Raw genomic sequence first — 288358 nt, forward strand, 5'->3', positions numbered from 1 at the left:
AATTCATCCCATATCCTCTGATCCGCCCCACCTCAATTCTACAAAATTTCTCTCCCAAGTCCCAAGCCCTTTAGCGACAGAATAGAATTGCGGACTCCCGAAGAAATCGAATTGCTCATCGGCAAGACAACAATCCAGGTAAGAATCGGCTATACATTTTTTATTTTGTTTTTTATAGCTTCTCTGTGCGTGATTTGTGGTTTCTTGATTGTTTGTTGTTGAGTTGTTGATTGACTATTACTTGTTTATTTGTTTAATAATTATTTTATTCTTGTTTAGGATTATAACTTGAACTATTTCAAAATGGAACATCAATCTGCTGCAAAGAAAGGAAAAACATTGATATCATCTTTCTTTAAGAAAAGATATCGTCAAGCTAGTGAAGATACTTCAATTCCTACGGTCCTTACAATGCAACATCAATCCAGTGAAAGTCTTCTATTTCCCAATATCTAAATTCCTTCATGTTCCTCTCCTAGAGACGATCATCAGTCTTCGTCTACTTTTATTGAACGAGATTCGGGAAAAAGAAAAAAGATATGTGAATATCATGTTAATGTACGAGATGAGATAAGACGTTCATATCTAAATATGGGGCCTTATCAATCAGATATGTTGGAGTATCCAGGTACAAAATTTGGAACCCAGAATCGTCGTTTTCAGAAAAAATGGTTTCAGAAATTTTATTGGTTGGAGTATTCGTCTTCAACAAATAAGGCATATTGTTTCTATTGTTTTCTTTTCCTGAATGATATTAATTCATCTAATGTAAATTTTTTTTAATAATATATAACTTATCATATTGAGTTCAAGCCCCTCCCAACTCTTATTCCTGGATCCGTCCCTGGTCACATTCAACATCTGTTGCCATGACATGCTCAGTGGTTCCCATGGTTTTAAGTTCATCAACATGAAAAACTCCAATTGCCCATTAAAACCCTTTAATCCTGCCAATAAAACAAACTTAAAAATAAAATCATAATAAAGAAATAAAACTACTTATTGGTTGTTTGATGTTTACATAAAATTGAAACTTCGAAATTTTCATGTGCTGTTGCTTTCGTGATTGATATTTTTGAATTATTTTTTATTTATAGTTCTTTTGTTTTTTTAAATATCATTTATCTTAATAACATGTGAATTTTTTTAGTTTTGAGATTCAGTTATATAAAGTAAAATCTATTTTTATTGATTGAAGTTGGTAATTTGTAATTATATATTTATAGTATATGATATCGGTAATTCCCACAATTTAAAGAAATGGTTAAGGGGATTTTGTCAAGTTGTAGGGGTAAAAATAATAATAATGGTGTAAATAATACTAGCCTATGAATATATAGGCCAATTCTATCCTACTTTGGGTAGGTTACACCCCCCATTTCATTTTTTTACACGTGTCCATTTATTATTATTATTATATTTGACTATACTTGTAACCATAATCACACCAACAAACTATTAAATTCTTTTCTTTATATTATGTATTTAACACGTGCCATATTATTATTATTATTATTATTATTATTATTATTATTATTATTATTATTATTATTAAAACTCAATATTTTATATTATAAATTATATGAAATTTTTATTTGATTGTAAAACTTTTATGTTGCGATTTTGTATGGATGTTTGGAAATCACCATGTTGTGAGGTTATCGTTTGGAGATTTTAAATTACAATGCTAGAACATATCTTTTATTCATTTAGAATGAAAATGTTTGTAATTTCAATTATTTATCGAAAGAAATATCGTGTTTTTAGTAGCTTATTTATGATTGGCAAAAACTTGTGTGAGACGGTCTCACGGGTTAAATTTGTGAGACGGATCTCTTATTTGGGTAATCCATGAAAAAGTATTACTTTTTATGCTAAGAGTATTACTTTTTATTGTAAATATGGGTAGGGTTGACCCGTCTCCCGGATTAAGATCCGTGAGACGGTCTCACATGAGACCTACTCTTTATGATTTATACTATCATGTTTTTATGTAATTTTGATTAACATTTTTTATATTTTATTTAAGAAACATGATTTATTTCTGGATATATTTAAAAAACTTATAGTGTTAAAAGTGGAAGAACCAAGAGAGATTTTTTTAAAAAAATTTACGTATAAGATTTAATGTCCAAAAAAAAGTGAAAATTTTAGATATCAACGTAAAAGTACCGTCAAATGCAATAATAATAATAATAATAATAATAATAATAATAATAGTTTGTTTGTGTGATCATGGTTAAAGTATCGTCAAATATAATAATAATGGACACGTGTAAAAAATGAAACGGGGATGTAACCCACCTTGGAGTACGATAGAATTGGCCGTTAAAGTACCGTCGAATGCAATAATAATAATAATTTAAAAAATGAACATGTTTAAGAAAAATAAATGGTGGTGTAACCCATAACCCACGAGTAGAATAGAATTGGTCGAATATATAATATCATTTATTTACACAAAATATGTAAGTTGTATTCTATTGTAATGAATCGGAACGGATTGAATTGCTTTCCCACTTTGCGGCAAAAACAAAAGACAAGAAACAATCCATTCATAAAAAATCCCAATATAATAGAAATTTTGAATGAAAATATTTATAGTTTCTCTTATTGTAATTTACATAGCAGGGTTCCTTTATGTTGCTTTAGATTATTTCATCTTCGTGAGGTTTTTATATACATTGTACAATGTGCTCACTGAAAAATAATGATTTCCTCAATTGATTTAAAATTTCTTTCCCAAATAATCTATTTCATTAACTTCATCCCCTCATCCTGCAAGGGGCCAATAGGGAATAATTTCCATGGGAATCGGTCTTCCAATCACGCGTCTTCAATTAAGCAAATATTCAGTCCATAGAAAAGCTGAACAATGTCTTTACCATTCATTCAGCCAAAATTTTGGGGCATTTTTCCCTGTCTGGATTGCAGAAGTCATTCGTGATACCCATTCAAGAACGAGGTATTTTTTCTATGAAACTACGAACAGGAAAGAGAGATTCAAAGAATGCTACTTAGAGATAGCATGTAAAGAGGTTCGTATTATTTTCCTCAAAAAAAGTAGATGCAATAATGCATTTGACAAACTACAGAAAATGTTTTCAAGTCCGCATGATACAGAGCCAAAAATTTAATCTGAATAATAATGGAAATAAAATGGCTACACAAGCCCACCTTCATATATGTAAGTACCACTTGAGAGCCATGGTGTCGACAAAGCTCGGAATAGACCTAGTCGAAGGAAATTACCTCCTCCGAAACATCCAATAACTCTTCAACTTCGATTTCTTTGGCCTCATATTCCTCCTCTTCATCACTGGCTTCACCATCTCGCAGCTCCTGCCGAGAGAGTTTCTCTTCTTCGTGGAATCGCCTCCATTCACTGACCCACCGATCCCACTCTTCTTTCAACATTCTTCTCTTCTCTCGATCCTGCTCGCTCAGTAGCAAAGAAACATCTTGATCCTCCGCTTCATACTTCTTGCTGTATTTTTTCAAGTTCTTGGCAATCTCTTCTTCCTTCTCAGGGCTCAAAACAGATGGGGGCCTTGGGCGCCATAAAAACTGCAATAAATCTAAAAGGTTACCAAAGTGTCCAGTTGCAAATGGCGTCTCATAGAAGAAAGCTCAATGGAAGGTACCCATTAATTGATATTTACTGTCTATTTTAGATATAACTATTATGGCAGGGTATATGTCCGTAAACAAGAAACTTGTTTCAACAATATACAAAAAGAGGAAGGGAACTAACTTGGAAGAAATGATCCTTGAGTATTTTATATAGCAACTTTCCATTGAAGGACCAGACATTGAATCCATTTTCCATCTCGTGAACAGATGTAACCGCTGTCATCACATATCTACACAGAAGGAAACAACCGACGTCCCATAAATTCATTTAGCATACACGAAACCCATTAGACTCCACGACAAAATAACAAAAGATACTGTTCCGCGAGAGGTAACGTAAATGTTTGACAATCATCTCAACTGGTTACCTTCCTGTTGGGTCCCATTCAACATCTGTCGCCATGAAATGCTCATTGGTTCCCATGGTTTCAAGTTCATCAACATTGTAAAACTCCAATTGCCCATTAAAACCTTTCAATCCTGCCAATATAATGAAGCGACCAGCTGGTGACCAGTAGAGAGCATTTGCCTGTTTCCCCTTCAGTGTAATGAGCTTCGTCACACGGCCAGTGTTACCACTGCGCATTGAGTAGAAACTAACATCTGGCCTTGGATTATCACCATGGATAACTGCAAATCTGTGGCCCTTTGGCTCCCAAGCAAATGCAATGATCTTATCACTCTTGTTTTCTAGCTCCAGTACCTCAATTGGTATGTCTCGTTCTTTGATTCTGAAAAGCTCAAAGCCAGTATATGTGCTTTTTTTGGTTTTTGTGTACCGATCAACTATAACAGCAAGGTAATCACCATTGCTTTGCCAGTACATTTTACAATCACTGACACTAAAGAGATTCTTCTGTCTCAACTCATCTTTGCTTGGGATTTGCACGAGACTCACCTATTATTGTTTAGTACCAAAGAAAAACATAAACGGACAATAACCTCGACAAAGTAATAAAACAAACATCTAGCATATACATTTGAGGGCTTACCCTTGCAGGCTGATTTCCTCCTCCAAGTTCAGGAACAAAAAGAGCAAGAATGGCATCCGTGGGTGACCAACTGATGTCCATAACACTATCAACCTTCATAGATTTCTTGTCGACGAGACTAAAGGTCTGAGTTTCATATACAGAAACTACATTTTTCCCTATCCTGGCAAAGTACTTGTCATCTTTTCCACCACCCCACCTGGAAAGTAAAGAATATAAAAATTGAGACATTATCCATATGGGAGAGAATGTATTCTCTACGTAGGATTGCCAAAAGTCTATAAACAGGGATAGAATGCAACAGGGGAAAAAGCATCTTGCTAAAATTACCTGAAAACTGGCCAAGATACACTACCGACACCTCCACCAATTGCAAATTCATCTGCACTCCCTTCAAAACCTCGCATGACTTTTCCAGTTCTCACATCAAAAATGTTTATAACAACCCTCTGTAGAGGAAATAATCTGAGTCATGCCACCAAATGAGTAAACTAAGTCCAAAACAAAATAGCAGGACATTATACATGAGTATCACGGGGGTTGCTTGGTTCATGGCTGCTGTATGTCACCAAAAATTTCTCTCCAGGAGAAAAATCAATCAGTTTTACCTGCAATTCAAACAATTAAAGCTGAACTGCTATATAAATATATAATCTCCTCTGCAGAATAAATGCCCACCTGGGGATGAGCATATCGCATTAGTCGGTTAAAGGTGGTATCACCACCCCAAACAGCAACACCCTGCCTATGTACTGTGACCAGGTATGTCCCCAATGGAGACCACTGCACGAAACTTTCTGTCCAATACTGCAATGAGAGGAGATCATAAATAAATGGAAACAAAAAGAGAAAACCATTCTCCAAAGAAAAACTAGTCATATTGTTTCATGAATTTTGTATTACAATTTCCGTGTGGGAAAAAATGCAGTCATGCAGAGAGAAATTACAAATTGGCAGTTAAGAATGGCATTCAAATTGATCTTTTCTTTTTAAACATGGCATTCGCGTTCTTGAACACAAACAGAAATATGAAAAACCACCGACGGTTTTCTTGTAAACAAGCTCAGGTTTCGACTGTCTGGCATCATTCCATAAAACTTCAGGTGTCTGAGCCAGCACGAATCACAAACTGATCCCTCGCCTTCTCATCCGTCAGCCATTTTTGCAGATTTTCCTGCAAGAAAACATGTCATTCACACAAGAACACATTTTGTCCTTTAATTTTTTAAGATATCTTTTCAGGCATTCTTTTTTAAAAAAACAAAGGTGAAAGAGCGCGTAGAAGAGCAGAAGCCAACCCCTGGTGTGTAAGGCTTAGTTTCAGGAGGTGCCCACTCCTCCGGAACCTTCATAAATTTATCGATATCATCAAACATGCTGACAGCAAATATGTGGGCTTTGTCTAACTTGTACCCATGCGTATTCACTTTAGCTAATTCAGCTTCCTACAAAGCACAAACATGTTCAAGGAAATTAAAATTACCCATGGCAGCATAAAGATAAACAATTCTATCGATTTCATAAAATGAAAATCCTCTAACAGATATACTTCAAGCTTAATAAGAAACATACAAGTGTAACAGCATGAATGGATTTTTTTTACAAAAAAAAAATATCACTCGAAGACATGATTAAGCATACCTCTGGAGTATTGTATTCTATGAAACAATATCCTAAGGTTTTCTGAGTGTCAGGATCAGTGGGCATCCAAAGACCATCTTCTTTAATAACCCCAATCTGACTGTAGATTTTGCGCACGACACCTTCCAATTTCTCGAATTTCTCCCTAGGCACCACAGGTAAATTATCCACCACAATTATGTTCCCAAAACCCTCCTCGAACTTCAAAGACACCCCCTCCTTCAAATCTTCATCATCGCTGTAAATCGTCGCACAAAAAAAACTTAAAACATCCTAACAACATATGCCCGCCCGCAAAATAAAATAATAAAGCAATAAAAAATCATGTCATGAATTAATTTACCTGATAATTCCTAAATCATCGCCAGGAGGGAGGCGGACGGAGTCCAGATTGACGGAAGACAAATCGATTCCGAGCCGGTCAGCGGTGGCGTGAATGTCTTCCATGGACATAACATCCGCCATGGTTGATGTAGCCGTCTGTACAAGTATTAGAACGAGTTAGAAGGTGAGATACGAAGTGAGAGATTTTTTAGGGTTAGGGTTTTTCTGATATGCGAGTTTGGTTTTTAAATAAAAAAAATTTAAAGCAACAATTTTTAATTTTGTGATAGTTTTGTGACTTTTGTCGGTCATGTGTCATTTTGACATCAAATTTTGTGAAATTGAATCCGACTTAATCAAACAATCCAAATTTTCAATTTGCCTGTTATTCTCGTCGATGCTAAAAAAACTAAAAATAAGTAAATTAACTGAAAAAGAATTTAAAAAATTATATGAATATTCAATTAAGCCATCAAACATCGACTTCAACACATTTTATTTACAAAAGATCACAAATAAAGACAAATGATTAACTAATGGACCAGAGAAAATAAATTAAAGAAACCAAAAACTACTTGCACATAGATATAAAATAACATGAACGATGTTGAAGTATCATATTAGTCCGAAAGGTTTGTAGTCGATGAGTTTTGTCATTTTTTCCCTTGAATTTCTTTATTTTAGTTGTCTTTCAAACTTCAAACTGATTGTTCTAATCATAATCCAACACTTTTCCTCGATTATCTATCTATTCTATTTTATTAAAAATTCAGCTTAGAATAGAAATTATTTTGGTGTTATTAAAAGTTCAGCTTAGCATAGAAACTATTTTGGTGTGATTGAAACAACAATGTTGATCACATGTAATTAAAACAGTAACCTCCTCCACTTCCATTATCCCACGTCCCCATCTCTTTCCCCACTTTCTGTACTTGACCATTTTTTTTTGGGAATAAAATCAGTTTAATAATTTTCTAATCATTTCCCAAAAAAAAAATATAGATTAAAAATGGATTCTTGAATCGATGTATCACCGATTACTTGGCCTCAAATGGCATTATCAATTTCATTGGTATTGAAAAAACATTAATGATTCTGCGGCAAAAAATGATGTACTATTTTCATGTCTTCATGTTTGATAGAGAGATACACTTGTTTTTTTATCGGTCATCCCTACTTTTTTTTCTTCACAGAAAAATTCGTGCTAGTTCCAACAAAAAAAACATTGTCCATTTATTATATTCACTTACAAATTCAAGATTCAATTCTTTATTTATCATCATAAGATTATATTTAATATTTATTTTATGGATATAAAAGATAATATTACTAAAATATATATCTTATTAATTTTATAAAATATCGCAAATAAAACAAAAGATCTGAAAACATAAATTTATTACATATATATATATATATATATATATATATATATATATATATATATATATAACATTTCGTATTAATTTATTAATTTATACACAACTAGTATAAATTGAAAAATCTTCAATCCCGGTGGACTCAGGAAAAATACGCATTTACTTCTTTTTGGAAATTAAAGTTTCAGTAATTTGGAACAAAAAAAACAGCACGAATTATTACTACCAAACAAGTATAATTAGAGCTATTAATTATCAAAATCTTCCATGGTTGGTTTTAGTATGTCAACATCGTCCATACTACTGTTGATGCAACACAGAACCTCTTTATTGTGACTCGAAATACAACAAAAAAGAAAAGAAAAAAAAAAGAAAGAAAAGAAACTATTAAATATTCAATGCACGGAGAGTGTTTTCAATTTCAGTTTTTATTCAACAATCTCAAGGAACAATTTAATCAGCTGCTAGAATATGAAGGAGCTGGCAAGAAAGGGAATGGAGCAATAGAGGCATAAGATACAGGTGGCCGTGCTTGCTTGTCGACTAGAGCTCGTTTCCTCTTTTGTTCAGAGGTAGCTAGTTCAGTCACCTCCATACCCATCTCTGTCACGGACTGCTCATTGCCAGAAAGTCGATGAAGTAGAAGTCCGCCCATAAATACAGGGAGATAGAGAAGGCTAGCACGGAACATTTTCCGAGCATTTTTTGTCGTACGATTTAGATAGAATGATGCAGCAGTAGAAGTAATAGCTAGAGCGAGCAGCGTCGATTCCACACAGAACCAACCAGATGTGATACCCCCTGCAAAATTAGAAGGTTGCAGATCACAGACACTAGCATGAGATACAAATTAGAGTCCAGACGAGAGATGTTTCAAGAATGAAGGATCCTAAACAGATATTAACTAGTTTTTTCTTCTTATTCTTGTCTTTTAAACAATTCAAAGAGACTATTGCGTAAATATCTACATATATTGCTAACCACGAGAAAGAAAAAACTAGATAATTGCAAAAAAAAAAAGCTGATCCATCATATTCACCGATATAAGATAGGTAGCCCAATGGAAGTAGATAGAGACAGTTCCTCAAAGCAACCAAGGCTGTCCTACGACCAGAAGCATCTGCAAGAGAAAACATCCTAAACCTAATAATAGAAACAAAAGAGACGAGGTTAGAGGACGAAAGAAGTTATTGTTTTTGGTGCAGTAATGATTACCAAAAGAAACTTTAGTTCATGTGAATTCTTGAGACCAATGTCGAGGGTGAAATGCATTGCATAACCATCTTATTTGAAAATGAAGATAGAGCAGGATGCCATTCAATATAAAAAAACTAATCACAACATTTTCAAAATCTATAAGCTTTTGTAAAATGGTTACATTTGGCTTAGCTAAACACCAATGACGTTACCCCCTGTATGGCCACCCATGTCATACGATGATCCAAATGTAATGACTTAATTGTTTTTAATTTAAAAGTTTTAAGTTAACTTGTTTTTGATATGGTAATATACACTAGAAACTACAACAGACATCACAACTAAAGCCAATGTTCGATTTTCATAAGACATAAATTGGTGCAATTGTTGGGACGCTTTTTTGGAGTTCAAAAGTTGACCCTATTGATCTGTGTGGCCACCTATATGATACAAAAATCAAAGCATGATGTTTGAAATGCTGCATCATTCCAAATATTTAAATTGCATCATCATCAGTGGCTATATGTCTTAATACAACGGTAGACGCTCAAGTCTACACAACTAAATATCTATATTTTAAAGTGACTGGCGCCTAGTACACAAGCTTTTACAAAGCTAATTTATCTTATGACATATGGCACCCACACTAAAAGAATTGCACAACAGCTCAAGCGCTCAGATGTTGCAAAACATTTAGCATCAAAAGCCAGTATTCTATAAGTTATTGTGAAAGGACACATCAACAAATGCTTGGTTACATACCCTCCATCTGCATAATCTTGACGGCATAAGTATGCGAGGGCCATAAAATGTGGTATTTGCCAAAAATAGAGAGCAGCTGGAAGCAACATTCCATTTAAGGAAACCTCGCCAGAAGCCGCAGCCCACCTTGTAAGAGAAAAATTGTCATCAGATACTTCATGCAGATACCTTAAATTGATCTATCAACAAATGTTCATTCTTTACTAAGCCCACAGACTCAGGCTACCTTTCTATTAGCAATCACTAAAACCATAAATGAAAGCAGCCTAGCTAGACAAACCAACAAAAAGGTTTTTAGTTTTGAAAATAACAATTTTAATATAAGTGCTCAACACTTCGAAGGGAAAAGAAAAATACAAGGACCTAAATTTGCTGAGCAAGGAACGCAAATCTCATCAGCGTCACCCTACGCATGTACAAGATCCTCAAGATAACATTTTTTGTAATATCGACGTGACATATATGTTCAACCCAAATAAGCAAACAAATCAATAAATGGACTCTTAGAAAACTCTTAAGCAAAGGTGCAAAATTTGAACCAAAGTTTACCCGTCTTCATTTGCCTTTTTTATGCCTCATACGGTAAAATTCTCTTAAGCATAAAATTCCATGAGTAATGAGATTTAAAAACCATTTATAATGCTTGCATCATTTATATCCAGAAGAAAAAGAGGGCATTAATAAATGTATGGTAAGAACCTAAAACATATGACCTATTCTACACTAACAGTTTTTCATGCATCATATATTCATATCAAAGGAATGTGAGATAAAATTTACAATTCAGACATGACAAAATACCACCTTCAAACTGGAATCGACCACTACTGCCATAACACACATTACAAAGAGAGTGACCTATGACTCAGGCAAATGGAAAAATATAATGTTATAATAGAAGTGGTGTACGGTACCCTATAAAAGAAGAACATTACCCAAGGAGAGGTGGGATTGCACCAACAACAGCCCCAACCCAAGTATTCACTGGATGTATCTGCTTCAGTGGAGTGTAGACGAATGCATAAAGAAAAAGATTAGATGCCGCAAGACCAGCTGCCAGCATATTAGCCTGCAAACACCTTGTCGTAGATATTGCTACATCAATCCCTTTACCAATTAAATTTTACGATAGTTAGAATGAGTAACTAAAACAAGTTGGTGAGATCATATCCACCTGGCAAGCCAGCAATGCTGTGCCAGTTACACCGACAGAAGCTGCCCAAGTGACAGCATGAGGCATCGTGATGCGGCCCGATGGTAGTGGCCTAAATCTCGTCCTATTCATCTTAGCATCATTATTTACCTCAAATATCTAAGGCCACAAAAATGAAAAACATGTCAGTAAAAAGAGGTAAAAAGGAACTAAAAATACTAACTATACAAATTGATGCGCAAATATTTCAGTGTGTCAGCTTATCGATTCCAACATTCCATGCTTTACAAGAAAAGTCTATCAAAGAATGAAAAATATGTAACATATTAACAAATATGTATGCAGGTGAAAGGTGTGCGTTCAATGCAAGACAAATTCATGTTTAAAAAGCATATAAATGTGAGAATGTTCTTTAAAAAAAATCCCTTGAATATAATGATTTTATTTTTTTGTCCACCGATGAATTGTCTTTTAATACAAAATATATTTTGTTTTGCATTATTCACTTTCTTTGTGTTTTTGCTTTACACTTGCACTACTCTTTCCTCACCATTGGATTGGATTGCCCACACGGTGCCACATATAAACTGAAACAAGAGATGATATTTCTAGTTGAATCGGACAATACAGTTCAAAGTTTTTTTTAATCCAATAAATTTCGGTACATTCTCTTTCCTTATTACCACCAAGACTTTATATTTTTCTCATTTTTATGACCTTAATTGAAGAAAAATAAAAAAGAAAGGTGTCGCCATACTCCTACGGAACATGATCAATGTTTACTCAGATCCTCTTTTTAGTCACAACAGTGTCACCTAGTCCGATGAATAATTTTTCATGAAATAAGAAAATGCACTCACAATACCCAAGATAGTGATTAATGGCATATATGTAACAGCAAAGGTGATCCAAGATCGTAAATAGAGATAGAAAGAGACGACGAGGGACCTGATTTAAGGAGTTGGCCGAGGCTGCCACCATCATTGTGCCAACACATGTGCAGCAAAGGCCAAGGTAGTCAATGGAAGTCCCACTCCCGAGGATATAACCAGTGCCAGAAGTAGCAACAACTAGCATGCTAAAAATAAAAAAATTTAAGAGTTACATCAATTGAACCCAGCCTTGCATGAATCCATTGACAATAGTAAGAAATTTATACCAATCCTCGCTACAAAAAGGAAATAAAGGATAAAACTCATCAGATCGTATTCATCAAGCAATGAGAACTCCATATTCACTTAATAGGCTTGAAACAGAAAAATTGCTATTTCCTGCCTTCCATCGTGTTTGGTGTGCGCTCAACTGGAGCTTACAAGTACGTTATAAAAAAATCATCAATATGTGGTCGTGGCAAGTTGATCTCAGGTGAATTCATCTCACGGCACAAATTGGTACAAGTTCATGAAATCCATGGCCATATCATATGAGAGCCAGATGAATATGATACGAGTCAAACCATAATGATTCAATTTATGACAAGTATGCTTGAACATTGAAGATGTGCTACACCCAACTGGAAATATTGAATGTCAGTGTTGAAATTTATATTTATCACTCTGTTCCCTTTCAATTAAAAAACAACGAGTAGAGATTCCACAACTAAATAGATGACGGCGAAAGAGTTTTAAACCCCAACATGAACTTAACTGCAGGATCAGGATTCAGGCCCAACTTATATGCCTAAAACCAGCTAATGTTAAATAAAATTAGCTACAGCTTCACAGGCATCTTAGCAACTTGTTAACTTCCTAAATGCACTAGAAATGCAAGGTTTTTGCTGTAGCGGAACAAAGTATACTTTAATTTAGCAATTCGGATTGGATGTTTCCATACATCAATTCAATTCAAATTTTGTCCAGCCTCCAACTGATCACAAAAATCGTTAAAATAACAGAAAATTCCATCAGTAAAATCGAGTTTCAATGAAACGATCAATATAAAAAAAATTATCAAACAAGAAGTGGAAGGAGGGGGGGTGTTCTAACCTGAGACGCGCTTTGGAGAGCTCCCAATAACACCGTCCGTAACGCTTGCTTAAATCTGCCATTTCCTTAGCCTTCAGAATCGACGCAGCCGCCAAAGAAGACAAGTCAAACGCGTTGGCTGAAGTGACCTGTGACCCGAAAGACTGAACCGCAGATCCAGATTGGATCCAATTCACTGGATCGGTGGATTCAGGAGCGGTGGAAAAATAGCGCACCATAAGCCCATGGTGATAGGATTCAGAAGAAGGGCCGAGGAAAAGTTGAGCAGAAGGGCGGAGGATGGCGAGTTTGGATGAGTAACTCCGCCACATGGCAGCGCGTTGGGATCCAAGGTTATAAAATTTCCTGGGCGCTAGTCGGACATTAGACCAAAGACTAGCACGTCTAGCCGTATCAACATGTTAAGATGAAATTTGGTGTGTTAAATCAGGTCAACAAATCGCATTTCTTGTTGGACTTTGGCTTAAAGCCTATAAAAAATTATTTTTCATTTTTTAATTGGACTTTTAATTTTAAAAAAAACCCGAAAAAAATATTTAATTAATCCTAGGGATGCCTAGGCTAGCCTACTAGCACTTTTTCGTACGGCCGCCTAGGTCGAATTTTAGAACACCGGGCATATTAGTTAGCATATAACTCCTAACACGTCTTGCTATCCCCAATTGGATTAGTTAATCAGCCAGGTGCATAAAATATTTTCGAACCCTTTTCACACAAAAGGCTATCATCAAATGCTAACGCATAAGGTACTCAAAAAATCTTGTCCATGTACCAAAATCAGATATCTGAAATATAGGATGCCATCAACACCTCAAAAGACTTCAAAATATAAAAACAAATGAAATCCGGGATTCTAGTCCGATGAAATGAACCCCAAAGACTAAAGTCGAAAACTACATAATACGATGCTCGATAATCATATTGAGATCAACACAATTTGCAGATAAAGGGCCTTCTCACACATTGAAGCAGAGGCCTAAAATCCCCGGTGATAAATCTTCAATGACAGAAACTCGAGATGAACCCCCAATAGAAATGAACACCAAATATTAAAGTCGAAAACTTCATAATATGATGCGCCAAAATCGTATTATGATCAACATAATCTGCAGATAACGGACCTTTTCATACACAGACGCAAAGGCCTAACAAACAAAAAAAAGGCAATCAATCTTACGTCAAGTCAAAACTTCGGACAGGAAACAACAAATTTCATCACGAAGCCATCAACTATAGCAGAACGAAATTAAAGTCAAATAGTAGTCAAAACGAGACAAAATAAAAACCAATAACCATCGATTATTAACAAAGAAAGATAGCGTACATACCTCCATTGAAATGATTATTAAGCAACAACACGAATTAAACAAATGAAGAAATCAACAAACAATATAGAGATTTCGGAGAAAAATAACTGCTCGATTAAATGGGAAAATGCCGACATTTTCGGTTAGATTCCGATGTAGTAAAATGGGAAAGTTCGTTCGCGATTGTCACGAGCGATGCACGTGCCTTGTCCGACGGACGGTTTAAATTATTCTTAACTCTTTGGGCTGTCACAGGCCCGTTAAATAGAATTCGAACTAAATTGTTGGGCCGTTCATGTCTCACGTCTACTCACCAGTCTCCCTTCTTTTGTCCGACGTGTCTGTAAATAAAATAACTCTCAATTAAACCCATGTCATTTCTTATTTAATTTCATTTGACCTTTTTTTTAATAGCTATAGAATTTGTAGCCACTATCTTTTGATGGACACGGGTAAACTCTCAAATCCATGATCATTTGTTAAATGATCTCTTATTCCACTGACTCGGACATCTTCTCAAATATGTCTATTCTTATATGCATTATTGGGACAATGGCCTGAGAATACAGTTTTGTTGTAATTAATGGTTCTTAAATACTATTATACTAGATATGAGGCTCATTCTAGACAAGTATTTTATTAGTTAAAAAGACTTTAAATATGTGTTTGACCAAAATTTTTGTAAAATGTTTTTTTAATTTTTTTTAATAAAAATTATTTTCAAAATATATTTTTTAATGTATAATAGAGTTTTTTTTTTTTTTAAACAGAAAATCATATTCTTCGGGTAAAAAATTGTTTTTATCCAATATTTTTCCAAACACATATTTATTCATAAAAAAATATTTTTTAAGTATTTGACCAAATGGTGTGTGAGATGTTGTCATCTTATTCCAAGTGAAGACCAAAGTGTGGCATTATCAATTAGGATCTTGATCTTTTTCAATATTTTGGAATAACTCAATCATTATATTATAATAGTTATAGTTATTAAAATAGTTAAACCATCTAAAGTATTTTTCTTAAATGATATAATCTCATAAACGAATATGTCATTCAAAAAATAAAATAAAACTTACATAATTCCTCCTTGTATTGTTTATGTTATTATATATGTATGTACATATATAGATTCAAAATTCCAAAAATAAAAATTTAGATTTTAATCCTGTTTTGATCAAAATTTTCATATGCAAAATTTCTTCTTTTTACATGTGATTTGACCTTTGTTTTTAAATATGACAAAAATTTGTATGAGACGGTTTCACGGATCGTATTTTGTGAGACGAATATCTTATTTTGGTCATCCATGAAAAATATTACTTTTTATGATAAGAGTATTACTTTTTATTTTGAATATTGATAGGATTGATCCGTCTCACAGATAAAGATTTGTGAGACTATCTGACAAGAGACATACTATTTGAATAGATATTTGAAGTTTATTTTGATATAAACATTAAAAGTAAATAAACCATGGGGAAAAAAGCATTCAATTTTTATATATCAAACTATCTAAACTTTTTTTTTTGCGCCGTACTTTATACACACAAAAAGGCACACAAGCTTTACACACAAACGCAGAGAAACGCACACAGTTGCTGCAGGTGTGAAAAACGGAACTGCTCGGTTGGATGCACACAACCACCAAAGCATTTTACAGTTTTTACTGCAAAATCAGTACCTCTTCTTCTCTCTTCACATGCCAATCATCCTCTTATCATGTCAAATCCCACTCCCACTCTTTCTAATAATCGATCCCTCTCTCATAAACAGGTAAAGTTGCGTCCACATTGATTTCCCGTGAACAAATTGTTCTAGCCTTGTTTCTTGACACCTTTCAAGGTTTTTAGTTCGAAGATAGAAGATTTAGTGGAACTTCCTTACATTGATACCCAAAGATTGAAATTTTAGCTTTGTTTCTTGAAACCCAACATGTTTTTTGGCTCATAGGTAAAGGTAGAGAGGTATTCTCTTGATTTGATTGGGCAATATCAAGTTTTTGTCCTTGTTTCTTGAAAGCTGAAACCAACTGTCAAGGTTTTTAGCTCGTAGGTAAGCATAAAGTAGTGTACTTATTTAAGTGCTAAATACACGGAGTGAGTGTGGAAGTGTGAATGTGAGCAAACTACACGGAGTGAGTGTGGAAGTGTGAATGTGAGCAAACTAGAGATGGGCTGTTTGTAGTCCAAAACCGCTAACGTTCAATCACCTGACCAGGAATCTTCTCAGCCTGATGCTAAACCAGATCCGGGTATTTCAATCTTTCTTCTTTGTTCTTACTTAACCTTTTGGTGAGCTTTTGAGCATATTGGCTTGTGTACTTTTAACTCATTATGGGTGCGACGTTTATCGATTCTCATTGTTTCTTAATCTTCTTAATTTTTTTTTTGTTAGTTTCCGAGATTATAAGAATGTGATTTATGAATGATTGAGCTTATGTGCTCGTTTATCTGTGACTGGTGATATATATTTTCTCTCTCTCCCTCTGTTATCTGCGCACTTGAAATGTCCTTTGGATGGTGTGAATCAAGATATCAAGTAGGTGCGAATGTATCTTGGTGCCATATTGGCTACCATTCCAGTTCCTTTGCGATGTCTTGGAAAGATCCAGATCATCCATTTTCTTTAGCTAATTAAAATTATTATAATTCTACATAAAACTTTCCATGTACGGTAATACCATTCTATTACCATAGTACCACATATTTTCAGCTGATATCGTGGCCATTCAAGTCGTTCAGTGTTCAGGTCATTCCTGAGTCCTTTTATCGAAACAGTGCCCAGCCCATCCCCCCTCTATGTTTTTTTGAGTTTTGGCCGGAAACATTGTCGATGTCATACATTTTATAGCATGCGTTTTACCTTTCACGGACTACTTTCGTGTCCCTCATAATTTCCCCTGGGAATATCGTGTCTGGATACAATTTGCGTTTTGTTTAGAATTCAGTTTTAAATATGTGTTGCACTTTATTTATTCACCCTTTTGTCACTTGGTTTTTTTTATGTGTGTTGAGCAAATAAAAATCGGGTTGTTGAGCTGTGGTAGTGTCACATTGGGATATGATTATTTCAGATAGAATTATACTTTAATATGTTAACACACGCTTAGGAAACGATATTTTATTAAATAATAAAAACTAATAGTTACAAAAGGCGGACAATATTTTAACACACACTTGTACAAGCAGAATGTTTTGTATCATTGTTAAACATTGAACATTCTGCATTTTCCATATTCAAGGGTAAAACAACTAAAAATTTCTGAGACATTTTATATGTTGATTGATTACTGCCCAGAAAACGGGGGCCAATTGGATCAGGATCAAATACCTGCTTTCAACGAATTTGCACTTTCAGAACTGCGAGCTGCAACGAATGGCTTCAGCAGTGAGTTGATAGTTTCAGAGAGTGGAGAGAGAGCTCCTAATGTTGTGTATAGAGGGAAACTTCGAAATAACAGGCTTGTTGCCATCAAACGATTCTCAAAGCAATCATGGCCTGATCCGCAACAGTTTGTGGTCAGTTTTCTATATGTTCGGTGATACAAGTGTCAACATATTTTCATTTACTTACCATTCAATTGTAGTGCATATGTGAGCTGGACCAATGTGCTAGTAGTGTTCTTTTACTTGATTTTTGCTGTAGTAAAATTACAATCACTCCTGGTGATATTGTTCCATCTGTCACTTTATTTGTTTAACTGTCGAAAGGAGTAGTTTTACAGTTAATTAGTTCTGATTTAGTATAACAATTTACGCATTAATATTTGCATTTTGAAGAGTGTTCCATAAAATCCTTTAATTTTACGGCAGATTTTTGTCATATCTCTCGTTTAACACCTATAAAGTTTTTTGGATATGCTATCTAACATATATTGAATACGTTGCAACTTATTTTGCTAGGATATATTGTATCATCAATTTGAAATTGTTTGTCATTGTCAATCAACTGTAAATGACTGAGCGTGAGATGTCATTTCGAAGAATTACTATGCTATCCCATGACGGTTTTTCACAAGAAAATGTCTAATTTTGAAAAACTGCTAAGCTCATTACAACATCATCGATGACATTCATTCACAGGCAGAAGCTGCTGGAGTTGGCAAGGTCAGACACAAGAGAATGGTGAACTTAATTGGATGCTGCGCTGAAGGAGATGAACGCCTGTTAATTGCTGAATATATGCCAAATGATACGCTATCTAAGCATCTGTTTCATTGTAGGATTTTTTTTATTTTTATTTTTTTCTCTTCACTTCAGTGATTCTGAAATCATTTGACATATGTCTTAGGCTGAATATCTTTTGGCCCTCCCTTTCGACTTGTTCACATATAAAGCATAACTAAGCTTCTGATTTTCCGCCATTTCATCGGGTGTGTTTCTTCACATTTTGCTGCAGGGGATAAACAACCTCTCCAGTGGGAAATGCGTGTGAGAATCGCATACAACATTGCAGAAGCCCTTGACCACTGCAATGCCGAAGACCGGAAAATATATCACGACTTAAATGCTTACAGAGTTCTTTTTGATGAGGTAATCGAGTTATAACATAAGTTGCCCGAACAACCATTAATCTTGTACTCGCAGAAACTGAACATTACTAGTCAATTAGTCTACCAGTTTGCTTGTGCTCGTATTTTCAGTGTGACCTAAAAAATGAACTGCCTTTCTACATTGGACCATCAACCATGTCCCAGATATATGGTCACTATAAAATGGTTATGCTTTTCATTAGTGTAGAAACAGTCTTACTGTAATCCTCTAATGTAGAAACTGGCTTACTGTAACCCTCTGTAACCTGAACAAGATGCGTCATAAGATTTTTGCTGGTGTAAATGGCAATTGACAGTTAAAATGGATCATTTGGTTTTGATTACACGGGTTCATATTGCAGGATGGAGACCCTAGGTTATCTAGTTTCGGCTTGATGAAAAACAGTAGGGATGGGAAGAGCTATAGCACCAATTTAGCTTACACACCCCCGGAGTTTTTACGTACAGGTATATTCATGTTTTCCCTGTAGCTCCTTCATATAATGTTACCGTTGAAATTTGCTCGAGTACCATTCTAATATATGAGAATGGTGATTCAGGGCTTGTCTCTATTTTCTTGTTCGAGCTTGAAAATATTTGTGAACTGCTCCTTCTTACTCCAGCATAGATGCATCAAATGAACGAAAAATGTAGTGCCTTATACAGCTATGGTGGGCATGTTGAAACTTGAAAGATGTTTTCTTGATGGACAATAACTAGGATACCATATGCCATACATAAAAAAGGAGATTCACGATGGAACGGCTCACTGGATAAGTTATCGGAAATAAAAATGACAGGCAGAGCACATTAGCTAAAATTTTATCAATCTTCTGAACTCCACAATTTTATTTCCTCCTCGTTATATGCATTAAATTATCAAAGTGAATCTTCTGCGCATGAAAATAGACCAAGCAATGAAGCCTTAACTTAAAATTCTATGATAGCTACCTTGCTGAACAAGAGATTATAACTCGAGACACTTTAGTGTGCGGTTATTTCTTCCATAGTTCCAAGAGATTCAAGTATAATGACAATCTCAAAGATGGTTTACATTGAGTGATGTACCATGCTTGGTTAACTGCACTATCTAATAATTTGGTATGACTTGACTTTTTTATTTTTTATTTTTTATTTTATTTTTTATCTTAACCTTTTCAGGCAGGGTGATTCCAGAGAGCGTGATCTACAGTTATGGAACTGTGCTTCTGGACCTTTTGAGTGGGAAGCATATTCCACCCAGCCATGTACAGTACTTTTATCACTCGTATTCATTTATGTTTTCCTGGTTTTTGTTTTTGTTTTTTCAGCATTATACCCTTTTAGGTTTCAGTTTCACTTTTTTAACTAATTACTCTCAAATACTTGAGCAGCATCTTACAATAATTAATTATAACGCACATACTAGATACTAATGGCATAGTTGATAGTAAGTTTTGAGTTGATCAACCTCAGTACCATATAGCTGACCTTTCAAAAGTGTTCGCTGATTTCTTCTCAGATGGCATCGTTAATGGTTTGACGAACGAAACGTACATTTGTCTCATCCCTAAGAGACAAGAAGCAACGAAGCTAAAAGATTTTCGACCAATTAGCCTAGTTACTAGCTTGTACAAAATACTGGCTAAGGTATTGACGAGAAGATTGACAAAAATTTTATCCAAAACAGTCTCGGAAAATCAATGTGCATTCATTCGAGGTAGACAGATAATTGACTGTTGTCTTATTGCTAATGAGGTGGTGGAAGAGTATAGAAGAAAAAAGAAAAAAGGGTGGGTTTTGAAGATCGACTTGGAAAAGGCTTATGACAATGTGGATTGGAGGTTTTTAGACTTCGTACTCGAGAAGAAGGGCTTCGGGGATAAGTGGAGGAAGTGGATGAAGGGTTGTGTCAGTAACGTTTCTTACTCGGTTTTCATTAATGGCAGACCAAGGGGTAGGTTCAAGGGACAAAGGGGCCTTAGACAAGGCGATCCACTATCACCATTTCTGTTCAATTTAGTGATAGATGGGCTGGGGAGATTGATGGATAAGACAAGGACGGGTAATGATGTTAGAGGGCTCGTGGTGGGGAGAGACAAAAAGGAAGTTTCGCACATTCAATTTGCAGATGACACACTCTTCTTAGTTCAAACTGACAGGCACATGCTTGCGGTTGTCGATCTTATCAAACTATTCTGCTCTAAATCCGGACTTAAAATCAACTTAGAAAAGAGTTTTTTGCTTGGAATCAATCGTTTGGATGAAGAGATTGACAGTTTAGCATCAGCCATTGGTTGCAAGAAAGAAAATTGGCCAATAAAATACCTCGGCTTACCGTTGGGTGGGAATCCAACGAAGCTGGAGTTTTGGGCTCCGGTGATTTCCAAGATGTCAACCAAACTAGCAAGTTGGAAAAAAGCCTATTTATCAAGAGGAGGCCGACTGACTTTGATCAAATCAGTCCTTAGTTCACTGCCTACTTACTTCATGTCAATTTTCAAGGTCCCAAACAAAGTGGCAAAACAATTGGAAGCATTGATGAGGAATTTCCTATGGGATGGAGCCGATGGAGATTCGCAGTACCATGTTGTCAATTGGAATCAGGTGTGTAAACCGTTAGACAAGGGGGGATTAGGATTGGGCAGTATTCGACTGAGGAACCTGGCACTGTTAGGGAAATGGTGGTGGAGAGGCGCTGTGGAAAACAACTCTCTTTGGAAAACAGTAGTCGGTAGCATTTACGGATTTCACAGTAATGGCTGGGACTTAAGGGTCGCAAGGAACACGACCTTTAAAAGCCCTTGGAAGTTTATCTCTCGGTCCTACTCGACTTGTCAAACACTGATTAGTACGGTGCTCAAGGGGGGGAATCTCATTAGGTTCTGGGAGGATAGGTGGGTGGGTTTATTGTCCTTCAAAGTTGTTTATCCTCACATTTATTCATTATCTACTGTCAGAGACAAACCTATCTCTCAGTTCTTCACGGTGTCCAGTACTCTAGGTAATTCGGTCATATCATGGGATATTAGGTTCAGGAGAGGGTTGAATGATGTCGAGTTGGGTGAGTTCACTGATCTTTTAGGGGTTTTAGAGTCAGTATCTTTGAGTGTGGGTTCGGGGGATGTCAGGGTTTGGTTAGGAGATTCATCTGGTGTTTTCTCTGTCAGTTCTTTATACTCATCATTTTTTCAGAGTACTACACACCCCTTCTTTCCCTACTATTACAACATTTGGAAAGTTCCTATCCCACAAAAAGTTAAGGTATTCTCCTGGATAGTAGCTTTGGGAAAACTGCAAACTTGTGACAGCATACAGAGGAGACGGACGGATCATGTTTTGAACCCACATTGGTGCTACTTATGCAAGAAACACGAGGAAGATCAGGATCATATTTTGCTTCACTGTTCATTCACAACGAGTGTCTGGAACAAGGTAATGCAACATTTGGGTTTCGAGTGGACATTTCCAGAATCGTCAAGAGATATGTTCATTTTGGATAATGAATTTCTCACAGGAAAGGGATTCAAAGACTTCTGGTACATAATCGTTCACTGTGTTTTTTGGTCGATTTGGTTGGAGCGCAACAACAGATTATTCAGTGACAAAGAAGAATCAAGAGATGACGTTTGGGAGAAGATAAGATTCAGGGTGGCGACGTGGACGATTTGCGTACCAAAGTTTCGGACATACCTATTATCTGATTTGATTAGGGATTGGTGTTATATTTTTTGTTGAACAAGTTACATTTACGGGTTGTTTTCGAATTCGTGGATGGCTCATCCACTCGTATTGTAATCTTTTAACATTATTAATCTAATATATATTAGTTTCTGATCAAAAAAAAAAGAATGAAAAACACTTTTAATTCAGTAATTATTATGAGGAATGCAGAAGGATGTGATAGTCACATGAAATTTGCTGCATTAAAATGATTGTTGACCTCATTAGTCAATGATGTCATATATCCAAGATGACTTGTGTATTTTCTTAGTCTTTTAATTGTTGAGTTTCTTAATGTTGAGCCTGTTCCTCAGGCTTTGGACCTGATTAGAGGAAAAAATGTTTTATTGGTGATGGACTCGTCCTTGGAGGGTCAATATGCTAACGACGATGCTACCGCACTAGTCGAACTTGCCTCAAAGTGCCTTCAGTATGAGGCTAGGGATAGGCCTAGTATCAAGTTTCTTCTTACTGCTGTAGCACCCCTTCAAAAGCAGAATGAGGTAACACTTCAATCTAGCAGATTTTCTTTTGTTATACGCACTTACCCATGATCACATAGATTTTGGAAAACCAACTGCTCCTGCTCTATTAGCTCAATATTTTGAATTAATTTGCAAACATGATGTTATTTACCATTGTAGGTCGCATCGCATGTGCTTATGGGTCTGACAAAAACCCCTGTGGTTCTGCCCACCATGCTATCTCCTCTTGGAAAGGCTTGTGCAAGAATGGACCTTACTGCCGTACAGGACATCTTGCTTAAGACAGGTTACAAAGATGATGAAGGTGCCGATAATGAGGTTAGCTATTTTCTTGTAATCTTTGAACATAGAATCAGAAACCATCTCAAGTTTGTTGGATATTCTAAGTATTACTCCAAATTCTTTTGTGCTTGAAGTATGTATTGAAAGTCAATGTTGCTTGTTTAGAACGTGTTACAATCTGAACTTTGATGCGTAATCTATGTTGTATGAAGTTATTCTACTTTTACCATTTGCAATTCATATTTATGTAATGTTTGCTCACTGAAATCATCTTGTAATTGGTGAAGCTCTCATTCCAAGAGTGGACACAACAAGTTAAAGACATGCTAAATACAAAGAAATTTGGGGATATTGCATTCCGAGACAAGGATTTCAAGAATGCGATTGACTACTACTCCAAGGTATAGTGTTCTTGTTTGCTCAAGATTGATATTCTACCATCGTATGGGTCGAGCATGTAATACCTTGTCCTACATCAAATCCTGGGATATATGTTAATGGCTTTCTAGTGCTACCAGTAGAACTTCTACAACAACTTGGATCAATAATTTCCATAAAGTGAGTGTGGATACGAAGTAAGTGGTTAGTAGAATCTGTATACAATCTTGCTTGTTTGAGCTTGTTTGGGGTGTGACAGGGCAGTTTCGCTGTTCATGTTCCTGCAAAGTCGAGGTTCATTCAGTAATTAGAGACTGTCCATTTACTCAAAATTCTGCATACCACCATTTTTTGGAAACATATCACACGTATCTTCTTATATGTAATGTTTCTCACCTCTTCTTTCCTAAACCGAATCCAATTATTTTGCTTCATGTAGCTTGTATCGTTGATGACTGTCCCATCTGGCACGGTATTCGTGAGGCGAGCTCTCTCTTATCTGATGATCGGCCAACCGGAACTTGCTTTGAGAGACGCCATGCAGGCTCAGGTTTGCTCGCCCGAATGGCCAACGGCCTTCTATATGCAGGCTCTTGCTCTTTCCAAGCTCGGAATGGAGAAGGACGCACAAGATATGATCAATGACGGAGCAGCATTTGAAGCCAAGAAACAAAACAGTTGGCGACACTAGATTACGCGGGCTTGTCTTCTGTTGAAAATCAAGTGTTTTATCGTGTTATGGGGCGGTGAAATTTGGTCATGAGACGTTTGATATGTGTTGTAGTTCAAATAGATTCAAGTAATGGGATGTTTAAGTACTTCAGTAAGGCTACATTCTGGGCTGGTATTGTTGTGTTTTGTTCAAGAAATGTGTATCTGCCCTATCTTCCTAGTTTTACTGTTGTGGAAGAAATAATTATGCAAGTTATTCACACATAAATTGAAATTTTTTCACTTACATAAATATATATAAATTTGTAATATTCATTTGTTTATATTTAATAAAGTAGATATTCGTATAGGAAATATCGAATCGCAACGGTTAGATCAATGCCGAGTTTGTCCTTAAAGTTTAAACAAAAATGTTAAAGAAACAAACTAGTTTTAAAAAACAATTTATTTTAATTTTAAGTTGAATACTAGTTCTGCACACAGCCCGATTTCTGGATCCCAACGCGCCGCCATGTGGCGGAGTTACTCATCCAAACTCGCCATCCTCCGCCCTTCTGCTCAACTTTTCCTCGGCCCTTCTTCTGAATCCTACCACCATGGGCTTATGGTGCGCTATTTTTCCACCGCTCCTGAATCCACCGATCCAGTGAATTGGATCCAATTTGGATCAGCGGTTCAGTCTTTCGGGTCACAGGTCACTTCAGCCAACGCGTTTGACTTGTCTTCTTTGGCGGCTGCGTCGATTCTGAAGGCTAAGGAAATGGCGGGTTTAAGCAAGCGTTACGGACGGTGTTATTGGGAGCTCTCCAAATCGAATCGCAACGGTTAGATAAATGTCGAGTTTGTCCTTAAAGTTTAAACAAAAATGTTAAAGAAACAAACTAGTTTTAAAAAACAATTTATTTTAATTTTAAGTTGAATACTAGTTCTGCACACAGCCCGATTTCTGGATCCCAACGCGCCGCCATGTGACGGAGTTACTCATCCAGAATACTTGTCTAGAATGAGCCTCATATCTAGTATATTAGTATTTAAGAACCATTAATTATAACAAAACTGTATTCTCAGGGCATTGTCCCAATAATGCATATAAAAATAGACATCTTTGAGAAGATGTCCGAGTCAGTGAAATAAGAGATCGCATAACAAATGATCAGGAATTTGAGAGTTTACCCGTGTCCATCAAAAGATAGTGGCTACAAATTCTATAGCTATTAAAAAAAAGGTCAAATGAAATTAAATAAGAAATGACATGGGTTTAGATGGGAGTTATTTTATTTACAAACACGTCGGACAAAAGAAGGGAGACGGGTGAGTAGACGTGAGACAGGAACGGCCCAACAATTTAGTTCGAATTCTATTTAACGGGCCTGTGACAGCCCAAAGAGTTAAGAATAATTTTAACCGTCCTTCGGACCAGGCACGTGCATCGCTCGTGACAATCGCGAACGAACTTTCCCATTTTACTACATCGGAATCTAACCGAAAATGTCGGCATTTCCCCATTTAATCGAGCAGGTATTTTTCTCCGAAATCTCTATATTGTTTGTTGATTTCTTCATTTGTTTAATTCGTGTTGTTGCTTAATAATCATTTCAATTGAGGTATGTACGCTATCTTTCTTTGTTTTGAATCGATGGTTATTGGTTTTTGTTTTGTCTCGTTTTGACTACTATTTGACTTTAATTTCGTTCTGCTATAGTTGATGGCTTCGTGATGAAATTTGTTGTTTCCTGTCCGAAGTTTTGACTTGACGTAAGATTGATTGCCCCTTTTTTGTTTGAAGATCTTAGGGGGTTTTATTATCTTTTTTCTTCGTGGAGTTCGTCTCGAGTTTCTGTCTTTGAAAATTTATCACCGGGGATTTTAGGCCTTTGCGTCTGTGTTAATGAAAAGGCCATTTATCTGCAGATTATGTTGATCATAATATGATTTTGGCGCATCATATTATGAAATTTTTGACTTTAATATTTGATGTTCATTTCTATTGGGGGGTTCATCTCGAGTTTCTGTCTTTGAAGATTTATCACCCACTACAAAAAAAAAAATTAGCGACGGATTTTCCGTCGCTAAAATCGTCGCTAATTTCAAAAAGCGACGGTTTTAACGACGGTATAGCTTTCCGTAACCGAACCCTGCGTCGCCTTCTAAAACGACGGTTCTTCACTTCCGTCGCTAAATTAATCGAATGTTTTTTAAAAAAACCGCCGCTTAATAAGCGACCGTGTTTTTCGACAAACACCTACAGATCTGTACCGAATATGTTTCATATAAGTCATAAAAAACATCTACGCAAAAATTAAAATTATGAATTAAATTTTCTGTAAGAAAAAAGCTTTAAAACCTGATTTGGGCGAAAAAATGCAGCTTCACGTAATGTTGGAAGATCGCAACAACGAACAAACCTACGAAATAAATACAAAAAAATGTTAGTGCAAATTAAAAAAATCGAACTTCTAAAAAATTGACATAGTATAGCTATTACCAGAAAGATAGGTGAAAATCGTGGAAGGAAATGTTCGCGAAGCATGGTATATATAGAAGCTTAGCGACGGTTTTCTTCAAAACCGTCGCTATATAGCGACAGTTGCTGATTAAACCGTCGCTATATATAGCGACGGTTTAAGACAAACAAACGCTATGATGGCGACGTTTTTTGAACAACCGTCGCCGATCACGATCGGCGACGGTGTATACATAATCGTCAGTAATCGGCGACGGTTTGTGCTTAGCCGTCGTTAATATAGCGACTGTTGTGCATGAACTGTTACTATAATTGCGACGGTGTTTACTAAACCGTCGCCAAAGTTTTAGGCGTCGGTATATGTACATCCGTCGCTATAATAGCGACGGTTTATGAAACACCGTCGCTATAATAGCGACGGTTTTCCATTTGCGTTTTTGTAGGCCTATGCTTCAATGTGTGAGAAGGTGTTGATCTCCATATGATTATCGAGCATCGTATTATGTAGTTTTCGACTTTAGTCTTTGGGGTTCATTTCATCGGACTAGATTATCGGATTTCATTTGTTTTTTATATTTTGAAGTTTTTTGAGGTGTTGATGGCATCCTATATTTCAGATATCTGATTTTGGTACATGGACAAGATTTTTTGAGTACCTTATGCGTTAGCATTTGATCATAGCCTTTTGTGTGAAAAGGGTTCGAAAATATTTTATGCACCTGGCTGATTTTTATCGAATATTTTTCCAAACACATATTTACTCGTAAAAAAATATTTTTTTAAGTATTTCACCAAATGGTGTGTGAGATGTTGTCATCTTATTCTAAGTGAAGACCAAAGTGTGGCATTACCAATTAGGATCTTGATCTTTTTCAATATTTTGGAATAACTCAATCATTATATTATAATAGTTATAGTTATTAAAATAGTTAAACCATCTAATGTATTTTTCTTAAATGATATAATTTCATAAACGAATATGTCATTCAAAAAATAAAGGCTATCATCAAATGCTAACGCATAAGGTACTCAAAAAATCTTGTCCATGTACCAAAATCAGATATCTGAAATATAGGATGCCATCAACACCTCAAAAGACTTCAAAATATAAGAAACAAATGAAATCCGGGATTCTAGTCCGATGAAATGAACCCCAAAGACTAAAGTCGAAAACTACATAATACGATGCTCGATAATCGTATGGAGATCAACACAATTTGCAGATAAAGGGCCTTCTCACACATTGAAGCAGAGGCCTAAAATCCCCGGTGATAAAACTTCAAAGACAGAAACTCGAGATGAACCCCCCAATAGAAATGAACACCAAATATTAAAGTCGAAAACTTCATAATATGATGCGCCAAAATCATATTATGATCAACATAATCTGCATATAAAGGGCCTTTTCATACACACAGACGCAAAGGCCTAAAATCTCCGGTGATAAATTTTCAAAGACAGAAACTCGAGACGAACTCCACGAAGAAAAAACATAATAAAACCCCCTAATATCTTCAAACAAAAAAGGGGCAATCAATCTTACGTCAAGTCAAAACTTCGGACATGAAACAACAAATTTCATCACGAAGCCATCAACTATAGCAGAACGAAATTAAAGTCAAATAGTAGTCAAAACGAGACAAAACAAAAACCAATAACCATCGATTCAAAATAAAGAAAGATAGCGTACATACCTCCATTGAAATGATTATTAAGCAACAACACGAATTAAACAAATGAAGAAATCAACAAACAACATAGAGATTTCGGAGACAAATACCTGCTCGATTAAATGGAGAAATGCCGACATTTTCGGTTAGATTCCGATGTAGTAAAATGGGAAAGTTCGTTCGCGATTGTCACGAGCGATGCACATGCCTGGTCCGAAGGACGGTTAAAATTATTCTTAACTCTTTGGGCTGTCACAGGCCCGTTAAATAGAATTCGAACTAAATTGTTGGGCCGTTCATGTCTCACGTCTACTCACCCGTCTCCCTTCTATTGTCCGACGTGTTTGTAAATAAAATAACTCCCATCTAAACCCATGTCATTTCTTATTTAATTTCATTTGACCTTTTTTTTTAATAGCTATAGAATTTGTAGCCACTATCTTTTGATGGACACGGGTAAACTCTCAACTTCCTGATCATTTGTTAAGCGATTTCTTATTCCACTGATTCGGACATCTTCTCAAAGATGTCTATTCTTATATGCATTATTGGGACAATGCTCTGAGAATACAGTTTTGTTATAATTAATGGTTCTTAAATACTATTATATTAGATATGAGGCTCATTCTAGACAAGTATTTTATTAGTTAAAAAGACTTTAAATATGTGTTTGACCAAATTTTTGTAAAATGTTTTTTTTTTAATTTTTTTAATAAAAATTATTTTCAAAGTATACTTTTTAATGTATAATAAAGGGTTTTTTTTTTATGTTTTTAAAACAGAAAATCATATTTTTTGGGTAAAAAATTATTTTTATCGAATATTTTTCAAAACACATATTTATTCATAAAAAAATATTTTTTTAAGTATTTGACCAAATGGTGTGTGAGATGTTGTCATCTTATTCCAAGTGAAGACCAAAGTGTGGCATTATCAATTAGGATCTTGATCTTTTTCAATATTTTGGAATAACTCAATCATTATATTATAATAGTTATAGTTATTAAAATAGTTAAACCATCTAAAGTATTTTTCTTAAATGATATAATCTCATAAACGAATATATCATTCAAAAAATAAAATAAAACTTACATAATTCCTCCTTGTATTGTTTATGTTATTATATATGTATGTACATATATAGAATCAAAATTCCCAAAATAAAAATTTAGATTTTAAATCTTTTTTGATCAAAATTTTCATATGCAAAATTTCTTCTTTTTACATGTGATTTGACCTTTGTTTTTAAATATGACAAAAATTTGTATGCGACGGTTTCACGGATCGTATTTTGTGAGACGAATATCTTATTTTGGTCATCCATGAAAAATATTATTTTTTATGATAAGAATATTACTTTTTTATTTTGAATATTAGTAGGATTGATCCGTCTCACAGATAAAGATTCGTGAGACTATCTGATAAGACAGATACTATTTGAATAGATATTTGAAGTTTATTTTGATATAAACATTAAAAGTAAATAAACCATGGGGAAAAAAGCATTCAATTTTTATATATCAAACTATCTAAACTTTTTTTTTGCCCCGTACTTTATACACACAAAAAGGCACACAAGCTTTACACACAAACGCAGAGAAACGCACACAGTTGCTGCAGGTGTGAAAAATGGAACTGCTCGGTTGGATGCACACAACCACCAAAGCATTTTACAGTTTTTACTGCAAAATCAGTACCTCTTCTTCTCTCTTCACATGCCAATCATCCTCTTATCATGTCAAATCCCACTCCCACTCTTTCTAATAATCGATCCCTCTCTCATAAACAGGTAAAGTTGCGTCCACATTGATTTCCCGTGAACAAATTGTTCTAGCCTTGTTTCTTGACACCTTTCAAGGTTTTTAGTTCGAAGATAGAAGATTTAGTGGAACTTTCTTACATTGATACCCAAAGATTGAAATTTTAGCTTTGTTTCTTGAAACCCAACATGTTTTTTTGCTCATAGGTAAAGGTGGAGAGGTATTCTCTTGATTTGATTGGGCAATATCAAGTTTTTGTCCTTGTTTCTTGAAAGCTGAAACCACCTGTCAAGGTTTTTAGCTCGTAGGTAAGCATAAAGTAGTGTACTTATTTAAGTGCTAAATACACGGAGTGAGTGTGGAAGTGTGAATGTGAGCAAACTAGAGATGGGCTGTTTGCAGTCCAAAACCGCTAACGTTCAATCACCTGACCAGGAATCTTCTCAGCCTGATGCTAAACCAGATCCGGGTATTTCAATCTTTCTTCTTTGTTCTTACTTAACCTTTTGGTGAGCTTTTGAGCGTATTGGCTTGTGTACTTTTAACTCATTATGGGTGCGACGTTTATCGATTCTCATTGTTTCTTAATCTTCTTAATTTGTTTTTTGTTAGTTTCCGAGATTATAAGAATGTGATTTATGAATGATTGAGCCTATGTGCTCGTTTATCTGTGACTGGTGATATATATTTTCTCTCTCTACCTCTGTTATCTGCGCACTTGAAATATCCTTTGGATGGTGTGAATCAAGATATCAAGTAGATGCGAATGTATCTTGGTGCCATATTGGCTACCATTCCAGTTCCTTTGCGATGTCTTGGACAGATCCAGATCATCCATTTTCTTTAGCTAATTAAAATTATTATAATTCTACATAAAACTTTCCATGTACGGTAATACCATTCTATTACCATAGTACCACATATTTTCAGCTGATATCGTGGCCATTCCAGTCGTTCAGTGTTCAGGTCATTCCTGAGTCCTTTTATCGAAACTGCGCCCAGCCCGCTCTATGTTTTTTTGAGTTTTGGCCGGAAACATTGTCGATGTCATACATTTTATAGCATGCGTTTTACCTTTCACGGACTACTTTCGTGTCCTTCATAATTTCCCCTGGGAATATCGTGTCTGGATACAATTTGCGTTTTGTTTAGAATTCAGTTTTAAATATGTGTTGCACTTTATTTATTCACCCTTTTGTCACTTGGTTTTTTTTATGTGTGTTGAGCAAATAAAAATCGGGTTATTGAGCTGTGGTAGTGTCACATTGGGATATGATTATTTCAGATAGAATTATACTTTAATATGTTAACACACGCTTAGGAAACGATATTTTATTAAATAATAAAAACTAATAGTTACAAAAGGCGGACAATATTTTAACACACACTTGTACAAGCAGAATGTTTTGTATCATTGTTAAACATTGAACATTCTGCATTTTCCATATTCAAGGGTAAAACAACTAAAAATTTCTGAGACATTTTATATGTTGATTGATTACTGCCCAGAAAACGGGGGCCAATTGGATCAGGATCAAATACCTGCTTTCAACGAATTTGCACTTTCAGAATTGCGAGCTGCAACGAATGGCTTCAGCAGTGAGTTGATAGTTTCAGAGAGTGGAGAGAGAGCTCCTAATGTTGTGTATAGAGGGAAACTTCGAAATAACAGGCTTGTTGCCATCAAACGATTCTCAAAGCAATCATGGCCTGATCCGCAACAGTTTGTGGTCAGTTTTCTATATGTTCGGTGATACAAGTGTCAACATATTTTCATTTACTTACCATTCAATTGTAGTGCATATGTGAGCTGGACCAATGTGCTAGTAGTGTTCTTTTACTTGATTTTTGCTGTAGTAAAATTACAATCACTCCTGGTGATATTGTTCCATCTGTCACTTTATTTGTTTAACTGTCGAAAGGAGTAGTTTTACAGTTAATTGGTTCTGATTTAGTATAACAATTTACGCATTAATATTTGCATTTTGAGGAGTGTTCCATAAAATCCTTTAATTTTACGGCAGATTTTTGTCATATCTCTCGTTTAACACCTATAAAGTTTTTTGGATATGCTATCTAACATATATTGAATACGTTGCAACTTATTTTGCTAGGATATATTGTATCATCAATTTGAAATTGTTTGTCATTGTCAATCAACTGTAAATGACTGAGCGTGAGATGTCATTTCGAAGAATTACTATGCTATCCCATGACGGTTTTTCACAAGAAAATGTCTAATTTTGAAAAACTGCTAAGCTCATTACAACATCATCGATGACATTCATTCACAGGCAGAAGCTGCTGGAGTTGGCAAGGTCAGACACAAGAGAATGGTGAACTTAATTGGATGCTGCGCTGAAGGAGATGAACGCCTGTTAATTGCTGAATATATGCCAAATGATACGCTATCTAAGCATCTGTTTCATTGTAGGATTTTTTTTATTTTTATTTTTTTCTCTTCACTTCAGTGATTCTGAAATCATTTGACATATGTCTTAGGCTGAATATCTTTTGGCCCTCCCTTTCGACTTGTTCACATATAAAGCATAACTAAGCTTCTGATTTTCCGCCATTTCATCGGGTGTGTTTCTTCACATTTTGCTGCAGGGGATAAACAACCTCTCCAGTGGGAAATGCGTGTGAGAATCGCATACAACATTGCAGAAGCCCTTGACCACTGCAATGCCGAAGACCGGAAAATATATCACGACTTAAATGCTTACAGAGTTCTTTTTGATGAGGTAATCGAGTTAACATAAGTTGCCCGAACAACCATTAATCTTGTACTCGCAGAAACTGAACATTACTAGTCAATTAGTCTACCAGTTTGCTTGTGCTCGTATTTTCAGTGTGACCTAAAAAATGAACTGCCTTTCTACATTGGACCATCAACCATGTCCCAGATATATGGTCACTATAAAATGGTTATGCTTTTCATTAGTGTAGAAACAGTCTTACTGTAATCCTCTAATGTAGAAACTGGCTTACTGTAACCCTCTGTAACCTGAACAAGATGCGTCATAAGATTTTTGCTGGTGTAAATGGCAATTGACAGTTAAAATGGATCATTTGGTTTTGATTACACGGGTTCATATTGCAGGATGGAGACCCTAGGTTATCTAGTTTCGGCTTGATGAAAAACAGTAGGGATGGGAAGAGCTATAGCACCAATTTAGCTTACACACCCCCGGAGTTTTTACGTACAGGTATATTCATGTTTTCCCTGTAGCTCCTTCATATAATGTTACCGTTGAAATTTGCTCGAGTACCATTCTAATATATGAGAATGGTGATTCAGGGCTTGTCTCTATTTTCTTGTTCGAGCTTGAAAATATTTGTGAACTGCTCCTTCTTACTCCAGCATAGATGCATCAAATGAACGAAAAATGTAGTGCCTTATACAGCTATGGTGGGCATGTTGAAACTTGAAAGATGTTTTCTTGATGGACAATAACTAGGATACCATATGCCATACATAAAAAAGGAGATTCACGATGGAACGGCTCACTGGATAAGTTATCGGAAATAAAAATGACAGGCAGAGCACATTAGCTAAAATTTTATCAATCTTCTGAACTCCACAATTTTATTTCCTCCTCGTTATATGCATTAAATTATCAAAGTGAATCTTCTGCGCATGAAAATAGACCAAGCAATGAAGCCTTACCTTAAAATTCTATGATAGCTACCTTGCTGAACAAGAGATTATAACTCGAGACACTTTAGTGTGCGGTTATTTCTTCCATAGTTCCAAGAGATTCAAGTATAATGACAATCTCAAAGATGGTTTACATTGAGTGATGTACCATGCTTGGTTAACTGCACTATCTAATAATTTGGTATGACTTGACTTTTTTATTTTTTATTTTTTATTTTATTTTTTATCTTAACCTTTTCAGGCAGGGTGATTCCAGAGAGCGTGATCTACAGTTATGGAACTGTGCTTCTGGACCTTTTGAGTGGGAAGCATATTCCACCCAGCCATGTACAGTACTTTTATCACTCGTATTCATTTATGTTTTCCTGGTTTTTGTTTTTGTTTTTTCAGCATTATACCCTTTTAGGTTTCAGTTTCACTTTTTTAACTAATTACTCTCAAATACTTGAGCAGCATCTTACAATAATTAATTATAACGCACATACTAGATACTAATGGCATAGTTGATAGTAAGTTTTGAGTTGATCAACCTCAGTACCATATAGCTGAATATTGAAAAGACGTAAGACAGAGAATGAAAAACACTTTTAATTCAGTAATTATTATGAGGAATGCAGAAGGATGTGATAGTCACATGAAATTTGCTGCATTAAAATGATTGTTGACCTCATTAGTCAATGATGTCATATATCCAAGATGACTTGTGTATTTTCTTAGTCTTTTAATTGATGAGTTTCTTAATGTTGAGCCTGTTCCTCAGGCTTTGGACCTGATTAGAGGAAAAAATGTTTTATTGGTGATGGACTCGTCCTTGGAGGGTCAATATGCTAACGACGATGCTACCGCACTAGTCGAACTTGCCTCAAAGTGCCTTCAGTATGAGGCTAGGGATAGGCCTAGTATCAAGTTTCTTCTTACTGCTGTAGCACCCCTTCAAAAGCAGAATGAGGTAACACTTCAATCTAGCAGATTTTCTTTTGTTATACGCACTTACCCATGATCACATAGATTTTGGAAAACCAACTGCTCCTGCTCTATTAGCTCAATATTTCGAATTAATTTGCAAACATGATGCTATTTACCATTGTAGGTCGCATCGCATGTGCTTATGGGTCTGACAAAAACCCCTGTGGTTCTGCCCACCATGCTATCTCCTCTTGGAAAGGCTTGTGCAAGAATGGACCTTACTGCCGTACAGGACATCTTGCTTAAGACAGGTTACAAAGATGATGAAGGTGCCGATAATGAGGTTAGCTATTTTCTTGTAATCTTTGAACATAGAATCAGAAACCATCTCAAGTTTGTTGGATATTCTAAGTATTACTCCAAATTCTTTTGTGCTTGAAGTATGTATTGAAAGTCAATGTTGCTTGTTTAGAACGTGTTACAATCTGAACTTTGATGCGTAATCTATGTTGTATGAAGTTATTCTACTTTTACCATTTGCAATTCATATTTATGTAATGTTTGCTCACTGAAATCATCTTGTAATTGGTGAAGCTCTCATTCCAAGAGTGGACACAACAAGTTCAAGACATGCTAAATACAAAGAAATTTGGGGATATTGCATTCCGAGACAAGGATTTCAAGAATGCGATTGACTACTACTCCAAGGTATAGTGTTCTTGTTTGCTCAAGATTGATATTCTACCATCGTATGTGTCGAGCATGTAATACCTTGTCCTACATCAAATCCTGGGATATATGTTAATGGCTTTCTAGTGCTACCAGTAGAACTTCTACAACAACTTGGATCAATAATTTCCATAAAGTGAGTGTGGATACGAAGTAAGTGGTTAGTAGAATCTGTATACAATCTTGCTTGTTTGAGCTTGTTTGGGGTGTGACAGGGCAGTTTCGCTGTTCATGTTCCTGCAAAGTCGAGGTTCATTCAGTAATTAGAGACTGTCCATTTACTCAAAATTCTGCATACCACCATTTTTTGGAAACATATCACACGTAACTTCTTATATGTAATGTTTCTCACCTCTTCTTTCCTAAACCGAATCCAATTATTTTGCTTCATGTAGCTTGTATCGTTGATGACTGTCCCATCTGGCACGGTATTCGTGAGGCGAGCTCTCTCTTATCTGATGATCGGCCAACCGGAACTTGCTTTGAGAGACGCCATGCAGGCTCAGGTTTGCTCGCCCGAATGGCCAACGGCCTTCTATATGCAGGCTCTTGCTCTTTCCAAGCTCGGAATGGAGACGGACGCACAGGATATGATCAACGACGGAGCAGCATTTGAAGCCAAGAAACAAAACAGTTGGCGAAACTAGATTACGCGGGCTTGTCTTCTGTTGAAAATCAAGTGTTTTATCGTGTTATGGGGCGGTGAAATTTGGTCGTGAGACGTTTGATATGTGTTGTAGTTCAAATAGATTCAAGTAATGGGATGTTTAAGTACTTCAGTAAGGCTACATTCTGGGCTGGTATTGTTGTGTTTTGTTCAAGAAATGTGTATCTGCCCTATCTTCCTAGTTTTACTGTTGTGGAAGAAATAATTATGCAAGTTATTCACACATAAATTGAAATTTTTTCACTTACATAAATATATATAAATTTGTAATATTCATTTGTTTATCTTTAATAAAGTAGATATTCGTATATGAAATATCGAATCGCAACGGTTAGATCAATGCCGAGTTTGTCCTTAACGTTTAAACAAAAATATTAAAGAAACAAACTAGTTTTAAAAAATAATTTATTTTAATTTTAAGTTGAATACTAGTTCTGCACACCGCCCGATTTCTGGATCCCAACGCGCCGCCATGTGGCGGAGTTACTCATCCAAACTCGCCATCCTCCGCCCTTCTGCTCAACTTTTCCTCGGTCCTTCTTCTGAATCCTACCACCGTGGGCTTATGGTGCGCTATTTTTCCACCGCTCCTGAATCCACCGATCCAGTGAATTGGATCCAATCTGGATCAGCGGTTCAGTCTTTCGGATCACAGGTCACTTCAGCCAACGCGTTTGACTTGTCTTCTTTGGCGGCTGCGTCGATTCTGAAGGCTAAGGAAATGGCGGATTTAAGCAAGCGTTACGGACGGTGTTATTGGGAGCTCTCCAAATCGAATCGCAACGGTTAGATCAATGCCGAGTTTGTCCTTAAAGTTTAAACAAAAATGTTAAAGAAACAAACTAGTTTTAAAAAACAATTTATTTTAATTTTAAGTTGAATACTAGTTCTGTACACAGCCCGATTTCTGGATCCCAACGCGCCGCCATGTGACGGAGTTACTCATCCAAACTCGCCATCCTCCGCCCTTCTGCTCAACTTTTCCTCGGCCCTTTTTCTGAATCCTACCACCATGGGGTTATGGTGCGCTATTTTTCCACCGCTCCTGAATCCACCGATCCAGTGAATTGGATCCAATCTGGATCAGCGGTTCAATCTTTCGGGTCACAGGTCACTTAGGCCAACGCGTTTGACTTGTCTTCTTTGGCGGCTGTGTCGATTCTGAAGGCTAAGGAAATGGCGGATTTAAGTAAGCATTACGGACGGTGTTATTGGGAGCTCTCCAAATCGAATCGCAACGGTTAGATCAATGCCGAGTTTGTTCTTAAAGTTTAAACAAAAATTTTAAAGAAACAAACTAGTTTTAAAAAACAATTTATTTTAATTTTAAGTTGAATACTAGTTCTGCACACAGCCCGATTTCTGGATCCCAACGCGCCGCCATGTGGCGGAGTTACTCATCCAAACTCGCCATCCTCCGCCCTTCTGCTCAACTTATCCTCGGCCCTTCTTCTGAATCCTACCACCATGGGCTTATGGTGCGCTATTTTTCCACCGCTCCTGAATCCACCGATCTAGTGAATTGGATCCAATCTGGATCAGCGGTTCAGTCTTTCGGGTCACAGGTCACTTCAGCCAACGCGTTTGACTTGTCTTATTTGGCGGCTGCGTCGATTCTGAAGGCTAAGGAAATGGCGGATTTAAGCAAGCGTTACGGACGGTGTTATTGGGAGCTCTCCAAATCGAATCGCAGCGGTTAGATCAATACCGAGTTTGTCCTTAAAGTTTAAACAAAAATGTTAAAGAAACAAACTAGTTTTAAAAAACAATTTATTTTAATTTTAAGTTGAATACTAGTTCTGCACACAGCCCGATTTCTGGATCCCAACGCGCCGCCATGTGGCGGAGTTACTCATCCAAACTCGCCATCCTCGGCCCTTCTGCTCAAGTTTTCCTCGGCCCTTCTTCTGAATCCTACCACCATGGGCTTATGGTGCGCTATTTTTCCACCGCTCCTGAATCCACCGATCCAGTGAATTGGATCCAATCTGGATCAGCGTTTCAGTCTTTCGGGTCACAGGTCACTTCAGCCAACGCGTTTGACTTGTCTTCTTTGGTGGCTGCTTCGATTCTGAAGGCTAAGGAAATGGCGGATTTAAGCAAGCGTTACGGACGGTGTTATTGGGAGCTCTCCAAATCGAATCGCAACGGTTAGATCAATGCCAAGTTGTCTTTAAAGTTTAAACAAAAATGTTAAAGAAACAAACTAGTTTTAAAAAACAATTTATTTTAATTTTAAGTTGAATACTAGTTCTGCACACAGCCCGATTTCTGGATCCCAACGCGTCGCCATGTGGCGGAGTTACTCATCCAAACTCGCCATCCTCCGCCCTTCTGCTCAGCTTTTCCTCGGCCCTTCTTCTGAATCCTACCACCATGGGCTTATGGTGCGCTATTTTTCCACCGCTTCTGAATCCACCGATCCAGTGAATTGGATCCAATTTGGATCAGCGGTTCAGTCTTTCGGGTCACAGGTCACTTCAGCCAACGCGTTTGACTTGTCTTCTTTGGCGGCTGCGTCGATTCTGAAGGCTAAGGAAATGGCGGATTTAAGCAAGCGTTACGGACGGTGTTATTGGGAGCTCTCCAAAGCGCGTCTCAGGTTAGATCAATGCCGAGTTTGTCCTTAAAGTTTAAACAAAAATGTTAAAGAAACAAACTAGTTTTAAAAAACAATTTATTTTAATTTTAAGTTGAATACTAGTTCTGCACACAGCCCGATTTCTGGATCCCAACGCGCCGCCATGTGGCGGAGTTACTCATCCAAACTCGCCATCCTCCGCCCTTCTGCTCAACTTTTCCTCGGCCCTTCTTCTGAATCCTACCACCATGGGCTTATGGTGCGCTATTTTTCCACCGCTCCTGAATCCACCGATCTAGTGAATTGGATCCAATCTGGATCAGCGGTTCAGTCTTTCGGGTCACAGATCACTTCAGCCAACGCGTTTGACTTGTCTTCTTTGGCGGCTGCGTCGATTCTGAAGGCTAAGGAAATGGAGGATTTAAGCAAGCGTTACAGACGGTGTTATTGGGAGCTCTCCAAAGCGCGTCTCAGGTTAGATCAATCCCGAGTTTGTCCTTAAAGTTTAAACAAAAATGTTAAAGAAACAAACTAGTTTTTAAAAACAATTTATTTTAATTTTAAGTCTAATACTAGTTCTGCACACAGCCCGATTTCTGGATCCCAACGAGACCAAAATAAGATATTCGTCTCACAAAATACGATCCGTGAAACTGTCTCATACAAAATTTTGCCATATTTAAAAGCAAAGGTCAAATCACATGTAAAAAGAAGAAATTTTGCATATGAAAATTTTGATCAAAATAGGATTAAAATCTAAATTTTTATTTTGGGAATTTTGATTCTATATATGTACATACATATATAATAACATAAACAATACAAGGAGGAATTATGTAAGTTTTATTTTATTTTTTGAATGACATATTCGTTTATGAGATTATATCATTTAAGAAAAATACTTTAGATGGTTTAACTATTTTAATAACTATAACTATTATAATATAATGATTTGAGTTATTCCAAAATATTGAAAAAGATCAAGATCCTAATTGGTAAGGCCACACTTTGGTCTTCACTTGGAATAAGATGACAACATCTCACACACCATTTGGTCAAATACTTAAAAAAATATTTTTTTATGAATAAATATGTGTTTGGAAAGCTAGACTCACACTCCTCAGACCATAGGAATGGCGCATTCTTCTGTGTCAATTGTGTAATTGGCTTCGCAATACGGGAAAAATCTTGGATGAATCGTCTATAGTATCCTGCCAGACCCATGAAACTGCGTATCTCTGGCACAGAAGTCGGTCTCGACCAATTGATCACAGCTTCCACTTTACTCGGATCTACAAAAATACCATCTCCAGATATGATATGTCCCAAAAAGACAACTCGATTCAACCAAAACTCACACTTTGACAATTTGGCATACACTCTCTCATTTCTCAGTGTCTGCAACACAATTCTGAGATGTTCTGCATGCTCATTCCTGTTCTTAGAATACACCAGAATATCATCGATAAAGACAATAACAAAATCATCCAAATACCTCTGAAAGATTTGATTCATTAAGCCCATAAATACCGCCGGAGCATTTGTTAAACCAAAAGACATAACAATAAATTCGTAATGCCCATACCTAGTTCGAAATGCCGTCTTCGGTATGTCTACATCTCGAACTCGGAGATGATGATATCCGGATCGCAAATCAATCTTAGAGTAAATAGAGGATCCTTGCAACTGATCAAATAAATCATCAATTCTAGGCAAATGATACTTATTCTTTATCGTTGCCTTATTCAGTTGCCTGTAATCGATACACAACCGCATCGATCCATCTTTCTTTCGCACAAATAGTACCGGAGCGCCCCAAGGAGATACACTAGGTCTGATATATCCCTTGGCTAGCAAATCTTCCAACCGTGCTTTCAATTCTTTTAACTCTATCGGCGCCATCCTATACGGAGCTCTCAAAATAGGAGTGGTACATGGAATCAATTCAATACTAAAATCTACCTCTCGCACTGGAGGTAACCCTGGAATCTCCTCTGGAAACACATCTGCAAATTCCCGTACTAGTGACAAGTCTGCCAATGTCGGGCTAGATTTTTGTACGTCTACAGCATACACAAGGAACCCATCTGCTCCTTTCTGTAACAACTTATTCATAGTCAAAGCCGAAATCAAGGGAATCCGGGATCTGGAACTCTTACGTTAGAATTTCCACTCTTCTGCCATTTCTGGTCTGAATCTGACAATCTTGTGGAAACAATCCACGGTGGCTCTGTACTTTGTTAACATGTCAATCCCCACAATGCAATCAAAGTCATCTAACCCCAGTACTATGCAATCTAGATCAATTTCATGACCCTCAAACTGTAAGATACAATGTCTAACCATGGTCACAGCTATCAAACCACTTCCCAACGGAGAAGTAATAGACACGACATCTAACAAAGACTCAACAGGCAGAGAATGAAATAATGCAAATCGTTCTGATATGAATGTATGCGATGCACCCGTATCTATCAATATATAAGCAGGATAACCGCAAAGAGAACAGTTACCTGCTATGACATCATCTGGGGCATCTTGTGCTTGCTCCTCGGTCAATGCAAACACTTGAGCCTGTTGTCGAGGGGGTTGGCTCACGGTCTGGCTACCTCTGGCTCTAGGCTGTGTCTGTGGTGGCTGAAATGAGTGAACAGATGAAGCTTGCCTCTCAGGCTGAGTCACTGAGGCAGACGACCCTGCAGCCTGAAATCTCGATGCACCACTTCTCTGAGGACAGACCTTGGCATAATGCCCCGGTTGTTTGCATATATTACATCTGCCCACTACACCCTGACACTATTCTGTGGCATGCTTACCTCCACACGTACTGCAATATCCACTCATAGCCTCTAAACTCTGGCCAGGACTTCTCTGTCTTGACCCGCTGGAGCTCGACGAACTGCTCCCTGCCCTCTTAAACTGTTTGCCCTTTGCTTTTAACGGATCCTTCCACCCGCTGCTACTACCGCCGCTATCAAATCTAGGAGGATGTTGTGCCGGAGGTAGTGGCGGTCTCGGACTCGGAGCAACATACGGAACACTCCGTTGCCTAAGCAATCCTGCTTCTACTCCTTTGGCACGATTCAATGCATCCGAGAAGTTGTTGGGTCTCCCCGTATTCACCAACGTAAAGATATCTGGATTCAGGCCATTTATAAACTGGTCTGCTACGGCCTCATCATTACCTGAAACGTGAGGTGCAAAACGAAGCAAAGAAGAAAATTTAGCAACATACTCTTCAATGTTCAATTGCCCTTGCCTCAGGTTTGCAAATTCAGCGCCTTTGTCTTTACGGTAGGATACAGGAAAGAATCGCTGATAAAACTCTGTCTTGAATGCTTTCCATGTAATCTCGGTGCCACACTGTTCTAGTGCTCTCCTTATATTCAAACACCAATACTTAGCCACGTCTTGCAGTTGATGGCCAATGAGTTTCACTCGCTTCTAATCACTATATTCCAGAGACTCGAATAACATCTCGATATCCTCCAACCAGCTTTCACACTCGATTGCATTTTCTGTACCCTTTAAGGTCGGTGGTCGGAAAGACTGGAATCGCTTTAATAGAGTCTCCATGGGCGTAGCAGTAACATCAATCGTATCACCAGATGTGCTACCCTGTTCTGGTACTGGTGGTCGTAAAGGAACGGCTGCTCTTCTAGGAGACATGTATCCGCGATTCAACAGTTTAGTATACAATCTATACTAACTGTCTCAGCCCTCCTCTGATCATTTACCTCTGATCCAGAATCGGTTCTGATTCAGTCAATCACATGCTGCAATCAATCAGATAACACACAACATGTAATAGGGAAAGCAATAAACATGCTATCACATCATAAAGCAAGGAAGAAGACTCAATCTATCCCGCTCATTCTATTCTATCTTAGTCTAAAAGAACTCTGGCTCTGATACCACCTGTTGTGGGGACCCGGGCTCTAATTCTTTTCCTTGGGATTAAATGGATCATTAATATAAAAAGTGGGTCAAATTTTCGCTTTTCAACATTAAATCTAATGTATATAAACAAACATAAATTCTTTATTTAAATTACAAACATAAGGTACAATATGTCTTGTTCCAACCATTCTCAACAACTAGTAATAAAATACAGTACATGCCAAAGGTACAACTACTAGTTCTTCTGCTATGCCCGAGATCACCACGCTATGTCCATCTCTCATCCTCTGCGTGACCCATATCCTGCCCCACCTGTTGTTATGCACACATACAGACATAACAACAGCCGGAAACTCCGGTGAGAACAAATCCCAGTATAAACATGTATACATGCATATAATCAATTTAAACATGAAGCATGCTATTATGAATGACAATCATATAAACATGCAATGCGAATCAAACCATGTCTGGACTCGACTCGACTAGAACTCTAGGGATCCCGGTGTGAATAAGACGTCAATGGCTGTCACCTACCCTCCCACTCGGGGTGACTGTACGTCTTACTCCTAGACTTCGGTCTGAGCTGTATCAACGACTACAATAGGAGTCAAGGCTGCTCCTAAGCTGAGATACACCGAACATCTAGATAGTTGACAATAGCTGTCAACGACTCTCCTATCTTAAATGCAATGAATATCAACCTGTAACAAAGGATGCTCATATTCATATCTGAATATCACAATGATCTTACATGCTTGAATACAATTCTATAATCAAAGCATAATCATGTAACAAGATTTGAATATAACTCTATAATCAATTCATAAACATGTTACCATATATACAATAATTCTAGTATGTGATTTTGGTTGGGAACTCAAATAATATTTTATTTGAGTTGTGGCTTCCCAAACAAACATGGCTTATACCTTTCTTATTGTGAAATAAATCGAAGTCTCGAAGTCGGGGTACAAACTCAGTCACTCCAAATCTGAAATGGCAATTGTTGATAGATACCATATCATCAAACAACTCACAACAAGTCTTATACAATTCTTAATCAATCTCGGTATAAATCGACGGCATAACAACATAATTCTTCGATACCGTTTAACCCAATTCAACATATATCAACATTGTACGATTCTCAACTTATAATCATCATAATATCTATGTCAAGATCTCAAAATCTACATAATCTCATGTCAATATATGCTAAAACTTATAACAATTGAGTTCGATATCATTTCTTCGTTCCGGTTTCAAATCTACAATCCTTATAATCATAAGAACATATTTCTTAACTCAAATCCTAATTCTCCCAACACATATGAATCAAAACATGTTGTAATTGAAGGAAAATTACACCCTTTTCTAGCCTGTGATGCAAGGAGTTCAAAACCGATATCGGAACTAAATTCGGGTAGCTAAATCTTGAGATATCTTACCTCAAACCTTGAAGAAAACTTGAGGATTCTCAAAGAAAGTCTCGGTTCTCTGTGCTGGAATTGAAGAAAACACGAATCAGCACCACTCCATATATATACCATGCCATGTGTCACTTTAAGAAGAAGGGGTGGACTTCTCGCATGCAGCACCGCGGGTGCGCTCATGTCTAGACCGCGGGTGCGCTCATGCTTCGGCATGATTTTTATTTTTCAAAAGTGACGACTGCGGGTGCGGTCCCTGCAAGACCGCGGGTGCGGTCTTGTCACCGCGGGTGCGGTCTTTCTGCACCGCGGGTGCGGTGATGCTACGAATAAAATGGCCAACTTTCTGTCCATACACCGCGGGTGCGGTTTGGCTTCGGCAGCACATTCAAAATTCCATAATTTATGACCGCGGGTGCACTCTTGTTCTAAGCGCAGGTGCGGCCTCTCACACATGAAATATTTTGTACTTTCATCTTATGACATGCATTCTCATATCCTCCGAGTCGTACGTCAATGAAAATTAATAATCTCGAGCCTTACAAGATCTTAGGGGGTTTTATTATGTTTTTTCTTCGTGGAGTTCGTCTCGAGTTTCTGTCTTTGAAAATTTATCACCGCGGATTTTAGGCCTTTGCGTCTGTGTGTATGAAAAGGCCCTTTATCTGCAGATTATGTTGATCATAATATGATTTTGGCGCATCATATTATGAAGTTTTCGACTTTAATATTTGGTGTTCATTTCTATTGGGGGGTTCATCTCGAGTTTCTGTCTTTGAAGTTTTATCACCGGGGATTTTAGGCCTCTGCTTCAATGTGTGAGAAGGCCCTTTATCTGCAAATTGTGTTGATCTCCATACGATTATCGAGCATCGTATTATGTAGTTTTCGACTTTAGTCTTTGGGGTTCATTTCATCGGACTAGAATCCCGGATTTCATTTGTTTCTTATATTTTGAAGTCTTTTGAGGTGTTGATGGCATCCTATATTTCAGATATCTGATTTTGGTACATGGACAAGATTTTTTGAGTACCTTATGCGTTAGCATTTGCTGATAGCCTTTTGTGTGAAAAGGGTTCAAAAATATTTTATGCACCTGGCTGATTAACTAATCGAATAGGGGATAGCAAGACGTGTTAGGCATTATATGCTAACTAATATGCCCAGTGTTCTAAAATTCGACCTAGGCGGCCGCACGAAAAAGTGCTAGTAGGCCAGCCTAGGCATCCCTAGGATTAATTAAATTTTTTTTTTTTGGTTTTTTTTAAAATTAAAAGTCCAATTAAAAAACAAAAAATAATTTTTTATAGTCTTTAAGCCAAAGTCCAACAAGAAATGCGGTTTGTTGACCTGATTTAACACACCGAATTTCATCTTAATATGTTGATACTGTTGGAATTTTGGTGCTTAATGAATGAAAATTAAGCAAATAAATCAATGTGTTTGATTTGGAAAAATTCGAAAAGAAAAACGAAGCTTAATGAACGAATATTAAGTTCGATTGTTCTGAATAAATCTCGAAAAAGTTCATCATATGTTGAAAGAACATAAAACGAGTAGTTGGAACGTGTAAGGGACAAAAATCGAAAAAATAAAAATAAAAAATAAAAAACTCGGCATGAACAGTAGCCGGCGCGCACATGCGCGCGGGTCAGCGCGCAAGTGCGCGCGGGTCTGCGCGCGCATGGCAGTGACATGCGCGCATGTGCGCGCACATGACAGTGGCAGGCGCGCACATGCGCGCGGAGCGGCGCGCATGTGCTGCCGAGCGCGCTCGGCAGGGGCTGCCGAGCGCTGCTCGGCAGCGTGCGAGCGGGCGTGCGCCCCTGCGCGCACAGACGCGTCCCTTCGGGTTTTTTCGAATTTTCTGATGTTTTTTCATCTCCTTGGCATTGTTTGATGTTTTTGATCAGTTACAATGGCCAAGGGACACTCTCTATGAATGAAAGATCATGTCTTTTGCATGAAAAATATAAAATGCATGATTATTTGAAAATCAAAAACACATTCAAACACATACAAGCATAAGCATATTCTCCTTCTTCCTTTCTTCTACAAGAGAGAGTTCATCCATTTCTTTGTGAAAGAACTTGAATATTTGAGTGCTCATTATTCAAGTGTTGTAGTTGTATCTTGGGAGAAGATTACCACAAACTCTAGCACATTGTGAGGGCAAATTCTTCTTAAGGACAAAGTGTTCAACACTTGCCTCCCATTTTCATTGTTTTCTTCTTGCTTTCCCTCATATTTGAATACCCCAAACTACAGATACCACTAGACGTGCTAGTCTTTGGTCTAATGTCCGACTAGCGCCTAAGAAATTTTAGAATCTTGGATATATCTTAGGTGATACTTACCGGTTTTCATATCTAATGATAGCTTATAATCATCATTTGTTGTGTAAGTTGTACTGACTAAATTTAGTGGAGTAGCTTCTTTTTATGGTGAAGCTGGGGTAGTATCGAGTGTAGTTCAGAAATCAGAAGCTGGTTGCAATAATTATATTTCACTTATTTATGTAACTTTTCATGGGAGTTGGTGTATAAAGAGTTTATGCTGAATCACGGATGTGTCGTAAAGATGTTACTGTTCCTGATACTTTTCTCATGAGGCACGCCTCTATGTTCTGTAGTTTTCAGTGCTCTCAAAGTTTGATCTGGTGTTTTTTTTTGGGGGGTGGGGGGGTGGGTGTGGCCCGTGTTGGGTGTGGGTGTTTCTGAAATAGACACTCGAGAATGAACCAAAGTGATATATAGACGAATCATCCAATGTAAAGAGAAATAAGACTGCCAGATGAAGTTGTTGATTAGACATGTGAATCTAGTGAACTCAGCTAATTAGCAGGTAGTCTTTCCCGATGGCCTTCTTTCTATCCTAGACCAAGTCTTCAAGCCTGTCTCTCATTTCAACATCATTCTACACGCTCAGACATCTGCATTATTCTTTTGTTAGATCAAGTGGTAGGATTATGAAAATATACCGATCATTTAGTTATTTTTCTTGATTGAAGCTGAACAAGAGGGGATATTGGCCAGTTTTACATAATTTTTTGTGAGCTAGTATCCGCTTGCTTGGTGGCATAATATCATTGTTTCTTAGGATGTTCTAGGAACCATGCTTTTGTCGAGTTCTTGCATGGGCATTGTAGCTTCTATTTCATTCCAATGAAGAAGAAAATTGGTATACAGTGAATTAGGTTCCACGTGAAAAAGTATTCTTGGGTTAGAGGGACGTTGTAATTCCAAGGGAGACATATTTCCTGGTGTTAATATTCAAATGCTATATTTTTGTGGTGACATTTAATGATGATTGATTTCCATGGGACATGTATCGTTTGGTTTTCTCTTGAATCAATATTGTTGTTGCAACGAAGAGTTATTTCTTTATTACAATCTGCGGAGAGAATTAATAATTTATAGTTGTAGAACTTTTACAAATATTCCTTATAAGAGCTGATATATTAAGATCGGCCTGAAGGATTTGAAGACAAATTGCTTGGTTTCCATCATATTGTTTCAATCTGGTTAGTCCCCTTCCATTTGATGTTTCAGTATTGAGATCTATGGATAAGAAAGAGCCTGTCAAAGACATAGCTGAGGACAAGACTCGGGAATCGCTAATTGCGATCTCTTATAGAGTACCCGAAGCAGATCAAAATGCTGAAAAGTCTCCCAAAGATGTAGAAGATGAGAAAGTCATTGAAACTACTGCTCGTGATGGAGACGAGAAATATCGATCCAAGTTAATATCCATATCCTATACATCGTCGCCTGATGTGAAAGTGCGCTGCCATTATTGCCCGGGCAAGTTGATGGTTAGCCTTTCACAGTAGGTCTATAAATCGACACCACAATGTACATCTACCTTTGTGATCAATTATAGAACACTGCATTTACTGGATTTGGGTGTAATTGTGTTTTCTTTCGAAAACATGTATTGTAATATTGATATCATGATACATTTGGTGAGTTATCTTTTACAACTTTCCTACCTGCAGATCAACCCATTCTTCAATATTTTACTGGTAAAACCTGAAATTGGAACAATCTGCAGGACCCCATATTTCGTGTCATATATGTATGTAAAGATTTGTTATTTTGGTTATGTTCTACAGGGTGAAGGATAGCTTGGGAGGTGAAATTCAGATCTTTAGATAGAAATAAAACCAATCCTAAAATCAATATTTTTACAGTTCTTTCGCCCTTATTAAATCGGCTAGACTTTCACCAGTTATTTGGTTTACCACGTACGTAACTTTCGGTATGCAACTGAATTAAAAGATCTTTTGACTTAGCTACATTAGTACTATGTAGTGTACCTTATGAAAAATATTTTTGAAACATCTAAAATCAGATTGCTTACACGTAAATTGATTGTGTGTTTTATAGGGAAAAATTTCAAATACAAAATGGAAAAAATGTCACTTTTATTGGACCGATTTTCACGAACCGAAACTTGTACAATATAATATTAAATTATTACAGGGTCATTCAATAATTCAGACAAAATGGTTTGTAATAGCCTAACAGTAACCCGACATTTAGATCATAATATCAAATGAATGGCATGGCCATTTGAGGCCCTGGACTAGAAGACATATTTTCAAAAGTTGGTGGTAATTCCAGCTTGTGAAGGATAGCAGAAGAAGACAACATGTTTATCTGTGCATTAGCCCATTTTGCTCTGTTTTCTGGGGTTGTCTTTTTTAGCTTTTGGAGATTTCAATGGATCTTCTTGCCCCTTCACAAATTCAGTGGTGGTGTCTGTTTTTGTGTAGTGCTGAATGTAATTTTAGTGGACATTTCTGGTTCTGAGTTACTGATTTTGGCCCTTTTCTACTCAAAAAGGCTATAAATAGAAGATATTTTATCATTTAGTGACCATAATCTTAGAAAAGATATCATGATATTGACACTCAGGATGTGTGAGCTATTATTTCGTTTTCAGACGATGTGACATGATTTTTTGATAGGTTTAGTGTCGCCGCTGTAACTTTTATTTTTCAAAATCAAAATTAAAATTTCTTATTCAGATCTAACATGATTTTTTTTAAATTTTCACTAATTAATTAAGTGTCGAAAATATCTAGATAGCTGTAGATTATGATAAGTTGGGTACGTATATGTTTTTAAATATTTATATAAATATGTTACTTTTCTCTATTTTAAAATCTTATAGTAATTTTTGCATTTTTAAGAATTATATTAAAATTTACATAATATTGAAACCAATATCGAATTCAATTTAGATAAGGTAGAGATAGTTTTATATATTCGTTAATTTATCATAATAAATTTTTCGATATTAAATATTATATAGAGTTATGAAAAAGTATAATTTTATCCACCTAAAAGAATAATATATCATGAATTTAGATTTTAGAATACTTAATAATATGGTATTACATAATAACAACAATAATAAAAATAGTTGTTTGATAAAAATACTTTGCCGGTGAATCGTAATTTTGATGGTACTAATTAATATGAAACATGAGGAACATTTTTCAATATAATTATTTTCATTGACAAAAAAAAAAAAAAGTAAAGATGTATTAGGGCAGATATACTAATTAAATTATTGAAGAAATTCTCTACTTTTCCGTTACCCGATAAGTACTGGGAAATACCAAAATAGAAACAGTACGTGAATATTTTATGCATGGAAAAAGCTCAACACATGCATGTGGGGTTATGACTTTTATTCAACATTTGAGCCACAATAATCATGTACGACATGATCAATTGGAATCCAACTCCAATATCCACACACACACACACACACGCAAGTCTAACATTGTATAAGGTAAATATAATAGGTCGGAGCATAGCCTAATTACTTGAAATAAATGATGCATCAAATAAAAATAACAATAGCGATGGCAATAAAAAATTTCAGAGTAGGTCTTTTGTGAGACAGTCTTACGAATTTTTATTTATGAGATGAGTCAACTCTACCGATATTCACGATAAAAAGCAATACTCTTATTATAAAAATTAATATTTTTTTCATGGATGACCCAAATAAGAGACTCATATCATAAAATACGACCCGTGAGACCGTCTCACACAATTTTTTGTCAAAATTTCAAGCAATGGAAGAAATAAAAGTTGCCTTTTTTTTGTTTGTGTAATATTTTAAAATATACATTTTAACAAATAACGATTTTGTATGTCGTTGATGATCCCACCATTAACATAGGTGGTGGTCTAATGAATACATAATTAGTAGAAATAATTTAAGGTTAGATATAATGAAAATGAGGATGAGAATGTGGAGACAATTAAGGTTCACACATCATGGTTCCACGTGCTCAATTATAAACACACAGAAAAAAAAAACCCTAATAATTAATTAGCTTGTTTATTTATATATATATATATATATATATATATATATATATATATATATATATATATTTTTGTAAGTGGAGTGAGTTGTCTCAAATACATAATTTATTAAATGTTTTATATATTGTACCAGATAGTTTTGATGGTGGAGTCTTTTTTATTTTATTTTTTCCTTAAACAATCCTCATTTTTGAAAAAAAAAAAAAAAAAACTTCGGATGTTATTTTAAAAGAGGTAGTTTGTAATTTTTGTTTTGTTTCACTTCGCTCTATTTGGGTTATAAAATATTAAATTATTATTTATGTATTTATATTTAGTGTACTGTTTTTCGAGAACAAAAAGTGTGTAAAATAAGTGCTCGTATTAATTAGGTCTCATCGATTTATATTTGTAAAATATTGGTTAGTCATGTATCTAGTCCTTTTTGACTCCATGCTATTTATCATAGATGGAATATACTTTATGATCATGTTAATTATTTTTATAGTATATAATTATCAAAAACTCGTAGTTAAGATGACGGTTGTGGTTGGGAATATTTCTAGCAACTCTCTTCTTTAATAATGTAAGAAATAAGAAATAGGTGTAATACTTGTAGGAAATACATGTATGAGGCAGTCAAAAAATACTGTTGAGCAACCATATTTCAATCCTCCACAACATCCTACACAACAAAAATCTCCTCAACAACCACCTAAACCTCTGCAAGGTACTGGACCTTCTATGCCACCCGATTTCAAGCCACAGGATAGCAAGTCGAATCTTGAGGATATGCTAGCAAAGTACATAGCCGGGAATGAGATGAGATGACAAAATCACGATGCCATGATGCAAAGAGTGGAGACTCAACTAGGACAGTTGGCGACACAAATGGCTACACGAGCTCCGGGTTCACTACTTAGTGACACGGAAAAGAATCTGAAAGGTGTCAATGTAGTCACGATGACATCTTCCACGAAGCAAAAAGTAGTTGATGTTGAAGATGATGTGAAAGAAAAGGGGTCATCCAAGCTAAAGTGCGAGGACGCAAGGAAAGCAGGTAAGTTGTTAAACTCAAATCCTACTGCTGATATTAATTGATCGACGATTGTGGTTGAGAATAAATCTATCAAGTAGATTAGCTAGGTCAAGTAATACCCACATAGATTGATTTGTTTGGATTAATATATTTGACAATGTATTTAGATTCTCAACTGATTCATATTAATATGACATTCTTTCAAATCCTCAAATAAATTTTGAGAAGTTGAGAAAATTGTGTACTTTGTATATCTGTCTCTCTATACACACATACACAATATATTTCCAAAATATTTGTCTATATAAATTATTCCAAGAAATAATGTAACACGGGTTAATTCACGATTAATGTTATAGAGTTCGATTATTTAATATATGTTTAAAAATATATTGATAAATTTCGTTTTATGATTAACAATATACTTAAATCCATATTCAAGCTAGAGCTATAATTTTGTCGAGTCAACTCAAAATTCAAGTTCAATTTTGATATCAAACTTGTTGATGATAAAATTTGACTCGATAATTTATTTATATTTTTTTATATGTATTTGAATTCAATAAATTATGTGCGGCTTTAATTATAATCAAATTGATTAATCATAAATTTTATTTCTTTTCCTTGCTTTAACACATTCTTTATGCTGGACGTGCAAGTAGGGGATTCGACACTGCCGTGGCCGTTTCTTATCTCGAGTCGAAAGAGGCAGCCCATGGCCCATTAACATAGAATACAATACATTATTAAGGTCAAAATCACTTCATAAATTTTTTTATTTTATTTTAAAGAAGAGTAGGTTTCTTTGTGAGATGATCTCACGAATCTTTTATTTATGAGACGGGTTAATCCTACCGATATTCACAATAAAAATTAATACTCTTAGCATAAAAATTAATATTTTTCATGGATGTCCCAAATAAGATATTCATACAATAAAATACGATCCGTTAAACCATCTCACACGAGTTTTTGTAAAAAAATATAGATTTATTTCACTAGGCAATAACATAAATTAAAAAAGAAAAAGAAAAATAACATCTGTATTTCATTCAAGCCCACTCCACTGTACATGATTGATTTACATTTCCAATGGAAGGTGTATAATGTCGTGATCATCATAAGAATATATGAGCCTTTTTTAAAAAAGTAAAAATAAAAATAATTAAATAAAAATAAGAATATATTAATTACGTGTTCATGGTTATAACATTGCAAATAATTATTAAGAATAATGATCATATATGTAAAAAAAAATTATTTTATTTTTTGTGGCACTTGGAATTAGACAAATGCATACATATCCAAATACAAAGCTTCTCAGAATCTCAGCTAACGGCCGAACAAAAATCTCAAATTAGGGAGGGGAATTTTATAAGTTCTTTTTCGCATTGCCTTCGCTAAAGTAATATTTTGATTTATTTATTGTGTTAGACACTTAGACTCAAGTACTCGTCTAGTATAAGAGGCCTACGTTGAGTCGGCATGAGCTTAGCTCAGTTGGTCAGTAGCAGTGAATCTTGGAGCAATGACCAGTGATCGAGTCTCGCAAGCGGCATTGTGGGAGTTAAATTCCCTCCAATGAGGGGGAGTTCCTTGTGCACGACGTAGCATAAGGTCTAGCTACTGTTGGTTGGCTGAGTCATCATGATTTACCTCCTCTCACAATCCTGTCGGGTCGGAGTGAGAGACGTCTAAGTCGAGCGATTTCACCATTTGGAACAAGAGAGGACTACTTTGACTATCTTCACAGGAATCGATGCAACGCACAAGAAGACAAATCGAATAGAATGAGGCCGGCATCGTGTATGTCCTATTTTCCATTTACAAAGATACATAAATTCCACCCCCTCTGCCTGCATCACAGTTGATCACTTCTTTATTACACTTATTTTATTTAATTCGAAACAAATCCCACTTAAACTTTTTGATTGATCTCTCCCATTTTCCTTTTCATCACATCCACATCCCACTGCGTCTCTCTACTTCCCTCTTCTTTATATGATCCGTCATAGTACTCGGAAAAGGACTCACGGGAGTTTAAAACTACTTCTTCTTCCTCTTCTTTTTTTGTTCCTCCTTCGACATCCTCTCTTCTTTGTTGCAGATCAAACAACCCTTTACGATTTTGAGATCAATATTAATCTTGATGGGGTGGATGGTTATATCAGTGGTGTGTTTTTGTGGGTTTTGGGTGGTGAAATGGGCGTTAAAGGGTGTAAATTGCTGGTATTGTGAGAGGGAATTGGGTGAGAAAAGGTATGAACTTCCGCCAGGTGATTTCGGTTGGCCGTTTATTGGTAACATGTGGTCCTTCCTTAGAGCTTTCAAGTCTACCAATCCTGAATCGTTCATCTCCTACTTCGTTAACAGGTCACCATCTCTTTCTCTATATATATATATATATATATAGGGGATCTCGAATTCGACATATTTTCCTTTTTGTGTGACATTTGATGTCGAGGTCAAGAGGCCCGTGAGTTTTTTTCACGTTATTTAGTTATTCTTTGATAACATATGGCATTAGTTTTTACTTTATGAATTATGATAATTAATGCTTCCCCATGTTTAATGTATAATTAATTAATTAGCTGTTTAACTTGTATCTTTTTGGTGGAGTACGTGTGCTTTTAGCTGTTAATTATTATATTGTCAGAAGTGAAAAAGTAAAATTTTAAATAATTTTATCAGTTATTAATTATTAATCATTATTTTATATTATATTATTTATATATATATATATATATTTATTTATTTAAACTAGTGCCCATCAACTCGAACAAAAAATTACACAAACACTAACTAATTCTTTCTAAATTTCATGTCTCACTGGATCACGTCTATTCCTTTTGCTTTTCTTAATTTTCGATCATTTTGGATGACTCGAGATTAAAGAGTGTTTGTAAATGCTTAAAAAAAAGTTACTACATCTTTAAATTCGAGCACAGACGATTACTATACTCCAGTAGTAGTAATTCGAGCATTGAGATTATGATGACACCGTTTTAATTTTTTCCGTCAAATGGATTTTACATAGGTCTCGGATTGTATGTTGGAAATTTAATCAAATCCACTGATATTCCTCGATCCCGAATAAAAAATGCTCAAATTTTCCCCTGAAAAATTGCAGATTTGGACATACTGGAATGTACAAAGTGCACATGTTTGGGAACCCTGGTATAATTGTCACCACAGCAGAAACATGTCGGAGAGTTTTAACCGATGACGACTCGTTTAAGCCTGGTTGGCCATCTGCCACCGTGAACCTCATCGGGAAGAATTCATTTGTCGGAATTTTCGATGAGGAGCATCGGCGGCTGCGCAAGTTGACATCGGCACCGGTGAATGGGCAAGAATCGTTATCTGTTTACCTGAAATATATAGAAGATAACGTGATATTGGCCTTGGAAAACTGGGCGGAGATGGGACAAATCGAGTTCCTGACTGAACTTAGGAAACTAACTTTTAGGATAATAATGTACATTTTCTTGAGCTCGGAGAGTGAAGATGTTATGGAGACTTTGGAGAGGGAGTATACCGCATTGAATTACGGAGTCAGAGCGTTGGCAATCAATATTCCTGGATTTTCTTACCATAAGGCACTCAAGGTAATTGGCATATCGAATGTGTTCGATCTATGTCGTATGGATATTGCACCTTTTGACATGTTTTTTTGAATTCAAGACACTAAAGTTCAAATTTGAGCATTGATTCTTCAATCAACTATCGATATTTCAGGCACGTAAAAAACTTGTCGCTGTTCTTCAAGGTACAGTTACGGAACGCAGGGAGCGGAGGAGGAAACATGATCTGCCAAGCGAACGGAAAGACATGATGGATGCTCTAATGGATGCAGAAGACGAACTACGGTAGAAGATTGAATGACGAAGAGATTATCGACGTTTTGGTCATGTACCTAAATGCTGGCCACGAATCCTCGGGGCACATTACTATGTGGGCTACGTTGTTCCTCCAAAACCATCCCCATGTGTTCGAAAAAGCCAAGGTTTGACTTTAAGGTAGTATTTGCAAATACTTAAAAAAAGATAATATGGACTTTTCTTTTATAAAGCTGCACAACTTATTAAAGAAAAAGTTCATAATCATTTTTTTAAACATTTGCAAACACTACCTAAAATATTTCAATGAATGAAACGATATTAGCTTTCTGTTATACATCTGTATCTATATGTTAAGTTAAATGAGAGCTTAATATTGCTGTGCTATCAGAGTAGCAATACCCATCAGTATTGCACTTAAAAAGTCCTTTTCTCGCTATATCACGACGAATTTTTTTATGTATATAAAATATGGGATATATGCATTCAGGCAGAGCAAGAAGAAATTGTGAAAAACAGGCCACCGGGCCAACAAGGATTGACACTTAGAGAAGTTAGACAAATGGAGTATCTATCCAAGGTTTGCTGTCTTACTCACTCTTTGACAATGTCGGCTTCAGATTCTTTTATTCTTAAAAAATGATTGTAAATCTCATAGGTAATCGACGAAACACTCCGCGTCATTACGTTCTCACTCGTGGTCTTCCGAGAGGCGAGGAACGACGTTCACATCAGTGGTAAGTAAAACTACCATGTAACCACCCTCTTAAATTTTTATTCATGCGCGCAAGCTGTGACTATACGTTTTCTTGCTTTGGTTCTTCAGGTTACACGATCCCGAAAGGATGGAAAGTTTTGGTATGGTTTAGGGGTGTTCATCTAGATCCTGAAACGTATGTTGAACCGAAGAAGTTTGATCCATCGAGATGGGATGTGAGTTTCTTTTCGAGTTGCAATGGAAATCTAGCACTTAGCTTCTTCTAATGGCACTACGGAAAGAGTTTTAGGAGCAGTTCGACTAACTGAACTTTAGTGTTTAATCCTAATACATTCTAATGTAATATGTAGGGATTCACACCCAAAGCAGGGAATTTTCTTCCTTTTGGCGCTGGAAGCAGATTTTGCCCCGGAAACGATCTTGCCAAGATTGAAATCGCGATATTTCTTCACTATTTTATCTTAAGCTACAAGTCCGTAGTCATGTTTATTATTCGAATTCTCATTGCATTCTTGATATTTTTGGGCAAAATTTCTTAGTATTTCTCGTTGCTTGTTGCAGGCTTGAGAGGCACAATCCTACAAGTCCGTTGATGTACCTACCCCATTCCAGGCCTAAAGACAATTGTCTGGGGAGGATAAGAAGAGTTGCTACTCGAGATGTATAGTTTTGGATAATTTTAATTTTCATCGAAAATCCTTGTCTTATTTTTTGGCTCCTAAATTTTAGCATTGCGTCGGGGGCTTTTAGCCTTTAGGTCTTGAACTCTAAGACTCCTTTCGACTTTGGGAAAGCTTATGTTACGAGGCTAACGAGTTGAATCTATGAATTTAATAGAACAATTTTGTGGAATTGACCCTTCCCCAATTCAAAAAAAAAATAAAAAAATTCATGGAAATGAGGTGAGACAAGCTTAAGTCCTCATGAATTGTGTCCTGAGATATTTTTGCAATTATCTAACAGCCTAGATCCCCCACATTTGACCCTGTTTCTGAAAATTCATTTTTAATATTTGAGGTTGAGTTCAGACTCGGGCGATTGGAAGTCTTGCAAATTGCTCGCAACCAGAGTAATTTTTGAAGTGTTTAAAACTTGGATCTAGCTTATATTCGATAATCCATTAAACAAAAAAAAGCCTTTCACTTTCTATAAATCTAATTGTTAAGACAGTAAAGCTTGAGCTCTACTCGAGAGGGTTTCGAACCGAACAAGAGTCAAACTTAGATCAAACCGCTTATGAACTAGTGACTCGTGAGCTGTTCACCTTGGTTCAATCTAGGCCAGAGTGGACAATGGTTAAATGATGAATTGGGACCAACTCCGCCCACATATGACTGATGAATGTAAGCTAATTGAGTCGGTATGCAAATTTTTCGAGTCAGCTCGAAAAATATTTTATTCATATTCAGATTTATCAAACTCCGAGCTAAAGTCGAACCTGAAATCTGATTTGAATTGAACTCGAACAAAAAAAAATTAAAATTTTTGAGCTTTTAATTGAGCTCGAGTTCGAATATATTTCTTTCGATCTAAATTCCAGTTTTAAATTTTTAAGTATATTCAGCTCGATTGAGTTTGTTTAGACTACCGGCTGTGACCATTCTTTCCTTGGATGGGTCCTGACCCACTCGACACTCGTTGAACTCCAGCCCACAAAAAAATTTGTCCTGCCCGTAAAGTATATCGATGGGCTGTCGTGAACTGTTTGAGTGGAGTAATGTACAACATGCCGAACGCTCCCTTAGCCTCGTCTGTGAAGATGGCGGCCACGGCTAGTCTGATTCAAAAGATGGGGCAAGCAGTGAAGCAGGTGGCGGTAAACGGAGGCTCAGATTGGTGGTACACTCCTCACATGGCCGCTGCTTCTCGCGCCATTGCGAACGCTTACCACTTGTCGATCTAATACTTAAAGTTCGAGATTCCAGGGTAAATTTCTTAGGAACTGTAATTTATACGGAGTTGACACGCTATTCACGTGTTTGTTGAAATGTTCGTGTGTGCCAGAGTCCGCTGTTATTCTTCGAGGCATGAATTGATGGATTTTTACTGTTTGGTGAAGTGCCGGGATCCACTAAAAACAATTTTCTAAGCTTTAACCGGATTGTCCGGCCGGTCCCTTTTTTCGTATATTGGAGCTGAAAAGTACTTTTCTTTGAAATAGAATCTAAATTTCCTATTTGGGGATGACCTGATTTGTTTAGATAGAATCCTACCTAAGCATACATAATATAGCAGCTTATCTATTAAAGATTATATGTTCGTAGGAGAAACAAATTATGATGTGGAGTAGAGAAATAACTTGCCCGATATTTGCTTCATTTTTAGATTCCGTTGTCATCAGAATACGGGCAATTGAGGAAATTAACTCCGTCGTCGAGGCACCATACACGATCTCTTCCCATTATCTTCTCCTTCTCCTCCGCTGTGTTACTCGTCCAAATTTTCTATGAATAACTTGCAGGTTTCTTATGTTATTGTATTGGGCTGCATTGGCTAATTTTATCCTACTGGGATGGGCTAAATCTTTTGTACCAAATTTATTTTTGGTGCAAACACCCACCGAGCACTCACCATGTTTCAAGACACTTTCTTGATAACTACTTTGGGATGGCAAAAAGTTGCAACACCACTTTCTCTTACATTTCCAAACTTAACCGTTGTGATTAATTTTCACCCAGGACTTCATTGTCAACAACGTAAGACGGATCCTTTTTTAGGCCATTTAATCTTTTACGGGGCTGGATGTTAGCACTAGTGAAAACGAAGCATTGTCACTTTGTGCATTCGGGTACAATGAGAAACATCAGATGAGTATTGGGATAGCTACAGACGACACATGGTACAATGAGAACTGCAGATTTCCTGTGTTTAAGGATAATGTCTCAAAGATATCTGAGATAAAATCTGATACAGTCAAAGATAGGGCAAGAAAAATGAAACTGATTCAGAAGAAAATGAAGATTATTTTATTGATGAAACCACAATAAGAATTTCAGAATATCAAAGAGACTACGTGGAAGATAGAATCTAATATGATATTGAGATTTCAGAATGGTTTCATTGAGATGAGTTTCTGATTAAACTTTGTTATACATTTCTTCTGATATAGCTAAGTTGAGTGCATATGATTTCGGGGACGAATCAGATCTTAGGGGGGGAGAAATGTAAGGCCCGAGATTTTATTTTAGACCCTATTCCTAGTAAAGCTCAATCCATTTCCTTTTGATATACTAAATTACATATAGCTCCACTCAAATGTTTTGATTTGGTTTTAAAAGTTTATCACCCAGTCGACTGATCTGGATGACAGATTCCTTTCGATCCACACAGTTGAGGTAGATGATCACCAAAGCAACAATTGTAGGAGCAACCCTGTTCCCCTACTGCTTCGAAGGCGGCTTGAATGGTGCACCCTGGGATGGGGGAGTGTCCCGGGGTGCCAACAGGTCAGGTCTGGTTAATAATGAAGCTTTTAAAGGACCAACTTTAACCATAGCGACGTTGAAGCCAGATTTGCTGATTTCATATTTCGGTTGACATCCCTGACCCATATATAGCTTGACTGTTATCGAATAGCCATTATGTTCTAACATAAAGATGTAGAATATTTCATGTATACGATGTTTGTAGAATGAAGTGGTTACAGAGTACTTTCTATAATTTTAGCTTTTTATCACTAATATATTTCACGAAAGATGTTTGCCGATTGTACAAGAAAAGATAAACAAAAAAAATTTAAAAATGAAACTATGTAAAATTGAAATAGAAATTTCGAATAAAATATCAAAACGTTGACTTGATTTTGATAAATAATAATTTTATTTTTATTTTTTTAAGAAAAATTTGTATTACTTTGATAAATTCAAATAGGGGCACGTTAAAGAGAACAAAAAGAAATATTGGACTCGTTATCTTAAAACATACCAGAGCTTTTGCCACAAGGTGCGTGAAAAATATATTAAAAGGTCTTTGGTACATTTTAAAATATTTTGTCCAAAAAAAAAAATTAGAGGTTATATTAAACTCTTATAAAAAACCATTTATTAAAAAACTTACAATTTTTTTAATAATCTATTAGAATAATTATTTAATTATGGCAATCTTTTGTTATTCTAAAATTTTGAAACCATCAAAATATAAAAACAAATACATGAATTTACTAAAATATATTTTATAGTATTTTTTATTAAATGAAAATAGAGTATTTTTATGATTTTAAATAAACTTTTTTGATATTTTAAAAAATTAACCGTGACATCAAAATTAATTATTTAAGTGGGCTTGAACTTAATGAGATAACGTAGATAACATAGATACATGAAAAATATTTCTGACCAGGGTAACAATGGCCATGGTTTAGTCGGTAGAAAAATCAAATATGAACACTGAGACAAATCAAACTGGACTTGAGTAAGAATTGTGTCAGCTCAGAATTTGTCAACAAGTTTGTTTTGATAAGTGGTAACGAGTGTCCATAGAAGTTTTGAATTTTAATTGCCACTTGTAAATTTAAAATAATTTTAAAAGAAGTTTATTCCACTATTTCTGACTAAACCAATTTTCTTTTGAAAGGGAAAACAATAAAACATACACTAACATGCCAAATTGCAATCATTTTTTTGGTTTTTGATCCCCTATGGCATGCAATTTTAGAATTTTAATGTTGTCTGTACCTTTATTTTTGAGATTTAGTTGTAACATAAATTTCATTCATGTATTATTTCAGCACTTTTAAATAGGCATAAAAACAAATTCAATTAGCCGATGTCTCGATGCAGATGTGACACTAAAATATCATGTTTAGAACGAGATTCAATGGTAACAAATTCATCATCTACTAAAAAAAGTCAATTACATTTATTAGTAAAACTAAAACCATAATAAGATATGCATCGTGCACAAAATTTGCAGTTGAAAAGACTCAAAATTGTATCAATAAAATATCCAAACTTCCACTTGTACAAAAATTTCTCATGGTTTCTGACTTTCTGTAGCGAAGCCAATATTTCAGTTCTCCGACAGTTCCCTAAATTTATTTATTTTTTCTTCTGGAAAATGAACCGATACAGATTTTTTTTACCTAAGTTGACCAAACAACCCAATAATAAACATTCAATATGTGGAATTATTGGGTTTTAAAATAAGAAACTGGCCAACAACCAGATCACATTGCCTCAAGAAGTAAACTTTCTTTGGGTACACAAATTTATCAACAGTGAAACCAGAAATAAAAAATTTCAAAATCAAATATATTGTATACAGTACTGAAATTATTTTCTATAAAATTACCACTCTCAACAATTTTTTCTAACCTCTTCGCTTAATAGTTAATACCCATATGCAAGCAGACACACATACACATATAGATAGGTTACTTATTACCACTAGTTGTAATAAAAGAGTCTACTATAATAATGCTCAAGTTGCCAATTTAATGCTGGCAAGATTGGTATGACTTTTTCCATTTCTTGCATAGTGTACTTCACTAATTAAGTCAAACAAGATTAAAATTTGAATTAAATACTGAGCAATTCTATCAAAATTTATTAATTAAAAATAAAATTTTAGTCATTTAATTCAAATAAGATGAAACCAATTTTCCCCAACCATCGTTTAATTTTTATCTCCTAAAATATATCAAAAGAATTATTATTTTCCTATCTTACTCATGCTGAATTTATTTAATCGTAAAAAAACATTTGTTTATGATATGGAGAGACGGTACAAAAACGACTAAATAAATGTACATGGAGAGGATGTCTTGACGATGACTCGTGGAATCGTGGAAATGGTCAAACCTTTAAATTTAACAGTATTAAAACTGCGACCGGCTGGCTCCGCCGGCGTGTCCGGCGGCGGCGCATGCGCCCTCCATAGGAAGCTGACCATTATGCATATCATTGAAAGGTAAATTCAAGAAAGGAAGCCCAAGTGATGGATCATGAAACTGGTGGCCACCAACTACTCCACCGACATCCGACTGTCGAAGCCCCTCGTCCTCCTCCTCGTCCAGCGGCAGCCTTTCATACGCCACATTGGTAAACGAGGCTGCGATTATAATAACTGGGCCCGAGGCAATCAACGCACCGACAACATTCCCTCCCACCACTTGCCCTTGTCCACCGGCCAAGTATATGGTTAAACTGGTGGCTCCCGGAGGCGCGGGCGGTGGAAGGAACGAACCCGACAGCGACAATATCTCGAACCGGCCATTCAGCGTAACTACCGACCCCTCCGAAGTCGGCTGCCGCAAGCTCACGTTGATAACGGTTCCTGTACCGCTTAATACACAAATCCCCTTCCGCCTCTTCCTAGCGTAATCCGCCACCGCCGTAAACACGTCGGTACCGTTGCCCACCTCCAAGATATGTGACCTAAGCGTGTTCGCGCTTTCTCGTGTCACGATCACCGGAGGCTTAGGCTTGTTCTTGGAGCCCGGTGGACGGCCTCTCGGCCTCCGTGCCGCCGCATCTCCGGAACCCGGATAAGAGTTATCTATATTATCGCTGGAAAAGTAGTTGCGGTTGGGTTCATCGTCGGAATCCGTCTGCGGTTGGAGATGGAGCTGAGAAACAAAGTGAGAAGCTGAACTCAAGTCCAAACCAGCCATTTACACTTAAAAGGTCGAGCAGGAAACCACACAATGATTAAAGAAAAGTAAAATATATTCAAATAAAGTATGATAAATCGAGCAAAAAATAACACCACACAATGAACTATATTATGATTTTTTTAATGACCAAATTCAGAATTTAAAGCACAAGAATTGGAAGCCAAGGAGTTAATAAAAAATAACAGGAAACAAGTTGAGAGAAAGGAAAGGTTGAGGAAAGCGTTTGTAGAGAGAGGGGAGAGGGAACGAGACCATAATACGTCCATTTATATTATTTTATTTTATTTTTTTTTGTATCCTAACATGACTCTTAAATTTTCATTCAACGTGACATATTGTCATTATATAATTTAGCATAACTTCGACCTAATTTCAAATTGTTTCTGCTGATTCGATGTGTTTAGAATTAATTGTGAACATGCTTTGTATTCATCTCATGAAGGAGCAAATTAAAGTATTCACGATAATGATGCATATAAACATGATGTGCATGTGGTTCGACTCGATTTTTTTTTTTGAAATTTAAACATAAAATTTATCTTCATATCTACCGTTGTTTTTTTAATTTAATTACTTATATAATTAATTACACGTTTATTATTATGCAAAATTAAAATTATGGCTTTAAAACAAACGATACACTATATAAATCTCAAGTTGGTTATTTAAATTAATTAATGTCCTTATCCCATGGGAAACTAAATTGTATAGTAGTGTGTGTGTGTGTGTATATATATATATATATATTTTAAAGTTTTGCCATAATACTCCTATACAGTGATAATGTTGTCCCATTCTTGGCCCGACGCCGTAGAAGATGGAGCCAAAGTGTAGATAAGAACCGAGCCCCATTTTGGCTGGAATAAGACTCCTAATTTGGCTCTATATGAGAAAATGCAAGACATTATCAAACCTCGAGAAAGAAAAAATTAAAAGGAAAACTGAATATATTCATTAGATAAATCGACAGAAGGCATCTCCATCAATCAGGATGGATACAAATAATCAACTCAACACAAAACTGAAGGGTGAGACAACGCAAAATGAGTTGGGAGTGTGTTACATTGTTTGCACTTCTACACATAAAATCAATATTCATAAATTTTGTTATCAGAAATCGAAACCCTTGATTGACTGAGATGCATTTGTTTTTTCTGATGTCGTAGCATGAGATAATAAGGGAGCGTGGGGAGGGGGCAGGCAGACGGCGGATGGGGTCTTCTTTGTCTCATTGGAGCATATTTTTATACTTGTTTAAAATAAAATTAACACACGCCTTTTTTATAATGTAGCACCTACCCATTGGTGGTAAATTCCTTTTTTTTCCCCCTGAGATACTCATTCTTTCCGTATTTTTTATTTTTTTTATTAATTGTTGCGTTCTTAAATTATAATAAAACAATACAATATTACATTATAATAATTTATTGAGAATACTGTAAATAAATTATTAATTCAGTTTAGGCCGTCATTATTTTAATTTTGTAACTTTATTTATTTTTATATATGTGGTGTTGATGTAGTGTAGATAATGTCAATGTGGCATTGACGTAAACAAAATCATATCACGTTCATTCGGAAAATTTTCTAAAATTGTAAGAAAATGGAAATATATAAAATACAAATTTTAAATTTGACAATATAAATTATCAATATCGTAAATGTCGTGATTATTTGTGTATTTGCTCTGTTGTCAACTAACAGATATAAATATTAAAACTGATTGAACGATGCAATAAAAAATATCATAAATCAAATTCGTACAATGTTGGCAAATATAAGCTCGTGAACTTCTATTATTTCCTACGCATAGTCGAGTGGTAAGAGTCGCATGTGAGGTGACATACGATTTATATTTATTTATTTTGATACACATAACACATACTATTTTTATTTCAGTATGCTTAACAACCCGTTACGCGTTCAAGGGTTGTAGAAGGGATGCATATTCTGTTACTTGTAGAAAATTCGTCGACGTGACGATGCTCGTATTAATATTGAAAGACAAAAACTTGTGTGAGACGGTCTCACGGGTCGTATTCGTGAGACGGATCTCTTATTTGGGTCATCCATGAAAAAGTATGAGACTCACTTATATTGAAATGCTCACTTTTTATTTAAGCAATATATAAAAAAAACAAGTTATCGTTTTTCAATAGTACTTTTGCATTGATTTTTGTAGTAATTTTTCATATATTGATAAATATATAATTTTTAAACTATTATTAAATAAATAGCAAAAACTTATGTGAAACGGTCTCACGGGTCGTATTTGTGAGACGGATCTCTTATTTGGGTCACCCATGAAAAAGTATTATTTTTTATACTAAGACTATTACTTTTTATTGTGAATATGTGTAGGGTTCTGTGAGACGGTCTCACATAACACTCATTCTAAATAAATTTGTTGGGAGATTTTGTAGAGGGTGCACAAAATTGGATGTTAGGAGTGATGTCGGCTGCATAATAGAAGTCAAAGAGAGGCGCCGTTGTTCGTGGAACCCGTCTCTTTCGCTGTAATTGGTCAGCGTGGAGAGGTCCCGCCTCATTACTCAATATCAAAATAATTATGGCTAAATCATAAATAATATATTAAAATGTAAATTTAATTACATTCCGGCGATTTTTTTACTTGAAAAGATCGAAATATATACATAAAATTATTATATTATATATTATTTATTTGCACATAAATTGTATTTCATATTATATTATTATTATTATACAATATTATGTATTATATATATATATATATATATATATATATGTATCCATTTTATACATATATTATGCAATTCCCCAACCATTTTTCATTAGAAAAATCTTAGCCCCGTCGCTAGCACAGGTTACGGTTAGGGCATTTCAATTATTATTATTATTATTTTTTGGACTGTCCATGCAAGTATGGATGAACAAGATTTCTGTTAAATCAAATTTATAAATTTATAACAGACCGAATCGAGCCAATTTAGAAATTCGTTTCAAATTTAAAAAAATTCGGTTATACCGGTTTTCAATATTTTAAAATCGGTTAACCGAATTAACTGATATAATAAATACTATTATTTAATAAATTTTTATATATATTTTACTTTTTAATTCTAAAATCGATATAATACGTAATAATTGTGTTCAAACAAAACTTATATATTTGTGATGTGTGTGATTTTATGTTTTTAGGCATTTGTGTATATTGTAGCATTCCAGAATTTATATATATATATATATAATTAAAGTTAAATCACAAATTTTTTTAAAAAACTAATCGGTTAATTCGATAACCGACCGAATTAACCGATTTTAATTCGGTTCGGTTTTCATCGGTTATGAAAAATAATTCGGTTATGTCTAAATATTTCGGTTCGGTTATAAATAATTCGGTTCGGTTACCGAATGCTTACCCATGCCTGCGAGAGGCGAGACACCGGATTTTTTTAGTTTGCAATTATTTTTTTCACATTAGGTTGATTTAAAAAAAAAAAACAAGATAGTTTGATAAATATTTCAGAAAAAAATAATATTATGATAAAAAAAAACCCTACCTATGGTCATATCTAGTAAACATTTTTAATTTACAAAACAATGTTGGTTATTTTTGGAGCTCGCCAATGAATAATGAATATGTTTCTTGTTAAACGGTCTTATTAATTTTTATCTGTTAGACGAATCAACCCTACCGATATTCACAATAAAAATTAATACTCTTAGCATAAAAAATAATATTTTTTCATAGATGACCCAATTAAAAGATACGTCCCACAAAATACGACCCATCAGACCGTCTCACACAAATTTTTATCATTACATAATTTATGTCGTGAAGCATTAACACCCAAAACAATAATTCATAGATTAGGATTTGATGGTCAGTAGACTATAGCAGCACCACTACGTATGCTTCACTTCTTAAATTTCAAGTTTTTGTGGTTTTCTAAATTAATCATAAATCAGATCGAGCAAGTAAATATATATAATTTAGTCGAGTAAAACTTAATTTTGTTTCGATATTCCACCCACACAAACTTATATTTATGGTAGCTTCCATTATCAATACTTCACCAACTTTAACCCTCTTTTTGATAACCTTGATAAGTGAATGATTGATAATTTTTTATCTTGAATCATCTTACCTATCAATTTTATAATTATCTTATATTAGAAAATTGTCGCTTTTCCCAAGTAAGTAGTGATTAAGGTGGATCCTTTTGTAATGACTTTAATTAACTTGTCTTATTGTGACATTATTGAGCATTAATTAACATTATTTCTCGATAATCCCAACAATGTCGCTGTCGGCCAATTAAAATGTGTCGACGGATTCATAAAATCCAATTAACGATCTTCAATCTCATACTTAAAATCCGAGGGCTCCACCATGTTATATTGTGTTACCTAAAAACATATTTTAAAATAAATTTCGACGATCGAGTATTCAAAGATTCACCATTAATTACACCATAAAGAAAAAGACATATCCACCAGCTGGCGTTGGACCTTTGATTTTTTTTTTTACATTATTTTGTCATGTAGCTTTCCAAAAATAAATATTTATTTATATCCTCTTCCGTTCAATTATTTACTTTGTTTTTTTCCCCAAATACATAATCTAATTTTTTTTATGTTTTTTTTACTAATATACCTCTATTAATTAATTTTGAAAAATGTGAAATGTTTTCTGAACGAATTAAACAAGGAAAAATAGGAAATTTGTTTATAAATTCACAATTTTCTTAATTTATGTAAAAAAACAAAAGTATATTGTGCAAGCTATAAAAACAAGGAAAAATAGGAAATTTGTTTATAAATTCACAATTTTCTTAATTTATGTAAAAAAACAAAAGTATATTGTGCAAGCTATAAATTTTTTTTGATATTATATTGGTCATGAATGAAACAATTTATACTTGAGGGCTAACATTAATTGGATCTTGTTCTATTTTGAACCCCATCCACCCATTCGGATTTAAATTATTTATATGATTGATCGAACATTACATTATTATCAAACGTGCCCCCAACTACACCCCATCCACTCATAATATATATATATATATATATATATATATATATATATATATATATATATATATATATATATATATATATATATATATATATTAAAAACATACAATAACTTTGTCGCAAAGAAGTTGGAAATCGTACATCCAAGTCTTAACTAATTTGAAGTGTCACATGAAACAAGAGGTTGAGAATTCATTAACACAAAGTAATCATGTCCAAGTCTTAATTAATAAATAAATGGAAAAGAAAAGAATGTTTAGTTGGTGTATATACAAATTATGAATCTCTTGTCTGGAAGATTTGGGGTATTTAAATGCCTAGATGTTAGCATGAATATTTATTTAACCAACTCATTTAACGGATGTCGCAAAATGCACCTGTATTTTTTTTCCTATTTGTAATTTACTCGATGGTCGTGAGTATTTAATTAAGTAGGAGAAAATCAACGAACATCACAACATATAACAGTACATATTTCATTTTCGTTGCATTCGACTATAAATTTCTCAAGTTATGATTTAAATTTGAGTCATGCATGAATGTTAATTAACAATACAAGAAGCTATCTATGCATTATGATTTTTTAGATTCTTTGAGTTTGTAGAGCGGAATGTTACTTGGATCCGATCGAGAGCATTCAAATCTGCGAATGTCATTATTAACTAGCCCTGAAAGTTTTTAGAAATTCTTTAATGATTTTGGAGATTTACGGTTTAATTTTCTAATTCTTAAATCTCTGAATACAATTTTTATCTGATTAGATTGCATTTGCTAAATGAGTGTGACGCCCTTTGACTGAATGGATTGATCGTGCCATCATAAATATTATTATTTTTTAACATCGCCGTAAACTACTATATTGTATGCTTTTGAGTAAATACGAATGGTCAACAAATAGTCTACAAACCATACTGACCAGATAAATTACATTGGATAAGCTCTGTGTGACATACTCAAACTGGAAAGGCAGAAGCAGGGAGGATTGAACACCTATCATTAAAATTAGTTTAATATTTAATGACGGAGTCCATCTTAATTTGATCAAATAGATTTTGTTTTCTGAAAAAGAACATTTTTATGATATTTCCTTTTCAAGTGTCACTTTAAAACGAGATTGTTATTTGTCAGCTGATGTGCAGGGCCCCTTTGTAGATAAGGAATTGGGCTCGGTCTTCGCTCAAAGCCCAATCCATTGTTATAACGTGAATATCTGGCCCAAGTGATCAAATAGAACAGAACTTGCTCATGTATTTATACAGAAGATGAGTGTGTGTGTGTATGTGTGTTTTGTTTTTTTTTTTAAAATTTATGTAATGCTGAGGAAAAAAAACATCACACGAATTCTGCTCCAGCATCAGTAATTTTTTGATAAGTTTATTTCATGTTATTGGTGATGACGAATATCTCCTACGAAAATCGACTAACTATGTAAAATATGTGATCGATATCCTACCTAAAATTAATTATGTATTTTTAAATATAACGTTACCTTACCTTTAAAAAATATACATATTTTCCCATATAAATAAAAATGTAAGTCCAATGATCAAACATCATATTGTCAATGTTTTCCCGTGCACGAATAAGCAAAATCATGGGTTAGTTAAATATTTGATGTAACGTCTTTCCTCTGTAATACGATGCATATGTCCAAATCAGTACCTCTTCGAACAGATTTATTTGGAACCGAGATGCTAATGTGTTAGATGGCTACTAGAAATGGGACTACGTTTACGCCAATTAAGTCCCCAACACTCAAAGTTAAAACACCTATCACCTATATATTGAATTAATTTTTGCTTTCGTATAGAGTTGTCAAAATGGACTGATCTGTCGGGTTTGCCCATAATTTTCCATCAAATATATATATATATATATATATATATATATATATATATATATATATATATATATATATATATATATATATATATATATATTGGCGGATTGTCCCACTCAAATCTACCAAATAGACGCGACAATATCTCAACTCGTCCAAATAAACAGCCGCGCGCCACGCTAAGCCAAAGGATAAAGTTGTAGTGGGTTGCGAATCGATCCGTCTCGTTGGTCCGTTTTAACAACTCTACTTGTGTGTGAAGGATGTGATTCAATATTTTTGTATTATATCAAATTTTACAATAATTAGAAATAAAAATAAATATATTACTTAATTTTTTCAATTTATTATAAAATATTTAATCATTTCCCCACAAACCATGAGATGGTATCAAATAATATCTTGTCAATCTTAATCAATGGTATTGAAAAAGCTGACTTCCACAAACTTTCTCAGAAGTATCTAAAGATAAAATCGAGATTTAACTTACACATCGTTAAAATTTTAAGTTGTTCTAATAATCATTTTGACGGTATCATTTCCTTCTCAATGAGATGACCATGGTATGGTAGGACGACTTCTGCCTTGACAAATGCGCAGCCACTTTCTTCGCATACCTCTCAAACACATCATCACATTTTATACAACTACCGAAATGACTAGCAAGCATCGGCTCGCTTAAAGCCCGAATGCAATTTGCCACGAGATTTGCACTTTCTTTTTCATCGAAAAATGGATCATGGGTGTTCCCGTGTGCATCCCACCGGACTCGAAAAACATCCTTCTTGCACAATTCGAAGGACCCTTCATTGATGATTATCGCCTCGGCTTCTTGTTGGAATGGTGTGTATATAGGCACGTTAAAAGAATGCAAATCATCTTTCCTGATAATACCCTGAATTTAATTTAAGTAATTAAAGAGATGAAATTACCGAATATATTGTACCGCTGTGGTTAAAAGTTTTAGAAGCCCTACCTCGGCCACCATTTCATCGAGTGTTTCTGCAAGCATTGTCAAATAAGCATTATCATCCATGGAAGAGGGGTCTTCGACGGTTCTGCCTATAAATGATAACACCATGCGCCCACCGAAGACCATCTCTTCACCTCTCAAGTTTAGAAATTTGGAGAAATCTCGTTGGAATTGCTTCCCATATGCTTCGAATACCTCCCGAGGACTCGTTGTCGCCATGTATATATTTTCTTTGTTGTGTTTATCTAGTCCTTCGGGGACCTGTCCTTTTTAATTACAGCAACAGTGGATTGACCATATTGCAACTTATAATCGCAGAGAGATTTCTACGTATCACGTTACACATGCACAAGTATAAGAACCAAGAACATGGGTTTAAAGATGGCTTATCCGTAATAATGAGTCAATTATATATATATATATATATATAAATTTTGTTTGTATATTTTTTTTCTCGTTCGAAGCCATTAAACTTATTAGAGTTCTCACACTTTGAGAACAAGTGATTTTCAGGTTTGTTTTCACCCTAACAGTGTTAGAGCTAGCATTTAAAATTTTCCCCCTAAAAATATATATAAATATTAATTTTAACGTGTACGTCTTAGTTTAAGAACAAGTGATTTCTAGGGTTGGGCGTATGAATTACGTGCTCCAATCACTAACAATCTAACGCTTTAGATTTAATTTGGGTTTAAGATACACCTCAAGTAAAATTTAAACATATTGTAAAATTAGTAATAACAAAATCAGATCTACATTTTTATCATGTATTATGCATATAGTTGAGTAATTAATATGATATTAGCTCGAATATATGTACTAAAACTGTAAAACATGCCTGAGAAAGCCAATGAATGCTGTATGAAGAATAAGCAAAGTGAAGACTCCTGTCTGGAAATAATCTGCCGTAAAAAGACCCCGGTAAGCCATATATACAGCATCGTGATCTTTCAACAGCTTTCTCATCGTAGAAACTTTGTACCAATTTGAACAAATTGTTGAAGTCATTTTCTGCGGGGAGAAGTCCAGAATTTTAGTCGATAATTTTCATTGAAACTAAAGGCGTACTACTGGAATATTCCATTTCTCTCAGGCCATATTTTGTTCGATCACCTGGAAGATCATTCAGAAAAATCTGAATCTCCTGAAATCTAACACTTAAATCTTGGAAAATATCCATGATATGGGATATGACCAAAAGGGTATTCGGGCCGGAAGCACAACCCAAATCCACCATCTTGAAACAGCATTCGGGCAATCCCTCTTTTTCAATCATGTCTTCTAAAGTTTCATCTAAAATAGGCCATGTTTTTGATACCACAACTCTCTGCAAAAAACTTATATCGATTACAGTATTTTAATAAGTGGCTGCTTGATTTTATGTGATAATAATTAGAGTTAAAATAATTACTTGAAGGCCAGAGTTGTTGGCGTAGCTTGTTCTGTCATCTCCTGCGTTCATACCACTGATTTTCTTGAATTCCATCTCACTCTATGAATTGTCAAAAGTAGGAAATTAGTGATACGTATAATATCTACAGACGTGTATGTGTGGAGGTATATATTAATGTTTTCATATCGGTCTATTTTTTAAAAAAATCCAACCATCGGAAAGAATACTTGTTATTTTATATAAATATTAATACAATATAATGAATATTATATTTCAAATTTTAAAATCTAAAAATATATATATATATATTTATTTATTTATATCAAAATTTTAAAACTAAATTATATATACATATATATTCAAAATACCAATTGTAGTTATATATTATTTTAAAACAAAAAAAAAGATTAAATAATAGTGATATATACCGCCCGAAGAGCGCGAGTCATGAATAACTCGGTACATTAAAAAGATAGTCCGGATCGTGATAAGTTGGCAGAAGAAACTCATAAGTAGCGCGACAGGTGAGTGCCCGAGACGTCATTTACCTGGACAACCAGAGGCTTGAGTTTTCAGATGAATTCTCGGATGATGACTCTCTACCCGAGATGCGTCGGTAATTATACCACATTCGAGTGCAAGCGGATGTGATATCTTATCTTGATAAGCGTATCTGATAGAATCATACTGATTTGACGTGATGGACAAGACAGATCGACGTGACAAAAACTTGATATTGGATGACTATAAGAGGTAAGTAGACACAGAAAACAAAGCCATCATTATCCTCTATCCTATAAATAGAAAGTTTGCTTTGCATTAAATAGATTCACACATATAAACATCAGTGAGATTATTTTTCCTCTAAAAACTGCGTTGGTTTTCTTTACCTTCACCTGCTGACTTAAGTATCGGATTGGCCATGCCGGACATCCCTCCTGCGCCCATTCATCTATTTGTCTTGCTGTTTTAAGGACATTCTTGCAGCCATCTCCACTTGGGATATATCCTGCTGCTCATTTTCCCTCATCAACTTCTTATCAGATTCGGTGGATTGCTCGATCCATCTCACCTTATTCACCCGGATCACTTCAAATAAATTTTAGTATTATTTATTAAACTAATATTTTTATGGAAATTCAAATTTCAAATAAGATTTTAAAAATAAGAAAAATAAATTTTCAAAAATAAATATAAAAGTGCCGCCCGCTGTTATGAAAGGAACTCGAGGGGGACTATAGCATCTACCCGTCCCTATCCTAGCTCCATACTAATCTTCAAGAGTTTTGCATTTTTATTATGAAAAAACCATCTACTTCTTCACTATAATCCAATGTAACATGTGAACTTCTACTTCTTAGTAAAAGGGCTTACTCCTAGGATTGATTGCTGATTATATCTCCACTTTTTGCGCTACATATATATAGGCATGATCATGAATAAATTATAAAGTCAGCTTTCATGACAAAACCGAGACTCTCCTTCTTCCCTTTTTTAAGTTAAGTAGCACTACAAGGAAATTGAATTTTCGCAGCGCCATATCAACGGCGTGCTTTTAGTGCACGCTATCAATAATGTTATTAACGACGTGCCTATCCGTTCGTGCTGTGGATAAGCTTAAAGCTTATACTAACAACACGTGCGTTCTTCGCACACTGTTAATAATACACGAGCTATATCAATTTGCGTGCTGCGAAAATTCATTTTTGTTGTAGTGTAGGTTTCTAAAATATTCCAAAACATCTTTACTCTTCTTGTTCTGCTCCTTTATATATATATATATATATATATATTTGGTAAACTAAGATAGTGAATTGACGACAACTTAACCAAAAACTTAATTTTAAATAACAAATGAGCAAATAAAAAAAATTTCACAATTGATATTTTAGCAATTAATTTTACCCACCACGATTTCTAATGAACTCTTGCTCTATTTTTATTATAAAGATGATATCGATAATATGATTGAATTAACAATTTTCTTTAGCTAAAATAAAAGATATAAAACAGATCATCCTCGTCGAAACCGTGAATTTGAAATCCATATATAATTTGAAATATCTCAATAACACCCTCTAATTAAATTCTTATTTCATGATCCAAACAAGCATATTGCTGCTACAAGCACATGAACAGCCTACACAATTGAATTTCAGTAAGTACGTACTTCTGAAATATATTCGAATTTATTGAGCGTCTGAAACATGTGTTAAGCATGTCACTTGGTATTATTTTATACATAATAATTAGAAGTGATCATAAATCACAATTTCAACTGGTGTTTTTAATTCCTTATAGTTAAGTTCGTAGTATTATCCTATGCATAACATTATATATATATATATATATATATATATATATATATATATATATATATATATATATGTGTGTGTGTGTGTGTGTGTGTGTGTGTATAAAACAAAGGGTGTTTGATGCACTATGATCCGTAGCTCATCAAACCAAGCATCTTTCCGTCATTTCCTTCTCAAAGAGATGGCTATTGTAAAGATTGATGGCTCCTTAGACAAATGCTCAGCCAATTTTTCTGCATACTTTTCGAATACCACATTATAATTCATGATCCCGCCAAAGTGGCTGGCCAGCAATGGTTCAAGTACAGCCCGAAGACCATCTGCCACAACTTTTGCACTTCTCATTTTTTCGAAAAGTAAACCTTCTACGTCTTGGCTAGGATCCCATAGGACTGGATAGCCGTCCATCCTGTCCAATGTGAAGGACCCTTCGTCGCTGATGATAGTCTCAACTTCTTGTGGGCACGGGGTGTATATAGGCACATTAAAAGAATATAGATCATCTTTCTTGATCAGCCCCTATGTATATATATATATTCTCACATGAGGTAAATGGATTTTTAATATATCTAAAAGAACGCTTGGAGTGTCTATCCTAATGAGACATGACCAAATTTTAATATTTGGATTCTTAACCCATGGTATGAAATTTCATAAAAATGTGAAGGACCACTTCATCCAATAATGTCAAGAATATGAGGAGAATTACTAACTGAAATGAATTTATTGACAAATCCCCGAAATGGTAGTAGAACATTACCTCAACGACCATGTCATGAAGTATTTCTGCAAGAATGCAATGTTCATTTTCATCTATGGAAGAGGTATCTTCTATAGGCCGTCCAGCTAATGACAACACCATACGCCCACTGCAGACAAATTCCTCACCTCTCGCACTTAGGAATTTGGAGAAATCTCTTCGAAATTGGTTTGCATATGCTTCCAATACCTTTGCGGGACTTGTCATGGCTATGTATATGTTTTCCTTATTGTCCTCAAGTCCTTCGGGAACCTGTCAACACCAGATATGGTCTATCATTAGGCATCATAAGATTTAAACAATAAGTATTCTAATAAATACTTATGGGGATCGGAACACTCGTAGATATTGTGATATGTCATTTGATATTTTAAACCAAGTGAAAACTCCTTATAAATAAAGAAAGTAAACCCCTTTAATTTTGAGCATTTATTAAACATAAATAGTGCATCTAAGCACATACCTTAGAGAGCCAATGGATGCTGTAAGAAGAATAAGCGAAGTGCATACTCTTTCTTGGAAACTTTCTATCATAGAAAGATCCTGGCGAGCCATATACAAAGCATTGCTGCTTCATTTTCGTTCCTTTTTCTTGGTAGAAATTTTGCAGCAATTTGAACAAATTGTTGAAGTCATTATCTATTGGAACAGAACTACACATTTAGTGGAGGGTGGACTTTAGATATTCGAGTAATGAAATTTAAAGGAATTCATTTTATTCACCTGGAAGATCATTCAGAAAAACTTGAATTTCTTGAAATCTGTCACCAAAATTTTGCAGAGTATCCACGATATGGGAGGCGACTAACAATGTATTTGGGCCTGATGCGCAACCAAAATCCACCATCTTGAAGCAACATTCCTCGAAGATCTCATTATCAACCATATTTTTCAGGGTTTCATCTAATATGACCCAGGTTTTTGTTATGGCATATTTCTGAGAAAATAAGAATGAAACGTCAATTCATATTTTCTATGCTCATAATGAATGTTCTCCTTTTCTATTTTTTAAAATAATTTATGAGGGAAATATATGGAGAGATAATTAATTACTAGTTCCATCCGTGCTAAGTAATATATAGAATATGAAATTATAAGCGATAATTTAATTTTCAAATATTTTACAAACCAAAATAAAAGTGACTAATAAATTTTAAAATTTGATGGATTATTTATTTAATTTCAAAATCAAGTAACAATCTTTTGTAGTTTATAATAGGATTACATGTTTCAAAGAGTGAAGGATATTTTACGAATAACAAAAAAATGTTTAACCAATAAGCCCTCTTGCTTAATCTTTAGATTGTGGTATATATATATATATATATATATATATATATATATATATATATATACACACACACATATATATATATATATATGTATGTATATATTCTTTTTTTTTTAACTTTTTGCGAAAAAATTATCGGTCCATCAAAAACATGTAATCTACATGCAGTATCATGTATTGATGTCTATTTTGTTTAATATTTTTACATCTTTGTAGTCGCAAAGGATCTTGATAGTACAATTGTAATTTTCATAATCGTTTCTTCGGATTTCTAATTTAATAATGGAAAAAACTTGTGTGAGACGGTCTCACGGGTCATATTTGTGAGACGGATCTTTTATTTGGGTCACCCATGAAAAAATATTACTTTTTATGCAAAGAGTATTACTTTTTATTGTGAATATGGGTAGGGTTGACCCGTCTCACGGATTATGACCCGTGAGACGGTCTCACATGAGACTCACTCTTTAATAATATAGATAGATAAGTGTCGATATAGACATAACATAGATTAATTACCTGAATAGTTGAGTTTTTCGCATAGCTAGTTTCACCATCACCTTTATTCATATGTAGAAAATTCTCCGACTCCATTTTCACTACTTTGCACATGAATTTCTCCATGGGGTATAAGTCGCTATTTATAATACATGTGAAAGAAACATAAATTGAAGTACTCCTAAAGTCGTTCTACTGAAGATCGCACGTTTATTTCACCAACTGTTCCTGTACCACTTAATATATTTTTAAATAGATAATATTATTAATCACCAAAAATTTCCATCCATTTAGTACAAATAATTTCCCTCCTACCCCGCGAAAGATTACTGCCCCCTTTGGTCAAACGTTAATAATTTTATCCTATATATCTCACTACACAAATTTCAAATGCGGAGGCTATCCCTATCCCTATCCCTACACCTATCCCATAAAATAATTATATACATTTAAAATTGTTTTTGTACAAATTCATACATTTTCCATACAAACTACAAATATATTTAATAAAGTTGTACCAGTATTTCTTATAAAGACAAAAACTCGTATGAGACAGTCTCATGAGTCGTATTTTGTGAGTCGGATATCTTTGGGTCATCCATGAAAAAATATTACTTTTTATGCTAAGAGTATTACTTTTTATCGTGAATATGATCAGGGGCGGATTTAGTGTAGGGCGAACGGGGGCCACGGCCCCCCCAAAAAATTTAAAAAAATTTTTAGTATATATTAATTTTTTTTAAACTAAATATATAAACAGATATATATATATATGGCCCCCCCAAATTGAGTGATACGTCCATGTATCTCAGTGGCTAAAGCCACTTACCACGTTTGCTCCGCCCGATTTCGAAACGTGGTGCCTCCTTTTTTTATTTTAGCGACGGTTGTGACTAAAACCGTCGCAAATTTAGCGACAGTTTATTATAACCGTCGCCATATAGCGACGGTTTTTTCGAAAACCGTCGCAAAATAAACTAAGTGGCCCCCTCTGTCGAAATCCTAGATCCGCCCCTGAATATGATAGGGTTGATCCATCTCACAGATAATATTCATGAAACTGTTTTACAAAAAGACTTACCTTTTGGGAAAAAAAACAATCAACCATTTTTAAATAATAATAATTTAAAAAAAGTATTTGTCCAGATATGCTAGTCTTAATTATTTTTTATGAAATTGAAAATCAAACCAATCGCCAACAAATGAAATGGGGCCGAGTAAAATCAAAATAAAGAACGATGTAAATTCAATTAAATTCGAGTTTGACTTTTCATTTTGAGTAAGCATCTTTACACTTGAGTAAATAGGTTAGAATACAATAATAAATTTTGTTATCATCAAAATCATTAGAGTTCTAAATCCAACAATCTCTCCTTTTGTGATCACAAATTTTGAATAAATAATGATTTCAACTAATATATTTCTCTACCTTTTTTATTGAATCAAACAACCATATTTTCAAAACAATTTAAGAACACATTTTCTCCATCTCAATATTTAAAATTAATCTCTACCTTAAATTTATCATGAGGTTCTCCTCTTGTATATTTGAAATCTTGGAATTGATAAATGTAAATGGATAACTAAATGTTCTCTTCATTGCAATTTAAGCTGTTTGGTTATGGGTTATCATTTATCAAGATATTTCTTCTTAAAAAGTAAAATATAAAGAGTAATTATTATAAATAGATATTTTAGAAATAATGATAACAATAAAAATAAGTAGAGATGTACATTTTCCTAACTTCCAATTAGTTTTTTCAACAGCTGTGAAGTGTATATTACTTTGCTTAATCTTCGAGCATGAGCTCGAGTAACTTGATATTTTCACGAGTCCATCTCGAGCTTGAAATTGAATACTCGATCGAGTTCGAGTCGAGCTCAAGTGTACAAAATTTAAATCTATTCAAGCATGAGTAGTATGACACCCAAGCTCGACTCGGATTAAATGCATCTTTACATGTGATTAATTGATATTTACTTTATGAATGAATATTTATTAGAGTTTAGAACAGTTTGTTAATCAAAATTAATTGATATTTACTTTATGAATGAGTATTCATTAGAGTTGAGAGCAGTTTTGTTATTAATCAAAATTGGGTCAGGCCAAATTGCAAATCTAATCAAAATTTTCTCCCCAATAACATAGAAAATAATTAAATTTATCGAAATAAAACTTTATAGTTTTATAACAAGAAAGACTCACTTCTCCGGCCCATCAGAAAAAAAGAGACCACGATAAAATTGAATTTTGATGGGATGTCCTATTTGTTCTTATAACTTTTATAAATAATTTTTTGTAGACGAATTGTATATTGTAGTATTTGAAAAATTATTTGTTACAACCAGGGTATATTTAATGCAGAGATTTTAAATGAATTTTGTATAGCATTTGCTATGAGCTCCTTGAAGACATATCGATCCCTTTCTGGTTTACACCAGCTCCAATCGAACTCCCACCTATCATGTAATAAAACCACACTTAATTAATTTGATGAAATGCCCCTCAATTCAAACTGCTCAAGCATCAGCTTTATTTAACTCTTGTTTAAGATATATTAAAATTATCTAATAATTAAATTTTAAAAATAAATCACGAATTACGGTAATAAATCACGGATATGTTATAGTAAATGTTACTCTAGTCAATGCTATAATCTTACGAGGTAGTATTCGAGGCCAAGACATTCTGAATACGGCGAGTCCGTTTTTCCTTCAAACAACTCGTTCATTTGGCACGTAGGGGAGATCGGAGCAAGAGGGAACATCTAGACAACATTTTGATTCCCGAGCCGGCTCATTCTTCAACAAGAACGCGAGAGGGACTAGAATGGACTGATTTCTAGAATGGACTGATTTCAATGTTACTTGCTACTTAATCTCTAATGTGATTTTAGAATGGGCTGACTCATTCTTCAACAAGCTATTGCTTCTTCTGAACTGACCCGGTTAGGTGGCCAATACTTGCAGCTATTCTAACAACATTCAAGTTCATTCTCGATAGCCAGATAGTTAAGTTCGAAGGGGAAGAAAGACTAAACCTAATAGGTATAAGTTTCAATCTGGATTCCTATAAAACAAAAAGAATTCTTTTCATTTGGGAGACAAAAACATAACTAGAGAGTAGCTTTATACCTAATTTTCTTAGTATTGTAGTTCAATCGGTCAGAACACCACCCTGTCAAGGAGAGCTATGCCGGGATTAGTTACTAGTTTGAATTTGAGATGTTTTGCATCAAGATCACAAGTTGGCAAAGGCTAAACTACCGTAAATTTTATAGAAAGTATATGATACTTAAAGAACGTTTGAATTTGCTGAGACCAGAGTGGAAAAGCATTTTGTGTTATATTGAATTGAGATGACATAAAAAACCTTGGCTTGCAGACAAGAGCAGGGTAGGTTACATTTGGCCTTATCAATAATTTTTTTTTTTTATAATTCAATTAAAACTTGGAGTCCATGGACAATTGAATTTAATATGCGAGTCATATTCATGCACGTCAAACATAAACAAGAATAAAGGAACGCAACCTAGCTTAGCTACGTAGGATAGAATCATTAATACTACCTTCCTTCTTTCCATGATTAATTTATATTTTTAAACAAAATGGGCCGGTTTTGTTTGATGGCATAAGATGTAAATAATCAAATCCATGTACTTTTCGATCATATTAAATAAGTTAATAAAATAAATTACATTTTTGAGCCATCTGTTCTTGTTTCTAGAAATTGAATTAACCTAACTGATTTAGCATTGGTCATTGTGGTCGGTTAATCGAAGTAAGCATATTTTTTTTAAAAAAAATTAAATACTAAATAACTCAAATTATATTAATTTTCAGGAAAAATAATTCATTAATTTATTTCTAATTTTAAGAATGCTATTCCTTAAATAAAGAAACATGTGGATCAATTAAACATGCTCAATATGGTCATCCCATTGTTTAGTAATAAATAGGCCAACATACGCGCAATTGTTTTTAAAAAGTCAAGTCCATCATGAATTTCAAAGTTGATGAAATAGATGCGCGTTTGAACAAAGATAATGAATATGATTTTTTGACCAACATTTTTTTAGCGAGTCTGTCGTACAAATTTACTCAGTGTGATTTACTTTGCTTAACATGGTTTCCAGATGATATATATTGGCTCGATGGTTAATTACCTAGTGCGCAATAAATGATAACCGTTGCATGTTACATTGTCATCAAAATAAATAAATGCAAGTCAAAAAAAATCTATGAAACGATCGTAACATAATTTTTAAAAGTTCATGTGGTTCCATTTGATTAATATCTCAAAGAAGATACCGATTAAAGAAACATTTTACAAAATCGAAAGTCAAATTACCGAATGAATTGGATGTTTCCATTTAACCTAAATTATGGTCACATCCACAGAAATTTGATTAATTTGTGGTGGGAGGAGCCTCCCTTCAAGCTAAAGCAAATAGTATTCAAAAAAATTCATCTTTATAATCAGAAAAAGTTGCCTCCCTATGGTTATTAGTAACAATTATATACATGTATTATGTGCTTATATATCGTATTTTTATTTTTAATATTTTTTAGTAGAAGAATTTGAAATTTGACATTATTAGTTTTTCCTGTTTTACGTTTATTTTTGTTGTTCTTTATTTTATGGAGCTCTCAGCTTCTTCTTTTTTTCTTAATATTTTTTTTTCATGTTATTAGGGATATTTATCTAAAAATATTTATTTATTTAATTAAAAAAATATTATCTTCTTTTGTGAGTAGTTTTAATTTTTTGTTCGATAAAATCATCAAATAAATAATTAAATAATTAATTAAAAATAAAGGTGGTAATTGCAATTTTGAAATGACCATTCCAAGTTAGTCATCTCTAGGTGCTCTCTATTTATAATATGACGATGATGATGATATAAAAATATAGATATTATAGATTATTAATATTAACATTTAAAGTAGTGCATTAAATTTTTCATGAATCAAATTTTTATTCTTATCAAATTCCAGCGATTAATTGTTTTGCATTAAATTGGAATCGTTTTTCGTGAATCTCGCATGAATATGGAAAAAAAGTAAAGGAGGGAATTCACTAATTATCTGGAATATGAATATCCAGCAAAACTCAATTCAACGAGTGAGTCTCATGTGAGACCGTCTCACGGATCATAATCTATGAGACGAGTCAACCATACCCATATTCACAATAAAAAGTAATACACTTAGTATAAAAAGTAATAATTTTTCATGGATGACCCAAATAAGAGATCTGTCTCACAAATACGACCCGTGAGACCGTCTCACACAAGTTTTTGTCCAATTCAATTGCACTTGGTTATGTAAGATTTGGTGCACAAACAACCATCGTACTACAACTTTGATGGTTTTTTATTGAATAATTATCATCATATTAAAAACTATATATAGTCAGTAGAAATCACAGAATTCAAAATTTTAAATCATACGATTTATATTTTGGATGAAAATATACCCTACAAACTATTGATTCCGGTGTTTAATTTCAAATATCTCTTTTGATAAAAGATAGATTGGAATCAATAAATTATACGATCTCCCTATGTACGATGGTCTCTAAGACAGTTTATGTCAAGAACTCGATGGTACACTAGTGCCTAGTGGGAATATTTCAAGTGAGATTTCAGCCAATAGGAAGTCTCAACTCATTAGTTCTTAAATGAGATATAGTTACGAAGGGAAATATAATTTTGATGTTAAATTTATTTCTCAAAATATATTCTTCATTGTTGATATGATATTTAATATTTAATTATGGTTTTGCTTTTTTAGATAATTGAATTTTATCTTTCTAGATAATATCTTTATGATAAAAAATTTTTGAATATAATATTTATGATATGATTTACATGATATGATATTAATGATTTTTGTTTATAATAGAATTCTTGTATATCATATCTTATAGATCTCTATCAAGATAAATCATAGAAGATGAGACAATTATAAATAAGAGATGGAGATTCAAAAGCATAGAGAGAAGAGAAAAATTCAGAGAGTTCACGTGAGGATTTTCGTAGAAGAGATTTATGTGAAGGGAGTTTTTCATGGAAGATTTTCGTGGTGGTCTCTTCTCTCGATCAAATATACACGCACTTGTGCACATCATAGATTTCAAAAAACATTTCTTCAAGGGACGTGCTGTTGTGAAGAGTGGAGATACCGCGTGTTGCCTTGAATGTTGGAAACATCTATAAACAACATCCGTGACGAAGTTGGTTGGAGATCGTTTTGTTGCTTTTGTCTCACGTTTTTATTACTTTCTTGAATAAGTTTTATTTTGGTTATCTGTTTTAGAAAGCGTTTACTTTCTTAACATATTGAGGAAATTGATTTTTGCGAAAATCAAGAGTGATAGATTTTTGTAAACGTTTTGGTTTTCTAGTGATTAATTTTTGCCATGAGGCACCACAATACTTGTGCAAATTTAATATTGTCCATCATTTAGTTATTGAAAGTGAATTTGTGTTACAAACTTTAATATTCCGCTACATGTTGTTTCAAACGTTGTAACATTTGACACAACACTTAATTCTGATGAAACACAAATTTACATCTTATACTAATATTGTTGTATACGCTTGCATTTGTCGAACAACTATTCATACAAGTTGGAAGTCTCAACTCTTGCACTTAGCATAAATTTGGTTCAAGAATTTGAATTGTAAAATGAAATGTTTAATTGCGATCAACAATAAATATTTTGGAATTAAAATAATGTGACGAGGGTTTTGTTATAACGTGGATTTAAACTCGGATTTTTTTTTATTTGGAGATATTTATGCTATTAAATTACAAAGGTGTTGAGAGGAAAAAATTCCCCACTAAAACGTCCTTTATCAATGAAACCCTGAACCCATTATTAATGAAATCTTAAGTGTAAGATCCCGAGAAGAGGCAGTCTTCTCTCGTTTTCAACGTGGTACGTCGATTTTTTTTTATGTTTTGGAAAAAATAGATTGTTAATTAAAATTAAAACAAATAAAAATATACAGGTCTCTACTTGTGTTTTCTTCTTGTTTTTTATTTTTATTTTTATTTTTATCTTTGATTTTTTTTTATATATTTTATAACACCTAATGAAAGAAAGACACGCAATGTGTGACTGCGTCATCAACTTCTGAAAAATGGGACCCCTGAACAGAGCCGTACCTATTGTGAGGCGAGAGAGGCTATCGCCTCAGACCCAGCCCTCACAGGGGCAAAAAAAAAAAATCATTGGTCTCATGTTGTTGAGATATACACCTAAATAATATGTATATTGGACATTAAAAAAAATTAGACATTGACCAAATGAAAACATGATTAATTAATAATCTTGTCAAATGATCTTGTTCAAAAAAAAAAAATAATCTTGTCAAATGATTTAAACTATTATCTCAAAGACTTGCACTTCCTTTTCATACCTGAAAACTGTTAAATGTTTCATGTCGGTTAGATAATTAACCTTTGAGTGGTATATATGGAATTGGATAATCTTCCCTTCTTGAGCTAGTTTTTGGAGTTGAGTTAGGTCCAAGTTCCAATCTTAACATGGTATCAGAGCCTGGGTTTCACCGTTATGTGTTGGACTGCCTATAATTAGGCCACCCGATATATGCCCATAATTGGGTCATTTGTAAACTCCACGCTCCAGATGTTCATTCTGGGCGTGAGAGGGATGTGTTAAATGTCCCACATCGGTTAGATAATTAACCTTTGAGTGGTATATATGGAATTGAACAATCCTCTCCCTAGTTTTTGGGGTTGAGTTAGGTCCAAGTTCCAATCTTAACAAAAACAGTGGTGGAAGAAACAACAAAATTGAATTGTGCAAAAGCCCCCTCCTCTTCCTGACTTCCAGACCGCGAATGCGGTAACGAGAGGGGTTCACGTCTGTTTTATACGTAGTGTGGTGCTTGGGCCTACCCATATCCCTTAACCTGGGACAAAGTGCCCCCGCCATTGAAGCAGAGCATCAAGCTATTGTCAGACACTTCCATCATGGCATAAGCTTTGTTGTTCTAGAAAGACCCCACCCAAGAAAAAGAAAATTATGTTCATTAATATTTTTTTTATTTCGACCAATTTTATTAGAAGACATGTCTTGGAAAAGATTTAATATAAATATACATTCTACGTTCTAATTATATAATCTACTTTGTTTTTCACACGAATTAAGAATGTTATTGGAAAACAAATTATAGATGCAACTTTCCAAATACATCTTATTTAATGATATTGGATAATAAAAATTGAATACAATTATACACATTAAATAAGAGTATATTAGTTAAAGAATTTGTTAAAAGTGGAGGTAGATGAGACTAATTGAGTTTCATCACTCAAGTTATTGGATGTACAATTTGAATATGTTTTATCACATCTAATATATGAGTGATATTATTTTATTAATGTGCATGAAGACGAACACTGTGGATGGACAACATATAAAACTATACATTTTTTTAATATTTATCAATATATAACTTTATGACAACATATTACGGGAATTGGCGGAGTCCATTCAGTGATAATAGTTGGTACAACCACCTTACAACCAAATTTTATTTGAAGCGACAACAAGACATTAATAGAAAAATGGTCTCCATGATTAAAAATGATAAAGTAATACTTTTATGCTTATTCTTAATTATATTATCGTTAATTGAACAAAAGTCCCTTGAGTTCATTTCTTAAAATATGAATCACTATGCTATATTAGTGTATTAATATCTTTATTTCTCCTGTATTTTATAATTTTTCTAAAATAGACCGCACTCTATTAATTAAATGAATGAAATATCAAATTATTATATATATATATATATAATAATAATAATATAATGGTATATAAATCTACGAAATTAATGTGACAAAGGCAATAATTGAATGTTAAAGAAAGCAAAACGTCATGACTCATGAATGGTAAATGAATGCTATTATGGATTCCAACTGTCGATGTGGTTCATGATTTTTAAAAATGTTATTTATATTTTTTTTAAATGCTCAAACGTATTTCTTTTTATAAAACTAAAAGTAGCACGAGTAATATAGATAAAATGAAATGCAAATGACTTTTTAAATACTATTTATTAGTAGCTTTGAACCACTATGTAATGCAAATTATTTATTCCATTAATATGTGTGAGCTCGACAAAGATAATATTTTTTATAATTATTTCAACCGGAACAAAAGGGAATTTTTGTGGAATATTAATCAATTTATTACACATACCACCGTTGTTTTTATAAATATGTTAAATTGTACTTACCGCAGTTCTTATTTTTCCCACAAATAAAAGTGAAAATAACTTCTTTTTTTGGTCCATTACTTGTCTCATTTCAGGTTTTGCTACATTAAATATTTGAAGTTGATATTCGTACAAAAAATTCTATTTTTTTCTTCTTATTTTGTCAAATATTAGGTGAGATCGAAAAATGCTGACTTATAACCAAGAATTGCCGACGTGTCCCTAGGAATTATTGACGTGTCTTGCGACAAGTCAACAATTTGACAAATATAGATGAAAATTTAAAGTTACTGCATTAAGACAAAAATTTGACAAGTTAATAAAGTAAAACCAAATGGACAAGTTAAAAATAAAAAAAAATGTTATTTTTTAAAAATTAAATTTAACTTAATGGGACCGAATTTAGCAACGAGTCAACTATGATTCGCAAATAGCTAATCTATCAAGATTGAAATATATACTTCTTTATTATAAACTAATGTTAATTTTTTGTCAATCTTTTAAAAAGGGATTTTTTAGGGGGAAAAAAAATTATATACAAGTTGCATTCAATAAAACTGAAGCCACATGGACATATTGTTTCCCATAACGATGATAGTGTAACTACAGTAAAATTTCTTGAAAAGAGTCAAACCCATAATCTATTAATTATTTCAAGAAAATACTTTAAAATTTTCAAGTATATAATAACAAAAAATTTACTTTAAATAAAAAAATTTCACATGTAATAAAATGATTAATTAACCGTCTAAAAAAATATGAGTTAGAAGTTTTAAACCCATACTAATCTTACTTAGGCAAAAACTTGTGTGAGATGGTATCACATGTCGTATTTTTTGAGATAAATCTCTTATTTGGGTTATCTATGAAAAATTATTACTTTTTCTTGTCAATATCGTTAGGATTGACCAGTCTCACAGATAAAGATTCGTGAAATCATCTCATAAGAGCCCTACACTCTCATATAAGGTCAAACGTCATCATGAGGGTGTTTTGTCCTCAGTTAGTTAGAACAAGCTTTTATATAATTTGTTCCTTCACAAATAACTAATTTTAGACGCGTCCCACTACTGGTCGGTCTCCTTCATTCGGCATATTGCCCCTTAATGACCACAGCTGTGTTCATCAAGACTTTGGACGATATTATCCATTCATACATATATATATATATATATATATATATATATATATATTGTGAAAGTTTACGAGGATGAAAATTAGCAAACCAAATTAATACCCCATTCGTAATTCCATCAATTACTCGTTTATCAAAAAAATGAGTTAATTGTGTCAATCTTCTTATTGACATAGAGTACGAGAGTGGATTTGAATCAACGCTTTTTAGGCTCTCGCTCTTTCGAGATTATTCCCAAAAAGAAAAATAATATATATATATATATATATATATATATATATATATATATATATATATATATATATATATATATATTGTGAAAGTTTACGAGGATGAAAATTAGCAAACCAAATTAAGGATGAAAATTAGCAAACCAAATTAATACTTTTTATTATAACGTGAATATATATATATATATATATATATATATATATATATATATATATATAGAGTCTTGTTACCCTGCACCCAACGTGGACGCCTGCACAGCTATATATCGTGAAAGTTTACGAGGATGAAAATTAGCAAACCAAATTAATACTTTTTATTATAACGTGAATATATATATATATATATATATATATATATATAGAGTCTTGTTACCCTGCACCCAACGTGGGCGCCTGCACAGCTGGCGTTGTGCTGGCGCCCAGCTGTTTTTTTTATTTTTTTTTATTTATTTATTTTTTTCAAAAATCTTTTTATTTATTTATTTAACAGAATCACGACAAACGCTCAAAATCACAGAATCCACATAAAAAAATTCTTTTTATTTTTTGTCATTCACGCACAAAAAATCCGAAATCGAATTTTTTGTCATTACGAGACATATATTTTATTTGGGTTATTAATGAAAAAATATTACTTTTTATTGTGAATATCGGTAAAATTGACCCGTCTCACAGATAAAAATTTGTGACATCGTTTCACAAGAGATATATTCATAAAATTTATATCATTATTCTTATTATATTATACTCAGAATATATTTGACATTGACAAATATAGAAGGTACGGAAATTACGTCGGAGACTAAGTTGGATTATCATTAATTAAATAACTCGTGCACAGAATTCAACTGCCTTTAAATAAATTCTCTCGGAATCAGTGCATTACATATTACTCTAACCTTTTATTTTACTCCTAATTATTTGTTTACTTTATTCATAATTATAGAATTCTGGTTCAAGAAAAATCCTCATTAGATTAAGAGAGTGTGTTTAATGAAGAATGAAATACATTTGAAGCAGTTCGAAGCATTCATTGTTCCGAGACAAAGAGGAAAAAGGTGATATCTATTCCCTTAGTTGGTCACTCGATCTAAGGGCTCGAACAAACTCCAACATAGTGACTCGGATAGTTTGATAAAACCATGTTATCAAATGTTTTAAAATTTCGTCAATAATTGTCTCTCCAGTACTGTGAGAGACGCTGGAGGTTTAAACCTTGGAGAAAACGAAAACTATCCTCTCCCGAGGTGATTATCGCGGGCCTATCCAGGATTAAGTTTAAAGAAATATTCAAGAATATCAAAACTTCTGTATTTTTTTTTTAAAATTATGTGGATACTTTTATTTTTTTTTTTTCTAATTTGTCCCTGGATGGACATGCTTCCCCCATCAAATGATATGGACATCGCAAGAAATTAAAATATTCCAATTAAATAAATAAGGCAAGTTGCTTTTTTTTGGGTTTTCGGTAGTCATCCACTTCCGACGTTATATCCGTTGCTAGAAAAAAAACAAGAACATGAAGATAACATAGAATCCAGGAATGAATAGTTGAACATGCCTTTCATATAATTGAATTTCCTTAAATACCCTCCATAGACCTTTTCTTTTGTCCACTAATTAAACAATTGATTATCATACCAGCTCATTCTTCTATATATATATATATATCTTACATATGTGCATATATATTTTTCTTTGTGAGAGTTGATCGATTAAAAACGAAAGTGTTATTTCTTAATTGAACTATACGATCAATATTGTTAGGAATTTAATGGGTAAAAGCAAATATTATTTTTATTGTTTCTTTGTTCTTGCTCGTTTTCTTCTCCATGTAGCTCATGCGGCAGCTTTCAACATATCCAATATTCCATTCTCCAAAGGATTCAGCCCTTTATTTGGTGATGCAAATGTTATCCCCTCCGCCGATGATCGATCCGTTCGACTTCAACTCAACCAGTACACAGGCATGTATAAATAATTATATTAGTTACTCACATGTGTAATTAAGTAATGGAGTCATGATCGGTTTTTTCGTAATGTTTTTTCCAATATTTGATTGATATATTCACTTTACAGGGTCAGGGTTCAAATCTTCAGATCTTTACAGTCATGGCTTCTTCAGTGCTAAAATCAAGTTGCCATCAGATTACACTGCAGGAATCGTCGTCGCGTTTTACGTACGTAACATGTGAAATTTAGCGTCAATTGTCCCCAAAATTTCCATTTCGTAGTTAGATGCGACATGATCAAGGTATTAATCTTAATCATCTAATATATGTTATGAATCTTATTTTGCAGACAACAAATGGTGATTTATTCCCGAAATCGCACGACGAATTGGATTTTGAATTCTTGGGAAATATAAGAGGGAAAACATGGAGATTTCAGACAAATATGTATGGGAATGGAAGTACAAGTCGGGGGAGAGAAGAAAGATACTACCTCTGGTTCGACCCTTCTCAAGATTTTCATCGTTACAGTATACTTTGGACCACCAAGAATATTATGTGAGTTCAATTTTTAAAATTTTGTACTTTTTCCACTTTATGCAATGAGAAAATTCAAATATATTATAAGAAGGATATAACCCCAAAATTTAGATGATTTTATACAAAAAATAAAAATAGATGATTTTCGAAAAATTAATTAATATAAAAGTATATATATGGGAACTTTTTAGATTCTGTCGATGCAGTCACCTTGAATTTGCAAGATTAACAATATATTAATCGATAAATAAAATAAAGGGCATACGACTCGGAAATGAATCCGATGTTGCTCAAGACACTACGGCGCAGGGTCTACATGATCCGACGATTCTACTATGCCTAACAGTGTGCTTGTGTTGTTGTGCACAAGGTAGAGGATCCATACTCAATCGACTCGATCATACAAGTTGCAGTTGAGACTCTAAAAATGAATATATTATTTTATATTTTTAATTTACAAATTATTGTTTATCTCTAGTTTTTTATGTCAATATTTACAATTTTTAAACTTCCAAAGGAATAATTAATTTGATTGGAAAATATTATTAGATTATAGTATTTTTCAAAATTTCATAGGAATAGGTAATTTGTCAATTCATGCCAGTATTTTACAATTTTTTTTATTAATATCAAGTCAAATAAATATCGAACTGTAATAAATTAAAGGCTGAGTAATTTTACCATGACAGTGATGACCTTAATTCATGCCAAATTGAATTGACTTTTAGGTTGAATACCCACCCTAGATAGATATGATTCTAGGGTTTGCCAAGATTTTAGAGAGTTGTTCACATCTAAATCACTCATGCGTGCCTAGAGTTGTAATCCCAGTCAGTAAGTTATGCTAGCGTAGCTAGTTAATTAAAATTGGTTAAATAAGCGGATGACATGTATTGATATAATCGATCTGGAATAATATTGAGTTACAATATATCGGTTTTTGAAATATTGAATATTGATTAATTAAATCGATTTTGATTTTCAAACAATGAGGAAGATGCTCAAAATAATCTTTCATAGAAACCAATTAAATATTTTGGTAAAACATCTGAAAGATATACAACTTGGATGTAAATGGTTTGGTTGCAATATTTGATATTTGAAATACACATAAAATAATTCAACAATGCATCTAAAATACAGTAGCAATAATAAGTAAATGCGATAAATAAATAGACACGGATTTATTATGGATGTTCAGATATTAATAACTCTCATGTCACCCCTTCTTCTCCTGGAGAATGATTCACTAGAAGACTTTGATTTAAACAACCCATCGTACAAATCCATTTCGACTTAGGACTTATCCATTGCCTAATTGAAACTCCTAACATACTCTCGATCGTAGGTCACAAACTCACAATCCACATAATGTTTAATTTCTCTTATGCCAAGACTACAAACACGATATTAATGTCTTTGTGCGAAGACTCACTCAACTTAATATATATGTGTGAGTGATTGTGTGTGATGATTTAATCTATTATAGTGTGTGTATCTCGCAAATGTATCATCACACTTGAGATTGCTTTCATTCTAACTAATTTTTTATATTAGACTATCCATACTTTGAATCATCTTCAAAACTTTTTATTTGATCTTCAAAATATTGTATATAGCCTCCAAGAGTGATATATGCGTTAGATATAAGAATATGACTGTTTGAAAAAAGTTTCAATGATGTTTTTGACATTTGAATTGTCATTATGCCTTGCTGGCCACTTTTCGCGAACCTAACTGATTTGAGGTCCATTGCCAGTTGGACTCGTCGTCTAGATTGAACCAAACTGATGAGGTATGCTGAATCAGCCTTATAGTTTCATCCTCTTTTACCAATATCTTAAACTTTGATTTGACTTGGACTTGGACTTGTGAAGATGATTTAGTAGATCATCGTCTTATCTTCGTAACAAATACTAAATCATTCCACTTGGATACCGAGCTTACTAGTGCGACTAAATACAACAACTGCTCATGCCCAACCGATCATTGCTGATCATCCAAATCAATGAGCCTTGGTGCAATTAGTTTGCCTAGATAACATCCGATTTAGCCAAACTGATATTAATTACGACTTTTCCCAAATTGAGTTTTTTGTTATCCGTGTTGACGGTTGATCGTTTGTATCACCGAGTTGTGAGTTATTATCGAAAAACTACAGCTCTCTAGATTTTCAGTTTGGCTTTATTCGATTTTTAACTTCCATCTTGAGTTAGCAACTGCACACTTGAATAAACATGTTAAAAACATAATAACATGTTTTATTATGATCTAAATCAAAATTGTTGAATTTCTAAATTCAACATATAGCCTATTTGAAATCAATGTCCCAAATTTAAAAGAAGTTTCAGGTTTGAGATCCAACTATAGCAAAACTCTTATCATATTTTGATCGCCAATTAATTCATTGATATGCTTTTCAATATTAAGAAACTTTCATATTTCCTACAATTTTTTTGTTCACTATTATAGATTCTACATTGATGATGTTCCCATCCGGGAGATAGAACGCAATGAGGCAATGGGAGCTGATTTCCCATCCAAGCCTATGTCTTTGTACGCTACCATTTGGGATGCTTCGGATTGGGCTACTTCCGGTGGAAAATATAGAGCAAATTACAAATATGCCCCTTTCGTGGCTGAATTCACCGATCTCGTCCTCCATGGATGCGCCACTAATTTGTTGCAGGAGGCGGTCGCCACCGAATGTACGGATACAGGTCATAACCGATTCGACGGGGCTGATTTTGCCAATATCACCCCAAAACAAAAGGTGGCAATGAGAAAATTTAGGGATAAATATATATATTATTCATATTGTTATGATACGATTAGATATCCTCTGCCACCACCGGAATGTGTCGTCGATCAGGTTGAAAAGAAGCGATTTAAGGACTCGGGGCGACTGAAGTTCGATGAGAAACACCACCACCGGAGGTTCAAGAACGGCGGCCAGGTTATGGGAGTTAGGAAACATGAAAATCAAGAGGACATGTGATAAAAAATATACATATACGCATACCATTGTCATATATAGTATAGGAATTTCTTTTTCTTTTTATTATTTTTTTTTCCGCGGTTTTCTTTCGGGTATATTGGAATATAATATATTTATTTTGATTGATATCAGAGTGAAAGAGAAAATTATTATATGATTGATGGCAAGAAATGTGTAATATAGAAGATACAAATTTGTGTGAGACGGTTTTACGGGTCTTATTTTGTGAGACGGATATCTTATTTGGGTCATCCATGAAAAAATATTAATTTTTATGCGTCTCACAGATAAAGATTCGTGAGACTGTCTCACAAGAGGCCTATTCAATGTGAAAAATATATTTGTGATCATAAAAAGATATTCAATTTTATTATTTATTTTATATGTAAAAACAAATAATCTTGATACACATATTGAATATATTCACATCGGCTACTAACAGTTCAACCGTGTAGATTTTCATGCTCTCATAATCACATTCAATTTTTAAAATAATCTCTAGTTTTGAAAATGGGAAGGCTATGTTTGTTTTGTTTTATGATCTCATTCTCATTTTTTGAAAAATGGAAATGATACATTTTTACCTCATTTCAAAATGCATGCATTTTTGTCACATTTTCCCTAGTAATTAATTAATAATTGTTTTAATATAATTTTTTATTCCAAACTTCTAGGTTATTTTAATTATTCCATCCCAATAATTTATAACTATCGATAATTTATATCTTGAACATCATTGTCACGATTTGATATATTTTAGTAAAAAAATAAATAAAAAGTCTTCAAAAAATACCGATTAGTTATCTTTTGAGACAGTCTCACGAATTTTTATCTGTGAGACAGGTCAATTTCTACCGATATTCATAATAAAACGTAATATTTTTTATGGATGACTCAAATAAAAGATTTGTATCATAAAATACGATCTCACGCAAGTTTTTGCTAAAAATACGGAACGTGTGTTTTGTTATCCCGGGAATACAATTTATACATTGAGATGGAATTTAAGCCCAGAGTAGATTGGGCCTACTATGGCCCATTCTGTACACAAACTTGTCCATTCCACATTCGTCGTCGTCGTCGCCGCCGCGTGTATCGTCGTGATGAGTGGCTGCAGCGGTGAAGCACTTTTTCTTGTCCTTCTCGGAGATTCCTACTTGTCATAAGCAGCGTATTAGGCTTTGGTATTTTGCATGGAGATCGCTTTCAACTAGAGATGAGACGCGAGATTGCATTTTAAGCTTGATTAGCTCTAAGAATTAGACATCTGGTGATTTGATTCCTGAGAAATTCGCTCTAAGAATTTTCTTTCTATTCCTTGATGCTTAGGTTGTTTAAGTCTGTTACTGAGTCATTAGCCTCATGAAAGGTTTAATTTGCTCAAACATGGAGGAGGATTATAGCCCCTAAATGCTATTCCATTCCATGCTCTGTTTTCTCAATGCAATTCTAGGTGTTCAAGGATTGCTTGAATTACCTCGTCTGGACGCCTAACAGACTGATACTTGGATCAGGGTCCTATGAACGATTAGTCTGATGGTGCGGTGAGATTGCCGCCTTAGATGTGGAATTTGGTTCTCCCTTTTGGCAGACAGTATGCTACAGTAAGATCTTTACGCCATGTCCCCGATGCCTTTTGATATTGTGAGTCCCTTATTTTTTTTTATGGGATTTCATGGATCTAAAGGCCAACATTTGTTCTTGTCATACAGGGAGAAACGATCCAAGAGTAGCGTAAACAAGGCTTCCTTTCTGCACAAGCATTAGGCATAGGGTTAAGTCTCTTGCACTAACTAATATGATCAGATTCCCCATGTTATCGATTCCATTGATTGTGCTCGACAGCCTTTTCCTTTTTAGATGCTAGAGTGCCTCTGCCCGCCTTCCTCGTAAAGTCTCACCTTTTGGGCTCTAAGAGGAAGGATATACATATCTTAAACTGTCACCAGTAGTTTACCAGTATTTGAAATATCATTCTACCTCGTTAAAAATTTGGTGATCAGATAGTGATGCCCTAAGCTTCAAGAGAGGCACCCTTGAGTTTACAATGCACGGCATGAGAAGGGTAAATCAGGCGAATGTAAAGATACATTCTTTTATTAATTGAAAAAGGAAAATAACGTGGATAAGTTTACAGTATGTTCACGCCTTCGATTGATACAGCTGATAAAATATAAACTTATATTTAAGTTTGGTGATTATTTTACGGCACTCAAAGTGTGTGCAACCAAGTTGTTTGAGGCCTTGAATAATACTGTACGGGCAATTACAAAACACTGAACAAATTCATCTGTGTGCCATCTGGTCGCCCTCCTTGTTTGTTACAACACCCTTGTACCAACTCATGATTCTTGCTATGAACTCTGAAGAAAGAGCATAGAGTTAACGTTGCACCACATTTACTCAGAACTAGATAGAGACTAAAGGTAGTGAATATAGTCAATTTTCCCATACACTGGATGCGGAACCATTGAGAAATTATAATTTTCCGACAACAAAAATTATCTAAAGAAATATGATGCATATAAGTTTTAGCCTTCAGAGTAAATCCAAGTTTGGCAATAACATATAGAATAACTTTCAACTTTTAACACATTATTGATTTGATTAATATTTATCGTACCTCCATCATCAAGTGTTGAACGCTTTTGATTAATGTTTATCATACCTTCGATCATCATGAAGTGTTGGACGTTATTTCTTGAAACATTCTGTCTCTTACCGTGTTCCTCGTGTTGACTTTGTGAAGAGGCCAGGTATATTATTCCGTCATAGTTTTTCTGAAAGTAGGAAATTGATTAGAGGTCGATGCTATGCTATCTTTTTCATCAGCAAACTAGTCTACAAGAATATGGAAAGAAAAAAAGCTGATTAATTGATGTTTATACTCTATGTTCATCAGATAGCTTGTCAAATTGTGGCTGTAACTGCTCAGGTATATTCCTCTTCAGTTCCTTTATTAGAGCCTGCATAAAGCATGATACAGCACTGGGAATTGTGCTTTGGAGGGATGGTAATTGGATGGAGGAGGGGGGGGGGGTGTCAAACAGTTTCGATCTCTCTTACTTCGCATATGCAGTCGGGTGCTACGTTATGCTCTATAAGATTTTGCAAGTCTCCACGGATATTGTAAAGCCTGTGGTGAGCCAATGGCTTCTTGCCATTAGATTTAGGTCCCTAAAAACAGAATCTGTAGTTTTCTGGTTGATGTATGATTTGATACTTACTGCTTTGGACTTTGCTCCTGTATCACGTTTGTTGCAAGATTGGCAATTTTATGTTCCCATCCGGTCTGGATATCTTGGTCTTCCTCCAAGTTAGAACTGCAGCAAAAAATAGCACATTTAAGATGTGGAGAATCCGGAATCCAAAGTAGTAACCAATTTCTATGTTGGGCTTGAGGGATGTCAAAAAGCTCTAAATTAGCCGCCATTATAGAATAAGTTATATATGAAGATTATGGCATTATATTACTTGAAGTGCCAAGTAGCTTCAAATGAGCGTATGGCTTGTCTTAGGTTATTCTTGGACATATTGGCAATTTTATTGGCCAACTGCTGTGGTAGCTCTATCCCTTCTTGTGTTGCTATGAACATCAAAACTTTGACAATCTGTCAAAAGATAATTGCAGTGGTGAAAGAAAAACTTTGAAGTTCATGTTTTTGGTGAGCACGTGAATTTGAGACTTGAAAGCATTAGGTTGCTACCTCTTCATTTGAAGGCTCAAGAAGTTGGACAACTGTGCAAAGTGGCTTTAAGGGCAGTAGCTTCGACATGTCTCTGCAGCAAAAGAATACTTTGTTACACCCTTTAAACTTCCCCAAGATCCACTTGATGTATATTAGGGCATCAGTAGACAGCTTGTCTGTCTCATATAGAATGATAGCTGCATGTACATTTTTATGGCATACTATGTTATTGGCTTGCACCTTTGAATTTGAATAATCATATTAAAAATGCTTGGAAATGCCTTTGCAGTTTTCCTGAGTGCATTGCAAGGTTTTATTGGACAGCATCTCGTTTTCCTCTTTGATAAGCTCCACAAGTATATGCTTCTCGTAGCCTTTTAATTCGGAGATATTGACTTCAATATGTTGGGTTGATACCATCCAGTTTACAAGGACACTACTTACTGCTTCTCCCTGTGTAATGGATAATATAAGGTCAATGTTGGAAAACAGGCCGTCTTTCTTGGGCATTTCATATTTTGGCGTCCAGGTAAAGGAACGCATAGGAGATTCTACCACTATCCAGTTCACCTTTAAATACCCATGTTTCAGCTTATACACTAACTCAGTAAATAACTTATCAGCTCTAGCTTCAATTTAATGGCTCGAAATCATGACCTGGTATTATTTTTAACGCTTGTATAAAAATATCAATAAATCTATTAGAACTCGGGGATTATTAGAAATATGTTTAAACATGGTTGAGCTCGGAGCAAATTCCTTAATTTAGAATTTGAATCAAACATTACTTGACTAGGCTTGGAAAACATGCAAGCTAACTTGAATCCATGCTAAAATTTTGAGGATGAGTCAGATGTGTTGTTCTCATGATTTCATAACTTGTGAGGTTTATCCTTTTAGTTATGAATCATTAGTGGAGCTACATCCATCTGAAAAATATGCAACTGGAACTGAATATTTGTTATGTGTCAGAGGTATTGATGAACGTCTCCCTGTTCTGACATTTTAAGCTTTCAGATGGGGTGCCGATTCAATTGAATGGGACCAATTTTTTTGTGATAATGATCATAGGTTGACTAAACAACAGTCAGTAAGACAAGTATTTTCTCAGTCTTCAAGATGTTTCATCATGTGCAAGTGCTACCAACTTTCGACCCTTAAGCTTTCACCATGTAAGAATTGCGTCATTGAATATGAAAATTACCTTCAGGTGAAATTCCTTGGATTCTTCTCTTGCCTGTGGATGATAAAGACAACGAGGTTCAAGTTTTTTCATCGTGAAATTCAATTGTTTTATCTTATCAAATGGATGACAGTTTTGTCGTACCTGTACTTTGTCTGGCCCAAAGGCCTCTCTGAGCAAAGCCCAAATCATGGTTCTTTTTCCCACCCCTGGGCTTCCTTCAAATATGAAATGACCACATTCATCTGCTTTATTATGCCAATTTCTAACTCTACTCTGTAGCCGAAGTGCTGTTGTCCGGTTACATATAAAATCTGGCAGCAATATAGGCCTATACTTATCTGCCCACACATATTTCCTTTCATTCTCCGTCATTTTTGTGGTCTCCTTGTTCTTATATGTAACTCCTACAGCTGCTGGATGTCTCGGCAGTAGAGAGGGTGATGATTCAAATGCTGATCGTACAGGTGGTGATGTTCCGGTACATGAGAGCGGTATTGACAGCAGAGAGGGTTGTGCTTGTGCCGTTGGTTGTGTTATCTGTGGTAGAGGACAATGCACATCTTCTTGTGGCGATCCTTCAGATTCTTTCTCCCTCAATGGCTTCTCCTTGGTTGACAAGTTGGCAGTTTCCACGCCCAAAACGGAAGGAAAAGCAACTTTTTTCCTCTCATGTTCTAAACCAGTTTTTGTAGATTTGTTCATGATCTGGTTATAAGTTCTAAGGGGGGCAAAGGGTGCTCGGTCCTCCACATTTTCGGGGGCTGCCGCTATCTCATTGGAGTTCTTTTCATGTTTCTTCAAAGAAAACCAATTAAAACCCCATTCCTGCACCTTCACAGCAAAAGATGACCTGTAACCAGAACCAGCGGAACTTGTTGCGTGAATTTCCCTTCCAGGACTCGACCCTGATAGTCGTTCTCGATTGATTACGAGCGAAAAGTCCGTCAAGCCCTTGTAGTAAGGGCTGCTGGTAGAAATTCTTGCTTCTTCAAGTGCATTTCTTATAGGTTTCTTTGTCCCCGAAGTTAACAGTGACCCGCCAGCCAAGGAAGATGATACGAAGGACTTTCCAGGAGGAGGAACATAGGAGTGGGAGGGAGAACTTTGAGTGTTGATATCAGGTGCTGATTTGGGACGTGGCATCAAGGGGCTTGGCATCGAAAGACCTGAGATTGACAAGGTTCTTTCTGTTTTAACTACTTAATTTGACAAGACAATTATTGTTTCATGGTTCGACTCATGCGGAATATAGGACACGAAAATGATCTGTTTTTGTTACATTAAATCGTTGTTACCGAGGGGGAAATTAACGTGATTTTCTATGAATTGCCTTGCACAACTTTACCTAAAGCTTGGCATTCTGTTGGACCAAGATTACTTCCACTAATAACATCAGGCCTAATTAATTAAGAACATGATACATAAAAATTATATTAAAGTTAAGATAATAATGTTAGAATAAATAATTTAATATGATAAAAAAAGGAATAAAAAAAATGATAGTTAAAATATAATATTGGACTTGATTGATAAATAATAGTTTGTTTGATTTGATTGATAAATTTGAGATAAGATGATAAATTATTTTTTTTAATAATTAAAATAATATTATAATTTAAATTCACTTATTTGATTGATGCAAGATAAATAATTAATGATTTGAGTGATTTAAAATAAATAATTAGTAGATATATAAATAATATGACAATAAAAAAGAGATATGATAGATAAATTATCAATTAATTAATAATATGCTACTTGAAACGGTGCCAAAGAATATAAAAGGTGTGAAGTGTAAAATAATTAGAGGTCCAATAAAATACTAAACGATTTTAATATTCTTTTGGTACGATGAACACAACGATGCCAACAAATAAATAAACTTATGGAATTAAGCGAGCAATTTTATTTTTATATTGTAATACATATTAACCACATTTCATAATGTGTTGTACAATGCCATTATTTTTCCCATATATAAAACGTATACTTAACATAATAAAAAAAACATTATATAAGACTTAAATATTAGAATTTGAAAATGTTGAAAGGTAAAGAAGCAATCTTTGCTAGAGTAAATTTTGTTTCTTTCTTCAACATTGTTCAATTATACTTGTTTTGTTTCGTTTATATTTAACTTATTTTATTTCTTCTCGACAAATTGTTTTCCGGGTTCCAATAATATTTATTCCATTTATGTTTCAAAGTTCCGCCTGTATTTAATTTGTTCCACGTAGGTTTATGTATTTTTGCTTGGTTATCCTTCGGTTAGAAGCAGGGCCTTTCTTATATGGAGGCAAATAGGGATGACAATGGGTAGGGTATGGGTCAGATTTCATACATCCATCTTCATACCCATTTATTAAATTCATCCTCATACCCATCTCCATACCCATCGGATATTGAATTTCATCTCTATCCCTCATATCCATCGGATTATCGGGTACTCATACCCTACCCAAATATCCTATTATCATATACAATTGATTTTTTTCAAATTTAAATTGTTTAAATGAAGTTACGAATATTTAAAAAATTATTTAAATGAATAATAAGAAAAATTATTAATGATAAAAATTTGTAAAATAAACTTTATAGAAAAATAACAAAATATTAAATAGTTTATATTAGTTGAACAAAAGTACGCAATTCAACAAAAATAAAGTATTTTTCAATTTTTAAAGTCAAACATGGAATAAACTTATCAATGGAGAAGATGAGAAATTGAATGAAAAATAAAAGAGCGGCAAAACCTTGAAACGTAAAAGTGAAAGTGAAAAGGAAGAGAAAAGAAAAATTATCGATTTACTTGGATTTGAGAAGATGAATCATTAATATAAATAAATATAATTACTATATACTATATATATATATATATATATATATATATATATATATATATATATATATATATATATATTAATTTAAACGGGTATTCGGGTCGGGTGTTGGTCGGATTATATCAAACTCGCCTCCATACCCGAACCCGAAAATCCCCATACCCGATTACCCAATTATTTAATCGGGTCTAAAAATCCCTCCATACCCTCTTCTATTCGGGTCCGGTATCGGATCCTCCATCGAGTTCGGAGGAAATTGTCATCCCTAGAGGCAAAAGAGTAGTTCGACTCGAGCCTCTTTTTTTTCCGGGATCCATAATTTTTTTAATTTGTTTCACAATTTTTTTTAAAATTCATGATGGGCCTCTCGATAAATTTATTTATAAAATTTGTTATTTCTAGATCGTTTGATAATTTTTTCTCAATATAAATTTATTTTCTTGAGGTCGATATAAACAAAAAAAAAAACCTTTTTTATCCCATAAATTTATTATATAGTAGTGTAATTCGACTAATATAAAAACATATTTTCTGACTCATAGGGGTTTGGTAATGAATTAATTGAAGAAAATAGATTAATATTTCTCAACTACTCACATTGCGTACAAGTTTTTGTTAGTTATTATTGGTCTTCTGGTATCATTAGTAAATGCAAAATGAAGTTTTCTCGAAGTTAAAGTTCATCAAAACTTTTATCTCCAATCAACCATACAATAAGAAAATATTGAACGAATTGATTATGTTATCAATTTGAGAAATAAATTATTGGACAATTTGATTAGTATTTTTAGCTCTAAAACTTTAAGATGAATTGTTTTTAATGATTATTTTGTATATTTTTTAATCTTACTACTCAGTTATAATATATATTGACTATGACACATTGTTTAGTTTTTATATTATCAATAAAATAGTGAGTTAATTCAAAAAAGTTGTTATACAACTAAAAGAATATAAAAGCACATTATGTTTACGAGCATCTTTTCAAAGTTTGACTCGGAACTAAAAGTTGTTAGGATCGATCTTGGTTAGAAGAAACTTATTTTGTATTTGTTTTCCATATATTTGTTTATTAGTTCAGTTTAATTATAGTTATATATTGTAATGATGTTTGAAAACATAGAATTGCCAAGTTTCAATTTTAAATTTTTATTTTTGTGAGAGAATTCATTTAAGCCTATTTCAATTTTCATTAATATTTTTAGTCAACCAAAATTTTCAAATAGAACAAATAATTCTTAAAGGGTATGTAAGATCAGTAATTATGTGGATAAAACTACCCCCTCATACTCAATTTCCAATGTAAGAATCTCTAAATAAATTTCCCCACATCCCATATATATGAGTGTAAAATTAGAACGAACTCCACGTTCAAAATGTGATACTACGTGTAATATTCTAATTTTTCACAAATTAATTAACATGATACATGTCCTAATCATGCAAAAATATTTAAATTTAGTGATCATTATATAATTATTAGCTCCAAACTACATTAATATATCATCTCCGACGGGTTATAAAATTTAAGTTGTCGAGGATCTCTTGGGCTAGTGTAGTTATAAGGGCGAAGCACCAAAACACTTTTTTAAAAATCCAAAATAATACATATAATATCAGTAAATTTCTTACCACATGTGGTTAGCATGCTAAATTAAACAAAGACTATAAGATCTTCATTACATCCTAATTATAATTAATTAATTTGTAGTAAGTCGATGCATATATATTTTATAGCCTTTACGCTCTCATGCATCGGATCGAGAAATGCAAAGCTCCTTCCATTGATTCTGCAAAATTAATATGAATAGAATTTTAACAACAAAGAAAATTGAATTTTCAGTAAAACAAAGACATATCGAATTTGATAATATCAATTTTCTATTCAATTAATTATTTTTATGAAACAGAAACTTATAATGTTTTTTTTTTAAAAAAAAAAAAACTGGTCCCCTCGCAGGCTAGCAAACGCCTTATAATTAACCTTTTGTAGCAAGGCAAGACTTCATGTACGAATTTTAATGTCTACTTTAAAAAATTGGACTGTATCTAAAGTTTGACCAAGTACTCTCACTTTTTGAATTTTATTATACTGTCAATTACCATGTAAAAATAAAAAAGATAATAATAATACAGTAAGGAGATTCTACTTCAAGGTATTTATTTTATGCCATCATAATGCCAAAAAAATTAAAATACGACTGAAATCTCCTGCCCTGGAGTAACTATGTTACTTGAACATGCAAGTCATACGTGGGAGAAAATACTCTTGAACAAAAAATGTGAGAAAATAAGAATGATAACTTTTGAATAAATAGTTAATATGGTCCAAACACGTGAATTTAAGAACTATTGTGTCTCTATATTATGATGAAATATTTGAAAACGAAGCTTCGATTCGATTCGATGTCGAGTGTACTCTTTCCCGCCCTTAATTCTGAACAAATTCCTAGTTGAATCACTCGGAATAAGTATTTTCAATCGTTACAAAAGACAAAAGAAGAATGCAACAAGTTTTGAAAAGGTGGTGCATACCTAGCTAGCTAGTAGCTGTTAGTTGGTGGAACGGCTGCATAGTGTTTATCCACAACTTCAATAAGTTTGTTAGCTATTGCGCTTGCATACACTATGGAACCTTCACAAATCTGCAAAACAATGAACACATTTTTACAAAATAAATTAAATTTATTCGCCATGGAAAGATGATCAATGACGATGTTTTAAGCCTGAATTCCATATATGTGTGTGTATATGTGTGTGTGTGTGTATAATTCCGTGATGATATTATATATAAATGAAGCAAAAACCAGAAGTTAATTGATATATGGAAAAGATAAACGTATGAATTGAGCACCTTGGAGTTGAACAAAAAGCTATAGTAATCACCGATAAGCCCTCCAGCGACATGGTGGAGATCAAGCTGAAGGTCATCCAAAACCTTTGATACAAAGAGCAAGCAATTGATTCTCTTCTGCTGAACAAGTTTCACAGTGACTTCGTCATCTACGATTCGAACATCGACCTCGGTGTTCTTCGATTTCCGGTGTAGCCATGAGCTTCTGAGTGATGAACCATTGTAAGGCTGCTCCATTTCGCCTAAAGAATTTGACTCATTTCCCTCCATTGATATCCCATCCTTTTCTTCTGTTTTAGGCCTTTTGAGTCTCTCTTTGCTACACCTTTTCTTCTCTGTCAGAACTTTCAGCTCGTTCACAGTTCTTTTCAGCTCGTTTATGTAGTCAATAGCATCCCCCACGATCGAGGCTCTATCGTTCTTGAATGGTTCTCACCAAAAATTTCAACATATCAGATCAAAGATCAATATTTGTGTCGTTAACTTTTTGGACATACTTGAAGTAAAATGGATTTTTCATTGCGTATAGATTAAGGAACAAGATTAACAAACGGAGAATGGGATATTATATCCATACCTTAGTGGGATTTGGAATCAATTTCCTCAAAGCTTGGTACTTGTCACTGAAGAGAACTCTTCTGTGCTTTTCAGTATTAGTAAAATGTTTAGTTTCTTTCCCATTATTTTTCATAATGCAATCAATTTCTCCCGCGGAGAACTCGAAAATCCCATTATCAAAATGCCTCCCATCATTGCCATCTTGATACAGAACACCATTAACATGCTCTCTTTCATCCACAATCCCACCAAACAAAGACCCATTTTTTACACCTATTGCGTACCCTCCTCCTTGATGAGGCAAAGAATGGAAAAGCTCCCTCAAAAACGGAGGCTGAGGAGAATGATTTAAAGGCAATAAAGGGTCATACACAACACTACCCGAAGCCATGGCAGATACATCCATGGCAGGGTTGAATTCTCCTAAAAGACCGAGCGACGCCAAGAAACTGGAAGATTTGTGGGCTGATGAATCAGGATTATTAAGCAGGAAAGATGAAGAACATCTAGGAAATGGAAACATGTTAAGCAGATCTGGTGTGGTGGGATAGGGAGTATCTGGAATTGTATTTTGGATATCAGTGATATTTGGGTGATATTGGTACTGATTGTGATCGCCATTAAAGCTACACATTTCATGCCAGTTTGAGTTATGCACCATTTCTTGAATCAAATGAGAAGCAGTACTACTATTATTGTTATCATTATTGGTACCCTGGAACTCCAAATCAAGTTGTTTTTGCATCTCCATCTCCATAACAGCAGCAGCAGCAGCTTCTTGAGGGGAAATAATCTGAGAGTGAATCTGGATCTGTCCCTCCATTGAAAAATTGTGATTATTATCACAATTTTGGATCTGGCCTTGAGAGAAATCATCTTGTTCTTGAACCAATCCTTCCTGTAAACTAGCTTGAAAATTATCAAAACAATCACTTTCGTGGTCATACATCTTTTCACCAGCTTTGAACAGTTCTCTTGTCTCCAATATTTTAGGATGTTTTGTCTCTCTACAACTTCAAGAAAATATTAAATTGTTAAAGAACAAAAAGTACCAAGAATCATAACTAATGAAATGAAAAGTACTTCTAACAGAGAATAATAGTTTTTGCAGACAACCAAGAATTATAACTAATGAAATGAAGAGTACTTCTAACAGAGAATCATAGGTTTTGCAGACAAATATCAGCTGTAAAAACCCCTAATGACTTCCTTATTTAACTATTTTTTTTAACCTTTTTATTGGTATCCAAAATCAAGGAAATGATTTCTTTCAAAAAAAAAAAGGAAGCAAGGAAACGATATTCTATAAAAAGCGAAACAAAAAAGCAAGAAATGATAGGTAGGTAGGTATATGGGTTTTTTTTTTTTTTTTGAAAAAAAGTCAAAAATTTTTTTTGCTGAATTCAAGAACTGTGAGTTCACTTCAGATTTAAATCCATTATTGCATACAGTAAAGACAAAATTGGTACTTTTTTTAGTGATGGAAAAGTGAAGGAGGAAAGGCTTTTGGAGTTAGCAAATTAAGGAAGGGTTTGTTATGGTGTGGGTAAGAAGGCAATCAGAAATTATTGATTTAGTTCCAAAAGGTATGAAAGTTTGCTGCATTGGGATGCCAATGGGATGGTCCCACTCAAGATCTTCTGCAAATTATTCTCTTCTTTCAGCTTTGTTTTATTTTATTTTTAAAAAAGTTACATATAAAGTTTAATTTTTATCATATAAGTGAAAATTGTATTTTTGGATTAATATATGTAAGCGCTTGATAACATTACGCTCTTTCAACATTATACAATATTGTGTGTATTGAACAAAATTACTTCAAATTTAATCAAAGGAGAAACCGTATTTTTGATCACGTAGTTATAAGCGGTGAATTTGTGATTTTATCTCTATTCGAGTTGTAAATTTATTTATGTACGTGTTTTGAATAGCAAACTCGATCATATATATATTAATGATAAAAAAATAGTCTTGTATGTATGTTCTAATTAGACAAAAACTTGCGTGAGACGGTCTCACGAGTCGTATTTTGTGAGACGAATCTCTTATTTGGGTCATTCAGGAAAAAAATTTACTTTTTATGCTAAGAGTATTACTTTTTATTGTGAATATCGGTAGGGTTGACCCGTCTCACAGATAAAGATTCGTGACACCGTCCCACAGATAAAGATTCGTGACACCGTCTCACAAGAGACCTACTCTGATCACTATATATTTGGTTACATACTTTAGTATTCTACTTAATGATAAAAAAAATTCTTATTGTCTAAATGGCAAACTCTCAATGAATAAAAAACCGGAGCAACCCAACACTAGCCTATTTTGGGCATAATCCCAATTGAATAAAAATGTAATTTTCCTTGATTAAACATTCAAAATTGCTATGATTCCACAACGACAAGAAATAGTATGTAACATTTGTGTGTAAAAATCTGTGCATATACTGATTATTGAAAGTTTGAAAAAAGTTACAACTCAATAATTAGGAACGCTAATGAGAATAATGTAGAAAATATTGTAGAAATTTTTTTCTCCCACAACCCATACTAGAACACGCCCACACACAAAATATATAATAACAAAACGTAGATCTTTTTTGCAACGGTATCACGGGTATATATCTGTGAATTGTTTCAATAACAAAACGTAGAATAATACACAAAATATTTTTTTCACTGTAGATATTAACCAGATTGTATATGTTGATATAAAATAAACTTTTTACTTGAATCACCATATATAAAATAGAGTCTTGTTACCTTGCACCCAAGGGTGCAGGGTAACGTGCAGGCGCCCAGCTGTTTTTTTTTTTTTTTATTTTAAAAAAATCTTTTTATTTATTTATTTAACAGAATCACGACAAACGCTCAAAATCACATAATCCACATAATTTTTTTTTTATTTTTTGTCATTCACGCACAAAAAATCCGAAATCGAATTTTTTGTCATGACGAGACAGATATTTTATTTGGGTTATTAATGAAAAAATATTACTTTTTATTGTGAATATCGGTAAAATTGAACCGTCTCACAGATAAAAATTTGTGACATCGTTTCACAAGAGATATATTCATAAAATTTATATCATTGTTCTTATTATATTATGCTCAGAATATATTTAACATTGACAAATATAGAAGGTACGGAAATTACGTCGGAGACTAAGTTGGATTATCATTAATTAAATAACTCGCACACAGAATTCAACTGCCTTTAAATAAATTCTCTCGGAATCAGTGCATTACATATTACTCTAACCTTTTATTTTACTCCTAATTATTTATTTACTTTATTCATAATTATAGAATTCTGGTTCAAGAAAAATCCTCATTAGATTAAGAGAGTGTGTTTAATAAAAATATATTATCAAAGTTGATAACATGACACAAAAACTGTGTCTCAAATGGAGAAAATATAATAAAGTTTGGCAAAAACTTGTTTGAAATTACGAGACATATATTATATTATTTTAAAATATAATATTTTATTTTTAAAAAAATGAAAAAAATAAAACAAAAAAAAAAACAGCTGGGCGCAAGCACAGCGCCAGCTGTGCAGGCGCCCACGTTACCCTGCACCCAAGGGGTATAGGGTAACAAGCCTCTATAAAATAATATATTTTCACTCAAATCAGCATATATTTTATGATATTTTTTCAAAATATAACTAATAAAACTAATATTTTTGCAGTGAAATATAATGTTTTCGACATAAAAGTAATATCTTTGATTGGTCGAGTTGGGTCAAATATTTGTCTCACAAAATTATTCGTGAGATAATCACATGACTATTTTTAAATATAAAAAATATTATATGAAAAAAGAATATTATCTCTCCTCTTTCAGAAATTTTAATTTATAACTATGCTGTAATATAACGATCATTATATATTTTCTAACAGTTATACCGACTAAATTTGCCAAGGGATACTGACATCGTATAAAAATATATTGTGTGTTTCGCATACAAAATTAAACATGATTTTTTAAACTTTTGAACCATTGAAATTGACAAAGATTTTTTTAAAAAAATATTGAAGACATTATTATTATATAGTATTCCGTTTGTGTTTCATAAATTTTGTGTAAATATATACATATTATTTTAAAGTAGGTTTATGTCGAAACAATCTCATATATTACAATAAAAAGTAAGACTTTTGTTATAAAAGTAATATTTTTTATAGATGACTCAAATAGAATATATGTATCGCAAAATTGACATGTGAGACTGTGTTACATGAGTTTTTGTGATTATTTTATTAGGACATAATACTTATAGGTAAAGATTAAATAAAATTTATTGAGATAGTTTGAACTCTTAGATAAAATAGATATAAGTTGAAGAAAAAATCGAAAAAAATAGATAGATGTACAAAAAATACTAATAAACTAACACCAACAAAGAAAATATAGATATACCAAAATTAATTAACATGAGATGGTCAAATTTCATAATATATTTTAGATACCACCAATTTTTTTCCCATTTTAACGAAAATACAATTTGGCATTGATCTCTTCATTTTTTTTTTTACATTTTTTTAAATCTCGCCTGCTTGTTCATCTGTGAATGTAAATCGAAATTTTGGTGAGGTGGGACCTACTGACAAGTAATTTTCTCCATGCATTCAGACTTTCCTACCTAACAATATAACTACCCATTGATATAAGTAAAATTATGCAAAATATTCCTAAGTTCAAGGGACACTGGTCTCTTTTCATGTTATAAATTAAAATATTTAAATTTATATAGAGTTTTAAATATAAATACTAATTCTCAAATTTATTAAAATGGTCTGCTTATACAATATATTTTTTAAAAAATATATAAGTTTCTCACAATCCAAAACTCTTAATTCACATGTTTGATTCACGTTTTAATATAAAGAAAGAGGACTCCTGCATGTACTTATAATTAAATGAATGTTATTATAACATGGATGCTCGTTGTCACATTTCGAGCATGGGTCCGCACCTGCGTAACTGTATAATGAGCTCTTATAGCAACTAATTCGTATTCGTCTTCGCTTTACGAAAATAATTAACTCAAGTTGCTATAAAAGTCCATTATTGCCCCTTATAAACTCGTTTTAAATATTTAATTTTTACTATATGAGACAAAAGGGAAAACAATCATCTCTCTTTCAAAATGTAACGTCCTCGACGCGGCCTGACCCCACGATCCATCAGCTCAAGAATCTAGAGATAGCTCCTACAGGTTCAAGAAGTAGCTCATGTCATGTCGCACTATGCCCCACAGGTTCAAGAGGTGGTTCTCATGTCTGTAGCAATTTGTCCCGCATAACACTTTTTTCCCGGTATTTCTTGTCGGTGACTGTCTCTGATACCATTTTGTCACGTCCCGAGCCCGTATCCGCATTCGCGTCAGTGCACAATGGGCCCCTATAGTAACTACTTCTTATTCGTCATCATTTTAAGAAAATGATTAACCTAAGTTGTGATAGAAGTCCATTGTAGCTCATTATAAACTCATTTTAAATTTTTAATTTTTACCATGCGATACAAGAAATATTATACTCGTCACTACTATAATATATTTTTCTTAATTAATACGAGTAATATTTGACACATTATGAAAATCCTTTTAATATAACTACGTAGAACTAAAATTGTCGAAAAATAAAAGATTTTTGGCTATACTATCCTGCCATAACGAAATCTATATAAACATTATATATTCATTATCATGACATGAAGAAGTTCACAAGATAATTGAGTCGATACAATGTCAACTCTCAATGCATACTTCTACTTTTCCAAAATAGATAATATTTGTTTTCTCAAGCGAAAAATTCCTTCTGTAGAGGTTGAAAAATGCGTAACATGCTTCTCAACAGCTCAAAAAACAAAAGGCAGAATAAGTATATGTTTGAAAATTATGTTTTAATATATTTAACAGCTAGCTTATTTTAATTATTTTTATCAATATAATAAAAAAAATTCTAAATTTAAGACCATTTATGTTTTATTCGTACACTGTCAAACGTCAAAATTCTGATTTCGCCTCTCATAATTTTATTTTATTTTTATATAGAAAAAACTAAACAAATTCATCGTGAATTAAATTTATGGGTTGGAAGGGAAAGCAAGAAACCTAGAATAACAACGGAAACTATATTTCTTTTTTTCAAATTACATTTGGTAACAAAATTCATGTTAGAACAATACGTGTTCATCTATCTGATGAGAGTTTGTTAAGTTAGGTATGCCTATGGTAATATCATATCAAGAATTTACAGCAAAAATTAAAATAGGGAAAATTTTCATTTTGGTCAGAAAAAGACTAAAATTGCAAATAAAACAAAGATATATAACGGTTAATTAGATTGAAATTTGATGACATATAAACCAAAATCGCAAAAAAATAAATATAAAAAGGTTTCACCACCTAAAGGCGACTTATGGGAGAAGTTATAAAGTTTTATAGGCATCAAACTGGACTCTTTTTGGGGAACAAAATAGTTGTGTGCTCTCTTCCGTTTCTTTTGCCTTTGTTAAAGCGTAAACCTTTGCGTGAAAGGAATCGACAAAACTGCAAACTTAATTTTGCTTATTTGAGACTATCAAGATTACACCAACTTGTAGGGAAGAATTTTTAATTATCAACAAATTAGAAACACGTTCAATCATCGAATGTCAAATCTTGGCTGGGATTTGAAATGATGGGTGAGATGTGTAGATTTCAAAATACGTTGACTGTCATTTGAAATTCATCGAATGTCTCGAATTCAAGTACTCCTAAATTAACTCAGCAGTTGTGGATACGAGCTAGAGTAACAAGATCTGGTTCAACCCCTTCCATGAACTTTTTTCTAAATACACTCAAGGCTAGCTTCTTTATATTCACCAAATTTTAAAAATGCATTACCAATTAACCATGGTTTGCAGAAACGGTATTGGAACGGATGGAACGGCCGTTCCGGAACGGGAACTAGGCCCACCTTGACGAAGTTCCGGGGTGTGAACGTTGATGCTTTGGATCGACATGGAACATAATGTTAAAAAGGAAAAAAAAAAATATGATCCATTTAAAGTTTAATTAAATAAAAGGGATTTAACTTTTTTAAATCTAGGAAAGAGAGTTGTATGGGGGAAAAAATTAATCCACTTGGTTTCAGACTAAGCTATGGTCTTAAAAAATTGGTCTCGACCCCGTGGTTGGTCGAGCTCTTTGTTTGGGTCGAGCTCGACCCACTCTTCAGACCTGGGTCGAAGAGCTCGACCTAGGTGGGTCGAGGTGCTGGGTCGAGCTCTTCACATAATGAAGAGCTCGACCGACTCTTCTTACTTATTTATTTATTATTTTTTTTCTTTTTTTCTTCTTTTTTTTTCTACTTTTCTTATTGTGGGTAAATGATTTAATAAATGATACAAATAATTTGTATAGATTTCATAATTTGCATAGCTCGACCTACTTTTCTTAATTTGTATAGATTTTATAAATGATACATATAATACGAATTTTTAACAAATTGATAGAAGAACATAAAAATACTCGATCTATTTTATCAATTATTTATTTAATAAAGTTAATTTTGAAAGTAAATTTAAAATAGTTTAAAATGTAAATTTAGAATATATGTGAAACTTATTGTAGATTGCAATAATTACATATTAATTTAAATAATATGCAAATTTCGAAAAATTATATTGATCAAACTATTTTTTCGAAAAATAATCTCTTTTTTCAATTACACTAGGAACAATTAGTTTTTTTTTTTGAAATTTTTTTTATCAATATCATTTTGCTAACTATGTATATTTTATTATTTTATATTCGATTTATTACATTAAGTTGAAGCTCACATTTAATAGCATACCTTCATTAAACATATAATGAAATGACATTTTCATATATATATATATATATATATATATATATATATATATATATATATATATATATAGATATAATTTACTATGTATGTTAAAGCACACCATAACTTTCTTTCCTGCTCCATATTATGATATGTGTTGTCCCCTGCTCTTTTGTTCCGTCAAAGTATCTAGTTGTATAGTAGTATATTTCATTCACTACACGTTCGACGTTCGTCTTTACAAAAATCTTGCTTTTCGTTGAATCGTGGGGTGTATACATTTCGTGTGCCAGGGTAAGTGTTTCATTAATTGTCTCCTCTTGTCACCTAAGAGGACTGACCCAAATATTTTCAACTTTATTTTCGAGATAATGATAATAAGTTTCTTAATAGAATGTTTGTTGTTGATGATTTAGATGTTGACGAAGATATACCATGTTGTTGTTGATGGGTATAGTAAAGGTTAACTCGTAAGCTTAGCTTCTAAAAAGGATAAATCGGTATCCTATGACTACAGGCCTGAGGAGAAAATGTCTGTTGATCATAGTTGTTAAAATTCTCACCATGTGTTTCACCAACAACCAACCACCCAGGAAAAATAAAAAAACATTCGAAAAGAGCATCACATCAACGACAACATCACTAGAGACAACATCACTACTTATTTTAGGGATCACAGATAACGATGGATGTACTCACACAATGGCAGGAAACTCAAGTTGGCCGGGCACCCGAACACGTTCATCCCCTCTTCTAACCAAGGTAATGAAGATTGGAGTAAACCTTCAAATCTTATTCTTAAACGCAATGTGGACGCAACAGTTTTTCAGCGACCTATACGTATGGGATAGGGTTGTATAGTTTGATATTCACATGGATCTGTTATCCATTCAATGTATGGTACCATGCTGGCTTCTTTCTCCCCGACAATAGCAGAAGCAGTCGAGAGCCGCTTATTTGATCGAAGGATTTACAACTCTCAAAAGTCATCCTAGAATCATACGCAAATGTTACGTTGTAATTGATGTTGATTAACTCCTCGCCTATGGATGTTTCGTATTTTGGAGAGTAATACAACTTAGAAAATATTTAATGAACTTTGGATGAAGAAAATGATAAAAAGAGTCAAACCAACTAAGCCTACGATAATTGAAAGATGAAATGAAAACTTTGCAACGGTTAACGATGGGTTAAGTTTCATGGATTTCAATTTCACGACAAAAGAAACTATTATTAATTAAGATTAATTATATGTTTCTATATTACTTTAAAATAATAAGATGTGTTCACAATATTATAACATTATATATAGAAAATGCATTACTACATCAAAAATATTTTATTCAAATATGCTTTTGAATATCATTTATCAAATCGAAGGAACAATATATGTCGATCGAATTTCAAGAAAATACATAATTTATTTTTGTGCAAACGTGAATACACTTAGGAAGAAAAATTATGTGAATATATATAAAATATTACATTTATGAAATATAAGTGTACATGAACTATAATAAAAACCCACCTACTCGAAAGATTGTTCCAAAAACTTTGAATGAACAAGTTGGAGTTTGACACCAAAAAACTAATCACCTTGCAAATATATTTTTATCTAATTGAACCGTTTAATCGATCTGAATTTTGGATATGTTGCTCAAAATACATGTATTCTGAACGGTGAAAGATTGGATTTGGACGTGTAAAACAATGAGCAAAACTTTCTAAAATTGGGCAGAATTTTTTGTACTCGAAAATTGCAACTTTTGGAGATGACTTTTGGTGTTGTTTTGGTATGATTTCACTCATCCATTTGTCACTATTTATAGACACTAATGTGACTTTAGGACTTCCCCCTCCATGCCAAAGATTGCATGATTTATTGCATGTAATTTATTCTCCTTCATCACAAAGGTTGCATGGTTTATTGCATGTTATTTATTATCATTCATGCCAAAGGTTACATGATTTATTACATATGATTTATTATCTTCCATGAAATAATTTATCTTGCAAAACTAAAATCAACTTGCACTTTGTCTCTTTGTATAATAAAATTTTGGGTCTTCACAGTTTCACCAATACTGGCAATGTAAATATTAGATTTCAACAAGTTAATTACTCTTAACCCAGACATGTCAACAAAATCATTCAAACATTGCATAGCCAGTGAAACACTTCACACATCACCATATGAGAGTAATGGCAAATCGTCCGCATAAGCTAAATGTGTTATCCTGATCTTTTGAAGAATAACGATCCAAAAATTTGAATTTTCAAGTGAACTTATTGTTATAAATTTTCACTCTCTCCACGGTCTATCGGTTTAAAGATGCTTATTGTGATGCACTTTTACGTCCCTTAATGTGTCATTTCTATGGATTGAATTATCTCATTTTTATTTAATTAATCACAAGTCATATTTTCCAAGAGTAATGATTAAGTTCATGAACTCAACCAAAAATAGGAAAAGCAAACTTTATATGTACGTAAAAGCCAAATGTGTATATCATGAAATGAAATTATTTAATTAATTTCCCAACCATTTTCGTCACTTAATTTTAATTAATGACTTTGGCCCATAATCTGCGTGCTTTCCTACCAATCTTCACGCACTTTCGGCTCTAAGCTATTCTTTGTTATCACCATTATTATTAGTTTAGTGAATCACCACACTAGTTCTGCCGAGATTATAAAATTAATGGGTGTGTGTGTGTGTGTGTGTGTGTGTCTATATATATAACAAATTCTCATAATTGAAGCAATAATATATGTATAGCTGTTTAAATGTGTATTTTTAAAAATAAAACTTATTAAAGTGAGTCTCATGTGAGACCGTCTCACTGGATCTTAATCTGTGAGACATGTCAACCCTACCTATTTTCACAATAAAAAATAATACTCTTGGCATAAAAAGTAATACTTTTTCATGGATGACCCAAATAAGATATCCGTCTCACAAATACGACTCGTGAGACCGTCTCACACAAGTTTTTGTCAACTTATATGTGAATTTTAAAATTTTCAAGCAAGAGAGAATGATAATCCCTTTACCTTGTTTTAGGAAAGCGCATAACACTAGGTTAAAAAAAATAGCCGTTAGTCAAGGCTTAACTTTATTTTTTTATATCCACGGTAGCGCGAAGTGCATCTACTTGGGTGCTAATCGGTTAGGCTGGTAGGCACATGAATCCTGGGAGGTACGTGCATATCTGTTAGTACTGTCTCATATTTCTCTTAGAGATCAGCTGTTTGCCAAAACACGACTTTATTTCTTTATACTTATGGCAGCGCAGAGTGCACATACTTGAGTACTAGTTGGTCAGGCTATTGGGTCAATGATTCCAAGGAGGTGCATGTTTATCTGCTGGTGTTGTCTCATATTCCTTAGAGATCACTCTTATCATTTTCATACAGTCGATCTTGTCCCCAACGAAGATATTATTACCGGTTAAGATATGTTGTCATATTTTTATGGTCCACCTAACCAAACAGCGAAACTTCAACAACTTGACAAAACTTCCCGGAAAATCACTCATTATATTATTACTCTCGTTCATGTAAGTTTAAACCAACACTTTGTTTGGTCTAGCTCATGAGTTAAAAGAGTAAGAGAAGCAATAAATAAAAAAGTTTAAAATTAGGTTGGAAGAGTGACATTACTTATTTTATTGCAAAATATGGGTAAAAAAAAACAAATATTCCTAGTCCGTGCTCATAATGGGTTCGACCCCTATTCGAGTTCCGATTAATTTGGATTCAATGTTGAAAAAACACTTCAAGAAATTTCAATTTTACTGTAAATTTTGTGTCAATATCTTCAGATGGAACTCACATTTTTTAAAAAAGTATATATATTTGACTTGAAGCTCAATTGACGCCGGTGTATGTAAGCATAAGCAAAAAAATATTCTTGACGAAAAGCAAAGAGATACAGCTTATAATTAAGTACAAGATAACGATCGGAGCTTACTCAATTTTCCACAATAGATGTATAAAAGTAACATGGGCATGTGGAACCCCATTTTCTTCCGGCGTCATTTGGACTTCATATTATCAAAATTAACATGGGTCGACTTTTATTTCTTCTTTTTCTTTGTTTTAAAAGACTATTAATTACCAAATACGTATTTGAAACTAAAAAAATTATGTAAAAAATACAAAAAAAATTATGCTTTTTTTTTAATGAAAACTCCAAATCTCCAATAGATGAATATTACGTCATTGATATTCACACAAGTATACATGCGTACATGAAAGATATACAATATATCGATAATATAATTTGATTCATAGCTAGTTGTGTATAGGAGTGAATCTGCTGACACCTGTAATCCAACTCCACTTAATTAATTTAATTAATAATTTAACTTTGATACTATTATATCTGTGTTGTATCAAATTTAAAGCAAATGTGAGGGCCGCTCATCTCTAAGCTTTTCAATAATTAATTACACTCTGGCATAGATGCATGCTTAAAAATAAATAAATATATGTAGAAGGGGTCGCCAATGACCTAAATATATCTGCCCTGATGTGAGGAAAAAAATCTTTTTTTTTAAAGATAGGTACGAGTTTGTTATCAGTTTTGAATTTGAATATGATATATAGTAGGTCTCTTGTGAGACGGTCTCACGAATCTTTATCTGTGAGAAGAGTCAACCATACAGATATTTACAATAAAAAGTAATACTTTAAGCATAAAAAATAATTTTTTTCTCGGATAACTCAAATAAGAGATCTGTATCACAAAATACAACTCGTGAGATCTTCTCACATAAATTTTTGCCTATGATATATCATTCTAAATTGACAATCTTGGTGTTAAATGATGCATAAGTAATCGACAATACTTTTATTTATTTATTTATTATTTTGTGTTTACTATTATGCCAAATATAAATTCATGAATAAAGTTATCCATCACCATGATCATTCTTAAATATACAGAAATTACTTTCCCAAGCAACAACCACCCTACATTTCGTCATAGGGCCGGGGGCCGTCTCTAGCCATTTTCGTATCCCAAAAGTTAAAAACTCTCGCCTAAGACAATATTATATATTAATTCATGTCTTATTATGTTTTTCAAGACAATAATTTATTTTTAAAAAATTCAATTTTTATAATTCTTACTTATTATATATCATGCATGTCAAAAATAATACAATATGCAAGACGTAGAATATAATAAACCATATACGTACCTAAAAGATCCACATACTTTCTATATAAATCATATATATTCATCAGACACTCTACCAAATCTTAATTTGCTCCATCTCAATAAATGCAGTCCAAAAACCTCGACAATGATCAAATCAACTATATGTCGGACACTTACAGTTCATCTCCTCAATCCCATCTACCTTTACATTTACTGCTTTTCCTCCTCATCGTCATCATGTTCTTGGGTGTTACTTCATACATCAACTCCATCTTCGAAGGATTGTTCGATCAAATAAAGCTGGTTTTGATAGTGTCGCCGCTGCTGTTTTTATTAGTTCTGCACTTGAACTCAACCTTCCAAAGATCCCTCGTGTATGTGACCAGACTAAACCAAGATTCTGTTCAAGGAGGCAGCAGCACGCCGTGGGGAGTGGGGCTGCTGGTGGTGCTTCTTTTCTTCTTGATTTCGTACTAGTCTGCTTTAATTCGACTTCGTTTAGTTAATGCGTGTTGTTTTGGTTCGAAAATTTTAATTTGTACAACATCATGTATTCATGCATGTGCCATGATGAACTATGTTTATATATACTTTGTCTTGATGAAATATGTAATTATTTTTTCTTTTGCAACTAAAAAGTTTTCGGCTTTAGATTTTAAATTGAAGGTATTTAACTAATATATGAACAGACTATTCTATCTTATAAAAGCATCTACATGGATTGAAAAATCAGTAAAGTTAAATGTTCAAACTAAGTTTTAAAAACCCTCCACGGTGGCCCAACCCACATCTGTCCTGGACTTGTTCGGTTTTCGTGCAACGAGCCAGCTGAGTCTTGGCCCATGTTTTATGTTGGCAAGGCCTCCTGAGCCCGCATCAAGCTTGTCCAGCCCAGTTGGCATGCCTATACATGTCATTAGAAATTCAAAACAGAGTGAAAATCATTTTGGTGCATCAACAGTTGAAAATCGGATCTAGACATATCATTAGAATTTTAAAATAATAAAATCGCTCCAGAAATTTAATTTCTATCCATAAGTTTATAGTTTCATTTCCCATTTGTATTTTTATATCACTTTAATTTTAATTTTAATTTTATTTAGCAGTGGCATAATCGTAACACCCGAGAGTATATATGAAAATAAGTATATAGGTTATGTTTGTATGTGTGTAGAAAAGTTCATCCATATTCATAAATATATAAAATAAATAAATGAATAGAATAATAATAACATAAAATAAATAAATAAATTTTTAGTCAAGTAATAGATATATATATATATATATATATGCATACACATAGGAAAATCTCTATCAGTAGTAACTAACAAATAGGAAATTAGTAAATAAATAATAAAATAAATTAAACACTAATTAAATGTCAAAAGCTAGCACAACATCTTGTTAACATTTGGCAAATTTTTCCATTCAATTTAGGATATAAAAAAACATCTAAATTAATAGATATAAGCGGTAAATTTCGTGATTCATATGTTGGATAATGGAAACAAGTTTGGAGCAAAATGATTGTATTTTGAGAGAAAATTTGCAAAATTCGATCCAAACTCTCCCAAAACTCTAACAAAAAATTCTCAACACATTTTGATCATCCAGAAAGTTTTAGGAACGTGAGTTATCGTGAATCAAAAACCAAAATTGCCCAGAAAAAAAAAAAAAAATCTCGGATAACACTTGCTGGAAATTTTCCAGAAAATCAGGGGAAAGGTATAGAATGCTCAAATCCTTTTATTTCATACTTTCTGAATGAACGTGTACTTGGTATATGGACAAAATATGTTTATTATGATGTCTAGTATATATAAACGTCGGTCATTTATCCTCTGATGGCCGAAATCATTGTTTCTCTGGTGAAGAAAATACCTTTGAAAACATTTCAAAATACTGAATTAGGGACTAATCGGCTTAGAATTTGAAACACCGATTCACCCGAAAAATTCCAGTCTTGTGTGGTGGCCGAAGCGCAACGACGCGCCGTTAAGGTGGCACATGTTCTCCACGCGCCACATCATTTCTAAAATTTTGTTATGGCCTAAGGTTTTTGCACTTATTTTAGGTCCTGTGTCCAAATTTCAGATTTTTCTTACTAGTATATATAGATTTATTATGAATTTTTAATAAAAAACAAAGTTTCCATCGCATTATTTTTTAATGATATGAGAGTTTAATTGATGGTTACGTTTATGACATTACACACAGTTTTTGGATATAAGTATAAAAGAAAAATTATCCATCAAGTTACCTAGTTTATCAATGATCCGGTTGTCCCTTGGCCCGTAGCTCCTGACACGAGATTCAAAGTCCCAAAAACTCATCGGAAATATCCTTTTACCGATGGCTAAAAATCATTGAATTTATTTTAAAAGAACGTATTCAGGAAAAATCGACTGAAAAACTTTATATACCAAAGTTTATAACTCAACAAGATACGGCTACTGAAAAAAATGGGTTGTGCATGATGGCCGGAGCTTGGCCAGGCGCCGTTTCTTTGGCGTGTGCAATACATGTGTCGTCCGAGTCTTGAAATTCTGATTTACAAAAGTTTTAGGAATAACTTCCTACTTATTTTACAAGTTTCATGATTTTTTTTAAAAAAAAAGATTCTATTATTTAAATTCGAAATAATAACATAAAAATTATGATTTTAATGATTATCTAAGAAATCGGAGAAGGAAAGCAAGCTATACCATAAAATTTCTACCATCTCATTCTTAGATATTGTATCATATTGATATTTCACATTATATTGATCATAATGTACTGCATGATTGATATTACGAAAATGTTATTGATGACCGATCATTTATGAACTACATTAAATAAATGAATGAATGATTATTAATACTCCTAAACAACGATCATAATCTATTGGACAATGTGTCTTGGCCTGAAAAGTGAGTTTTAAGCTTAAATAAAATAATATACCGGACAATGTGTCTTTGTAATTAAGTGCAAGAAATAAAAAAAATTACGTCGCCTGAGAGATTCGAACTCTCGCGGGGAAACCCCATGTACTTAGCAGGCACACGCCTTAACCACTCGGCCAAAGCGACTCTTTGAAATTATATTTAATTATAATATATTTATAATATATACTAGTCATATTAGAAAACTGTATATATATATATTTTATTAACTGTGATTCAGTTATTTATTACCAAAAAGTTAATTTATATTAAACTATGCATGGTAATAAAAAATTCCATTGTTATTCTAGTTCCGAATATTTTGAAATGTCGTCACAATCTTTAAATTTGTTGAGGGGAATAAATGCGTTTATTTGTTTATGGGATGATATATATCGGTTTAATTAGCAATAAAGACGGTTGAATTTTACTAGCGATCCCGATGCGTTAGTTTATTATTATATAAGTTAATTAATTCAGAAATAAACATACTTTATATTTACTATTCTTATTTAAAAGGTCAATCTAATTAGCTACCGTAGTTTGAAATTGGTAAACAAAAAATAAAATATATCCGTTTTTAGAAAAGTAAACGGTTTAAGATCAAATTTAATCACTTTGGTCTCAAATTAGATATCCATTTTTTTAGTCGTTTTGTAATTTTGGAACGATATTGGGCGTTTCTTGTAGTGTGAATTACTAGTTCCATGAGAACAAATATCGCATATATGGTTTTGTTTGCAGAAGATTATGAACAACATATGCAAGGTATGCCGGATCGTCTTAACTTAGAGTAGGTCTCTTGTGAGACGATCTCACAAATCTTTATCTGTGAGACGAGTTAACCATACCGATATTCACAAAAAAAATTAATACTCTTAGCATAAAAAGTAATATTTTTTCATGGATAACCCAAATAAGATATATGTCTCACAAAATACGACATGTGAGATCGTGTCACACAAGATTTTGTCCTTTTGACTTATTATGTCGATGTTCTGGGCAGAGGATTAATTTTCAAAAGGAGTGCCATCTATTCATGATCGAGTGACTCGAGAACTACACTCTCCTATTTTGGAAGGATTAGAGGGATGAAAAACAAAGTATTTGTCATTTGCTGGGAGACAAGTATCGACACAAATATGTTCTGAGTGCAATTCCAGTTTACGCCATGCAAACCACTCCCATTCCTATGTAGTTGTGTTCTAAGATTGAGCAAATCATTAGTAAATTCTTATGGGGAGGAAAGAGTGGCGGACGAGTCATCTTGGTAAGTCGGAACAACGTCATTAAATCTAAAGCAGAAGGTGGCCTGAGGATTAGATCCATTCATGATATGAATATAGCTTTTTTGGCAAAGCTGGTAGAGGATGGTGAAAGAAAAGGATTTTTTATGGGTCCAAGTTCTTGTTGGTGATTGCTTACGACATGAACAAGTTTAGCAATAAGAGGGGCTCTTCCAACATATGGCATAGGGTTGCTAGAGCTGCGACACTCTTGAAGAATGGTTCCAGAAAATAGTAGTCAATGAGATGGACATCTGGGTTGGGAATGAATCGTTTTATGAATACCTGCTCAAGGATATTAGTTTGATAGAGATGCACCATTCCATATCGGAATATTGGAGGATTGGAGAAGGTTGGGATTGGAACAAACTGTCTGGTCTTCTCAATTCGCTCAAATTCAAGACAAACTTGCAGCAGTGATTTTGAGAGAAGATGTTACCTGCTCTGATAACCTTTGTTGGGGAGTTGATAAAATGGGAAATTTCTCAATTCGATCAGCGTATTACTTAGCTATTACAAGTATAGGGGACATGATGGATGGAGACTGGAAGAGGATTTGGCACCTCAAAGTTCAGAACATAAGAAGAGCTTTCTTATAGTTAGTGAAACATAGCAAGATATTATGTAATCAAAAGCGGGTTTGCATTGCTAATGTGAATATTTTCTTCTATATTACATAATCCGTGCATACATGTTTGTATATTATGTCCCATGATGAAAAAGTACATAAAACGTGCAATTATATAAATACACTCTCCATCTAACACGTTAAATTTGTTCATAAAGTCATGCGGTCTATATAGCACAAATAAGGTGCCACTGTCAACGTACACAAAAGCTTAAAATTTAAAAACATGTATGAGTAGGTCTCTTGTGAGAATATCTCACGAATTTTTATCTGTGAGACCGATCAATCCTATCGATATTCACAATAAAAAGTAATAGTCTTAGCATAAAAAATAATATTTTTTCATGGACGACCCAAATAAGAGATTCGTCTCACAAAATACGATCTATGAGACTGTCTCACACAAGTTTTTGCCAACATATATATAAAATCATTCGAATGACATAAATTTATTTAAATTTACGTTTTAATTTATAATGATTTAACCAAAATATTATGAGCTCTCATTCTTTTGTTCTCATGCATTAGCCGCTACTCTGAGGGTATGCAACGTAAATTTATAATTATAAAGAAACAAATATTTGTTGATTAATTACGTACATACATTTGCCTCTCACATTTTATAAAAATTCCACCATTTTCACATGCTTTATCTATCTAGTCTATTCTTCATTTTTTGTCTGCATGCTATACTGCGGTACTAGCATATTTTTGCTAATTTAAAAATTTCAAATTAGTGACACTTCGTAAAATGTTTTTTAGTGCATGCACGACCCTGCAATTTTTTCTAGAAGGTTATGAAGTGAAGGAGAAATTGTAGGCCATAAAAATTTTGACATGATTTTTATCTAAATATAATATATCAAAAAATCAAATACTCAAAATAACCAACATATGTTATCCATAAACACACCAACATAAACAAGTGTCGTTCAGACACAATAACGAACCAAAAATATCATAAAGTTGACAAGTTTCGTAATAATATAATATAATCCTCCAAATATATATATATATATATATATATATATATATATATATATATATATAGATATATATATATATATATATATATATATATATATATATATATATATATATATATATATATATATATATATATATATATATATGACAACATTACGCATTTCCTAGAACTTGATGTCGAACTACATGTATTGTCTGTCATATCCGTCGAACTACCTGTATTGTCTGTTATGTCCAGACACAAAAGAAACTAGGACAATCCCCCTCTCGAAGGACAGAAACCATAGTACGAGATATCAAGAAATCACGATATATGACATAAAATTGTAATAATGTCATGATTGAATAGGTGAAAGATATTAGGATATTAGGAGTCAAATGATCAGTATCAACAATCATACATAATATGTTCAAATACATGAATGAAAAATATGGTTCCGTGGGGTAGTTTTTTTTAAATCAAAAAATGAAATAAAATTTGTGTTGCTTTCATACATTATTCGCCACTCCATTTTTGTTTTTTCATTCTTATGGGTCCAGTGTATATTATTGATTCATTGATCTCATGCATATTTTTTCTGATTTATTCTATAACCATATAAATTTTACGTTTAAACGGAATCATTGCTTATAAATGGTGTGTTTCAACTTCCAATCATTTTTTTTTATTTATGTAGCTGTTCAATTCAATGAATACTTGTGTCCATTCATACATCTAATTATATAGATCACTATCTTAAAAAAAAATTATATATGATAATTAATTTATCCTTAAAACCGCATGGTCAAACGTTTTGGTATATTTAAACTTGAGTGGGTATCATGTGAGACCGTCTCACGGATCCTAATCTGTGAGACGGGTCAACCCTACCCATTATTCACAATAAAAAGTAATATTTTTTCATGGATAACCCAAATAAGAGATCCGTCTCACAAATACAACGCATGAGACCGTCTCACACAAGTTTTTGCCTTTAAACTTAACAAATATAAACTTGCCTTTGTATCGGATTTGATCCATGGAGAATGTTTCCATCGTAAAAAAAAATGATAATTTTTAAAAATAAATATTTATTTCTTTTTTAAAAAAAAGAATTCATTCCTTTTGAAAAGTAAGTATATATTATTCCCCTCCAAAAAAAATTTAAAAAAAAAAAAAATTAGTCCCATGTCAATGTCTGGGAAACTTCGTGACAACCAGTATTGTCATTCTCCGAAACAAAATTTTATTTATCCGTAATAATTTATGATAATATTTGTCGCGTGCAAGAGACGTGATCATAATTTAAAATATTAATTATTGGGATATCTGAATATTAATTAATTAATTAATTAATCATTGACGATCACGTGTGAAGTTTTTATATTTATGAATATATCCGACTCCTAAAATTCCAGGAAACACTTGTTCCAAAATCCAAGTCAAAGAGGTCGCCAGATTCTTGCAACCCACCCTCTCTTTCCCACCTATAAATTCCCTCACATTATCATATCGTCCCCATAAATTCAAATAAAAAATCATACAAATTATTCAAAGTAACTTTAATTCAATAATAATGGAGTTGGAGATAGGCAGCATATTGCTGAAGGTGGCGCTGTTCATTCTTGTTCAAGCTCTTGTTTATTTGATTCTAACTCAGTCTTCCAATGTTTTCTCCAAGACCCAGAGAATACACAGCTTCAATCCCGCTCGTTCTCTCAGCATCCGCCGCTGGGCCGCCTCTCTCGCGGATATTCCCGCCGGCAGCGAGTCGTCCCCGTCCACAGGGGGTGATTCATTGACCGGAAATGAGAAGCTTAAAGATATATGATTCGTATAGTGGCCGAGTGTGAATATTCTCACTTTTTTATTTTTAGAAAAAAAAAAAGATTATGAATCATGTATTAAGTCATTATATTATTTTGGATATTGTATTGGTTTCCTCCTTTTAATTTTGTTTCTTTGCTATTTTTTTTAATATTTTTAATATACATAATGTTGAAAATGATTTGTACAATTAGGCATAGTTTGATACACAAAATAGGATAATCATGTGATATATAATATAAAGATAAGTTAATGATAAATAAGATGTAGGATATTATATTTAATGTTTTGTATGATTTTAATAAGAATGATTAAATTTATATATTAGATTGTAATGACAAAATTAACCTTATCATAATAAATTTTATAATTTCAAAGTTGTTGCTTGAGTTCATATTTTTTATTTGTTCATGTGTCGATAGTGCTTGCATGATTTATTTATTTTTATCTGATTTTATATATTATATAATATGATAATTGAGCCTTGATTTTGTGAGTCAAATCAAATATCAATTTTTAAGGTTAATCGGATGATACTAATAATTTTATTGAGATTTATAAAAATTATTTATGTAATTATCTCGAATTAATTTATATAATTATCATATTATATAGTATATAAAAATAAATAAAAATATTTATTTGATTTTAATTTCTATCTGCTAGCATAGATTATAAAAATCATTTATAAATTGAGAGTAATTAATTCATTTATATTGTATTTTATCATTACATTAAAATTATCACACCTAATAGAACGGATATTTTATCCTTCTAAAAAATTATTTATAAGGGTCCATGATATTATCATGAGCTTTTTAAAAAGGTATCAAATATGGGATAAGGAGGATTATTTATCAATCTCTGTCTTATCCCATGTACCAAATTATGCTTAAGGTATAATAAAAAGATGGCCAACAGCCATCAATATAATTTATTTATTTATTTTTTGATATCTTATTCATTCTTGATATTCTTTTGTGTTAGCAATATTATTTTGAACATAGATGGATGATAGATATTGTTTTTCTTAAATCGCAAGTGTTTAAAATGTTATTTATTTACGTTATTTTAAAAAAAAAATTATAAAGTGATAATGTTCAAGATAATTTGTTGAAACTGTTAAGAAAAAGAGTAGGTCTCTTGTGAGACGGTCTCACGAAATTTATATGTAAGACGATTCAACTCTATCGAAATTCACAATAAAAAGTAATACTCTTAGCATAAAAAGTAATATTTTTTATGGATGACCCAAAAAGATATTCGTCTCACAAAATACGACTCGTGAAACCGTTTCACATAAGTTTTTACCAAGAAAAATAAAATCATTGTAATGTGAATTTCTAAATTGTATCTAAAATAATAAAATTAACAAGCCCAAATCAATTATTGTCCTTTATTTATTATTATTTTTTTGTCATTTTACTTTCTGGCGAACTCATTATTTTTTTCGAAAATCTACGATCTTATCTTTTTTTTTTTTGGCACGTTATCAATGCAAAAGTGCACATATTGTCTCTATCAGTACCATTTGTTGACATTATTGTAGGTGTCTTTCTAAAGATCACGTACGTAATAATTTTGCAACTTGTCGACTTACCATTTGCTCATTAGGTAACTGACAGATAGCAATATGCTTGCTAATTAAAGGTAACCATTTGTGTTTAAACTTCTTAAGCTGAAAACGGACAATATTAGTAGTGGTTTACATCCTACATGAAAATATTGATATATTTTATTTTATAAAAAAATCTAATCCATTTATTCACTTTTTATATAAAATTTCATAAGATTTGATTTTTTTTCCTGAATCAGACAAAAACTTATGTGAGACGGTCTCATGGATCATATTTTATGAGACATATATCTTATTTGGGTCATCCATAAAAAATATTTTTTATGTTAAGAGTATTAATTTTTATTTGAATATGAATAGAATTGACCCGCGATACAGCTAAAGATTTGTGAGATCATACATACTCTTAGAATCAATTGAATACTTAATTTAATTTTTGTGGTGATTTTAAACTTATAAAAATCGATATTCTATCAATGATTAAAGAAAGAGAATAATTTGTAAATTTTGTAAAAATTATACCAAATGACAGAATAATAATTACTCGATTTTCATGTGACTCAATAATAGTGATACAAATGCTACTTTCAATCAATTGGGAACTAATTAATATAAGGTTCTCAATTTTAATTAAATAATAAGATATTATACGGACACGAGGAAATATACTAAACGATAAAAAAAATATGTACCATATATTATATAAATTCTACGATATAAATTATCTAATTTATCCCTTTCAATTACTTTATCGTAATTTGTTTAGTGGTCCAGACTATATATAAAAGGATTTTGAAAATATAAACTGATTATTTTAAAACTACATATAATTTGGTTCATATTGGAAATTTGCTATTAACTTATTTTATTGATATCATTTTTTTATATATAATCTAATATTCACCCACGTTTGTTTCCTACTGACAATGGGAATTTATTTTGTAATTTAAATTTTTCTCTAGAATTTAGATAAAAATATTACTGGGAAAATATATATATTTTAAAAAATAAAAATTTTATTTTTATTAAACATTTCAAAGGGCCTCGCCTGAACGCCGGGTCCTCAAAATGTTTTATTGGGCCTAGGTTTGAAACGCGGATCGACTCCTTTTGAATTATTTAAAATAATGATATTTTTAAAATTAACAACAGCGAATAATTAATTGAATAGTGTGAAAAAATTAAAATAATTAATATGTAGAAAGTTAAAGCGTTTAAAATATAATAATTAAATATAATCATCAAAATAAACGGGTCACACGTGAGGATTAAATATTAAAATTAACCATGAAGTGTATGAAAACGTGATGGGAGATCAGGATAATGTGAAAAACTAAAAAATAAATAATAGATCATAACTTATTTAGGGATATAATATTCTGACTTGTTGTATCATTAAAGTACCGTAGTTTGGTTCGTAGTATGAGACAAATAGGATATAAATAAAATATATAAAAATGATAGTTGATATAATAATTGATTGATTGAGATAAATGATTGATGATTTGATTGATGTAAGATAAATGATTGGTAGATGGATAAATAATATGTTGCATCAAACATAAGATAAGTTTGGATAAAAATGTGGATAAATAATAACATGAACCAAACGATACCTACTTATTTATGGTAAAACATAAACGGCGGATTAAATAAATTCACGTCATGTGCAAACGACATGTCATCTTTAAGACATTATCATATTATACATTTAGATATTGTTTGGCTCGCTATATTATTCATCTATATTTTTATCCAATCTAATGTCATGTTTGATGCACCATATTATTTATTCATCTACCAATCATTTATATTACATCAATCATTTTATCAAACATTTATCTTACATCAATCAAATCACTGAATTGAAATTACACCATGAATTGTACGAAAACGTGATAGGAGATCAGGATAATGTGAAAAACTAAAAAACATAAAAAAATTAATGGATTGACAACTACCACACATAAAAATGAAGGAATATAGCGATATTCCAAATTTTACAATATGGTATGTAAATTAATAAAAAAAATCTTAAGACTCACTAGACGAGATGAATTTGAAATTTATAAATATTAATTAGTTTTATTGTTTATAATGAAATAATATATCAATCTTAACTTCATACTTTATTTATTTATACATTAGTAATATAAATTAGAATGAATTTCAAATGACATCATTATTGAATATACTTGAAATTCATTACATTAACATAAAATACTATGTAAACATATAAGAAACAGATTTGAAATTTATGATCCTATTTATCTTAAAAATAAAAATATATTTGAAACCCGTGACAAGATTAATTAAATTGACCGATCAATCGGAGCATGTTGCGCAGAAAAGCAGCCTTCGCTTAGAAGGCTACTTGCTTTTGGCAAGGCGTCATCAATTGGACATCAGCAACAGATCGATCCTTCATCGATCACATTGGTATCTGGTGACATTCAAGAAGCATAGAATTTGGTTTCACAAAAACATTAATAATTGAAGAATATAATATAGTGAATTATTGAGAAGCTTGGTTTCTTAATTTATTGAATGTTTAGAAGTGGAGAGCCATTTCAACTCATCCATGGTTATTATATATTATAATTAAAAATGCATAATATTGTAATCATTTCCCAAATAAAATAAAATTAGTGGATCAACTTGCCCAAATGTTGTGGTACATTTCTTGGTATCAAACCTTATTTTATCCTCCATCTTATGACATGAATATTGTCGAGGAAATTAAACTGATAAACAAACTTAACAATATAGTCGTCGGCTATACAGTGAATAGAACTCTTGTTTTGAAACTGGTGGAGCGCATACGTTCGAGACAGAACATGGTCCATTGTTACTCGACAGTCGTAGAAATTTATACAACCACCGACCACGGTTACCTAGCCCGACCCAAATCCTAATATCCCACCCGGATGGCTAGCACACATAAAACCAGGGGCGTAGCCAAGATTTTAAAATAGAGTGGGCTAGACATTGAAAATATAAATATTATTTAATGTATTTTTAAATTTTTTTTGTTATATTTTGTATAATATGAACTAGATAAATTTTAAAAATCATCTTAAAAATTTAATATATCAAGATACATGATAAATATCATTTATAATAATGAATTTTTAAAATAAATTCAATGTAAAGTAAGTAAAAAAATTAAGACAAAAATTTGTGTGAGACGGTCTCACGGGTCGTATTTGTGAGAAGGATCACTTATTTGAGTCATCTATGAAAAAATATTACTTTTTATGCTAAGAGTATTACTTTTTATTGTGAATATCGGTGGGATTGACTCGTCTCATAGATAAAGAATAACATAAATATATTTATGTAAATATATATTTATAATCAGAATAACACAAATATATATATATAAAATGTAGAATTAAAATGAGTAAATATATAAATTAAGATAACAACATAGATACAGAATAGGGAAAGTTGGTGAAAAATCTCCAATCAAAACATTTCTTTGGGTTCACTCTCTATCCACAAAATTGTGGTACTATGTCATACAAAATGTGGTACACTTCATGTGGAAATGTGGTACTAAAAAAATACCCAGAGACTGAACACAAAAAAAATCGACGGTTGGAGACTGAAGGCCGATTTCCCGTACAGAATAAGCTCAAATGCTATATTATTTAAAACTTATAGAATCCATGTATAAAAATTTTACTCAGTGACTAAAATTTCTAAAATATATAACTATATATATACATTAATCCCGAGACTAGGCTGGGCTAAAGCCCACCCTAGCCCCTAAGGAAGCTACGCCCCTGCATAAAACCAACCATGGTTCATCATGTTGATCGAACTTCACTAGGTCTGACCAGATTATCACGTTTTCGGGTCAGATGAATTCCCATAACTCTTGTTTAATCCATATCGATGTTAAGAGGTTGCATTAGACATGAGGACAAGCGATAATTAGATCTATTTGGATGCTTTCAAGATTTCTCACCTTTTTAAGTGTCACCAAGACATTTCGCATTACTTTTGGACCCTCCAAAAAAAAAAAACAAGAGACAAAAACTAAAGAATAAACCGTGGTTGTTATAAATGTCAACGCGGTAAATATCAAGTGTCAACAAGAAACGTGGAGACAACCACCCCATACTCTTTCAAAAAGCCTAGTTTGAATAAACAAAACAAAACTGAACAATCTAATATTTAAGTCAATGATTAAAATACGAGCAAGTTTAGGTAAATTGCTATGTTCAGGAAGATGACAGCCTTGCTTTCACATTGCTTCTGTACTCGAAAATATCATTGACTTGATAAAAAAAATGGAAAAAAGAAAAGGAAAATATCATTGACTTCTGTGGAACAGACTCTCTAAGGATTTAGGTTCATGAACATGTACAACAAGTCTCCAAGTTCTCGAGAATCACAATATCACGTCGCAAATAAAATAAAACAAGGACGATTAAGAGCGGGGAGAAAGAATGTAGGCTGGCTGTGTGTGTGTGTGTGTGTATATATATATATATACCGTACAGATGATGGAATAATTACTTTAAGAAAATCATTGACAAATTTAACCGGTTCTTCGCAAGTAAACTATACCGCGTGAATCATCAACATGAAGTTTTTTAATGGGTACAACATTTGAAATTGCTTGGTTGATAAGGTATTATAATGATAAAAAAAATTATTTTGTGGTCACCACCATGGATATGTACGGTGATATAAAACTAGACTTGTTAGCCCGTCGAAGAAGAACGTATCTGATCATCATTGCCAAAAGGCAAAACATATTTTTTCCACCCTTATAATGTGCACTTTCCTCATATCCAACTAGGCAACTCAAGTTGTTACAAGTTCTATGGTATAAATACACTCAAAGGTAGGTAATATATCTACTACACACCAGCATCTAGCATATATCCCTTCATCTCCGGCACATAAACAAACTTCACTAACAACCTTGAAGATAACATGAAGTCGCACCCGTGTAGCACAAGTTTAGTACCAGCTAAGTTGGCCTTGCACAATGATTCCCACACAATCTCTAAATTCAAGCCCAAAATACGTATAATTCACATCGTTGCACCGGAAATTATAAAGACAGATGTTCAAAATTTCAGAGAGCTAGTTCAGAGACTTACAGGCAAACCCGAGGAAAGAAAAGAAAGCGAGAAGAAAGTGAATGACTTTCCAACCACAGCATTTCCCTCAAAGATATGTGGAAGAAAGCCAAGAAAGAACATGAAACTAGCAAGTGTACCTGCATTGCAAATGAAACATATAATAAAGGAGAGTGAAGAAATAACTTGGGGTGAGAATCCAAGTGCACTTTTGGGTTTTCTTGGAGACGTAGATGGGTTTATTCATGATGTGAATGGGTTTCCTCTCCTTCCATTCAGGTCTTCTCAAATAAATACATTTGGTGAGATTCCACTTTTCTAGTTGAAAACTCATACCGTCTCTTCAGAGTTACGTAAGATTCTATCTTGAGTTTGTGTGCAGAAAAGGAAAGTTCTATATATTTCATTCATTCATTTTCTACTTCTTTAGAGTAAGAACGGATTATTCTGTTTGTGCTTAGCCGTCAAGCAAACATACCTTGGCTCTTCATTTCTCATGTTGTGAGCTGATGTATTTGGATTTAAACAAAGGTTTTTGGTATTTGGTGTGATCTGATAAAATTTGGAACGGCTTTCTCGTTTTGTGAGTTAACTGGACTGCTAAAAGGACTGAGCAGGTGGCTATCACACGAGGGACCTAGAGGCCACAGATATCCAAATCATTCTTAATCACTAGTACTGAGGATGTTCTATCTGGAAGTCTTAGATGCGGTTGATCCATCAATAATGGAATCGGGTATTTCCCACAGCACATGTTTTCACCACCATGGATGGACCCCAAATGGTCCCAGAGATTGGTTTTGTATGTTTGGTTCAGAACGGTATAGATTTGACCTGTTAACATGTAATGCTAAAAGGTCCAAAGATCATCTTTAGATTGAATAGAAAATCCATGTGATTCATGAAGTTTTTAGCTAATTTGTTTGGCAGCAGTACTAGTCGTGTGTTTATAATTGTATATTAACAAAGAGATGAAGTGTATGCTCGGTTGTGTTTATACAGTTCTCCATACTAGGTAAAAAAAATTCATTCATGTAAAAATAATTTTGCTTCTAAAGTACAATATCACTAACGGAAGCCTATTTTTGTGATTTAGCATTTTGGTCATGTCAACTAGACTTGCACTTGATACAAAAAAAAAAAAGATTTCCACTTGATGTATACATCACCTATATATTCATCTTCCTGTATCATGAACATATTCACCCAACTAATTAAATAAAAGGAAAGTTACCGTCAAAGTCTGCAACTCTCAAAAGTAAGCTCCCATCGAGGCGACCTGGCAGTCTTCCCGCAAAATTACAAGATCAAATAAAATAAATTTTGTTAATAACTAATTAGTGAGGGGAATCTTTTTAGGGTGTACAGTGGACTCTTTAAAATAAAGCATGGTAAGGGATAAATAGAGAAAATCTCACCTAAACCAGGTATCAAATATGGAAAAAACCACAAGAGTTGTACTAAACAAAATACATATATAGACACAATATGATATCGTAATGAAATAGATGTAAACTAACAATCACTGCACTTCGCATAATTTTGATGGCAAAGCCTTCAACACAAGAAGAAACATCTTTTATACCTAGAGCATTTGGGAAAACATAACAAAATGCATTAACACCAAGCCAAAGCAGTTAGTGACTTGTTTCTGGATACAAGGAATTTTATAAGACCTAGATATTAGTGCATTGGTCAACAGATATATCCATCAAGACCATTGTCACAGCATGGTAAGTTCATTTTGAGTACAAAAATTAAAACACCTCCTTCACAAGAGGATCCCATACATTTACAATCTGGGATTCCGAGAAAATTGGTGACTACAGGTGTTCAAAATACAACAAACATGAAGATTAATTTACAGTGGCAACTTTGTGTCACATTCAGCCTAATCAGGCAGAGCCTCAGTATATTACAGAAGTGTGTCCTCATATATAGTATTTTGCTTTGTTTGACTCTCCATTCTTTATACTCCCACTTCCCTTTTGTTTGTTCAACTTATGATCCACTATGTGAAAGAATGATTGCCAGCTACACACAACTTCACTGAAAGCTAGATTTGCTACCTGCAAAACAAGACAACAATTGTCAGTAAAAACATCAGAATGAGCAAAGAAATAATGTGTGTATCAGAGAATCAAGAGAAAAAAAAAGAATCGGAATTGTGGCCCGGCAGAAAGAAGTCGAGAGAAATGACCACACAATAAAATAACAGATTCTTCAGTTGCAGGCCAAGTATGACCCGGAAGACCAGAAGTGCATGAGTTCAAAAACCACTTAACTTCAGTTTTTCATCAATCAGGGGAAATGAAAAAGATTTTCTTTAAGTCCACTCAATGAAAGGAACCGTAAAAAGAAAATTTAGAAGCATTTTCATAATTGCCATTTCAAGGATTTTGTGGCTAGGTGCGCTTATTAAATCCACAAGACTATTATTAGACCTAAAATTTCGCACAAGGAATTCAGACCTTGAGAAAAATCATTCACTTCAATTGAGAGAGAGTGTATTAAAAAATTGTACTTGTTCTTGCAAATAAAACAAGATATGGAAGACCAAGAAATGTGCTCAGTTGAGGTATGTTGAAAAGTAGATATGTGCTAGCGGTTGAAACACGAAACGAACAAAAGACAAATAAGCATGCTGATGAGATTGATAGAAGTAGCAATCATCAGATAGAGACTGCAAAAGAGCCAATGAAAGTGGATATTACATTCATAATGGAGCGTCAAACAACTACTATCAATACACGAGGCAAAAAGGAGACAAAAAGATGCCACAGAAATATACCATATGTTTAGTAAAGTTGAATAAGATGCCATAGTTCAGTCCATAAGTGTAACGCCCCGAAAATTTAAGGTCCACGCAAACCATGTACATGCAAGTATTAAATTCTTTTGTATTTTTAATTAAATGTTTTAATTGCATGAATTATTTATGTGGTGCATTTTGACATGTTTAAAATATATTTTCTGCATGGTTGCATTAAACTGTATTTTTAAAGGATATTCAAGTGACGATCGAGGAACGGAGACCAAGGGCGGAAAAATGTAAAATGTTTTATTAATTAATTAATTTTAATTATTTAATTTAAGGGTGATGGTTTTCTCATATTTTTTGAAATCAAAGAATTTTGAGGTGATTTTATACGCCGGGACTAATTTTTATCGGTGTTGGATTTTCAACTAAAATTCGATCTTTTAAGCAGTCCGGCTACTTAATTCACTAATTATTTTTTTATGAAAATGTTTTTTTAAAGTTTATTCAAAGCTTAGCTTGCACTAGTGGGCTTAATTAGAGTTTAATAGGCCTTAAGCCTAATTAATAAAATGTTTAGCATTTAAAAACAAAAAGAAACCTAGACTAAGCGCACAGAAAATATTCACGACACACTCGTTCTCACGCCGCTAAAATATTTACCAAAAAGCAGAAGCACTCCCTCGGCTGCAACCTCTCGGCCGTGGGGAAATAGCTTGGTTCTTCAAGAGTTTTAAGGGAAACTAGCCTCTCCGTTCTTCGTCGCAATCGGTATTTCGTGCGTTTACGACGCAAAGGCACGCCTAAATCTTCCTTTTCTCATCCATCATATCATATTATTGTTTAAATATTGAATGCATAAAGATCATCAAGAAACTTTCTGAAACTTTCGAGTTTATGCACTTACATGTGGTTAATTCATGATTTTTGGATCTAATAAATTGTTCTTGCATGCAAGGGGCTGCCATGACGTTAGAACATGATCGAGAGAGGTTTTTACACGAATTTAAAGAGTCCTAAACACACTCAAAACGCTGCACCGCAAGCTGTCTTCGGAAACCCGTTTTGCTGTCATGAACTTTAAGGATACGGGTTCCATGATTTAAAAGGAGGGCTGGCGTGGGCTGAGGTTCACGGCTAGCCTAGGGTCAGGTGGTGTCAGGGGGAGAGTCCTAGCCATGCTAGGGCTCGGTCTGGAACGGCAGGGGGGAGTCCTTGCAAGCAAGGACTCCCACCCGAGAAGCTGCATCTTGAGATGCAGACTTCGTGCAGGGAAGGAGCTTCGGTCCAAGGCTCCTGGGCAGGTTTAGGGCGAGTCCTCAGGGTCCTAGTGTAGTGCTCAAGGTGTCGGTTCAGGGGCTGGAGTGTGGGCTTGGTCCATAGGTTCACAAATTAGTCACCACGCAAAAGAAAACTCTCGGCCAGCACATAGGTGTATTGGGGACCTTCGTTTTTGGCTTTGGGCCTGGTATCTCGGTGGGTTGAGGGCCCAAGAGGTTAACTTAGGAGGTTGGGCAAGTTTTGGACCAGCATGGTTCGGGGGTAACTCGTGAAAAATCGAAAGTTGGCTCGGGGTTGAAGTTTAGGTGTCAAATGAGGGGCTTTAATTAAAGAAAAATTGAAAAATGGTTCACGGGGGTCGAGTCCTGGTATATAAAAGCTGAAATAATATAAAAAGACTAAATTTAGAATTTAGGAATTTTATATTAAAGTTTGGTATTTTTCGGGATTTAATCGCCGCACGAAACGCTAATTAACGAGTTAATTGAAACGCCTAGTTTTACGCTTGATAAAATTATGAAAAATTATATTTAAGCTTAAATAATTATTATAAGTCCAAATTTCTAATTTGGGAATTTTATGCTAAGGTTTGGTTTAATTCGAGATTTAAACGCATTAATACGTCACGTTTCAAGATTAAATTAAAAAGTCCTCGATTTAAGCTAAATAAAAATATGAGGAAATTCATGTAAGCTTAAATAACTATTCAGGACATGTTGAAGTCAAGAAATCAAGAAAAAAATCAGAAACGTAAAAATGTCACGATTAGGGGTAAAACGGTCTTTTTACACCCAAAATTAGTAAAGGTCATGGCAGTGCCCTAAATGCTGTTTTTGTGATATTATGTTCATGTTCAAATGTTTATGAAATGTTCATGATTTATTTATGATTTATTTTAAATGTCCATGAAATTTTATGATTAAAATTGACATTTAAAATACATGGTGCACGCTTGGTTTCAAAAGAAAATACATTCATGCATGATTTTATAAGGTGATGAAAACATGAAAATATTGATGAAGGTGAAGTAATTGTGACTACGAGGATTTGAGGTTACGATCAAGAATAGGCCAAGGCTCAGTTGACGATCTTGTGTCGCTGATGTCCCCGCTGCCCAGTACTGTGGTTTCATGTAGATGGTACCATCGTCATGTCATGTCATGTCAGGAATTGAGGATTTGAGGTTACGATCAAGAATAGGCCAAGGCTCAGTTGACGATCTTGTGTCGCTGATGTCCCCGCCGCCCAGTACTGTGGTTTCATGTAGATGGTATCATCGTCATGTCATGTCATGTCACGTCAGGAAATTCACAATTAACGATCTGAATTCAATCAAGAGAAAGATAATGTTATGATCATGAAAAGAATCACGTCATGTTATCACGTCATGTTATTATGTCATGTTATGATTGAGGAAAAGGTAAAGGTTCAGGTTCATGTTATGCATCATGAAAATATTTACGAAAATTTTCATGCTCAAGTTTATGCATTTTCATGAAATGATATTTTAAGTACAAGTATTTTCACTGTTGCATGTGATTTTATATCTGTTACTCGTTACAAAGATTTGGTGTATTGAGTCTTTAGACTCACTAGGTGTGATGGATGCAGGTGAGGTTGAGGGAGGGCTTGACGCATGAGATGACTGGACTGAAGGTGCACACAACCCGAGGACCAGCGCTTCTACTTTTTCCGCACTCACGATCATGATTACGTTTTTACGTTAAAAGATTTTTAAAACCATTTATTTATGCTTTAGAGTGGTTTTGGAGAGGAAAATACGTTTCACGATTATTGCTTTCTAGGTTTGGTAACTCATGCGATTATTTTATTTTATGACGTTTGCAATTGATTTTTAAATGCTAGCTAGCGAATGTTCGAGGTCATGGACAAAAATATTTTATTAAAATATTTTTACAAGGACCGAAATTTAAAAAAAAAAAAAAAATTTCTAGTACATTTTAAACGCAAGAACATGGGACGTTTCAGTTGGTATCAGAGCCTTGGTCCTGTAAAGGGTTGTGCCACCATCAGCACCGGGAAGATCAGTCGTCAAGCCTCAAATTTGTAAGTTTACATGCTTTATATGATTTCATGATATTACCTGCATAAGTACATGGATTAATTGTTTATGTCACATGTTTAATAAGTTTATGAGGATATATGAATTATATGTTTTCGTAACATGTTTATTAGCTCTATGATGATACATGATTTATATGCTTTATAATTTTTATTTGTGTTGCGACATGAAATGGAAAATCATTTGATTTCAACGCATGTTGATTTTGTGGTGGAATTGGACTATGTTGATTTTGGGTTTTAGTATTGATGTTATATTTTTGGGCTATAAGTTAATCGTAAATATTATGAATGCTTTTTGGGACACTTAGATTTTCTAAGAAAATTATTTATGCTTCATGGTTACTAGTCGAATTAATTTTTGGAAATTAGACATAAGGAATAATTATTCGAGGATTGCAACGACTTTGGGGAATAAGAAAATATATAGATTGGGATTTCAAGTTTGATGAAAAGTAAGATTTGTTATAGGAATTGATTTTTGGGTAAATAAGTTTAAAATTTTTGAAATTATGTTATGGGAATCATGTAGAAGGAAATTAAGAATGCCAAAAACTTATGGATTAATCGTTGGATTTTGAAATTAAGAACCAATTAGGATAATTTTTGAGGAAATTAAGAATTTATTATGCAATTTTGAGGAATTTGATGATTAGTTTAGCAATAAGTGCGAATTGAATGGGTTAAATGATAAGAATTTTGAGGATTTAGACTTTTAAGAATATTCAGAACCTTGGGATATCTTGGTTTTAGTATTATAAGAAATTTTAATCAAAGATTTTTAAGGATGAATCGATATTAAGCTAGAAAATCTAAGCGTTAGTGGATGTGTTTGAGATTTTAAGATTTAAATTTAATTGGTTGATGAATATTTTGGGGTATAAAATAAGAAAATAGTATACGATAAATATGGTCATCCATATTTTAATATTGGGGATTTTATGAAAAAATTAAAATTTGAGGTCAAAATAATAAAGCACTAAGTAATTATGGGTCTTTTTAAGTTACAATTTGCAAATAAGGATTTAGAAGGAAAATTAATTGGGATCAAGAAGACGTAAAGACATTCTAGAAATTAAGCTTATCAGAGTAAGCGCAGCGGAAGCGTGGATTTTTGGGATACTAGAACTAAGTCTAAACTTTGGGTTATTAAGGATAAGAGAATTTCGAGGACGAAATTCAATTTAAGGGGGGAAGATTGTAACGCCCCGAAAATTTAAGGTCCACGCAAACCATGTACATGCAAGTATTAAATTCTTTTGTATTTTTAATTAAATGTTTTAATTGCATGAATTATTTATGTGGTGCATTTTGACATGTTTAAAATATATTTTCTGCATGGTTGCATTAAACTGCATTTTTAAAGGATATTCAAGTGACGATCGAGGAACGGAGACCAAGGGCGGAAAAATGTAAAATGTTTTATTAATTAATTAATTTTAATTATTTAATTTAAGGGTGATGGTTTTCTCATATTTTTTGAAATCAAAGAATTTTGAGGTGATTTTATACGCCGGGACTAATTTTTATCGGTGTTGGATTTTCAACTAAAATTCGATCTTTTAAGCAGTCCGGCTACTTAATTCACTAATTATTTTTTTATGAAAATGTTTTTTTAAAGTTTATTCAAAGCTTAGCTTGCACTAGTGGGCTTAATTAGAGTTTAATAGGCCTTAAGCCTAATTAATAAAATGTTTAGCATTTAAAAACAAAAAGAAACCTAGACTAAGCGCACAGAAAATATTCACGACACACTCGTTCTCACGCCGCTAAAATATTTACCAAAAAGCAGAAGCACTCCCTCGGCTGCAACCTCTCGGCCGTGGGGAAATAGCTTGGTTCTTCAAGAGTTTTAAGGGAAACTAGCCTCTCCGTTCTTCGTCGCAATCGGTATTTCGTGCGTTTACGACGCAAAGGCACGCCTAAATCTTCCTTTTCTCATCCATCATATCATATTATTGTTTAAATATTGAATGCATAAAGATCATCAAGAAACTTTCTGAAACTTTCGAGTTTATGCACTTACATGTGGTTAATTCATGATTTTTGGATCTAATAAATTGTTCTTGCATGCAAGGGGCTGCCATGACGTTAGAACATGATCGAGAGAGGTTTTTACACGAATTTAAAGAGTCCTAAACACACTCAAAACGCTGCACCGCAAGCTGTCTTCGGAAACCCGTTTTGCTGTCATGAACTTTAAGGATACGGGTTCCATGATTTAAAAGGAGGGCTGGCGTGGGCTGAGGTTCACGGCTAGCCTAGGGTCAGGTGGTGTCAGGGGGAGAGTCCTAGCCATGCTAGGGCTCGGTCTGGAACGGCAGGGGGGAGTCCTTGCAAGCAAGGACTCCCACCCGAGAAGCTGCATCTTGAGATGCAGACTTCGTGCAGGGAAGGAGCTTCGGTCCAAGGCTCCTGGGCAGGTTTAGGGCGAGTCCTCAGGGTCCTAGTGTAGTGCTCAAGGTGTCGGTTCAGGGGCTGGAGTGTGGGCTTGGTCCATAGGTTCACAAATTAGTCACCACGCAAAAGAAAACTCTCGGCCAGCACATAGGTGTATTGGGGACCTTCGTTTTTGGCTTTGGGCCTGGTATCTCGGTGGGTTGAGGGCCCAAGAGGTTAACTTAGGAGGTTGGGCAAGTTTTGGACCAGCATGGTTCGGGGGTAACTCGTGAAAAATCGAAAGTTGGCTCGGGGTTGAAGTTTAGGTGTCAAATGAGGGGCTTTAATTAAAGAAAAATTGAAAAATGGTTCACGGAGGTCGAGTCCTGGTATATAAAAGCTGAAATAATATAAAAAGACTAAATTTAGAATTTAGGAATTTTATATTAAAGTTTGGTATTTTTCGGGATTTAATCGCCGCACGAAACGCTAATTAACGAGTTAATTGAAACGCCTAGTTTTACGCTTGATAAAATTATGAAAAATTATATTTAAGCTTAAATAATTATTATAAGTCCAAATTTCTAATTTGGGAATTTTATGCTAAGGTTTGGTTTAATTCGAGATTTAAACGCATTAATACGTCACGTTTCAAGATTAAATTAAAAAGTCCTCGATTTAAGCTAAATAAAAATATGAGGAAATTCATGTAAGCTTAAATAACTATTCAGGACATGTTGAAGTCAAGAAATCAAGAAAAAAATCAGAAACGTAAAAATGTCACGATTAGGGGTAAAACGGTCTTTTTACACCCAAAATTAGTAAAGGTCATGGCAGTGCCCTAAATGCTGTTTTTGTGATATTATGTTCATGTTCAAATGTTTATGAAATGTTCATGATTTATTTATGATTTATTTTAAATGTCCATGAAATTTTATGATTAAAATTGACATTTAAAATACATGGTGCACGCTTGGTTTCAAAAGAAAATACATTCATGCATGATTTTATAAGGTGATGAAAACATGAAAATATTGATGAAGGTGAAGTAATTGTGACTACGAGGATTTGAGGTTACGATCAAGAATAGGCCAAGGCTCAGTTGACGATCTTGTGTCGCTGATGTCCCCGCCGCCCAGTACTGTGGTTTCATGTAGATGGTACCATCGTCATGTCATGTCATGTCATGTCAGGAATTGAGGATTTGAGGTTACGATCAAGAATAGGCCAAGGCTCAGTTGACGATCTTGTGTCGCTGATGTCCCCGCCGCCCAGTACTGTGGTTTCATGTAGATGGTATCATCGTCATGTCATGTCATGTCACGTCAGGAAATTCACAATTAACGATCTGAATTCAATCAAGAGAAAGATAATGTTATGATCATGAAAAGAATCACGTCATGTTATCACGTCATGTTATTATGTCATGTTATGATTGAGGAAAAGGTAAAGGTTCAGGTTCATGTTATGCATCATGAAAATATTTACGAAAATTTTCATGCTCAAGTTTATGCATTTTCATGAAATGATATTTTAAGTACAAGTATTTTCACTGTTGCATGTGATTTTATATCTGTTACTCGTTACAAAGATTTGGTGTATTGAGTCTTTAGACTCACTAGGTGTGATGGATGCAGGTGAGGTTGAGGGAGGGCTTGACGCATGAGATGACTGGACTGAAGGTGCACACAACCCGAGGACCAGCGCTTCTACTTTTTCCGCACTCACGATCATGATTACGTTTTTACGTTAAAAGATTTTTAAAACCATTTATTTATGCTTTAGAGTGGTTTTGGAGAGGAAAATACGTTTCACGATTATTGCTTTCTAGGTTTGGTAACTCATGCGATTATTTTATTTTATGACGTTTGCAATTGATTTTTAAATGCTAGCTAGCGAATGTTCGAGGTCATGGACAAAAATATTTTATTAAAATATTTTTACAAGGACCGAAATTTAAAAAAAAAAAAAAAATTTCTAGTACATTTTAAACGCAAGAACATGGGACGTTTCAATAAGTATTCTAGTGCATGTGCCTGGTCTATGTAGTTGTCCAGTGGAGTATTTGTGCTGGCCTTACTTAAATGGATAACACGACCAAAATTTTGACAATCAACCAATTCTTGCAAGACCGTAACAGATACGGCCTACATGTACTGGGATAATATTAACAACATTTCATTAACTATAAATTTAATAGGTTGGTTGAATCTGGTGGAGCCTTTTCCATAGAAGAAGTACAAGTGTCGCCATCCTTTTCTGTTGAGTGGCACAAGGAAATGCAACTCTAAAAGCTCCAAGTAAAATAACTCAGTACAGAAGAAAAGGTACAGAATAATGTAGAAGGGATACCTATCCTTAGCCACCAATATGCGTCATTGGTCTATTTGGCGTCTTCGCAAGGTCGAACATCCCAGCATGAGCCGCTTTCTTCCTCTTGACCTGGTGTTGAAACAAGGTTTAGAAATTAAAAACCACGAAGTACATTAACAAAAATCAATAATGAGAACTGTGGGAAATCAAATAAGAGAGAAAACAAATATTCTGTATTTCCTTACTTTGAATTGATATAATACACGGTATTATATAGGAGATTACAACGAGAAAGAGAAGGAAACTAACTCAATCCTAAATCTGGAAACTACCTAACTAATTCCCTCAATCTCAGGGATTACAAATTAATTCTCCCAATTTACAGATCTATTTACAGCTCAGCGACACCTCGACACTCCCCCTCAAGCTGAGGAATAGATGTCTTCCATTCCCAGCTTGGATACAAGATCATGGAAACTCGAACTATTCAGCCCCTTTATTAGAACATCGGCTAATTGTCTCTCTGATTGAACATAGGACATACACACTAACCCTTCCTCCAGTTTTTCTTTGATGAAATGTCTATCAATTTCAATATGCTTTGTCCTATCATGTTGTATAGGATTATGAGCCATATTAACAGCTGACTTGTTGTCACAGTAGAGCTTCATAGGACCCTCCCATTGGACTCTCAAATCATCCAAAATAATTCTCAGCCAAAGTAATTCGCATAATCCTTGAGCAATAGCCCTGAATTCTGATTCCGCAGATGACCTTGCCACTACATTCTGCTTCTTGCTCCTCCATGTCACTAGGTTACCTCCAAGAAAAGTACAATATCCTGTAGTTGATCTTCTATCCACTAGGGAGCCAGCATAGTCAGCGTCGGTGTAGGCTTCCAGAGTAAGAGTGCCATTCCTTTTGAACAAGATTCCTTTCCCCGGATTGCCTTTCAAGTAATGCAGTACCCTGTAAGCAGCCTGAAGATGAGGTTCTCTTGGATCATGCATGAATTGACTGATCATACTTACAGAATATTTTATGTCTGGTCGAGTGTGGGTAAGGTATATGAGTCTGCCAACCAACCTTTGGTACATTCTTTTATCCACAGCTGGTTCTTCTTTAGCTTCTCCCAACTTATAGTTTGGATCTATTGGAGTAGAGATCGGTTTACACCCAGTCTTCCCTGTTTCTGCCAATAAATCAATTACGTACTTTTGTTGAGATATGTAGATTCCCTGTGTTGAATGTGCCACTTCAATACCGAGGAAGTACTTTAATTTCCCCAGTTCCTTTGTTTCAAATTCTTTTACTAGTCTTAGCTTCAATTCATGCTTCTCTTTCTCATCATTTCCAGTCACTATGATGTCGTCCACATAGACTAAAAGAGCAGTCACTCCCCCTCCAGCCGAATGCTTAATGAATAAGGTGTGGTCACCTTGGCTTTGTTTATAGCCAGATTCCTTCATGACTTTTGCAAATCTGCCAAACCATGCTCTAGGAGATTGTTTTAATCCATAAAGGGCCTTTTTCAGCTTGCACACATTGTTACCTGTGTCCCCTTCAAATCCCGGTGGGATGTTCATGTAGATTTCCTCATTTAGGTCACCATGGAGGAATGCATTCTTAACATCATATTGTAGCAGTTGCCAATTGAAGTGAGCAGCCAATGCTAACAGGATTCTCACAGTGTTCATTTTTGCAACTGGAGCAAAGGTTTCCTGATAATCCACCCCATAAGTCTGAGTGTACCCTTTGGCTACTAACCTTGCTTTGTATCTTTCAAGGGATCCATCAGCCTTGTACTTCAATGTAAAAATCCACTTGCAATCAACAATGTTTTTTCCCTTCGGTTTATCAACGATCTCCCATGTATTATTCTTTTCTAATGCACTCATTTCCTCTCTCATAGCATCCCTCCATTCCTTTTTTGACAATGCCTCAGCCATATTGTTAGGGATGGCAATGGTGTTCAAACTCACAATGAATCCTTTTTGGGTTGGTGATAGGCGCTTGAGAGAGACATAGTGAGATAGTGGATAGAGTGGATGTTTAGTACATTCTCTGGTTCCTTTTCTAACAGCAATGGGAAGATCCAGAACAGTTGTTGAATTAGTGGTTTGTTCAACAGGTTGTGTGTGTAAAGGTGGGTCTGATCTTACCGTAATTTCATTTCCAGAATTTGGATTGGATTCTTGGACTTGTGTCAGTTCAGGAACGATCTTTCTCCTTGAATACACCTGAGGAAATCTTGGGAAATTGTGAGTAGGAGATGATACGGGTTCAGTTACAGGATCGGGTGACTCAGATGTGACTGGTTCAGAGGACTCGTGTTCAACAACACGGGTTGGCACATGCGGAAGGTCAAGGGTTTTAAGTGGTTCAAAGGACTCACAAGTACTATCTTCCATCATTGAAATCTCCCCCTGAAGAAAGGACTTGGAAAAAAATGGTTTATTTTCTGTGAAAGTGACATCTGCAGAGATGTAAAATTTTCTGTTAGAGGGGTTGTAACACTTGTATCCCTTTTGAGTGGATGAGTAACCGAGAAAAACACATTTGATGGCTCTGGGGTCTAGTTTCCCTCTATGTTGTTTGTGGACATGAACAAATGCAGTACACCCAAATACCCTAGGTGTGATGCCATTCGAGGTTCTGAAGTGAGGGTAGAAGCTATTAAGGACCTCTATGGGGCTTTTGTTTTCTAACACACGGGAGGGAAGTCTATTTATCATATATGTGGCAGTAAGAACGGCTTCTCCCCAATAGGACTTAGGAACATTCCCTTGAAACAGTAAGGCTCGGGTGCTGTTGAGTAAATGGCCATTCTTTCTTTCAGCTACCCCTTTTTGTTGGGGTGTGTCCACACATGATGAATCATGGATAATTCCTTGAGATTGGAAGTAAGGGGATAGAGTCTGATTGAAGTAGTCTCTAGCATTGTCTGTCCTAAAGCTTTTTATTTTGACCCCAAATTAATTTGAACCATTGAATGGAAATTAGGTATAACAGTGCTAACATCAGATTTTTGTTTAAGAAGAAAGAGCCATGTAACTCGGGTGCAATCATCAATTAAGGACACAAACCACCGAGCCCCGGAAACATTAGGTATAGTGGAAGGACCCCATATGTCACTATGAATCAAATGAAAAGGATGAGAACTTCTTTTATTGCTAATAGGAAAAGATACACGGGTATGTTTTGCCAATTCACAAATGTCACACTGAAACTCAGAAATATCTAATCCTTGGAATAAATGAGGAAACATTATGTTTAGAACCCTAAAAGAGGGATGACCAAGACGTAGGTGATATAGCCAAATGACATCTTTGTTTGAGGAACTAAGGAAAGATGAAGACAAATTGCTCCTGGGTTTCTGGGATGGTTCAAGGTGGTAAAGACCGTTCCTTTCCTTAGCAAGTCCAATCCTCCTCCCCGAGTCTTGGTCCTGAAAAACACAATAAGAAGAGCAAAAAACAGCATAGCATTTGAGATCATGAGTCAACTTTTGAATAGACACAAGGCTTGTTGACAGTTTGGGTACATGGAGAACGTTTTTAAGGATAAGGCTAGGTGTGATATATATATCTCCAATCCCTGCAACAGTAGCTAAAGAGCCATTGGCCACAACAATTTTTCTATTACTTGGACATGGGGTATAGGAATGGAAGAGTTGAGATGTGGGGGTCATATGGTCTGTAGCACCGGAGTCTATGATCCAAGAGTTGGGATAGAATTTGTCTAAGACATTCATGCAAACAGGTTTACCTGAAAGAGCCATTGAACATGCTCCAGAAGGCTTCTCAAGAGATCCCATTAAGCTTCTCAGCTTCTCAATTTCTTCGCTGCTGAACCCCCCCATTGCTGAATTTTCCTCAATATTGGGCTGCTCTGCCATATGTGCCTGAGGCCTTTGTTGCCCCCCACGGTTGCCCCATTCTCGGCTCGGAGGTTTACCATTCAGCTTCCAACACGTCTCCCTTGTATGCCTCGGTTTCTTGCAAAAAGTACACCAAAGATTGTCTTTGTTCCCTTGGTTATCTCTACCCGAGTGTTTAGGCAGATCATTCTTCGACTGCTCCTGATTTGTTTTCGCTGCTAAGGCTGACCCATCCATAGTATGGGGTTCTAGCATGACACTCCTCCGACTTTCTTCTGCTCGGATTAATGAGATTGTCTCTTCTAGAGGCGGTGTATCCTCTTTGCCGAGGATTTGGATTCTAACTTGATCAAATTCAGAATTCAATCCTGCCAAAAAATCATAGATCCTATCCTTCTCAATGAATTTCTTCAATGTGGCCGCATCATCAGGGCATTTCATCTCAATTACCCGATAGTGATCCAATTCCTGCCAAAGATTTTGCAACAGGGTTGCATACTCTGTGACAGATTTGTCTCCCTGCTTGGTGGCTGAGGTTTTTACCTTAATTTCATACACAAGGGCAGCATCACGGGCCTTCGAGTATGTGCGGTTGATATAGTCCCAAATTTCCTTTGCGGTATTCAAGAACATGCAAGTGTCACTGATCGTTGGCTCCATGGAATCCCATAGCCAGGACATAATCATGGAATCCTCCTCATCCCATGCGGCAAAGGTTGGATCCCTTTGTTCTGGTCCGGTTTCAAGTAGGTGATTAAGCCTCCTTTTGCCCTTTAGGTATGTGCGGACAATTTGGGACCATTTGAGATAGTTTTTCCCATTGAATCTGTTGGATGCCCGAATATTCTGCAACTCTCCAATTTTCTGAACAGAATTGGATTCTTCGGACATTGACATGGTGAAGAAGAAATTCACAGCAATGAAGGCTGGAACACATAGAAATGGAAGCCCAGAAAAAACTGGAATATGAAAAGGAAACACACAGCAATGAAGGCTGCTTGAAAACACACAGCAATGAAGGCTGCTTGAAGAATACGAAACCCCAGAAAAAATTCCTAGGGCTCTGATACCACTGTGGGAAATCAGATAAGAGAGAAAACAAATATTCTGTATTTCCTTACTTTGAATTGATATAATACACGGTATTATATAGGAGATTACAAGGAGAAAGAGAAGGAAACTAACTCAATCCTAAATCTGGAAACTACCTAACTAATTCCCTCAATCTCAGGGATTACAAATTAATTCTCCCAATTTACAGATCTATTTACAGCTCAGCGACACCTCGACAAGAACTGTAAAAGAGGACATGGCCACAAAAATTCAAACCCCACCACTGCCCTGCTTAAAAATCGCACAAGTCGTTATGGACTAGATATTGGGGTTTAGAGTCTTCGAAACATTATCAAGCCAGCTAGAGTTACATACCGCCGCTCCTATAATTTCCTTCAGTTCATTATCAACAGCACCGTGACGCAAAGGATCCCTCAAGCTGACCTGACAGAAAAAAACTCTCATTCGAATGGTATCTGTAAACTTAACTTTCACAAGAGCATAAATTAAATCTAAAAACAAAGTCTTTCGTCATAATGCTATTTTTTTTACGAAACGTGCGAATGAATCCCAAGCCAACTACTCCTGTGAGTCATTTAGCTAGAGACAATCTACCATACTCCAGATCATTGGTTTCAATGATGATGTAGGAGGAAGAATATTTGACCAATTGTCATGAAGTTTTAACCCAACAGCTTCATTGGATGATCATGAAGGGAAAAAGAAGCCTGTACATACAGCTACTCACAGCATATAAGCATTATCTAAATAGACTAAATTACAAGATAGTGCCATTAACATGTATAAGAATATCTGTATAACAAGTGAGAAGTTATACCTCTGAGGGACCAAAGAGGCAAACTTTAAAGTTCCCATCAGCTAGAAGTCTGAGTCTGTTACAACCAGCACAAAAATGCTCCGTCATTGATGTGATGAAAGAAACCATACCCAAATGACCGTCTATCCTGAAGTTCTTGGCTGTTTCTGTGGGATCATCCTGAATCCTTTGAAGTCCTGTAAATTTTTTAACCTGCTTGGTGATATTGAGCCATTTAAGGAATGCTCAAGGAATTTTAAAAGTTAAAAAAAGGACCTGTGGATTTCCACCTTACCATTATATCCAACATTTCAGAGTAAGGTACGAGTTTCTTCACATTCCATACATTCCCATCAAAAGGCATGAACTCAATGAACCGCACATTGATTGGCTTCTCACGTGTCAGTTCAACAAAATCACAAATTTCATCGTCATTGAATCCTCGCATAACAACACAGTTTACCTGAAATACAATATACATAAAGATATGGACATGGATAGTGTGGCTGAAGATATTGAAAGCAGAAAAGTCCTGACTATTAATGCTAGATACTTGATTTAGCAGCTCGCAAAATTAAAAATGAAGAAACAAAGCCAAAGTAATGATATATCGAGAATGCTATAAAACATACTTTGACAGGATTATATCCTAATTCTATAGCAGCATCAATTGCTTTCATCACTCTATCATGGCCTTTACGTCTAGTCATGAATTCAAACTTTGCAGGAACCAATGTGTCTAAACTTATATTCAGCAAGCTAAGTCCACATTCTCTCAATCTTGGAAGTTTATTTGCCAGGATAAGTCCATTGGTGGTCATTGCCAGAGTTTTTAATCCATTTAGACTTGACAGCTGTAAGCAAATTTCTTCAATGTCCTTTCTGATTGTTGGCTCCCCGCCGGTTAGGCGAATTTTTGTAACCCCAGAACTGACAAACAGATCAGCGAGCCGTATGATTTCATTCTGATACAGAAGTCGAGTGCTAGGAGCAAGTTCTAGACCTTCAGCAGGCATACAGTACTGGCATCGCAAGTTACAGCGTTCTGTCAATGAGATCCTTAAATAAGTATGTAGCCTCCCGAACGAATCAACCAACATATCAGATGCAGGATTATCTTTCTGTACATCTGGGGCTTGTTTTTCACATAGAGTAGCATATAACTTTGGCACAGTATCATTCATACAATCATTTCTCAGACCTCGACCGTTACCGCTTTTATTTAGAATCCGAGAGATAATAGAGTAGCTATCCTGTAAATTGCATTGAATATAATTAATACAATTGGCTGAGAATCAATGATAACAAGGTATAAATACCAACAGAAACATAAGAACTGACGCCATAAAAGTGATATAGATAAATGGGAAAAGGAAATCAAAAAACAGATGTGAATTCTTTTTATTTTTTTATATTACGAAAATGACAGAAATATAATTTTCAATCACCAAATGTAACCTAAAGCTTAGGTGAAAGGCGCAAAGTTAGAGGCACACGCTTTATGAAAGAGGCAGTGTAAATGCAGCATATCTACACATGTAGCAGTGCATAAGAACTAGGAGAATGGGTTGGATAATTAACTTCGACGTTACCAGTAAAGAACCTGTCAATTTAGACTCTTCTCCAACCAATTTTTTTTTAAAAAAATTGCACCAATCACACCAACAAGATTACAGTATTTCAACCATTTATAAATCAAAAATCAAGATCAAATTAATAAATCAATCAAACCCATAAATACAAGGACCATTTACCATCACCACACGAACTCTAAGAAAAAACCCTTTTATCCCGGAATCATAACAAACCAAAAACCAAACAATTTTTCACTTTTGTTCAATTTTTCCGACAACTATAACTACCAAACTGTCAAAATTTGAAATAAAAAGAAAGAATAACCCACGGAGCTGAAAATTCTCAAACCCGAATTCCATTCAGCAATCTTGGAGATGTAGGACCGCATATTGAATGCAAATTATGATCATTCCACTCCTTTTTTGTCCGATAAATGAAAAGGGAATGGGATTAGAATGAAGTATGACAATTGACAACCTCAGCCGACCCCGTCCCCCTACCTGCGTTCAAATAAAAATAGATAATATTGATTTTCACAATATATATGCCTAATTATCATGTTGATATTTTATTTTTATTACAATCACAGTTGGATTTTTGCTCCTATTTTTTCCCAATTAAAAATTACATCATCCATGTTTTTCCCTTTTTAAATTTAATTAACTTTGACCGAGTGTCGACGCTCAAACCGGAATCTCCAGGCCTGGAAAAAAACCAACCCAATCCCATCACATTCTCATCTCGAAAAAATATTGATCCACCCGACTGTCGGCTCATAAAGTCAAACAAAGGGGCCAATCAAAGAAACAAAATTTGATACAAATTGGGGGACCAGTCGAATAATTAAAACAAAAACGTGGGAATATAAATGAGAAGATGCGTATGGAAATTTCCCTGAAATTTAGATAACGCGTTTTTAACGTGTGTTCACACGATCAAAGGGCTCTATAAATAGAGCTCCTCTCTTCATTTGGAAATCATCCCTTCTTCGAGTTTTCTCTCATCTTATAAACATTTGAGTGCTTAGTTTTATAATATTTGTGAGGTGTTTTGTTCTCCTGTATTAAGAGAGCATGTGTTCTCTTTGGAAACACAGTGAGTGAGTTGTACACCACAAAATATTATAGTGGAAATTCTTTTCATCTTGCCCGTGGTTTTTACCCTAATTATTTTTAGGGATTTTCCACGTAAATCTCGGTGTCCAGTTTATTCTTTATTTTCGGGTTTTATTATCTCAAATTCCGCACGTGGGACCAACACCGACTAGAGTGTTCAAGATTTTTTTGGTCCATATCAATGTCGGGAGATGGATCGAAAATATAATATCATGTACCGACCCAAATATTTTAATAATTTTTTGAAAAAATATTACAATATTATTAACACATCAGATTAGAAGATTGTAATTTTAAATATAAAAAAAATATTGAGTCGGAGCTCATATAAAAATTGATTAACGTATTTAAAATGAGTTTGTTCATATACAATGATTTTAGGGCTTAAATTTAAATGATTAACTAATTCATCGAAAAAAACCAATACACAAATATTATCATTCAAATAAAATTATACAAAATTAAAGTGAGTTTATCATCATTTTCTATAATTCAGCCTAATCTTAGAACAATGAAATGAACACATTGTTGTTTTCACTCTTATATTTATGGGATATCATCTCCTCTGATGAGATTTTGAACTTTCGAGATATCTTCTTTTTACTCGATGAAATCTCAAATATTCAAGTTTCGATATTTCCGGATATGAGATAGATAGAAAAAAAAGTATCACTTCTCATTGGGACGAGAATTAGGATAGGAGGTTATGGGATGAAGCCCGACCCGATCTCATAGTAGAAACATCGAGTTCAAAACTCAATGATAAAAATCTCCTCTTCAACTAAGATAAATATAATTTGATAATTTTTTGCAAGTCAAAGTTTTCCTCATCAATTATCAAAATATTCCATTAATTATACAATATAATTTTTCATTAAATTACAAAAATTTAGTAGTTTTAGAGATTTACATTTTTATTTATTACAATTTAAATAATATTCCACTCTTGTTGTGATGTACAGATTGAGTTATTTAACCAATACTGTCTTGAGATATTTAAAAATTTGTGTGTGTAGTGGATGATGATTTTGTAAGTAATATGATTAAAAATATGTTTTGGAAGTTGTACACGAGTAATGAAAATATTCATGTTATAGACATATATTTAAATCGAGATATTAAATCTAAATTGACTTGAGATATTTATGATATAGTCATATTTAATTGAAATCGTTAAATTTTGTTTTTGAAACATGCTTTTGTGGTCTCAAAATATTTAATCAATGTTGACTTAACCCTTGACATAATTTTTAAAATATACATATATTTTTATCGATAATATCAATTTTATTTTTGAATAGAATTTTGGACAAGAAAAAGTAATATCGGTATATTTAGAAAGACGTTATGCTTTTATATATACTATTGTCACTTCACGCCCGATGCTTTGCATACATAAATTTTAGTGTTAAATAAATTAATTTTTGTTAATTCGAGATATTATATTACATTTTAAACTTTAAATTTGTTTTTATAATAATTTTACGTTATAGATAATACGATTATTTAATTTAAAGTTAAAAATATAGACAAAGACAAGAAGTATTTATAAGATACAAATTTATTATAATCTTGAATTTAATGACATTTATATTAAACAAAAAATATAATGTTCGTAATTTGAGAAAAATATTATAAACAATCAAGACATAAAAATTATTTATTTTAAATGTCTCAATTTAGTAAGATAATAAAAATATAGATATACAGAATAAAATAGTTTCCAATCTTTATAAACATTTTAATTAAAATAGCTGTTTCATTTTTTTTCCATATTTAATGTTCGTGACTCAGCCAACTACCAGCAGCTCGACCTTAGGCTACGCCGCGCACAAGGCTCCCCCTCATAGGGGAATTTAACTCCCACACTACGCCTTGCGACACTCGATCCCTGCGTAATTTCTGCCAAGATTCCCTGCTGCTGACCAAACTGAGCCTAATGTTCGTATTGATTTGAGTTGAATAGCCGTTGTCCCTCGTAGGTTAGGGTCGGACTTTTTATGAGGCAGGAACGTATCAAGGCCAGGTCCTTGAAGGGTTCAACGTATATATTTGTGAGTTGCTAACTATGAAAAAAAAAAATTGTCACTATCAAATAAAAAGAAGGGTATTTCCATTTTTTCTGTTTTGTATTGATCAACTCGACTCTTTTTTCAGGTTGGTTTAACAATATCAAGAAACTTTGGGACATTTGTTGAGTTTGGAGAAGTTAAGGAGTTAGTCTTTAATAATTTTGATGAAGTTTTGTGTAGAATTTCAAAAAAATTTAAGATGTCATATTATTTGGTAAAACTGAATGATTTATTATCAAATACTTATATTCTATATAAGATTTTGTTAATTATCCTAGTAACTGTTGCATAAGCAGAAACACGATAGTTGAAATTAATAAATACTTATTTCCGATCAATAATATCACAAAATAGATTAAATGAGTCAGCTATGTTGTTGAGTTTTGCCAAAGAAATAATCCGAAAACTGGATTATATAAATTTGATATATATTTTTTCCTCTAAAATAGATAGACGCTTATTATTTATGTAATTATTTCAAATATTTATTGACTTGTTTTTTTATATAATATATTGTTTCCTTTTTATTTAAGTTAAGATTAGAACTTGAACCTAATTCAACCTCAAAAGCTAGCTCAAGGGGGAAGATTGTCCAAGACCATATATACAACTCCCAGGTTATTTATCTAACCGATGTGGGACAACTAACACACCCCTCCTCACGTCCAGGAATGAACAGCTGGAACGTGAAGTTTACAAATAACTCAATTATGGGCAGAACTAGACATGTCAAAACGGGCTGGCGGGGCGGGCCAGCCCGCAACCAGCCATTTCGGCGGGCCTCTAAATTCTAAATGGTCAACCCTAGCCCAACCCATCTTGTGCTGCGGGTTAGACGGGCCGACCTGCTAATTTTTTTAAAGAAAAAAAAAGCTAAACAATATCGCAGTAAACATAGAATAAAAATATATTTCAGTCAAATAGTTTTATAAAATACTTTAAAATATTGAAATAAAAAATTAGGAAAGCATACAACATAATCCATAAAAAGTAAAGTATTTAAACCAAACATGAAGATCGAGACATGGAAGAGAACATAAGGTCGAGGAAAGAGACGGTTGTAAATTTTAAAAAATATTATGTTTTCAACAATACACATAATTAAAAAATATTATGTCTTCAACAATACACATAGTCCACAAAATTTCACTGCAACTCATCGGACTTCAAACGAAACCGCTCTTGGGTTCACAAAAAACTGTTATGCTTAAAAATTATTTTAAGATTCATGAGTAAAATTTACATGAATTTCTTCTCTTTTGTTTTCTTTATGTATATCTGTAAATTTCTCTCTTTTTTTATTTTCTTTATGTTTATTTATTCTAAGAGTAAATTATTAATAAATTTGTTTAAGAGTAAATTATCAATATATTTGTTCTAAGACATGGAGGCAAATGAAACTTATTCTAATTTTTATATAAACTTAAAAATATAAAATTTTATCTTAATTTGGCGGGCCAGCCCGCCCCGTTTGGGCTCGACCCGTCTTGACCCGCAACCCAAACGGGCTCAACCCATTTGGTCCGCCTCCAAACGGGCTGCTATTTTATCAACTCAACACGTTCAATTTTTATAGGGGGAGTACCGGCCCGACGGGCCTAACCCAATTTGAAAAGTCTAGGTAGAACGGGTGACCCAACTATGGACAATCTAACACATAACCATGAACATGAGCTTTGATACTATGTTAAGATTGAAACTTGGACCTAACTCAACCCCAAAAGCTAGCTCAAGGAGGGGAGGACTGTCCGATTCTATTTTTGCAAGTCTCAGGTTATTTATCCAACCGATGTGCGACAACTAACACCACTTACAGATTTCGAAATCTTTATGAAGTTGTGCAACCTGTTCTGTTGGAACTTGGCAAGGCAGGGAGGATTGTTTATATGGAAATAATTGTTGGAAAATAGTTGAAAAAATTTAGTGATTGTGTATTTATTTATTTTTTTAAATAAAGATTTTATATGTGACTCAAAAAATCGAAAAAAAACAGAAAAGAAAGTAATAAGACGTATTTATAAAAAAATAAATGAGAGAAAAATCTCCACTGAAACGACTCTTCTTTCTCATGCCACTGTACAAGTGAATGTGGTTCATCACCCGACATTTTTTTTCTTGGATCTGACATTTGTAGGTGAAAAAGCCTTGGCCAAATGTAGATGCTCATAGTGCCCGTGTCTATTAAGAAACAAATGAGTTCAATGACTCAAGCTCATCTTTTTTTGGGGACCCAAAAATTTTTAAAAAAATTATTATATATAATACTAGTTACTAGATAGCCCAAAACCAAGTATTTATTAAATAGAACTTGCTTAGCATGTTATCTATGTGTATTCCTCAATCTTCCCCAATATTCATCTGCAGACAAGCCTTAATCGACTTCAGTCGTTGCGTCGTCTCTAGGTTTGATTGAAAGATCCGTGAGGAGCTATAAGTCTAGTTTCTTGTATTTGCTTTGTTCGGGCTTCTAATTTTTTATTGTAGTTTTTTACTTTTTTCGGGGCTTTATGTGGTATCTATAATCTAAGCTTTTTGACTGAAATTTTGATGGATGTAATGCTTATCTGGCTTTCAAATGCTCATATTACTTATAAAATCTTGTTAACTATCCTGATCACAGTAGCAAGTACAGAGCGAAGTTTCGCAAAGATAAAGCTCATCAAAATTTTTCTCCGATAAACCATATCACGAGAAAGATTGAATAGATTGGCTATATTATCGATTGAGAAAGAAATTATTGAACAACTTGATTATACAGACTTGATTAGTATTTGTAGCTCTAAAAATGTTAGGCGGGTTGTTTTTAAGTGATTATTTTGGACATGTTTGATATTTTTATCCTTTAGTTTTTATATTGTCTTTGTCGTATTGATTTAATTTGAAAAATTGCCATATAACTAAAAAAAAATATGAACACATATTATGATTCAGAGACCTCTTTTTAAAATTTAAACTCAGGCCTAAATATTGTTAGGATCGGCCCTGCTCATAGTGGAGTGTTGCTGAATCACTATGGTCTAACAAGAAGCAAGGTATAAAAACTATTAACGTCTTCTATGCCGAATACTTTTGTCTTTCCAAAGATGATAAGAAATACGATACCAGCATTGTGGTTTTGTTCAATATTGTAAACAGATACTACACCGCTCTCTTTGGTGTGTCGAGGTCTATTGGCATTTTTGCTCAGGTTTGTCCAATTGTCCTCTTCCTTCTTACAGTCTTCTTCTTTCCAAATTTGTTGTAGTTCTCTGAACTCTTTTTTTTTTCTTGTTTTCGTTCGTTTAGCTAATATGGGACCGTGCTCTTGGATTGGCGCTCGAGAGGGCAAAGAGTGTCACAATGGAGTGGCTTGAAAGTTACTGCAAGAAAGTAGTTTGAACTTGAAATTTCGAAGACATAGATACGATAATTTTTAACTGTTTTTGGTAATTGAAAAGATGTGGGAAATAGTTAGTAAAAATGAGCTTCTTTTAAACAATGTTCGATTTATTATTTAATCTGGTCCATTTTCAATAGCTGTAAAAGTGAGTTGTAAATAAATCCTCTCATTCACAATCATTAACAAGAAAGATAAATGATCTCATAATTATTTATAAGATTATGTAACCAAGTTACTATCTCATCCAATTAATCAATTAACCCACAAAACCACATTATTGTCAATTAAAAAGCTTTTTTAGAACAAAATCAAGGAGTGCCACGTAGTTTTCCATAGCTACATGTCAAAAGCTCAAATTTAACGACACATATATGAGATCCATTAATTTTTTTTAAAATAGAGAATCTTGTTAATCAAAACCACGTGTGACACTGCCCACATGAAGCATCGGCTTGAATGGTTTCCCCGGTGGAAATTATCCGCACAATAATAACTCAATAAAAGTCACTCTACCCTTTCCCCATCGGCCTTTTTTTTGTGACATTTTTCTGGAAGAGAACAAGTTTATGGCCTCTCTGTATTTTCCTGCACCAGCGTCTTACTCTGTCCCGACCCTCCGTCGTCTCTCCGCCGGAACTCTGGCGGCGCCGTACGTTGACGGCTTCTTTACATCTGTAGCCCTTGTGAAAAAAAGGTACATTTGTCACCGTTGGCCCTCAAATTAGCTTGATTCAGCCTGTTAAGTTACCTGAATTTTGCTTCAGGGCTTCTGGGTTTGGTGATTCGAGCTTATTTTGTGGTTTTTATTTCCAATTTACTGCTGGTGTTCGAAGTTATCGGAGTTTGAATTTCAGTGGTTGTTTGGAACTGATTTAATGATGTGGTGAATTAATCAAGTCTTGAATGCGGTTAAATCGTAGTGTACTTGGAGTGTCAAAACTTCAACTTTTAATATGACATTAGTTTTGAATATTTGCATTTGAGGCGAATGTTCTTGCTGATCCAACTCTACTTCCAGTCTTTCAAGAGTTTGATCGATTGTGGTTATTTGTATATCCATTATTTTGAATTTGGAGTCTTGCCGTGGCTGATTCATGTTGTTTGCGGTTTCATTGCGTTTCACCACCTTATATCATTGGATGGTTTGCTAACTATACATCAGTGGTATTACTGCACTAAAAAGATAAACCAGCAATATAAACTAGATTACTGGAGGGAAGTTATTGCTGTAGCCAGTTATCAAGCATCTTTCACCTACAACCTTAATAGTGGTGGTTCTAATCATCTTAATTGAGTTTGGGGAATAAAAGTAACTCCTACTTTAAAAAGGAAAAAAGGAAATTTGCAATGAAAAAATTGGTTTCAAGGGACATTGTGGAGGGAACTCTGTTTACAGAACTGTGGAAGGATGTTATCATAGAATTTGGAGTTGTTTAAAGATTTGCGAGCAGTTGTGTACTATAGAAAAAATAAGGAGTATAATTTTTTCTATAAGATGTCATTTTCCTATGATTTGGATGAGAATAATTCTCTACCAATATCTATGAAAACATTTTGTGGTCTTTGTATATGTGTGCATATTGCGTACATGACTTTACTCCAAAAACAAAATTTTGCTATTTTGGCTTTGCCTTTACAACATATAATGTCATTTCTTTCAGAAGTGATATCAAATTGAAGATTGTCTCTTCCATCCACGACCTATGTGGGGATAAAAGATAAAAGCGTTTGAAGTTTATCTAAAAATGTAACTTTTGAGCCCAGTTCCTATGTTTTCAATCACTTGTGAATTACGCAAGAACCTTTCTTGGCTTCGCCTAAAGCCAAATGCTGGTTTTGTTCCTCAACCAAGGGCACGCCGTCATCTTTCTTCGTAAATGTCATCTTTTGGAATCCAACCACACTTCAACTAGGTCAGAAATACAGAATATTACAGATAGTAATTAAGAACAGCTATTTATGGTTTGTTACATGTGGATAGGTTGGTGTCTATCCCATCAAGAGTATCAAATATCATCAAAGTTGGACTGACCATTAACTGAACATTTTATTAAGAGGAAGACATCAAAAAACATCGCTAAGCCTCATTATTATTGATCTCATTGTGGTGCTGAGAGCTTGTTAGTTGACATTGTTTCTCCTACTCAGGTTCAAGAATGAAGCAAGAATTAAAGCAAAAGAGAGGTGGTGTACTATATTTGCCTCAAACACTAATCCACCAGAGGAATCAAACATCGCAAAAACCAGTGACACTGCCCGAGGGCCTCCATTCCTCACTATTTTGGCAGGTTTTGTAGTGTTACTTGGCATATTATGGATCCTTGGATCCATTGTTATGTGGCTTTTTGGCTTCTTAGTCCGTCCACCTCATTGAAATGAGGTTGTTCTTTCACTCGTATTTGTACTTAATACCGTAAACAGCGTTTGGTTTGTTGGGTGATTGTTGGATTATCAAATAATCATCCTAAGGCCTACACTGGAGAAGCAATTTCTTCATTAGTGATCACACTTGGGTGTTACATACCAAACACCTTCCAGTTGGGAGAATGTGAAGTTAACAGATTAAAATGTGGAATAGGGATGGTTATTAGGCCGAAAATTAAAGAAAAAATGGCGTAAACGAGCTTAAACGCCTAATTTAGTCCCATCGTTGATTAATTAATGGAGCTACCAAGAGGGACCAAAACTGTCCATTTCAAAAACATCAAGGGCCAAGAGCGCTCCGGTGGAAACATGAATAGCAAAAACATTTTAATGGCAAATATTAAGGACAAGGAAAAGTGATGATACCCGTTCAATTATTTCTCACCATCACTTCGATGTTTTTCATGTTATGCTATCACATGCGCGTACTTTAAATTATTTATATTATTCAGTATTAAATTCTCGATTATTATAGATGTATTTTTTAAAAAATATAATAATGAGTTTACTAATACAGAGCATGGAGGGGGGACAAATTATTTTATTTTGTTGGAAAATGTCACGTCTTCTCTCATCAAAATAAAATATTAAAAATAAATAAATTAGAAAACTTGATAAGATCACATTTGGAAATTGGCTTCAACCCTTGAAAGTTTAACTAAAAATTATGACTAACAAATTTTAATTTATTCATGGATCAGTGAATTGGAACCTTCTGGATCAGCAAAATATAGTCTAATTTTTTTAAAAAAAACTATTTTATAATTTTATTTTTATTTAAAAATATAGCGAACAATAATGAAGGAAATTACAAATTTTACATATTAATTTTTTTTAAGAATTAGAAATTTAAAATGGAGAAGATGATGAAATATGGGGCCACCACCATTTCTAAATTCTGATTGCACTTAAAGTCGCGTTTTGGGCACATTCATAAGAACACGCGTACAGTCTCGCTCGCAGCTCACCGTCGACTTTCTTGTTTAACCTTGGCCGCTGCGCTTGTTTTCTCATTTCACTCTCGCAGTCTCTCCCGAATAATCCATAATTCCGCTGTTTTATTCTCTTTAAACACATGAATTGGGAATCCCGCTTATCAAATCAATAGTGGATGGAAGAAAAATCAAAGGAAAAAGGGACAATGGGGATTCAATACAGATGAAGGGAAAAAATCCAGGTTCTAGCTTTGTCTACTTTTCTCGTGCTAGTTTTATATCCCAAGAAAGGCGTTAGAATATTTAAAATTTTCGTCTTTTTTTCAAGGAATGGGTTTTCTGGACCCTCTATATTTGTTAATCAAAGGTTGATTTTTTAGCCTTTTTATTTATTAGATATTAGATAGAAAAATTCATTGGTTTCTGAGAATCAGTTCTGGAGTAAAATATTTAGTAACTGTGTTTTTGTCCTAGTTCCTGTCTTGGGTTAAAGTCGGTTTTTTTAATCTTGAAGTTCGAGCTTTTGCGTGAGATGGGCGATGAAAATTTGATTGGTGATAATTTGATGGATCTTGATTTGAATCAAGAACCTGTGGACCCACCGGTGGGTTCGGTTGAAAGATTTGGTTTCTTGTTGAATGAGTTGGAAACTGCACATGGTAGGATAGAGCAGAGGATTCGACAGCTCGAGGCTGTCACTGCTCGAGCAAGGCAACGCCAGAGGTGGCGACAAGCTCGAAATAACACGGAAACTGGTCATTCGTCGGGTGAATTAATGGTTGATTTGAATGGTGAGAGACTTGTTCTTGATGGAAGTGGTCTAGAAAGGACGATTGGGAGAGGTGAAGGTTATAAAAGAGATAGTTCTCATTTGGTGGCGAAGGCATTGGAGATGAATTTGGAGGTCAAGAAGGTTGACAAGGAAGGTGGGAGCTTTTACGATTGTAATATATGCCTGGATCTAGCTAAGGAGCCTGTCTTAACTTGTTGTGGTCACTTGTTTTGTTGGGTGTGTTTTTATCAGGTATCATATATTGATTCAACTTCGAAGGAATGCCCAGTTTGTAAGGGAGAGGTATCGGATAGCACGGTAATTCCAATTTATGGAAATGATAGTAGCGAGCATGTATCTGAGTTGGAATCTGGCTTGAAGATACCTCCAAGACCTAGAGCTCGTAGAGTTGAGAGTGTTAGGCAACAACGCCTAACTCGTGGTGTGTCCAATCTTCCTGTTTCGGAAGCATTGAGGCGTATTAGGATTAGTGTTGGTGCTATGGGCGATCAGGCTCACGGGCAAGTTGCTGGTGCGGTTCCCATTATTGACTCAGGTTCTCAGGAGGCGCAAAATGCCGAAGCAACTGGAAGCCGGCGTGAGAGGATCCAGCAAGTTTCAAGAGTATTAACAGAAAGTGCTGCATCTCTTTCTTCCCTTTCATCTGCTTTGAGTAACGCGGAAAGGTTGGTTGAAGACTTGGAGACTGTTATCAACAATCGGTTTCTACGAAGTGATTCACGAATATCATCAATTGCTGTTGGAAATCCATTTACTAGGAATGTTCCTGTGGTGCAGTCTGAACATCATCCTCCGGATTCAAGTGGAGAGATCAACTCTACTTTACCTGTTCCATCCTCTGAAGTTTCTGGTTCTCTAGTGCACACCATGTTGCGGAGAAGTGGTGATGAGCTTGGTCTGCTGGTGCCCCCATCATCATCATCTTCTCCTTATTTTTCCCGAAGAAGAAGCATTATGGCACGGCTTAACGACCTTGATAGTCGCGATCTGCGCGAGACTAGAAGGAGAAGGTTGAACTGAGGCATTTCAACAGTGATGAAGCTGGTAATTTGGTATTTCCATGTGGACCTTTGTTTGATTACAAGTTCTCTTATGAACCCTTTATTTGTTTCATATCCGCCAATTTGGTGGCTTTTATAGAACATGCTGCACTGGACAAAGTATTACTAGTTTTCTTCAGTCATTTGTTATATATGCCCAGCTTTCGCAACTGGATGAGATGCATTTGAGACACGATGTATTGATCCATCGGATACATAAATTAGTTCAATAAAAACAATTTAAAAGTGAAATAAACTTTAATAAAAATCATTTTGTTTTAGTAAATTTGAAAGTTACATGTAAAAATCATAAATTTCTCAAAAGGCTCTTCTTCACGAGACCAAAGAGACTCAAAAAAAATCCATCAAGGGTTTTATGTGCATGATGTTTCGTCTCCTTTTTTTTTTTCCTAATGTCACATCATAATTGTGCACAATTTTTTTATTTGGAAGTAGCTTATGCCCTCTGGAATTCTTATGGAACTAAATTTTAAATCCTATTTTATAATTAAAATTATAATTGTTTTGAGATGTTTACATTCAATTTTTAAAAATTGATCAGATTGACAAACAACTAATGCAATTTGAAATTAGAATTGGGTGAAGTTGAATATATAATAATAGCATATCAAGTCATACACGCATAGAAAATTCAATCTAACAACTTACTCAAGGCAAAAACTTGTGTGAGACGAGCTCACGAGTCATATTTTGTGAGACAGATATCTTATTTGGATCATCCATGAAAAAGTATTACTTTTTATGTCAGGAGTATTACTTTTATTGTGAATATCAGTAGGGTTGATGTTGCGTGTTTTCTTGATTGCTCGCAAGCGCACGATGTCAAGTTATAGTAAAATGAATTTTTGAGTGCAAGTGTCGATCCCACGAGGAGTGTGCATATAAATGTATATCAATTCTTGTAATTAAAATAGTCTCAATTTTATCTAGAAAAATCAATAAAAAGTTGGTTTGCTTTGAATTAAAGAATTGCGAAATTATTAACTAATCGCCGAATTGAGGAAAATATCAAGGAGAGAAAATATCTAGAGAAATGATTTCATTAAGTTTTCACGATAATTATTTTCAGTTAAATTTATATTCATGAATTCTAATTATTTAATAGCCAAGAACACTTACTTGTTTTATTCCTCATTTTCTAAGTGACGAATAAATTGTATCAATCAAACTTCGATTCTAATATTCCTAATTAAAATATAAGTTACATGGATAAATGCAAACAATGTTCTTACCTAAGCCTCGCTAAATTTATATGCCTTCCGAACACTATAAACATTCAACGATTTGTTTCTAATGATCTATAATCCTAGTCCGCCTCCCGAGTTGTAGAATTAGTCAAACAACACACAATTTATGGCCAGTAAATTACAGTAGAATAAACACAAAAAAACACAATTAAACGAGAAGGAATTCAATCATACAAAAACTGAGTCAAATTATCGCATCCACAAAGCTACATCATCCTCTAGAATTAAAAATTAGTTCATGACGAAATCTAAATAAAAATACCGCATGTTTAAAGAATTAGACATCGCTACACAAGAAATGAAAGGAGTAAAAGATTAGAAAGCAAATCAGAAGTAGCGTCTCTGTCCCCAGAATCGCCGTTCTTCGTCTTCGTGATCAATCTTCAGACTCCAGATCTTCGTCTCGTGCGTGCTCTCGCTCTCTCCTCTCTGTATTTTCTCCCAAAAATGGCCTCCCTTTTCTGAACCCTCGATTTCTTCTTATATCCCCGTCTAGGGCGCGAGTCGAAGCCCATTTAATCTTGTTTCGCCGCCATTAGCGCTGCAGCGCTGAGGAAGTGGCGCCGGTCAATTATGAAGGTTAGCGCCGCGGCGCTTGTTCCTTATCGCCTAAGTGCTTGAATCTTGACTTTTAGGCGCTGCGGTGCTGTGTGGGCAGCGCCTCAGCGCTTATACTTCGGCAATGATGCGCCGCGGTTTCACGCTAAAAAACATCTATAATTGCTCTAAAACATCAACTAATTGTTTATCTCCTGCACGACACAAAACAACAAAAACCACGCGTAATTATGTTCGAAATCAGCATAGATAAAAAAGATTAACATATAAATTAAGTGCAATTCTTGCGCTTATCAGTTGACCTGTCACATGAGACTCATTCATTACTCAAAGACAGCCGCATCGGGGTATTTTATTTTTTAACCTCGGTTAACTATTTTTTTTAAGAAAAGTATATTTCAAATACACTTGAAGATGTAATTTTCTTAAAAAAAAAGTTGACCGAAGTTATTTAACCAATTCTCCATTTTAATAAAACATAATTTGAATGACAATTTTCATTTGAGACTTAATTATCAATATTTATAATTAATAGTTTATATATTAGAGTTTTTATTCTTTAGTGTGTGTTAACCCCAAAGAAGCATAGATTATCCAGTTTGCATGTTTCTAACACTGCAACACATACCTTCAACCGCTGTTAAAAAGACAAACTAATTGGTAAAGAAGAGTGATCGATGGATTCACACCAAACAACGAAAATAATTAAACTAAATTGCATGAGAAATTCGTTACATTTCTTTATAACATTTTCAAACTGCACGAATCGATTTGTGAAGAGAAACTACTATAATATTTTGCCCGTGGTTGACATTCCAATCCTCTGAAGTGCATTCTTTTGGTACATCATTTCCAATCTAACCATCACAATACAAATAAGAAAACACACACCAGCATCCAAAGCACCAGTGTTGTGCAGCAAACAACCAGGTTTCACCTTTCTCACATCTTCAATACGTGAGATGATTGGCAACGCATCGTGAGATTTTATGCAAATATCCAAGGACTGAGGTCAGGTTACTCAATTTGCTGGACCAGAATCATTTTTTAAGGATTGTTCACCCATTGGTTTTTACGAAAGTCGTTCCATATATTGTGCAACAGATGTCAATAGCATCGTCTTGTATCAGAATGCGCAAGCAACCAAAAATCAAAGTTATGTGTCTCAGAAACAACTAAATCGATGACATTTGAAAATTTAGATTTGTATACGTATTTACATGTGTGTATGCTGAGAACCACACATACAGAATTGCATAATCAATGTGATGATAAATTTACCTTTCGATCTCGGAAAATTGCAAAAGTGTCATCCTTATTTCTGTAGAGAAAAAAAAAATAAAACGAACTTTGAGAAATTTAAAAAGAGAAGGAAGAGTGAAAGTGGTCGGAGCTATAACCATTTGAAAGCAAGATGAAGTAAGAATTCACCTTGGGTCTGTGTGGCTGTGCCTATCCAATACTAAAACTGGAGGAAAGACCTACCTAATTAGGCACAGAAAATAACTAATTTAAAATAATCAAGATAAGTGAACCATAAAACAATTGCATGCTTGTCATACTTCAGCCAATTGAACTTTCCAGTAAATAAATTTGTTGAGCATTCTCTTTCATAAACCCGGTGGCTGAAACGGAAATCTCGGAAGAAAATGCAAATATATAGCAACTTTTATATACATATATGTGTTCAATACAATATCTCACGCATGCAAATACTGGGAAGAGATGGCAAATTGAGACAGTGAAAAAATGCAGCCTTATTATAAAGGTGTAAAGCCGAGATTACTGAAGGCTCAAGAGCAATCGAGAAATGCAGCTTATGGAATTGACATATAAAAATGTTTTCTTACTCATACCTCTTTATATTCTGAGAAGGCAGATTTTCAGCCACTATGCCTGTTGAGGTAAAAGCTGATGTCTCACAATGATATGAGGAGTAGCAGAAGGAAAGAATAGACCAAGGAATCAGTGGGGGTGTCACAAGCCATTGGGTTGGTTATGTCAGTTACGCTTCTGTTAGCTTCTGGTATATCGGTTGGCATGGACGGATCCAGGAATAAGAGTTGGGAGGCTTGAACTCAAAATGATAAGCTATATATTATTTAAAAAAATTACATTATAACGTTCAACGAAGTTGTGCCCTACGAAATTTTAAAACATAAAATTCATCAATAATATAATTTACATCAATATGTTTAGCTAAATCTCGTTCAATATAGAACGTCAAACATTGGCTTTGCTGGGGTTTTTTAAAAAATAAAATAAGAAGAAAATTATTAAAATTTTTGGAAAAATAATTTATGAATTACATTAAAAAATGTGATGTTGCTGTTGCTTTGCTGGGCTGGGCTGTGGCTGGGCTGTTCATGGGTGGGGTGAAAATTAGGAGAAGTTGTTCCTGTTGCTGGGTTGAGCTGTTGATGAGTGGACTGAAAATTTAAGAAGTATTAAAAAAAAAGGGGCTGGGCTATAGCTCAGTATAGCCAAGCTATAGATCCGCCTCTGTCGGTTGGTAAAGTCATCGATCTGGCCGTGTTTATAAAAGCGAAGGATCATTGAGCAACCGAGACACAAGAGATATACTGAACTTCTCAACTTGATCAGCAAGAAGACTATTCAGGAAAAGGCAGAAAGGTTATCAAGTTCGAGGTGAAGCCTATGCTCTGTTCGAGATGAAAAGCGATCAAGGAGAATAGTGTTGATTGTGTACTCTTGAATGTTGGTTTCTTATCGCATGCTTTGTAAGAAACTTTCTGGTGATTTGAATAACAAGAGCTGGCCATCTTTCTCCCGTGGACGTAGGTAAGGCCTGACCACGTAATTGTTCTCGTGCCAAATAAAATTATGGGACATCCACCACACAGCATCAATAAATCGGAACATATTTGAAACAAAAAGATCTAAATGATATTTCAAATTAACCACGTATTATCTATAGCTAACTGATAGAGATGTATGTTCTTCGATCATTCTATAACTTTTAATTCATCTTTATTATTATTATTTTTATAATTATGTAAAAAGTCTTTGTCAATGCACTAATTACTAAACCAAATAAAGACTATTTTACACGCGTTGTGATGGACATGGTTTTCCCTTACATTAGTTGGTCCAAGCCAGCCTGGATCATTAATTGGATGTAATCCATGTGTCCGCCTTTTATGTGGAAATAATAAATGGGATGGTTAAGTCAATAACTACACATCTCGATCAGAGATATGATTTAATATTGTTGAAAAACACGAGATATATATTTATTTATGGAGAAAAAAACAGAGTACAATCCACTGGACACATGGAAAGTTGACTGTTTATTTACTCCAATGTTACCAAACTAAGTTTATTCTATTTCAATAACGCATCTTTTTTATTTTTTTAATATAATATATTCAATTAAATATATTAACAAGCAAAATACGTTCTTAGCATAAGCAAAATACGTTTACGTTTTACGTTCTTAGCATAAGCATAAGCGTGTTTTCCTTTGTATATATAAGAGGCATATGGCGGTTACTGAACTTACTTCTTCGAAACTAATTTTCGAATATTGAAAGAAGTCTCATTCTTCCCCAAGTTTCTGATAAAATAAAATAAAAAATATTCAATTAATTGATCAATAAACACTATTCTGAACGAGGAAACTATCTATTTTAACCTTTCCTTTGGACCTGTCGACTACCGACGGGCATGGAATTGGAACTTAGTCTAAAAACAAATCGACAAAATATAGTATTTAAATCAGGAATAAAATTATGTGCATCATGTCCCTTAATATTTTTTTTAAAAAAAACATAAAAGAAATTAAAACAATCAGTCAGGGCATCTTTCAGGTCGCTCTATCTGCGTCTACCCTCATGTGTAATATCATTGAAAAATACTTGTGGTTGAGATAAATAAATATCATTAATGAACCCAATGAATTATTTCTCTCAAATTTAATCTACTAATAAAGAGTGTATAAAATCTAATTTATATAATTCATGTGACTCGACTCCGTTGAGAACCGGCGACGGAAGGGGCAAAGTTTTTAAGGTGCATGATGCTATATAAATTTTTTTTTCCACTTATCAGGATAGTCATTTTTATGTTGTATCTTTCGTTACTCCGACTTTCAATGAGAACAGCAATGTTAATTTTAATTTATAAACTCAAAAAGTATATCAACCTAATTAAAATGTTTGTCTATTACTTGGTGTAATCTTTCTGAGTTTATAAACTGTTTTTTTATTAGTGAATGTTTTTTAAAAAATTGTTCTCCCAGTAAATTTTTCATAAAATAACTGATAATTATTTTTTGATATTTTTAAAATAAAAAAACATGGTCAAACGGATAATAAATCACAAACAAAAAAAAATGAGGAAAAATAAAATTACAATTAATTATTTTTTTTATAAAACAATTGTCCAAACATCTTCTTAATTGTTTTTAACTATAAAAATGATATTATATAATAGTTGTCGTCTTGTCCAAACGAATATTTGAATGGTCTATGTGGGACATTTTTAATAAAATTATTGTTTTTATTTTAAAAAAAGAATTATCAACACTGGTGTCACTCGAAAGGCTCTATTTATAGTGGCATGAACAGAGGAGCTTTGCCACTTCTAAATATAGCTAGCTAGCAATGGCGAATGTGCGGTGCCCTGCAGGGACAATGCTAGCCCTTCTACTCTTTCTCATTTGCTCATCGGTCACTCCCACGGCACTTGGATACGTATACGAACTCTCGAATTTCAGCCGGAGCGGTTTCCCGCCTGGTTTTCTGTTCGGAGCTGCCTCCGCCGCCTACCAGGTACTTAGTATATATACTATAGCCTAGCTATCCATTTTATATATTTTAAATGAGATCGAGATACAGATTTATAAAATCTCAAACTCTTGAAAACTGCACCAAATGTCAATGAGAGAAAACCCGAATGCTACACGACTTTGGATTAATTAACTGTCTACGTATAATAATAGTATGAAGGTGCTGCATTTGAAGATGGAAAGGGACCAAGCATATGGGATAATTTCACCCACAGATATCCAGGTCTAATTTCTCAATGTTTACATTTTTATTTATTTAAAGAAATATTTCTATAAATATATTTCTTTTCTTTATATTATTTAATGGGTAAAATGTGTCAATTAAATCACTTGATGATTTATTTTAAGAACAGATAGATCGATGGTTACCCATGACATACTCATTTGTGTGCGCAAAATAACATGTAAAAAATAATTCGAGACGAATTAAATATATATATATGAATAGCATATTTTTTTTAATTAAAACTTTAATATATGTGTGACCTTTGAATTCAGACCCACAGATTCCACTTCATAATGTCATAAATTACTTTTCAAAAGGATAGTTGTACGTCTTAATTTCTGTCCATGCCTGGTTGTCCATGGATAAGAAATAAATGCATCGTGAGGCATTGGCAATCTTCATAAATGTGACAGGAGGATCGGATAAACCATTATTATAAAGTTTACATTTTTATTAAAACGAAATTATATACATGTTGTAATTTTAATTTTCCCTCTACTTTCAGCAAGAAAAAGAATCCTTGAATAATCATATTGCATGATTCGTAAATAGAATATTATTCTATAAAATCGATTAAGAAACGTTAATCGTGTGACTAATAGTAATAAATTTACATATTTTATCTGATCTTCTTTTTTATGTATATTTAATGTGAAATAATTTGAGTTGGACCAGGTGACAAGCATCTTTGATTTTTCTTACATATTATATATATACACCATGTATTAAAAAGTATGGATTTACCATTGAAAGGATAAAATCAATATTTTGAAAGGGCGATTCGTCTTATTTGTTCGTTAATATCCATGTTTCCATGTGGAGTAACATTTTGACAAATTTACAGAAAAAATATTGGATAGGAGCAACGGAGATGTTGCCATGGATTTTTATCATCGATACAAGGTGATAATTTTTTTTTTAAAAAAAGTGTAAAAATGTTGACTCTATTGACGGAATCTGTCTTTAACAGGGTGATGTGAAAATAATGAAGTACCTGGGACTCGACGTATTTAGAATGTCCATTTCTTGGCCTCGAATACTACCTCGTAAGAGTTATACCAGTTACTAGAGTACCATTTTCGTGATTTATTACGTCATTTCTTTGTTTTTTTTAAAAAAAATTTAATGATTAAATCAAGAAACGAGGGATAAATATTGCTTGAGGAGTTGGATAAAAAGGTAGAATTTCATTAAATTAAGTGTGGTTTTTTATTATTATATGATAGGTGGGAGTTTGAGCGGAGGTGTGAACCAGAAAGGGATTGACTATTACAGGAATGTCTTCAAGGAGCTCATAGCAAATGGTACGCTAAATTCATTTACAAACCCTTAAATTTACCAACCAGCTTTTTCCCTCTTTACTTTTATATTTATTATTATTACTACTACTGTTACGGTTGATTAATTATTGCGCAGGTGTAACTCCATTTGTGACACTATTTCATTGGGATTTGCCTCAAGAACTAGAAGATCAGTACAGGGGCTTTTTAAGTCCTCTAATCGTGTTAGTTATCTTCTTGAATTCTTCATCATTCTTTATTTTTATTCAATACATGCATGAATTTTGAATTAATTTTTTGCAATTCAATAAAACGATCAACTGTTATTGAACCGGCCCCCACCCACATCTTGTTATGTTGTGCCAGAAATGATTATAGAGATTATGTGGAACTTTGCTTCAAGGAGTTTGGTGATCTAGTAAAGTATTGGCTCACAGTGAACGAGCCATTTTCTTTCACGGACGGCGGCTATGACGGCGGATTCATCGGACACCTTGCCCCGTATCGGTGCTCCCCATGGGCAAATTGCCCACAAGGAAATTCAGCAACAGAACCTTATATAGTAGGACATCATCTTCTCCTCTGTCATGCTGAAGCTGTCAAAGTTTACAAGGAGAAATTCCAGGTTATAATACGCTTGATTTATTTGAAAGATTTGTCGTTTTCCAATAATATTTGCGCGTGAGTAAAATTCATTCTTTCATAAACATATTTTTTCAGCCATAGGGACAGGTATTTTGTGAGACGATATTACGTACATATCTTTATTCGTGAGACGGATCAACTCTGTCCATATTAATTTATAATAAAAAATAATATTTTTGACATACAAAATAATAATTTTTTTATAGGTGACATAAATAAAATATCTTTAATTTCTTACAAAATTGATTGTAAGACAAAAGTAATATTTTTATGAAGGAAATAAATAGAATATCGTCTTATGAAATTGATATATGATACTGTCATTAGTCATACAAAAGTTTTTATGTAAAATTAAATATTATTTTGTGATGAATTATGCTCGTCAACTCTTTAATTATTGTACATGCTAAATTATTGGTGGTTATTTGCAATATTTATTCAAAGTCTGTAATAGTATTGTGACAGGCAAGTCAAAAAGGTAAAATAGGGATAGCCTTGGTGACTCATTGGTTCACCCCTTATTCAAATAGCATTGCCGATGTTCGCGCAGCCAAACGAGTAACTGATTTCATCTTCGGATGGTGAGTGATAAAAAAAATTAATCTTTAGTTATACTGAAATTTGTAATGAACGATTATTCTTCATAAATTACAGACTTACCTTCAAGAAATTTGTAAAACTGCAGTTAGCCACACAAAAAACTTATGATAATAATAAAACTTAATTTCATTGTTCGCTAACTAAATCATTATATATAATCGATATATTTATGTAGTATGAAATGGAGCAGAAGGTTTCATTCCGAATTAAATATCGACGGGAAGTTGGTTAACAAAAGTTCCAGAATAAAGCATTTACAAGTATTTGAAGAAATATAAACGAGAGTATGTTTGAACTTTGAAGGGTTTCGATCGAATCCATAAAAGAATAGCTAGATGAATAATAGTTTGAAATATATTTCAACACTCTGTATCATCATGAAATCTTACTGCAGGTTTACAGATCCTGTGGTTCATGGAGATTATCCAAAAGTTATGAGATCCATATTGGGTAATCGATTACCCAATTTCACAGATGAACAAAGAAAATATCTTAAAGGATCTTTTGATTTTCTGGGAGTAAACTATTATACTGGGAATTATGCATCTTATTCTCCTTCCAATGCCATCAATGTCAGCAGCAATACAGATTACATGGCTAAACTTACAAGTACGTATACATACTAACATACATACATATATATATATATATGTATGTATATATATATATATATATATATATATATATATATATATATATATATATAGATTCATTGGTTATAAGATATATAATTAAGTTGTGTTTTTTTGTCTTCTTAATTAATTAATTCTTTTTCAGCTTCAAAAAATGGAGTACCCATCGGTCAACCGGTAGGTTATCATCAAGAATACGATCGAATTCCTCATCTTTTTTGTAAATAAATACAATTTGTTGATTATACAACGTAAATTTATAAATTTCAGACTGGAGTGGGTTCCTTCTTCGTGTACCCAGAAGGACTACGTAAGCTTCTAGTCTACGTGAAGGATAACTACAACAATCCAACAATTTATATTACAGAAAACGGTGGGTTTTTATGTTTTATTATTAATGTAATTTCTATTACCATATGTGTCCGCTCCGTGCACAACAAACTCATATAGCAACTAATTCGTATAAGTCGTCGGGACATTTGCATCACAATATGTATGTATACATACATGTTAAGATGTTTAATTTTCTAATCCTTTTGATGTTATGTTTTAATCAGGGATTGGTGACCAGGACAAGGGTACCATAGAAGAGAGCGTAACAGACCCACAGCGAATTGATTTCTACAATCGTCATCTTAAGGCTGTTCAAGAAGCCATTGGGTAAGCAAACTACTTTTTTTAAAAAAAAATGATTTTAGTGAACAATAAAATAATATTATATAATCACAATTAATTAATTGATTAATATCGTGATTGCAGAGAAGGCGTGAAAGTGAAGGGTTTCTTGGCATGGTCATTCATGGATTGTTACGAGTGGAATTCTGGTTACACCATGAAATTTGGTATTTGTCACGTGGACTTCAAAAATAACCTCACCAGAACCGTAAAAAAATCTGGTATCTGGTTCAAGAATTCCCTCCATAATAAATAAAAACTTATTTTTGATTTGATTTGCTTCTTGAATAAATAATGAGTATTTGGTGGTGTATTCTCTCATTTTTCCAATGCAAGCATTTGTGTTCTCTACTGTCAGCAGCGGCTATAATTTGTTTGTGAACCCTTTGCTTTCTTCGTTAATAAAATAAGTTTGGATCTTGAATTTCAATGGCTTATTTTCTTTTCAGTATATAAAATTAGTTGAGCTTAAAATTTAGATTTATCATGGTTTGCATTTAAAGGCCTGTTAGGATTGTTTCGCATACACGAGCAATGAACGACACAGATCACTCCACATGAGTGATCCTGGGCCCATCTCTCTGAAAAAAAAAATTGATCAGAAAAAATCCGAGCAGTTGGATCGATCTTTGCGGACACTGTCAACAAGAGTGGGGTCGAGTTAACCGGCTTGTTATGTCCACAAACAAAATCGACCAAAATCCAGAATTATGAAAGATTGATTGTCCTTTTCGTGTCAAGTCAAGGGCCTTTCACATGCGGGGTGGCATGTTTAATTTGACGTTGAGTATACGTCACATAAGTACTCTTGAGAAAAATTATTAAAATTATCAAAAAACTTGAAATATATAAAATTAAAACTGAAATTCGTATCGATTTGAAAATTTCCAAATATTTTAAAAAAAAATTGAATACTGTGCACTGCATATGTGTAATATATCATAAAATTTGTCAGCTTCTGTAAATTCAATGAATCGGCATTAACTTGATATATATATATATATTTTATAATGTGGCAGATTATCATAAAATTTTATTTTTCCAATTATAGTGACATTTTTAAACCTAATAATATTTAACAGATAAATTATAAGTTTTGTGTATATACTTGGAAAATTATGTGTGCTCGAATAAAATGCTTAGATGTCGTAATTGATAGTATTTGACATAATAATTAACGTATTTATATGACATGAGAATTGTTACTTGTTTCACATCGGTTGTATAAAATACCTGGGAGTTGTATATATGGTCTTGGACAATCCTCCTCTTTTGAACTAGCTTTTTGGGTTGAGTTAGGTCCAAGTTACAATCTTAATTAACATGATATCAGTGCTCATGTTCCATCGTTACGTGTTGTACTGTCCATAGTTGGGTTACACGTTCTGCCAATAATTGGGTCCTTTGTAAACTTCACGCTCCAGATGTTCATTCCTGGGCGCGAGGGGGTGTGTTAGTTTCCCACATCGGTTGAATAAAATACCTTGGAGTTGAGTTAGGTTCAAATTCCAATCTTAACATGAATCATTCCGTTTATTCTGAAATTACGCACTTCTAGCATTGTACAAGTTCATGCATGTATATAATTTTCCAAATAATACGTATCTCCTTATCCTTCCCTAATGAAAAAATATCCAGATTAAATGTAATACGCTCCATTTCTAATTACAATCATAAATATGATATAAATGTGCTTGAATTTTTTTTAAAAAAAAAATCCATAAAAATAATTGAATCAAAATGAGAACTTCAATGGAAAAGAGAGCTAACCTGAATTATTGTTTTAATATCTAATTGGCAGCCCTAGGATATATTTTCGGTATTAATTCCTTAAAATGTTAGTTAAAGTGGCTAATGTACGTATTATATATTTGGTGATTTTTCGGAAATAAGCATAGTATTTATTTATTTTAATGGAATTAATTTACTTTAATAATTCAATATAATATACCAGAGAAAATGTGAACCCATATGTTTTTTTTGTTAATGACGTGGAAATCTGTAGGTGCAGGGCGCTACTGTTCGGTACGCATTAAGTAAACTTTCTAACTAACACAATAACATGCAAATCACTTTAGTCAGATAAATCACGCTGTACAAATCATGTGTGACAAATTCATCCGAGAAGATATTGATGGAGAGAATTAAACTCCTGACGATTGATCTAACGCTCACCTGTTCCGCCAACTTCACATCTTCTTTAGAGCATGGGCCATATGTTCGGCTTTCGCACTTCGAATTTTAGTAGTTGGGCATTGCGGAAGGCTAGCAAACAATTTTATTTTATTTTTAAAAATTGGCATTTGCAAATTCTGCGATGTGTTTTTCAGATTTTGTATATTTAGTTGACATAAAAACTTATGCAGAAGCTATATTTTAAAAAATTCTATCTTTTTTCTTACGACCTTTTGAATTTTCTTCAAATATCGCACGCCTAAAATACAGAAACTAGATTTTTTAAAAGGAAATCTATATTTTTTTGAAATAAAAAAAAATAAAATAAACATTTATATTAACCATTCTCAAGAAAATTAACCATTTGAACAAAAAAAAAAAAAAAAAAAAACCAACGATGATCGTTGGATCATGATTTTGAAGTAACTCAACCCCATAAACATTACGTCCAAGTTGTTTAGTCGATGGACCATTTAATAACTTTTTAATACAAATCAATATTTAAAAAATAATTAAATAAATATGTGAAACTTCTTCACTTGAATTGTAGTTCCAGTACTCCCTCGTCATCTCCTTTGTTCTCCCTGATCTTCCATTGTTGGAAGGCAAAAATTTGTGTGAGACAGTCTCACGTGTCGTATTTTATGAGACGGATCTCTTACTTGGGTCATCCAAGAAAAAGTATAATAGACCATTCGGAATATGTATAGAATTGATCATTGCATAAGTTGGGTTTCGTCGCAATTATTGAATTAATTAACCCATTAAATCATCCTCCAATTAATGATTAACTATTGAATCGGTTAAGGATTCTTATTTCAACAACTATCTTCCAAAAATATGTTACATCGTACCAAATAGACAGGAGCTATTATTTTATATATTATTAATTAATAAAAATTTAAAACTCAATATATTACATGTCACATAACTAATCCTTCATTTTCTCAAAAAAAATTATTTTTTTAATTCACACCTAGATCACAATATTTGAAATATTCTGCTTTCGACAAGGCCAATAATTTAATCTCGTGATTTGTTAGTAATATTGGTCTATTTGATGAGTTGGTTAGGAATTATATAATATTATACGCTTGAAAGCTAGTATCTTTCTCACTATTTTTAATTATTTTTATTCCATTTCATATATCATCATCCCTCAAAGATTTATAATGATAGATTGATTCAGTATATTTAATTTTTTTAATGACTAATTAACAATAATATTTTCTTATTGAATTTAATTACACGTTACTTTTTTATTAATAAGCTGAGCATAATAATTCTGAGATAGAAGATTGGAGAAGTTGGTGAAAAATCCTCAATCAAAACATTTCTTTGGGTTCACTCCCTACCCACAAAATTGTGGTACTATGTCATACAAAATGTGGTACACTTCATGTGGAAATGTGGTACAGTTCATGTAGAAATGTGGTATTAAAAAAGTACTCAGGGACTGAACACAAAAAAAATCGACGGCTGAGGACTGAAGATCAATTTCTCGTAGAAGATTTGACTGACAATTTTTAATGCAAGTCAGAATTAATTAAAAATAGAATAAACCAATTACTAAAAGCGTGTTGACAAGCAAAGCCAAGTTAATGATTGAGATGTGGTAAGCGCTATTGGTTGAACAAAAGTCGTGTGGTTGGTTTTAGTTGGAGTTTAGGTTAATCGATTAAAGTAGTGAAAATTTGATAATCGAAGAAAATTGACATGAGACAATTGAAATATTTTTTTTTTTAAAAAAATTAAATATATTTGGTATGACTTGAACTCATTATTGTTAGCTGGTATGATAAATTTAAATAGTTTTTCAAATTCTAAACTTTTTGTTGTAGGCGCTTTAAATAAACATAATTGTATATAATTATGGTTATTAATAAATGTAAAAATTAGTCATTATTGTGTGTATATATGTGTAGTGTTAAAAAAAAGGATTAAATGTGAAACATGAAGAAAACGCAACTATTCAACAATAAACGAGACGTAAAAAAATCAATTGTAGGTTGACTGCATTAAGTGTCATTAAATACTTTTTTTTTTCCAAATTTTAAATTAACTTATTCAACATTAAAACCCTTTTACATAACTATTTGGGTTAAAAAAAAAACTGAGATGTTGTGCAATACTCTTAAATTTATTATATATGTGTTTGTGTGTGTGTAATTTAGTCTATTTACTGGTATATGATAATCATAATTTTAATAAAAAATTAAAACATTCTTGTATCGTTTGAAGTCACAATAAATTCTTATAAACTTATAAAACTTGAACTTGGTCGCGACATTCGTCACACTTTACATTTTTTTTTTTTAGAATTTTGTGTATGTGTATTGTATATGCCAAATATTTATTCATGTTATTTTAATATTTATGGATAAATTCGTTATAATTGGATCTAAAACCCAAATATCTCGTTTCAAATCTGGAATTTTATGTAGGATAAACTATAAATTATTGTCGCTTGTGTAATATTTTTTTTACGAAAATAAATTATGTGAAGCCTTATTGGCATTGGATCAAAACAGCACCAGACGGGTTCAAATAGACTGGAAGGTGGCAATTCATTTATTATTTTAGCAATCGTTAATTTCAAATTATAATTTCCAATGAAATATTAATTTGGTGGTTGAGAAAAATTTACCGTCAATATGTGTCCACTAGGTTACAAGTAAGGAATCACCTTTTAATATAAGACAAAAACTTGTGTGGGGCGGTCTCACGGGTCTTATTCGTGAGACGGATCTCTTATTTGGGCTATCCATGAAAAAGTATTACTTTTTATGCTAAGAGTATTACTTTTTATTGTGAATATGGGTAGGGTTGATCCGTCTCACAGATTAAAATCCGTGAGACGGTCTCACATGAGACCCACTCTTAATATAATTAATGGAGCTTGTTAAATCAAAGTGGAATAAATTTTAACTACGGTCGATGTTTGGATATATCAATATTAGGCAAATTTTGTGCTCCTGAACTCGATTTAAATTTACAAGTTCGACTGTAACTTCCAAATTCATTGGTAATTTTTATAGTTTAAATAATATTATTTTCGAACCTATAATTTTATATTCTGAATTATCTGACTTGCAGACTCAAATTTACATATAAATATATCAAGTTAAAAAATTTAAAATTATGATGGGAGAGCATCCTAATTAAATCTCAAAAAAGTTATAATTTATTGAGTTCTAGCATATTATAGCATAAAACACGTGATTTGTTCCCCATTTTCACAAGCGCAAGCCACAATTTATAGGTACGAGCACAATAGTTCTTTTCTTCCAACGTTAAAGCCAAGCTATGACAAAAATAAATTATACCAAAACCTGACACGACCTCGTGCAAAAACGGGCATCAATCCATTGCTCCATGACCCTCTTTCTTTTATCTGAAATCTTTCCAAGAAATCCCCAAGAAAATTAGGTTCGGGTAAATCTGGAAAAATTGCTTCAATTTGCTTATTAAGTTGGTTGATATTAATTGGAGTAAATGGTGCTCTACTTATAGGAGTGATCTTCATTCTTGAAAAAGTGTTTTCCTTTACCAACTTGAGTCTTGATGAGCAAGAAAAACTTTCCATCCTCGGTCGAGATTTTCTCTAGTGCGTGGGGCCAACTTCGAAGAGATAAATGAGCCAGCCAAGAAATTTAGAAATTAAGTATATATCCATATTTTTTTAATGTGCTTTGTCTGAAATGGTCTTTTTGACCAGCAGATAATTTAATGAATTTTTTTTAAAAAAAAACTTTATTTATTGGGCCGTTAATAATAAGCAAAAATTTGTGTGAGACGATCTCACGGATCATATTTTGTGAAACGGATATCTTATTTAGGTCACCAATGAAAATTATTACTTTTTATGCTAAGAGTATTATTTTTTATAATGAATATCGGTAGGGTTGACCCGTCTCACAGATAAAGATTCGTAAGACCGTCTCACAAGAGGACCTACTCTTAATAATATGGTCGATGATTATAATTGCACTAACATAATTATCAAGTATATATCCATATTTCTTCAAAAAAAAAAAAAAAGTATATATCCATATATTATCAAGTGATGTGCTAACTAAAATCAACAAAGATCCTATTTTTATATATATGTAAAATTTTCGGCATATTGCATGCAAATTTTCCGGCATATTGCATGCAAATTTTCCTTCTGCCGACTTCCTTATTAGAGGAACTCCAGAGAATGTTAAACTCATTTTGGTGGGGTTCAAAGCAAGGAAATACCCGAGGAATTAACTGGATGAACTGGGAGCACATGTGTATCCGGAAAGACGAAGGTGGGCTGGGTTTTCGAAACTTGCAAGCTTTTAATCTAGCACTATTAGGGAAGCAGGGATGGAGGCTTCTCACAGCTCCAAATGCACTAATCAGCAGAATCTTCAAAGCCAAATATTATCCAAGAGGGACGTTTTTAAGTGCAAAACTTGGTCATAACCCAAGTTTCACTTGGCGCAGCATATGGAGTGCACAGATGGTGCTAAATAAAGGATGTAGGTGGAAAGTAGGGACAGGCCAGAATATTGATGTATGGAATGCCCCTTGGTTGCGAGATGAAACAAACTTTTATGTGGCTACTCCGGTTAACCCAGAGTTGAATGGAATGATGGTGAGCGAGCTGCTCATCCCGGGGTGTCAGAGTTGGGATTATGAATTATTACTTGAATATTTCAGTAGCAGAGATGTTCAAGAAATATTGAAAATTCCACTACCTTCAACAATGCGGCATGATCGACTAATATGGCACCAAACAAAGGATGGAATATACTCAGTTAAAAGTGCCTACAGAATACTCATGGCGGAATTAGAGCAACATAGAAATGCAAATAACACAGAAAAATGGAAAGAGCTATGGCAGATAAAAGCACCAGCAAAGTTTAAAACCTTAATGTGGCAAGCCTGTCAAAATTGTCTTCCTACAAGAACAAATCTTCGTAGGAGGGGAATAAACTGCCCTCTAGTGTGTGTGATCTGTAACAGGGATATGGAGAATACATGGCACATATTTGTCTCATGCCCCTATGCAGCACAATGTTGGACAATCTCAAAGATGAAGGATATTGTTGATCAATGTGCCGAAAATGCTGATGGTTTTGGCGAATGGTTCTTCAAGGTACTAATGGCAGGAGATAAGGTGGATGTGGGTAAATTTGCAGCTGTGTTATGGAGCATTTGGAAACAAAGGAACAACAAACTATGGAGAAATACGATCGAAGAGTGCAACCAGGCGGTATTTAAGGCACTGGAGTTCCTTTATGATTGGTTGGCCATAAAACAAAAAAGAACAGGGGGCAAGGAAAATAATGCAAATGAAAAAACACCTACAGAATGGAGGAAACCACAATATCCATTCTTGAAGTGTAATGTTGACGCAGCATTCTTCACGGAAACGAGAAGTATGGGATTTGGGATGGTAGTCCGCGATACTGATGGAAATTGTATTGGAAGTCGATCAATGGTAATGGAAGGACTATACGAGGTGAAGGAGGGAGAGGCTATGGGATTACGTGAAGCTCTTTCATGGATCCGTGAATTGAATTTCAAGCAAGTAATCTTTGAGATGGATGCCCAATTAGTTGTCAAGGCTATTACCTCTACAAAAGTTGATGAATCTGATTTTGGAGCTATAATAAAGGATTGTCGGAGCATATTGCAAATGGAACCAAGCTTTTCTATTGTCTTTAGTAGTAGGTTAGCAAACGGGGTTGCTCATGCTTTGGCTAAGGAATCCCGATCTTATGCTAACCCGTGTTATTGGTCGAGTCCTCCAAGTCACATTCGTGATATTGTAACTCGAGATGCCCTTATTTATCAATAAATCTTATATTCATGTCAAAAAAAAAAAAAAAAAAAATATCATTCTTAGTTCTTTAATGAAATAAATAATTTAATTTTGTTCATTATATTATATATCATTAAAATGGAAGGATCCACTTGGAAAATGGTGGTGGCCGGTATCAATTTTCAACCAGCTTCCTCAGCAAGGAAATTGACCTCAACAGGTGGTGGTGACCATTATTTTGTTTATTTTGAAATTAAACAAAAAAGAAAGAAAAAACATATTCCAAGATGTCTCATGCACGGTTTCCAGTGTTTCCTCGTAAATTTCTATTCCTGGCTAAAACTTGAAAATCCAGACAAATATGATTTTAAGTAAAATCACATTTTTTTTTGTTCGCAAATATGATTAGTTTCCATTACAAGTGACCAATCGGAGCAAATATTTGTATGATTTCTTAAAATATATTTTAGATTCGTACCATTTTTTCTATATTTTGATTTTGTTGTATGCTAAATTGCGGCACTATGGCAGGTATATATCTTAGATGATAAAATTCTAAAAAAAAAAAGTCAAATCTCAAATAATTATTTTTTAATAATTACTGTGGATTTTAAATTCATAAATCAACAATAGACAGATACATTATATATGCACCAAATTTAAAGAAGAAACTCTGTGTAAAAGCAGTGCAGAAGTTTTACACAATCAAGAAATGCATATATAAAAACCTGAAATGCACATAAGTACGTACGTAAATCGCTTAAATATTATCATTTAATTTATCTGATTGATGCAAGAACATTTAAAATATTCCTCCAAACTTTACATTGGTACAGGTATGAAGGAACTTGATTATCCATCGATCGACAGAAGAAAAGCGTCGCGCCAGTGCATACAATTAATTATTATAGCCAAACATCACGAACTAACTACAAGCGCGACATTTGAGAGTTAACTGGGAAGTAAGAAACCGGAATCGGAGGACGAGGTGATTTCTCTTTATTCTTCACTTTCGTGGTTCTTTGAGCACTTGAATCAGACACGCGCGGCGAAGAATTACAGAAGAAGCTCAGCAGGTTTGACAAGAAACCCATTGATGTCTGTGCTTTCGAAATTGGTGAGGTGGTAGCTTATTTTTTACGTTCAATCGAGAGTATCAACTTTGTTTTTGTGATACGAAGAATCTTTTCGATGAAGAACAAGTTGGAGTTGGTGGGGTATATATATAGTGAACAAATGTAACTGTTGGGTGAATTGAGGAGCACGGAATGATTTATGATTGGTTGATGCGTGTCAATTAGTATCTGATTGGTTGATGGGTGTCAATCGTATTTATGTGTGTCGCGCTTACGTACCTTTTACTATTTTTGGTCAGATATAATTTATCTAAAATAATCAAATTTTTTTCCACTCCCATTGTGATGTAGTAAAAATGTCTTTGGCGTATTAGATGAATAATTGAGTATTTGACCGATAGTCATGAGTTTGATTTTTCCTGTCAACACTTTTTCGGATGAATATGTCCCACAAAATTTGCTCATCGCGGTTTACCTGCGCGCTAGCGCTGTTTGCAATACTACTACGTGTAATGACCCGATTTAATTATATGTTATTTGGCGATAATTAAGATTAATTATTTTAAATTGAGGAATTTAAAATAATCAAGCCCAATAATTAAATTGTGTTTTTATGCATATTTAAATTTTATAGCACACAGGAGTTGAAATAAAATAGACCGGATCAAATTTCAAACCTCGAAAAGATAAAATATAAACACACACATATAATATTAATATATATATATATATTATATAATATATATGTATATATTATAATATAAGATAATCACCATCCTCAAATGTTCCTCGTAAGCCGCGCGTTTCTCCCGTGGCTTCTGTAATTCATTTCTTCAAACTTTTCGTTTGCTTTGACCGCCCATATCTCGATCACCAGTCGCCGAAAAATTAAAGTAAATATATGGTTGGAAAGCTCTCGACGAGAGCTACGTTTTGGTACCCATATTGAAGTATTTCTCGACACTTTTCGTCAAACCCGCCGTCGACTTCACCGTTGAATCGCAGTTGTGCGTTGCCGGAATTCAGAAATTGACTAAGGGCTTTAGGTCTCTGTATCATAAGCTTTATTTTGACATATATATTGAGGTACAAATCAACTCCAGAAAATGTTCAAGGGTTGTAGTATTTGTTATTTCAATTTGATACCAATATTGATATTGGTTATATTTTTGGGTGTAGTTACAAACTTTGAGTTGCGTCGAGGTATCGATCCAATTTTAGAAATCTGTTAGCGATTTTCAGAATATGTAATTAAAGATTTTTGAATTAGTGAGATGAATAAATCGAGTATCAGCTAGTGAGTTGGCATTTTCAGGACTTTCTTGAGTATTTAAATTACTGGTAAATTAGTTGAGGTACGTAGAGATCAGTTATTTTTCACGATGTCTGACAGAGGCATCTGATGATCCTGTGTATGATTTATTTGCTATTTGATGATTTATGTGATATTATATGCTGACTCGCATATTATCAGTTGGTAATTGATGTGCAAAATAAAATAAAATATTTCTTTTGATTTATACACATTTTATTTTAGTTAGACACATCAATACCAATGAACATATCATATTGAGTCTATCTGTTATTGAGATCCAGTCATATTTCGGTTGAGATCCGTTATATATATGATATGATATGGTGTCCTGGAGGTGTTTGGCTACCTTGATTCGGTCCGGCTTAGGTAGTTGCTGGCATCAAGTGTGAAGCCATATCCCCAGACACTGTCCGCTGAGTCGTGGACGGGTCCGCTGAGTCGTGGACCAGCTCGAGCATATATGTATGATTGTTGATATCGATCATTTGACTCCTGATATCCTGATATCTTGCACCTATTCATGCATTGCATTCATGCATGGCATCATTGCATTTCTATGTCATATATCGTGGTTTCTTGATGTCTCGTACTGGGATTACTGACCCCCGAGAGGGGGCTGTCGTGTCTTTTGTGTGTGGACATGACAGGTGGTACAGGTGGTTCGACCTCAGGCGCTCGAGAAGAAGCCTCGGGAAGTACCAGAACTCCTTGAGAGTAGGCTCAGTTGTATTTAGGTACTGCGTGGTGTTGCTGTCTCCCAGATACTATATGTATATATTTGGAGGATTGTATTATGGTATTATCGAGCCTTGTTGGCTCTATGATATTTTGGTTTGTATATGTCATGATCGTGTCTGGCTGGCACGTATGTATGCTGTTGTGTTTATTGAGGGCACATGTTGTTTATTTTGAGTATTTGATTTTCGGGTATGTTCTATTTACAGGAAGATCATGCCGAAATTTTTATAGGCCCAACCGCAAATTTTTAACTCACTTTTCCGCTGTAAACTGATTAATCAAGATTGTATGTTAATAAATCGTTATTAGGATAACGAGCCCTCACACTACGTTAACCCGAAAATTTACAAATAGGTGTTCATGGGTAGCGACTATGGTTTCCATAATCATAAAAATATAATTTTTTCCCTAATATTATTTTTTTTGTTTTACTAACTGTATATACATAACGTTAAAAACTCCCTTATATAAAATATAAGTTTAAAAAATAATATATAAAAGAAGCTCAAATAAATATATATACGGATAATCTGATGCACTTGGGTAGAAGATTAAATCATCGATCGTTGTTAGGTCTTGCTTGGCGTGCATACTACTTAATTTAACTCGAACAACTGAGGAAGAGTCATATGTAGCAATATCAATGAGTACTATAACTTTGAAATATACATTATATTTCAAAGTGAGTCAAATTGACTAATGAGTTTTTTTTGTGAGATGGTATCATCACTAGTCCAATAAACGCGTCTATACAATATATTAAACTTTATTTGGAAATCTAAATTATGGGTTTAGGGAAAAATAGTACACCTGAATATTCTAAAATCCTAAATTTGATTAATAAATTACTCAAGAACTAAAAATCAACTCAAATATATAAAATTGAAAGTCTTGTAATCAAATGAAGAAAAAATCTGATTACTTCCCAAAACCAATTCTAACATTTCCAAATATAATTTAATAATAAGGACAATCTCTCGTATGATTTTTTCGTGATTGACAAAAAGATATCACACTTCTGCTAGCTAGATCAACAACTGACCTAGACATATCATTTCCAGAGATATCCTTCAATTCCAATTAACCCTGTCATCAATGGGTTGAATGATGAATTGTCCACCAAATAATTTATGATTATTTTCGAGCAAAGAACATACCTTCAAATAGTATGATTTCAAAATGATAAATACAGTAATCGGACATTTAATTTTTTTTTTACAGACATCATTTGACAGAGTTGATATATAATTGATTACACAGTTCTTACAAAAATTTAGTACCATTTTTTAGAATATTTGTTCGGATTCCCATTACTGCTGTGTCTGATCTCTATCCAGACGCGTGAGTTCATGGAGGCATGCATGCATCTTGGCAGCAAGGGAGTTCAAATGGCAATCGTGGACCATAGAAACGGATGGGGTTATCTGTGCGATTCACGCCATTCAGCAACCCTCGCCTTTTTACTATAACACTATTAGGGTGTTCATACGTGGTTTGGTTCGATTTTAGAGAAAAAAATTAGAATCAAATCATATTTATCGGTTATATAAAATTTCAAACCAAATTAAACCCTAAAAATTTTATAATCAAACTAACTCTTCGATTTTGTTCGTTTAGTCTGATTTGGTCAACTAATTTTAAATTTTGAGTTTCATAGTCAATTAATGCATGAAATATTGTAATTTGAAAAAAAGTAGCAATGTCGGCATTTGACATAAATTGAGTGAATCATATTAAAATACTTGAAGGGAAATATTATCTCTTAATTTAATTGATATAATTTCTTAATTTAAAATATTTTCCTAATATTATATTTTCTTTGTTGATTTGATTGTGTATAATATTTAATGAGATTTTGCCTTTCTAGATGATGAGATAAATATGTAAATGTTATCTTGATAAGGAATCAATATTTAACTTTCTTTGTTTGATAGGTTATCTTGTGGAGAAAAACTCTAGGAGAGAGGATGTTTATAAATAAATAAGAAAAATGAGGACATTGACGTGACCGATGCTTGATCAATCATACACTCACGTTTGCGCTTCGTGGACTTAAGAGAAAAATATTATCAACATTGTTGCTGCCGTGAAGCGTGTTGCCGTGATTGCTGAGGACACTTCAAACAACACGCGTGCAAGTGTTGGCTGAAGATTGTGTTTCGTTGCATCAAACTTCTGCATCGATTCTTTGCTTTCTTGAATGATTTTTATACTGGTTGTTTGATTTTTAGAAAGCATTCATTTTCTCAAGTGTTGAGAAAATTGATTTTTGTGAAGATCACCAGTGATTGATTTTTGTAAACGTTTCGGTTTTTTAGTGATTGATTTTTCTTTAAGACACCACATAAGTATTTATACTTGTGCATATTTAATCTTGTCCATCTATTTATTTAAAATCAATTTGTGTTATAAATTTTAATATTCCGCTGCATGTTGTCTTGAATGTTGTAACATTTAACACAACACCTAATTCTGATATAACACAAATTCATAACATTAGACTACTGTTATTATACTAACGTCAAGTAATATTCCTAACAATACTTATGAAGGTTACAAAATTGTGCATCTTATAACATAAAATCTAGACTTTTAAGATTATAGTTACGTTTATTTGAACTAAAATCTATAATAAATAAATTCTCAATCTAATTGGATGGTTATAAATCTCACTAATAATATAAAAGAAACAAAAAAATATATATTCAAAAAAATATACTAAATTAACATAATTTACTACATTATTTTTTATATTATTGTAGTCAGTTTAGATCTATATGGTTGGGTTTTTTAATCCAAAATTTGAATCAGACCAATTTTATGGTTCTGTGGATTTTAAAACCAATCCAAACTGAGATTGCCCGAAAACTGATCCAAAACATGCGGTTTGGTTATGGTTTTACAATTTAGACCTGTCTGGTTCATTTTCTAAACACCTCTAAATCTCATAACACACATTTAGATATATTAGGAAAAGACACATACGACGCACGTGAGAACACACCTCTATTGTTGATAAATGTTGTTAAATAAATGAGTTGAGAAGAGATTATTAGTTTGCAACTAATTAATGATTTTTATGTTATTTTATTTAGTCAAACAGTAAAATTCAATGTAATATAATTTATATAACATTTATTATAACATGGAAATGTTATTTGTTCAAATTTATTGTGTATTTAAAATCTAATTGAATTTAAAATTTTTGTAAAATATATTAGTAATCAATCTTAAAAATATAACATAGAATTGTCATAAAAAATTATTAAAATAAATAAGAGATAAAGAAAAAATATAATGCATAGTGTTGACTACATTATTTTACCATTATTGATTTAGGAAAAAACAAAAATATAATGTAGATAATGCATTCTAAAATCAAATAATTGTGTCAATCTTTTCTTCCTTCATATTTTAAACTTTTCTCTCTTTCACGATTTGTTCTTTTATTATTCGTCTTTTCTTCTTGGTGAGAAAAGCAATGTTATCATTATCTTTAATAACATTTCTTGTGATATCATCGTCATCAATCATTTGCATTTTCGTACCTTTATTTTTTGATGATTCTTTTGTTGGACGACCTCTCTTTTTTAAAAATATTTTTTTATGCTGAAAATATTTCCTTGCAAGAGTAGCAATAATTTCATCATCCTTAATCTTCATTCTCGTATTTTCACTTCTATTACTTATATGCCAATGTCATTAATGATTGATATATTTGTTGGACATCATTTTTTCTTTTTAATTTTTTGTTGTTCGAAATCTACTAATCTATTTTTTCTTGCGATGTGTTTGTTGTTGAAATTTGTGATTGGATTTTGAATAGCTTCAATTACAAATGCTAATGTTCCGTCTTTTATTTATACCGACTTGTCTATTTTGAGAATAAATGTATATTCTTCTCTATTTGGTGTGCATTTGGATTCAATTATTTCATCTATCATGGAAGTGAAAAATTCGTAAATGTAATGAATATGTTTCTCTAAATATATATAGATTGAAAAGAAAAAAAACATAAACATGTACCATGTTGTTCCTCTTAAAGATATTTTCAATAGAAGAAAAGTTCGATTCAATATTATCTCGAATTTGATTATTAGCTTCCCTAGACTTGTATTTGAAAATATTTTGATGTCAATCATTCTCTCCATTCAGAAGAAAAGAAGTGAATATTGTAAAAGATCATAACAACCAAAATAATATTTAATTCTATGACTCTGGTCATTGCATCCATGAATTACGACGTCTGATAGGATCGATTAGGGGGGTAATCGTTGAGCTAAAATAGCTCGGTTCTTGAAATATTGAACACCGATGAATTAAATCGAGTTTGGTGTTCAAACCAAGCGGAAAATACTCGAAATAATCCTTCGTAGAAACCGAATAAATATTTTGTAAACCATTTAAAATATATGCACGTTGAATGAGTTAAAATATTCAGTTGAAGCATTTTATCAAATACTTGGTGTACAATATTTTGGTATTTGAAGAACACATAAAATGCTTCAACAATGCATCTTTAAAACTATGAAATGATAAGTAAATGCAATAAAGAAATAGACACGAATTTGTTTATGGATGTTCGGAGATTTCAAATACTCCTACGTCACCCCTTCTTCCTCTTGGGAAGGATCCACTAGAAGACTTTGATTTATACAACTCATTGTACAAACCCATTCAGCTAGGACTTACCCACTGCCTAAAACTGAACTCCTAGCACTCAAGATTGTAGGCAGCACCTCACAATCAGCATATTGTTTAATGTCTCATATGCAAAGACTACAAACACAATGTTTTACGTCTTTGTGTAAAGACTCACTCAACTAAACTTTTCGGCTCAAACTCTCTATATGTGTGAGTGATTGTGTGTGAGGAATTTATCAGTTACAGTGTACATCTCAAATGTTTCCTCACACAAGGGCTTGTGCTCTCAACTAGCTGATATATTCATGCTAAGTGCCCATGCTTTTAATCCCCTTCCAAAGCTCTTGTTTGATCTTCAAGATATTGTATTTATAGGCTCCAACACTGATATATACGTTAGACACAAGAATATGACCGTTGGAAAGTTTCTGTAATGTTTCGGGAAGTGCAACGGTCAAATTCGTCTTGCTGGAAAATTTCCCGACTGGTCAACTCTGGTCAACTCAACTGGTCAATCAGTTCAACTGGTTCAGTTGGTCTGGTTCAGTTCAACTGGTTCAGTAGGACTGGTTCAACTGGTCTGGTTCAGTTCAACTGGTTCAGTTGGTTGGTCAACTGGTCAGCAGCTGGTTCAGTTTCAGCTGGTGTGCTGAAATCAGTCTAGCTGATTTCAGTTTGTGCAGAACCAGTAGCTTCATCGTCATTTATCAGCATCGTAAGCTTCGATTCAGACTTTGACTTATAAGAATGATTTGTAGATCTTTGTCTTATCTTTCCAACGCATACTGAATCGCTTCGTTTCGATAACCGAGCTGAGAGATATGACCAAAATACCGCAGCTGCTCAAACCCAACTGATTGCTGTTTTCGTGCAGTCAGTTCGTCACTTCAGCGATCAGTTAGCCCTTGATAACATTCGATTTTGCCCAACTGACGTGAAATACGACTTGTTCCAAACTGAGTTTTCTGATCAGTCGAGTTGGCGGATTGTCGTTTGGATCATCCAGCTGAGAGATATCATCAAAATACAGAAGCTTGCCAGAAATTCAGTTTGTGCAGAATTCAGTTTCAGCTTGCTTCTTGTGTTTGCAACTTCACACTTGAGTAAATATGTTAGAAACACAAACAAGTTTTGTTAACATCAAAATCAAGATTACGAACATGAAATGTTCCAACAACGTCGCTATCATATGGCATATTAGCATTATTTCATTCGATCCAAATGGCAGCAACTTATCAGTTGTAGGCATATTGTAACATCGTTGATCCACAACAAGTTTTTTACAATTATGTAGCCTAATTTCCTCAAGAGACGACCAATCGTTTATTCTGCGTAATGATTGAGTGTAAGAGTTTCTTTTCAGGACCTCCATTAATATCCATTGTGTCTTCACCGATATCAGCATTTTCCATCACATTCATTTCATTACTTGTATCCCAAAAATACAATTGGAAATGAGATAGACCAGCCTCATCGGATGCCATAGGTGGAAAAGTGTGGAATATTTGGCCTAATGCTCGAAACGTGTAAATTCCATGATTTAAAGAAACAAGTTCTTTGTCTATCTTAACTCCAGACGAAGTAAAAGAGAATAGACTATTATAAACACTGATTTTTTTCCGAAAATCAACAACTTTGTGAAATTGATTTCCAGTGAATAGGTCTATCAATTCAAGACGGCATCACAGTGTTTGTCAACTTAATTTTACCATTGTCACAGCAAAATGTGGGAGATTCAAATTCAAACTTTCTTGATTTTACCATTGTCACAGCAAAATGTTGGAGATTCAAATTCAAACTTTCTTGCTTCACAGTAACGACATATATTCATATGTTTCAATTCATGCAGATCAACAAGTGATTGACCTAACAAAAATACAAATATGATAATAATATTTAAAAAAAATATGTAGTTTCCCGATATTTTATAAATATGTTTGAAACTAAACTTAGTTTTATTTTCATGAATCAAAGTTTTCAGTAACCAAACTATATTTTTCCTATTTAATTTTGTAGATATGTTGGACCCACATTCATTTAATCTCTTTTCTTTTAGAATTCACAACATTATTAATGTAATGACATTTTTTATCTATTTCCAAATTCGAATATTTGTTTTCGAAAGTGCGACACCTATTAAATGTCAATATATCTGCTATTTAAAAAAAAAAAAAAAAAACCAAACAGCTTGTTAGAAGTCAAATTTGGATACATATGATTTCAATTAAATAATAAAAATTTGAAATCTTCAATTGGTATACCTTGGTTAGTACCATTTTCAATTGATGGATTGGTTGGTTCAAATAATTTTGCAAAGTCTACAAACATGGGCTAAAATTTCAGTTGATACCTCGAATCGAGACAATGATTGTACCTAACAAATAACAAATATTAGTAGCAAAATCGAACCTAAAGTCGAGCTAAATTGAGAAGTTAAAAACTCATTCACCCGCTGCCTTATGAAACTCGAGGTAGGGCAAGATTTCGAACTCCAAATGCCTTGAGAAAAATCAAGTCCAAGCAACGGCGGAGGCCACGATTACAATCGCCATTTCAAAGAATAATTTCGAGTTTGATTTCTCGAAAGTAAGCTTTTCTGACTCGTTGGTTATTCTTGACGTGTCTCATAACAAGATTTACGGGACGATTCCGGAACAGATTCCTGATCCAGTGTACTTGCAGCTCTTGAATGTCTGTTATAACAGATTGAGTGGGAAGAATATTCCGACGGGGTGGAATCTGTGGTTCAGATCACCGACTCATTCTTGGGATACCACATCTTTCTTTCATAACCGATGCTTGTAAGTTGTGTGGGGCTCCATTGAATCCATGCAAATGATCTGTAATAATTTTATTTGTTTTCTCAAAAAATGTGTGATATTTGTTTGCTTCGAGATCTGTTCCGGCATTAATCAATATTACAATGATTTATGTAATGAAATAAATATTAAAACTTTCATATTGTTTTTTAAGTAGTTCGAAATGCTTTTGCCAAAAGAATTATGGTTTCTTCATTTTCCTCAAATGAACCATATAAAAAAATTTAGTTTGTTTCGATTGACAAAGAAAATGAAGTAAGATTGAATTAAAGTTCGACAAAGATTTAGACAATGTTATGTATCTATTAAGCAAGAATCTGTTATACTAACAGAAGATGGTGTCTTTTTTACACCAATTGATTTTTATGAAAATACATACATATAAATGCAAATATTCACAAATTCTCTCGTACAAATTACATATTTAATGTGGGTAGATCGTTGTACGAATAATAATAAAAAGTAGTGACTTTTTACATGTGTTGCTCACTTATAAACATAATATTTTTTTATTATTTTTTATTTGGAACACCAATAAACTATCTAATCTAAAAATATAAATATAGGATTGAATTTAAATGTATAGAAAATGAGAATAATTGTAATTTTAAATAAAATTAGTTAGTATAAGATATTTAACTTTAATTGAATAATAAAAGATAACAAAATAATCACAATTTTTTTTATAAAAAAAAAAAAAAAACAACTACTGTACAGGTACCAAGATGCTAGTGTGATATAATTGTAGAAAATGATGAATAAAATTACAAAAATATGATTTACGAAGTTTCATCTCAAAAGTGGTTGCTGCTCCTTCTCTCTCACGTTGTGATCACCAGACAAGCCCAATCACAATTATTGCAAAAGAACAATAAGGACACATACTCGTGTTTTGCCATCTTTTTAATGCACGAGATAAAATTGTGAAACCTTACATCTTCAAAATAATAACATCACCACACATTTCAATATGTTATCGACCAGACCCGACCCCAATCTTAAATATCTCTTGCTTGTCTTGAGAAAAACAAACCTGAAAATTTTGACTAATAAGTAATTACATTACAGTAATTTTAGTCGATTTTAAATTGTACATACGAATGTTAAAATTTGTAATTATTTCGAAAATGTTAAGAGTTCCTTAACTTCCTCGAATTTCTTGGGTCAACCCCCAGATGATTATTGAATTTGGGGTTCAAATGTTCAATGCATCATTCATCACCACCAAGCTAAATAACCCGAAACCAACATTTAAGACGATCAAGAAAGAGGATTAAAAATTCATTATTAGAAATAATTAGAGGGGAGAAAAAGTGGATAACGGGCAGCCAAAACTATTTCACGAATCATGGAAGGAAGATGTTTCCATATGTTCTTTGTTATAACGACATTACATATATTTCTCAAGAATAATATTTTGACAGATTCTTCCTGAAGCAATATTTTCAGGAGCACAATTATTGAAAGAATAGATGATATCGGAAAGAGCAAACAGCCATGTCTCTACACTCTTTCCATTTCTCGAAGCGGAGTGCACATAGGGAGCCTGTAACTCGATTCTCAGAGAGTAAAACAAGACTCTGTTTCTTATCAAAACCACACCCAAGTCAATGAAAAAGAGGAATCTCGCGAACTTCACCGCGAGACCCAAGTCAAGATGTGGCTTTGTCTTTAGATTTCTGCTTCTTGGCATCCAAAGCAGCCAACCCTGATCCTAATCCAACTGGAGGAGCCTGGTCTTGCTGACCTAGTTTCAATAAATTCTCTTTGGAATCGGGCTTTCCATTTACAATGTTAGAGTCAGCTTCTCTCTTTTCTTCATCAGGTACATTGTTGTCTACAACATCAGGGGTCGTCCCTGAATTTATTATGTTGAGGAACTGAGTGAGTGGTGGTAAAGCTTGGACAGGAACTCCATGAGGGCGAGTCAAAAGACCCCTGGCCGCTGCTTTCTTTCGTGCTTCTGCAGCAGCTCGAGCTGCTCTTTCATCAACACCCCTGCCTCGGGGAAGGGCTTCACCGATGATGGCACTGTTGAATGATTTGTTTGCAGTGGCACCATCACTACCACCAGCAGCCGCTTGAAAAGCTTGTATCAGGTCAGGATGAGCCTGGTACATGCATATATCGTAAATAAAATACTTTCAAAAGTTGTTTCCAAGAATTCAATACAGTCTCTTAGCTAAGCTGGGAGAACACTAAAATATCAACTCCGTTTCTTTTTATTTCTGTGACCAAATAATCGAAGATATAGACATAAACAAGAAACATGGAGAACGAGTTCAAACAAGAAAATATGAGAGATGAACAAATACCTTGAGAATATCAATAGCCTTTTGAGCAGATGCAGCCTTCAAAGCCTGACCTTTCTGCTTTTGAGCATTCATCTGTCAGTATGTAAAACATGTTATTTTCTCTCCATGGGGTTTGGGTGGGTTGCGGAGAAGGATTTTAATCCATATTTTATTTATTTGTTATATGGCAGGAAAACAAAAAGGCATAAATAGCCATGCACCAACAATTAATCAACAGACGGCAGAAATAACCTGAGCCTCACGCATCTTGAATGTGTTCATCCAGTTCTGAGAGTCACGTGTTCTGGAATTGTCCTCTCCAAGTTGTTTCACAAGAATATCGTATGTTTTCTTTTCATGCTACTATATCGAAGATTGAATATATAAGGATAGCCAATTGCATAATCAAACTTCATTAAACAAATATTCAGATAACGCAGCAACCTGGTGAGAAAGTTTGAAGGCACCCATGCAGTTAAATGCAATTGCCAAAGCATGATAACACACAGCAGTTTGAATATGCTCCTCTCCTAGCAGTCTTTCATTCTTTTTTAAGGCTTCTTGCAAGTATCGAAGGGCAGTATCCATCTTTCCAATATCTTGATACATCATTGCGACATTTATAAAAGTAGCAGCAACATCAGGGTGATCTGGGCCAGATGACAAACCTAAGAGGAGCAATGCCCTTGACATATGGCGTAATGCAAGCTCTGTCTGGTTGAGACCATGGTAAAACAGAGCCATATTCCCATAACTGCAGCAAAATACTACATGCATAAGCAACAGAAGGTCACAAGAGTAATGAAAGATATAAAACATCCAAAAGGGTACTGCAGCATAGAAGCATTCACCCAGAGTGCTAAATTTTATTCTTTCCAGTGAATGAAAAATATAGTTTCAAACAATGATTAGTTACAACATCAAGATAAATCCTTATCATCATCCTTATAGTAATTTCATCAGTGTCTAATCTATCCCAAGAGTGCTGACAACCGCAATCAGCCACAGCTGAATCAATCAACTGAAAAAACTGTGGAAAATAAAAAGGTCCCAAAATGCTGATACTGTAGAACATAGTAAATAAATTAAAAGGTAAATGATATATGTGCCTGTGAGCAGTGTCAGGATGGTCCAGTCCAAGGCAACGTTCATTAATAATAAGTTCCTTGTGCTGTTGCATGATGGCTCCAGCCATATCTCCAGCGTGATATAAAACCATGGCCAAGTAGCTGATGATAAAACATCGATGATAAATATTTTGGTAGAACTAGCATAAGTAAATGACAGCAAGGTTGTAAATGGCGGGAGGCGGTGGCGGGGCGGTCGGTGACCGCCTACAGCCTCGGCCGCCTAGGCGGTGCCCAGGCGGTTGGATTTTTTAAAGTAATTTTTTATAGATAATCTGCAATATTATCATTTTTATGTAAAATGTGCAATTAAATAATGTTTAAGCACAAAATATAATATCATCTAGATAATGTGCAATTAATAAAGATTCATCATTATATTAATGTTATTATGCTAACGAAGTAATATATTTTTTTTTTACCAAAAAACTAAGTTTAAATTTTCAAAATTTCAATCAATTATCCATCATTAGAACAAGTAGTAGATTAAACATAACTAATCTTTCAAATCATCTACATATGAACCATCTACTACATCCATTATGCTTTCATCATCGGACTCAATCAACATTTTCTTCATTCTCCTCCTCCGATGTTTCTAAATATTCATTAAGTTCTCTAATGGGGATGTTCCTTGCACTCCTCCTTGGATGTAGCACTTCATCCGCTCCCGAGGCATCCACTACCATTCTTTAAGTAAGACCTTTAAATAGTCCTAATATTTAAAATTAGTTGACTTTGACTTGGTTTTTAAAATTGTTGACTAAGTTTTAAAAATTGTTGCCTAGGTTTTTAAAATTGTTGACTACTGCCTCGCCCGCCTGCTCGCCACCTCGACCGCCTGTTCGCCGCCTCGACCCGCCTACTCGCCGCCTCGACCCTCCTCGACCCGCCTCGACACCCGCCTCATGCATAGGCGGTGCGGTCGAGGACCGCCTACCGCCTAGGCGGCCGCCTCGACCGCCATTTAGAACACTGAATGACAGGCTAATGTTTTGATGCCTTGATTAATGACAGTAACATGAATATTTTATATATATATATATATATATATATATATAGTTCAACCATAATTACCGGCAACAATTAGCAACCTCTCGATGCATTGGACCAGTAACCTGCATTTTATGTTCATACTTGATCATAATGCATAAAACAATGAAAGAGAGCATTCAAAGATTAAATAAATTATCGCACCTGCTGGAGTATAGCAAAAGCCTCAGAAAATAGCGTGTATGCCTCGCTAAGCATTCCCTGAAAAGGCAGTAAAATCTTGTAATTTTTCATGGTATCAAGTCCAACAAGAGCTCTCGATCACAGAGAGATTGAAATTATTTTTCAGGAAAATTGTCAAATTCTGATTACTCAACAAATTTGAACAAAAAAGGATAGAGCATAACCAAGTACAATTTTTTTAAATCAAAAATATCAAAATGGATGACTTTCAACTTGTTTCCAAAATTTTACGCAAGTTATCACAAAAAAATGTTTTATCACATAGTATACTGTTGATCTGAGAACACACATGAAATCTGGTACTGCAAATTTAAATACATACAAGTTACACTTCTGCTGACATGTTAATTACCTCTGCTAATTGAATCTTTCCTGTCTCGACGAGTTCCTTGGCTTCTGAACAAACTGGAATGGAATGCTTCGCCACAGGTTGTAGATTCAATATGTCTGAAACTTGGAAAGGCATTGGGGAGTCAATATCAAACTTGCGAGCAGAAAGGGTAATTCCGACCTATTAAGAAAAATAAAAATCGTATGAATAATACAGGCTCACTGCTATTTCATGAGCACGATGGATACATACAACCAATTGAAAAGGCACTGATAAGGGCCATGACATAGAACTTTTACTGCAATTTACTACAAATTTGCTTTCTTGAATAAAATCCCATGTCAACATATGGAAGTCAAGCTCATAGCTTCAAAAGCAAAAAATAACACAAACAACTAGATAGGTTCCGCACCCTATGGTAATTACACATGTGATTTATATTTTTTTTTTATAGGAAACTATTATTTATTAATAATATTAAAGATGAGAGAGTACATCAGTGGACTAGTAGTCCACAGTCATAATGTGTGAGAGCCCATTAACATCACAGTAGTAATTAATCTAACAATACACAAGTTCCCAATGTCTCAACAAATCAAAGGAGGAGACATTTGTGAAGTCTTTGTGATTTCCAATCCACATTGCCATGTTGCTCTTTATTTTTTCCCAGCATTTGTCCGAATTTTCGTCAATGTCTTCAAAGATTCTTCGGTTTCTTTCTAACCATAGCGTCCAACAAATGCACTGAACCACTGTTTGCCAAAAAATTCTTCCCCTATTCCCTTTTGGTTGTCCCAAATCCATATTGAAGAGTAAATGAACAAGTCAACATATGGCATGCAATCACTTCAATCTCCCAATAAATAAACTGTGATACTTGAACTATTTGTAGAATGAAACTCAAATTCACAATCATAGTAAAAAATCGTTACCTTTTGGCAAAGATTCCGGACTACGGAAATTTTCCTCACCCTCAGCCTCGCATCTTTTGGCAACTCGAACTGCACATTGAAATAATATCAACAAAAATGTTTTCCACCAAGAGAGATGTAAAATAAAATCAAGCAAGGCAAAGATACCTGATATTTGAGTTTTGAAAATTCCTGGATGTCAAACCACAAACTTTCAGAGGTGATACTCAAATACAAGGACTGCTTCTTCCTTGCATACGCTCTAAAGTTGGTTTGTGCCTTGGGCGACTTACCAGAAGCATGATGCCCTATATGAAGCTTTGAATTTCCGATTATGGAAGTCAGGATAGCTGGAACACAATTTGACACATGTGCCAAAAAAACAATATAGAGCTAACAGTTGTATATATAACACACAGCAACAACAAAATTTTATCTTCAAAATAAGTAGGAAACACCTAAATAGAATTTCTAGATCAAGTGAGCGAAAAGAATAAGAAGTCATGACAAGCATTCAGAAGATCAAGATAATGTTTGCCTACCTTCTGGTTTTTCAGAGGTGTGCTATTTGTAACACCTTTAGCAGGGATATACTGGACATTTCCACAAAAACAATTGAAAAAATGTGATATTGCATGTCCAAGATTATGATCCTCTGTGTCTCGTAAGATGTCCTACAGGTCCAGAAGAACAGGTAGTAGTAATTAGGTTAACTTCATTATAGCATATATAACGACCAAAAAATCTAGCCTTTGAAAAGAGTTTACAGATAAAAGAAATTTAGCATTGGTAATAGGTTCAATTCCTAACCATTCATGAGAATCAGATCAAGTTCAGAATACAAAAGCATCCCAAACATCAATGGCACCTTAAAAATGTCATACGTTGTAAGAAGGAAAGCAAAAGAAATACATAAATAGATAATGGGTTCTTCAAAAGAAACCACGCCGAGAGCTAAAGAACAGCGACTTATATTAAATAAAGAATGAGTAAGCAATTCATCTCAAAACGCACTAGTACCACCAAGGAGCAAAAGTTGAGCATACAGCAGAATTTCAAGCCTAACGACAAAGAAGAATTAATAAACAAAATTTGCACCACCTAGTAACGAGACAGGAAGGTCAAAATGTTGCATCCCTGATTGTTGAATTGCACAATGTGTGACTAAAGGTTAATTAATGTTCCACTAGATGTATAATTGGCATCATACTCCATTACTACTCTATTACACCATGTAAGATGAATAAAGAAAAGTCAGGCTGCAATTTAAGCGAATGATGAAATGACAACGTAGTCACATCAAAATTGGTGACTTCATTTTGTGACCATATGTGTAACAGTAGAACCTCATGACCTTATCTGTGATAACTTTAAGCGCTGGAGTGAAATTTAACACCCAAATTCAATCTTTTCAATTTTTGTTCCCTAGATTCCTACACGATAGTGAAAAAAGGTAAATGAAAAATGATACTGGAACTTGGGAGTGTTCACTCGTAATTGAAATGACAAGACTATGAGATTTTAAGGTAAAAAAGCATTATCACTAAAAAAGATTAACAGAATCAAGGGGAAACCCACAAGTGGTAGCTAGGTTAAAAGGACAAGTGATGTGCCAGGTCCAATTCCCAGAAGTTTGCCTCATGTTATTAACTGCGCTAAAACCCTGGAACTTTCAGGCAAAAATCATGATGTTAAAGTAACACTTACCTAACACTATATCACATTTTAGGCCAAGTCTCCAAAGGAAACCAAGGAGAAAGAAGAGTAGTTTCCATTTAATAATGGAGTTAATTAGTATTGGCTAAATCAACAGTTCCTCGCAAAGAAGCCTATCGGTCACAGCCTGGATCTAAAGTGTTATTGAACAATATTTTACCCTCGATCTCCCAAGACTTCACGTCTTCACCGAATAGTTCTGAAGTAATTGTTTTACTGCAATTGTCTTTCATTCTGGTCTTGCACCAAACTGAGAATGAAATATACAGTATAAGCTGTTTTGAGGCATGCAGGTATCTCCAGGGTCCAGTGTTTTTCCTCAGAAGATTTTTTCTCCATTTAAAAAGATGTAAGACACAAAAATTTATTCAATTATACAGGTAAGGGAAATGATTTGCACATTTCTTTCGAATACAATTCAATTAATTATGAAAACGACACAAATATTTTTAAATAGTCTAAATTATTGCTCCACAAAATGCATAAACAGCAATTACTACATACAACTGCTTTAATAACATTACATAAAAATATGACTTCATTTCTGTTTTAATACAACATAGAAATTCCATATTAATAAATTTCAATGTACTTTTATTATTTTAAATCTAAAATGGAATCTAATTTAATCACTGTCAAGTGTCAACCATCTCTTTCGCCATTCAGAATAAGTTTCATTTCCATGGTATTTAACTAATTGTTTAATGGAAGAAAAGTTGGACAAGAAACACCCAATCAGTGTTCTAAAAATCAGCCAAGGCGCCGGCCGACCGCACCGAAAAAGTGCTAGTCATTAGCCGGCCGATTTTTATTTTTTTAGGTTTTTTTAGCTTTTATTTTAAATTTAAAAAAAATGAAAAAGTACTTTTATAAGTCCTAACCAAAGTCCAACAAAAAATGCAATATGTTTGGCTTGCTCTAACACACCAAATTTTATCTTATTATGTTGATATCATGGAATCCGCCTAATGGCGCCTAAACGATGGTCTACGCCTGAATAGCGCCTAACAAATTTTAGAACTGTACACCCAATACATAGTCAGTTTGAAGTTAGATTTGGCTAAAAAGGTGAGAATAGAATACAAATACACAATTTGTAGTTTAGGAAGTAAATGATGTGGTAAGCAGCTCATTAATTAAAATAATGTGATTTTAAGAGTTTTGAGGACAACAAAGTTGTTGGCCCTCAAATATTCATTAGTGGCTGCAATCATGGATAACCAACCATACACAACACAACATAAAAATCCGGAATTTTTTCTTATCGGATAGATGGTCACCTTGATAATATGCTTAGCAGATCTGATAACAATCTCAGTAGAACAAAGATCCCACAGGTGAGGCATATCTCTGGTCCCTTCGGCAGCCTGTAGCACCGATCAAAAAAAAAATCAGCCAGTCAAAGCTAGCAAGAGATCCCTGCACCATAAACCTTTGTTTCCCAGTTAAAGCTACAAAAATGAAAAAACCCATGTATGCGATCATAAAAGGGATTGAGCTACCGTCCAGGACTTATTATTACTTTTCCGATATAACGAACGTTAATCCCGTGGGCATGAAGAGCTTCAGTTAAAGTCTGCCCATCCATTGGTGAAACCTCAAGGGTGCGAAGATCTTGTATGAATTTAGGTAGTACGACATCTTTAAGATGTAAACCTGCTTTCCGCACAAGCTCCTCATCTGCGGTGATCTCCTGAGAAATATTGTCGGTGGAATATCAACAAAATTTCCAGATATTTGGTAAAATAAAAGGTGAGATAAAAAATTACAAGATACCTCTTGATTCCCAGCAAGCTTAAATTCGGTAAAAACGTTGGGATTGAATAGTATCTCACTTTTTGCATCTTTAATTTCAGAATGAGAACCACTTTCTTGAAAATGTTTCTTCACACCATTTTCCATAGCCTGCAGCAACACGTTAACAATCATATGTGACCAGAAATAGGTGTAGCTACACTTAAAACTAGAATATATGCAGAGTAAACACATTAGATAATAGTAAAATTACGTAATAATCTCAAGGCCATACAACCTAAACTGCAGTCTGTTCTACCACAATCACGATGTTCTACAATTTTGCAGCAGCTGAAAACACACAAATTAGAATGTAGTAAAATTAGGTCATACTAACCATAAATTGCGGTCTGTCCAGAGCTTATCGCAGTTGTAATGTTCTATAATTTTGCAGCAACTAGCTAAGACTTTGGAAAATCAACTTAAAATCTACATGACATTACTGTACACCCATTTCATTCATATATGTCAACTGTTTTTTTTTTATAAGAAACGTAAATATATTATTAATTTTAGAGTTTTACAGTACAAGAAGTGGACTAGTGATCCACTAACATGAACTAGTTAAATTTCTAACAATACACATATGACCAATCTCTCAAAATATCCGAAGTAGACAATCCCTGAAAGTTTTTATCCACCCGAATCCAGTTTGCTATTGTGAACTTTATTTTTCCCCAACAATCTTATGTGTTTTCTTCCGAGTCTTGAAAAATTCTTCTGTTTCTCTCCAACCAAACCGCCCAAGTAATTCCATGGATCACCACTTTCCAGAAAACTATACCTCTCTTGCCAAGCATATGTCCCAAATCCGTAGTGAACAAATCTTGGGTCGTCTTCGGCACAACCCAAGCCAGTTGCATTTCTTTCAAAGCCCTAGCCCACAAGGCATAAGTGAATTCGCAATGAACGAACAGATGATCATGTGTTTCCTCATGTTGATGACACAACACACACCAGTTGGGACAAGTGAACAATTAGGAAATCTCATTTGCATCATCTCCGCCGTCGGTAATTTTCCAAGGATTGATGTCCAAGAGAATATCTAAATCTTTGACGGAATGGGTATTTTCCAAATAACACTGAAAAACTTGAAATGTAGTGGAGCACTAATTTCTGTGAAAAAAGAGCGGAAAAAAGATTTGACAGTGAATATCCCGGAAGGATCCCCCTCCCAACGTTTAAAATCATCGACTCCTTCCACCAGACTAACACCCTCCAAAATGACCAAAAGCGAAGATAGCTGATTGATCTCCTCCTCACGGAGAGATCTTCGGAAATGAAAGTCCCAAGATAAATTATGTGGAGAAGAATCAGGCGAGATAAAATGAGAAATAGACAAATTGCGAGACAAAGATAGCTGAAATAAAGAAGGAAACAAATCCTTGAAAGATGACTCCCCCAACCAAATGTCCTCCCAAAACCTTATTTTATTCCGCCCTCGAACCTCTAATCTCAGTAGTCGGTGATAAGTCGGGTATGATGTGGAAATAAACTTCCACGGATATCTAAAAGTCACATTTTTAGCCAACCCCGCATCCCATCCATTTTCTTGTAACCCATACTTACTCTTTATTATTCTCTTCCATAGCGTATCACTTTCGACGTTGAACCTCCACCACCATTTTCCCATTAAAGCCGTATTTCTCAAGCATATATTCCCAATACCTAATCCACCTTTCTCTTTTGGTCGACAAACTTTTTCCATCTAACCATATGACAATGTGAATCTCCATCATTCCCATCCCACAGACAGTTTCTCATTATTTTCTCCATCTCCCCCGCCACGCCTTTCGGTATCTTAAAAAGAGACAAAAAATATATCGGCAAAGCAGTCAATACGGCAGCAATCAAAGTCACTCTACCCCCTTTAGACAAGAAAGCCTTTTTCCAAGTGGCCAATTTTCTAGAAATCTTAATCATGATAGGCTCCCAAAAAGACACTTGTAGTGGGTTACCCCCTAGAGGGACTCCTAAGTATTTTATTGGCCATTGTTCCCTGCGGCATCCAATCCCCTTAGCCATCTCTTCCTCCTCCACTTCCTCCTGATTCAAACCCAATAAAGCACTCTTGTCCCAATTAATCCTCAATCCCGACATATCACAAAATGCCTTCAAGATTCTCACCAAAAAACCTAGGTGTTCCTTCGTCTTCACAAAGAATAATGTATCATCCGCAAACTGTATATGTGATACTTCCACTTTTTCTCTGCCCACTTCATACCCTCCAATGAATTTTCCTTCTTTTGCTTTGTCCACCAATCTTCCCAAAACATCGACAACCATGTTAAACAAAAATGGTGATAACGGATCTCCCTGTCTAAGTCCTCGGTGTGCTTTGAATTTCCCCCTCGGTCTCCCATTGATCATTACCGAAAATGAAACGTTGGACACACATCCTCTTATCCAACCTCTCCATCTCTCCCCGAATCCTTTTTTTTGTAACACAAAATCCAGAAAATCCCATTCTACATTGTCATATGCCTTTTCAAAATCAATTTTCAAAACCCACCCTTTTTTATTTTTCTTCCTCCCATCTTCCACCAATTCATTCGCAATTAAACAACAATCCAATATCTGTTTACCCTCGGTAAATGCATTTTGAGTTTCTGACAGTGTATGTGACAACACTTTTTTCATCCTTGTGGCCAACACTTTTGCAATGATCTTGTATAAGCTGGTTGTGAGGCTTATGGGTCTGAAATCTTTTACCTTTAACGAATCATGTTTCTTCGGTATCAAACATATGTACGATTCATTGGTCAACCCATTTATGATCCCCCCTTCGTAAAATTCTGCGAAGACCATCATTAACTCGCTCTTAACTGTATCCCAACAATCCTGATAAAGTGCCAAAGTATAACCATCGGGCCCGGGTGCTTTGCATCTCTCACACGCAAACACCGCCTTCTTAACCTCTTCTTCGGAGAAAGGTTGTTCTAATTCAGCTCTCATCTCATCGTCGATAGTTCCCCATACCACTCCTTCAATCCCAAATCTTTTCACAGATCTTTTGCTGTACAATTCTTGGAAATAATCAACTATGAGTTTGACAATTTGACCCTCATCCTCTAAGACCCCTCCATCATCCATTTCTAATTTACTAATCATTGCCTTTGTTTTTCGGTGGTTTAGCAAGGAATGGAAGAATTTTGTGTTGCGATCTCCTTCTTTTAACCACTTAACTTTTGCTTTTTGATGAAGCATTCTGTGACGTTGACACACCAACTCTTCCAAGTCACATTTGATTTTTAATCTTTCAGCCACCCCTTCCGCATTAACCCTCCCCTCACTCTCCATTTCGTCCAATGTCGTAATTTTGTTTCGCATTTCTGCCTCCTTCATCTCAATCTTCCCAAACTCCTCATCGTTCCATAGTTTGATCTCTTCCTTGATCGACTTTAGTTTCCTCATGAATTTATAACCTTCCCATCCTTGAAAATGTTTTCTATTCCACCAGTATTCAAATTTATCCTTGAAGCCCTTATGTTGCAGCCACATGTTCTCAAATCTGAATGGACAAGGCCCCCATTTAAGTTTCTTTGTTTCCATCACGATTGGAAAATGATCCGAAGTAAGGCGAGGCAGAACAGTTTGCTTATGATATGGAAATAATTCAACCCACCCTCCCAAGAACAAGAATCTATCTATCCTACTGCAAATCGGCGTATTCCTCAAATTTGACCATGTGTATTTCGCATTTAGTAGTGGGGGATCACACAATTCCAACTCCTGTATCAACATATCGAAACAAGCCATACTTGTTGTTTGTGAGTGGCTATTGAGTTTCTCTGTCACATATCTCACAACATTGAAGTCCCCTCCCAAACACCATCTCTCCCCACACAGGACTCTCAAACCCGCCAGCTCATCCCAGAATTTGGATCGAAGTTTTGGTGTACATGGTCCATATACTGCTGTGAACCACCAACTATCCAACCCATTGTTTTTGTCTATGCATACCGAAACTGTAAATTCCCCAATCATATTGTCTGTGATGGATTACCACTCTCGGATCCCACATAACCAAAATACCCCCTGATGATCCAATTGAGGGTAAGTGAACCCAATCAACAAACCTTGATTTCCACACACTTGATATAAATCTCCTATCAATCAATTCTTTTTTTGTTTCTTGTAGGATAGCCAAATCGGGTTTCTCCTTGCGCAGCATATCACGAATGAATCCTCTTCTCGTTGCCGACCCCCCACCTCTTATATTCCAAGATAAGATTTTCATCGAGACACATTTTCTCCCTTTTCACAGATTCCATCCTTCTTCAGGTCATCCCCTATTTCCTTCCTTGTTACTCCCATTATCTCCAAACAACAGACTTCTCCCTCAATTTCGGACAACTTCATCATCCCCTCACTTTTCTTATCGACCTCGTGGATGTTAATTCCTGACATACCCGACCTTTCACCAACCACTAGACCTCTCTCAACCTCGATATCCCTCCCCACCCCAGAATTTTTGTTGAAGGAGAAGATCGAAGGATGAATTGAAGTATCGGAAGATTGAAAAAGCGAAGAAATGGGAATGGTTTATTGTGTACCTTAGCCGAAGGTGATGCAAAGAGATCCCCTATATCCTCCAAACCCAAGCCGGTGTGTGTCGTTGTATCCGAGCCGATTGACACTTGAGTACCCATGTCGTTAAAATCACTGTCCTCTTCAGAACCACTGCTTTGATCTCTTGGAAAATCCTTGTCCTCCCATGTGTCATCTTGTTCCTCACACAAAGATTCTTGATCCGGCCATCGTTTCTTGATCTTTGTTGTTGCCTCAGCATGTGTATTAAACCAAGCATTGTTTGTCTTTGCTTTTCTTCTAGTATAGACGATCTCAAAGTTCTTATCTTTTATACCGATATCCTCTGGTCTGTTTGCCCGGCCTGTATGCCCATCCTCTTTGTTTGTCATTGAATGTATTATTCCTTTGTTGAAAGCATCCATTTCTTTCGGACTCAGCCTTTTGAGAATCTTGATTTGTTTGCTCCCTCTCACTGGTACTGATCCCAACCCTCTAGATCCCTTTCTTCCTTCCTTACTTGATTTGTAGAAACCTTGCTGTCCTTGACCAAGAAACACTTCCATCCTTTGAATAATCTTTGTGTTGCTATATTTCCATTCTTGGTGATTTAAGTAGACCTCTCCTCCCGAAGACTCTTCTTTTCCATTGCTTTTTTGTTGTGGCTTTTCCCCATCGCATGTGATATGTTTGTATTCTGTTGTGGCCTGCGCAACCTTCTCTTCAGCTAGTTGATTGCAGTATCCATTTTCTTCCTCAATAGGTCTTTTAACTCTGCTCCAACCAGCTAGTACTCGAGCACCATCCACTACTACCTATGCATAGGATCTTTTTTCATAAACATCATAAGCTGAAATGTTGACCGAATCGACATAAATACGCACGTTCAGAGGGCCACGCGGTGACTGAATTAGCAAAGAACTATTAATGAATCCCCTTTCTAATCCCACCACTTTGATTTTAGCTGCTGCCAAGTCCTTAAGCAAAAGAGTATCTTGACTAATATCCACCAATCCTCCACATTTATTCCCCACACTTTTTAGTACTTCCGTTGTCCACATATCCCATGGTAATCCAACAATCCTAATCCAACTATTGCAGCATTCATAAACTTCATCTGTGGTATTGATGTCGCTCCTCCCACGCTGGAAAGTCAAGGAAATACTCTTCTCCAAAAAGCATCTGCCAATTTTCAAATAAAATTCGAAGTCCTCTCTACTATTTGGCCACCACATTGCTTGATTTGCTTTAAACGGGAAGACCTCGATCTTCTTGTCAACCGCCTTACCAAGGGCTAACGTTACCATTTCCCAAGAAATATTAACGCATTCCTTTGTGACAATCAGTGTTTTATTCCACTCTTTGCTCAAACACTCTCTAAATTCTTTATGTGCATCAATGTACCCGGATCCTTTAGGACTTGGATTTATCTTACCTCTGAACACAGATTGTCGAGGTTGTTGGTTGCCCTTCAAGTGATGTGCTCCTTGCCACGTGCCGCTGTTCAGAAGTTTCCCGACAAAAAACACTAGACATTTCCAGCCCTTCTCATACCTTTCACTTGGAATTATAATTCGCTGCTTCTTACCGGAACGCTCAATTTTGGAGACTTCAATATAGCTTCCTCGTTCGTTAACAAACTTTTGCACCGATACAACTACTTCCCCCCTTCTTGTTCTGTTGAAGGTAGTATGCGATTTGGGGTTGGTAATGTAATCCCCCATAATTTTCCTCAGCCAGTAAGCAATTTCACGATCAATTTCCAGCATGTAACTCGCATTCCGTGTTCTTTCCGTCACACAGATAGAATCTCCCCTTTTGCCCAGTGAAATCAGAAATAATTTTTGCTCTATTCTAACCTCTACTGGATGATTAGGTATTGTAGGATATGCAGTTGGTTTTTCTTTATGTATATTTTAGATCGTATTATTTACCTTCAATTGAATAATGAGGGAGAATTCTTTTCCTTATACAGATTTTATACCAAACTAAATGGTATCAGATGTTCAGGACTAAACCCTATAGCTGCCGCAATGACAAAATGCGGCAATATGGCTTTTTCGTAAGATTCTGATAAACCACCAGCTCCGACGGATCCAACCACGCCCGATCTCTCTCCGCTTCAATCCATTAGCTGCCACAAACTCAATGACCAAAATTATCTACAATGGTCTCAATCCGTTGTGATGTTTATATGCGGTAAAAGAAAGGAATATCTCATCTCTGGTTCCTCCAAACGACCGGCCACTACTGATAGAAAATTCAAATCCTAGAACGTCGAGAACATGATGCTCATGTCTTGACTTATCAATTCCACAGTCCTAGAAATTCTTCTGCCAAAGAAATATGAGATGCACTCCGGAATACGTATTCTGCCGGTAAGAACACTTATGAATTATTCAGCGTGAAAGGCTGCCTACATGATGTCCGCCAAGGTGAGGACAGTCACAACTTACTTCGATGCCCTCACCAAACTCTCGCAGCAGCTGGATTTGTTCGAATCATATGAAATTACGAATGGAAATGTGCAACTGGTGAAACAAAATTCAAGGAGATTGTGGAGACAAAACATGTATTCAAGTTCCTGCTCATCCCTCGATGAAGTTTGTGGCCACAAAACCACTGCCAGGACTCCGTGCCGCTTTCTCCGAGGTCCGCCACGAGGAAAGTCCCCGGAAGTTGATGTCGGGATTTTCCCCCTACCAGTGATGCTTCTGCTTTGCTTCGACTCGAATCTCGTTTTTGTCCAGTCCTGACGGTGGTGCGCGTCATTCGCCACATTCTACTTCCACAAACAGTCAACACATGGGGAAGGGGCTCTCGATCTGTACGAATTGCCAATGGTTCTAGTTCAAGGATCTTGGGTGTTGGTTATGTACAACTCTCCCATGATATTATTTGCTTACAAATTTGTGTTCTTCATCCCTGATCATACTGTTAATTTATTGTTTGTTAGCAAGATTAATGACAACCTCCACTGCACTACGAAATTCTTTGTTGATTCTTGTCTTTTTCAGGAAATGCATCGGAGAAGACGATTGGCAGTGCTGAACTACGTGCTGGCTTGTTTCTCTTCCATATGGAGCCTCACTTCAAGGCTGGAGCACTGAGTTTCCAAGACCAAATTTTCCCATTTCCTGTTATAGTTTCAATTCCAATAAAGAGAATGATATTCTTTTATGGCGCTATAGATTAGGTCATCCCAACTCTCCGTACTTCCAAACACACATGTAGCACTTTCAAACCACAACTAAACAAACCCTCGACGCCCTTTTCACTCATCCACAGTGACATCTATGGGGCCATAAAAAATTAAAAATGTTACAGGTACTCGTTGGTTCTTTTTGTTTATGGATGATCAAACTCATGTATCGTGGGTATTCCTTCTGAAAGACAAGTCTAGAACAACTTCCTTTTTCTAACATTTACATTCCTTGATTCAAACTCGGTTTTCCGTCCAGATACAAGTCCTCTGCATCGATCGTGCTCGTGACTATTTTAAATTTGTGTTGGGGACTTATCTGACTAGCTATGAGATTATCCACCAAAGTTCTTGTGTTCAACACTCCTCAACAAAATGAGGTTTCTGAACGAAAAAACCGTCACCTTCTTGAAGCTACCCGCCATCTTTTGTTCACATACACAGTCTCTAGCCATTTTTGGGGTGATTATGTACTTACTGCCACTTACCTAATTAATTGTATGTCTTGTCGTATCCTCATTCAAAACCCTTATCAAGGCTCTACTTGAACATTTTCCCCAAACACATATCTTAAACTTTATTCATTGCCTTCGTCCATATTCGTTCCCAACATCGTGGAAAACTATATCCGCGAGCCATCAAATGCAACTTTCTATGGTAGTCTCCTAACCAGAAGGGCTACAAATGCTACTCACCGATAACCAAAAAGTTATATCACTCTCTTTATGTCACCCTATTCGGAAAACGAACCGTTCTACCCCAATTTCTCCATTCAAGGGAGAGTAAAAACCGTGAATCTCTAAATTGGGATCCCAATTCATTTGTCGACCCAATCCATGTCAATCCAGAACCTAACCACCTACCAACTTCCCCAAACACCCCACTCAAGGTTTATTCAAGAAGGAAGGTCACAAGAAGCAACACAATGTCAACCAACCCAAGAGTCTTCTACGAGGCAAATCCCCAATGAAAAAGACCAAGGTACTGCTGAATTGGACAGTAATTCTACCATAATCGATAATTGACATTGATGATAGACAAATTGCTTTAAGAAAAGGAACTAGGACACGTACTCAACACCCGATATGCAACTTTGTCTTGTTTAAATAATTATCTCATGCATATCTTCTTTTGTGTCTAGTTTAGATGAAGTACAGGTTCCTGGCTCAATCGAGGATGCACTCAAGGATCCTAAATGGAAGGTCGTCGCCTTTGATGAGATCAAAGCACTAGAAAAGAACAACACTTGACTTGACAAAGGCCCTCCATCGACCGCATTTTGAAGAACTAAAGACCAAGCTTTACATGACAAACATATACCGCCAAACTTGAGGGAAAGTGTTGAAGATCTTAAATAAGATAATTAGGATATTTATTTAAAGTTTAAAGTAATAGTAGATAATTGGATATTGTAGGGATATGCGGTTAGGCTTTTCTTTATATATATATATATATATACATATATATATATATATATATATATATATATATATATATATATTTCAGATTGTACCATGTATGTTCAATTGAATAATGAAGGATAATTATTTTCTTTTTTTTGTTGATATGAAACAATAATTTTATTATTAACAGTAGAAAAAGTTACAAAAGAGCATATGAGAAGTTCGCTAAGCACCCTACAACGACTACTACTCAATTTTTAGTTGTAAATAAATTTGAAGGATAATTATTTTCCTTATAGAGATTTTATACCAAGCTACAGATAGTATTTACAGTACATATAGTTGTTCAAAGTCAGTATTATTGAAACGTTGGTAATAGCATAATACATTTTCTTAATTAATTTAGACCAGAAAACTTTAAGGTCGAGGTCCTTTGCTTCAACTGATTTTGATAGGCAGGGCTGCCAGATGGCATGTGCCCATACAACATGATAGGACACATCAATTTGGTTAACACATACTTACGTTATGTAGAGGCTACTCTTGGCATCAAAAAGGTTACTCCACAAAACATTTACCAGTGTGTCACTATTTGATGTTGCACTTTCCTTGATTTTATTCACTTCTTCAGCATTAATAATGCTTGATTTTTCAGAGGCAACAGTGGTTTCTTCAGATTCAACCCCACATTCAGAATTTTCAGCCTCTTCAGCCTATTCAATTAAATCATCCAAAAGCTTAGGAATCCATGATATCCATATACTTTAGAAGATATACTGATAAACAAAAAGTCTAATCTATCAAGAATGGCAAATGGCAGTTATTAGTTCAGGATCCTACTAGGCAAAAGGAAGTCATTAGTTCAAGATCTTACATGGCAAAATGCAGTTATCAGTTCAGGTCTCAAAATAGAAAATCTGGAACCTGGGCCAGTATGATTTGCATCACGAGGAGTGACTCTCATCAAGTCCAAAAGATAATATCTGAACACAAAACGACGTCACAACCTAAAATGTGATCGAGCATAAAAAGTAACGAAGCAGTAATGATAAATGTAAAGTCACAACTGCACGGATCGGTCCCTAAAAACACGCTTGTATTCACCCGTCCAGACCAAGTAAAAAGAAAGAAAATTCAAATAGCCAAAAAAGGGCTCCAACGTGTGGCCTGAAAATGTTCAGGTCTTAACAAGAATTTACAAGATAGAAGGAATTGAAATATCCCTAAAAGAAGCTAAATAGAGGATTTACAACACAATTTTGAAGGAGAAAGTTTCACCTGTCATCGCTACCGACTATTCCCTTACACTCAACAGGAGCAGCTAGCTTGAAAATTTTACCAGATCCATCCAGCACAGTATGTTCCTTCAGATGAAGACGTTTGGCAGCTTCTAGTACCTACAACATAAATAAACATAAAAACGATATACTTCAGATGAAGACGTTAATATGAAAACTACCAACTCGTGCAAAACATTTTTGAATTTCAACTTGATACAATAAAGATAAGATGACTAAGCAGAATGTATAAGCATTCACCAAATAATAAACAAGCTACCGCCTTATATATATCTGAATACAACTCAAGTCCACCGTGAATATTCTAGGAAACAAAAATTACATCTTGGAATTAAGTAACACGGGCCCTCAACAAGTGCCGTCAAAAGTAAAACATTGTAGTGATAATAATTATTTAAAAAAAGACAACCTAGATACTCCAGACATTTAAAAAATAAATAACAAATAAATAGTTTGAATAAGGAAAAAATTCGTCAGGCAACATACTGCATCAAACTAAGCAAAAGTTCACAGCAGATCTCAACAATCAGAATATTAACACAGATAAATGTTGGGGTCAGAAGAGTACCAATTTCAATAGATCTTTTCGAATTCAAAATCTTATTGGAGTAGAAGTTAGAGCAAATAAACTTTTTAAGCACGTCATGTAACTCTTAATGGTCATTAAACACCATAACCTAAAGTATCCTGCCTTTGGACATTTCAGGAAAGCTGTATTTTTTATTGGCAAAACAAATTTCCACCTGTATGCCAATGACATTTCTAGAGCAATATAAGCAGGAACCGAGATACGATTCCTGATTTCCATGAATGGATAAAGATTCGGATTTTCGGAAAAACTCTACAGTAAGTTATTCAACTAGATATAGATTGAATACGAAAATATACACATACTGATTTTGGGAGGGAATAACTAACACTAGAATGACAGCTTATTTATACCTTGGAATGAAAATCTTCACTCCAGCATATTTTCTTGCCATTGTCAACAGAACCATACAAAAGGGATTCAGACTTGTCACCTTGAAGAATTCCCGGCAAGACACTCTGAAGAAGAGGAAAGGAAGTATATAGCACAACCCAAAAAATAATTATCATGCCAAGGGAAAGATCGTCTTATTGCATCAATATATTCTGTAAAAGATACTACAATCTTCACATGTAAACATGATAACTGTAGCACACATGAGATGAACATCAGCAGATCAGATAGGGTAGAAAGCTCCATTTTCCTTAAAAATCTAGCCAACACTCTATTCTAGTTGACTTTGACATCTAAAATACTAATAAACTTACTGCTCTCTGTTCAAGATAAGTTTGAGCACACACACCTGTGCTACAACTCTATGACCTCGGTAATCAATGATTGCCATACCAAGATTGTACAACCCTGGAACATCAGCTTCTTGGTACGCCTTGGTGCCTCTCAAGTCATTGTTAGCACTTGCATATGTAGCTTGTTCGCTTTCAGCTAACCGGGCATCTGCAGGCATATCAGGGGAAAAGCCATCGATGATATTATTATTTTTGTATCGCAGACAGCAGACTCATCTGCATCAGAAAATCTAGAAGCTCCTTGGGGCACATCGTTATATTTCTTCTCAGAAAAACTCTGCAATGAGGCTATGTTTTCAGTTTTAGAGTTATCTTCAGATGACTGCTTCCGGGACAGTTGTTCAAGATCCGCATCAACCGCAAAACTGAAGAATATGTTGTTGTGAACATACCTAAGTAAAAATAATAAACCAGTTTTAATGAAACAGAAGTTATTCCTAAATGCAAGTTCCAGGAAAATGGAGGTGGAAAAGCTCTAATACGAAAGACTACAGAGAGAGAACACACACAAAAAGCCTAGAGAGAAAGTGTGTGCACGCACACACATACGACTCAACCCTTACATATGGAAGCACTCTGGATCGGTTGGATTAATAGGTGGAATACATCTGCTAATCACCCCAATAGCACCATTGATAGCAGCATCAACAAAATCCGATGTCACTTTGTAGAGAGCCCTATCTCTCAAAATCCTACAATAGCAATATTTACAGTGAACAACTCAAATTGACTTTATCTTACTATAGGATTACCTAGGTAGGCAATGGATGTGCAAAGATGAACAAAATGTGCACCTCTCCTGATGCGTAGCATGGGGGAACTCCCGACAAGACTGTAACTCTTCATTCCAATCTCTTTGCATGCCAATCAACTCACTTCCAAAAGAGAGGGTAAGAGAATTTTCAGCCCTAGCTGCATCGCGCTTGTGATCTGAAATTACCACCATCCATGAGTCTAGTAAAGATAAAATAGATACACAAATTCATAGCGATCAAAACTGTTTATAACACACCAAATCAAGTCAAGTCCTGATTAAAATATGTTGGTCCATACTTTAGCAGGATTTACACACCATCTAAAAACCATGAACTCATGCTCAAGCAATTTTGGCCCGTATACACGAGCAACAACAAAATTCTATCAAATAAATTATATAAATTCAAATACTATACATCTGCACATAGATGACCTACAAAACTGTTTCTAACACCAAATCAAGTCAAGTCCTGATTAAAATATGTTGGTCCATACTTTAGCAGGATTTACACACCATCTAAAAACCATGCACTCATGCTCAAGCAATTTTGGCCCGAATACACGAGCAACAACAAAATTCTACCAAATAAATTATATAAATTCAAATACTATATATTTGGCACATAGATGACCTACAAATTCCACATTGCCTGGCTGAAATCAACATGAGGGTATGAAAGAAAGATAATGGAAATATCAAGATAGCACATACCCAAAAGCTTTTCAGAATTAGAGTTTTTGGGATGATTTATAATTGGACAAAATGTTTCCCAAAAGATCAGGTGAAAATTTACTTTTTTCATACGAAATGAAAAGGAGGTGAAAAATGAGGAGAAGTTCCACTACATGGTCCAAGCCTCCAAGGAGAGACTTGAGATTATTGAGAAAATGACTGAAGATAAATTGGGGACGGTTTACGTCAACATGTTGAAAAACATAAGTCACAATGCTTTTAATTTAAAAGATTAACTACCGGCACACCAACCTGCCCAATCAAAGACTAAGATGCTTATTGTCAATAACATAGAAAATAGTAAGACAATAGATACACTATCTCATAAATCTCAATGACCTATAAGCATGAAATTAACTGTCAGAGAAATTTGAACGTACCAGGAATAGGATACGAGCCGATCCATGAATTTGGTTGTAATAAAGATTGCACATTTTCAAAGGGATGTGCAGAGGCCTTCTGCTCCAAAATTTCGCGAAAAGCTTGAATAAGAAAAGGAAAGCAAAGTTATATACTAATTCTTAGATTTTTAACCTTGAGGCACAAATTATTAGACCGGTCAGAAGTCATTTTGTGGTACCTTTCTTGAATTTAAGGCTTATCTTTTGCAAAAGCCCAACAAGAGTTGTTGCTTCAAAAGCAGTTTTGTTAGGCCTTGGATCAAGTACATTTCCAAGGCTGGAGTTCACGTAGAAAGCTTTAGTTGTTCCCGTAATACAATATTTGTTTCCTTCCAAAGTTACCATGTCCAAATAAATTAAGTCTCCAGAAAGCCTACATGCAGCAAGAAACAAACTCAGTCATTAGCATGGGACTTCTGAAGGAAATAAAATTGACAGTCAAATCTTGAGAGCAAGCGAACTTCATAATTCGATGTGCTCTGTTAGTGTGGAAATACTTCAGAATTTGGGCAACCTTCTGTAGCTTGGAGGAGGATTCAATGATGAGAAAACAATACTTTCCACACATTTAATCTCTTTAGATGGTGATGACAATAGGTTAGTTAGAGAACCAGAACCAACATCCATAAAACCCAAATTATCAAGTTCAGGGCAACTCAGCTTTCGCAACATCTATATGTAGAAAAAATAAACCCAAATGAGAATTAAATTCTAAGAGAAAACTAAAATGAGAAACCAACACAGATAAAGGCTGAACAGGTAAAGGGTGGGACCTAATTTTCCAGATGTGGTTTTGCCTATCTCATGTTGTAGAGCAAGAGTGGTGGATAAAGAGGAATGCAGCGTCGAAAGAGAAATCAATTCTCTAGTTCGATGTACATGTGCTCTGATCGATCGATCATCATATAATGCTGCAAAGAATAGATTTAATTTAGAACCCAGGAGCAACAATTGTAGAAATGACTGGCAAATGCATAATGTGAAAAAAATGAACCTCTTTGCAGAATTTTCCACAGCAGATGATGTACTATCCCATGCAACAATATTTATTATATACGAATTAAATGTACGTGTAAGCAATCCACATCTTGTTGATGAAAGGTAAATGCCAATCATCAGTAAGTTCGAAAGTCAGTGCTAATTTTTTGCCAAAACCAGGTAGATTAAGGAGAGATTACCAGGAACCATCTCCAAAAGGCAGCTCCCACTAGTGATATCAGCCACTTCACATATTTCATTATAATCTTCTAGATGATGAACAGAACCATCCTTTGTATGCAATAGCAAATCATAGCAAGTACAGAAGCATGTCTCTGGAGCATCTACAAGAAATTGCCTCACATCCATCACAGAATCTCCTGGACTTAACTATAAACGCCGATGAATTTTTAGATAAGAAGTAGATTCAAACAAAATTATAATGCCAGTCGAAGAAGATAAAAAAGTCATCATATGAATATGATTTTTAAAAAAAAAAAAGCAGTCATCGACTTCTGAAGCAATTGCTAATATGGAGGAAATCGGTTAAACTGCTACATGCCACGTATCTAAATTCAAACTAAAAAGAACGCCAGCTTACTTGCAGCTCAAGCTTCTCGCCTCCTTGTATTTTAACAGAAACTGGATAAAGATGAACTTCAGCTGCAATAGAAGGAAACACCGATCATTCAGTCAGTTATAAATTGAATGCATGAATAAAGTGTGTGCCTAATGTGTGTCAGTGTGAGTATATGTATGAGCAGACCTTTGCAATAAGCCAACTGGCATCAAAACCATTCAAGTTGGGAAACATAACGGTATAATGAGATGGAAAATATACACATAAGAGGGCCTCCAGAAAAGGGAAGGATTTTTCTAGGGGTAACGCAAATGTCCCCAGATTCTGGTAAGGGAATTAACTCTACGTCACTAAAAACACACTGCGAAAACTTTCTTTTTATTATTTGATAAACCTCTATGAGAAAAGAGCCGAAACTGCTCCTTCAAATCAAAAGTGGTGCAAATTCGCTATCCAGCCTATCCTAAAAGCCGGCCGAATTTGTCATTATTACGGGTACGGCCAAAAGAATCGGAGCATCTTAAACATTACCTTGTTTTGAAGGATGCTGGTGGGATGCAGTTCCTTTATCCATTACCTCGGACTTTATTTCAGCTGATTCATTTGAACTTGCATCACCATTAGCACGGGCGCTCCTTGGACTATCATTCGAGGGGGGATTGGAAGAGACAGTTTGCTCGGCTGACCCTTTGCGATTCTTCCCCCTATTTGACTTTCCGGCCATCTCGAACCTTACGCCAAGAAATGCACTAATTAAAATCACGTAACAAACACATGTTTCTGATCAACAAAAGGATCATCCAATTTCTCAAAGCAAGCTCCTAGTTTCATGCATTGATGGTGAATCACCATTAATGAGCATCAAAATAAACACCGCCAACTGGACGTAAAAATCGAGCTTGAGACAGGACACTCCAGAAGTTTAACATCACCACTTTCCCAAAGAGGAACGCGCATTGAACCAGAAAAAAAGTTGACAAAATCTCAATTCCCATATTTAGAACCAGTAAATCCCAATAAGAAGCTCAAAGAACGTTAACATAACTTCAAGTCCTTGACCACATCAGCTAAACGCATAACCATGAAAAACCCATTAATTAAATCATCCAAATGTGATCAAATAATGGAAACAAACAACCAGGTCATTGAAAAACATTATTTTATCTCAGAATAGACCTCTCACAGAAGCTAGCCACCGAAAAAAAAAACCCCTCGTATATATATGCATGTACGTGTATTAAACGAGCATGAAATGAAAATCCGAATCCGTCAAAAAAATGGAAGCAGAATACTACCAATTACAACCGCAGCTCGATTGCCTGCCTAAGTAGCACCAGGAAGTGGTTCCTCGGTTCGTGTTCTGTACAGTGATTTGTTGGGTTTGGGGGGCTGCCGAGGTTTTATGTTAGGGGAGTAGGCAGAGAGGAGAGAGCGGATTCTTGACCAGTTTTACAGTAATCTGATAATTATTTGTCACAGACGAGGTATTGATGATTGTACAAGCTTAAATATCATATAAAATATGAATGTTCACGTAATAATTATGAAAAATATCAAAATTATATATATATATATATATATATATATATATTTATTTATTTATTTATGTTTGAGGTTTGGACTTTTTTCTAAACAAATTTGAAAGAAAACCTACAATGGCCGTTTGGCCTCTCCAATATAGTATATGGTGATTACTATTTATGTTCTTTCGACATCTTTAAAGATAGATTTTTTATACCGATCGATTGTTATTTAAATTAGAAGTGATTCAAATAATGTTTATGTCTTATTAATGAAAGAAACATTCTTTCATTATAAATGAAATATGGTTAGAGAATAAAAATCAATCAATCGGATCATCTCATTCGAATTTTGGGCAGTAGATCTGAGTGGATTATTGACGATTAGATTGACTATATACGATTAATACATCACATAATATATGTAGTCTTGATCATCAACATATAACAATTGATTATAGTAAGTATCATTTAATTATAAACAATATGTCATATATAAGTAATTTTAAATATGGGAAATTATTTTACCACCTTTATCACATACACTGTATACAAGTTTCAAATAGTATTATTTTATTGCATCTGTCATAAAATGTTCAACTAAATACTAATTAGAAAAAAACAATGATCACAAAAAAATGTGAGCAATGTAGCTGGTTATTCAGGGTATCTGTGTTGTGTGTATGATATATCATACATAAAATTTATGTGAGATGGTTATTAACTTCAACTAAAATCTGTAAAATAGGACAACAACGTTGTTATAGAAAAAGAAATTTATGGAATTGAAGGTGAAAAAAACCGATAAGAGTGGAGAGAGGAATGTGATGGAATCAGTTGAAATAAGTTGAGAAAATACCGATATAAGTTGCAATTATGCTAAAATGTTGGGGACAAAATTAGAAGAAAAATCGGTGTCTTACAAAAACAATATATCTAATGTGTTCATCTATATATTAGTATAGATATATAATACTTGAACGAACACCCTAAAATAACCATTGGGTCATTTTGGATTTATCTAAAATACATTTCTCTCTCAAAAACGAATAATCTCAAATTTAACCGTGATCCATATTTTCCTTCGTTCTTTTCGAAAAAAAATTATCACTCAACCTTTTGCAAAACACAGAAATATATATAAATAATATATGTTGAAATACTTGTATATATATTATATTTATATAATATATAATACAAAAGTACAATGACGATAATTTGTAAGATCATAATGTGCAAGATGAAACGCTATGAAATAGAGTACAACAAGAAGCAAAACAAGTCATTTGACATCACCCATGGTGTGAGGGCTGATTTCATATATAGCACAATGACCACTTTTCCACAAGACCACCACCATAGACCAAATGCCTCGTCAAACTATAACTATGCTACATTGTGTCTTATTAACTAAATTTTGTATCTTTGGTTCGATCAAGGCTATGTCAATTCCAAAAACTCCATTAATAACAAGTAAATCATACTAAGCACTCGAATACTATGATATGAGAGAAAAAATCGAATGAAATAACTGAATTATGAAAAAATACATCTATTTTTATTCTTTTATCTGCCACCAACACATTCACATTAATGGCTCTTTGCCGCCACCCACCAACCATTCACAATTTCATATATTTCCATATTTTAGAATATGAATAAAATACAACATATAAATAGGATTCTCAAAATAAATGCATTAGTTTACATGAGAAATCATACCGAGTTGTGTCCTCGTATTTGATCTATGTATCATTTCAATGGGTCTAGTGAGACGGGCAAAACTAATGTCGGCATCTAATGAATCTTTATATATTGTCAAATGCCCTATTAATGCATAGTCACAACTTACGTGAGAAAGTTCGCATTTCTCACGTCTTATTATCTTCTAAAATCACAATATACTAACCCTACATATTCTTTTTAAAACAAAAAATAATAGTCATTAAATAAGGAGAAATGTACTGAAGTGTAAAATTTACCAACAATGTAAGGTAGATTTAGCTTTTCCATCTTGCATAGATATTCGATATGTTGATCTAGCCTGCCCGTATATTTGTGAAATTACTAAAATCAAAATTCGAGCTAGCCGAAGCATCTATAACCATATTTTTCCTCACTATTAGTACGTGTGATGAATTGGAGATCTCGATATTATATTTTGGATTCTGCCAAAATGACAAAGCTCTAATGGTTATGTTACACCCTATGATCAAAAGAGAAACCACAAAATCTGTCTTTATCCATAAAAAATTAAATTTTGTATTGTTGACAAAATTTTTAAAACCCGTAAAATAGATAGAAGCTTAGCTTGAGTGTTGCGGCTAATATATACATAATTATATAAAACTAAGAGAATATGGGCTTATGGATCTCGTACAACCCCTTCAATAAATAATTCATGTGAAATCCCTCAAAATAACCTATCGCTATCATGTGTTAAAAACTCTAAACATTTTTTGCAACTTAACCCATAAATCGCTTTTGGTTCAAGTTCTGCATTAAAATAGTACACTTTATGCACCAAATACTGTCGTCACTTAATGCAATTAATGTTGGGGATGTGGTTTGAAGATAATATGTTGTGGCTGTCATATGCGTTGAGGGAACTCTATAAATATTAAATAGAACTCTCATTTATTATTTCATTTATTTCATTCTCAGTTTTTTCTTTCATCTCGTGGGATTTGAGTATTTAGTTATATGATATTTGTGATGTGTTTGTATACCCATATTAAGAGAGTGTATGTTCTCTTTCGAAACACATTGAGTGGTCGTAAACTATAAAATATTATAGTAAAGTTATTTTCATCTTGTCCGTGGTTTTTTTACCCTAATAATATTTAGGAGTTTTTCACGTAAGTTTCAGTGTCCAATTTTATTCTTTATTTTCATATATATCTCAAGTTGCCAGACATGAGACCAACAAATACAACATTCATCTTAAAATCATTTATTTTAAATTTATACCCAAAAAAATATCATCATAATATTCTTTTTATTTTACATACGTTAAAAATTATATTTTATTTAATATTAATTTATAAAGTTAATAATATAATTATGATTGTTAATTTAACTATTATACATTAATTAAATTATATAAATTAATAGACAATTGATAGATTACTTGAATACATAAAATTTAATTAAATAACACAATATAACTCTGACTTCAAACATTTGAAAACCATATTCATCTTGTCGGCAAATAATAATAACAACAATGCATTGTCACTAAGTCAACAATAGTTGGCTGAATTTGTGAATAAAAACGTGGTGGTAGGCTATTTCAGATAGAAGACTGAAGACGAGTTTTACGGACAAGGAGCTCTATAAATAGAGTTCCCTTTTCATTATTAAATGATCATTTTTTCGAGTTTTTTCTCATATTATAGCATTTGAGTGCTTAATTCTATAATATTTGTGAGATGTTTTGTTCTTTTGTATTAAGAGAGTGTGTATTCTCTTTGAAAATACAGTGAGTTGTTTGTACACCATAAATACTCATTTGACCAATTATTAAAACAATGTATGTTCTCTTTTGAAATTTGAAATGTCAAGTTAAATACTCACTTGACCAATTGTTACAACCCTTCAAAACAAACTTGAAACATTTCATTCATGGCTGATAATGACATTAAAATGGGTTGTAATGACCTTAAAGCCATGATAATTCAGTTGGTCCATGTCCCATATAAATACACCAAGAATTGAGGGGAAAAATCACATCAACATATCACTTGAACAATATAATTTTCGAGCAAGAAGAGCAGCAAATTTCGTACATATTTTATGATCAATTTTGAAGCAATCCAATAGCATAAATTTTGTCCAAGAATCAAGCAAAGAGCCGATGTTCAAGGCCGAGTAGATACTGCAACTATTGAGCATCGAATTTTGCACAAGTCCGAGAGTTCGAAAGCCTTACTGTTTGACCATTCCAGCAACATTCAATCATGTTTAATTCTACACAATAAAGAAAGAGGTAAGTGGGCTTATATATGTGTTTTAAAATAATGATATTTCTGTTTCTGAAAATTCGGTCATATATTACCCGTTTTATGTTCTTTGATTCCATATATGTTCGTTCCACATTATTTCTTTTATTATTCTATAAAATCTTGAAAATACACTGTTAGGATTGAAATTAAAAATCATAAGAAATTTTTTGAAATACGACAATATAAGATAAGACCCCGATGTGGTGAGTTATAATAACCGATATATTGGATCACATAATCAGATGAGTAACAATTAGGGACTTATCAGTATATAATTGATAAATAGATGAATAACAATGTTTTGTGCAAGTTTATGATTCAATTATGATGTGTTTTGATGTTTTGTTTCGAATTTCATTTGTCTCGTGTATTGATTGATGTTGCTACATGTTTGGCGACATGGTACATTTATATATTTCAATACTCTTGTATATGATTGACTCCCACATGTTGAGTGTTTTCAAACACCCACCCCCTTATTTTCCTCCACAAATAAGGGTGAATATCAATTGGAAGATGAAGAACAACGCATATTTTGGGGTTGGTGATCAAGTTCGAGACACGAAGTTTTAATCATCGGTTTTTGTTTTATATTCATTTTATGTAACACTTCCGCAACTGTGTTATGCATTGTAAAAACACTTTTGATTTATGTAATAGACTAACTTTTGGCTATTTCATGTACTAAGTGGCTTGTTGTTTTGCAATTTTAAATTATTAAACAACACCGATGATGTGTCTCGGTTTTGGGACATGACAAATCCACCGAGCATGACAACTCAAATACATATAACAACTTTATAAGAGTCATAGTCAGACACTAAGACACCTAGTCTCCAATACGAGGTTCGCTTGAATTACATCCATTTATAATCAATTCAAATAATGATGAAAATGCAGGTGACACTTTATCTCAGTGACTTATTATAGTTAAAAATATCCAAATGAAAGAGAAAAAAAATACTATAATGTTTCGAAAACAATGTACACATTAAAAGAAGGCAATTATGATCTTATGAATGCATTAAATAAGGGATCTATTATTAGACTTGTCAAATTGGGTTAGGCTCGTCGGGCCCGCTCGCTCCGCTATAAAATTGAACGGGTTGGGTTGATAAAATAGCAGCCTATTTGGAGGCGGGACAAATGGCTGAGCCCGTTTGGGCTACGGGCCGAGATGGGTCGGACCCAAACGGGGCGACATGATAAAATCTTATATTTTTAAGTTTTAAGTTCTATATAAAAATTGGAATAATTTTCATGCGTCTCCATGTCTTAGAACAAATATATTGATAATTTACTCTTAGAACAAATTTATTGATAATTTACTTTTAGAACAAATATACATAAAAAAAATAAAAAGAGAGAAATTTACAGATATACATAAAGAAAACAAAAGGGAAGAAATTCCTGTAAATTTTATTCATGAATTTTAAAATAATTTTTAAGCATAGCAGTTGTTTGTTAACCCAAGAGCGGTTTCGTTTGAAGTCCGACGATAGACTTGTCAAATCAGGTCAGGCCCGGCCCGGCCCGGCCCGCTATAAATATTGAGTGGATTGGGTTGATAAAATAACAGTCCGTTTGGAGGCGAACCAAATGGACTGAGTTCGTTTGGGCTGAGTCCATTTGGACCAAAGGGGCTGAGCCCGCTTATATTTTTAAGTTTTAATATTAAAATTCCGCTATTTATATGCTAGTTTTTTTTTATGTTTTTTATATCAATTTAAATCAGTCTAAAAATTATTTATATGCTAGTTAATACCAGTCATGTTCCCTTTATATGCATACACATGCATTAGTACTCTATTCCAGATTTTTTTAAGAATTAAGTTATTTAAATATGTTTATAATCAATCATATTGCTTAATTTATTAGTTTCATGTGTATCTGTGCATCTTTACACACGATTTATTTTTCTATAATAAAAATAAAATATAATAACTAAATCAATATGATATATTTTTCAAGTATTTTTTTTGCAATTTGCGATTGCACATTAATTTTTTAAAACAAAAATCAGTTATTTTATGAAATATAATTTAATTGTTTTAATTATTATTATTAATTTACATTTAAAAAAAATTATTAAGATGTTCTGGATATTTCAACAGAACTTACGTGTTTCTTCTCATAAAAGATACTTCTTTTTATATATTTTAAATGTAATGATATACTAAATTTATTAGCATTAAAAAAAATGAGCGGGTCGATCCGCCCAACCCACGGCCCAAAGTGGGTTGGGCTGGGTTGGCCGTTTAGAGGCTCGTCCTGTCAGTCCGTTTTGACATGTCTATCCGACGAGTTGCAGTGAGATTTTGTGGACCCGACAGAAGTTTGCTAATTATATGTATTGTCGAAGACATAATATTTTTTAAAATTTACAATCGTCTCTTTCCTCGACTTTATATTCTCCTCTATGTCTCAATTTTGATGTTTGATTTAAACACTTTACTTTTTATGGATTATATTGTATGCCTTTTCAATTTCTTATTTCAATGTTTTTCAGTATTTTATGAAACTATTTGATTGAAATATATTTTTCTTCTATGTTTACTGCGATATTATTTAACATTTTTTCGTTAAAAAAATAAGCGTGTTGACATGCTTAACCCGCGGCTCAAAGTGGGTTGGGCTGTGTTGATTATTTAGAGGCTAGGCCCGCCACGCCGTGCCATGCCGTGCCTAATGGCAGGTTGCGGTGGGTGACAGACTGACCCGTCTCGCCAACCTGTTTTAACATATCTATCTACCAAACTTCAATAAAAATATGATATTAGTGGTTGCAAAATGAGTAAAAAAGGAAATTAGCAAAATAAAATTGAACTCAATAATAACACGTGGCAATTGGTTACCCTTCAAGAAAAGAACATAGTTTAGTAAATTATTTTTAGTACCACTGACTATTCAAAAATGCGTGGAATATTAAAAATATACTGGAAAATTTTGCAAAAAATTTAAAAATAAGGACAATAAATATTTGGAATATATTTCAGTGAAGATGATCTGAATCTAATTTTCATATTATTGATGATTTAGTTTGTTGATATTTTATTATGTTTTTATTCAAGTTGTTGTATTTGTATTTGAATAAGGTGTTTAAATGTTTAGTTATAAAGTGTGTTATCACGTTAATTATTTTATAAATAAAAAATGTCATTAAATTAAGTAATTGATTAATTAATTATAATGATTTTAAATGTAAATAAATAACATAAAAAATTAAACATTTATTTATAAAATTAATAATATAATAATAAGTAAATTTACAAGTTTGGATGTTTAATCATCCAAATCTAAATAAAAAAAATTAAACATTAGTATGGTGCAATTGCACGGGAGGGAGGTCTTCATTGAAAGAAGATGCTGTACTAAAATGGTGTGAACACTCTCTTGGTGCAATATTGGAAATAACCAAATAAGACGAGCCGAGACGAATTATTAAGCTCAAGCTCGTGTAGTTAGAAAATTACTAAGTTCGTGAATAGTTCGATCTCATATAGTTAATAGTTCGTTTATCATGTTTAACGAGTTTAGCTCGTTTATCATGTTTAACGAGTTTAGCTCGAGCTTCACTCATTTTCGAGCTCTCCGATTATTTTTAGCCAAAAGACCAACTAATACATGATAATTTAAGGGTATGATTCATATTTTATATAATTTCATTAGCTTATATTTCCAATAAAACGATAACGTTGGACATAAACGCATAGTCCAACAAATCAACCCAAAAAACAAGCTGATCTCTGGTTCGAGTTTGGGCTCGAGCTCGCGAGCACGAATAACAATATGTGACAAAAACTTATGGTCCAAAGAGATTTTTTTTTTATTCGTACCTATATTTATTTAAAAAGATAGAATTCTTATTATGAAATGCAATTATTAATTTTTTTTGTAATAAAAACCAGTCCAAAAATTAGCTAAACTCGAGTTTGAGCTTGCGAACAAGCTTGTGAACCAAATATCTTTAAACTTGAAGTCATGCTCCATAAATAATAAATGTGTGGCTCCCAAAGTAAACTTACCTACAAATAGAAATGGAAGACAAATTGTAAAACTCATAGTCTCCTGTTAATTTATAAGTAATAATAATTAATTATCAAGTCACTTCAAAGAACATATATTTATATTTATATAAATCTAAAATTTGTTCTTCAAATATTTATATATCGATCTTTGAGCATTTAATTTATTTATTTAATCAAAAGAGTGACTTCACAATTCACGAACATCTTACGTGGCAAATCATCATTCGATGTTCGACCAATCACTAGGATCGACTACCAAGTCCTTCATTCCTTCCAATCCTAACCGTCCAATCAAATCTTTAATCAACGGCCTACCGGCCTCTCTTCTCAAACCCCAAATTCAAACACCCACCTAAAATTTTCACCCCTCCCGCTCGTTCGCCTTCTTTATAAACCCGGATCCGCTCACTCTCCAAATCATTCATCTTCGTTGCCATAAATCTACGAAATCCTTTTCGTCTTTTAGAGTTTTTCTGTTCCTGTTTTCACCTTTGAAATGGCTCGTACCAAGCAGACCGCTCGCAAGTCCACAGGAGGCAAGGCTCCGAGGAAGCAGCTTGCCACCAAGGCCGCCAGGAAGTCCGCTCCAGCCACCGGCGGAGTGAAGAAGCCCCACCGTTTCCGTCCCGGAACGGTGGCTCTGCGTGAGATCCGTAAGTACCAGAAATCCACCGAGCTTTTGATTCGCAAGCTTCCCTTCCAGAGGCTTGTCCGAGAAATTGCGCAGGATTTCAAGACGGATCTGAGGTTCCAGAGCTCCGCCGTGGCCGCGCTTCAGGAGGCCGCGGAGGCATATCTGGTCGGCCTGTTTGAGGATACTAACCTCTGTGCCATCCATGCTAAGAGGGTTACTATAATGCCTAAGGATATCCAGCTCGCTAGAAGAATCAGGGGTGAACGAGCTTAGAATTAGTCTTTCCACTCTGGTTTCCGGTTTGGTTCAGGCTTACGATATTTGTTCTTAGTGGGTGTGATATCAGGACTTTTTTAGCTTAAAAACCAGATAATGTAAGAATCTAAAGGGTATTTCGTAATGAATGATCTGGGTCTTGTTTCTTTTCTGCGATTCTTTATAATCTTGATCAGAATCTGTGAATCCAGATTGGACTACAAAGTAGAAACCAATCTCAAATTATATTTTACAGGTTTTTTGGATTGGATCAATTGGTGATCAATCACAAAGGTCTTTGTTCTTAGTTTTTAATAATGGGAAATATAATGAATTCCAACCGGTGTAAAATTGAGGGCTGGTTTTACTGCATTCTCAGAACCATTGGGCTTCACAAGAATTTGTGTGTTTGTTTCATTGGGTCAGACAGGTTTCAAGATTGCATTTTGATGGATTGAATTTGTGTATTTGAATTTAAAATATTTAATATTAATATACACAAATTATTTGAATAGTTTTAAAATTCGGTGATTATAAATCCATCAGCGGAAACAAAAAATTACTTTTTGAATGAACATAATATCTTTTAAATCCTCTATATTATTGGAGTCATTCCACTCTTTCAAATAATTTTCTCAAATGAAATATTTTGATTCATACGTAATCTCAATCCATAGACTTGGAGTTGACGCATTCTTCCAAATCCAGTTCTGAATTGTAACATTTCAATTCTAACACAACCTGAAGGATATCTATGTCGTATGTATGTTTATGATGCAAATCTGGATTCAAGTACTTGATATTGCATTTTAAGCACTCCTTACTCTCCCTTCTGCAGATATGGAATCGCCTTTATATTTGTTAACTCTTCAATATTTATTGTTATTTAGACAAAAGAAGCATGAAGTGTAAATTTCCTTTTCATTCTTGATACATTTTGTGTCAAGTGATTCTTATTATGTTTTCCCCCATTATTTTGAACGAAATTATATATTTAAAAGACAACTGTTTGAGAAGATATATCAAACAATATGTCCTAATTCTGTATATTTATTGGATCTAAATGTAGTGCTAAATAATGTGCTCACTATATACATGAATCAACCGTAATATAAAGTTAGATAACAAGCACCAAAAACACGTCCACCCCAAATGAACCCTCTATAAAATCCAAACACTCCCCACATCCAATCCACGCATCAAGAAACCACAACATCTTTCAGCAATAGCCCATACCAATAAACCAACCATAATGAAGACTTCTATCTCCAAAACTCTTCCCATTTTGATGCTTGTAATGCTGATAACATGTCAAGTTCAAGAGAGCAAAGCGCATCCTTGTGGTGGCACATTCTTTTCGGCTCTCATTCAGCTCATTCCTTGCAGGGGAGCAGTGAATCCATTCAGCCCCATTCCACCAAATGAGTCTTGCTGTGCTGCAGTCAAGGCACTTGGTCAGCCTTGCTTGTGCATACTTGTGAATGGTCCCCCGATTTCAGGAGTCGACCGTGAACTCGCCAAGCAGCTGCCTGAGAAGTGCATTGCAAACTTTGAACCATGTATATACAACACTTCACTTCACTTCACTTCACATCCCCCACCCCCCTCCACCTCTCTGATTAGTATAATACTGTAAATAATTTGCGCTGATTTGAATTTTTGTTGTGCAGGTGAAATCGCAAAATGAGAAGATTAGAGAGTGGGGAGAAGAAGTGCATGAATAAGTATGGCCTTGCTAAAGTTGCCTGGCCACTTATTATTATATTAATATCATCGTAGGAATCTTACATTTGATGCTTATGTTTTCTACTTTTTACCTATCTTTTTTGGTTATTCCAGTTTAATATATTGCAATTGCAACGAATCAAAAATCGGATTTGAGATTTTTTACGTACTCGTCGAACTAACGTTAAAGAAGCCATAAAATGGATATAAACGAAAAACTCAATATAATTTGGTTCATGCCATTTCCTATTCAGGATTATGAACTACATTTTGAAAACTAATTATTTACGGAGAAACTTCAAAATTCGTCTGGTTTATTTATCGAAATTTCGACGTGGATGAAAGTTTTAAATTTTAAAATTCGACGAAAAACAAATAGGTAATGCACTTTGAAATGATATAAAATTATACACATGAAGCTCAAACACACCCTCGTTCGTTCAGGATTTTTGGAGCAAGAATTTAGAAACATATCCCATGAAAATTAAATCAGAATCAGTAAATTCTTTTTATATCTAATAACCTGTTTTAAAATTAATTCAATAAAGACAAAGTAAGCTTGATACATACTATATTTTGATTGATAGAATATCTTAAAAACATATTCTTAATAATAAAAAAGCCTAATATATAACAAAAGCAACCTAAAGAGTGATATCCACACAGAAAAGACCACCTTTAACCTCATAACTTATTTTTTTTAAAAAAAATCTTAGAATCTATGGTACAAAAGTAAGAAGCGTGATGAAGTACAGAAAATCAAGAACAAACAATGTAATAATTGGGGTTGGTTTTGGAAACCTGGACATGGCCATCATTCGTGTTGGAAAACACACTGGCTTTTTAATCCGTTTGCAACAAATTTCTTAAAAACTTAATAAAATAACGTAAAAAAAAAGTTAATAAACTAAGGTGTCACGCCTCTTCAATTTCATTTTTTTTAAAAAAGGAAGTCACGTGTAGAACCCATAAATCAGACTACGTATAAGCCATGTATAATTACTATTATTCAAATTAAAATGATTTTTATGCATGAGGATTTAAATTCCTTTCTTTAAAATTAATTATTTTATGCAGTAGTTTAATTGTTATCTTTTCAGTTAAATAAGTGAGACCGGACTGGAGTTGGGGTATTGAGATAAAATTTAATATTTAGAAAACATTCCTAGAATTCATTTAAGATAAATAATAAATTAAATTAATGTAAAAGAATGTTTAAGAAATTATTTAAGTAATTTGAGGTAAGTAATAAATAAGTTCATTTAGGTTCAATAATTAATTTATTAATTCACTAAAATATTTAATGAGTAAATAAAATACTAAAGATTGAAAATTCAATAATTAAGAAATATTTTCCCTCCATTTACCATGCAATTTTAGGCCACCTTATTGAGAATGTAATTTAATTTTAGCGACTCCATCTTTGATATCTTTCCTTACTCTTTTCTTGATAGATAATTCCCTAAATTTTATTCACCTCTAATTAATATTTAAGCAATTATCTACCCTTTTTTGACAAGCAAAACTTCGGCCCCTCCTTTTCAGATTCAAAATATTTGACAACTCATTCCTTTGATTCATTTCCTTAATCTCTTCTTGGTAGATAATTTCCCCCACTTTTAAATCACCAACAATTAAATAATTAAGCAATTTTCTCCCTTGCTCCTAGACTAAAAATCGACCATGTGCACCCTCAATTATCCTTCAAATTTTTTTTGATAAATCATTCCCATTATCTCTCAACTCTAGGATAGAAAAGATTTTAGCTTGCCTTTCTAATCTCCCATCTATTAGTAAACTTTCAATTCATACCCTAGCCAATTTCCCTCTCCATAATCTCGAAAACTTCAGAACAATATTCAGAAAAAAAAGTCGAGAGATAGCAAGGTAAAATAAGAGAGAAAAACGAGAAAATAAGAGCACTCCGTCTCCGCCGCGCCGCGTCGTTGTTTTCATTTGTTTTTCTTTCAAAACAAATCCAAGAAATGTTTATATTTACTTTCATTCTTCAATCAAGTCATAATATGATTTTTTAAACATTACATGATCATGGTTTGATAGCCAAAAACCGAAATTTCATGATAGCATTTTCGAAAATCTGTGTGCAGAATTTTTCGGTCCCCTTGTTCTTTCACGGTTTGGCTTGTTTCTGTTGTTGCAGGGTTTGGCTCGATCCTAGGCTCCCAAGGCTGCACCTAGGCACGTACTAGGGTGCGTTAGGATCATATCGGTCCATTAGTTCAAGCCCATGCACGCTGGAATTGAGAAATGACAGCAACTCTTCCCTAATGTCATATTGAGTCTCGAAATTTCGGTTTTACTGTCAAGTGGGATGTTTCTGATCTTGGCTGCCCTAGGGGCTATAGCCATGGTTAGAACATCTCCTTGGCATGTCAAAGACGTGACCAAGTCGTCCTTTCAAGGCTTGGTCCATGGTTGCATCGGTTTTCAAAACAAAACAAGTCAAGCCCCTTCGACCCCTTTCATTTTCTGCGCGTGTGTGTGCTCGGTCATGGTGTTGGATTGGATTATGGCCGGACACAGTCGATCATATGGCCAATGGAATAGCACGTGACAGCAAGAACAAGCGAGACCCCCCACACGTTGGAGGTGTGCTCTCGGGTGAGACGTGTGTTGTCATGGGTGTTGGATTGGATTGTGGCTGGCCTAGCCATAGTTCAAACCTTACCTTATAATGTTGGTAAGAGACTCTGCAAATTAATGGAAGTCTGCAAATTAAAAATAATAAGGAAAGTCACGCCTACTAAGTAGGCGTGACTTTCTTTTTTACGAAAAAAAATATAAGGGAAGTCACGCCTACAAATTAGGCGTGATTTCCCTTTTTTAAAAAAAAAATAACGCTATTTTCTTTTTTTTACAATAATGCAAATTATTAATAGAAGTGTGCAAATTATCAAAAAAATAATAAGGGAAGTCACTTCTTTACAAAAATTAGTAATGACTAAAAAAATCAAGTAATTATTAAAATTTTTTAAAAAAATTAAATAACACTACAAATCTGGAGTCCCCAAAGTAGGCGTGACTTCCTTTTTTTTTTTTTTAAAAAAAACAATAACGCTATTTTTTTTAAGAAAAATGCAAATTATTAATGGAAGTGTGTAAATTATCAAAAAAATAATAAGGGAAGCCACTTCTTTACAAAAATTAGTACCGACTAAAAAATCACGTAATTATTAAAATTGAATTATTTTTAAATAAAACTACAAAATTAGTCTAACATAAATAATAATTTCATTTATAAATTTAATAATTAAAATAATAATTTATGTAAGTATACATACCTTATATTAAGTTGTCCAAATAAAATTTGCTACAAAAACAAAAAAAAAAATTTGCTGAGACCGCGTCTTTTAAAAAATATACAAAAAGTGAAAAAATAAATTCAAACATATACAAAAACTTACCGATGAAAATATGAGAAGAGTGAATGAAAGGAGAGAATCAAGCATTCAATTTATAGAAAAAATTTATAATATTATAATAAATTCGAAATTATTAAAATTATGGTGTCGCAGCTTTTAACACATGCTGAGTCCGCGTCAAAGTTAATGTGTCGTATCTTTTAACATGTACTGAGTCCGCGTCTTTTGCATAAAAACAAGTCACGCCGCAAATCACGCCATCACTTAATTTTTTTTTAAAAAAAATTAGGCAAGTCACGTGAGATGACGTGACTTGTATTTTAAAAAAAATAAAAATTGGTTAGTCACGCCTCTTCAAAAAATACCTTACTTTCTAATATTTTTTTTACTTTATTTTATAAAAAAATTAAAGAAGGTACTGCAAACGGTGAAAAAGTCCGAAAACACACGCAGCTCTGATCGTTCAAAAGTCGATGCTTCACTTTGAAAACATCTTAATAATACGATTTCCGTGGATTATTCTGTAAATCGAACAGAATGGCATCAACTGAAAGACAAATTGAGCCTCTTTCAGAGAAAAAAAGTGGCATGAGAGCAATACCAATGGATTTGGGCTGTGATGATAACCAAGCATCATCCGTTTCTTCGACTGCCCATATATTACAACCAACTGAGAAAACTCACTATTCACCGATACCTATAACATAATAACAATGCGAACATCATAAATGAAACTTAAATCGTCCCCTGAAACAGGGCGAGGAAAATTTCTTTCGGATTATATATATAATGATAAAAAAATAGTATATTTCAATAATTTTAAGGATGAAAACAAAAATTATTAAAGTATAATATAAAAATATAAATATATTATACATAAATTGTGTCATTCAACTTATTATTCTTAAATTCTTGCGGTTTTAGTTTGTTGAATATTTAGACAAAAATGAACAAAATTTAAAATTTATGGGTCGTGACTATCTATATGGACCATATAAGTATATTAGGATTCATAAATAATTGCAACTTGGGCTTGTTAGATATTTTGACAAAAAATAAACAAATTTAAATTTATAGGTCATGGTGATGTATATGAATTAAGTATATTAAAAGAATTGGGCAAGAATCTGCCGGTAAAATTGATCCGCCCCTGCTCCGAAAGCATGCCATAACCTTAAATTACACCTAAATCCAAACGAACCAAAATGAAACTTGATTTAATTATAGTGAACCAAACGAATCCCCAGACAACCACAGTATTCTCTATCTGGACAGATACTTGGAAATACAGGATGTATTGCCAGAAATTGTGCCGCATCAGCTGTCAATTTGCACTTAGTTGAGGTGAATGGTTGCAACCTTTTATGAATTTTGGAGTTGAGTCTGTGGAAATGAATGGTCTAACAAATTAGATACATTTCTTTGTATTCTTTACTCAGACCTGCTGCCAAGCTTATTTCAGCCTCTTTACCTGCTTCAGCCACTGGGGTTTCAGGTTGATGATGCAAAGTCAAAGCATGCTGGACTTGATTACTGGCCGTATCCTTCATGGCCCTAAACTGGCTTCTTGAAAATCGCCACCATCAGGAACAATATCTCCAAATTCAAGTTTGTATCATCAAGAATCAATATTTTTTGTGTCATCTAGAAACCTTGAATTATCGAAGCAATACTTGCTTATTTTTTTAAAAATTTATAGCTTGTAATTGACAAATATAATTCCATCAATTAACCATCCACATCAAATTTGTGGTGGTTAAAGTGCACTGTTCATAGTCAGAGTTTCGGGAATACTTCAGGCAAGAGGTTTCTTATTTTCATTCTCAATTATATGATTCAAGTTAATGTGTTATTTCTCTTATATGAGGACAACTTTGTCGTTGGTTATGCAGGATGGAGAAAAGAGGTTGCTAGCATTCACCAAGAGAGGAACAGACATTCTCTCAGTGAGTCTAATATGAAGTTAGCTAGCTTGCTTCTGAATTGTTCTGCTTGAGAACAGATTGAACAAGTAGTTACTATGTCTTCCTGGTGTTCAGGTAAAAAAAATAATGGGGTGGGGGATGAAATGAACATGGGTGAGTGCATCCCCAGCTGTCATCAGTTCTTGTAAGTGGTCGTTCTATAGGGATTAGGGATTTCCCCATTTACAGAACGTGATATTTGCAATTCCTTCATCTCCTCCTTGTTTAGCGGCTGCCAACTTCGTGCGAAGAAGAATATTTCTTACATTCCCACGCCCTTAATCATTTTGAGAAACGACTGGTTTCTTTTGTATTTCTGTCTCCCCTCAAGCCCAAACATCATCGACCTGGTCGAACTCTTTCCACATATTTACCCCTCTCCGCCTCTTTTCTGAATTAATCCACACTAGCTCGTACTTCTATCCACCTAACTTTTTTGCCATTACATTATTGTCCTCTGGGTTTATATGCAATTATTACAAATCTAACAACCACCTTGACAATTATCATTTGTCCCCTCTCATAAATCAATCGGTCATTTGTGTCCTACGAACTACGAAGCATTTCTTGTCGACCATTTTACTCAAATACAACAACGAGTTGCTTAATTGCCTGAAGTGGTGCATGGTAGCCATGTTTTGAGAATAAACTGTGTTAACATCTGGATTGAATTATATATGCCTTTTTACTGCTTATATATTATTATTTTTAATAAAAGGGATTGTAACAGTGTACTTATTCAAGAAAATCTACATATTTTGAGCTAATAATTGGCTGTCTCTAAAGTCTTCAACGATTTTCGAGTAAAAATCCTTCTGTATGCGCGCAAGGGTGATTGACTTGTATTCTGCCCGGAAACAAGCGGGGTTGCCTCCAGAAGCTCTGCTAGATTGTAAAAGCAAATCGCTCGGAGGAGGTACCATTACGTTAGATGTCTGAATTTGTCACTTAGTGTTGGCAATGCGTGAAGGCACCTAAACTAAGAGCAACTGCATAAGCGTAGAGACACCATTTCCAACTGAAGATATTTTTGCTCAAGTTGCAGAGTATCAAATATAATGACTGCTATTTAATTTGTTAAAGAACATCAGTTTTTAACTATTCAAATTTGTCATGATTTGATGGAAAATTCCACAAAGTTTCATACGTGAAAGTGAGATGGAAATGTGTGTTTTGAGAAAAATAAGTGGAAATTATTCTATCTTAATTTCAGAAAATAATCACCAAGATTCAACTTCCAATCAACACACCTGCATGATTTAGTACCTTAGTAGGGTCTTGATAACTAATTTATATGTTTGGGCCACACATTCACGTTATATACACATGTAATTATGTCTCTATCCTTACAATGCAAGCCCTTCTTGGAACCCTATATAATAATCTATTTTCTAAACTGGAACAGCTCCAGATTTAAAATTTGTGTGAGACAATTAATTAGCTCTGTAAGTTTTATGGAAATGGACTCTCGCATGCTCAAGTGTAAAAAAAAAAAAAAGGAAACCAAATCTCGAGGAAAGTTTACTTTTTACAAATAATAATAATAAAAAACTTTATTTTCTTATTAAATTATATAAAACACTTTGTAAAAGGTATATTTGAGCTCAAAATAGACATCTAATCAAGTTGGCTTGATTGGAACATGGATTGATTTGATTCATATGTACTAATGCTGTTCGAAAATGCATCTTTTTATGTGCAATCACAATCACATGCTACACTTGACAAATACCTAAAAGCCAATTAAGCCATATCTTATTATGATATAGACAAGAACATGAATGCTCAGTTTCCATTAATTGAATCTACAAAATTACAACTCAAAATGTTGGATACATTATTACATTGTATTCGTTTGATTCCATGCCAACATAAAGTGGTTAATAATGTATCCAATACAGAAAATATGGCAGCATGCAGTGAGCTAGCTTCTAGTCACATGCTTTGTTACATACTATTTATTTCAAACCAACCACCCCATTCATTATGCCAATGTTTTTTTTTATCTAAAAATATCAATACATAGATTTAATTTATCAAAATCATGTAATATATTGAATACAAAATGTCACGATATAATTGATGTAAATATCGATGCACGATGTAATCTTAATATTATCTTTTTTTATATATAACTTTGTATTTCTTTAATGGATAATAACTCCATATTTAAATTAAATTGCTCCCATGTTTAGAATATTGAGTGAGTCTCATATGAGACCGTCTCATGGATTATAATCTGTGAGACGGGTCAATCCTACCCATATTCACAATAAAAAGTAATACTCTTGGCATAAAAAGTAATACTTTTTCATGGGTGACCCAAATAAGAGATCCGTCTCACAAGTAAGATCCGTGAGACCGTCTCACACAAGTTTTTGCCTTGAATATTTGTGTAAATGTGCGATTGGATGATTGTCTATGTTTGGTACCATTTAAGTGTGTAATATTCTTCATTTAACGTAATACCCAGGATTTTTTTTAAAAAAATTAAAGAATCAAAATTTATATTTTCTAAAAAATTATAGGTCTTTTCGTAATTTAACCTTTTCGCTAGGGACATACTTGTCCCCGCGGCCACTTATATAACGTTGCACTACTTGCGAATTCATCTCCCCAATATTTCACAAATTCACCATAATCACACGTACGTTCACTTGCAGAGGAATGAAGCTGCCCAGAGAGTTCTTGGTCAGCACATTGGCGGTCCTGATGGCCGTCAGTGCCGCCGTGAACGCCTGCTCGCCTTCGGATCGGGCAGCATTGCTTCAATTCAAGTCGCAACTCACCGAGCCTTACATCGGCGTTTTCAACACATGGTCCGGCGCTGACTGCTGCACCGAATGGTACGGCGTCAGCTGCGACCAGGACACCAAAAGGGTTGCGGACATTATCCTTCGTGGAGAGTCTGAGGACCAGGTTATCCAGAAGAGCGGTCGCTCTGGATACATGACGGGTTCAATCTCCTCCTCCCTCTGCCAGCTCGATAGCCTCACCACCTTAGTCCTCGCTGACTGGAAGGAAATCTCCGGCGAGATTCCAACCTGCCTCACTTCTCTTCCGCACCTCCGGATCCTCGACCTTATCGGGAACAAAATATCAGGCCATATTCCGGAGGATATTGGCCGGCTGAACCGACTTAGAGTGTTGAATTTAGCTGACAACCAAATCTCCGGTTCGATCCCGGCTTCCATCGTGAACCTCAACAGCTTGATGCATCTTGACCTCAGCAACAACCAAATCTCCGGCGTGATCCCACAAGATATTGGAAAATTGGCCATGATGAGCCGGGCTTTACTCAGCCGGAACAAGCTTACCGGTTTAGTCCCCGATTCTTTTGCCAATATTCACCGGCTGGCAGATTTGGATTTGTCATCAAATGGGCTAACCGGTTCAATCCCGGATCAACTCGGTTCAATGAGGGTTCTATCAACCTTAAATCTAGACAACAATCGACTCTCCGGCCAAATACCAACGAGCCTACTTAGCAGCTCAGGCCTAAATATTTTGTATCTGAGTCGGAATTCGTTAGAAGGGAACTTGCCCGATGTCTTCGGCCCGAAAACTTACTTCACGGCCCTGGATTTATCATTCAACAATTTGAGAGGCTCAATTCCACGATCGCTATCTTCAGCTAGGTACATAGGTCACTTGGATTTGAGCCATAACCATCTCTGCGGTCCGATTCCGACAGGGTCGCCGTTCGATCGTCTTGAGGCCTCCTCCTTCGCCAACAACGATTGTTTATGCGGTTCTCCCTTACGCACTTGTTAAATTTCTGATTTGTAATTCAAGAAAACATTTGATTTTGCATGTGTAATTATCATGTGGTTGTAACGATACAATGTGAGTTGTGTTTTTATCTAAAAATGTGATTTTGATTACTCTTAAGTAAAGGAATTGTAAAAGCTCACATAAAATGTGTCATTTCTTTGAGGAGAGATCATACAAATTAAAGTACACATTTTTACGTCCCGTTTTTTGCATGGATGTCCATTGTTTCTTCATTAAGATAATGTATGCAATTGACGAGTGCATGAATAATCTTAATATACGAAATCAACAATGATGGCTCAAACTTCAAATAGCATGCAATAAATCAGAGAAATTACACATTTAGTTGAATCAACTTTACTTACAATTTTAGTGAGTCTATCCGATGTACTGGTTGAGATATACGTGCATTCAGGCATCGAAAGTGAAAGAACAGTAGTCTCGTATACAGAAAAAAAAAGGGTACCGTTGACGCAGACAATTTTATGCGCAATCGAATTATGTTATCATTAACAATAGGGGCTTGTTTTCTTGAAAAAATGGCTAAATTTCAGTAGCTTCTAGTCAAACGAAATCATCAACAGATCATTACCATTTTGTTTACATGCATTTATTTGATGCCATGATTCAATATTAAAAAGAAAGAAAAAACACTTTTTTTAAAAAAATCTCGATACAACTGCAATAGCCGGAAAGAACGCATCATGTATGCCTCAGATTCAGCGTTCTTAGAGTGTCAATTAATCAAGATATTTGAGACTCGGTTGTAGCAAATCAAGAAATGGCGACGAGTGTTGATTAAACAAAGGTTGGAAACGTAAGTATCAAATTATGGCAGAATTTAATCAAGGAGAAGACAGGGGTCAGAACAGATGCATGTTCTATCCTCTGCTCTCCCATGTGACTTGCTTTTGAAATGAACATGAATCTTGGGTCCTACCTCACTAAATTCCCACCAACACCCTGAAACTACATTTACTACAATGCTAAAGCTTGTCAGAATCACTTCAGTTTGAAGTCAAATTTAGCCTTTATTATTTTCAGCTGTCTTTAGCCTGATGCAAGATACATTTACCATGGAGTATTCATTTTAGTCAATCTGGAGGAACCTTCATTTTTTTAAACCTTTTACTGGGGAAAGCTTCAAATCCCGTACTAGCAAGATATGCATTTTTAAGAATGACTTTATAATGTTCTAGTTTTACCATTAATCACATGCATTTATCGTTTTAGGTTTCTCGTTATTTATCTGGCATATAATGAACTAATTATTGGACCAACAAATCAAGGGCGAGTTCGAGTAATTTCAAGATTATGTCATTTTTTTAAATAAATGATTCTATTTAGAATCGCAGCTAGGATCTTCTTCGTCTAAACATTACATATTTATTTTTATAATATTAGTCCAAAATTAAAATTTCCGTCAATTCTAAAGAGTGTGTGCCACTAAAAAATTTTGAATATTTTTGTCACAAAATTATGAAGAAAAAATTCTAAAACTTTTTTAGAGATAGCATGAAAGAAAATTCCATAATATATATTTTTAAAAAAATTGCAAATACTCCATAACTCTCGTAAATCAAAAGTCCAAAGTCCAATCCAATATTATAGTGCCCTGAGACCTTTCGCTAATATCGAACGTAAACAAACATTTCAAGCCAAACCAAAAAGCATGTTAACATCGGTAACAAAATGACATTTGCCATTAAAAGACGGCCGTATCTTAACACGATAAACCTTTGAAGAATAACATCAAAATTTCAGTAAATGCTAAAAATGGAAAAGTTCATTCATCTGCAATAACAACGGTGCCCAAACCCTTCAACCCTCCTTCAGGAATTTCAGCAACAGTCACCAAAGAGTAAAGCTCCTCTTTAGCATCTTCATCGTCATTTCTTTTCCGGGAAATGCGGACACGGATTCTCCTAGGCACACTACGTATTCCACGACTCCATATCTGTTTGTTCAACTTCACATCGACTCTGACATCAGTGGTTCCCATGGCCTTCTGGGCAAACTTTCTTATTTCTTTTATAGCAGTAGGAGCCTTCTTTTTGAAGGTGCTGCACTCAGATTGCATACCCAGGTTATACAAAGGCAACACAGAGTATGCTCAGATACTCATATTCACAGCAACTCAAGGTAGAATGACAGATAAGCAGGGTTAATGTTTCTCCACCCACACTAATGTGACAATGACACAAGACATAGCAAGATAGAGCACAAAAAATAAAATTTGCTCGTTCACCAGATATCAACATTATAAATAATAATAATAATATCAATTCGGGATCTAACACATAAAATACCGTAAACTACACATCATACTAGAATATGTCTGGATAGTAGAATTTTTTTGTCGTAGCCATCAAGGGATATGGACCTAAATAGTGGAAATAATTTGATGCAGTGTTGGACACTCTCTGGGCAGGGACACTACTCAGTTACCTGTCTAGCTAGATGATCAACTAGAGTAACGGCACAATATCACCAGGACTACAGCAGGGGAAGAAAAATAGACAAAGTATTCAACTTTGTTGTTCTAATATCATTAATTCTTCATAAATTCTGTTCACATATAATCAAGTGCTACCGTTTCCGTTCCTGGTATTTCTATAGCTCATTCTCAGTAATGTTCCTGAAACAGTGACCCATGCAGGACAGTCAACTATATCGAAATGCTACTAAAACATTAAAATGAATTTAGCATAACTCGGATTAAGTTTCAGATTAATAATCACAGAAACTCTACCAATATACCTTTATCCAATTTACTCAATAAAGGCCTCAGTTCGAAGAAGAAACTAAAATACAGAGCCAAGGAATAACACCAATCAAGGGGAAACAGTACAGAAAACATCAACCATCGCCCAAAAAATACCTGAATTAAACCATAGTAAAAAAACGCAACGACAAATATACGGAACAATGACTTAATTAAACGAAAGAGCAAAGGCGATATATTGTAAAACATCAAACTTTACCTCAAACCTTCAACAAACAACAATAAACAAATTCAATTCTGACAGATCTAAATCTCTAATCTTAATTTTCAAAACACAGTCATAAAGAGAAATCGTACCATCCATGGAGGCGTTTGTGCAGATTAATGGTGTACTCTCTTTCAACGACCTCCTCTTTTCTGGCCTTACCGCCCTTCTCCACCATTGTTGCTGCCGATCCAGCTAACAAATGCACCGCCTTCTTCTTCCCTGGAGCAGGAGACAGTCCCTAGGTCATTTCGACTGAGGTTTATATAGCTCTAGCCTCTATAGCCTTTTACTTTTGCATGCTGGCTTATTATTTTAAGGCCCAAAAGGCTTTCTAAATTCCAAGGCCCAATTTAGATACATATTTGAAAATAAATGTCTTAACATAAAAAATAATATTTTTTTATAAATGACGAAAATAAGAGATTCGTCTAACAAAATACGATCTGTGAGACCGTCTCACACAAATTTTTGCTTTTTTAAAAAGGGTATGAATCTTATGATACATACAAATTGGGGCAAATTAACAAATATAAGTTTTAAATGGGTTATAGAATTTCATTTGAAGAATAGGGACGTATCTGCAATGAAATAATATTTATGGGTTTGCTGTAATTACAACAAATTTAAGGGATGCGGTTACGTAAATAAAAGACATCAATATTTTCGGAGATTAGGGCACAAATCTGTCCATTTTCCAATTTCACTCCATATCGGAAATCGCAAGCTGACATTTTTCTCCGGTAAATCTATTCAGAACATTTTGCTTCAATTTTATCCTGTTAACTCAATTTTCCGATGGTCGCAGGCTTATCATTGTGTCGACAGAGGCTGTAGCACATTTCGCTGCTCTCAGTTGGTCGATTTGCTGAACATGGTACACTCTTCGTCTTAATCCTTGTTTTAATATTGTTGGTCTGTTTTGATATATAGTATCTGCACATGCGATCGCAGGCTTAGTTCCTTGATTTAAAGTTGTTCTAGAAAATGTGTTATATATATTGTTGTATCTCTTTATTTCAGTCTGGCAGAAAAGAAACAGTTTTGGATTTAGCCAAATTTGTGGACAAAGGTGTTCAAGTCAAGCTCACTGGTGGAAGACAAGGTCATTTTTTGTCCCTTTTTTTCCTTATCAGATATTCGGAAAGTTTTCGGTTCTTGATTTACTATGGTCAGTGGCTTAATGTCTTAATTCTGTAGCTACATCGTCCGCCTTTAAACATTATTCTCGAGTGTGAACTGCCTACAACTGTTTCTTTCTTTTCTTGATGTGATCTTGCCATGACACCGCCCAGAATCTTCAATTGAAATTATCGACGTTATTACGTCCATGTCTTTTGAAACAATTTGAGGGGAAAAAACATTTGAGTCAAACGCATCACACTAAGTCGGTGATTAGGTATATATTTCAAAAAACCCGTGTATGCTGTGATAATTGTTCTAGCTAGAGGTGTATAAAACAGTTCGATAAATTGAATCATTCAACTATCTACACTTATTGACCATCTTTCTACTTTCTTTTTCGACTCCTTTCTAGGATTAATATTCAGCACGTCTTTATCCGTTGAAATCACAAGTACTCTACAAGGATCCTTCTCCAATTAGTTTTGCCGCCATACGCTATTTATCATGCATGGCTTTTGGGTTCTACAGGCAATGCACTCTACAATTTTGCTATCGTTTTCTCGCCGTGAGGACAATAGAATCATCTTTTATTTTGCAAGCTATTTTTTTCCTCAGAAAACATTCTGTATTTTGTTTTAAAGAAATTCACATTCATGCGCCTGCCTTCATGGAATCTGAGACCAATGTTTCTGAAAACCAACTGCTCCATGAACCATGATTTAATGTTATATGTGGTTACTTAATTTTATCATCTATATGCACAAACTATATCTTTCCCTGCAGTAACGGGAACTCTCAAAGGGTATGACCAATTGCTGAATCTTGTCCTGGACGAAGCAGTAGAATTTCTGAGAGGTGATTTTCTGCTTGTTGTTGGCATATGTGGATTGTGTTCCCTCTATTTTCAATTATGCATGTTTCTGCATTGGCTTTCCACTAGATGAGTGGTTCAAATCTCCTAGGACCACTTGGTCACATACTATACAAGAACTACCACTCTTATAGGTTGAAAGTCTTACATATGATGAGAATATCGAAGGGAATAAATTATCTGGATATTATATTTTTTTTGCCGTCTATTGTCGTATTGATGCATATACCTAGGACCACTTGGTCACATGACTATAAAAGAACTCCACTCTTATAGGTTGAAAGTCTTGCATATGATGAGAATATCTTGAAGGGGAGAAATTATCTGGATGTTATATTTTTTTTTGCCGTCTATTGTCATATTGATGCTTATACCGTCTTTTAACTTCAGAGATGTGGAAGCAGCCATGCCTTAATCCATTTTGGTGAACCCTAAGGATGATACTTGTTTTGCGATCTTGCTTATTATAAATCAATAAAACACATTTATGACTTCCTATCTCCATTGCTTTTAGTGCCGTTTGCTTTGTGAATAACATGAAATGTAATAGATTGCTTTTATATCTTCTTAAGTCAGAAATGATTGCTACTTATTGATTCGTAGTTGAAGAGCATCACCACTAAATATCGATCCTGGACTGCAGATCCTGATGATCCATTGAAGACCACTGATCAAACCAGGCGCCTTGGTTTGATAGTATGTTCTTGCATCTTATACACATTATTTTTACTCTACATACGAACTGAGGTTTCCGAATCCACATGTGATCTTATTCACTTCTTTTGATCGACCATTGCAAGCTGTGATATTTGATAGGATGAAGTGCATGTGTTTAAAGAAATGTGACGACCTTCAGAAGTTCCTAACATCATATTGTGCCACAATTAGCTTTTGGTCCATGCTCATTGCCACTTCTAGTTTTGGATTTTTTAGTTGCAGTTCAAGACTTTGAGTGTCCTCTACCTACCTTGTTCCGTAAATTTACAGCACAATAGTGGACAGCATGATGTGTCGGAGGAGCTTTTATTTGATATTGTGACGAGGATAAAATTAAGCTGCACACTTTTCTTACTCTTGCAATGTGCGATTGGTGAACTGCAGGTATGTCGAGGTACTGCTGTGATGCTTGTTTCACCCACAGATGGAACAGATGAAATCGCCAATCCATTTGTTCAGCCAGACGGCGCATAGACATTTTCTTTTTGTACTCAGCTCCTCCTCCTCTCGGAAGTTAAAGTCTTGTATGCATTGCTTTCAGCGATCTTTTTCCTTCAAAGTTGCAGGAATATGTGGAACTGCTATCATAGAGAAGCTTAAAATGCTGTAATTTGCATGAATGTTCTCCAGATTTATTAATATCTAGACCTATTCGGAGTTAGGGGCCGCCTTGCTTTCATCGAGTTACTCATCCAGTTATGGTTTTGGGGAAGATCTATTCTGAATGTGTGAAACACACTCCATATAGCATAACATTGGAATTCTCTGTTGGATTCAAAAGAAAAATGAAGGGATGCTGTTTTGGAACTAGTAAAAGAAAAAATGAAACTGAAGTGTGATTAATAATTTTAATATGGCCTGCTACACATCCAAATAATATAAAAAACAATTAATAAATCACAAACTTCAATAAATATAAATAAATAATGATAAATCCGTAAATCGCGAAAAATAATATTTTGAAGTCAAAATATATTTCTGATAAACAGTAGAACGAGATTAATAATCAAATCAATCAAAATTCATAAATATTACTTTATTGTTTAATTTCTTAAATTATTTTCTATTAATTAAATACTTGATATTAATAATCAAATCAATCAAAATTCATAAATATTACTTTATTGTTTAATTTCTTTAAGCCAGTTACAATCAATCCCCAAGTTCACTGCTAAATTCAAAGAAATTAAAGAACGGAACAATTGGAAGCATAAAAGAAACCCTTCAAATAAACCAACCAACTAGCAGATTATACAAGTCAACGAAAACCACCAGCATAAGAGATGGCCAAATCAACTACCAAATACCAGGCCATAACATTACATCACTGCTTCAAATACGAAGTCTCTTTTTTTTTCCCAACGTCGGAAAGACACCAAAAACATTTTAGCATTGGACGACACTAACGCCCTACAAACGCATGAGAAGCAACACAAACCAACCCGCAAATGCCCCGCAGGAAACAAAGTGCAGCAAAATTCAAGACTGCCAGCTTCATCTTCTATATCTTGTCGAGCTTTTCTGCCTTGACAACAGGATTGGCTTTAGCTATAGCTTCCTGACCAGCACTTCTATAATCAAAGTTGCATTCATGTTTGTCGAAGTGACGATGAACCGAACAGAAAATACTGCCACATCGACAATTAAAACCAGTCAAACCAACACGTTTCTGGCAGGCCCCACACCTTTTTGGGCCTTCTTTAACCTCCTTGCATTCTTCATTTGCTGCTGATGCAGAAGATGATAGCTTTGACGCCACCTCGATCTTCGGAGAAGCAGCCACAACATCAGTTACAGCAGCAACGTTCAGGTCACATGCATCTGTGCTTGAGCTCCCGTTCATAATATTCTGAATGGAAGACGTGGCTAATTTGGCCTGTTCTTGCTCCAAAACAAGGTCTTTGTAACACTTGGAGCACATGTTCATAGTTGCTGCTGTTCCGAAGAATCCACAATTGTTGACACAAAGGATGGGAGCTTGAGGGGTTTGACAGCCAGTCTCATTTTGTTCCATTTTGTTAGTTTCCTTCGACAAGGTTTAAAAAATCAGTATACCATTGTCTTAAAAAAAACCAGAATATGCCTACTTGGCTCACTTATAGTTATTATTTGCGAAATCCACCATCAATTAAAAAAAAATCGACTCAACATGGATGAGGATAAATAATGCTTAAAATATTCATTAGTAATAATTAAATTTACCTTTAGAAGACAAGTCAGTTTCTCATTAGGATTGTTCTGGTTTCATTCACAACCCGTATCTTACATCAATACAAGACACAATATTCTGCGTTTGATTTGAACCAAGATGGTTTAAATTACAATGTGCAATGCAGTAGACATTGTTTTTTTTTTTAAATGTAGTCGCACCCATATTGCAAGCCAATATCTGATGTTTTTCTATATCAATTGCCATCTCCTAGAACTCCTTTTAAAAGCTCACTTGTTCATCTCCTCTATATCTTCCCCTTTCTTTTCGAGTATCAATAGGATCCATAAAAAACTTTGCAATGTATGTACTTTGCAAAAGAATCTACATCTTCATTCCAGAAAGCTCAAGGAGACAAGATCTAAAATTTGAACACACTAACTTTAAGGATACTCCAAATATTATTGTTTTCCTATATCTAAGACCTATTATCAATCCAAATAATTCCACTTGTCCTTCTCCAGTTGTCCTCTTGTACTCCTTTCTTCTTCCCCTAATCTTCCTGCACTCTCGGCTCTTCCTCTTTCCCGATCATCTTAACTTAACAATTTATAATTGAGAAAGTGGAGATGAATAAAAAGCATCACTGAATTAGTAACGTATCCATGCTTTCATGAAAGTTTAACGAACAAAACCAAAATCTTCTTTGACATTTGAAGTGCAGAGAGGTGGTGAAAACACAATGGTAAAAGCAGAAATCGTTGCTGCGCAGCAAAAACTCCAATACGCTGAAAATGTAATTACAAGAGGGTGAATTCTTAGCAAGTTCTGTGCCCTTGATACTAGTGTGCGCAGCTTTCCGATTCAAGCTTAACCCAGGGAACACTAGACACCTCAAATGCACATAAAAATGATTTTTCTTCATCAAAATAAAGTTCAAAGGAAAATTCCACCATTTTAAAGATAATTTTGGAGAACAATAATTTCTATGAAATGCCCCCTGTTCTGCCTCTTACACTGTTTACAAACATACATTTTACTCTCGTCCTTGTCTCCTTGAGCATCCAACATCTCATTCACTTCATATCTTGTATGAAAATATCGAGTCAAAATAATTCCACAGCATTCAACCGAGTTAGACAATTGCTTTCACGCACAGCAAGTATTAACAAAGTCCAAAATCGTAAAATCCCTTTAAATGGAAAAGGCCCCTGGTTTTTCCAAGACAAATAAATTAAAATCCCATTAAAAGGAAAAGGACTCCGCCTTCCCCCCCTATACATCAGATAGAGCCGTATATAAAATATATTCTAAGGGGTATAAACTTATAATCAATCATAAAAAAAAGGTAGACATGAAATCTTAAAATCCAAACCTAGGTCTGCCAATTCTACATGGACGGCGGCTGTAAACATGCACGAGCATCGTAATTAAGCAAAACTACAACGAAAACTCAACAGTTCTTTTTTAAAAGAAGGGTTTCATAAATGGATCAAACAAAGTCCCCAAATCAAACACCATCAGAAATCAGCACACATCAACGATTAACTAAAACATCAAGACAACAAAAACACCAAAAATGGATATGTCTCTTGACATCAAACTGACCTGTTCGCAGAGGAGACAGACGGGAATAATTTGTCAGAGTATACGCTCCTAATCCCCTGTTAATTAACATTAAAACAGAAACAAACAATAAATCAACATAAATAATTGGTGATTAGATTATAATAATCATATACAGAAAAGTAATTCGAGAGAGGAAACCTCGAAGCGAACAGGAAGAGAGACGTAGAAGCGGAACATAGGTTACATTTTTAAAGGAGGAGAGGTGGTAAGGATGAAATGAGTTGTTATCGGCTGATACGGTGTACGTGGTTTTTCACACGTTTCGTCTTCTGATTGGCGCCGTAGCAAATACGATAAAAACAAGGCAAAAACTTGTGTGAGACGGTCTCACGGGTTGAATTTGTGAGACGGATCTCTTATTTGGGTAATCCATGAAAAAGTATAATTTTTTATGCTTAGAATATTACTTTTTATTGTGAATGTGGGTAGGGTTGACCCGTCTCACAAATTAATATCCGTGAGACGGTATCACATGATACCCACTCTAAAAACAATAATGGAAGATGAATCGAGAAGCGGTGATTGTATTTCCACACACGGGCTGGGTTTCAACAATTTTAATTTAAATTATTTCGCTTGAGACACGTGGCAATCGTCCGCCAACAGCGCCAGCTAGTATCACGAGCTTTTTTTAAAATTAAAATTTGTTGATTGGAGGATATATTATACATAAAAAATATATAATAAAAATATTTGAGTCAATAATAAAATTAAAAAATATTACGAATTTTGTCAATAAATAAATCTACTGGTATATTTCACTATCTGTATGAAACATTTGAATTTGACAAAATTTAACGACATAATCCTCAATAACATCGCAACTTTTGCATATATCGATAACTCCAGATCATATGAAATTTTGTTTGATAAGTATCATCATTAAAGGGGTATTTGCAAAAAAAATAATATTAACTTTTGGCTTTTGACTTAAAAAATTGGCAAAAACTTATGTGAAACGGTCTCACGGATCGTATTTATGAGACAGATCTCTTATTTGGGATTTGGGTCATCAACAAAAAAATATTATTTTTTATGCTAAGAGTATTACTTTTTATTGTAAATATCGAGAAGGTTGACATGTCTCAAAGATAAAGATTTGTGAAACCATCTCACTCTAAAAACATAATCAAATATATTTTCGATTTTTCACTTTTGATTTCGAATAATAACCACTTTTTAAATTTTCTACGCTTCCTCGTAATCTTTAACTCTAATCACTTTTTAAAAGTAGAAGTTGCAAACCCGCCCTGAATTATGGTTCGATTTTTTTTATGGATGATAACTATAATGAGATGGACTAATAAATTAAAAAACGACGTTACTGGACATTATTTTGAGTTCGGGGAATGAAAAATAAATGTTGAGGAAGTTTTCCCCTTCCTCCATGAGATGATAAATGATAATCACCCGAAATGAATGTTGATATTAAATGGACAATGAAGAAGTTGAAAGGAGAATAGAGCATACTACAGAACATGGGAGGAGGAAAGAAAAAGGTGAAGAAAGTGGAGTTTGGGGCTTTAAGCAACAAGACTCTTTTTACAAAAAAATATTACCCATCTACTATTTTGATCCCATCAACCAAACACTTCAGTAACATACAAAATCAATTTTTTATCGCTTCATTGTTACGTCCAAGGGCACCACCCTTGGGAAGTGTTTAGCCATATAAATAACATAAATGCACCAGAAGTTTTGAAACACCGAAAACCGATTCATTCTTGGACTAAACTATTTACTAAGAAACCAAAGAAAGCATATATTAACTGCAAGATATTTTGACTCCATCCAGAAAACGAGAAAAAAAAAAGATTGAGCTCAGAAAACTACTCACTATGCGGCAAAGTTTTCTCCCTCGCGTCGAGAACCATGGTTGAACCCCAGAAAACAGACATGGATACCGTGAGACAACTTATTATATGTTCAGCTACTTAAGAGCAATCCGTTGTCCACATAACATAAGATCACATAATACAACACGAGAATTCAAGACTTGTACTAAAATTAGAGAACAATGAAATTTTAGTCAATTTGTTCACCCTTTTATTATACTGGATGGATGAAACAAATGAAGTGTTCGATGTTAAGTATAGTGCCAACCATTTTCATTTACTTTATTAACTTCATCTTTTGTTTCGTGAAATCTACTCAATAAAGCTTAGGATTGTAAAGAAACATAAAGAAATGCCAGATTAGCATCAAGTGTCATCATAAGAAAATTAACATCTAGAAATTGTACCATTGATAACTGATTCAAATTCACCCTTGAGGGTAGCTTGATGCCTTTTAAGGCAACAAAGCTAACAAACTCTATGGACTTGTGGATGCTACAATCAATGCTTAAAAAAAGACTCCAAAAAAATATTATGAAAGGTCGCTCAAGCACCAAGATGACTAAATAAATGCTCAAAATTGCTACCATGTTGATCATTCATCTCTATTAACTGTGCATCATTGCTTTTAAATTTATAAGAGCACACATATCATCGAGTTGACCAAATATTAATAATTCATTATCAATAAAACAATACAACTCTCCAAGAAAATTCAGGAAAAAAATGTATCTCATATCTTAAATTTTATAAAGACGTGTCAAGCGCTTCACCGGGAAAACACTACAAGGATCAAACCAACACATGCTCCAGCAACACACAAGTAAGAAACTCCGCGAAAACGAACAAAAAAAGTGTTCAAATTCTTGGAAATCTGAAGAGTAAGGGTCAAAATCTGCAGTCTACCCTGCTCCTCCATTTTCTTGAAGAAGTACATTGGCTTCAACGCTCGCCTCAACATGAATGCAAGTGAGAAGGGCATCCCAAAAGCCAATAAACTCTGTATCAACACCTCTGGAATAGAAGAATCTCGTGTAATATATGCTGTCCAAGCTCCCAACGCAAGATGCACGAGGCCTAATCCAGCCAAAGCCTTACTTAGACTGTACATAGTCTTCATCTTCATCTCAAGAACTTCGCGTGTTTCATTCGCTAATGCTGATAAATCCCGATCGACGGTCGGCCCAGTGATCTCTTGATGCTTGAATTCCTGGTTCTGATTCGGATTCTTAATAGAGGTGTCGGAAATTTGTTCAGCTGAAGACGACGATTGGTCTAAATTGGAAGAAAAGAATCTAGGTTTATCATACATTACATTACAGCCGGACACTGGGTTAAAAAAAACACGGGCATCTTGAGCTTTAAAAAGAGAACTAGAAATCGATCTGGGCACAATAAAAACTCGACAAAAATCAACCACTTCGCCATTTTGTGGGCTTTTTTCAGAAAAGTTGGGTATCTTGATTTGACTTTGGTGCTTGTAAATGGCATTATTGCAGCGGGGTTTTGGGTAGGGGACTCTGGAACCGGAGAAAAGTTTATAACTTTGGTCGGAAGTAGGAAAGGAGGGGTTCGGAAAGAACCATCGGCGGAGGAATTTAGGGGAAAGCTTGAGAGGTATTCTGGAAGCCATTTTCATCTAGAAGAAAAAAATTAGGGTCCCCTTTCACGTAAAATTTTATTTTATATGATATTTTGGTAAATATAAATTACTTTTTCATATTATTCCAATTAAAATTTAAAAACTGAAAACTATATAAATATATTTACATAATTCCTTTTTTTTTTAAAGTTAAACATTTATAACATCAAGTCGATAAATCCCAAGTTACAATACAAGAAAATCAAAATGAAATATTTTCATCTAGTCAAAATAAATTGAAAGAGCTATTGAATGAAGTGTACCACAATATTGGTCGAACGACACATACGCTTGATCGACACAAAATGATTGACTAAGAACACAGAATTAACTTCAAGAGCCAATACACCAACAGTGTCAGTGTTAAAATCTGGGTTGAGAACTATACGAACCACCTCCTTGGAATTAGAATAAATCCAAACAGAAGAAACACCCACGTGTAGACAAAGATCCATACTACAAAGAATAGCCAGAATTTCAGCTGCAAGGACACTATCGGGATTACAGATGATAAGTGCATGAGCACCTCTAGTTACTCACCGTGAATCTCTAATTATCGCTCCAGCACTGAATTTATTAAGCTTGGCATCGAACCTCGCATCAACATCTAGTCGAAATAAGTTAGGGCTAGGCGGATTCCATAAATGATCTGCTGAGATTTGTGAAGTACATAATGAGATAGCACACTTTAATCTAGAGTAGTGAACCGAATCTAGAAATGCATAAACCCAATCTACTCTAAATTTCATGCTCTTACCCTCGGCATCGCGCTTTCGAATATAAGTTTCACGCCAAATCGCCCAACAAAGGATCCCAAACAATTCGAATTCCTCCTAGCTAAAAATTTTTGACACATGTAAAATACAATCAAGAAAGTAAGCATCACGATGTTTTTTCAGACAATACCAAAATGGAGTATTTTTCCGAATATCCTTAATAACTAAACAAAAAAGAAGACAATGACTTGTAGATGCATAATTAAAATTGCATATCGAGCATGTCCCATGAGTTGGAATATGATGAGAAGCAAATTAACCTCGGTAGGAAATAATGTCTCTTGAAGCTTTCCACATAAATATAATAACTTTCGGTGGTAATCTGAGTTTCCAATCTTCCGCCACCAAGTGCCAAGAGACTGCCGAGAATTAAAAGGTGGAGTGTCCCAACTTCTAGTCTCCAAATGGTAATCATCTTTAACCGAATATTTACCATTCTTGAGCTAAAGTGAGGTGAGAACCTTTATAGTCTAATTTGCCTACAAGTTCAGAACATGAAGATATTCATATATCTTTGCATAATTAATTAAATGAAATTATTTTCCAATGCATTGATAGGGTTTTTTAAATAAATATTATAATAAAAAATATTCAAAGAAATATAGCAAAATTGTGTTTTTGAAAAATGTATAATAAAACGGAGTTTGAGACCTTGACTCCTCTTTAACGTGAGAGAGAAGGCTAGGTCTGAGAACCCTCCTTCTCTTTAATATCATGTTTTATCGGCCTTTTTGTTTTGTTTTTTGTTTTTCAAGTACATTTCTTTTGAAGAATTATAATAATTTTTACTACAAAATTTGAGGACCATAAATAAGTTGTTATTATTGTAAATTTATTTTTTGTTATATTTTTATTCTTATATGATCACTTAAAACTTGTAATAATTTGGTTTTAATAATAAAAATAGTCATAAGAAAAAATAATTAAAATTTATGATTCGATATTTTCATTAAAAAAAATCTAATGTTAAAATTTAAGTATTTTTTACGACAAAATACTTGTTGTTTTATTAAAAATTATCTAAAAGTGATTGTATAAGTCAAATTTTTTGAACACTACGACAATTCGTATGTTTTATAGCTTATAAGAAGATGACGGTTGGTTTTTTACCAAGAATTTATGCTGAATTACATTCAATGTCATAAGGCTGGACTGGACTGGTTCCGCCTTAGATAAAAAAGAGTGCATGGTACGCTTGGAGGCCATGTACATGCTTTCCATCGGAAATTTATAATAAAATTTGGAAAATATATAGAAAAAATAGATCTATTTACAACTTTTTTGTTCAGCCGTTGATCACATTAAACAGGACGGACTGCAGCAGAGTCGACGACATGAAAACAGCTGGGGACCAATGAACTGATGCCGTGAGATAATCTTGAGGTGAGATAACGGTGGTGGTGGTGGTGGTGGCTGCTGCATTTTCCGGCATGAGGGGAGGCGTTTCTAGCTTTGACAAAGGGATGATCTAGAAGCATGTCGGCAGTAAATCTTGATCTTGGATCCTTAACAAAACACTTCTTGAGAAAATCTACGGCCTCTTTCGAAATCTTCTTAGTACTGGGGATCTCCGGAATCTGATCACTACAGCCGATAGTCATCATCACATCCACGGCAGTCGTCCGGTTGTCGAACTTCCAAGGCGATTTCCCAGTCAACATGAACAAGAGGGTGCATCCCAAAGACCAAACATCTGATTGAGGTACGTATGTTTGATTGGCTATCGACTCCGGTGCCGCATAAAGAACGGTGCCCCGGAATCCCCCGTCATCCTCATCATCGCCGCCACGCATGTTAATAGCACTTCCGAGATCTGCGAGCTTTGCAGTTTCTTCGCCAAAAGTGTTCCCGCTCGTTTTCTCGTCACCTCCTTTAACCATTAAGACGTTGTGTGGCTTAATATCGCAGTGCACGTACCCGAGTGCGTGCATATGAGAAAGAGCCATGAGAATCGATCTCGTGTGATTTTTGACAACAGGCTCCGGCAAACCTTTGCCGCCGCAAGATTTGATGACATCTGCCAAACAACCTCCGGATGCGTACTCGAGAAAAATATTGTATAGTTCCTGGCCATCTTCTAGGGTGGTGTCGTCCCCGAAACATCGGATGATGAAGGGACAATGGTTGAACCGATCGAGCAGCTTCTTTTCTTTGAGAAGAGAGTTGGAGTGGGATGATTTAGAAGATTTAACAGCGACTATGGGTGGAATATTACTGAGGCAGCCATCTTGTCGGGTTGTGCCTTTAGAGACAAAGGCAAAACCCCCTCTGCCCAAAGTTTCTCCTCTGATCCAATGCATCTTAATTAATTCTTCGTTTCTTTGCAATCTTGAAAACAATGGAAGCTGCCCATGTATGTAGATTGGCCGAGTATATATAATATTGTTTGAATTCAAGCACGGTTTGGATTCGGTATTTAGAAACACGTACATATCAAATCAAATCAAATCATTCAATTTTTATCAGGTTTAATTCTTCAGGTGTATTAGAATCCAACTTATCGTAATCGAGTAATTTGTACGTACGCACTTGTGTCGGGTTGTTTGCTTAGGATTTTCTTCAGTTGGATTTTCTTGGATTGGGTTCTAAAAGCTTGAATCCAATGCATGATCTTAATTAATCAATCTTGAAAACAATGGAGGCTGCCCATGTACGTACGTATTTATATAGAATTGCCGACACGTACATATTAAAATTAGCGTAATCTGTAGTTGTATCAAGATTTGGATTGGGTTCTAAAAGCTTCCTTATTTTACTTGGTGAATATATGTTTTCTTCGTAAATAGATTTTTTTTTTAAAAAAAAAAATCTACCAGGAGACCAATTTGCCTTCATTTAAAATTTACAACTTTCTAGCTTTTGCAAAATAAAATAAAATTGTTTTCAAAAACTTAATATATAAAAAAAATTCAGCCAAAACTTTAATATTTTGAAAGGGGATAATACATTATACGTACGTCCATCCCTAAAATATGGCCTCTTCCCTCTTGTTTTTTCATTTGCTTTTATTTGTTATTTTTCCAAAATAAGATTAGATTTTTTTTCACTCTTTGTACGTTTACATAAATTTCACATTTTCTATTTGTACTTATCTCGTTCATTTCACAAATTTTCTCCTTCTTTTAACATTTATTAATTCAATAAGCAAAACTTGTGTGAGACGGTCTCATGGGTCGTATTTGCGAGACGGATCTCTAAATTAGTCAATAACACAATATTGACTTTTTTGAGTAATTGTTTTAGGAATCTATACAAGCAACATTATTTTTTCACTTGCTGTTATTTATTATTTTTTCAAAACTAAGATTATAATTTTTTCACTCGTCGTACCTTACAAAAATTTCACATTAGAAGTATATCTATTTTTCCTCAATAATCGAATACTTTTGTCTGTAAATACTGAATATTTATTTGTACTTATTTTGATTATTTCACACATTTTCTTCTTTTTTTAAAAAAAACAAAATTTATTAATCAATATTGATTTTTTTTTTGAGAAACTGTTTTTATATTTTAGTAATATATATAAGCATCATTATTTTGTAGTGTATTTTGCAAATTATAACTTCTAAAAAGTTTTCTAAAAATATTCATAAAATTATTGAAATTATCCTTTTTACCTGATGATAATTTTTATTACTAATTTATTTTTAAATATATTTTATCATCAATTTTACTTATCGAGTGCATTAGCAACTATTTTTATTTAGCTTCAAAAGTTGTCTTGGAGACAAAAAGTATTACTCAGTAGTTAGTACTGCTCTTTCGATAATGATCACCGGTATGTATATTCTATTGTTTCGAATGTTGGGATTGAAAATTGCGAATCAGGAAAAAAAGTTCTCCAAATCAACCAAAATTAATCAACCTTTTTAATGTCTTTTTTTATTTGAATATCAAACACAAGCATGCAAATCACGTTGGTCATATAAACTACATTGAGAAAGTTTTATATGACAAACTCGTCCGAGAAATTGTTAGTAGAGAAAATAAAACATTGATCATTAGTCAAACGATCACCTACTACACCAACTCGGACAATTCATTCGAACAATCAAAGACGTTCTGATGTCATGCTTTATTTTTTTTACTCAAATTGAAGCTAAACTCTATTGAAAACGTAAACTATATTAAAATTTTTGCATTGATTATATCAATCAATTTAATTAAAAACTGTATAAATAAATCTAAAATACAAATGATTGTAATGTTCAATAACACTCATGAAATAAATTATTCAAAAATATATTTTGCTATTTTAAGTCATTTTGTGCCCAAATTACTTACTAAAAAAGAAATACAATATTCAATTATTTTATTTAATTTTCTAAAAATAAAATTGGTTGAGTGTTAAAAGTTATCACCACAACAAGGTTTTCCAATGGACATTAAATTACAATTTAATAATCATAATTTTTTTATCTCAAATGCATATTATTTCGAAATTACCTTAATTTGAAATGCATTGTAGTTTTTTTTCAAAATCATATGTATATTGTATATCTTGAATTGTCTTCTTAAAAATTCAAACAAGAGAGCACAAGAAAATTAAAAGAGATATATTCAAAAGAGTTTCAAATAGACATTAAATTACTCTCAATAACATGTATATTACCCTCAATAATCAGAAATATTTAAACACTCAATACATGCAATTCGAGATTTTCATAATTTGAAAGAGTTAATGTATGGTATAATTATGTCAAAAGCATCCAATATATAATTTTTGTCCTTGGGGATGTTTTATTTGAATTTTAAATTATAAATAATGCAATATTGCATATTATATTAGAAACCAATTTTATTCTATTTATGTTACTAAATTTATCTATTCCAAAATTGAATTATGGAATAACTCATCTTTTCAGCACCATATATGAGTTGAATCCTTACGAGATGTAATGTTCGTTTAAATTTAGATTTATTCGTTGTTATGAATTACCTATATATGTAAACAACGAGAACAACAAGACATTAATTTTGAAATCTGTCTTTCATGATAGAGAAGTAAAAAATATCATTCTTCTATTTGTACAAAATTTTAATTATTACGTATTACTAATGTGATAATTTTCTTTTATATTACAAAGTTCACGGAAACATGATAGTATAAAATGTACCATAATGGAAATAATTAAACCAATTCTAACGAAAGTAAACATCTTATTAGAAGACACCTTATAAAATTTATTGATATTGTTTTGAAATACACATAATAAATGTTAATAAAAATAAATTTTCTGATTTATACATAATTGACTTATGATCACATGTTTCATTTTTTTTCGAAATAATAGGTTATGTATATTATGAAGATATTTTGTAGATAAAATCACAACCCATTTGGATAAAGATATTGATGAAACAATTATTGTTATCATTCAAATGTGTCAAACACGTGTCATGTCACAAAATTGTTTTTGAATGTAGATTTAGACGAAATTATTGAATTTTAAAAAAAGTATTTCTCATTAATTTTATTGAATGTGATTTAAAAATTTTTTTTTTGTCACATGTTAAAAAATAATAATATATAGTTTCTCGAAAATTAAAGAATTAAATATGTATTAAGATTGGTAGCCAACATCAATATACTAAACACGATATGCATCATGTCATTGTCTTAGGCTAACATAATCTAAAATTTTGATATATGACAATGATTATTAGCCAAAAATTTAATCGACATGAGTTTTATTTAATAAAGTTTTTTAAAATTAGCGAAAAATAGTTTTTATTTTAGTTTTTTATAATTATATTAATTTTTTCAATTTAAGTTTCTATTCATTTTTCCCTAATTTTTAATAATATCATTACGTGCATCGCACGAATTAAATACTAGTGTATAATAAAACGGAGTTTGAGACCCTGACTGCTCTTTAACATGAGAGAGAAGGCGAGGTCTGAGAACCCTCATTCTCTTGGCAAAAGCTTGTGTGAGACTAGTGATGTAAACGAACCAAACCGTTTGTAAGCTATTCGAAGCTCGATTCGATAAAAGCTCGTTTGAGCTCGTTTATTGAGGTTCGTTAAGATAAACAAACCAAACTCAAGCTTTACAGTATTCGGCTCGTTAGCTCGTGAACATGTTCGTTGGTATGTTAATGAGTAATCTTTTAGATGAAAAAATAATAGTTTTGATATTTGATTTATTGATTTTGCATATTATTTATGAAATATAAAGAAAAATATATTAAATTTATTTATTATAATAAATTTACAAATTTTAATAAGAATAATATATTTTTCTTTAAATATATAATTTACTTTTTAATTAATTTAATGAAAATTTAAATGTATAATATTTCATATTTATTAAGCTTGTTTAGGCTCGATAAAAGCTTGAATAAGCTCGTGAGCCATGCATATATTCGTTAAATAAAGCTCGAGCTCCGCTCGATTATAAACGAACCAAGCTCAAACATTCAGGAGTTCGGCTCGGCTCGACTCGATTACATCCTTATGTGAGACGGTCTCACGGGTCGTATTTGTGAGACGAATTTCTTATTTGGGTCATTCATGAAAAAATATTATTTTTATGCTAAGAGTATTACTTTTTATTATGAATATCGTTAGGGCTGACCCGTCTCACAGATTAATATCCGTGAGACTGTCTCACATGAGACCTACTATCTTCTCTTTAATATCATGTTTTATCGGCCTTTTTGTTTTTTTTTTCTAGTACATTTCTTTTGAAGAATAATAATAATTTTTACTACAAAATTTGAGGACCATAAATTATAAGTTGTTATTATTGTACACTTATTTTTTGTTATATTTTTATTATTATATGATCAATTAAAACTTGTAATAATTTGTTTTTAATAATAAAAATAGTCAATAAAAAAATAATTAAAATTTATGATTCGATATTTTCATTAAAAAAATCTAATGTTAAAATTTAAGTATTTTTTTACGACAAAATACTTGTTGTTTTACTAAAATTTTTTGAACACTACAACAATTCGTATGTTTTATAGCTTATAAGATGACGGTTGGTTTTTTACCAAAACTTTATACTGAATTACATTCAAAGAGAGAGTGCATGGTACGCTTGGAGGCCATGTACATGCTTTCGATCGGAAATTTATACTAAAATTTGGAATATATAGAAAAAATAGATCTATTTACAACTTTTTTGTTCAGCCGTTAATCACGTTAAACAGGACGGACTGCAGCAGAGTCAACGACATGAAAACAGCTGGGGACCAATGAACTGATGCCGTGAGATAATCTTGAGGTCAGATAACGGTGGTGGTGGTGGTGGTGGCTGCTGCATTTTCCGGCATGAGGGGAGGCGTTTCTAGCTTTGACAAAGGGATGATCTAGAAGCATGTCGGCAGTACATCTTGATCTTGGATCCTTAACAAAACACTTCTTGAGAAAATCTACGGCCTCTTTCGAAATCTTCTTAGTACTGGGGATCTCCGGAATCTGATCACTACAGCCGATAGTCATCATCACATCCACGGCAGTCGTCCGGTTGTCGAACTTCCAAGGCGATTTCCCAGTCAACATGAACAAGAGGGTGCATCCCAAAGACCAAACATCTGATTGAGGTACGTATGTTTGATTGGCTATCGACTCCGGTGCCGCATAAAGAACGGTGCCCCGGAATCCCCCGTCATCCTCATCATCGCCGCCACGCATGTTAATAGCACTTCCGAGATCTGCGAGCTTTGCAGTTTCTTCGCCAAAAGTGTTCCCGCTCGTTTTCTCGTCACCTCCTTTAACCATTAAGACGTTGTGTGGCTTAATATCGCAGTGCACGTACCCGAGTGCGTGCATATGAGAAAGAGCCATGAGAATCGATCTCGTGTGATTTTTGACAACAGGCTCCGGCAAACCTTTTCCGCCGCAAGATTTGATGACATCTGCCAAACAACCTCCGGATGCGTACTCGAGAAAAATATTGTATAGTTCCTGGCCATCTTCTAGGGTGGTGTCGTCCCCGAAACATCGGATGATGAAGGGACAATGGTTGAACCGATCGAGCAGCTTCTTTTCTTTGAGAAGAGAGTTGGAGTGGGATGATTTAGAAGATTTAACAGCGACTATGGGTGGAATATTACTGAGGCAGCCATCTTGTCGGGTTGTGCCTTTAGAGACAAAGGCAAAACCCCCTCTGCCCAAAGTTTCTCCTCTGATCCAATGCATCTTAATTAATTCTTCGTTTCTTTGCAATCTTGAAAACAATGGAGGCTGCCGATGTATGTAGATTGGCCGAGTATATATAATATTGTTTGAATTCAAGCACGGTTTGGATTCGGTATTTAGAAACACGTACATATCAAATCAAATCAAATCATTCAATTTCCATCAGGTTTAATTCTTCAGGTGTATTAGAATCCAACTTATCGTAATCGAGTAATTTGTACGCACTTGTGTCGGGTTGTTTGCTTAAGATTTTCTTGGATTGGGTTCTAAAAGCTTGAATCCAATGCATGATCTTAATTAATCAATTAATCTTGAAAACAATGGAGGCTGCCCATGTACGTACGTACGTACGTATTTATATAGAATAGCCGACGAGTACATATTAAAATTAGCGTAATCTGTAGTTGTATCAAGATTTGGATTGGGTTCTAAAAGCTTCCTTATTTTACTTGGTGAATATATGTTTTCTTCGTAAATAGATTTTTTTTTTAAAAAAAAAAATCTACCAGGAGACCAATTTGCCTTCATTTAAAATTTACAACTTTCTAGCTTTTGCAAAATAAAATAAAATTGTTTTCAAAAACTTAATATATAAAAAAAATTCGGCCAAAACTTTAATATTTTGAAAGGGGATAATACATTATACATACGTCCATCCCTAAAATATGGCCTCTTCCCTCTTGTTTTTTCATTTGCTTTTATTTGTTATTTTTCCAAAATAAGATTAGATTTTTTTTCACTCTTTGTACGTTTACATAAATTTCACATTTTCTATTTGTACTTATCTCGTTCATTTCACAAATTTTCTCCTTCTTTTAACATTTATTAATTCAATAAGCAAAAACTTGTGTGAGACGGTCTCATGGGTCGTATTTGCGAGACGGATCTCTAAATTAGTCAATAACACAATATTGACTTTTTTGAGTAATTGTTTTAGGAATCTATACAAGCAACATTATTTTTTCACTTGCTGTTATTTATTATTTTTTCAAAACTAAGATTATAATTTTTTCACTCGTCGTACCTTACAAAAATTTCACATTAGAAGTATATCTATTTTTCCTCAATAATCGAATACTTTTGTCTGTAAATACTGAATATTTATTTGTACTTATTTTGATTATTTCACACATTTTCTTCTTTTTTTAAAAAAAACAAAATTTATTAATCAATATTGATTTTTTTTTTGAGAAACTGTTTTTATATTTTAGTAATATATATAAGCATCATTATTTTGTAGTGTATTTTGCAAATTATAACTTCTAAAAAGTTTTCTAAAAATATTCATAAAATTATTGAAATTATCCTTTTTACCTGATGATAATTTTTATTACTAATTTATTTTTAAATATATTTTATCATCAATTTTACTTATCGAGTGCATTAGCAACTATTTTTATTTAGCTTCAAAAGTTGTCTTGGAGACAAAAAGTATTACTCAGTAGTTAGTACTGCTCTTTCGATAATGATCACCGGTATGTATATTCTATTGTTTCGAATGTTGGGATTGAAAATTGCGAATCAGGAAAAAAAGTTCTCCAAATCAACCAAAATTAATCAACCTTTTTAATGTCTTTTTTTATTTGAATATCAAACACAAGCATGCAAATCACGTTGGTCATATAAACTACATTGAGAAAGTTTTATATGACAAACTCGTCCGAGAAATTGTTAGTAGAGAAAATAAAACATTGATCATTAGTCAAACGATCACCTACTACACCAACTCGGACACTTCATTCGAACAATCAAAGACGTTCTGATGTCATGCTTTATTTTTTTTACTCAAATTGAAGCTAAACTCTATTGAAAACGTAAACTATATTAAAATTTTTGCATTGATTATATCAATCAATTTAATTAAAAACTGTATAAATAAATCTAAAATACAAATGATTGTAATGTTCAATAACACTCATGAAATAAATTATTCAAAAATATATTTTGCTATTTTAAGTCATTTTGTGCCCAAATTACTTACTAAAAAAGAAATACAATATTCAATTATTTTATTTAATTTTCTAAAAATAAAATTGGTTGAGTGTTAAAAGTTATCACCACAACAAGGTTTTCCAATGGACATTAAATTACAATTTAATAATCATAATTTTTTTATCTCAAATGCATATTATTTCGAAATTACCTTAATTTGAAATGCATTGTAGTTTTTTTTCAAAATCATATGTATATTGTATATCTTGAATTGTCTTCTTAAAAATTCAAACAAGAGAGCACAAGAAAATTAAAAGAGATATATTCAAAAGAGTTTCAAATAGACATTAAATTACTCTCAATAACATGTATATTACCCTCAATAATCAGAAATATTTAAACACTCAATACATGCAATTCGAGATTTTCATAATTTGAAAGAGTTAATGTATGGTATAATTATGTCAAAAGCATCCAATATATAATTTTTGTCCTTGGGGATGTTTTATTTGAATTTTAAATTATAAATAATGCAATATTGCATATTATATTAGAAACCAATTTTATTCTATTTATGTTACTAAATTTATATATTCCAAAATTGAATTATGGAATAACTCATCTTTTCAGCACCATATATGAGTTGAATCCTTACGAGATGTAATGTTCGTTTAAATTTAGATTTATTCGTTGTTATGAATTACCTATATATGTAAACAACGAGAACAACAAGACATTAATTTTGAAATCTGTCTTTCATGATCGAGAAGTAAAAAATATCATTCTTCTATTTGTACAAAATTTTAATTATTACGTATTACTAATGTGATAATTTTCTTTTATATTACAAAGTTCACGGAAACATGATAGTATAAAATGTACCATAATGGAAATAATTAAACCAATTCTAACGAAAGTAAACATCTTATTAGAAGACACCTTATAAAATTTATTGATATTGTTTTGAAATACACATAATAAATGTTAATAAAAATAAATTTTCTGATTTATACATAATTGACTTATGATCACATGTTTCATTTTTTTTCGAAATAATAGGTTATGTATATTATGAAGATATTTTGTAGATAAAATCACAACCCATTTGGATAAAGATATTGATGAAACAATTATTGTTATCATTCAAATGTGTCAAACACGTGTCATGTCACAAAATTGTTTTTGAATGTAGATTTAGACGAAATTATTGAATTTTAAAAAAAGTATTTCTCATTAATTTTATTGAATGTGATTTAAAAATTTTTTTTTGTCACATGTTAAAAAATAATAATATATAGTTTCTCGAAAATTAAAGAATTAAATATGTATTAAGATTGGTAGCCAACATCAATATACTAAACACGATATGCATCATGTCATTGTCTTAGGCTAACATAATCTAAAATTTTGATATATGACAATGATTATTAGCCAAAAATTTAATCGACATGAGTTTTATTTAATAAAGTTTTTTAAAATTAGCGAAAAATAGTTTTTATTTTAGTTTTTTATAATTATATTAATTTTTTCAATTTAAGTTTCTATTCATTTTTCCCTAATTTTTAATAATATCATTACGTGCATCGCACGAATTAAATACTAGTGTATAATAAAACGGAGTTTGAGACCCTGACTGCTCTTTAACATGAGAGAGAAGGCGAGGTCTGAGAACCCTCATTCTCTTGGCAAAAGCTTGTGTGAGACTAGTGATGTAAACGAACCAAACCGTTTGTAAGCTATTCGAAGCTCGATTCGATAAAAGCTCGTTTGAGCTCGTTTATTGAGGTTCGTTAAGATAAACAAACCAAACTCAAGCTTTACAGTATTCGGCTCGTTAGCTCGTGAACATGTTCGTTGGTATGTTAATGAGTAATCTTTTAGATGAAAAAATAATAGTTTTGATATTTGATTTATTGATTTTGCATATTATTTATGAAATATAAAGAAAAATATATTAAATTTATTTATTATAATAAATTTACAAATTTTAATAAGAATAATATATTTTTCTTTAAATATATAATTTACTTTTTAATTAATTTAATGAAAATTTAAATGTATAATATTTCATATTTATTAAGCTTGTTTAGGCTCGATAAAAGCTTGAATAAGCTCGTGAGCCATGCATATATTCGTTAAATAAAGCTCGAGCTCCGCTCGATTATAAACGAACCAAGCTCAAACATTCAGGAGTTCGGCTCGGCTCGACTCGATTACATCCTTATGTGAGACGGTCTCACGGGTCGTATTTGTGAGACGAATTTCTTATTTGGGTCATTCATGAAAAAATATTATTTTTATGCTAAGAGTATTACTTTTTATTATGAATATCGTTAGGGCTGACCCGTCTCACAGATTAATATCCGTGAGACTGTCTCACATGAGACCTACTATCTTCTCTTTAATATCATGTTTTATCGGCCTTTTTGTTTTTTTTTTCTAGTACATTTCTTTTGAAGAATAATAATAATTTTTACTACAAAATTTGAGGACCATAAATTATAAGTTGTTATTATTGTACACTTATTTTTTGTTATATTTTTATTATTATATGATCAATTAAAACTTGTAATAATTTGTTTTTAATAATAAAAATAGTCAATAAAAAAATAATTAAAATTTATGATTCGATATTTTCATTAAAAAAATCTAATGTTAAAATTTAAGTATTTTTTTACGACAAAATACTTGTTGTTTTACTAAAATTTTTTGAACACTACAACAATTCGTATGTTTTATAGCTTATAAGATGACGGTTGGTTTTTTACCAAAACTTTATACTGAATTACATTCAAAGAGAGAGTGCATGGTACGCTTGGAGGCCATGTACATGCTTTCGATCGGAAATTTATACTAAAATTTGGAATATATAGAAAAAATAGATCTATTTACAACTTTTTTGTTCAGCCGTTAATCACGTTAAACAGGACGGACTGCAGCAGAGTCAACGACATGAAAACAGCTGGGGACCAATGAACTGATGCCGTGAGATAATCTTGAGGTCAGATAACGGTGGTGGTGGTGGTGGTGGCTGCTGCATTTTCCGGCATGAGGGGAGGCGTTTCTAGCTTTGACAAAGGGATGATCTAGAAGCATGTCGGCAGTACATCTTGATCTTGGATCCTTAACAAAACACTTCTTGAGAAAATCTACGGCCTCTTTCGAAATCTTCTTAGTACTGGGGATCTCCGGAATCTGATCACTACAGCCGATAGTCATCATCACATCCACGGCAGTCGTCCGGTTGTCGAACTTCCAAGGCGATTTCCCAGTCAACATGAACAAGAGGGTGCATCCCAAAGACCAAACATCTGATTGAGGTACGTATGTTTGATTGGCTATCGACTCCGGTGCCGCATAAAGAACGGTGCCCCGGAATCCCCCGTCATCCTCATCATCGCCGCCACGCATGTTAATAGCACTTCCGAGATCTGCGAGCTTTGCAGTTTCTTCGCCAAAAGTGTTCCCGCTCGTTTTCTCGTCACCTCCTTTAACCATTAAGACGTTGTGTGGCTTAATATCGCAGTGCACGTACCCGAGTGCGTGCATATGAGAAAGAGCCATGAGAATCGATCTCGTGTGATTTTTGACAACAGGCTCCGGCAAACCTTTTCCGCCGCAAGATTTGATGACATCTGCCAAACAACCTCCGGATGCGTACTCGAGAAAAATATTGTATAGTTCCTGGCCATCTTCTAGGGTGGTGTCGTCCCCGAAACATCGGATGATGAAGGGACAATGGTTGAACCGATCGAGCAGCTTCTTTTCTTTGAGAAGAGAGTTGGAGTGGGATGATTTAGAAGATTTAACAGCGACTATGGGTGGAATATTACTGAGGCAGCCATTTTGTCGGGTTGTGCCTTTAGAGACAAAGGCAAAACCCCCTCTGCCCAAAGTTTCTCCTCTGATCCAATGCATCTTAATTAATTCTTCGTTTCTTTGCAATCTTGAAAACAATGGAGGCTGCCGATGTATGTAGATTGGCCGAGTATATATAATATTGTTTGAATTCAAGCACGGTTTGGATTCGGTATTTAGAAACACGTACATATCAAATCAAATCAAATCATTCAATTTCCATCAGGTTTAATTCTTCAGGTGTATTAGAATCCAACTTATCGTAATCGAGTAATTTGTACGCACTTGTGTCGGGTTGTTTGCTTAAGATTTTCTTGGATTGGGTTCTAAAAGCTTGAATCCAATGCATGATCTTAATTAATCAATTAATCTTGAAAACAATGGAGGCTGCCCATGTACGTACGTACGTACGTATTTATATAGAATAGCCGACGAGTACATATTAAAATTAGCGTAATCTGTAGTTGTATCAAGATTTGGATTGGGTTCTAAAAGCTTCCTTATTTTACTTGGTGAATATATGTTTTCTTCGTAAATAGATTTTTTTTTTTAAAAAAAAAAAATCTACCAGGAGACCAATTTGCCTTCATTTAAAATTTACAACTTTCTAGCTTTTGCAAAATAAAATAAAATTGTTTTCAAAAACTTAATATATAAAAAAAATTCGGCCAAAACTTTAATATTTTGAAAGGGGATAATACATTATACATACGTCCATCCCTAAAATATGGCCTCTTCCCTCTTGTTTTTTCATTTGCTTTTATTTGTTATTTTTCCAAAATAAGATTAGATTTTTTTTCACTCTTTGTACGTTTACATAAATTTCACATTTTCTATTTGTACTTATCTCGTTCATTTCACAAATTTTCTCCTTCTTTTAACATTTATTAATCAATATTGACTTTTTGTGAGTAATTGTTTTAGGAATCTATATAAGCATCATTATTTTTTCACTTGATGTTATTTGTTATTTTTTCAAAACTAAGATAATAATTTTTTCACTCGTCGTACCTTACAATAAATTTCACATTAGAAATATATTTATTTTTCCCCAATAACCGAATACTTTTGTCTATAAATACTGAATATTTATTTGTACCTATTTTGATTATTTCACACATTTTCTTCTTTTTTAAAAAAAAAAATTTATTAATCAATATTGATTTTTTTTTTGAGAAACTGTTTTTATATTTTAGTAATATATATATAAGCATCATTATTTTGTAGTGTATTTTGCAAATTATAACTTCTAAAAAGTTTTCTAAAAATATTCATAAAATTATTGAAATTATCCTTTTTACCTGATGATAATTTTTATTACTAATTTATTTTTAAATATATTTTATCATCAATTTTACTTATCGAGTGCATTAGCAACTATTTTTATTCAGCTTCAAAAGTTGTCATGGAGACAAAAAGTAGAGTGAGTCACGTGAGACCGTCTCACGGATCTTAATCAATGAGACGGATCAACCCTACTCATATTCACAATAAAAAGTAATACTAATAGCCTAACAAGTAATGCTTTTTAATGGATTACCCAAATAAGAGATCTGTCTCACAAATACGACCCATGAGACCGTCTCACACAAGTTTTTGCCCAAACCGTATTACTCAGTGGTTAGTACTGCTCTTTTGATTATGATCACCGGTACGTATATTTAATTGTTTCGAATGTTGGAAATGAAAATTGCTAATCAGGGAAAAAAAAGTTCTCCAAATCAACCAAAATTAATCAGCCTTTTTAATTTCTTTTTTTAAAATAAAAAAACCACTAGCTTATTAAAACCTGAACTTTTTTTTTCAAAAGAAAATACTATCTTTTTTTAAAAAAAAATCTTGAATCCACTTTATACGAAATGACTCCTCAACTAATTTAAAAGTTGGGTTGCTACAAAAAGCAATTCTCGATTATGCAATATCAAGAAAGAATTTGAAATAAAACTTATTATGATGTGATGCTTTAACTAAAACTTAAAATATTATTTTAAACAAATTATATCTTGGGTTTATGAATTTTAGATTTCGATAATCTATACTATTATATCAAGCAAAAATCTTATCCTAAAAGAATTTGGTGTGGATTCATGATACCTGATTGAATTTTAAGAAAATACTCTATCAACAAATTCAATTATTCACACATTATCTCTAATGAATTATATTAACATTCATTTTTTTTTTAAATATATATATACGCGATGCACTCTTATTATTAGAGTGGGTCTTACATGAGACCGTCTCACGGATACTAATCTGTAAGACGGGTCAACCCTACCTATATTCACAATAAAAAGTAATACTCTTAGCATAAAAAATTATACTTTTTCATGAATGACCCAAATAATAGATTCGTCTCACAAATTCGACCTGTGAGGCCATCTCACACAAGTTTTTTCCTTATTATTATAGAATGCAGGTGATCACGGATTGACTGCGGACGACTTGGAGAAATATCGTTTGGACTAAATCGATTTTCAAGCAAAAATTAAAGGAAGTTATACCATGTAGCTAGTTAATAAATAATGAAAATAATATTATTGCACCTTTTAAGGTGCTCAATTAATAACACGTGCCTTCATTGATATATTATATATCAACAAAATGCACAAGGTACATCAATTAAATGAAAAATAATGAGAATCCCGAAAATGAAACGATAAAATCATTTTCACACAACATACATGCGATTTGCTTTGTCTATTATATTTTCAACATAGCTAGTTCATGTACAACGCGAAGAAGGACAACAGGGAGGCCCCAACAAAGGATCCAACGGCTGGTAAGGCAGCCATAGCACCGCTAGTTAACACGGACGGGGCTGGTGCCTCAGCCGCGGTGCTCGCCGCCGCCGCCGCGGTGCACATGGAGGCAGCCGATGCCGCAATGACGGCAAGGTATGCAATCTTCTTCATGTCCATTTTCGCTGGCGGTGGCTTCCGATCGATGTTGGAGAGAAACCTCAAAAGGAAGCCGAGCAAATTAATATGTGTATATGTTGTTGAGTGTGAATGAAATTTCGTGGTAATTTGATGGATTTTTATAGGTTTTTTTTTTTTTTTTTGCTTCTTGTGGTTCTACGTAGTTATAGTATAGAACAATTTATGAATGGATGATATTAATTAAGCTACCGCATGCAATAAATACTTACTATATATTTATTATTTATTTAACATTGGTTCATAATTTTTTGGGCGCTGTTTAAAAAAATTAACATTGGTCCGTATTTGTAGATTTTTTTAACACTTGAAAACCATGAAAATTATCAATTTTTTAAATTATGTACCTATAAATTACTGGTATATTGAATGGCTTGAATTGTACTCTGTTTGTCGAAAGGTAGACATTTTTGCCCTGGTCTATTTATTTATGTGGAATAATACCTTTTATTGTATATGTTACATGAAAATAAATCTTACAATATGACATAGGCCTAAATGTTTTTGGATGTTCTCGGAATACACAAAACACATGTTAGATTTATGACATTTTTAACTTACGTCAGTTGTCAATTAAAGTCTAGATTAACAAGTCACATATATGTGGTCCAAACGTATATGATGACAAAATTATCCGCAATATAGCAAAAATTTGCATGAGACGGTCACATGGGTCGTATTTTGTGAGAGAATCTCTTATTTAGATAATTAATGAAAAAATATTATTTTTTATGCTAAGAGTATTGCTTTTATTGTGAATATTGGTAGGATTGACCGGTCTCACAAATAAAGATTCGTAAGACCGTCTCACAAGAGATCTAGTCCCGCAATAACTCGTTGATGTATCACTTTTACATTTATTTTCTAAGTTTTGAAGTTGTCATAGCTTGTATATATGTTGAGTGAGTATTTGCATGATTAATCACTTTCACTTAAAAAAAAAATTTTTTTTTTGTGTCTCTTAAACTCTAAATCTGATTCTTCAAAAGTGATTCTCAATTTTTTTTTTTTTTGCAAATTTTTTTTCTGGACGCTCTTCCGTCCAGTACTTTTGTTTAATAAAATTACCCTTTACATTCATATTTACAATACACAATCAAACCATATGTTTTGCAAAAACTCCAACGATATTTTTAATTTTTTATTAAAAAACTCGTATTAAAATAAGTTATTTACGAAACATCATACCTATAAAAAATTTCAGTTTTTCACATTGATTTTTCAAACACTACTAAGTTTTGCCTTTTTCTCACTCTTTTATAATCTATAAATTTAATAAATAAAAAATGAAAAACAATAAAAAAAATCTGATAAAAACTAAGAAATTATATAAACAAATACTGTAGATGTAATTTTCTGCTTCAAAAATTCAAATTTATGTTGAAAAAAATATATTAATAAAAACTTAGGAAATGAAGATAATGTCTTAACATAAATTATCGAACCTCATACAGATAAGATAAAATCTGTCCTGATGAAATGAAAGTTTGATCGAGCTGGATTTGATTAGATTGAATCTCAATAAATAGAGTCGAATTTCTTGATTTTGGTTATCAATACTTATAAATCAGACCATGACACCAAAGTTATTGCTTGTCCTAGAAATTTAAACCTTAATATTAATTAATAAATTGGAGACAAATTTGGGGTTAATGATAAAGACATAAATATGACATTTGATTTGATTTGGTTTATGACGATAGATATAATTGATAGACATAACATGGTTACTGCTATATGACATGACAATTTATAGTAATAATTAATAATAAAACAAAAATAAGTGAGAACACAAACAAATTCATATGTCACGTGAATGAAAAATATCATAAATAAAAACAAAATTATCTGTAAATTAAACAAAGACATATCAAATTTCAACTTATTTGGAATATATACAAGATAAAAATTTGTGTGAGACGATATCATGAGTCGATCTCTTATTTTGTCATCCATGAAAAAATATTACTTTTAATGCTAAAAGTATCACTTTTTATTGTGAATATCGATAGAGTTGATCCGTCTCACATATTAAGATCCGTGAAACGATCTCACATGAGACTCACTCTATCTGCAAACCTAATTTAGCAACATTATTATTCAATAAACACTCTTCAACAAACTTTTTCCATTAAATTATGAGTTCATAGCAAATCATTTCATTTACAACTCTAAATACAAAGAAATATACAAATAAAGAACACAAAATCAAGATGCCAACAAAAAGGAAAACTAATTAATAATTATTTTTATGAGAAATAAGACTTTCCACAAAATAAAATAAAACAAAATCATAACAATCCTTTTAAGAAACAAATGAAATCAAATCACATAGACGAAGAGTACTGATCCCCTCCTTGCTCAATCTCAGATGCGGATTCGTCTTCGTCTTCAAGCTGCTCAAGCTCAAGCTCGGCCCCCAGACCCCCATGCCCTCTCCCAAACGCCTTGATATGATCTTTTAAAGACCTTTTGTGCTTAAAATCAGAGCCACAAATACAGTACCAAATCTTGCCACAGTTCTTCTCGTGTGTCCTCCAATCACCTTTGACCGCGAATGGTTTCCCACACTTTCTGCACGTGAAGGGTTTGGTTCCATGTTTCCTCTTGTAATGTGTTTGAAGAGTTCTGAAATCTTTGAGTGGCTTGGCTGTTGGGTTATCGATGTTGTGCTTGCAATCCGGCGCGCAGCAGTAGCATGGTAATCTTAGCATGGCCGTGGGCTGTGTGCCTCGTAGCGATTCAGGTCCTTTTCTGTATTGTGATCCATGCCCCCACATATGCATCTGAAAATCATGGATGTGCACATTTGTGAGGTGTCAAGCCATTAAACCTAATACGAAAGCGTAACTAAATAGACGAGTACCTTATTATCATTTTCTCGCGAGGAGATTTCATTATTTCGATATCTTACAAATAATTAAATATTGTGATGCTTAGTATCAAACTCCACAAACAAAAACTTTTTTCCTTAAGAACTACGCAAACAATAAATAAATACAATAAATGTAGTTTGATTTGTGTATGTCACACAATCAGTGGAACCATATACTATTATTTTTACTTATGATACTTATAAAATTATCCTAAAAATATTTGATTCGTAGTTAGGTATGCAAAACACGATCATTTTTTTTATATGATATCAGTATATAATTTTCACAAGAACTTATATATATTAAATTAAATCCCATAAATATAATAGACGCATATCCACCAAAAATTAAATCACGATCTTTGACCGATTCTAAATGACGTCCCCATCGTCATTCCTCATACAACGGCGACTGCTGGGTAGACAAGGAGGCGGCAAGCATATGGCGGAGTGAAAGCAGTAATTAATACCCAACCAACTACTGTAGTGGTCAATGCAATGCAATTTGATTTACCGAATAGTATGTAGCACGAAGAATGTGGACACACAAACTTTACAATTTGCATGTACTGTATTCAACAACAGACAAATGAAACATTCGTCGTGTTACGTACTGTATTATGTGCAGTTCCCGGAGTAACAGATATATGAAAAGAAAAAAAACATCTGATTGAGTTTCTGTTCCCATTTTGACTACATGCATGTGGCTCAAGTGACTTTCCAAGGAATTTGCAGCATCTCACTCCACATCAAAAAGTTTTTATGTAAATTTTCTCCGTAAAAAAATAATAGTTCCCTCAAAATAATCAAGAAGTTCTTCTTAATAAACTGGATCTGGTTATAGTGTCGATTTATAAACAATCCTTATTTTTCTTTTAGCAAAATAGTTCTAACTGAATTGATTATTTTATTATTATTATCAACAAACATCTACAGTTTCACTTCGAATTAATCTGAATTCGATCTAAATTTCTTTTCTTACAGTATAGGTCTATAAATAGCACTGAAAAGTTGATAATCACAATAATTTAGTGAAGACCGTAAATAGCAAGTGCCCTTTATTATGTACAGCCTTTCAGATTTAACCATAAAAACATATTTGATGAGATGTCATGAAGACTGATGAGGCACATAAAAGATTTCCAATCCAAGGAAGAAAATAAAAGGGATAGAGCTAGGTATTCAGTTTCAAAGAGTGAAAGTTATTTAAAAAATAAAAGTTTCTTAATGGTTAGTAATTATATTATATTCACAAAATTAAGAATGATTAATTAAATAGTTTCACGTATCTTTATCGTGAGACGGGTCAATCTTACACATATTTACAATAATAAGTAATATTTTTGACATAAAAAATAATTCTTTTTTGATAGATGATTAAGTAGTAAATTGTCTCGCAAAATTGACTCGTGAGCATCTCACGAAAAATCTAATTAATTTCCATATCTAGCTGACCGGAGAAGCCGATTTACTGTTTACATGTTCAATCACTTGAAGACTTGTACATGCGGTGACATAAATGCCAAATTTCAGAGACATTAATTTTTATATATAGCTAGGTACAACAAGCAAAAACAGAGGACAAATAATAAATTTCATTTAAAAGTCATAACTAGGAAGATGCTACAGGAATGGAACACTTGTCAATTCAAGAAGAAATTGTAGAAGAAACACCATTGCATTAAAAAAAAGAAAGAAATTGTAGAAGAAACACCATTGAATTAAAAAAAATAGATTTGTTGGTAAAAATTAAAATGGGGAATAATTAATTAAGAACAATCGCTAAATCAAAACCTTGTCTTACTTTCAACATAAAAGTAAAACAAATTCGTGGATTATATTGTGAAAAAGGTACTGATTAAACCTTAGTACTCTAGCTAGGGTTCATCGGAAAGAATATTACCTGCAGATTATTGTATCTGTTAAAAGTCTTGGGACAAAGGTGACAAGAAAACTGAGTCGGGCCGATAAGAATCTGTGAAGGCGTGGGAATCCAATACTGGCCCATGTTTAACCTGTTTAAAGGCAACCCCGAGAGTATATCCACGCCATCCTTATCCATGATTTCGCCGTAGCCCACCTCGGAGCTAGGGCTAGGGAGCCCTATATGCAAGGCTACAGTTACATCTTCACTGAAATTAGGATCTTTTTCTTGATTTTTCTGGTAGTTTAGCGCATAATCAGACGAGGGTTCCGTATATGAATATTCTTGGCTAAGGCTGAGTGTATTGAGGAGGGGAAGAGCTTCTCTTGGAGGAGACGAAGAGTGCGGGCAACAGTGATGATGAGCGGTGTGAGTGGATGAAGAATGGAGAGGAATGAAGTTGAAGCACTGTGCTGTGAAATTATTGTAGGGTTCTGCCATGATTGAAGAAGAATATTGGAGAAGGGATCGGAAATATTGTGGAAGAAGTGCGAGTGGAGTGCGAGTTCGAGTTGAATGATTGACTTGTTGTGTAGCCTACTACTGTTATATAAGATTAGCTGACACAGCTTGTGGTGGCTTTGTGCCCATGTGGATTGGTCAAACCATTTAACAAAACTCATGGTTATATATATTCTCCATCTCCACTAGTCTTTAACTATTAAACTACACTTTTGAACTAGTCCGGATTTAACTTTATCCGTTTGACTCAAGTTAATTATACTAAGAAAGTTATTTATACTTGTAAGAATAAGAGGACTTGGTAGATAATATTTACATGGGTACTGTCTTCATCCACTCAACACATAACTTGTGTGTTGAATGATAAATAATGGTCACTCATACATATATATTCACTCAGCACGTGAAACATGTGATTGACCATGATTTATCCACTAGATAAAGACATGAACATGTCATCACACACGAGTCAACCGGTGTCTACGACCGTATTTAAAAAGCCAAACTCATTATTCAATTTTTTTAAATCCAAGTTTAGCTACACTCCGAGCAATAATATATTTACAAATAAGTATCAAACTAATATTGTATAATGTAACAAATAGAGTACGTATTTTAAAAAATCTGTATTTGATGATTCGGATGTGATTATTATGACACCCCTTATTTAATTATAGTATTAAATATTGAATGGATATTCTATGAAATTTCAATATTTGCTGGAGGAAATATGATGCTAATTATATATAAATTGTGGGTGTACAGCGGAAAACACCTTAAAATAGGAAGATTGTGCGAATATGTAAAAACAACATAATTTTTCATGAGTGCCTTAATTATTTAAATTTATGATGCGTTAACCAATGTGTGTGTGTGTGTGTGTCTATATATATATATATATATATATATATATATATATATATATATATATATATATATATATATATATATATATATATAGTACATGCTACCTTTTCACCTGTTTGTAACCTAAAATTGGCAAACATAAAAAAGAAGAAGAAGAAGAGAGAAATCACAACACAAAAATGATGTTAGGATATGTTTTTTAGGTGAAGTTTATAAGATATGTAATGAGGAGGTTATATAATACAATTACATGAAACTTTAATGATTGGCATAATATGGAGATCTTGAATCATTGATATGTTCTAGTGGGGAAAAATACTTTGATTGACAAGAAAAGAAAAAGAAAAAAAAGAGGGTGCATTCTATATATCTTATTATATTATTTTTATAATTAAAATTAGAATTTATCCTTTATATCACAATATTTAATAATCTTATTATTAGTCGAGTACCCATCCCGCCCGATTTTTAGATCCATCTTTGTGCAAAGCTGCTTCCAACTTCTTTAATAAACTTTGCAGCGTATAAATAGTCCAAATCTTACAAGTGAATTGACTTGACCTTGTTCATTTGGGTATAACATTAACATTTTTATTATTAACCCTAGCTATTTCCTCAAGGTACATTAATCAGTAATTTTTCTTACAATTAAAGAATTCAACTTTCCAATGACTTTGGTACGACCAACGCAATTATTGCAATTTATATATAATCTACCAAAATTTAATATTCTTGTAAACAATTACAGAAATTGAATATCACATATATATGTTTATATATTCTTACATGATGTATACTATTTAATAATAATAATAATAATAAATCTTTCATAAATATATAACAAAACCAAACATAACACATCAATATTTCTTAATACAAGATTTAACATAAGTATTTCACGAGACATGTCCACAAATTAAGGTAGATGGATCCAAATATAGGTTAGATGTTGAGGCAACTTTCTAAAATAATAATAATATAAAATGCATTCTGAATGAAATACTTTAATTTGTGTGTCATTTCTCCTAACAGGAACATATGGTAATGGGGCCTGCAAAAAAGGGCATAAATACAAAAATATTTGGTTGTGTCTGTTTTGTTTGAGAATTGAGGTGGGCAAGCAAAACAAATGAAACGATAAACCAAATTTATATTAATAAAATATAAGTGAGACATTTTTGGGTCGTATGTTGATTTTCTTGACGGGATAACATTATGTTAACCACAAACACAGTTTCTTTGCAGAGATTATTTTGTACATATATACACACAAGTCTGTCGGTCATTTTTTAGTTTTCTTTATATCAATATATATATATCAAAATTGAACTCTCCCCCCGTTGTTGAAAAAATATTATATTACATCATTAATTATATATGTTGAAAAATTTGATTGATTGAGTAAAATGATTGATGGAGCTGAATTTGTTTGATTATTTTAAATAAATCAATTTTTTTATTTAAAATCAAATTATATCAAACAAAAATAGAAAACCAACCCATTCTTTGTATGCTTTCATTTAATTCGATTTAGTTAATTTGTGCATGTTTGAGATATTTAAAAAAATTTATAGGTTCGTTGTTCTCTGAGTATTATTATTGTTAGAGCCAATTTAACTCATTTTACCCGTTAATTTTGTTTTCCTAAGAGTTTCAATGGATTAACTTTTAGTCAATATATTTTTCCTTTAATAAAATATAAATTTGATAAGATCGATGGTGCCATTGATTCAAAAATAACAATTTTTATATAGAAATTGGTTAAATATATTATATAATATAAGGATGGACATGTCTTCTCATTCTATAATAATAATATAATATAATAATTAATAAATATGTGTATTGTGGAAATTGAGACGGGACAGCTGTGGACAATTGATGATGAACATGATAATTATAATCGACTGTTGAGCTACTAGCATGACGTCATCCAAAACTTTATTGCCATTTGCTGCTGCTTCGCTTGACAGTGACACACGTTTTTTTCGAGAAATTTGGCTTCAGTTCCCAGCCGCCTTTTTTCTTTGTTTTCAGTCCCTAGGTACTTTTTTAGTACCACATTTCCACATGAAGTGTACCACATTTCCACATGAAGTGTACCACATTTTGTATGAAATAGTACCACAATTTTGTGGGTAGGGAGTGAATGCAAAGAAATATTATGATTGGGGATTTTTAAATAACTTCCCCTTTTTTTTAGAGCTCACCACTTTTTTTTTTTACTGGAAAACTCTTATCATTTTTATCAAGAATAATCTTTTATGGATATAATATTAATCAATCAAGAAGAAAAAACTTCATTTAACTGATAGAAAGATGTAAGAGAATAAAAACAAATTATGTTAAATTGTGAACAATAAGATTAGCCGAATGTCGTATGTGCTTGAGGCTAAAAACTCTTTGTTCCACGACTTAGAGCTCACAACATTTAAATATACTTTTCGTCTCAATAATTTAATAAATAGTCTATTTTTTAATAGTTACTAGTTTTTTTAACTAATATATCTGTATTTAATGTATATAATTATATTCAATTTTCATTTCCCAATATCATTAAATAAAGTTGTGTTAAGAATTTTACATGTGAAAAACGGATTAGGGCGAAAGAAAGAGAAGTTGGTGAAAAATTCTCAATCAAAACATTTTTTTGGGTTTACTCTCTATCCACAAAATTGTGGTACTATGTCATACAAAATGTGGTACACTTCATGTGGAAATGTGGTACTAAAAAAAGTACCCAGAGACTGAACACAAAAAAAAATCTAACGGCTGGAGACTGAAAACCAATTTCCCGACGAAATATATATACTCAATATTTCACATGAAAGACTTTACTGTTTAATTCTTGATTGATCAGCCAAAAGTTTGTATTTGTCCTATAATAATTTTGGGCCTTGCCCGTTCATATAAGTATTCACTAGCTCACCCTATGTGTACTTGTGTATTTGTCAAACTGAACCTTTTTCATTGGCAATAATACATCAATAAACCAAGTCTGATACAATGTCATGTCCTTAAATTTTTTCTGTGATGTAAAAAGACATGTATGGGTATATAATTGATATAAAAGACAATCATATATAAAACTTTAGTCATCAGATTAGTCCCCTCACGCAGTCTGATAGAAATGACTGAAATTCCGGAGGACAAAAGAGGCAGCATAAATATTATATTTCTGCACCAAAAACAATGACATACGAGACGGTCCAGACCACAGAATCTGACTCCATTTTTGGTCCATTCCTTTTAAACTGTAGTTATAGTTATTGCCTTCTTTAGACAATGTATAAAGGAAATTTATTGTGAAAGCAACAGTTGTCGTTCGTGGCTCCCAAATTCTGCTTTTATGGTGAACGGATGAATTAAATGAAGATTACCCTTGTTGTAAAGATTTCATATACACTAAAATATGGTGAAATTAAATACTTGTAACACCTCATAAGTTGCAGAGAGGGTCGCCAAAAATAAAGAAAGAAATCCTGACTTGGACAAGGATGTTTCAAAGCCTGTCAGTATTGCATGCAAGTTTTATTTTTTCTCTAGCTTTTAAATGAAAGAACAAAACAAGGACAGTTTGAAAAAAAGGAAAAAAAACAGTCTTTTCCGACTATACGTATTTTATAGGTGTATTTATCAATCGATTTGTCTCCAAATTCTCAGAGTTTTTATTCTCATATGGACACAGAAAGGTACCTCTAAAGTGAAACATGTGATGTGATGAGTCTACGCAGAAAACAACGTCAGTGAAGACTGCAGTCTCACCCCAATTCCATTCAAACCATTCGGGAGGCATGGAAATAGACTTCTCAATGAGCACGAATGCAGTTTCGAAAAGGACACCTCGAGATAGGGGCACGGGCACACTCTAAATTTTTACATTATATATACACACACACACACACAAAAATACACACGATAGGCCCCACAGCCCACGAGCATGGACGATAAGTGGATTCGAAGCCACTGGGTAAAGATTATATACAAAAGTCGGATGAAAGATTATACAGTTGTAAACGCATCCAAATTTACCAAGAGGAGAAAAGACTGTATATTATTAATCAGATGAAACTCATAACCTTAACGTTTATATATATATATATATATATATATATGTATGTATATGTGGAGGATAAACCATGCCTTTCTTCTATCCTAGCTAAGTGCTGAGTGTAGTTGAATGAATATTTTTGGCAAGTAGCCGACAAGCCAAGTGAACGGTGAAACCAGACAAAAGTAAGAGCATGGAGAAGAGAGACAGACAATTAATTCAGGCAATATGCGTCACTTCCCAAATCGCCTAGTGTTAACCTGCATAGATATCATCTATATGCATTTATTGTCAAACATGCCGCAAGTTAGGCCACGCCTCGCTTCGCAACAGAGCTTCCATTTATCGATTCCACGAGCAACTATTATTAATAATATCATGATTTTGAGATTAGGCTTGTAGCGCAGGATCTCACCCTTGTCAGATTAGTTGAATCTTTGAGTTCGAATCTTCTACCTATATTGTAATTAAAAAATAATAATATCATGATTTTAAAAAAATGGTACAAGATCTAAAAATTGTCGAGAATCAAATTAGATCGAATATATTAATTTGATTTAGCGAAATAAAGATGCTACCTGAATTAGAAACTTTAAGGCGAACGCAATAACTTTGTAAAGTATTTATTTACTTATTGTCATTTTACTTAAAAAATAATACTAGCATTAGGAGATGCTTGCTATATGAACCACTGGTAGCGCAGTAGGAGTGTCGCCAAAGTTTGATATCGTGACGTAATGTTTGGTGTTAATTTTAAGATTTTATAATTTTTTAAAAAATAATTAGGAAATATTTTTATCGCGAAATCTTAAGAATGGATTATATATATTTTTCATAAGAGGGAGTACATTAATACAAAAATTATATTCAGTTAGCTAATATGACCCAAAATCGAAATAGATAAGTCCGACCTGGCGGATTAACCGCTGGTTGGATCTTGGTAAGCTTGTTTTTGTTAATTTTTTGTTTTCATAGTTATTGATTTAATGTAGGAGAAACAAATTATAGCGTTGCATTATTTTAAAGCGTTCTAAAATTTATTTTTTGTTGAAATATTCGAAAATATTATATTTATTTATTTTTAAAAGAACCCACCCTCAGGGAAAAGTCCCCTCCAAGTAGCTAGCCAGATCCGGGTCAATCACTATAGGTTTTCACAAATTGGGATTACTCGAGCAGAACGGTGCTTCCACGTTAGTTTATCTTCATATTTTACGAGCCCCGTTCCATTGGGCCAGGCTCAATTTTGACTCATTGGCATCATCAGCCTATTTCCTACATCCAAAGAGATTTGTAGCCCAAACAATGTGTCCAAGCCTTCTTTGCTCACAGAAATTGATTAAAGCCTAAAAGTGAAAATACTTCAATTACAAATAGCATGAAAATTGATCAACTGCTTAAGCTTCAGAACAGCAAGCCATGCTCCCGAGCAGAATCCGCAAGGGCCTCAATACGCCCATGGTAGGGGTAACCACCCCGGTCAAAGGCTACCTTTGTTATTCCTTTTTCAAGACAAGATTTTGCTATAACTTCACCAATTTTTTTGGCAATTTCCTGACATCCCAAACCTTAATGTTAGTGCTTGTATCTGAAGTTTTAAAAAAAGTCATGATAATGGATAAAACTAATGTAACCAGTGAAGAATGAACCCTGCTTAGAGTAAATATCATGCTCAGAGCCCACCAGATAGTTGCACATAAGGGTTCACGACTCCTGAATCGCCATTTCAGTTCAATAGCTAAAGCTAATAATTTGATCAAACATTGACAAGGTGCATCATAAGGACACATTTGCTAGAGCAAGATACTTGAGCTTTTTCTATGTAATTCTCTAGCCATGGTTCCCTCTTAAACGTTTTTTTCCATTTATTTCACTATGGGAGTGATGTCATTAAGTTGAGTTCTCATATGCAAGTCAAGTCACTGGCATCAAAATTTAAGAAATATCCACAAGTTGGATGACGATGGAATGAGGAAAGACAGTAATTTGCTAGCCAATGGAACTCTTGAACGGCAATAAATTTCTAAAATCCTCGATTAGTCGATTAGATTAGAACATTATAAATATGCAGTGAACATATTTAGCAACACTGCTACTTTATTTTCTGATGTGTGGAATTCACTTACAATCGTAGGACCAGAACTGTAGTCAAACTCCTCTGAGACAGGTTTCTGCACGGTAGAGGCAGAAGCAAGAGTATGCATCTTTGAATCGTCGATCACCTGAACATATATGTGCTTGTTGGAGCGAAAAACGCATAATCTCGGTCTTTCTGTGGTCCCTTCAACCTGAGTAAAATGTGTATTTGCAAATTTAATAGAGTACAAAAGCTCCAAAATTCAAATAAAAAGTTGATGATCCCTCAAAAACTGCATATAGCTCAACTTATATTTCATACCATACAAGCTTTTTGTACAATGGCATAAATGTCTATCGTACCTCAATAAGAGGATAATAACATCTAACAAGCTCCAAGAACGTATTTGCTCGGCAATTTAGCAACTTATATTAAGATCTAACATCTTTTTTCTTCAAAAACTAATCTGAGGAAACTCACAGCTTTAACCATAACAAAAGACGCTCTAAAACATCATTTCAAACCAATTTCCAAAGACTTTAAGGTTGCATTTGGAACAATTTGATTTGGGTGGAAGAATTTGAAATGGGAAAGGATTTAAAGCATGGATGTCAAATACATCCATCTTGGTTGTCATTGTGCGTGCTTGACATTTAAGATGCACAGTTCGTGAAATGATGATCATGGGTTGAGTTCAGGCCTAGTGGTTGCATCTCACTAGTTAGACGTATAAAATGACTATCAACATAAAGTTTACCATGGTTAGGAGCGAGCAACAACTGTTTGTATCGTCCTAGGTGAGACAACTATGAAATGTGGCGCCTGGATTTCTGCACAGCTTAAAAATTCAATAGCATATTTGATATTAGTTATTACCAATAACTAATGGATGATGTTCAATACTACAGTTAATATCAAAACCAATATCACGTGTTCAGAACTTGTAGTTGGGACCCGTTAGTTGGAGATGGAATGTTAGTAGCAACAATTGCTTATATGGTTCTGAATGGCACAACTATTGAAATATAGCATGTGGGCTTAAAAACATTGGTAGTGTTGTTAATAACAATAACTTTTGATATAACATCATGTGCTTGATCCAACATGTTGCATATGGTGACAAGTGATCAGCACTGGTTTGGCAGCATGATACATAGTGAAATTAGCAGCAGTAGACTTGAACAGAAACAATATGAGCAAGTACAGCAGCAGAAGGCTAAGACTGCCACAACGTGATCAGTAACATACAATCAATAGATAAGTAAAGTTTTCTTCTTTATTCCCATCTCTGGCTGAATAAGGATGAATTATGTAGAAGATCGCCCATGAGCAAACTATCCAAGCAAACAGCAATAAGATATAAGGACCGGTGGACATAATTCTTATCCTAAAGAGCTGGCCACCATTCACCATTACAAACCTTACATACAACCTAGATAACAATTAGCCAAAATAACAGCACCAGTTCACTCAATTTTGCAAACATCTGGAGGTACAGGGAGACTTCTCAAAAGTCGTTTCATATCATTTCTTCACAACATTGTATTTAGGATGCCCATCTTACACTTTCTTCCTCAATAATGTCACATACCTAGAAATCCTATTCTTGTCAATCCTAAAACAAACAAAATAGTCAAGAAAGAAAGGACAAAAAATTGCCTTCTTGCGGATACGAGAATGGCGAGCAGTTCTATCCTCTGTTCGGGTCGCGGACTTGGCTTGAACAATCAGTGGCCGAGGTTGGTGGCTCGATAACGGCACCGAATTTGGGCGACACCCATTGCAAAGCTGCTGCTGTTTGGTACTGGCCAAAGTGGTCTGCAGAAACGAGAGCGAGAGTGAAGTGCTGGACATTTCTTATCACTTAGATTAGAATTCTATCTCTAACGTTTCCTACAGCCTACAGGGAAAGAAATTGGCGTTGGCCTCAGGATAAGGAGAAGGGCAAGGGAAACAATGTTTTGGTATTTACTCTTCGACCCCTGACGTTATCCTTTTTCGCATCACACCCTTTTAAAAGATGAACATTGTAATTTGCACACCAAGAAATAGATTTTAACGTGAACCTCTTCTCAATTAAAACAATAAAATAATATAGAATATGTAATAAAGTTATTATTGCATATCTTCCTATAAACATCGTTCGGTACGAAGGATGTTATACAATATAACTGTCATTTACTTTAAATATTAAAATAATTTAAAATAGTTTTGTTAATATTATCTTTCAATTTATCGTCTCATTTCACGAGTCAAGCAATATCTTGATCCATCAATATAAAATGACATAAATAAGACACTAAGACATTAATTGAATATTTGAATCGTTGATTCGTCAGAAGATATTTAAAATAATTTATATGATGAAGGAATTGAAATACTTCAAAGAACAACTTGAAGTTCAGGGATTTGAAATTTGTTATTCATTAATTAGAATTCCCATGCCTCTTATTTTTTTTAGTAGGTTTTTTGTGAGATAATTTCACGAATCTTTATCTGTGAGACGGGTCAGCCATATCGATATTCATAATAAAAAGTAATACTCTTAGTATAAAAAGTAATATTTTTTCATGGATGTCCCAAATAAGATATTTGTCTCACAAAATAGGACTCGTGAGACTGTCTCACACAAGTTTTTACCTATTTTTTTTTTTTTTTTGTTTCTGAAAGGTTTTGACAATAGATAGACAATCGATGTCCCAAATGTTGATTATCCTTATCTCGATCTCATTTATTTTCTTTATCCGATACATATTTTCCTGGCTTTTTATATGCCCAACTAATTTTCATCACTTTTAACTAACATTTCTTCATTTTTCAAAACACTCTATTTTATTTTATATTATCATAAAATATGATATTTTATTTTATTTTATTTTAACGTAAAGGCAGAATACAATCTCTATTATTTAATTTCAGTTTCGTACATTAAAAAATAATAAATAATAATAAAACTAAACTGGGTTAACCCGAACCTAGCCTCAATCAAAAGCAATTGTTGACCCACTAGCACAAATGTAAAGGCTACCAGATCAAATAATAAAACGTGAAAATTCCCAACGGTCGAAAAGTAATTGAGATAAAGCGAATTAATAAGAAAAACCCTTCCCTCCAACGGTCCACTGTCTCAGAGATCCCCCTCTCTTCTTTTATTCTCCAAGAAAAACTATTTTCACAATCAATTTCTGATCTGGGATTTTACAGAAACACTTGGATTTTGAACTTTTTTATTTTTCTTCCCTATATATTAAATTATTTTTGCTTCTTTACAGAGATCAGACTAAATGGACGTTGCAATAATTGATTGGAAGAATATAGATTCAAGATTTGTGATAGACGAGATGTACGAGCTCATCAATGCTCCAAAATGGATCGATTTCTCGGCCTCCGACGATCCTGTTGATGATGAAGCCTGGTTCTGCCGCCACAGTAAGTTAAAAGAAACGCACAAACACAAACGAGTCTTTGATTTTCTTGTTTTTCTCTGGCGCTTATATTTTTTTCGTGATCCTTTTTCGCTTATTAATGTGTATATGTATAGGCTGTAATCACCCCAGGACAGCTGAAGATTTCTTTAACGGGAAAGAGAGGACTCCCACTTTGAATTCTAAGGTCTGTTTTGCCTTATATCTCTTGTTCACTGCACCATTTCTGTTTGGTTTTCAAGAAATTTTATGTGATTCGGGCCTTAAATTTGAAAAACTAGTTTGCTATTCGTCGGAAATTTATTTTTAATGAATGTGGACAATTCCTTCGCGGGTAAATTTACCTTGCGATGTTTTTTTCTGAGTTTGAGCTTGAATTTGATCTTGGTTGGAATATAGCGTGCTTATTAGTTTGTTTATATCAAAGTTGTGATAATTACACAAAACATGAAGTTGTTCCCCGGATTCGGTTATTGATTGTGTTACAATCTTGTCTGATTTTCTCTTTTACTGTGTTTCCAGCTTCAGAGATCTACTAGAGTTTCTGAGATTCTTCCATTCGGTGAAGAAAAAATGAGGTATCTATGAAACTATTTTAGTTTTGGGCTTAGTGTGGTGGATTCGACAAAAGATCGTCATACGCTTTGTCTTTTTCTTCTCTGGTCTGTAAATCTTGAACCTGTCACGCAATACTAAAACAGGATATGAAATCATCTAAAATTTGCAGAGATACGAAGTTGAAGAAAAGGGGTACAAATCCAACTTCTGTTTTGTTGAGGGACACAAACAACAATAAAATCCTTGAAGATGGTGAAAATCAAAATCCCAACTTCTCAACCTCTCCAACTCACAAAGCTAAACTCAGAAAAGAGGCAATCAAATCAAGCACGGAGAAGAAATCAAGGGATGACACTGCAATGAGAAAAGCCGATCAAATACCAAAGCTGAAAAGTACTTCATCTGCAAGAAATTTGTTCTCTGGTGGGGATATACTGAACAAGGTTGCAGAGTTCTGTAATGAATTGAAGAAACTAGCAACTAAGGTGAGAGAGAATAAAGATATTCAGGACATCGATTCTGGGGTTTTGAATGACAAAGAAAAGGAAAAGAAACCATTGCTAGAGTTGAGCAGAGAAGATGTGAAAGTAATGGAAACCGGAATGTTCAAGGAAAAGCAGCGAAAGATCAGGTGAATGTTCTCTTCCACTCTAGGGGTGGATTCGACAAAAGAATTCTACGCCTATGCTTCCACTCTTTGTCTTTTTCTTCTCGACCTCTCCAGATCACAAAGCTTTCAGGTCCGAATATATATAACTTTTGAATCAGCCAGCTGTAAGAATCTTGAATCTATTCTTGCAGAAGAAAAGATGATGCAGAGAACACCCCTATATCCGTGGATGTGAAAAGTAGCAAGCTTAACAAGGATGGTTTACTAAAGATTCGAACTTCACCTCCTACTCCACAGTGTTTCTCTGCAAATCGTGGGACGTTGAAAGCTGAGATGACGCCTAAGACTTTCAGGTCCAAACCCCTGGTATGTGCTCCACAATATCCAATTATGGATTGATTCAAATTTGAAATTCGACGACAACAGTCTAGAAGCCAAAGAAAACTAACACATATTGGTTATATTCTAAGTGTGTGTTCTGACCGAATATAGTGTGGCTTAAAAAACAGGGAAGAGGGATTCTTCAAGAGGTTAAGCAAATCAACAAAGAGGGCAACATGGCGGCCGAACATGAGAAGATCAACCCTGAAGGAGAAATTCCAGTAGGGGCAGCTGAGAAAGAAGCAAGAACTTTGAATGCTTTCTGGTTCTTAAAGCCTTGCACTCTTTCAAGTCAATAAGTAACGTTAAAATAGCTAAATAGAGATTTTTTTTATATATAGCCATTCTTTTGTCCTTTTTCCATTTGTTTGAGAATAAATTTGAAACAAACTGTTGTAAAACATTCAAGTTGTATAATCATGCTGTACTTGAAAACCAGATTTCAGTAAATAGATGAAAATTAGATTCTTTCCTACCACCAATTACTTTATCAATTTCTATCAAGATGGTGGAAATCATGAATATACCAATTTGTTTCTGTTAGACCCCAGGGCTTTAAATCAACTGCATCACTTGTTAAGCCAAATCATAACAAAACTGCGACGATGATTGATTCAGAACTTGTGTTCTTGACAAAATTGTAGACCTTGCCTGTGTTATTTTTTCCTTGGCCAGATAGTTTCTCTAAAAGAAGGATATTAGCTCAGTAGCTCGTAACAATAATGAGGGTAGAAGACTTGCCATACTACATAAATATGGAACAGTAATCAACCACGGAGAACGCATCTTGAAATTTCCTGGCCAGATGGTTTCTCGACAAGGGATAATAGCTAGTACAGGTGATGAATGCCAGAAGAGTTGTAATCATATAGATATGGCAAAGTAACTGGTTAATGTATCTCGAAATGAACGCAAAAAATTCCACGGAGCACAAATGCTGCTGAGTGAATTTTGACATTGTATACAACATATCAAATTATCAATCAAAAGACTGGAGAAACAAATGAGAGATGCTCCTCAGATCCGACACACCAGCTCCTTTCTCAATCAAATTTCAGTCAAGATAATTGTTTTGGACACAAAGTGGAGAGCTTATGGGATAAAAGAGGATTATGGGCTACGCAAAGCTACATCACTCTTACTTCAGAAAGTCTTAACTCTTGAATAAAGGAATTCAAGAATGGAAATACTATAGAGTTCAAGTAACAACAATCGAAAACTGGGTCTACAAACAACGATTCAGATTCCTCCCAAGTTGCCCATCCAATCCATTGAATTAACCCCCTTCGTGCCACTCGCCACCTCGTTGCAAATCATAGGTCACCACCCCCTGGGAGGAAAGTCTAAGATAGAAGTCCACCAGGGGTCGCAAAATTTATCAGGTTTTCAAGACTTGAACTTGAACTTGGTTTTTCAGTTATGTCCTTCCAGTAGCTCTAAATTGAAGAAGCTCCAGTGGCAAAAAAAATGGCAACAAGCTCGTATTCAACAGTAATATATAACACCAAGGGGGGAAATCCCAAATTGAAACCAGATTAATGAAAAAGAAAACGTAATTAGATTTTATTATCCCAAAACACATCAACAATCAGCATCCCACAAGAACACTTCCACGAATCACAATTCCTCAACTCTTTGACAGCATCGAAAACAGAGAAGAAAAAACGGGGGCCAATATTCACAAACTCTGTTTCGTAAAACCGGAATTCTAATCCCAGATCGTTCAAAATCAATCTACCTGGAATTGTTACAAAGTATACAGTTCAAGATCCTGGAACAAGCATACCTCAAACGAGGAAAAATTCTAACGGCATGAGAACTCGAGTCCCTCCAGATATCCTCCATCGTCTCCACAAACAGATTCAAGCTTCTGATAGGAGGGATGTAAAGGGTCAAAGGCACGGCAGAAAACGCCACAGCGAAGAACAAATGCAGCATCTTGGAACCCAATCGCAGTTGACTAAGTGGGCACGTCAAAGAAGCTATCTTTTTTTACAGGAGTACTCTTGATCTGTGTTAGAACCGACGCAGAGAGGTTTAGCGGGTGGTCGCTCCTTGATTTGGAAATTTTGGAGTGGATGATTTCACAAGATAATAACACGCATTTATTAGGATTTATTTATGTGAAGATTTTATTTTATTTTAATTAAAAAATAATAGTAATGTGTGGATAAACTAACCATTTATCAGGATAACAATGGCCCTAGCTGGTAGGTTTACCTGTGAGCTCCAAAACCGCTGCTGACCTAATTGGTAGTTTTTCAGTTCAGCTCGTCGGATTTTTAAGTCCTTTCACAAGACTCCAAATCATTCCACTGAGGAGAAAACTGGATGCATTCATGTAAGAGACAACGGGATAGTCGTTACACCATTCGTGCAAGACGTTATTTATGTGACAAAAAATTTCGTCACCTAGTTTTTATTTCTCGAATATTCAACTCACCGATTAATTATTTATAACACCTTCCGGATTATTATACGTTACATCTAGAACATTTTTTCTTCTATGATATAGTCAAATGTTGATCTATATCATCAATATATATATATAGCAAGTTCCATAAAAATATTAAAGACTCACGTGATATGATATTTTTTTTAATAAGATATTATGATGATGCATCAAACAATATCTTAATTTCTCAACATAAACATGATATTTTATTTGAAAATGATGAGATCAAACATATTTATGGAAAAGTTTAATCAACAATAAAATCGTATTTTAAGAAAACATGATATTCTAATTATTCTTCTAATGTTCCGTAAAGTATATACAAATCTTACTATTTGTTAATTCTGACATAACAGAACCAAAAGATTTGGTGTCATGATTATTTATTGGGTGCGTCTCATATGAGACCGTCTCACGGATTCTAATATGTGAGACGGGTCGACCCTATGGATATTCACAATAAAAAGTAATACTCTTAGCATAAATAGTAATATTTTTTCATGGATTACCCAAATAAGAGACCCGTCTCACAAATACGACCTGTGAGACCGTCTCACACAAGTTTTTGCCTTATTTATTTATTTATTATATCAAAAATGTTGTTTATTCCCTTAATAATTTTCGCAATTATGATATGAGTTTCATGTAAATATAATCAAAGCAAATCAAATTGTAATATGTAACAATTTCAAATTGTACTATGACTCGTCAATAATTTTTACAATTATGATAATATCTTTATTTTAATATAAATTAATTTTATTATAAAAAAACTGTGTAAGCACGCGTCGTGTACCAAAATTGCTAGTATTAATAAATCTATAGAATAGAAAATAAATATAGAGATGGGATATATGTGCATGGGGAGCTACATTTTTATATAAGATTTCAAAATTGTTGTTAAGTCTCTCAATAATTTTCATAATTGATATGAGACTCATTTTAATAAAATCAAATCAAATTGTAATATGTAATAATTTCAAATTGTATCATGACTCATTATTAATTTTTATAATTATCTTTATTTTAATAGGAATCAATTTAATTATAAAAAAATATGTAAGTACACATCGCATGTAAAAATTACTAATATTAATAAATCTATAGGAGATAGGATATATGTGCGTGGGGAGCTATATTTTTATATAAGATTTGATGCAATAAACGATCCAATTTTAAAGTGATCTATAAAATGTCGTGTATGGCATAAAATGTATAGATTGAGACACTTGTCTGCCAGAATTCTCCAGTAGACACTAGATACGTGCTCATCTGGACTTGCGTCATGGCACGTGACTCGCGTGCAATTTGGTATTTCAATTACTTTTATTATTTACTTTAAATTAGGGATGATAATTTTCTCTACGGATTTGCGACCCATAGAGAAAAACCGAAACAAGAATGGGGTTCTTCGATTTTTTTGGTTTTGGGTTCGGGTTCGGAGATTTTTTAAATCCCCGATGTAGTTCGGGACGGGTATAAGATTACTATCCACATCCCCAAACCTGCCCCAAAAATAATATATATATATATATATATATAAGTTCCCGCCAAAATTACTTACTAACAAGAAATAAAATATTTAATGAATATTGACATAAGTCTAC

At 33.9% G+C, this 288358-nt stretch overlaps 26 protein-coding genes, 4 long non-coding RNA genes, 1 other non-coding gene and 2 pseudogenes across 41 annotated transcripts; 15 read left to right on the forward strand and 18 right to left on the reverse strand.

Moving 5' to 3' along the window:
- Positions 1 to 3000: 3000 nt before the first annotated feature.
- Positions 3001 to 6850, reverse strand: LOC140826683 (eukaryotic translation initiation factor 3 subunit B-like). Its single transcript, XM_073189190.1, is given in 12 exon segments — positions 3001 to 3567; positions 3755 to 3863; positions 4002 to 4531; positions 4626 to 4824; positions 4956 to 5074; positions 5150 to 5233; positions 5304 to 5432; positions 5670 to 5726; positions 5728 to 5799; positions 5924 to 6070; positions 6267 to 6504; positions 6610 to 6850. Coding segments are annotated over 12 exon segments (2139 nt in total). The 5' UTR covers positions 6732 to 6850; the 3' UTR covers positions 3001 to 3234.
- A 1353-nt stretch (positions 6851 to 8203) lies between these two features.
- LOC140826687 (protoheme IX farnesyltransferase, mitochondrial) lies at positions 8204 to 26811 on the reverse strand. The gene is made up of 8 exons (XM_073189192.1): positions 26771 to 26811; positions 13067 to 13450; positions 12030 to 12159; positions 11103 to 11240; positions 10864 to 10997; positions 9929 to 10054; positions 9009 to 9112; positions 8204 to 8770 (listed from the first exon to the last, which is right to left on the reverse strand). Exons 2-8 carry the CDS (start codon positions 13375 to 13377, stop codon positions 8427 to 8429), a joined length of 1287 nt encoding a protein of 428 aa, XP_073045293.1. The 5' UTR covers positions 13378 to 13450; positions 26771 to 26811; the 3' UTR covers positions 8204 to 8426.
- LOC140826685 (serine/threonine-protein kinase BSK2-like) lies at positions 16531 to 48187 on the forward strand (annotated as a pseudogene).
- Positions 30120 to 36567, forward strand: LOC140826684 (serine/threonine-protein kinase BSK2-like). Its single transcript, XM_073189191.1, has 10 exons — positions 30120 to 30789; positions 31830 to 32050; positions 32615 to 32750; positions 32931 to 33064; positions 33424 to 33529; positions 34223 to 34308; positions 34742 to 34930; positions 35072 to 35230; positions 35482 to 35595; positions 36012 to 36567. Exons 1-10 carry the CDS (start codon positions 30708 to 30710, stop codon positions 36261 to 36263), a joined length of 1479 nt encoding a protein of 492 aa, XP_073045292.1. The 5' UTR covers positions 30120 to 30707; the 3' UTR covers positions 36264 to 36567.
- Positions 48188 to 53403: 5216 nt separating the features above from the next.
- LOC140826689 (ent-kaurenoic acid oxidase 2-like) lies at positions 53404 to 56971 on the forward strand (annotated as a pseudogene).
- Positions 56972 to 61759: 4788 nt separating this feature from the next.
- LOC140826688 (AT-hook motif nuclear-localized protein 21-like) lies at positions 61760 to 62988 on the reverse strand. The gene has a single exon (XM_073189193.1). It carries the CDS (start codon positions 62730 to 62732, stop codon positions 61938 to 61940), a length of 795 nt encoding a protein of 264 aa, XP_073045294.1. The 5' UTR covers positions 62733 to 62988; the 3' UTR covers positions 61760 to 61937.
- A 7012-nt stretch (positions 62989 to 70000) lies between these two features.
- Positions 70001 to 72100, reverse strand: LOC140828295 (benzoate carboxyl methyltransferase-like). 2 transcript variants are annotated; one of them, XM_073191284.1, is made up of 5 exons: positions 71982 to 72086; positions 71684 to 71907; positions 71409 to 71581; positions 70574 to 70831; positions 70001 to 70492 (listed from the first exon to the last, which is right to left on the reverse strand). In XM_073191284.1, exons 1-5 carry the CDS (start codon positions 72017 to 72019, stop codon positions 70133 to 70135), a joined length of 1053 nt encoding a protein of 350 aa, XP_073047385.1. In that variant the 5' UTR covers positions 72020 to 72086; the 3' UTR covers positions 70001 to 70132. The 2 variants fall into 2 exon arrangements, with proteins under 2 accessions (XP_073047385.1, XP_073047384.1); XM_073191283.1 differs by having other exon boundaries at positions 70016 to 70492; positions 71684 to 71897; positions 71982 to 72100.
- Positions 72101 to 74373: 2273 nt separating this feature from the next.
- LOC140828296 (benzoate carboxyl methyltransferase-like) lies at positions 74374 to 77008 on the reverse strand. The gene is made up of 5 exons (XM_073191285.1): positions 76849 to 77008; positions 75762 to 75975; positions 75502 to 75677; positions 75039 to 75290; positions 74374 to 74797 (listed from the first exon to the last, which is right to left on the reverse strand). Exons 1-5 carry the CDS (start codon positions 76951 to 76953, stop codon positions 74441 to 74443), a joined length of 1104 nt encoding a protein of 367 aa, XP_073047386.1. The 5' UTR covers positions 76954 to 77008; the 3' UTR covers positions 74374 to 74440.
- A 12118-nt stretch (positions 77009 to 89126) lies between these two features.
- Positions 89127 to 93020, forward strand: LOC140826690 (probable xyloglucan endotransglucosylase/hydrolase protein 30). Its single transcript, XM_073189195.1, has 4 exons — positions 89127 to 89416; positions 89529 to 89629; positions 89751 to 89959; positions 92414 to 93020. The coding sequence occupies exons 1-4, from the start codon at positions 89224 to 89226 to the stop codon at positions 92937 to 92939; spliced, it is 1029 nt and encodes a 342-aa protein (XP_073045296.1). The 5' UTR covers positions 89127 to 89223; the 3' UTR covers positions 92940 to 93020.
- A 909-nt stretch (positions 93021 to 93929) lies between these two features.
- Positions 93930 to 99124, reverse strand: LOC140826691 (replication factor C subunit 3-like). 3 transcript variants are annotated; one of them, XM_073189198.1, is made up of 9 exons: positions 97956 to 99124; positions 97833 to 97865; positions 96910 to 97081; positions 96647 to 96825; positions 96414 to 96550; positions 96167 to 96262; positions 96006 to 96075; positions 95828 to 95905; positions 93930 to 95719 (listed from the first exon to the last, which is right to left on the reverse strand). In XM_073189198.1, the coding sequence occupies exons 1-9, from the start codon at positions 98970 to 98972 to the stop codon at positions 95471 to 95473; spliced, it is 2031 nt and encodes a 676-aa protein (XP_073045299.1). In that variant the 5' UTR covers positions 98973 to 99124; the 3' UTR covers positions 93930 to 95470. The 3 variants fall into 3 exon arrangements, with proteins under 3 accessions (XP_073045299.1, XP_073045298.1, XP_073045297.1); XM_073189197.1 differs by having other exon boundaries at positions 93930 to 95302; positions 95608 to 95719; positions 97833 to 99124; XM_073189196.1 differs by having other exon boundaries at positions 97833 to 99124.
- A 3125-nt stretch (positions 99125 to 102249) lies between these two features.
- LOC140828297 (transcription factor bHLH91-like) lies at positions 102250 to 105391 on the reverse strand. Its single transcript, XM_073191286.1, has 5 exons — positions 105299 to 105391; positions 104086 to 105079; positions 103509 to 103928; positions 103190 to 103299; positions 102250 to 102444 (listed from the first exon to the last, which is right to left on the reverse strand). Exons 2-4 carry the CDS (start codon positions 105013 to 105015, stop codon positions 103198 to 103200), a joined length of 1452 nt encoding a protein of 483 aa, XP_073047387.1. The 5' UTR covers positions 105016 to 105079; positions 105299 to 105391; the 3' UTR covers positions 102250 to 102444; positions 103190 to 103197.
- Positions 105392 to 120062: 14671 nt separating this feature from the next.
- Positions 120063 to 120144, reverse strand: TRNAS-GCU (transfer RNA serine (anticodon GCU)). The gene has a single exon. It is a non-coding gene; the product is annotated as a tRNA-Ser (tRNA).
- A 10641-nt stretch (positions 120145 to 130785) lies between these two features.
- On the reverse strand, positions 130786 to 150058 carry LOC140826692 (GTP 3',8-cyclase, mitochondrial-like). 7 transcript variants are annotated; one of them, XR_012116854.1, is made up of 9 exons: positions 149847 to 150058; positions 148576 to 149196; positions 148239 to 148406; positions 147965 to 148156; positions 147502 to 147565; positions 142233 to 142322; positions 132615 to 133449; positions 131402 to 131520; positions 130786 to 131304 (listed from the first exon to the last, which is right to left on the reverse strand). XR_012116854.1 is itself a non-coding variant. In XM_073189199.1 (7 exons), the coding sequence occupies exons 1-6, from the start codon at positions 149904 to 149906 to the stop codon at positions 142239 to 142241; spliced, it is 1194 nt and encodes a 397-aa protein (XP_073045300.1). In that variant the 5' UTR covers positions 149907 to 150054; the 3' UTR covers positions 141870 to 142139; positions 142233 to 142238. The 7 variants fall into 7 exon arrangements, 1 of the variants encoding a protein (XP_073045300.1); XR_012116853.1 differs by lacking the exon at positions 149847 to 150058 and adding an exon at positions 149698 to 149821 and having other exon boundaries at positions 130791 to 131304; positions 147502 to 147570; XR_012116856.1 differs by having other exon boundaries at positions 130793 to 131304; positions 147502 to 147570; positions 149867 to 150042.
- A 6455-nt stretch (positions 150059 to 156513) lies between these two features.
- On the forward strand, positions 156514 to 158558 carry LOC140826693 (uncharacterized). The gene is made up of 2 exons (XR_012116858.1): positions 156514 to 156778; positions 158233 to 158558. It is a non-coding gene; the product is annotated as an uncharacterized lncRNA (long non-coding RNA).
- Positions 158559 to 159975: 1417 nt separating this feature from the next.
- LOC140826833 (uncharacterized) lies at positions 159976 to 161256 on the forward strand. The gene has a single exon (XM_073189344.1). The coding sequence runs from the start codon at positions 159976 to 159978 to the stop codon at positions 161254 to 161256; it is 1281 nt and encodes a 426-aa protein (XP_073045445.1).
- Positions 161257 to 167654: 6398 nt separating this feature from the next.
- LOC140826695 (beta-glucosidase 13-like) lies at positions 167655 to 172400 on the forward strand. Its single transcript, XM_073189200.1, has 13 exons — positions 167655 to 167895; positions 168066 to 168135; positions 168983 to 169041; positions 169109 to 169184; positions 169365 to 169442; positions 169555 to 169642; positions 169785 to 170043; positions 170529 to 170644; positions 171058 to 171272; positions 171441 to 171472; positions 171566 to 171668; positions 171853 to 171955; positions 172055 to 172400. Exons 1-13 carry the CDS (start codon positions 167728 to 167730, stop codon positions 172224 to 172226), a joined length of 1539 nt encoding a protein of 512 aa, XP_073045301.1. The 5' UTR covers positions 167655 to 167727; the 3' UTR covers positions 172227 to 172400.
- Positions 172401 to 191852: 19452 nt separating this feature from the next.
- Positions 191853 to 216647, reverse strand: LOC140826698 (clustered mitochondria protein-like). The gene is given in 30 exon segments (XM_073189203.1): positions 191853 to 192645; positions 192850 to 192921; positions 193081 to 193188; positions 193273 to 193582; positions 193938 to 194057; positions 195033 to 195073; positions 195153 to 195209; positions 195544 to 195702; positions 196455 to 196523; positions 196602 to 196751; positions 196976 to 197107; positions 199430 to 199516; positions 199672 to 199842; positions 199926 to 200054; positions 209657 to 209791; positions 209953 to 210061; positions 210357 to 210475; positions 211319 to 211423; positions 211708 to 211904; positions 211907 to 212103; positions 212275 to 212403; positions 212506 to 212641; positions 213581 to 213682; positions 213781 to 213974; positions 214116 to 214256; positions 214359 to 214512; positions 214780 to 214969; positions 215181 to 215242; positions 215691 to 215890; positions 216455 to 216647. Coding segments are annotated over 29 exon segments (4227 nt in total). The 5' UTR covers positions 215884 to 215890; positions 216455 to 216647; the 3' UTR covers positions 191853 to 192186.
- On the forward strand, positions 192791 to 193500 carry LOC140826699 (uncharacterized). Its single transcript, XR_012116859.1, has 3 exons — positions 192791 to 192927; positions 193020 to 193170; positions 193260 to 193500. It is a non-coding gene; the product is annotated as an uncharacterized lncRNA (long non-coding RNA).
- Positions 216648 to 225121: 8474 nt separating the features above from the next.
- On the forward strand, positions 225122 to 225767 carry LOC140828298 (histone H3.2). Its single transcript, XM_073191287.1, has one exon. The coding sequence runs from the start codon at positions 225208 to 225210 to the stop codon at positions 225616 to 225618; it is 411 nt and encodes a 136-aa protein (XP_073047388.1). The 5' UTR covers positions 225122 to 225207; the 3' UTR covers positions 225619 to 225767.
- A 908-nt stretch (positions 225768 to 226675) lies between these two features.
- On the forward strand, positions 226676 to 227482 carry LOC140826701 (protein M7). The gene is made up of 2 exons (XM_073189205.1): positions 226676 to 227159; positions 227271 to 227482. The coding sequence occupies exons 1-2, from the start codon at positions 226853 to 226855 to the stop codon at positions 227285 to 227287; spliced, it is 324 nt and encodes a 107-aa protein (XP_073045306.1). The 5' UTR covers positions 226676 to 226852; the 3' UTR covers positions 227288 to 227482.
- A 4340-nt stretch (positions 227483 to 231822) lies between these two features.
- Positions 231823 to 233489, forward strand: LOC140826702 (uncharacterized). Of its 2 annotated transcripts, none has more exons than XR_012116861.1 (3): positions 231823 to 232052; positions 232148 to 232316; positions 232408 to 233489. It is a non-coding gene; the product is annotated as an uncharacterized lncRNA (long non-coding RNA). The 2 variants fall into 2 exon arrangements; XR_012116860.1 differs by having other exon boundaries at positions 231826 to 232052; positions 232148 to 232514; positions 232608 to 233489.
- A 1785-nt stretch (positions 233490 to 235274) lies between these two features.
- Positions 235275 to 236647, forward strand: LOC140826700 (uncharacterized). Its single transcript, XM_073189204.1, has one exon. The coding sequence runs from the start codon at positions 235340 to 235342 to the stop codon at positions 236444 to 236446; it is 1107 nt and encodes a 368-aa protein (XP_073045305.1). The 5' UTR covers positions 235275 to 235339; the 3' UTR covers positions 236447 to 236647.
- A 1484-nt stretch (positions 236648 to 238131) lies between these two features.
- LOC140826704 (large ribosomal subunit protein eL31-like) lies at positions 238132 to 239698 on the reverse strand. The gene is made up of 2 exons (XM_073189208.1): positions 239529 to 239698; positions 238132 to 238509 (listed from the first exon to the last, which is right to left on the reverse strand). Exons 1-2 carry the CDS (start codon positions 239612 to 239614, stop codon positions 238233 to 238235), a joined length of 363 nt encoding a protein of 120 aa, XP_073045309.1. The 5' UTR covers positions 239615 to 239698; the 3' UTR covers positions 238132 to 238232.
- Positions 239699 to 240059: 361 nt separating this feature from the next.
- Positions 240060 to 242812, forward strand: LOC140826705 (sm-like protein LSM7). Its single transcript, XM_073189209.1, has 6 exons — positions 240060 to 240179; positions 240245 to 240313; positions 240460 to 240541; positions 241345 to 241416; positions 242076 to 242128; positions 242534 to 242812. The coding sequence occupies exons 2-6, from the start codon at positions 240311 to 240313 to the stop codon at positions 242621 to 242623; spliced, it is 300 nt and encodes a 99-aa protein (XP_073045310.1). The 5' UTR covers positions 240060 to 240179; positions 240245 to 240310; the 3' UTR covers positions 242624 to 242812.
- A 539-nt stretch (positions 242813 to 243351) lies between these two features.
- LOC140826707 (zinc finger A20 and AN1 domain-containing stress-associated protein 4-like) lies at positions 243352 to 246211 on the reverse strand. Its single transcript, XM_073189211.1, has 3 exons — positions 246066 to 246211; positions 245907 to 245962; positions 243352 to 244175 (listed from the first exon to the last, which is right to left on the reverse strand). The coding sequence occupies exon 3, from the start codon at positions 244161 to 244163 to the stop codon at positions 243651 to 243653; it is 513 nt and encodes a 170-aa protein (XP_073045312.1). The 5' UTR covers positions 244164 to 244175; positions 245907 to 245962; positions 246066 to 246211; the 3' UTR covers positions 243352 to 243650.
- LOC140826708 (uncharacterized) lies at positions 244172 to 245782 on the forward strand. Its single transcript, XR_012116862.1, has 2 exons — positions 244172 to 244957; positions 245178 to 245782. It is a non-coding gene; the product is annotated as an uncharacterized lncRNA (long non-coding RNA).
- Positions 246212 to 248370: 2159 nt separating the features above from the next.
- LOC140828299 (uncharacterized) lies at positions 248371 to 249423 on the reverse strand. Its single transcript, XM_073191288.1, has one exon. The coding sequence runs from the start codon at positions 249399 to 249401 to the stop codon at positions 248532 to 248534; it is 870 nt and encodes a 289-aa protein (XP_073047389.1). The 5' UTR covers positions 249402 to 249423; the 3' UTR covers positions 248371 to 248531.
- Positions 249424 to 251477: 2054 nt separating this feature from the next.
- On the reverse strand, positions 251478 to 252480 carry LOC140828300 (mitogen-activated protein kinase kinase kinase 20-like). Its single transcript, XM_073191289.1, has 2 exons — positions 252048 to 252480; positions 251478 to 252011 (listed from the first exon to the last, which is right to left on the reverse strand). Exons 1-2 carry the CDS (start codon positions 252478 to 252480, stop codon positions 251482 to 251484), a joined length of 963 nt encoding a protein of 320 aa, XP_073047390.1. The 3' UTR covers positions 251478 to 251481.
- Positions 252481 to 257338: 4858 nt separating this feature from the next.
- LOC140826836 (mitogen-activated protein kinase kinase kinase 20-like) lies at positions 257339 to 258367 on the reverse strand. The gene has a single exon (XM_073189348.1). It carries the CDS (start codon positions 258335 to 258337, stop codon positions 257339 to 257341), a length of 999 nt encoding a protein of 332 aa, XP_073045449.1. The 5' UTR covers positions 258338 to 258367.
- A 4821-nt stretch (positions 258368 to 263188) lies between these two features.
- Positions 263189 to 264187, reverse strand: LOC140826840 (mitogen-activated protein kinase kinase kinase 20-like). The gene is made up of 2 exons (XM_073189350.1): positions 263755 to 264187; positions 263189 to 263718 (listed from the first exon to the last, which is right to left on the reverse strand). The coding sequence occupies exons 1-2, from the start codon at positions 264185 to 264187 to the stop codon at positions 263189 to 263191; spliced, it is 963 nt and encodes a 320-aa protein (XP_073045451.1).
- Positions 264188 to 269195: 5008 nt separating this feature from the next.
- LOC140828301 (zinc finger protein WIP2-like) lies at positions 269196 to 272365 on the reverse strand. The gene is made up of 2 exons (XM_073191290.1): positions 271845 to 272365; positions 269196 to 269852 (listed from the first exon to the last, which is right to left on the reverse strand). Exons 1-2 carry the CDS (start codon positions 272304 to 272306, stop codon positions 269394 to 269396), a joined length of 921 nt encoding a protein of 306 aa, XP_073047391.1. The 5' UTR covers positions 272307 to 272365; the 3' UTR covers positions 269196 to 269393.
- A 6174-nt stretch (positions 272366 to 278539) lies between these two features.
- LOC140826713 (large ribosomal subunit protein uL18c-like) lies at positions 278540 to 281247 on the reverse strand. Its single transcript, XM_073189216.1, has 3 exons — positions 280982 to 281247; positions 279372 to 279533; positions 278540 to 278799 (listed from the first exon to the last, which is right to left on the reverse strand). Exons 1-3 carry the CDS (start codon positions 281174 to 281176, stop codon positions 278650 to 278652), a joined length of 507 nt encoding a protein of 168 aa, XP_073045317.1. The 5' UTR covers positions 281177 to 281247; the 3' UTR covers positions 278540 to 278649.
- A 1180-nt stretch (positions 281248 to 282427) lies between these two features.
- On the forward strand, positions 282428 to 286055 carry LOC140826714 (uncharacterized). The gene is made up of 6 exons (XM_073189217.1): positions 282428 to 282751; positions 282864 to 282934; positions 283270 to 283325; positions 283475 to 283936; positions 284107 to 284281; positions 284425 to 286055. The coding sequence occupies exons 1-6, from the start codon at positions 282607 to 282609 to the stop codon at positions 284593 to 284595; spliced, it is 1080 nt and encodes a 359-aa protein (XP_073045318.1). The 5' UTR covers positions 282428 to 282606; the 3' UTR covers positions 284596 to 286055.
- Positions 286056 to 288358: the final 2303 nt, after the last annotated feature.

This window comes from Primulina eburnea, chromosome 3 (assembly GCF_022965805.1).
Source record: "Primulina eburnea isolate SZY01 chromosome 3, ASM2296580v1, whole genome shotgun sequence".
NCBI lineage: Eukaryota > Viridiplantae > Streptophyta > Magnoliopsida > Lamiales > Gesneriaceae > Primulina > Primulina eburnea.

What these genes read in the sequence shown, in the direction of transcription:
- LOC140826687 (XM_073189192.1), bottom strand. Translation starts at nt 13,377, where the DNA reads ATGTGGCGGAGTTACTCATCCAAACTCGCCATCCTCCGCCCTTCTGCT. An exon ending in CTCTCCAAAGCGCGTCTCAG is followed by an intron (nt 12,160 to 13,066) that starts GTTAGAACACCC and finishes TTTTATTTTTAG; the next exon opens with CATGCTAGTTGTTGCTACTT. An exon ending in CAAGATTATGCAGATGGAGG is followed by an intron (nt 9,113 to 9,928) that starts GTATGTAACCAA and finishes TTCTATTATTAG; the next exon opens with GTTTAGGATGTTTTCTCTTG.
- LOC140826684 (XM_073189191.1), top strand. Translation starts at nt 30,708, where the DNA reads ATGGGCTGTTTGCAGTCCAAAACCGCTAACGTTCAATCACCTGACCAG. An exon ending in CTGATCCGCAACAGTTTGTG is followed by an intron (nt 32,051 to 32,614) that starts GTCAGTTTTCTA and finishes ATTCATTCACAG; the next exon opens with GCAGAAGCTGCTGGAGTTGG. An exon ending in CCCTTCAAAAGCAGAATGAG is followed by an intron (nt 34,931 to 35,071) that starts GTAACACTTCAA and finishes TTACCATTGTAG; the next exon opens with GTCGCATCGCATGTGCTTAT.
- LOC140826688 (XM_073189193.1), bottom strand. Translation starts at nt 62,732, where the DNA reads ATGGCTGGTTTGGACTTGAGTTCAGCTTCTCACTTTGTTTCTCAGCTC.
- LOC140828295 (XM_073191283.1), bottom strand. Translation starts at nt 72,056, where the DNA reads ATGGAATTCAAGAAAATCAGTGGTATGAACGCAGGAGATGACAGAACA. An exon ending in CCAACAACTCTGGCCTTCAA is followed by an intron (nt 71,898 to 71,981) that starts GTAATTATTTTA and finishes AGTTTTTTGCAG; the next exon opens with AGAGTTGTGGTATCAAAAAC. An exon ending in GCATTCATTGGCTTTCTCAG is followed by an intron (nt 70,832 to 71,408) that starts GCATGTTTTACA and finishes TAAAAAGGACAG; the next exon opens with GTCCCCGAAGGACTAGATAA.
- LOC140828296 (XM_073191285.1), bottom strand. Translation starts at nt 76,953, where the DNA reads ATGGAGAAATTCATGTGCAAAGTAGTGAAAATGGAGTCGGAGAATTTT. An exon ending in TTTTCTGAATGATCTTCCAG is followed by an intron (nt 75,678 to 75,761) that starts GTGAATAAAATG and finishes CTGTTCCAATAG; the next exon opens with ATAATGACTTCAACAATTTG. An exon ending in TTCATGACATGGTCGTTGAG is followed by an intron (nt 74,798 to 75,038) that starts GTAATGTTCTAC and finishes ATATATACATAG; the next exon opens with GGGCTGATCAAGAAAGATGA.
- LOC140826690 (XM_073189195.1), top strand. Translation starts at nt 89,224, where the DNA reads ATGGGTAAAAGCAAATATTATTTTTATTGTTTCTTTGTTCTTGCTCGT. An exon ending in GAATCGTCGTCGCGTTTTAC is followed by an intron (nt 89,630 to 89,750) that starts GTACGTAACATG and finishes CTTATTTTGCAG; the next exon opens with ACAACAAATGGTGATTTATT. An exon ending in TGGACCACCAAGAATATTAT is followed by an intron (nt 89,960 to 92,413) that starts GTGAGTTCAATT and finishes TCACTATTATAG; the next exon opens with ATTCTACATTGATGATGTTC.
- LOC140826691 (XM_073189196.1), bottom strand. Translation starts at nt 98,972, where the DNA reads ATGCCAAGCCCCTTGATGCCACGTCCCAAATCAGCACCTGATATCAAC. An exon ending in CCAAGGAATTTCACCTGAAG is followed by an intron (nt 97,082 to 97,832) that starts GTAATTTTCATA and finishes TCCATTACACAG; the next exon opens with GGAGAAGCAGTAAGTAGTGT. An exon ending in CAGGAGCAAAGTCCAAAGCA is followed by an intron (nt 96,076 to 96,166) that starts GTAAGTATCAAA and finishes GGCTCACCACAG; the next exon opens with GCTTTACAATATCCGTGGAG.
- LOC140828297 (XM_073191286.1), bottom strand. Translation starts at nt 105,015, where the DNA reads ATGTATGACCACGAAAGTGATTGTTTTGATAATTTTCAAGCTAGTTTA. An exon ending in TGATTCCAAATCCCACTAAG is followed by an intron (nt 103,929 to 104,085) that starts GTATGGATATAA and finishes GAACCATTCAAG; the next exon opens with AACGATAGAGCCTCGATCGT. An exon ending in GCTTTTTGTTCAACTCCAAG is followed by an intron (nt 103,300 to 103,508) that starts GTGCTCAATTCA and finishes ATTGTTTTGCAG; the next exon opens with ATTTGTGAAGGTTCCATAGT.
- LOC140826692 (XM_073189199.1), bottom strand. Translation starts at nt 149,906, where the DNA reads ATGCGGTCCTACATCTCCAAGATTGCTGAATGGAATTCGGGTTTGAGA. An exon ending in GTTTGAGAATTTTCAGCTCC is followed by an intron (nt 149,197 to 149,846) that starts GTGGGTTATTCT and finishes TGCAATTTACAG; the next exon opens with GATAGCTACTCTATTATCTC. An exon ending in AGGAAATTATAGGAGCGGCG is followed by an intron (nt 142,323 to 147,501) that starts GTATGTAACTCT and finishes TTTCAACACCAG; the next exon opens with GTCAAGAGGAAGAAAGCGGC.
- LOC140826833 (XM_073189344.1), top strand. Translation starts at nt 159,976, where the DNA reads ATGGGCGATGAAAATTTGATTGGTGATAATTTGATGGATCTTGATTTG.
- LOC140826695 (XM_073189200.1), top strand. Translation starts at nt 167,728, where the DNA reads ATGGCGAATGTGCGGTGCCCTGCAGGGACAATGCTAGCCCTTCTACTC. An exon ending in TTTCACCCACAGATATCCAG is followed by an intron (nt 168,136 to 168,982) that starts GTCTAATTTCTC and finishes ACAAATTTACAG; the next exon opens with AAAAAATATTGGATAGGAGC. An exon ending in ATTTTTATCATCGATACAAG is followed by an intron (nt 169,042 to 169,108) that starts GTGATAATTTTT and finishes TGTCTTTAACAG; the next exon opens with GGTGATGTGAAAATAATGAA.
- LOC140828298 (XM_073191287.1), top strand. Translation starts at nt 225,208, where the DNA reads ATGGCTCGTACCAAGCAGACCGCTCGCAAGTCCACAGGAGGCAAGGCT.
- LOC140826701 (XM_073189205.1), top strand. Translation starts at nt 226,853, where the DNA reads ATGAAGACTTCTATCTCCAAAACTCTTCCCATTTTGATGCTTGTAATG.
- LOC140826700 (XM_073189204.1), top strand. Translation starts at nt 235,340, where the DNA reads ATGAAGCTGCCCAGAGAGTTCTTGGTCAGCACATTGGCGGTCCTGATG.
- LOC140826704 (XM_073189208.1), bottom strand. Translation starts at nt 239,614, where the DNA reads ATGGTGGAGAAGGGCGGTAAGGCCAGAAAAGAGGAGGTCGTTGAAAGA. An exon ending in CACAAACGCCTCCATGGATG is followed by an intron (nt 238,510 to 239,528) that starts GTACGATTTCTC and finishes ATCTGAGTGCAG; the next exon opens with CACCTTCAAAAAGAAGGCTC.
- LOC140826705 (XM_073189209.1), top strand. An exon ending in GCTCACTGGTGGAAGACAAG is followed by an intron (nt 240,542 to 241,344) that starts GTCATTTTTTGT and finishes CTTTCCCTGCAG; the next exon opens with TAACGGGAACTCTCAAAGGG. An exon ending in AGCAGTAGAATTTCTGAGAG is followed by an intron (nt 241,417 to 242,075) that starts GTGATTTTCTGC and finishes CCTGGACTGCAG; the next exon opens with ATCCTGATGATCCATTGAAG.
- LOC140826707 (XM_073189211.1), bottom strand. Translation starts at nt 244,163, where the DNA reads ATGGAACAAAATGAGACTGGCTGTCAAACCCCTCAAGCTCCCATCCTT.
- LOC140828299 (XM_073191288.1), bottom strand. Translation starts at nt 249,401, where the DNA reads ATGAAAATGGCTTCCAGAATACCTCTCAAGCTTTCCCCTAAATTCCTC.
- LOC140828300 (XM_073191289.1), bottom strand. Translation starts at nt 252,480, where the DNA reads ATGCATTGGATCAGAGGAGAAACTTTGGGCAGAGGGGGTTTTGCCTTT. An exon ending in CGTCTTAATGGTTAAAGGAG is followed by an intron (nt 252,012 to 252,047) that starts GTGACGAGAAAA and finishes CTTTTGGCGAAG; the next exon opens with AAACTGCAAAGCTCGCAGAT.
- LOC140826836 (XM_073189348.1), bottom strand. Translation starts at nt 258,337, where the DNA reads ATGCATTGGATCAGAGGAGAAACTTTGGGCAGAGGGGGTTTTGCCTTT.
- LOC140826840 (XM_073189350.1), bottom strand. Translation starts at nt 264,187, where the DNA reads ATGCATTGGATCAGAGGAGAAACTTTGGGCAGAGGGGGTTTTGCCTTT. An exon ending in CGTCTTAATGGTTAAAGGAG is followed by an intron (nt 263,719 to 263,754) that starts GTGACGAGAAAA and finishes CTTTTGGCGAAG; the next exon opens with AAACTGCAAAGCTCGCAGAT.
- LOC140828301 (XM_073191290.1), bottom strand. Translation starts at nt 272,306, where the DNA reads ATGGCAGAACCCTACAATAATTTCACAGCACAGTGCTTCAACTTCATT. An exon ending in ACAGATACAATAATCTGCAG is followed by an intron (nt 269,853 to 271,844) that starts GTAATATTCTTT and finishes CATGATTTTCAG; the next exon opens with ATGCATATGTGGGGGCATGG.
- LOC140826713 (XM_073189216.1), bottom strand. Translation starts at nt 281,176, where the DNA reads ATGTCCAGCACTTCACTCTCGCTCTCGTTTCTGCAGACCACTTTGGCC. An exon ending in ATTCTCGTATCCGCAAGAAG is followed by an intron (nt 279,534 to 280,981) that starts GCAATTTTTTGT and finishes CATTTTACTCAG; the next exon opens with GTTGAAGGGACCACAGAAAG. An exon ending in ACAGTTCTGGTCCTACGATT is followed by an intron (nt 278,800 to 279,371) that starts GTAAGTGAATTC and finishes TTGGGATGTCAG; the next exon opens with GAAATTGCCAAAAAAATTGG.
- LOC140826714 (XM_073189217.1), top strand. Translation starts at nt 282,607, where the DNA reads ATGGACGTTGCAATAATTGATTGGAAGAATATAGATTCAAGATTTGTG. An exon ending in CTCCCACTTTGAATTCTAAG is followed by an intron (nt 282,935 to 283,269) that starts GTCTGTTTTGCC and finishes CTGTGTTTCCAG; the next exon opens with CTTCAGAGATCTACTAGAGT. An exon ending in GAAAAGCAGCGAAAGATCAG is followed by an intron (nt 283,937 to 284,106) that starts GTGAATGTTCTC and finishes CTATTCTTGCAG; the next exon opens with AAGAAAAGATGATGCAGAGA.